Source organism: Bos indicus, chromosome 18 (genome assembly GCF_029378745.1).
Source record: "Bos indicus isolate NIAB-ARS_2022 breed Sahiwal x Tharparkar chromosome 18, NIAB-ARS_B.indTharparkar_mat_pri_1.0, whole genome shotgun sequence".
In the NCBI taxonomy this organism is placed as follows: Eukaryota; Metazoa; Chordata; class Mammalia; order Artiodactyla; family Bovidae; genus Bos; species Bos indicus.
Window position 1 is genome coordinate 3,580,779 of NC_091777.1, and position 288,358 is coordinate 3,869,136.

Here is a 288,358-nt window from a genome sequence, read left to right on the forward strand (position 1 = left end):
GGCAAGAACACTGGAGTGGGTTGCCATTTCCTTCTCCAATGCATGAAAGTGAAAAGTGAAAGTGAAGTCGCTCAGTTGTGTCCGACTCTTCGAGACCCCATGGACTGCAGCCCACCAGGCTCCTCCATCCATGGGATTTTCCAGGCAACAGTACTGGAGTGGGGTGCCATCACCTTCTCCCCTTAAGCTGCTAGATTCTTGTTCTTTGGGTTTTCTTTTCTCAACTTTGTGAGTTTGGCTTTACTTTCTACTTGTGTTCTGGGAGACGTTATTTCTTAACTCATTTAATTAAGCTCTTGAGTTCTGGGCTTTTCTCATTATTCCCCCCTGGCTTTCTCTTATTCCAGCTTTTGAGATTTCTTATTCCAGCCTTAAGTAACCTCCACAGCTTCCATAGTGGCAGAACATTCTGTCTTCTCTTTCTCTGCAGCAGTGAAGAAATACTCCTAGTATTGTTTTCCTCTGTTCCCTATTCCATTTAAGTGACTGCAGCTTTAAAAGTTTATGCTGCTGTTTGCTTTGTTCTCATCCTCTCTCGCTTTTGGACTCATGGCTGTTTGCTGAATCATAACCCCACTTGGCTTGTCAAAAGCCAGGTGTTTATTACATGTAACAGAAAACCTAACTCTAAAGAACTTCAGCAAGTAAGTGAATTTATATTTTGTATACGTAACAAGTCTTGAGTTAGGGGGCTTTAAGGTTCTAGTTTTCTGCCCTGCCATCCTTAGCTTGTCCTGTCAGCCATTCCCCTTGTGGTTGAAAGGTGGCTGCTACGGCTCCCAACAGCCCAAGAGGGAGGGTTTCCGCCAAGAATCTCTTTTATTGTGGGCAGCCTTTCTCAGAAGCCCCTCAGTCCAAAGGCTTTCAGCCCAGAGGGGTCTGAGATCTAAGGGCCCAGCTTCTTGGGACCCAAGGAGCCTCTAGGAAGAGGGCAGACGCCTTTTACTGGAGGCACTGCTGGGACGGGGCCATCAGATGCTCTAGTCCTGGGCACCAAGCAAGGTCCAAAACCCTGCAGATTCCATGTTCTCAACCCTGAGGCTGTGGAGGCCTCGACCATGATAACTTTTAAGCCCTCCGCTGGTTGAGCTCAGTCCACATCCATAGGTCACCTCAATCAAATAGGATGTCTGGTCACCCAGTTCATGAAAGACACATCAGACTTGAGATTCTGAACTGGTCAACCTGACTCCCTTGGTCAGACACTGTTCCCTACATTTTTCTCTAGAGACTTAACCTTATTGCTTGCTTCAGAAGTGAAAATTTACTTTTTTCTCTCTCTAGAGAAAGTCATCCTGTGTCCCTCCAGAGGCTATAGATAGATGTATAGATACAGAGATATAAATAGAGGATAAAGGGGAGCTATAGAGGCTGTGTAGGTGAGCAATAGATATGTATGTACGTAGAGCAATACCTATAAACATGGAGATACAGACATTCATATACATGAAGAGGATTATAGATACAAATTATAGTTTTCCCTTCTCAAGTCATCAGACTTGTTTTCATAAGTTGAAGAACTCTGTCTACATGTGGTTGAAGTACAGGAAAGATGCTGGGAGCTCTCAGCTCTGGCTGCATGAGAACCATCTGGGGGAACAATCTAAAAAACTAGGCATGGTGTCAACACTGTCAAATATTATATCAGATTTTGTGGGTAGATTTGTGCCACAAATACCTGTACATATGCATGCGAGTTTTAATTCCGTAAGTGGTTAATGAAGATACAGCTCATATTAGGAAACATTACTTGTGCTGAGTGTAATTTGGCCATAAATCTTGGTGCTGGAATATTCTGGCACTTGTGCTTCAGTATGAACACCTAGAGAACTCTTGCATGTAGCACACCCAGATACCAGAAGGATGTCCAGATCACAACTATTATTTGTGCAAAACTGGTATCTGTAAAACTAGATGTATGTGTATTGATCTTTCAACACCTTCATATGGAAAGTAAAGTAGATATGACAAAACAGGAAACAGATTGATGAAATAAAGAAGTAATTTTTTTTTTTAGGAAGTAATACTTTTTAAAGACATTTTTATTACCAAGGTAGACCCACAAATACCAAAATCTATTTTTAGAAGTTACCTTTTCAAAAGAAGGGAGAAGATGGGGAGTGACAATGGTTTACCAAGTTTTGATAAACATACAAAGTTTATCTGAGGAAAAATTTTATGGACATATATAATCATGTATGCAAATGTATTAAAAACCCTAAAAAATGGAAGTATTAACATCATTAGACTATGTTTAGTGATGATATGGTGTTGCTATTACAGTTTCTTACAATTTTTTGTATGTTTTAAATAATCAAAGTAAAAATACACTTCTAAGTAAAGACTACTAAGTACTGAAGGATTTGTCCTAATCCATTTAATCGTTCCCTTAATGATGGATACTGAGGTAGTGTCTGGTTCCTAATGTAAACCCTTGGAGCTTTGGGGAAAAGATCCGTTTTATGAACTCCATCAGGAAGTAGAGCATCCCTTCATTTTTTACATAACAAATTTCAAGTTTGCCTTCCCATGTTGTCAGGAAGGAGAGAAGTTCTGATGTCCCGCAGAGACCTGTTCTTGCCTGCGTTAGGCTACCCTTTGTGGATTTTCCAGGTGGTGGAGGATGTGGTCATCACAGAGATCATACTTGTCAGTAAAATGCTTTTTTTCCCACAAGAATTCAGCAGATGTGTCCTGTGGTGCTTCCAGCGGCAGAGTGGAGCTTGGAAGGAATCCTTAGTGGAGTACAGAAGATAACCACTGCCCACAAGATAACCTCCATTTGGGTTTCTAGTTGGTTTTTCCTTTCTTCACTTTAATCTTGCCCCTGGCAGGATGGCTTCCACAGTTATTGTTCTTTAAATTCTGATCTGCATCAAAAGAAAGGAGGCCTGGATCAGATTCAGAATGCCATCTTCCTCCAGAAGCTCAGGCCCTGGTGAGCTTTGCGGTGTGTTCAGAAGAGCCTGAAAATCTTACTCCCTGAGGCACAGCTGGAGTCCTGGAGGGTCCTCTTCCTGTGAATGAGGATTCAAAAAATCTGTACCTTCTACTGACAATCTGTGGATGGCAGGAGTTGACCTGAAGTCATCTTGAGGTTTCTGTATATTGCTGGTGAGACTGGATGAGGGTATGAGATGATTCTGTAACTCGTGTGTGCTGTGGCCATCAGTCTGTTTCGATGGTTCCCGTTAGAGGATTCCACTCTACAGTCAGCCTAGCAGCACTCATCCCACCACTACAGAACGAAAGATATGTCCCCCTGGCCCAGATCCTGTGGCGGTTGTTTTTTTGTGTGTGTGCTCAGGTTGAGGCTGAGGATAGTCTTCCAGCTGTAGCATTCCCATATAGTCTGTTATCGGTGGTCCTGGTGTTCTTGGTATTGGGACCAGAAGGGATCCTGAGTATCTGGGTCTCCTCCCATAGTCAGCGGTACAGGCACATCATTCCCAGATGTTAGCGTGGAGAGAGAGTTCTCCCTGCAAGCTTCACAGGCTGCATGATGACATTTTGTCCTTGGATCACACTAGGGACACGTGGGAAGAGAGAAGAACAGGTAGAAATGATTGGTTCCTGCTGAAAGAACTGGAGGAAGGAAGATGATGATATCGGCCTGGGAGAGGCCACAGGTCAATTTCAGGCTGCTGAACTGTCGGACCAGGTCTCACATTTGGGCCATCTAGCAAGGAATTCACAGGCTCACTTCTTGTCTGCCCAGGGTACAGAGATCTTGGGTCCTGAAACCACATCTCTGTGAGAAAAACAGACGTGGGACATTATAAGGCAAGAAATAAGGGCCTGTTATGTAGGCGCAAATCTCAAGAGAGATATGTATGAAATTAATTACCCTGGTTCATGTGTTCAGTATGTTTGTATGTATACATATGTATATGTATACATATATAGATATACATACATACAAACATAGATTTAGGTCATAGCACTTTCAGCAGTCAACCTTAGATGAACTGAAACTTGGCTGAAAAGGCATATGTCCAGGAGCCACCCTCCAGTTTCAGCAATGGACCAGGGAGCAAGGTCTCTTGACCAGGCTGATGTTTTTTTCTTCTTTATCAGTGTGTGCACAGGAATACATATCTTGTAAACGTGTATAAATCTGAGTAAGGGTTAATAAACATAAGTGTTTTTGAGAGTCATTTGGCCTAAAAACGTGCTTCCTTGTCATGAACATTGAACATGCATGAACCACTTTCCCCATAATTTAGGTAGGAGAAGGTACTCCTGAGGGTGATTTTGTTCCCCAGTTTGACTGTGCCTATAGACTTTTGGTGGGGGGGTGTTAAGAATGGGGAAAGGAGAAGTCTGCAGGACATCTAGTTGGTAGAGGCCAGGAACGCTGAAGAATGCTATGCCAGGACAGACTGCCCCTCCCAGGAAAGAAATATCTGGCCCAAAGTGACAGCAGTGCCAAACTTGAGAGAACCTAACAGTGTTCTCAAAATAGGCATTAACTTGTACGTTATCTGCAGTTCTGCTGCTGCTAGCTCTGAATAGATGCATCACTGACAATTTAATTAGAAAATTCTTCCTGTTTCAGGAGTGTGACGTGCACTGCCAGATGTTTACCATCCCATGCCTTTGTCCTTGATTACTGTGATCATCTAGGTTAGTTACAGTTTTCCAGCAACCACTCAGGGGGTAACATCATTTAACAGAAGGGATATTTGCTGCCATAGACATCAAACTTGAATTCTCAATTCCGAATGCCTGTTTGGCTAATGTTTTCCTGGTGGCAATACCAAGGTATTGGTTCCTCTAGAAAGCTTGAACTAGAATGTTTGAGTAAGATCTTGGGATGGCTGTCTGGTCTTGTGTGGCTTCTTTCGGTGAGTGTTCTAAAAGAGAACGCAGGGACAAAAGGGAGGGTTTTAGGACATTTTTGCATTCACGCTGGAAACTCGAACTTGAGAAGTTAGTGCTAACCTCTTACTCCCTCTGAATCCCCCTGAGATGACAGAAGAGGAGATTGTTGCCCTGCTCAGAGCAGCGGGATCAAAAAGTCCAAAGCCTTGCTTGCTCAGAACCTGTCTGTCCCAGCCACCTATTGGTGACCCTCAGTTACAAAGAACAAGCTGTAACTGGCTCCAAAAGTAAGGATTCTCTGTTGTGAATTTGGGTACAACATGCAGAATTCATTCCTCTCTCAACTGATTCCACTGGTGAACTGCATTTGGATTGGTGGGTTCTTACCTTGAGTATAAGGCCAAGGCTGGTTCTAGCCATGGGTTTGGTCTTCTCCTAAAGAGGAGCTGAACCCCAGTCGTCTATCTTGCTGTGTGGTTTTTGAACCAAATCTGAGTGGGAAAGGAAGACATGGAAGTCACGTAACGCAGTCTATGTTATTCCAAATATCATTGCAGTTAAAACTAGTTGATCAGTTGCTCTTGGGATAATATCCCTAAGAGAAAGTGCATTATCCTGGGAATGATGCCATTATTAGCATAAAATTCAGGACAGTACACAATCTGCTCTCAACTCAAATGAGCATTTCTTGTGTGGTCATCCTCAGGGTATCCAAAGTAAATTTCACTGGCTTAAGAAGCACCGTTAGTTCTCTCAAAGGAAATCAGTCTCTCCCTCATGTCGCATCAACTCTTCATTGGAAATGCCATTTGATAATACATAATATGTACGGAATATATCTTAGAAAAGGATTTCTTTATGTAAGACAGTAGAACTAGCCACAGTCACGAGCAGGGCTAACTCATCCACACTTCCTCTTACTTACTTCATCTTCATCATGGAATAGATAACAGCCCCATATATCTTGCTTTAAAATTATCACTAATATAGCCAGTTGTATTTTGTTTCCTCATTACTGGAGTCAGCATTGCAATGTATGTTCCAATAATTTCTGAGTGTTTTATTTTGATAATTTGATAATTCATGGTAAGAGTAGAGTGTAAATGATAACCAATATTTGATGAATCACTCATCTCCCAGGCATTGTTCTAAAAGATTATATCTGTTCTTCAAAAGAGACACTGATGTATAGAACAGTCTTATGGACTCTGTGGGAGAGGGAGAGGGTGGGAAGATTTGGGAGAATGACATTGAAACATGTAAAATATCATGTAAGAAACGAGTTGCCAGTCCAGGTTCGATGCACGATACTGGATGCTTGGGGCTAGTGCACTGGGACGACCCAGGGGGATGTTGTGGGGAGGGGGGATGGAGGAGGGTTCAGGATGGGGAACACATGTATACCTGTGGCGGATTCATTTTGATATTTGGCAAAACTAATACAATTATGTAAAGTTTAAAAATAAAATTAAAAAAAAATAAAAGATTATATCTGTTCTTTAAATTAATTAATCAAAATATTTTCCAGTAAGTCTTAAGCCCAAGTGGAAATTGGAAACTAATGAGTGAGTTACTGAACACAGTGGCTGAAACAAGCTCATCCTACGTTCTTTCTGGACTTGTCGTTCTCCACCTCAGTTCAGACGGGCCCAGTACCTCTCGAGCAGCCAGTCACTAGACGCTCTTGAAAGTGAAAGTCTCTCAGTCGTGTCCAATCTGCGATACCATGGACCATAGCCTACCAGGCTCCTCTCCATGGAATTCCCCAGGCAAGAATACTGGAGTGAGTAGCTATGTCCTTCTTCAGGGGATCCTCCCAATCCAGGAATCAGACGTGGGTCTCCTGCATTGATGGCAGATTCTTTACTGTCTGAGCCACCAAGGAAGCTTCAGATATTCCCCCAAAGTGCACTTTTTTACTGGGATTTGAGGAAACTCTTTCCTGTTCCTAAAACAAATACATTAAGAAAAGAGGAAATTTTCTTCTTCCTAGTGTCCCCTCAGACTGATGCTCTTATAGCCCTTACATATAGTGATTTATTGGAAACTGTTTTTGATAAAAAAATCTGAATTCATTCTTCTCCTCTAAAAGCATCTTTTTTCTCCCTGCCCCTCCAAAAGCATCTTTTTTATTGACCTTTATTGGTTTCAATACTGTTTCAGTTTGTGTTCTTGTATTATTAGCTCTTCACTGACTGAAGAAATCCAACTTTATTTTTTTTTTTTATCTTCACATATTTATTTTTTATTTTTTTTAATTTTTATTTTTATTTATTTATTTTTTAATTTTATTTTTAAACTTTACATAATTGTATTAGTTTTGCCAAATATCAAAATGAATCTGCCACAGGTATACATGTGTTCCCCATCCCGAACCCTCCTCCCTCCTCCCTCCCCATACCATCCCTCTGGGCCATCCTAGTGCACCAGCCCCAAGCATCCAGCATCGTGCATCGAACCTGGACTGGCAACTCGTTTCCTACATGATATTTTACATGTTTCATTGCCGTTCTCCCAAATCTTCCCACCCTCTCCCTCTCCCACAGAGTCCATAAGACTGTTCTATACATCAGTGTCTCTTTTGCTGTCTCGTATACAGGGTTATCGTTACCATCTTTCTAAATTCCATATATATGAGTTAGTATACTATATTTATGTTTTTCCTTCTGGCTTACTTCACTCTGTATAATAGGCTCCAGTTTCATCCACCTCATTAGAACTGATTCAAATGTATTCTTTTTAATGGCTGAGTAATACTCCATTGTGTATATGTACCACAGCTTTCTTATCCATTCATCTGCTGATGGACATCTAGGTTGCTTCCATGTCTTGGCTATTATAAACAGTGCTGCGATGAACATTGGGGTACACGTGTCTCTTTCCCTTCTGGTTTCCTCAGTGTGTATGCCCAGCAGTGGGGTTGCTGGATCATAAGGGAGTTCTATTTCCAGTTTTTTAAGGAATCTCCACACTGTTCTCCATAGTGGCTGTACTAGTTTGCATTCCCACCAACAGTGTAAGAGGGTTCCCTTTTCTCCACACCCTCTCCAGCATTTATTATTTGTAGACTTTTGGATCACAGCCATTCTGACTGGTGTGAAATGGTACCTCATAGTGGTTTTGATTTGCAAGAAATCCAACTTTATACTTACATCAGTAGTTTATTCAAAATGATACAATATGGGATTTTATTTCTTATACTCCTGTATGTAAGTTACATTTCTGATATTAGTGGGGAAAAAAAAACTAACCTGAGAATTGGGAATTTACATGTGTTTATCCCACAGTTCTCCTCACAATTACATATTACTCATTATTCTGCAGTGTATTTTCCAGTGATACCATATCATTAATGATACCATATCATTAACATAGTGATCCGATTTCCTATATTCTCTAAATCTCAGAAGTTGACTTAGGGACTAACCTGGTAGTCCAGTGGTTAAGAATCCACCTTCCAATGCAGGGGACATAGGTTCAATCTCTGGTCAGGGAACTCAGATCCCACATACCATGGGGCAGCTAAGCCTGTGCACTGCAGCTAGAGAAACCTGTGCGTAGCAAGGATGAGCCTGAGCGCACAGCTAAGACCCAAGGCAGCCAGGTTAATTAAAAAGCTGATTCAGTTATCTTCTATTGGGAGAGATATTCCAGTATATTCTTTCCTCCAATACCAAACACACCCAACCAACTGGTAAAAGAAGTAATAGAGGTTTCTTCCATGGTAAAAGAGGTAACTCTTGTTTTTATTTTGTTTTAAATATATAACAGGAAAAACCTCCTGGGAAACATACCTGACATAACAGTAATTGCCTGCCGGTGCTAAGCCTACCTTTTTTCTTTACCTTGAACCAGAATAATGAAATATCTGATACTTACCTGAATTTTAGATTTCTGGAATGCCAGTTTCCTCGGCCAGCTGTTTCCTGCTTGCTTGTTCAGGGTGAAGAGCATTCAAACCACGCTTGGATGCTTTTGACTCTGGTTGTAAATAATCTTGCCTTGCCAGGGTTCTTTTTGTAGACTGTCTGATGAAGAGAAAATGGGGAGAAGTATGAAGGATATGTTTATAGATTAAAAACTGTGTGAGCATGTAACTTATGTTTAGTTCAGATTGAAAGTCTGTCGATTCAACGATTATTTTATGTTTTTACTTTGAGGCTATACCTAAAGTCATTCTAAACTGGAGACGTGGGAATTCCTTGGTGTTCCAGTGTAAGGACTCTGTCCCCTCACTGCCGAGGGCTCAACTTTAATCCCTGGTTGGGGAACTAAGATCCTACAAACAGCCCGGCATAGCCAAAAAAAAAAAAAAAGACGTATAGGTCAAATGCATATGTGTATATGTATATAATACGTAAAAAAAAGACAGTCTGTTATCTGAGTTACCAAAGCAAGAAATTACTAGAAATCCACAAAATTATGTGCAAAGAAAATAGGAGTTAGGAAAATAAATGGAAATAAATGAAACAAGTAAAATATGAAAAAGATTAAAGGGATAAATAAAATATACAAAACTTATTTTGTGATAAAATTAAAATTTTAAATCATTAGGTATCGTTAATATATTAAATCATTAGGTATAATTGTTAATATATTAAATTGTTAGATATAAGCTAAATGTAGAATATTGTGTATGCCGTATAAATTTTTCTCCATTAAAAATGTTAACTTTAAGGTTTTTGAAAACCCACTTATGGGACTCATTGCTGCTGCTTAAATATGGGATTCCATTCTGTTAACTTCAAAGTACCCATCAATCCCCTGACACAACTTACCACTGCAAAACAGCACCTACTTCAGCAATCTGTTCCTGTAATCATAATGGTGACTTTACTTTTTATAAACTCTGGAAAATAAAGCATGTGGCATCACCAAAGAGAAGAGCAAAAGACCACTTGTAGTGCTGGTTTGATCCATCTAGGAAGGAGGCATCCGGATTCTGCAGAGAGGAGTGGACAACTGAGCAGTTCCCCAGGACACAGGATTTATAACCACCCATCTCTTAAACACTCTTCTACTTAATCCCTTCATTAAATATGAACACTTCAGAAGAAACTTGAAGTAATCGGATTAAGGGGAAATACAGATTCTACCAGATTCTAATTTTGCATCTATCATAACATGACTTAAAATCTGTGCTTTCTAGTTTATATAATACATATGTATGTATACATTGATATAATATATGCTTTGTACTGTATAGTTTTTAAAACTTTTGTTTCTTAATTATTTTGGCTTGATATTATTTTAATGTTATATGGATATTCCTACTCTGTATTCTATTTTTCTTAGCTGTTACAGAAACATATCTTTTCCATCATTGACATTGTTTATGTGTTATCATGGTTATTCTGTACTCCATAGTTATTAAAAAAAAAAACAAATCTTGGTGTTGCTGTGAAGGTATTCTGTAAATTGATTGATTGTAAATTCAACAATGTGTGTCTGATTCCATTTCCATGATACATCCAGGATGGACAAATCCATAGAGACAGAAAGTAGGTTAGCAGTTTCTAGGGAGTGAGAATGGGGACTGACTGCTAATTGATAGGGGATTTCTCTTTAGAGGTTATGGAAGTTTTAAAAAGTTAGCTCTTGTTTTGGTTGAGGGTGCACAACTCTTTGACTCTGCTGAAAACCACTGGATTGCACACCCTGAAAGGACACATTTCATGGCAAATAAGTTATACTTTAAGTAAAATTTATTAAAAAAGAATAGCTTATAAAAACATAATGGAGGGGTGTATGACGTATTCTGTCACCTGGATAAGTGCAAGTGCAGAGGAGACTTTCTAGAAACATCTCAAAATTGTTTAAAACGAAAGTGTAAGTTAAGGAGTTAATATGGTGAAATTTAATGCCATTCATATTAACACATGTCAACACTGATCACATGCTTAGATTAAAAGAGATCTAGTTGACTATAACTTGAATATTTACATAAAGTACCTTTCACTAGAAAAAAAAATTTAAATATGCATTAATTTTGTGAATAATTTCAGTTTTTCAGGTGAGGATATGAACACATGAAAATTTCAAAAGTATGAAATAATATGATTATGTTGAAAATAAAAGGACATTAAAATATTACTCAAAAACATCCATTCATTTCCAAATTATTCATTTTCTTTGTCCAGACAAATGGAAAATGACATCAATATAAGGAGCATCACTTTGTTTTTTGTTTTCGCATCACTTTGTTTATTGACCATCAGATACTGTATATCATTCTATGTATTAATGATAAACTTGGAAAGTATTGCCCTAAATGAACATGCAAATGTAATATTTTATCAATCATAATATAACATTGATATTAATAAAATATTTTAAGTTCAAAATTATTTCTAATAATTGATAAATTATTTCATTACTAATATTTATTTAATAACTTGATAGTATAAGCCCAGATGATACAATGTTAATGAAATTGAAGTTTGCTATATATTTGCCATTAGAATGCTAAATTATAATTCATGTTTAATATTTTTGTTACTTATTTACCCATTAAAATTATAATTATCTTAATAGTTTTATCATTTAAATCTACCCTTCTAGTCTTCTAATGCTTTAACATCATTTCTGATTTTCCAAGATCTTCATGCTGTTTTCCCTTGACTCCCAGACTTGATAAAAATCAACATGCCACTGAATTCTGCTGTTTTAAAATCTGAGGTGTCTGAGTGCTATAGGAAGAAATCTAAGTAGGTTTTACTGTATTAGTTATATTTTAAACATATTATTATCTTTTAAAATTGAAGTCTAGTTGATTTACAGTGTCACATTTTGGGTGTGCAGCACAGTGATTCAGTTTTATATATGTATATATATATGTTCCCTATACATATATAAATATATACATGTATTTTTATATAAATAAAAATGTTTTCCCTATAAGGGAAAATAAACCTTTTCCTTTATAGGTTATTGCAAAATACTCAGTTCTCTGAATTATACAGTAGGTCCTTGTTGGTTATCTATTTTATACATAGGAATGTATATATGTTAATCCCAAACTCCTAATTTATCCCTCTCCATATTTTATTTCTAATATTCTAATTAAAAAGTTCAAATAAAATGTGAAATTCCCAAGAAGAGAAGTGTTAGTAAATACAGTGAAACTGAGCACATATGAAATATATTGTTTCTTCTCATTCCGTCCTGGGGTCCTTTTCAGAATGGCTCATATGCGTATAATCATGACACACTAGCAACATTTTCCCAGGAATAAACTGGTTAAGCTGCCATGACTGGGATGCTAATGACCTGGGACACAATTTGAGATTCTTGGGTAAATATTACTCTTTCTAGGCTAAAACCTAGAAAACTTGACCTAAGTAGCCAAAACCTTCATAGTTGGTATTCACACTGTAAGATTTTCTTTACTACCAACTTTTATGTCAAATCACATATTCTTATCTCCAACTTTGCATCCATTATAGCACACACTTCACACTGAGAAATAAGTATAACACTTTCTTAATATTCCTAAGAATATAACACTATATATGAATATGAATAAATATAGATGTGCTGTGCTGTGCTTAGTCACTCAGTCATGTCCTACTCTTTGCGACCCCATGGACTGTAGCCCACCAGGCTCCTTTATCCATGGGCATTCTCCAGGGAAGAATACTGGAGTTGGGGTTGTCATATCCTCCTCCAGGGGATCTTCCAAACCTGGGGATCTTCCAGACCCAGGGATCAAACCCAGGTCTCCTGCATTGCAGGCAGATACTTTACCTTCTGAGCCACCAGGAAAGCCCAAATATAGATGTATGTATATTTATTTATATAACACTTATTATCCTGAGAGTAAGTATCCTTCTGTTAATTTTTTTAATGTTTTGTTTTATTTATTTATTGGGCATGCAACATGTGGGATCTTGGTTCCCCAACCAGGGACTGAACCCATGCGCCTTCCATTGGGAGCTCAGAGTCTTAACTGCTGGACCTCCAGGGGAGTACCTATCCTTCTGTAATTTTGTCTAAGAAAAGTACCACTTAACCTTTCTGAAACTTGATGTTTCCTAAATATTCTATCAATCAGAAGGGATATAAAACAGTCTATACAAATAATCTTCTAAACTCTCTTTTTTAATTTTACTTTTCTTAATTATTGACATCTCCCACTCCATTGAGGTGCTTCCCTGGTGGCTCAGATGGTAAAGTGTCTGCCTGTAATGCAGGAGACCTGGGTTCGATCCCTGGGTTGGGAAGATACCCTGGAGAAGGAAATGGCAATCCACTCCAGTACTCTTGCCTGGAAAATTCCATGGACAGAGGAGCCTGGTGGGCTATAGTCCATGGGGTCGCAAAGAGTCGGACACGACTGAGCGACTTCACTTTTTTACTCCACTGAGGAAGTACAAAATTGTCATTAAAGAGAAGGCTGCCTGGAGAATTTCCTGGCAGTCTAGTGGTTAGGACTCAGTGTTTTCACTGCTGTGACCTGGGTTCAATCCCTGGCGAGGAAACTAAGATCCTGAAAGCCACAAGATGTGGCTAGGGGAAAAAAAAAGAGGCGGCTTTCTGCTGAAACTCATATTCCAGATTTTGTCTTGAGGTTCCATGGTTAACGCAATTATTTATTCACTTGCTGCATGCCTTTCCCTGCCAGATCCAGTTCTCAGACATCCTTAAGTTGGATTCAACCATAATTCAAAATTCATAAGCTTATGCCTATTACATCAAGAGGAATAAAAACAAAGTTATAATTTCTCAGTGACTCAGATGGTAAAGAATCTGCCTGAAACACGGGAGACCTGGGTTTGATCCCTAGATTGGGAAGAACCCCTCGAGAAGGGAACGACTACCTACTCCAGAATTCTTGCCTGGGGAATCCCATGGACAGAGGAGACTGGCAGGTTACAGTCCATAGGGTCGCAAAGAGTGGACATGACTGGGCGACTAAGCACAGCACAGCGCAGCACATAAGGAAACATGATTGCAAATAAAAGATAAAGGGTGAAAAACAGATTGGTGGGCATAGTGCCCAGAATAACGTGCTGAGAGACAGGTATTTGCTAGGAGGTAATTTGCCTGGACCTGAGTTGGGCTTGTCCTGGACACCATGAGGTCACCCAGGCAAATTTGATATCAAGGGACACTTCAGATACATCAGTCAGTGCTCAGAGAGAAAGGGATCAGGACCCTGAACAAAATCCTCCTTCAGTCATCTTGCCATGGGCTGGCCTGGCTGGAAAGTGCTGGGTTTGACCTGTTAACTGAGTGGGTGCCCACCTGGGGCACATTTCAGTGTTAAGATTTAAGTTGTGTCTTAAGGAGTGTCCTGGGGAGTTTAGCTTGAGCTTTAGGGTTAAGTCTGAGTTCAGCGAACCTCTTACATACTTTGATGGCTTTTTTTCCTTCTACACCAAACTTAACAGAAACACGTTTCTTGAAAGGCTGCCTTGGGAGATGTTAATCTGGGTTATGGTACTGTTGGAGGGTGGGTAGAGAGCATTGCCCGCTAAGAAGGCTGTGTCTGGAGGAACGCACCCACTCTGAGCTGCTCATCCAGGCCCAGAGCTCGGTTCTGAGGGTGAAGGGCGGCAGAACTCCCAGGGCCGTCAGTACAAAGCCACACATGATGAATGCTGAAGAAAGTGATGCTGGGCCATGTAAAATGTTTCACAACCTACTTTTTCTTAAATAAAAAATTAATTTTGTTAAACATGTTAGTGTTGTAACTCATTACAGTGAAATAAGCTTTGCCTTCCAAATCTTTCTAGTTGTGAGTCCACTTGTGTAAATTCCCTCTTAGTGTTCGCATCATGGGCCCTTATTAAACAGAAACAACCAAAATTTTGCCCTTACTTAAACACTAGAAATGAAAACAGAAGAGGAAAAATAAAATTAAATCATTAAAAAAAAAAAAAGAAAATTTTGTGTTTCTGATCATTTTAGTGGTCTTATGGGTAGCCACAAAATACTGTCATTACACCATCTACAAACAGAATAACAAGGAAGGACATCTAAGAGTCACATGAAATAGTCCACAGTTACGGAGCCTCGTCTAAGATTACAGCCCTATCACGTGCCCACATGGAGCTGTTAGTGGTTTGTGGAAAAGTCTGCAGGTCACTAATAACTGCAGTAAGAACCCTCATGTCCAGTATTTCCTGACACTTTGTTCTTCATCTCCTTTCATTTCTGACTTTTGCAGACCCTGCTGCTCCTTGGGAGAGGGGCCTTCAGGCCTCAGTGGGAGTAAGGCAGGTGCGAGCACCCTCAGGGCCTGGCCCAGGACAGATCACAAACTCAAGCTCTCTTACCTCCCTGGTGCCCATCATCTCCACACTGAAATATGCTTTGTCTTTACATGGGACACGGCTTTGTGTAGAGCCACGGCTGGTCACTTACGCCAGAAACCTGATCTGGCTGTTTGGCTGGACTGAGCTGGTGCCAGGCCTGGGAGGTGCAAATCCAGGTGCACCCAACCGCTTAGCCAAGGGTGAGTGACCCCACACCGAGAACACAGCTGCGCCAATGTCACACCACGAGGGCGAGTGCCGAGGATGCTAGCCTGGCTCACATCCCCACCTTTTCCAAAGATGAACAAACGCAGGTCTTGGGTGTGGGAGGTGGAAGCACAGATTCCACCCTCTGCTGCACTGGTGGCCGAGTGAGGTCGCCTCGGTGCAGCCTGTGTGTGGGGCATTTAGGGTCCTGGGCTGGTGGGGTCCTCTCTGCCAGCCCCTGGCTTCTCCCCTCACTGGGCACCCTAACTTCAGACAATGCATAGAAGTTCTACTGGAGACCTTTCTCCAGCAAGGTAAATATAGATATAAATGAAGTCCAATTTTTTATGGTAAAAAAATCTTTGTGTTCTTTGTGTTATACTTAAGAGCCTTGCCAACCCCAAGATTGCTAAAATTTATGCTTATGTTTTCTCCTAGAATTTTTCAGATTAAGGTCCTAAAGTTGTTTATGACACAACATAATTTTTGTCTATGGTGTGAGATTAAGGATAGTTTTACACATGTATTTTATTGTTTCAATACCATTTGTTGAAAGATTATCCTTTTCCCATCAAATGTTCTGGGACCTTGGTGGAAAATCATTTTATATGTACAAGTCTATTCCTGCTGTCACTAATCTGTCCCACTGATCTATTTGTCTATCTGTACACCAGCTGCATGGTTTTGGCCATCATGGCTTTATAATATTAAGTCTTGAAATCAGATGGTTTAAGTCCTCTAACTTTGTTCTTCCTTTTCAAAGTGGTATTATTCATCAGGATTTCTTAAGCTTGGCTCTGTTGGCATTTTGTACAGGATCATTCTTTGCGGGAGGCATCCTAGAAGCTGTAGGATGTTTAGCAGCTTCTCTAGCCACTAGATGTCAGTAGCATCCTTCCCCACCTTGACAATCACCGTGTCTGCAGGATGGCAGCGTAAGATGTCACTTGCTTTTTTCACTCCCCCACCCCAGCAACAATAATTTGGCATCCATCCACAGATTGTCTCTGTGAGATCTGTGGGATACAGCACCATATACCAAAGGGTCCAGGAGGAGTCTCACCCCCTGAACATTGGGTAATAGACACACATACCTCGGTCCTGATCGTGGACCCTGCAGTGGCCTGTGAACCGGCTCCAGCCCTTCTCTGCCTCAGACCAGGGATCCTCTGAAAGACATTGATAAGAGAGCCTTCGTGGAAGTCTGAGTTTCCAGAGGAGAAGTTAGTTCCCCACACTGTTCAAAGAAAAAAAAGTTTGAACGCATTGGAGTGTGGATAAGAGGAATAGCTTGACTTTGCCCACATCACTCCTTCCCCGGAACAGCATGGCGTAGGGCCAAGAGAGAGCTTCTGGGCCTGTGATCTCCTGTGGAGGAAAATGTGCCAAAGTGTACTCTCCCGCCTCATCAAGGAGGCTGACTGTGAACTACATGACTCAAGGTGGGGAGAGGCTGGGAGAGCAGCAGAGAGGGCTCTCAGAGGTCGTTAAGGGGACACGGATTGTACCCACTGCATCACAGAGCCCTTCAAGAAGCGCGCTCATGAGCTGCTGCAAATGTCTCACCCGGGGATCCTCCAGCACTCTGCAAGCCTTGCCCGCACACCCTCTGCAGAGCACTCTCAGGTTTACAGAAAAATAGAGCACAGAGTTCTTATAAAGACATAGTTTTTGTTTTATGTTTTATGTTATTTATAGCATGTAGTTTCTACTATAATTAACATCTTGCATTAGTGCGGCATGTTTCTTACAGTTGATGAACAAATATTCATACATGATCCATAATGAGTCCACTAGCCTCCCTCCCCGTGGCCTGCAGTCTCTTTCAAGGCAACGATCTGGGGAGATTGTAGGGCTGACCTTGCTCGTTTCCTGTTTCACAGAACCACTGTCCTCTATTGCCTGTTGTTCAGTGCTTTGTAAAGAATTATGTGATTTGTCTTCTTTTTTTTTTTCTTGATGGAAGGGAAAGTTTGTTCCTTACTATTCTATCATGGCCAGAAGCTAAGGTCTTATTTATGTACTTACCTTTGAAACAGTGAAAAGTCTTATTTTGAGTTAGTGTTTTGAAGTTGACCACTAGATGGCAATGTTATACAGCGGAGACAGCATTTCTAGGTTAAGAGCTATATAAAATGATATATTTGGTATTAATTTGGATAACCCAGTCTGATTTGCTTTACTCTATTCCTGTATCTGTCATGATGGTATTTTTTAGCTTCAGTGTAAAATTTATAAGGATATTTTGCCTAAAATAATACGTGCTATATATAGATTTAGTGATTCTCCTCACTAGGACTCAACAGGAATGACACAGTGGGTAGGGTTATTTTCAACCTTTAGATGGATTTATGTGTGTTTATGAGGCATTGGTTAGCGTTCATTTGTGTCTGATATATAAGGCCCTCACAGATAAGAATGAGGAGATGCATCTCGTGCCTCCGAGGGCTCCTGTCTTTGGTGAGGGGACAGAGATGTGGACCCCAAATGACAGCATGAGGCAACATGCTTTGTGACTGTCAGGGGGGGTCTGGGAGGCATCACAGAGTAGATGACTATCTATCGGGATTCAAAAGATGTCTAGGAAATTTCCACTTGAGAAAGGGGCAAATAAGCGTCCATCCTCAAAATTCTGAATATGACATAAAGTAGAAGGAAAGAGGTACTCAAAATATCATGACAAGATTAGGGAGTACTTGCTGAGTGAGTCCATGAGAAGAGTGGCAGGAAATAAGAATTTTAAAAAAGGGAGTTGGGGCCACTTTGTGAAGCACCGAATTTGCTGCAATAAGAATTTGGACTACAGCTTTTAGCTAGTGGAGATTAAATGACTTTCAATTAAGTGATTGATATGATTAAAATGGTGTTTTAGACTAGAGTCTCTAAACTCTTTTGTACAGCCTTTGTAATAAAATATTGGTTTAGTAAACATCCAATATATTTATATCTAGTTACTTATGAATTTTACCTACATAGTACATCCTGTCCAAATATACTATGTAGATTACAAAATATACACAGAACTGTGACACTCGTGCTGATGATGAAGTAGAATTGACAACTTAGAATCTTTTGCAGATTATATGTCAGGTCTGAGTAGATCACTGTTTTATGTCATAATGAGGCTAATTTAAATGGAATTGAAGGCATGTTAGTCTTGGCATTCTCTTGTTCACTTCAGAAAATGTGAATATCTTGGTGAAATTCCACTATTTCTTTGAGCCTGGCACACTGCACATACAGCATGACCATTTTGTGTATGAACTGAGCAAGATTCCTCTCCCAAGCGAATATTAGACGTCTAAGTTCTTTCTTACTTTTAGTATAAAGTAAATGCTAATGGAGATATGCTATTTTATTTGTTCCCTGTCATTCTGTGCAGCTTGGGAGTCCTATGCTCTTTCATAGGCTTTCCAGGTTAGGTGGCTCAAACTGCAGTGTGAAAAGACGACAGCATATAGGCAGGAGCCCAACCTGCACCAAACGTGACTCGGGACTTTTGTGGTAGTCCAGGGGTTGAGAATCCGCCCACCAATGAACGGGATACTCCTTTGATCCCTGGTCTGGGATTCCACATGCCTCAGGGCAGCTAAATCTGCAGGCCGCAACTACTGAAGCCCTTGTGTCCTAGAGCCTGTGCTCTGCACTAGGAGAGGCCTCTGCGATGAGAAGCCTGCGCATCACAACTGGAGAGAAACTCCCATTCACCTCAACTAGAGAAAGCTGTGCTCAGACCTGAAGACCCAGTGCAGCCAAAAATAAGTAAATAAATCCTGGGAATAATAAAAAAAAAAAATTGGACTCAATTAAGACTGAGATAAATAGTTATCAGTTCAGTTCAGTTCAGTTCAGTTGCTCAGTCGTGTCCGACTCTTTGCGACCCCATGAATCGCAGCACACCAGGCCTCCCTGTCCATTACCAGCTCCCGGAGTTCACCCAGACCCACGTCCATCGAGTCAGTGATGCCATCCAGCCATCTCATCCTCTGTCGTCCCCTTCTCCTCCTGCCCCCAATCCCTCCCAGCATCAGAGTCTTTTCCAATGAGTCAACTCTTCGAATGAGGTGGCCAAAGGACTGGAGTTTCAGCTTCAGCATCATTCCTTCCAAAGAAATCCCAGCGCTGATCTCCTTCAGAATGGACTGGTTGGATGTCCTTGCAGTCCAAGGGACTCTCAAGAGTCTTCTCCAACACCACAGTTCAAAAGCATGAATTCTTCGGCCCTCAGCCTTCTTCACAGTCCAACTCTCACATCCATACGTGACCACAGGAAAAACCATAGCCTTGACTAGATGGACCTTTGTTGGCAAAGTAATGTCTCTGCTTTTGAATATGCTATCTAGGTTGGTCATAACTTTCCTTCCAAGGAGTAAGCATCTTTTAATTTCATGGCTGCAGTCACCGTCTGCAGTGATTTTGGAGCCCCCCAAAATAAAATCTGACACTGTTTCCACTGTTTCCCCATCTATTTCCCATGAAGTGATGGGACTGGATGCCATGATCTTCGTTTTCTGAATGTTGAGCTTTAAGCCAACTTTTTCACTCTCCACTTTCACTTTCATCAAGAGGCTTTTGAGTTCCTCTTCACTTTCTGCCATAAGGGTGGTGTCATCTGCATATCTGAGGATATTGATATTTCTCCTGGCAATCTTGATTCCAGTTGTGTTTCTTCCAGCCAGTGTTTCTCGTGATGTACTCTGCATATAAGTTAAATATGCAGGGTGATAATATACAGCCTTGACGTACTCCTTTTCCTATTTGGAACCAGTCTGTTGTTCCATGTCCAGTTCTAACTGTTGCTTCCTGACCTGCATACAGGTTTCTCAAGAGGCAGGTCAGGTGGTCTGGTATTCCCATCTCTTTCAGAATTTTCCACAGTTTATTGTGATCCACACAGTCAAAGGCTTTGGCATAGTCAATAAAGCAGAAATAGACATTTTTCCGGAACTCTCTTGCTTTTTCCATGATCCGGCGGATGTTGGCAATTTGATCTCTGGTTCCTCTGCCTTTTCTAAAACCAGCTTGAACATCAGGAAGTTCACGGTTCACATATTGCTGAAGCCTGGCTTGGAGAATTTTGAGCATTACTTTACTAGCATGTGAGATGAGTGCAATTGTGCAGTAGTTTGAGCATTCTTTGGCATTGCCTTTCTTTGGGATTGGAATGAAAACTGACCTTTTCCAGTCCTGTGGCCACTGCTGAGTTTTCCAAATTTGCTGGCATATTGAGTGCAGCACTTTCACAGCATCATCTTTCAGGATTTGAAATAGCTCAACTGGAATTCTATCACCTCCACTAGCTTTGTTCATAGTGATGCTTTCTAAGGCCCACTTGACTTCACATTCCAGGATGTCTGGCTCTAGGTCAGTGATCACATCATCTTGATTATCTGGGTCATGAAGATCTTTTTTGTATAGTTCTTCTGTGTATTCTAGCCATCTCTTCTTAATATCTTCTGCTTCTGTTAGGTCCATACCATTTCTGTCCTTTATCGAGCCCATCTTTGCATGAAATGTCCCCTTGGTATCTCTAATTTTCTTGAAGAGATCTCTAGTCTTTCCCATTCTGTTGTTTTCCTTTATTTCTTTGCACTGATCACTGAGGAAGGCTTTTTTTTAAAAATTTTTTATTTTATTTTTAAACTTTACAATATTGTATTAGTTTTGCCAAATATCAAAATGAATCCTCCACAGGTATACCTGTGTTCCCCATCCTGAATCCTCCTCCCTCCTCCCTCCCCATACCCTCCACTCTGGGTCATCCCAGTGCACCAGCCCCAGGCATCCAGTATCGTGCGAGCCTGGACTGGCTCTCCTTGCTATTCTTTGGAACTCTGCATTCAGATGCTTATATCTTTCCTTTTCTCCTTTGCTTTTCACTTCTCTTCTTTTCACAGCTATTTGTAAGGCCTCCCCAGACAGCCATTTTGCTTTTTTGCATTTCTTTTCCATGGGGATGGTCTTGATCCCTGTCTCCTGTACAATGTCACGAACCTCATTCCATAGTTCATCAGGCACTCTATCAGATCTAGGCCCTTAAATCTATTTCTTACTTCCACTGTATAATCATAAGGGATTTGATTTAGGTCATACCTGAATGGTCTAGTGGTTTTCCCTACTTTCTTCAATTTAAGTCTGAATTTGATAATAAGGAGTTCATGATCTGAGCCACAGTCAGCTCCTAGTCTTGTTTTTGTTGACTATATAGAGCCTCTCCATTTTTGGCTGCAAAGAATATAATGAGTCTGATTTCAGTGTTGACCATCTGGTGATGTCCATGTGTAGAATCTTCTCTTGTGTTGTTGGAAAAGGGTGTTTGCTATGACCAGTGCATTTTCTTGGCAAAACTCTATTAGTCTTTGCCCTGCTTCATTCTGTATTCCAAGGCCAAATTTGCCTGTTACTCCAGGTGTTTCTTGACTTCCTACTTTTGCATTCCAGTCCCCTATAATGAAAAGGACATCTTTTTTGGGTGTTAGTTCTAAAAGGTCTTGTAGGTCTTCATAGAACCATTCAACTTCAGCTTCTTCAGCATTACTGGTTGGGGCATAGACTTGTAGTCCAGTTCAAAAAATATGTATTTAATTTTGGCTCTTGTAAATTAACAAAACACAGACATTAAAAAGAGCAATCATGTTCTAAGAAGTTCTGATATTACAAGTGAAGATGGATTAGAATTATCTTGAAAAGAAAACTTTGTAGCTGATTCTCAAGTCAACACCTGAGAAAGGACGAGGCACCTTAACTCTGAGGACATAGAAGTTGGCAGTCTGCAATCAAGAAGAGGGCCTTCACCTGAACCCAATCATTAGGGCACCTTGATCTTAAACTTGCGGTTTCTAGAACTGTGAGGAAGAAATTTCTGTTAAATTGTAAGTAACTCAGTCTGTGGTATTATTGTTATAGCAGTTCAGATGGACTAGGACAAAGAACAAAGATGAACTGAAGTATTTGACCTATGTTATTGCAGAAGATGCCTGAGGAGACTTGAGTTGGCACCATCTCTGCATGTCTTTGCCCATCTGCTAGTCCTTCAGATGAATGTGGCTTATTCAGCCAAGAGTTTCCCAAGTGTAGTAGGGAGCATCACACCTGCTTCACCTTTGTAGATACTGTTCTTGTATGAATTTATAAATTACTGTATATAAGTAATTGCATCAACTATATGAAAAATATTACATAAATTCAGAAACTCATCTCAGTATCATATGAAGTATTAAAACAGATGTCTTTAAAGGAATGATTGTTGATAATTTATACCTTGATCATTTGCAGATACCTTTCCCTGCCCAAATTGCATTTTGACCTTGTTAATTTGTTGATTGGAAAATTGCATCCCACTTCTTACTTCTCAGTAGGATGGTATGTCAACGGTTCAGTGGGATTCTTTAGGATTCACAGTTCCTGAATTGTCTTCCAGATAAAATTGGAAGTGTGGTTTTTCTCAGTGTAAAATATCGGAATGGTAGCTAGTCTTTCAGTGGACACCTTCTGAAAGCTGAAACAAGACAGAGCCACGTGTGTACTGATGGTACTAAAGTCTCTCTGATGGGAGACTTTTTGAAGCAGATCCCAGTGTAAAACTGATATGAGTTGAGTATTCTTATTGGTGCGCTGATTCCTCACCTGGCCATCAGACATCTTCTGTTGGGACATTTCATGTTGCCACCGTGTTCTCTGTATTGGAGCTCCACTGGTCTTTGCAGGGGCAGGAGGGCCTGGCGAGCTGACTGCTCTCTCGTCACTTCAGCACACTTTGTGAATTGTTCTGTCCTGCCACTTCCTGTCCCACAGCAGTTATAAGTATTTGAAGTGACCTTATTCACTCAGGCTATGTGTATTTTCTCTCTCCTCTCACTAGAGTGTAAAACTGCATCAGGTCAGGGGCTGTGTTTTCCTTCTTAATCATCCTGTCAACAGTGCCAAGACAGGCCATGGCACAAATTGAGTGATCAATACAAAATCATTGATTATGTGAGTGAATGAATGAGGGTAATATTACCTGATGTCATGTCCATCGTTGTCATCATCAATATCAGAAAGAATTTATTTAAAGAGTATCTATGGTTAATAATACATTATTGTGCATGTACATTAAAATATTAAGAGGCTCCATCTCCTATTAAATGTTCTAACCCCTCGCAAACCAACAACAAATGAACAAGAAACTCACGAAAGAATACAAGGAGAATTTTGGATATGTTAAGAGCTTTGGTGTAACAGGTGTGAGTATATGTCCAAACTTATCAAGATGTATACATTACACGTGAGTGATTTTTTTGAATATCCATTATGTCTCAATAAAGATTAAGAAAAGATGCATTTGTTAAGCAGGACCACAGTATTGCACAACCCCAGTAGGCTCCATGTGTGTCAAAGGTCAGGTCTTGTGCAAAAGAGACTGAAACCAAGAAAGACCTGATTAAATACAAACTTGTTACACCAAAGTTGCTCATGGATAATGATATATGAAATCATCTCATAATGAATATCTCTGGATAGTTCAGTAAATAAACCCCTGTGGGGAAAGACCCCCATGGATCCACCTGTAACTGAATACAAATCTTGCTCTGTGATAAACAGCATTTAAGGCAAAGAGCCTTGAATCTTTGAATTCTCTAAGATTCATAGTCACAGCAAGGAACTTTTTTTTTTTCATAGAAACAAGAATATACATAAAGTAAATTTTTTTTTTATCAAGTTGGGATTAAGTGCTATCTAACACTAATTTGGAGAGAGAGTTATATTTAATTGACTGATTTGGATAGTATAAAATGGTAATAATTGTTGAACATGGAATTTAAATTTCATGACTTGAATTTCTTATGACTTCTTTCCACGTGAGGATTACCTTTGCAAATACAGCATAATAGAAAGCTTTTCAGGAAGCTTTTACTTGCATTTTCTCTCTAGTGTGTTGATGTTGAATTCAGGCGTTGGTGACTTAGGAGGGCACAATGAGAAGATGAATGTGCCTCCACCTCGGAAGTGTCTCCAGCTACTGACTTTGTTCTTTCCCTGAGGCTGAATGAGGTGAATGTAGAATATCTTGCAGTTGAATAATTCGGATTGCTTTTAGGCAAGAATGTTGTGATGTTATAAAAATTGTGATCTAAAAGGAAACTTAACCTTCAGTTCATTCTTTTGATGTATTTTGCCCGAAGCGTGGTGCTAGGACCTGTTATCTCAAATAGGCAATATAAAAATATCTTTCTAATTCACTCCTACAGTTGAAAGATCCTCACGGATTGAAATTACTGTGATCTATCAAGAATTACTTTGTTGTGGAGATAAAATAAAATCACATGCCAGGCAAGGAATAATGGTAACAATGGAGCAGCTTATTATGAAGCTTAAAATGAAAATGCCTTCTTGGCAACACTATTGGGCTTTGAAAAGGTTGAGAATATGTGTCAAACCCAGAGCAGCCACAGTGCTGGTGTCCTGTTCATTCTTGGTGTAGATTGTTTGCCCCATGTTTAAGGCCAGCCTTTTGGAATCAGCAGCAATATTTGACTTAATTGTGTCTTGCTTCATTGTTTTGTTGATATGTAATTAGCATACTATAAAACTCATCATTTTAAAGTGTACATTTCAGGTGTTTTGAGTACACTGATAAGATTGTGCAACTATCAGGACTAATTCCAGAATATTTCATTAATCTGGAGAAGATGGAACTACTAATGTACTTTCTGTCTCTATGGATTTGCTTATTTTGGACATTTCATATAAAATGATATGTAATGTGTGCTCTTTTGTGTCTGACTACTTTCAGTTAGCAAAATCTTTTCAAGATTCAGGGCCAAGTATCAGTACTTCACTCCCTTTAACTGAACCATATTTCACTGTATAGCTACTTATACCACATTTTATCTATCCTTTCATAAGTTGATGACCATTTGTTTCCATTTCTTGGTTGTTATAAATAATGCTGCTATGAACATTTGTTTTCATTTCTCTTGAGTATATACACCTAGGTGTGAAATTGCTATCATACAGTAACTTCTTGTAACTTTTTTGAGGAATAGCCAAACTGTTTCCCACAACAGCTGTGCAATTTTTCACTTCCACCAGCAATACATAAAGATCCAATTTCCCCACATCCTTGTCAGTATTTGTTATTGCCAATTTAAAAAGTTATAACCATTTCAGTGTGTGTGAGGTGGTATCTCATCATAGTTTTGATTTTTGATTTCTCTAATGAATGATGAGCATTCCTGTGCTTATTTGCCCTGTATCTATCTACCTGTCCATCCTACCTATGTATCTGTCTGTCTATGTTGTTGTTCAGTTACTAAGTGAAGTGAAGTGCAAGGTGCTCAGTCGTGTCTGACTCTTTGTGACCCCATGGACTATACAGTCCCATGGAATTCTCCAGGCCAGAATACTGGAGTGGGTACCTGTTCTCTTCTGCAGGGGATCTTCCCAACCCAGGGATCAAAGCCAGGTCTCCCACATTACAGGCGGATTCTTTACCAGCTGAGCCAGCAGCTAAGTTGTGTCCAACTCTTTGTGACCCCATGGACTGCAGCATGCCAGGCTCCTCTATCCACCACTATTTCTCAGAGTTTGATAAGATTCATGTCCATTGAGTCAGTGAAGCCATCCAGCCATCTCATCCTCTGTCACCCCTCCTTCTCCTCTTGCCCTCCATCTTTCCCTGCGTGAAGGTCTTTTCTAGTGAGTTGACTCTTCACATCAGGTGGCCCAAGTATTGGAGCTTCAACTTCAGCGTCAGTCCTTCCAATGAATATTCAGGGTTGATTTCCTTTAGGATTGACTGATTTGATCTCCTTACTGTTCAAGGGACTCTCAAGAGTCTTCTCCAAGACCACAGATCAAAAGCATTAATTCTTGGGTGCTCAGTCTTCTTTATGGTCCAACTCTCACGTCCATACATGACTACTAGAAAAACTATAGCTTTGACTGTGTGGACCTTTGTTAGTAGAGGCTTTTTAATACACTGTCTAGATTTGTCTTAGCTTTTCTTCCAAGGAGCAAGCGTCTTAATTTCATGGTTGCAGTCATCGTCTGCAGTGATTTTTAGGAGCCCAAGGAAATAAAATCTGTCACTGCTTCCACTTTTTCCCCTTCTATTTGCCATGAAGTGATGGGACTGGAAGCCATGATCTTAGTTTTTTTAATGTTGAGTTTCAAGTCAGCTTTTTTACTCACCTCTTTCAGCCTCATCAAGAGGCTCTTTAGTTCCTCTTCACTTTCTGCCATTGGAGTATCTATCTATAAAAATGTCTATTTGAACCTTTTCCCATTTTTAAAATTTGGGTCATTTGTTTTTTCATTATGAATGGTAAGAGTTCTTTCTGTGTTCTGGGTGCTATATCCTTATTAGATATATGATTTGCAGATATTTTCTCCCATTCTGTGGATTGTATTTCATGATGCTTTGCTCCATCTGTCTATAGGAATGCAGACTGTTGGTTTCCAAGGCTACTGTTAAGATGGGCAGTGTGGATGGTACTAGGGGTAAGTTAAAACACCATAGGACTTGCTGCTTTCATGACTAAATGCAGCCACTTTTCTTGAATAAATGCTCCTTAGGTTATTACAAGTCTGTGGTTAATACCTTTAGGTCTGAAAAAGTTGATTTTGACAAATTTTGCCAGCTTTCCTTCTGTTTCTTTTATGAAGTAGTACATTTTCGGAGGTTATCATGTTGACATTTTTACCGACCTTACCTCACTTACATGTCTTACATTACAGTGGGATGACTGCTTTGCCTTTGGTTTTTTCATACACACTTGTCTGGTCATGTGGATGCTGTGGAAAGATTGACTCAAACTTGTAAGGCCACCACCATGGAGCTTCTTATTGGATGTCATCTCCTACTTTTATAATTCAGAAATTTTGGGAGCCATTGAGAGCCTTAGAGATTGGCTAGCAGATTGATCCTTCTGTTTCATACATGAGAAAACACGTGAGCACCCCTTGTAATGTGAAATGAATTGCCTGGCTTGTTCTAAGTTGGTAGTTGAGTCTAGAGGAGAATTGAAGCCTTCAGACTGCAGGTAAGAGCTCTAACAGAAACACTCAGTAGAATCCTGAGTCTTATCACCCAGCCTACATGATTTCCCATTTGTGTGGGCATTTGGCTCAGTCCCTGGGAGACTTTGAACATGATGAGATGCCATAAGGCTCACCCGTGCACAGCCCCACAGGTATTCTCATGGACTTAATTTTTACCTTGTAATTCTTTGCGGATTATAAAAATATCTAGTCACCAGGAAGCAGCCAGCAGTTTGAGCTATGTGAAACTTATGTTATAACTACATTTCTAACTTTCCCTGTTCATTACAGCATCAAATAACCTCAAGAATGGCTTCTGTATAGTAGTCAAAGAGAAAATAATGGTTTCAAAATAAAAGTTTTGGGCTGAAATGTAGATATATGAATGCAAATTGAAAGCACTTGTTTTTAAGGTCCTTAAAATCTTAATGCTGCTTGGTGATTATATTGGTTTGCTAGGTCAGTCATACAAAGTACCACAGACTGGATGGCTTAAGTGGCAGAAATTTATTTTCTCCCAATTCTGGAGGCTGAAAATCTGAGATCAGAGTGTCTGCAGGATTGGTGTCTCCCAAGACTTATCTCCTTGGCTTGTATATGACTGTCTTCTCCCTGTGTCTTCACCTTGGTTTCCCTCTGTAACTTCCTGTTATTAAAAGGACACCCATCATATTGGATTAGGGACCACCACAATGACCTCCTTTTAATTTAATTACCTCTTTAAAGACCCTATTTCCAAATAGAGTCATGTTCTGAGATTCTGGGGATTAGGACTACGAATATGAAATCTATGAATCATTTTGATTGAATTTAATAAGATGATGCTTACGATTATTCCATGTACTGTCAATTGTCTAACCTGTTTTGTCTCTGCCCAGGTCAACCAGCTACAACATGCAGTGCCAGTTCAACAAAGATATAAAACTATAGCTGACCACGGAAAATATCACACGCCCTTGGACACCGCTATAAGGACTCTGAGGCTTGAGACTAGCAAGAGGGGGAGGCCCAATACCCCTCTCCGCCCCAGTTCAGTAGGAAGTAGCCAGAAAGACCTCGACGCCCCTATTCCCAAAGACTTGGGCCTCCCATCTCTTGAGGGGGGAATGTTAGGTAGGTAGAATAGGGAAAAGGAGTCCAAAATGGCGATGGCTAAAAGACAAGGAAGGTCCGAGGACCAGAGGGAAGACTTCAGGCAGAACAAACAGAACAAACAGCACTCCTGGCTAAGCCCAATTTGCATAGGGCAGGCCCAGGTGGAGGAAAAAAATATATAAAAGGAGGAGCCAAAGCACTTTCTGAGGGACTCTCCCGTGTGCATGCGCTCGTTTCTTTCTCTCTCTCTCTCACTCTCCTGCTATCTTTAAATAAAATAGAGCTGTAACACTGAAAAAAAAAAAAAAGATTCTATTGAATCTATTGATTCTAGCAAAAAAATAATATTTTCAAACTAAATAAAAGGGAAAGTTTAAACAAAGGAATAAAAAAAAGTGCAACAAATAGAAAGATGGTAGATTTCAATCCACCACATACGACTTCAGATGTGAATGGTTTACATATAACAGTTAAATTACAGGGATTATCAAAGTGGATTAAAAAACAGGACTCAGATCTATCTAGTGTCTGTAAGGAAGCCCTCAAAATATAAAGATGCAGGTAAATGAACAGTAAAAGGATGTAGAAAGTTACACCATCTTGCTGTGCTACGTGTCGTGTCTGACTCTTTGTGACCCCATGGAATGTAGCGCACCAGGCTCCTCTCATCAATGGGATTTTCCTGGCAAGAATACTGGAGTGGGTTGCCATTCCCTTCTCCAGGGATATACCATCTTAACATCCATCAAAACAAAACTGGAGTAACTATGTTAATTTTAAGCAAACCAGACTTCAGAACAAAGAAAATTATCAGGAATAAAAGGAGGTATTACATAATTAAAAGAGTCGATTCTCCAAGAGGTCATTGCTGCTGCAGCTGCTAAGTTGCTTCAGTTGTGTCCGACTCTGTGCAACCCCATAGACGGCAGCCCACCAGGCTCCCCCATCCCTGGGATTCTCCAGGCAAGAACACTGGAGTGGGTTGCCATTTCTTTCTCCAATGCATGAAAGTGAAAAGTGAAAGTGACCCTTAATATGCATATTCCTAACAACAGAGCATCAGAATACATGAAATAAAAAATGAATAGAACTGATCACTACTGATCTCATGGACAATAAAAGGATAATAAAGGAATATTAGGTATAAGTCTATTCCCACAAATTTGATAACAGGTAAAATGGACCAATTGGACATTAAAACTCAAACAAATAGAAATAATCTGAGTAGAGCTGTATCTATTAAGGATTTTGAATCACTGATAAATAAAATCCCCAAAATGAAAGCAGTGGTTCTAAATGATTTCACTGGTGAATTTTGCCAAACATTTAAAGAAGAAATGCCACAAATTCTCTGCACCCTCTTCCAGGAAATAGAAGCAGAGGGAACACTTTCTAACATATCCAATGGAGCTCACATTACACGCATTCTCCAGACCAGATAATGACATTATAAAGAAATACCAGAGACCAGTATCTCTTCTGAACATAAATGCAAAATTCCTCAACAAAATATTAGCAGAGCGAATCCAATAATAAATTTAAAAATTGCTCAATCATAACCTAGTAGGATTTGTCCTAAATATACATGGTTAAAATCCAAAAAAACCCCACAATACAAAAGCTGGTGAGCATGCAGAACAACAGAAACTCATTTGTTGCTGGTGAGAATGCAAAATGTTACAATCACTTTGGAAGACAATTTGGCAATTTCTTACAAAGTTAAACATTATCTTACCATGTAATCCAGCAATCAGACTCCTTGGCATTTACCCAAATGAGTTGAAAACTCTGCAAACACACACGAAAAAACCTACACAGAAATGTTTATGGCAGTTTTATTCATAATTGCCCAAACTGGAAGCAATCAAGATGTTCATCAGTAGGAAATGGATAAACTTTGGCGCATCCATACAATGGAATATTATTCAGTGACGAGAAGAAATGAACTATCAAAACCAAAAATGGAAGACTCTTAAGTGCATATTGCTAAGTGAGAGAAAGCAGTCTGAAAAGGATACATGTTTTATTATCCATTATATGTCATTCTGGAAAAGTACAGAGACACAGAAAACTATAGAGGCAGTAAAAAGATCAGTGGTTACAGGGGTCGGGTGGAGAGGAGGAAGGATAAAGCACAGGGATTTTTAAGGCAGTAAAACTATATGATACTATGACGGTGGATATATGAAATTTATAAAAATCGATAGAAATGTACAACTTTATTGTAAACTATGGGTTTTAGTTAGTAATCATGTGCTAATATTGTTTTGTTAACTTAAATACACCACACTAATGCAAACTGTGAATAATAGGGGAAGCTCTGTGGGAAAGGGAACATACAGGGACTTTGAATTATCTACTCGATTTTTCTACAAACCAAAAACCACTCTAAAAGTAAAGTCTATTCATTATAAAAACAAAAGTACATAAAAATATGTATCTGATTTCAATTTGCTTTTAACATACTCAGAAATCCTTTTTATTGAAACAAATTTCAGTTTTGAAATAATCATGTTGTCCAAAAGAGGGTGCCAAAGACTTACAAAGCAATTTTTTTTTTGGTTATGCAAAGCAGAGTTACATAATAAAATAGAATTAATAGAATAAAAAACAAAAGGCCCTAACATAAGTCAGCATGCATGACACTCACTTACATCTCGCCTGCAACTTCTGGCCTCCTGCCTCAGGACTCAGGTCTGCTGCCTTGGATCTTTGGTGCCGCTTCCTTGTGCAGACGAAGCTGAGTTCTCCCTGACGATGCACAGTGGTGACTCGCACTCTGAAGAGACCTGCAGGAAGCTGGGCTAGCACAGATACATTTGGACCCGATTTTAAGCATGTGTGTATCAACACCCTCAGATATGCAGATGATACCACCCTAATGGCAGACAGTGAAGAGAAACTAAAGAGACTCTTGATGAAGGTGAAAGAGGTGAGTGAAAAAGCTGGCTTGAAGCGCAACATTAAAAAAAAAAAAACAACTAAGATTTTGCCATCCAGTACCATCACTTCATGGCAAATAGAAGGGGAAAAAGTGGAAGCAGTGACAGATTTTATTTTCTTTGTCTCCAAAATCACTGCGGATGGTGACTGCAGCCATGAAATTAAAAGATGCTTGCTCCTTGGAAGGAAAGCAATGACAAACCTAGACAGCTTATTTAAAGCAGAGACATCCCTTTGCCAACAAAGGTCTGTATAGTCTAAGCTTTGGTTTTTCCAATAGTCAAGTATGGATGTGGGAGTTAGACCATAAAGAGGGCTGAAGGCTGAAAAATTGATACTTTCAAACTGTGGTGCTGGAAAAGACTCTTGAGAGTCCCTTGGACTGCAAGGAGATCAAACCAGTTAATCCTAAAGGAAATCAAGCCTGGATATTCATTGGAAGGACTGATGCTGAAACTGAAGCTCTAGTACTTTGGCCACCTGATGTGAAGAGTCAGCTCATTAGAAGAGACCCTGATGCTGGGAAAGATTGAAGGCAAAAGGAGAAAGGGATGACAGAGGATGAGATGGTTAGATAGAATCACTGACTCAATGGACATGAATCTGAGCAAACTCTGAGAGATAGTTAAGGACAGAGGAGCCTGGCATGCTGCAGTCCATGGAGTTGCAAAGAGTTGGACACAACTTACTTACTCAACAACAACAGAAATGATAAAATTTAAATGAGAACTTTGCAAATGTATAAGTTTTCTTTCAACATATAGTATTTTCAGTGATATAAATTTAAAAACACTTCTACTTACTACAATTGGGTCTTCCATTGACTGTGTAGCCTTTAAAACTTCATTCTTGAATTTCTCTGTAGGTAGGACCATAAGTCAAGGAGCTGTGACTAAGTATAAATGCACCAATTCAGTTCATTCTCCAAGATGTCTTGGTGAATAATCTTGTCAAGAAGGGAATCTTTTGTTAAGGTAATAATAGTTTCACAAGTAAGCTATGTTTCTTTATTTGTTATACTGCCTGTTTATAGTTCCAAAACACTTATTTTTTGCTGATTATAAAAGTGTAAAAAAAGTGCCGTAAAAACATACACTTATGTATTGTCATTATTGTTTGGATTTTCCTAATCGCATTTTAAAGATGTCACAAACTATGTTCCTCTGTGTACTGTCTTCTCAGAATATTGATAATTATGTCCAGAGGCTTGATCTGATTTAGATTTGATTTTACTGGCAAAAGGAAAGGAAAGTGAAGTCACTCTGTTGTGTTCGACTCTTTGTGACCCCTGGAGTGTAGCCTACCAGGCTCCTCCATCCAGGGAATTTTCCAAGCAAGAGTACTGGAGTGGGTTGCCATTTCCTTCTCCAGAGGATCTTCCCAACCCAGGGATGGAACCCAGGTCTCCCGCACTGCAGGCGGACGCTTTACCGTCATATGTGGCGTTACGCACTTCTGTCATAAGGTACAAGGTGTCTGGCTGTCTTTCTTTAGGACTGCTTGAAGCTATTCATGACCACTGCCTGTCTTCATTAGGAGTTTGCAAATGTTGCTATTCAATCATTTCCTCTTATAGTTCTTGGAATGATTCCATAGAGAGACAATTTTCCTAATAAAGTATCTGGTTACCCTGTGTATAGATGATTTTTAAAAAGCAGCTTGAATATTTATTTGGTTTATTTACCAGCTCTCGGGAAAATGAGTTGATTCTGTAGTGTTTTTTTTTTTTTTTAAATCTTATCAGTCTTCCTGTTCTTTGTTTTTTTAATTAATTTTATTTTTGGCTGAACTAGGTCTTCTTTGCTGTGCGCGTGCTCTCTCCAGTGGTGGCAGTCAGGGGCTACTTTCTAGCCATGGTGTGTGGGCCTCCCATCACAGTGGCTTCTCTTGTTGCAGAGCTTGGGCTCTAGGGTGTGTGGGCGCAGTAGTTGGGGCACAGTGGGCTTGGCGGTTGTGGTGCACGGCGGGTGTCCCTTGGCACGTGGAATCCTTCTGGACCAGGGATCGAACTCATGTCCCTTCCGTTGGCAGGTGTATTCTCAACCATGGACCACCAGAGAAGTCCCCTGAGCATTTTTAAAAGGTGATTAGTGAAGGTTTCATTTTTTGTTTTAGTAATACTTAAAACTCATGAATTTTAACATTTTTGTGTGTTTTTATTCTTATCAATACTTTGGTCAGTTGAAGCCTCTTCAAATTGACTCCTCTGTTTTTGTGATCTGACCTCAATATAGAAGTCCCTCCTTATCCATGGAATACTTTCTAAGGCCCCTATTGTTTACCTGAAACCATGAATAGTATGGAGCTGTATATCCATATACTATTTTTTTTCCTATACATACATACCTATGATAAAGTTTAACTGATAAATTAGGCACAGTAAGCGATTAATAACGATAATACTATAATATTAATAGAACAGTCAAAACAATATAATGTAATGAAAGTTATGTGAATATGGTTTCTCTCTCTCTCAAACTATCTTATTGTGCAAACTTAATGCCTTTTCCATCTTATCTAAGCACTAAATTACACACTGTGGCCATAACTTTTGCAGTGTGAGGTGCAATAGCAGAAGTCGCACAAATTTCTTTTTCCTTCTTCACACTTTCACAGATATAAGATTCATTCTCACCATAGGTCTTAGCAACCTCAGCACAGCATTTTTTCCTTTCCTCATTAACCTGAGACACCTTTTCACTTAAAGAAGCACTTGGCAGTGTCTCTTTGGCATATCCAAGTTTCTAGCACTACTACTGTTGTGCTTTGGGGCCAATAATAAGTAAAATAAGGGTTCCTTAAACATAGGCACAGCAGTACTGAAACAGTTGATCTGATAACCCAGATGGCTACTAAGTGACTAACATAGAGGGGAATATGCTGGACAAAGGAGGCGATTCATGATCCGGGTGGGACAGAGCGGGATGGCACGAGATCTCATCAGGCTACTCAGAACATCACACAATTTAAAACTTGTGAATTGTTTGTTTCTGTAATTTTCCATTTAATATTTTTGGATTGCAGTTGACCATGGGGGTAACTGAAATCACAGTGAAACCTTGGCAGCAGCAGGGGAGGGACCACTGCAACGTCAGAAATCTTTCTTGCTTGCAGGTATGACAAAGGATCTAGTTTTGGATAGTTCCTGCCCTAACCTGTAATTAGTAATTTTTCCCAAGGTGCTCTAATTTTTAAACTAAAAAGTTATATGTACTTACATTTAGAGAGCAAAATCTGGGTGCTAGTGGTCTTTAGTACTACTGGGTTGATCTTTGTCTCTAGATTTTTTCAGTGGACAACTCTTAAATTTGACAACAATCATAACCCAGTTTTTCATTGCTGTCTTTGTAGTAGTGGTATAATATGAGTTATATATTATCTTCATTGATGCCAATGCTTTATGTCAATTTAGGAAAAAATTAGTAAGAATTCACATAAATGTGACTAGTCAAAACTATTATAGCCTGAGGATAGATAAACCAAAGTGCAATCTGTAAAAGAAAAAGAGTTCAACGTGGATAGAGTTGTTTATACAGGTAGGAGGGTGGTAGCTGTTAGGGATAGGAAATAGGCTGTTGGCACCAGATTGAGAGGTGGAGGTACAAGATGCTGGCAAGTGGCTGAGCATCGAGCATCATACTTAAATTAAGGAATCAAAGACTTGTTAATAGATCCCAAAGAATATGATAGGAGTAAATAAGATGATTGGTAGCATTAGAATCAGACACACTTAGGTTTGAATCCTAGCTTTGCCACTTACTGGACAAGCTATTACAGCTTTACTTTATGGAAGTGATGGTGAACCGTGTGAAAACATCTGACTAAACAAGAGCTGACTGTGTTCCCAACTATGTATCATAAACTGGCATCTTTTTACCTTGTCTTCACATGTGCCCATGGTCACAACACTACCACTTCAGCAAAGGGCAGTAAAAGGGGGAAAAAGCAGAGTGGAAAGAGACCACAGTCATTTAATTAGGAATAAAGTATCTTACATTTGCAAATTGTGCAACATTGGACCACATGGACAAATTGCTAGAATTCTCTCAAATAAGGGACTCTAAAAGCTACGTCTTACTTGTTTCATGGTGAATCAATTTGAGCATGAGGAAAGAAGAAAGTGGAATTATGCCTGAGCAGGGTTTTGTAAGTTGAGGGCAGCAGAAATCCCGGAGCCTTTGAGGAAGCCTTTGAAAAGAGAGCACTCTTTCCTGAAGGCAAAAGAAAGTTTCTATCAGGCTGCCTGGCCCTATGTTGGCTTTCGATTTCACAAAAATAAGGGGAAAAATGCCATGAATTTTCTTAACCTTAGAGCTAAATTTGTCGAGAGAAAATCTTTGTGAATGTTGTTCTTTATGATGATGTACACAAAAAGGTTCACTTTAGACCTGACCTTGGTCGAATTTTGTTAAGGATGGCTTATCATTTTTCTCTTGGGATTCCCAGGTGGCTCAGTGGTCAAGAATCTGTCTGCCAATGCAGGAGATGCGCGTTTGATCCTTGGGTTGGGAAGATCCCCTGGAGAAGGAAATTTTAACCCACTCCCATATTCTTGCCTGGGAAATCCCATGGACAGAGGAGCCTGGTGGGCTACAGTCCGTGGGGTCGCAAAGAGTCAGACATGACTGAGCAGCTGAACGTGCACACATCTTTTCTCTTAACTCTTTACATAGTGACTAAGCTAAGATGTACCTATCTTTGTGCTTAATGCTTTGATCTTCACAGGCAAAATGCCTCAGGAGATAGTAAAAATTTAGGACTAAGAAGAAACCAGGAGACCTTTAATACAATGCCCTCATTTCACAGATGAGGGTACTAAGGCCGCCAAGAAATTGACAATCCTATTTAAGAGAAATAAAAAAGTGAAATAATTAAATATCAATATACAAGAGTATAGGAGTAAATACTCTGTTTTATGTGGATTATATGTGCTCTAGGAATCTGAAGAGAGGAGATCTCCATTGTTGTATAAGTAAATGGAGAGAGCTAAGAGGCTTGACATTTGCCAAGTGTATAAAGTTTGCAGGAGGCTTTATCAGCATGACCTTGAGTCTGATATTTGCCCAGGAGATTAAAGAATAGGAGGAAGGTGGTTCACAAAACTGGGGAGGTCCAAGAAAATGCTCAAAAGCAGAAATTATGGCTTGTCTGGAAGATGGTGATAGGAACACTGGGAAGCATGTTTGGAGAGAAATGAGAATGTCATGCATGCAGACCTTGATATTCAGAAAAGGCTAGCAACCACTGGATTGACAAGTTAAATTTGTAAGAAGAGCTCAGCAATTATCATACAGCAGCCACTGATAGCCACCCTTGAAAAGCTTCCAATTCTGCAACATGAGTTAGTTATTGACTGTCTTTTAACTATGCTTAAAATTGGGGGAATCCTTTAATTTGTATGGTTTAATATCTGTGAAATTACCTGCCATTGTGACAGGGTAACTTGAATATATTTTAATTAGCAGTAACAGTGTGTAGAGTCACTCTCAAGAATAATAGCCTAGCGTGTATTGAGTGTCTTCTATGTGCCAGGCACCATGCTAAACTTTCTCCTTTGATTTCCTGTTTCATTACCATTTTACAGATGTGAGAGGCGAAGCTTAGGGAGGGTAGGGGATTCAGCTGGAGGCACACAGTTAGTATGTGGTGCAACCTTCATCTGAATTGCCATCTTCCTATTCTCAAAGCCCAGTGCTCGTAAACCTATGTATTAGTACCCTAGTCCCCATTTCTTCTGAATTATTTGGGAAGATCATGGTTACTAGTCTGGAGATATTTTGAGACCTTATTTAGTTTAGTCTCTAATTAGTGCCATTTACAATTTTTCTGATATTCCTCTGAAAAGTATATTACAGTTTTACAGGTCAGCCATGTTTCTTTAAAATAGTCATCAGCCCAGGTCACAAGTGTTAGAAACTGCCATCACTACCGAGTGTTGTATTTGTGGCAAAACTTTATGATTTCCAGATTTAATAGGTTAGAATATGACAGGGCTGCCATTTGCCCATCTACCTGCCACTCATCTGTCTGTCCATCCATCTATCCAGCATTTGTTGAGCGCCTGATGTGAATTAGGCCCTGACTGGCACCTGCATTATCACTTCTTTCGGAGTGTGTTGTTTTCACTAGCTAATAAAACAAGAAAAATTCTGCAAATCTCAATAATTTCCTGCTTGCATCCCAGATCTGTGTGGATCTCCTGTTACGATGTGACTCTCTCCATCTCTTAAGATGCCTTCAGTGTCTTTTACTGGATCCTTTGCCCTTAGTTGGCTGTGCAGTGAAAGGTGAGAGCATAAAGGATTGAACACCCAGTACTCAATATCTGAGCCCAGAAATGGCAGACATCACTTTGGCTCACATTCCGTCACATGGTCCCAACCGGGGCCACCTCTTTCCACCAACTTTGCATCATGAACGAGGAGCATAGACCTAAGTTGGTCAGCCCATTATCTCTGTCCAGATGCTGTCAGTGCTAAAGAAGGTCTATGGAAATATTTGGTAAATTGTGAAGTGCTTTTCAGTTTTTGATATTATTTCACAAATAAGAATGCATTACAATAGAAAACAAAATTCAGTCTGTTGAGACTGACTTGACACGGTGAAAGAATATCTTTTGTATCTATAATACATCATCTTTTTTCAGTCTTGATAGATTATCAGGATTTCCTGGGCTATCTGTGTTCCTGGCCAAGTTCCACTGAAGGCCACCCTTGCAGAGATGGGGAGAGAGGAGAATGATCCTTGTCACATTCCTCTTTATTCTATTTTGAAAGGCATCGAAGCATCTGTGATGTGTAATTTATTTATTTATTTATATTTTTATACACATTGTATTGTTTAATTTTGACTTCATACTGGATCTGCTTCTGTGACTTTAACCCTAACCTTGCCACTTTTCTTATTATTGTTTTTTTATTTTTTAATTTTATTTTATTTTTAAACTTTACAATTTAAATGTCCAAGCTTGGAAGCTGCAGTTTGTTTCTTTGGGAATCAGGGTTGTTGTAATTCATTCTTTCTTGTAGTTTCACTTTCATTTTTCAGAGATGGTTCCTTCTAGTGTTAACATTCCCCAGTTATATTAAATATATGAAATGGGTATGTTTTTCACTGGAAGTTTTTTCTCCTTTAAGCAAAATAGGTAAATTGGGAGTATAGATTTTTTTGGTCATAACTTGGGCAGCATTCTGGTGCTGTACCTTCTTCTGGATCAGCTTCATGCCCTTACCTGCATTTTTAGTGAAAGGTGATTGGAGAAAGCAATGGTCCCCTCTTATCTCTTTAGGTCAGTGGCATGTCCATTTCAGGTACTGTGTCAATTAACAGGTCTAATCTTGTACTGCACACTAAGATGCCTTCACCTGTGGGCTCTGAAATGATAAAGTGAGAAGCATTGATGGAGTGGATTATAAGATTGAAAATAGAGGAGGAAAAAATTAATGAATTTGACTACATGGTCTTGAAGAGAACAGTTGACTTTATTATTAAAATGACCAAATACAAAATGTTGATTATCAAAGTATCATGAACTGATTTTGTCAGTTCTTGTCAGAACTTAACAGATCTTGTCCTTGTTCCCAGAGAACTTGTATCTCAAAGAGCATAAAAACAGACTAATTTAACTAGTAATAGAAATTTAAAATAATATGCTAATTTCTTAAAATAATTTAAAATAGAAAATTTAAATGATTATACTATAGTGAGCAGAAATGTTCACTGAATGTTTGCTAAATTGACATTATTTTATTTTATAATTTAAAAAATTATTATTAAAAAAATTTTTTTTGGCCATGCCAATGGGCATGTGGGAATCCTAGTTTCCAGACCAGCAACCAAACCCTGGCCCCCTGCAGTGGAAGCTCAGAGTCTTAACCACTGGACCTCCAGGGAAGCTTGTTTAATTTATATCTTCATTGGGGAATTACCTGGCAGTTCCTGGCCAATGCAAAATGCATGATTCTACTTGGGCTTCCCTTGTGTCTCAGCTGGTAAAGAATCTGCCTGCAATGCGGGAGACCTGGGTTTGATCCCTGGGTTGGAAAGATCCCCTAGAGAAGGGAAAGGCAGCCCTCTCCAGTATTCTGGCCTGGAGAATACTGTATTCTGGCGAAGAATCAGACATGACTGAGCGACTTTCAGTGGTTAGGACTCTACTCTCTCACTGCCCAGGTTGAGGGCCCAGGTTCAATCCCTAGTCAGGGGACTAAGATCCCACAAGCTGTGGGGCTTAGCCAAAAAAATAAATTATCAAAGTCTTAAAGTGTAACCGGAGCTTTCAGTCATTGCTCCATGCATTAATATATTTATGTACATTTTAAGAACAAGTCACAGACACTGTATGTTTTGAGAATTATTATCCTTTTAGATGTCAGTACCTGGTAACAGCATGTTGATTGGTTATTAATATTTATATTTATATTGGTTATTAATGTTTCTTTCTCAAATACTGAAAGAAATGACTGTATACATTTCTATATTGTATATAGGAGTTTGTTGTAGCACACTGATAATACATGTTTTCCTCAAGCTCTGAGGGCTATCTTATACTCTCTGTCGACGTGAGCTAGCCCATATTTTTCTCTAATTTTGTGTTCTAGAATCATGAGTGATGCAATGTTCTTGGCTTATGAGTACCCTATTACTCTCTACAGATGATGTGGCTTTCTTGCTGATGTTGACAAGAGCTATTTACTACAGAGTGACCTTCTTTCTGCAACTTATTTTGTGTTGTTGTGAACATTTTTGGCACTTAAAGGCTGGCAAAACTATAGATGATAGAAGCAAATTTGCCCCATGGGGACAAAGGATGCTATCATGCACATTTAGTAGAATGTAATGACCAGAGGTTAGGGACTAATGGAAATCCTTATGGAGTTCATAATAGACATCACTGCAACATGGAGGGATTAGGTCGCAATTTGGACAGGCACCGGGAGGGATCTGTGGAAAGGGGCGTGACACGATCCCAGGGAACTTAGATTGGCTTTGCTAGTGGTCCATCCCAGGAATGCATGTCGACGGGACACGAGCACCACGTGGGGCTAGCCCTGGAGCTGGGGCTGAATTTGAAAGACATGTTGAGCCTATGGGGGACGGCTTGTCATAGCCCAGTGCCCATCGTGGCTTCTCTTCTTCAGTCTTTATAAGGAAGGAAATGCATCCTTCCACGAGTCCTGTAATGAGTGTGTTATATGGGCTGCCCTGATCGGCTCAGTGGTAAAGAATCCACCTGCCAATGCAGCATATGACGGTTTGATTCTGGGGTTGGAAAGATCCCCTGGAGGAGGGAATGGCAACCCACTCCAGTATTCTTGCCTGGGAAATCCCATGGACAGAGGAGACTGCTGAGCCACAGTCCATGGGGTCGCAAAAGAGTCGGACACGACCGAGTGACTGCACATCAACAACAACAACAACGAGTGTGTTTACAGACTAGAGCTGAGTGACGATGGCACCCTCTCCCCGGTGAGAGCCGAGAGAGGTGGCTTACAGTATTTCCTCTCATCAAAGCAACGTGGGCTTCTCTCTCGCTTCCTGACACAGAAAATTGCATTTTGTCACCCATTTGTCAGTTCTTAGAGATTTTAAGATAATTAAAGAACATTATAGCAGGTGACAGCTGTTGCTGAGTGCCGTGTTGCTGGTTCTTCTGCTTGTTGGATGCCCATGAATCTCGGATGATGATAGCTTGCTGCTCCAGGTTTAATTAGCTGGTTGTTTTGAATGTCTGGGCTCTCAGGTGTGGGGTTTGCAGGCTTGCAGCTTGTTGAATCAGAGCTGTGCTCATCACTGACTGCGGGACTGGGTCTGACCAACTCATGAAGGGCCACGGAGGGGTGCCCTGACCTTTATCGCACAAAGGCATCAGAGGGATAAGGTGTTTTCTAGGAGAGGCTACTAAGAGCATCAAATGCTGATTGGTTTCCCAGTGTTCTTGCATCAAAGCATATTTTTGATTTTGAAGTTTATTTTCTGATTAAATCTCCTTATGGCCATCCCTTTTTTTTATAACGCACAGTGATCATAATCCCTTTGGGTTTATTTGTAAGTTAGTTTACTAAAAGTTCCCTGACATGCAGGAGAGAGCTAAATGGCCTCCACTCTGGCTTTCAGGAGTACAGAATATTTTCTTCCTTTTCCTGGAGGATTTGAAATGCTGTTGCACTGCATCAGAGAAACTACAAACCCTGCTGGCAGCTCCACGCTTCCTTTCTCTTTTACTCTCTTTAGGTGGGAATGACTTTCTATGTGTTTTAACAATTTGTTTATTAAAAAAGAATATTTTAAAAAATCCCACATGATTTTAAGTTTGCATCCCCAAACCCTATTTGTTTTTAAGCTCACCGTAAAACATGAAAGTAGTTTCAGCAATAATTTAAAACATCATCCTTAACTTATGCAAAAATTTCTTTCCCAACAAAACACTCTGAGTAATTACAATAAACACAGTAGAAGGGCATCAATTTGTGTTAGAACAACAGTGATGGGCTCTGCTTGTAGAATCTATGGTGAAAGACATATTCTTTCACCATTTTTCTTACACAACACCCTTTTCCTTACACAACCCTTTCCTTGAATCGTTTCTTCCTTTTGTACGCAGATCAAACTCTGCTCATTTTTTTTTAGTTCATGGCGCAGAGGCCACCTCTTCTGTGAAGACTTTTTTGAATCTACCGAGCAGAGCTCAGAACTCTTCTTTGGTTCTGCTTCCTGTGTCCTTTGCATGCATGTACACTCAGAATTGAAACCATCTATGCAACTCACCAGTACATTAACATGACCTTATTATCCCACCGTCTTTGATCTAACTTTAGTATTTCATGAGGCTCTTTCCCTGGATGATATGAGCTGTAAATAACTTTACTTTTCACTCCAAGGACTTCCAAGGAGTTCCATCAGCTCACTAATAGGAAGCATCTGTGGACAGTTTACACCAGACTCTTTGAATCTTCACCTCAGAAGTCGTGCATTGCTATGTCCTCAACTATTACTAGTCTGAAAGTATTACATCATGATTTCTGCCCAATCGTAATCAAGCTTCCACATTGTAAGACCTGCTTTAAACCAGACTTCAAAATTTCAGTAAGTATCCCGACTTTGTACTTCCCTAGAACATTATTACGGAGAAAGCAATGGCACCCCACTCCAGTACTCTTGCCTGGAAAATCCCATGGACGGAGGAGCCTGGTGGGCTGCAGTCCATGGGGTCGAGAAGAGTCGGACACGACTGAGCGACTTCACTTTCACTTTTCACTTTCATGCATTGGAGAAGGAAATGGCAACCCACTCCAGTGTTGTTGCCTGGAGAATCCCCGGGACTGGGGAGCCTGGTGGGCTGCTGTCTGTGGGGTCGCACAAAGTCAGACACGACTGACGTGACTTAGCAGCAGCAGCAGGACATTATTAAGGCTATGCTGACCTAGTGTCCTCACTTACGGTGGCAAGCAATTAACTGTGCTTTGTCTTATCAGTAGCTGCTTTGGTGATAATTTGGAGAACCAGCATTTGATAACATTGATATCATTTGATATCACTGTCCATGTCACTGTGTCTTCTACTTGACTGTGGCTCTCTTTACCTGGTTTACCACGAGCTCTTAAACTCTTTACTGCCCCTGCTGATTGTGGAGTCTTATGTTTAACCTAGAGCATGAGAAAGAAATATGCATCTTTTGAAAAAGAAAACTTAGTGAAAAAGTTAGAAAGAAAGTTAATGTCCAGACATACAAAAAACATCTCACTCAGACCTGGTGCTTTTTCAAGTGCTCCTTAGACCGAGTTTTAAAATGATCTCCGTGTTCTGCCTTCCGTCCACCTGCCTATCTGTTTCCCACGCATTTCCCACTCCCAACAGAATATTTCTTCTCATTGGTCCATGCTCTTAGGCACATGCAAATATTCATGTATTCTGTTCCCTGTGCCAGGAATGCCTTTGTCTCTGTCTAATGCTAAACCTTCCCCCAGATTTAAGGCTGAACTAGTTCTAAATTATCAGTTTACTTTTTTCTGTGTTCTTCACTATATCCCATTCTCTCTCTTAACTTTTATATTACTTGTTTGTAGCACCTCACTGGTTTTTCATTATTTGTCCATCAGTTCAGTTCAGTGCAGTTCAGTCGCTCAGTCATGTCCGACTCTTTGTGACCCCATGAACTGAAGCACGCCAGGCCTCCCTGTCCATCACCAACTCCCGGAGTTCACCCAGACCCACGTCCATCGAGTCAGTGATGCCATCCAGCCATCTCATCCTCTGTTGTCCCCTTCTCCTCTTGCCCCTAATACCTCCCAGCATCAGAGTCTTTTCCAATGAGTCAACTCTTCGCATGAGGTGGCCAAAGGACTGGAGTTTCAGCTTTAGCATCATTCCTTCCAAAGAAATCCCAGCGCTGATCTCCTTCAGAATGGACTGGTTGGATCTCCTTGCAGTCCAAGGGACTCTCAAGAGTCTTCTCCAACACCACAGTTCAAAAGCATCAATTCTTCAGCGCTCAGCCTTCTTCACAGTCCAACTCTCACATCCATACGTGACCACAGGAAAAACCATAGCCTTGACTAGACAAACCTTTGTTGGCAAAGTAATGTCTCTGCTTTTGAATATGCTATCTAGGTTGGTCATGACTTTCCTTCCAAGGAGTAAGCGTCTTTTAATTTCATGGCTGCAGTCACCATCTGCAGTGATTTTGGAGCCCCCCAAAATAAAGTCTGACACTGTTTCCACTGTTTCCCCATCTATTTCCCATGAAGTGATGGGACTAGATGCCATGATATTCATTTTCTGAATGTTGAGCTTTAAGCCAACTGTTTTACTCTCCACTTTCACTTTCATCAAGAGGCTTTTTAGTTCTTCTTCACTTTCTGCCATAAGGGTGGTGTCATCTGCATATCTGAGGTTATTGATATTTCTCCCGGCAATCTTGATTCCAGCTTGTGTTTCTTCCAGCCCAGTGCTTCTCATGATGTACTCTGCATATAAGTTAAATAAGCAGGGTGACACTATACAGCCTTGACGTACTCCTTTTCCTATTTGGAACCAGTCTGTTGTTTCATGTCCAGTTCTAACTGTTGCTTCCTGACCTGCATACAGGTTTCTCAGGAGGCAGGTCAGGTGGTCTGGTATTCCCATCTGTTTCAGAATTTTCCACAGTTTATTGTGATCCACACAGTCAAAGGCTTTGGTATAGTCAATAAAGCAGAAATAGATGTTTTTCTGGAACTCTCTTGCTTTTTCCATGATCCAGCAGATGTTGGCAATTTGATCTCTGGTTCCTCGGCCTTTTCTAAAACCAGCTTGAACGATGTTTATTCAGTTATTTTTGATAACTTAATTCAGGCATGAGATCCTGTTTTCATCCATTTGTTTTTTTATTCAACTAATGTTTATAGAAACCCACTATGGCAATGTACCCTGATGGGTACCAGGAACACAGCAATGAATAAGACAGCGTGACCTTATGTATTGTTTTTGGAAAAGGATCCCCAGTTTCCTTGTCATAGGACCAAGTAAAACAAATCTGTGCTTGGTTAATTCTTTCAGTTGGTTGGAATCCCTCTAGGCCTTCTTCATATTCATCAAAGAGAGGCTGGATCAATATTTTGTACCTAGTTTTATTGCATATTTTACCAACCTTTCTAAAAAGAAACTTACTGTAGAGAAACCTAACATCAGTTCTCAGCTACTACTATAATTGCTGTCACATCTTGATGATCTGGAATAGAAAACAGGAACAAAAAGATGACATTAAATCAACCTAAAATATGTAAGCTGTTAAAGGACTTTGAATGTTGGCTGCTGAGGGGTGTGGAGAGCGCCAGGAACGGGCAGGGGGTAATTAGTGGACAAACCCAAGGCTGTGTTGCCTTCAATAAAGTGGCAAAATCTCCAGAACATTGTCCTTGAGGGAAGGGTGAAGAGAACAGTATTCTAGTGAAACTGAGGATAATCATCAGTTAGATCTGTGAAACCTGTAAACTGCCTTCATTGATCAAGCTCACTTTAATCGTTGCTACAAAAAGTTTTCATGTCTTCCAAGCCTCACATCACCTAAAGAATAAGATGTTTGCCTGAGTTGTTTTTCAGGGACTTGGAGTCAGCTATGTTCAATTTGAGCTTGAGCTGTTTAAGACTAGTCGGGACCACAACCCTCCAACTGGGCAATCATGAGTGTCCAATTGATGACCTTCTGACATCAGAGGGCCCCAAACTCCACCCTCAGTGCCTGGGGACGCTGCCATTTTCTGAACATGTGTCCATGAAGAAACACATAGCTCAGAAGCACCTGCCCAGTATAATGATTACCTCATCTTTTTCTTATCTCCAGTCCCTTATCCCCAATTCCCCACACCTCAACCTTATCCCATGGGCTTTCCTGGTGACTCAGATGGTAAAGAATCTGCCTGCTGTGCAGGGGACATAGGTTTGATCTCTAGATCGGCAAGATCCCCTGGAGGAGGGCATGGCAATCCACTCCAGTATTCTGGCCGGGAGAATCCCATGGGCAGAGGAGCCTGGCGGGCCACAGTCCTATGAGGTTGCAAAGAGTCGGACACAGCTGAAGTGATGGAGGATGCACAGCTTTGTCCCATAAATATCCCTAGCCCCTTGCCTTGGGAAAGGCAGATTTGAGATTTGTTCTCCTGTCTCCTCACTTGGCTGCCTTGAGAGTAAACCTCTTCTCTGCTGCAAATCTCAGCGTCTCAGCACTCGGCTTGCTCTGTGTAGGGCAAACGAACCTGGTTTGGTGTGGTGGTGGTTTAGTCACTAAGTCGTGTACACCAGCTGCAGGGTGCTTGTGGGGAGTTCTAGGTGGGAAATACTTGTTGTAAATAGATGGTGCAGATTTCCCAATGGCGTGTCTTCTCTGAAACAGGGTCTGATGTTACATACGTAAATTCTAGGCCCTAGGAGAAGGAAGCAGGCAAGAATGTGATGGGGAGCCGACTGAGCACGTTGTTGGAAATCTGTCCACGTGGGAGCAAGGGTACGGACCACGTCCCTTAATCTAGACCCTCCAGGTACAGATTATCCATCAGGAAAAGAAGGCAGAGCAGTATTCCTTAGAAGAAATTGGAGGGAATGAAGGGAGTGCCCAGTAAGCATGCTCTGTGCACGGCTTTCCTGTACTGGGGAGGCGGGACTGTCTGCAGCCCTGAGACATGGTGCGTCCGTGTGCGTCTCCACACGGGCAGCCAGGCTCGGCACATGTGCCTTCATGTCTGAGCTGCGCTGCGTGTCAAGGGCTTTTCATCCCCAGGGGCAGTGCTGAAGGAAGCAGACAGACCTGGGGTCAGCTGGCACTGACGCTGGAGAAACAGTTTAGTCCCTTTCTACTCTTTTTCCTCCTTTGACACTACCGTAGCTTCCGTTGTTTTGTCTTTCTTCTTCTCACTTAGAAGATAGAGGGATTTAATTAGCCGTGAAGTGACTAAAGGCAAGAAACAAAGATCAAATATGAAGGAAAGCGAGGTGAATAAATACAAATGCACTGGCAGCCAGTTTCTGAACATTCAAGGCAGAAAAGCCACAGGGATTAGTTTGGAAATGAAATAGCGTCCTGATGAAAAGTACATGGTTTCACCAGAATTTGGGTTATTCTTTCATGTGTGTACTCCTCTCCCCACACCCACAACTTTAGAAATAGAGTATTTAATTTAAGAACAAATAATACATAGTGAAGATCAATATACAGTCATTGAAGCAGAAATTATTGGAGGAAAACAGTGCAAATTGGAGTATGCAGAAGAAAATCAGTATTATAATTCTACTATCATTGTACATGAACCTATTAAAACATAATTGGCAGCTTTCATCTACTAGAATATTGTTCCCTCTCATAAACAGGTATTGGCATAAATTCAGACACATTAACTATGTTCCAAGTAGTGTTAATTTATTTTTTTCTCATATCCCCAATTATCACAGCATATTCATTTTGATATAAAAACCCAGAGCACAGCTTAATTCTAACAAATAGTTTAATTTAAGAAAACTATTTATTGAATCCCACTAAATTGTGTTTTTTCCCATAGAGTACTGCCATATGAAGTTGAATTATCAAACTTAGCTTCCTATCATTTTTAGCCTGTTCCCTCTAGGACTTTTCTACTCTTTTATCTGAAAGAAACAATCCCATCTTAATTTTCTTATTGAATATATTTTACCTATAACTGATCAGAACACAGTCATCCTAGAATCAGATTTATTTAGAGGACAGATACTAATCCAGTTACTGAGAAATTAAACTGATGAATCAGGTGTTTTTGGCTGCACTGCATGGCTTGTGGGATCTTGTTTCCTGGCCAGGACCCTCTGCAGTGGAAGTGCAGAATCCTAACCACTGGACCACCAGGGAACTCCCTGATGAATCAGTTCTTAATCCTGATAAACTCTTTGCTTCAACGTGTCAGCCCTGTCTGTAATTTTTTTCTTGAGGTCATTTATGTTGTCAGTATCTGCACTATCTATTTTCTCTTAGTGGAGACAGACTCTGATGAGGTGAAATATAAGGCATTCCTGGAGAGACTATGCTCTGGGTACAAAGCAGAAGAATGGTCACCGCAAGCCCTTCCTCTGTTTTTGGCAGATGACCATGCAATCTGAAATACAGTAAGAACTATTTGTGACTTGATCTCTCCAACTCTTTTTTTTTTTTTTTTTTTTTAGTTTTCTGAATGTTGAGTCTTTTTTTTTTTTTTTTTTTTATTTTTAAACTTTACATAATTGTATTAGTTTTGACAAATATCAAAATGAATCCACCACAGGTATACATGTGTTCCCCATCCTGAACCCTCCTCCCTCCTCCCTCCCCATACCATCCCTCTGGGTCGTCCCAGTGCACCAGCCCCAAGCATCCAGTATCGTGGATCGAACCTGGACTGGCAACTCGTTCCTTACATGATATTTTACATGTTACAATGTCATTCTCCCAAATCTTCCCACCCTCTCCCTCTCCCACAGAGTCCATAAGACTGTTCTATACATCAGTGTCTCTTTTGCTGTCTCGTACACAGGGTTATTGTTACCATCTTTCTAAATTCCATATATATGCGTTAGAATACTGTATTTATGTTTTTCCTTCTGGCTTACTTCACTCTGTATAATAGGCTCCAGTTTCATCCACCTCATTAGAACTGATTCAAATGTATTCTTTTTAATGGCTGAGTAATACTCCATTGTGTATATGTACCACAGCTTTCTTATCCATTCATCTGCTGATGGACATCTAGGTTGCTTCCATGTCTTGGCTATTATAAACAGTGCTGCGATGAACATTGGGGTACACGTGTCTCTTTCCCTTCTGGTTTCCTCAGTGTGTATGCCCAGCAGTGGGGTTGCTGGATCATAAGGCAGTTCTATTTCCAGTTTTTTAAGGAATCTCCACACTGTTCTCCATAGTGGCTGTACTAGTTTGCATTCCCACCAACAGTGTAAGAGGGTTCCCTTTTCTCCACACCCTCTCCAGCATTTATTATTTGTAGACTTTTGGATTGCAGCCATTCTGACTGGTGTGAAATGGTACCTCATAGTGGTTTTGATTTGAATTTCTCTGATAATGAGTGATGTTGAGCATCTTTTCATGTGTTTGTTAGCCATCTGTATGTCTTCTTTGGAGAAATGTCTATTTAGTTCTTTGGCCCATTTTTTGATTGGGTCGTTTATTTTTCTGGAGTTGAGCTGTAGGAGTTGCTTGTATATTTTTGAGATTAGTTGTTTGTCAGTTGCTTCATTTGCTATTATTTTCTCCCATTCTGAAGGCTGTCTTTTCACCTTGCTATTAGTTTCCTTTGATGTGCAGAAGCTTTTAAGGTTAATTAGGTCCCATTTGTTTATTTTTGTTTTTATTTCCAATATTCTGGGAGGTGGGTCATAGAGGATCCTGCTGTGATGTATGTCGGAGAGTGTTTTGCCTATGTTCTCCTCTAGGAGTTTTATAGTTTCTGGTCTTACGTTTAGATCTTTAATCCATTTTGAGTTTATTTTTGTGTATGGTGTTAGAAAGTGGTCCAGTTTCATTCTTTTACAAGTGGTTGACCAGATTTCCCAGCACCACTTGTTAAAGAGATTGTCTTTAATCCATTGTATATTCTTGCCTCCTTTGTCGAAGATAAGGTGTCCATATGTGCGTGGATTTATCTCTGGGCTTTCTATTTTATTCCATTGTTGATCTCTCCAACTCTTAAAGGGGCCTAACATGTATCAGAATCCATCTCGCACTGAGGTCTTCAGAAACCTGAAGACAATATGCAAGAGTTAATTGGCAATTTCTATAAAAACTGTTCTCAAGTTTTGATGAAGATATTCTATTTCAAAATTTTATCCTTTTCTCAGATAATAAAACTGATCTTAAAGTGGGCTTCAATCTGAAGCTTATTTTTATAAGATAAATTCCTACATATCCTACATTTACTATAACTTTAAAAATAAAACTTTGCTCAAGTGAATAGTTTTTCTGTGGAAATCAAGGAAAAGAGGATTTTCAAAATGACTATGAATACAATAGACAAATATAATAAGATAATTACTACCCTTTTGGCTCATTGAACCATAGTGCTACTATGGTATAAAGTGAAAAAACTTATGGCAAAAGCAATAATCATTTGTGCTGTCAGTAACTGATCTAAAAAATTTTTACCAATGGAACAAACTGGTGTACAAAATAGCTGCTTTCATATCAGTCTTATTATTGTTGCCATTATTATAACTATAGAACATGCTGCTGCTGCTGCTAAGTTGCTTCAGTCATGTCTGACTCTGTGCGACCCCAGAGATGGCAGCCCACCAGGCTCCCCCGTCCCTGGGATTCTCCAGGCAAGAACACTGGAGTGGGTTGCCATTTCCTTCTCCAATGCATGAAAGTGAAAAGGGAAAGTGAAGTCGCTCAATCGTGTCTGACTCTTCGCGACCCCATGGACTGCAGCCCACCAGGCTCCTCGGTCCATGGGATTTTCCAGGCAAGAGTACTGGAGTGGGGTGCCATCACCTTCTCCGATAGAAAATGCGTTAAACAATAAATATGGCCTATGATAGGTGGAGATACTCTGGATGATGCAAAATGACTCTTCCAACACCGTTGGGTCATAATCACAGGCAGGTATAGTCTAGCTCAAAGCAAGGAGTGCCTCTAGCTTTTAGCTCTTAGCTCTCAGACAATAACAAGGGCCTCCTTTTGAATTGGTTAATGGTGCTGTGGTATTTGAAGGGTGAAAGAAGAGCATGGATGACTACTTGGTTAGTTTTAGAATGGATTCATTCACTTGGAATGGATTAAGTGACCTGAAGAAAAATTCCCTTCCGTTGATGATATTCTATCATTCTTGCCTTTTTGGAAAGTAATTCATAGACTTGATCTCTGTACCTCAGGACTTCATATGCTGTAGTAGACGCAGAGATATGGACACATAAGATTGTTCACCCAGACAACCTAATATATTTTCTTCAGCGCCTTTCTGGTTTTGCTGCTGCTTTGAACAATTCCAGCAAGTGAAAAGCAAGGTTTGTCCTACCTTGGTCTGTTGCCACAGTCCATGTGTACAGAGAATGTGGCTGCCGCTGTTACTGTCGGTGTCAGCCGGCGTGGGAGAGGCCTAGAAGCCCTGGCCCTGGGGCGAGAGGCGGGAAAGGGGAAGCCAGGGCGTTGGCCAAGGCACAGTAATAGTCATGAGTGCCCTGGTCGCTGTGTCCTGGTCCTGAGTAGACTGAGTGTTGATGGATTTGTTAAGGCCCCTTCTAAGCTTTCAGGACATTTGCTGCCCCCAAACGTTAGTGTCTCAGAGGCATTATGCAGTAATAGAAAACGGAGGACTGAGACTCTTCTTATTTCGTATCTGTGAAGAGCAGGTAAGTTTTATCTTTAACTGTTGTGCCTCTTACCTCTAAAACATCATTAAGTGCTATCTTGAAAAAGGCTTTTGTTTATTTCCTACCATTATTAGAATACAGTATGGAGTCATTTGTCAAGGTCATTCATTTAGAAGTGTTCTAGCCCTCCGTTATTTCTTAGACTGGCCGCATGGAAGGAGAGAGGGTTTTTTAAAGGAAGGTGGATATTGTTCAGGCTCCATGTTTGCACCACTTACTAAATGTGGAACCTCAATAGAGTCCGTCTTCCTGGCTCTCAGTTTCCTCACCAATAAAATAAGGACACTGTAATGTAAGTTATGGCGTTGTTACACTTGACATATAGGCAGTAGTGAATGAATGGTATAGAATGTGGGATTTGACCTGAGACAATTGAGAGATCGCACTGAAGAGCTTATATACAGTTGCTGCTTCTGTGTTGGATGCTGCAGCCTCACATCAGCAGGATCGGTGATTAGGAAGAAAGATGGGCAAGAGGTAGGGGAGAGGAAGCACAAACTGGAGACTGCAGGGATGGGCTGGAGCCCTTCCAGGTGAGCTGGGACCCACGCGGGTCTCTCACTGCTCCCAGGCCGCCCACTTCGACGAGGTGGCTGACCTGCGGGGGCAGCTGGCGCCCTTCATCACAGTGCTTAAAGAGGCACCTGGCGCAGGAGCTGGAGGAGCCGTGGGCTGCTGGTTGCTTTACCGCAAGTGAGCCAGCAGGCGAGCGGCAGTGTGTGCAAGCTGCGGTCCAGCCTGGTGCTCTGCTCTAGCCTTCCAAGTGTGAAATCAATGTGGTGGCTGTTTCCTTCCACCTTCAAATCTCACGTAAAATGTCTCTTGTGGCCCACACGAGTCTAGAACTATACAGGGAAGGGCATTCTGGCAGACGACAGTTCCAGGGTCAACACAAAACAAAGCCGTCTTAGTATCTATTGTTATTAATAATTCTTCCCAGAAGTTCTCCTCTTAATCACCCAGGCCATTCTAATAGCTCACATGAAGTTACCATTCCAATTTCTCATAGGACTCAGAGCACACACAGTACAATTCTCTGTTCTTCAATTTATCTCTATATCAGTGGCTTTCAACCAAGGTGATTTTGCCCTGAGGAGACACTGGCAGTGTCTGAGGACATTAACAATGTCTGGAGACATTTGAGGCTGTCATGACAGAGGGCAAGTGCTACTGGCTTTTAGTGGGTAGGGATCAGGGTTGCTAAACGTCCAGTAAAGCACAGAGAGGCCATCCCAACAAAGAATTATCCAGGTCAAAATGTCAACAGTGCTGAGACTGAGAAAGCCCGGTGTGCAGTTACCTTCTCATCTGTCCCTAGTATTTCTGAGGAAGAAATTACTTCTTTACTAAAGTCATTTCCTTCACTTTGCTATTTTTTGGTTGTTGTTCGCATCACTTTCAATTCTTCAAGCACCCCATTCAGTCTCTTCTCTCTCCATTTTTACCTCGCAGACTAAACAGATTCAACAGATGAAAACAATCACATTTGCTTTCCCCTTAGCTCTTGGAAATTACCATGCACTTACTACCTCTTTGTTTAATTAGCAAACTCTCTAATTGAATGATCCATGTTGGTTACTCATTTCCTCCATACCTCAAGCCATCTGGTGCATCTCAGCAAAACTTTTTAAAGTCAGTAATGAGCTTATTCTGGCCAAATTTGTGGATTATTTTAAAAAGCGAAATTAATTGACTTCCCAGTCCATTTCATTTCCTATATGTACTGTCTTTAAATTCCCTCTCTTATCCCCCACCGAAGTCATCACGTCAACATCATAGCAAAACGTCTCTTGTCGACATCGCCAGTAACTTCCGGACTGGTAAGCGCCATGGACGCTGTCACCCTCTTCTTTCTGACCTTCTCAGCAGGACCTGACACTTCTGATCATCCTTCCTCTTTGAAACACTTTCTTCTCTTGACTCAGGAGGACTCCACATTCTCCTGGTTTTTTCCCTGCCACTCCGTCTCACTCTCCTCTGCTGCTCCCTCCCCCTCTTCTTGACCTTCTAATTTTGCAGGCTCCCATGACTCAGCTTTTGAACCTCTTCTATTCTGTATGTACACACACTTCCTGATGACCTCCTCCAGTCTCATGGCTTTATATTTTATCTCGTATTGATGACCCCAAATTTATAGCTGTGGTCTGGACCGAGATGCTGATCTCTGGACTCCAAAATTCAATTACCTTCCCAGAATCTCTACTTGCTTTTCTAAGTGGAAATGGTAATCTATTATGCTAAAAACTGGGCTCCTGGTATTTTTCTGTATCTCAGGAAATGTCAACTTTGTCTTTTTGTTGTTTAGTTGCTCATTCATGTCCGACTCTTTTGTGACCCTGTAGACTGTAGCCCACCAAGCTCTTCTGCCATGGGATTTCCCAGGTAATGCTGGAGTGGATTGCCATTTCTTCCTGACCCAGGGATTGAACCTGTGTCTCCTGCTTGGCAGGCAGATCTTTGTCCCTGCACCACCTGGGGAACCCTACCCTTCCAGTTACCCAGACCCAATGCCTTGGAATAATCCTCAAGCCTTCTCTCTCACAAAGCGTTTACAGTCAGTCAGAAAACATCGTCAGCTCTGTCTTCAGCACACGTTTAGAATCCAACCACTTTTCATGCTGCTGCGCTGGACTGCCATATGTACTTTCCAACCATTGCACCTTTATCTCTCACCTAGATTGTCCAGTGCCCCAGCTGTTCTTCCCTCCACTCATGTTTAGTCTCTTTTGTACTGATGAAAGATTCTCCAGCCATACGTCTGGACTTCTCTCCAGAGAACGCTTTTATAACAGTGAACCTCCTAATTTTAGTATCTCTAGCAATCTGGACAGTCTGGGAATTTCCCAAATCATCAAGTCCTGGTTGCTTTTGGCTTAATATTTCTTTCCTCAATATGTCTCTTTCCTCTACCATTTTAGTACAGGCAACAAGGAGAAGCCAGGCTGTATGTTCAAGTTTTTGCTGGGAATTCTTCTCAGCTAAATATCTGCATTCATCCCTTGCAAGATTTTGCTGGCCACACAGCAGTAGGTCACAGCGCAGTGAGGTCTCTGCGCTGTTAGCGAGGGTTGCCTTTGCCCATTTTGCCAGTAGGATGTCTCTCATTCCCTTCTGAGCCCTTTGAGTACCTTTAGTGTCCACATTTCTAGCAATATTCTGTTTATGACAGTATGCGTATTCTCCTAGATGAGGCGAGCTCCCCCTTTTGTGCTTCTCCCTTATTTCGGAGCTCTCACCAGCATTTTCCTTAATGCTTATATTTCTTTTTTTTTTGGAAACACTTCTGTTTGTTTGTTTGCTGCACCAGGCCTTAGTTGCAGCATGTGGGATCTAGTGCCCTGATTAAGGATCAAACCTGGGCCTCTGCATTGAGAATGCGGAGTCTTAGCTGCTGGGGAAATCCCTAATGTTTATATTTCTATCAGTAGTTTTCTTTAAAGCAATCTAGGTTTTATTTATTATGTGCCTCAAAATTCTTCTGGCCTTTGTCCATTACTAACTCCAAAGCCATTTCCACATTTTTAGGTATTTGTTACAGCAGTAGCCCACTCCTTGGTACCAACATCAGTGTTGGTTTTCCTGTGGCTGCTCTAACAAGCTACCACAAACTTGGTGGCTTAAACAACAGAAATTTATCCGCTTGCAGTTCTGGAGACCAGAAGTCAGAAGTAAGTATCATTGGGTCAAACTCGAGATGTTGCCAATGCTGTCCTCACGCTAGAGCCCCTAGGGGAGAGTAATTTCTCGTCTCTTCCAGCTTCTAGTGGGCACTGGATGGTCCTTGGTTAGGGGCTGAATGGCGCTAGTCCTCAGGGCCAGGATCTTCATATCTCTCGCTGCTCTTCATCCTTACACTGCCTTCTCCTCTCTCTGTGTTGAATTCTCTCAGCCTTCCTTTTCTTTGGTAAGGCCAGTTAGTAAACACAGACGATCTATGATATCCACCAACCTCGCCTTTAAACCTTCCTGCCCACTGTTTTGGCAGAGTTGCATTCAGACTGTCTTTCTTCCCTGTGTCAGTGGCCTTGAATACAGGCTTCCTTACCTGCTTAACTAAGTCCGATGCAATTTTTGCTTTGACAATGGTTTCAGATACTAACCATCACACTGTAATCATTTCCCAATGTGAATATAAATGTGATATTACTTTCAGAGAATATTATTAAATAACTCTTTATTTTCATTCCCGATAAATTATGGCATGTTAATGCTAAGAAAAGCATGAGAGAATATAACTCTTGACCCCCTCTTGCTGGATATGTCCTTTTTACCATCTCGTTCTTATAAACTCCGGGATCAATAACCTTGTTACGCTTATTTTTCCTCATTTGCAGCTGTTAAATGGTACTTTAAAAAAAGATAAAAATGTGACTCCCATGCAGATATAAAATGAATAATGATTAAAGATTTTATTTAACTCGTGAATCAAGGAGGAAATCAAGTAGACACTTCAGTTCAGTTCAGTTGCTCAGTACTGTCCGACTCTTTGCGACTCCATGAACCACAGCATGCCAGGCTTCCCTGTCTGTCACCAAATCCCGGAGTCCACCCAAACTCATGTCTATTGAGTTGGTGATACCATCCAACAATCTCCTCCTCTGTCGTCTCCTTCTCCTCCTGCTCCCAATCCCTCCCAGCATCAGGGTCTTTTCAAATGAGTCAACTCTTCACATGAGGTGGCCAAAGTACGGGAGTTTCAGCTTCAACATCTGTCCTTCCAATGAACACTCAGGACTAATCTCCTTTAGGATGGACTGGTTGGATCTCCTTGCAGTCCAAGGGACTCTCAAGAGTCTTCTCCAACACCACAGTTCAAAAGCATCAATTCTTCAGCACTCAGCTTTCTTTATAGTCCAACTCTCACATCCATACATGACCACTGGAAAAACCATAGCCTTGACTAGATGGAGCTTTGTTGCAAAAGTAATGTCTCTGCTTTTGAATATGCTATCTAGGTTGGTCATAACTTTCCTTCCAGGGAGTAAGTGTCTTCTAATTTCATGGCTGAACTCACCATCTGCAGTGATTTTGGAGCCCCCCAAAAAAAGGCCAGCCAGTGTTTCCACTGTTTCCCATCTATTTGCCATGACGTGATGGGACGGGATGCCATGATCTTAGTTTTCTGAATGTTGAGCTTTAAGCCAACTTTTTCACTCTCCTCTTTCACTTTCATCAAGAGGCTCTTTAGTTCCTCTTCACTTTCTGCCATAAGTGTGGTGTCATCTGCATATCTGAGGTTATTGATATTTCTCCTGGCAATCTTGATTCCAGCTTGTGCTTCCTCCAGCCCAGCTTGTGCTTCCTCCAGCCCAGTGTTTCTAACAATGTATTCTGCATATAAGTTAAATAAGCAGGGTGACAATATACAGCCTTGACATACTCCTTTTCCTATTTGGAACCAGTCTGTTGTTCCATGTCCAGTTCTAACTGTTGCTTCCTGACCTGCATACAGGTTTCTCAAGAGGCAGGTCAGGTGGTTTGGTATTTTCAGAATACCAAATACCATCTCTTTCAGAATTTTCCACAGTTTATTGTGATCCACACAGTCAAAAGCTTTCGCATAGTGAATAAAGCAGAAATAGATGTTTTTCTGGAACTCTCTTGCTTTTTCGATGATCCAGCTGATGGATGTTGGCAATTTGAGATCTGGTTCCTCTGCCTTTTCTAAAACCAGCTTGAACACCTGGAAGGTCATGGTTCACGTATTGCTGAAGCCTGGCCTGGAGAATTTTGAGCATTACTTTACTAGCATGTGAGAGGAGTGTAATTGTGCGGTAGTTTGAGCATTCTTTGGCCTTGCCTTTCTTTGGGACTGGAATGAAAACTGACCTTTTCCAGGCCTGTGGCCACTGCTGAGTTTTCCAAATTTGCTGGCATATCGAGTGCAGCACTTTCACAGCATCATCTTTCAGGATTTGAAATAGCTCAACTGGAATTCCATCACTTCCACTAGCTTTGTTCGTAGTGATGCTTTCTAAGGCCCACTTGACTTCACATTCCAAGATGTCTGGCTCTAGGTGAGTGATCACACCATCGTAATTTTCCGGGTCATGAAGATCTTTTTTGTACAGTTCTTCTGTGTATTCTTGCCACCTCTTCTTAATATCTTCTGCTTCTGTTAGGTCCATACCATTCCTGTCCTTTATTGAGCCCATCTTTGCATGAAATGTTCCCTTGGTATCTCTAATTTTCTTGAAGAGATCTCTCATCTTTCCCATTCTATTGTATTCCCCTATTTCTTTGCATTGCTTACTGAGGAAGGCTTTCTTATCTCTCCTTGCTATTTTTTGGAACTCTGCATTCATATGGGTATATCTTTCCTTTTCTCCTTTGCTTTTCGCTTCTCTTCTTTTTATAGCTATTTGTAAGGCCTCCTCAGACAGCCATTTTGCTTTTTTGCATTTCTTTTCCATGGGGATGGTCTTGATCCCTGCCTCCTGCACAATGTCATGAACCTCCCTCCATAGTTCATCAGGCACTCTGTCTATCAGATCTAGTCCCTTAAATCTATTTCTCACTTCCACTGATTTAGGTCATACCTGAATGGTCTAGTGGTTTTCCCCACTTTCTTCTATTTAAATCTGAATTTGGCAGTAAGGAGTTCATCATCTGCCACAGTCAGCTCCCGGTCTTGTTTTTGCTGACTGTATAGAGCTTCTCCATCTTTGGCTGCAAAGAATATAATCAATCTTCTCTATCTGTGGCTGCAAAGAATATAATCAGTCTGATTTCGGTGTTGACCATCTAGTGATGTCTATGTGTAGAGTCTTCTCTTGTGTTGTTGGAAGACAGTGTTTGCTATGACCAGTGCGTTCTCTTGGCAAAACTCTATTAGCCTTTGCTCTGCTTCATTCTGTACTCCAAGGCCAAATTTGCGAGTTTCCCCAGGTGTTTCTTAACTTCCTACTTTTGCATTCCAGTCCCCTATAATGAAAAGGACATCTTTTTTGGGTGTTAGTTCTAAAAGGCCTTGTAGGTCTTCATGGAACCCTTCAACTTCAGCTTCTTCAGTGTTACTGGTCGTAGATTAGGGTCATAGATTAGGATCATAGATTAGGTAGCTACTGGTTAAGTAGATGCTTAACAGGTTCAAAAGCAAATCCTGGCTTCTCCACAGTGGAGGAGGGAGGTCAATTAACTCTTTGGACTGGGCAGATTTGCATAACTATGCTTCTGCTGCTGCTAAGTCGCTTCAGTCGTGTCCGACTCTGTGCGACCCCAGAGACGGTGGCCCACCAGGCTCCCCCGTCCCTGGGATTCTCCAGGCAAGAACACGGGAGTGCGTTGCCATTTCCTTCTCCAATGCATGAAAGGGAAAAGTGAAAGTGAAGTCGCTCAGTCGTGTCCAACTCTTCACGACCCCATGGTCTGCAGCCCACCAGGCTCCTCGATCCATGGGATTTTCCAGGCAAGAGTACTGGAGTGGGGTGCCATTGCCTAATCAGTTTTCCCTGGCATCAGTTATCCATAGTTTACAAAGATGTAGACTAATTACCATGGAATTATAAACAGATGATATGGAGACATGCTATAGACGATGCATAGTTGTTTCTTTGAAGCACCAAATTTCCCCCTCCAGGGTCTTGATTCATTTTTTTTTTCACTACAGAAACAGAGTTGCAGTATGAAAGTGCTGGAGAACTGTGAAAAAATTTCTCAGCATTAGGGTTTGAATAACTGTTTTATTCATAACAAGAAAGGGATACAAGGTCAGAATATTTTCAATAGAACCAGCCACTGAGCCCAAGAAAGGATTTAGTGGAAGGACTGTTACATTAAAAGGAGAACAAAGTTCAGAATCTCAAAATGGAAGGAGCTTCAGCTTTTGTGCTACTGACACATAAGGAAGGAGAAAATGTCAGTTTGATCAGACTGCACATGATTTTTTTTATATTTGAAATGGAATTGGCCTGATGGATAGCCCCAGAGCCCTTTGAACCTCTGAAGTATGATTCGGCTTACAGACAGCTAGGACCAAGATAATTGAGCCAGACAGTCCTTGGATGAGTCTGCAAAAGCCTGGGCAGGAGGCACTCTCCAAAGGGAAATTCAGTGGGCAAGAGATGAAAGGGTGTTAATCTGTTTGGTGGTTCATCATAACCCCTAAAGTCTTCAGCGCCAAGTCCTCAGCCCTGAGTGATCTTTGCTCTCGGGTATGCAACGTCATGTGGCATAAGGGAGTAATTGTTAAATGTCCTCACATCTTAGCAACAATAGGAACAATATGCAATTTAACCATGGATAATGTTCCTGGCTGTATACAATTATGGGTATTTAAAATTTTTAGATGCAAATTAAACCCAAAGTTCCTTGCAAATAGTGCCAATTTCCCTCCAAATAACATGTTGCAGAGATAGAATAATTTACCGTACCAGCAACAGTAGCTTGGCACATACATAGATGTTGTTCAGTGTGTGTGGTATTGACTGACTTGAAAAGCACCCAAGAAGAGTTCCATTTTTCTAGGATAAAAAAATCTGATGCTCAGTTACTGAAAAAGAAGTGCTGACTTCAAACAGAGTTGTGTGGCATTTTCCTACTTACATGCACACAAACTATACCTTCATTTTTCCATTGTGTTCTTGTATGTTAAATCTTTATATCCTCTCCTTACTGGGGCACCAAAATATAGAACTCAGGGACACAGCAACAGCATAAATGTAAATAAACATGCACATTTCATGAAAAAAACCCAACCTGGGGAATCCTTTCTGAACATTGTAGGTGTTGGGTTACCTAGAACCTTGTAGTCTCCAGAAGTGTTTGTTATGATATATATACTGGGTCATAATTGCCAAGTAATAGACCTATGGAGTGAGGACCATGGAAATAAAACACACTGACCTCTGATTACAGAGACGTTATGAACTGCTTCTTATAAAGCACAAGGGTATCCAGAATGGTGGTTTCAAAGTTGATCTCCTGTAACACTTTCTGCTGCTGCTGCTGCTAAGCTGCGTCAGTCGTGTCCAACTCGGTGCGACCCCATAGACGGCAGCCCACCAGGCTCCCCCGTCCCTGGGATTCTCCAGGCAAGAACACTGGAGTGGTTTGCCATTTCCTTCTCCAATGCCTGAAAGTGAAAAGCAAAAGGGAAGTCGCTCAGTCATGTCCGACTCTTCGTGACCCCATGGACTGCAGCCCACTAGTCTCCTCCGTCCATGGGATATTCCAGGCAAGAGTGCTGGAGTGGGGTGCCATTTCTACTCCTCCTCTTTCTTCATTTGGATGTAAGGGAAAGTGAAAGTGTTAGTTGCTCAGTTCAGTTCAGTTCATTCCCTCAGTCATGTCCGACTCTATTTGACCCCATGAACCACAACATGCCAGGCCTCCCTGTCCATGACCCACTCCCAGAGTTTACCGAAACCCATGTCCATTGAGTCAGTGATGCCATCCAACCATCTCATCCTCTGTTGTCCCCTTCTCCTCCTGCCCTCAATCTTTCCCAGCATCGGGGTCTTTTCAAATGAGTCAGCTCTTCGCATCAGATGGCAAAAGTATTGGAGTTTCAGCTTCAGCATCAGTCCTTCCAGTGAACATCCAGGACTGATCTCCTTTAGGATAGACTGGTTGAGTCCAAGGGACTCTTAAGAGTCCTCTCCAAAACCACAGTTCAAAAGCATCAACTCTTCAGCACTCAGCTTTCTTTATAGTCCAACTCTCACATCCATACATGACCACTGGAAAAACCATAGCCTTGACTAGATGGAGCTTTGTTGCAAAAGTAATGTCTCTGCTCTTGAATATGCTATCTAGGTTGGTCATAACTTGCCTTCCAAGGAGTAAGCGTCTTTTAATTTCATGGCTGAACTCACCATCGGTGGTGATTTTGGAGCCTCAAAAAATTAAGTCAGCCAGTGTTTCCACTGTTTCCCCATCTATTTGTCATGAAGTGATGGGACTGGATGCCATGACCTTAGTTTTCTGAATGTTGAGCTTTAAGCCAACTTTTTCACTCTCCTCTTTCACTTTCATCAAGAAGCTCTTTAGTTCTTCTTCGCTTTCTGCCATAAGGGTGGTGTCATCTGCATATCTGAGGTTATTGATATTTCTCCTGGAAATCTTGATTCCAGCTTGTGCTTCTTCTGGCCCAGCGTTTCTCATGATGGACTCTGCATATAAGTTAAATAACCAGGGTGACAATATACAGCCTTAATATACTCCTTTTCCTATTTGGAACCAGTCTGTTGTTCCATGTCCAGTTCTAATTGTTGCTTCCTGACCTGCATACAGGTTTCTTAAGAGGCAGGTCACGTGGTCTGGTATTCCCATCTCTTTCAGAATTTTCCACAGTTTATTGTGATCCACACAGTCAAAGGCTTTGGCACAGTCAATAAAGCAGAAATAGATGTTTTTCTGGAACTCTCTTGCTTTTTCGATAATCCAGAGGATGTTGGCAATTTGATTTCTGGTTCCTCTGCCTTTTCTAAAACCAGCTTGAACATCTGGAAGTTTACAGTTCACGTATTGCTGAAGCCTGGCTTGGAGAATTTTAAGCATTAACTCAGTTGTGTCCAATTTTTTGTGACCCCATGAATTGAAGCCCACCAGCCTCCTCTGTCCATGGGATTCTCCAGGCAAAAACACTGGGGTGGGTAGTTATTCCCTTCTCTAGGGGATCTTTCCAACCCAGGGATTGAAACTGGGTCTCCTGCATTACAGGAGGATTCTTTACTGTCTGAGCCACCAGGAAAGCCCATTTGGATGTAAGAAGACGATGGCACCCAACTCTAGTTCTCTTGCCTGGAAAATCCCATGGACGGTGGAGCCTGGTAGGCTGCAGTCCATGGGGTCTCGAAGAGTCGGACACGACTGAGCGACTTCACTTTCACTTCTCACTTTCATGCATTGGAGAAGGAAATGGCAACCCACTCCAGTGTTCTTGCCTGGAGAATCCCAGGGACGGGGGAGCCTGGTGGGCTTCTATCTATGGGGTCACACAGAGACGGACACGACTGAAGCGACTTAGCAGCAGCAGCAGCAGTTTGTGGAAAGCAAAATAGGAGACAGCACAATACAAAATACCAAAAAAAACCTAATGCAATGTGAAATATTAAAAGAGAATATTGTAAACATGCAAATGATTATTTATCTGAATTTAAACAACCATGAATAAACAAATCCTTCAGAGATAGAAACACATTAGTGTACATTTTGAAAACAAGATTGCAGGCTTGTGTATCAAATTATCCTCATGGTCTTTGGGTGGTAACTGTTTTCCTTAAAATAATTTACTGTAATCTACTTTATAAAACTTCATTAAGAACTTACTTTTATCTTTGTTAAGATGGACATTTAAAAATTTTCATAATGAAGAACAAAAGTTACAAAAAGCCTGTGAAATCTGTGCTGAAGCGTCATTTCCAGTTTTGCTTTCACAATACATTATGTATTATAATATCATAAATATGTATGGAGTATGTGAGTTTTAATACTTTTTATTCTATTGAATGATAAAAATATTGGGTTGGCAAAAAGGTTTGTTTGGGTTATTTTGTAGTGTGTTATGGAATGTACTCTTTGGCTAATGCAGTATTTTCATACCCTTTTTTCACTTAATATATTGATGTTTTGTAATATCATTTAAAAATCTTCCAACATAGTATTTTAGAATTATAGTTTAATTCCAAATAAATTATACATACATCCATGAAATTTATATTTACATAAATATAAAATATGTATGTATAATTGGAATATATTCATATACACATACATGTGTTGTTGTTGTTGTTCAGTCGCTGAGTCTTGTCTGACTCTTTGACACCCCGTGAACTGCAGCACACCAGGCCCCTCTATGTGTGTATATAATATATCACGTGTGTATATAATATATCACTTTCTGTCATTATTTAGTTTGACTTAAATATATTTATTCTAGTAAGAGTAAATATTACATAAACAGAGTGATGTGACTTTATATTATTCTTCTTCAATATACAGTTTTCTTTCACTTATTCAAGTATGTGATAGTTTTCAGATAATTATCTGAATTTTTATTTCATAAAGCATGCATTCTACCTTAACTGATTCTTAAGCAACCAAAAATCCTTGAACATTTTCTGAACAAGTAATTTATCTATCCTATTATCATCTCAAAAGAAACCAGCAATATTTCTCCCACATATTCTATTATTGTCAATTTTTATTAATCATACTCTAGACCATTCAGTTCAGTTCAGTCGCTCAGTCGTGTCCGACTCATTGCGACCCCATGAATTGCAGCACGCCAGGCCTCCCTGTCCATCACCAACTCCCGGAGTTCACTCAAACTCATGTCTATCAAGTCAGTGATGCCATCCAGCCATCTCATCCTCTGTTGTCCCCTTCTCCTCCTGCCCCCAATCCCTCCCAGGATCAGAGTCTTTTCCAATGAGTCAACTCTTTCCATGAGGTGGCCAAAGTATTGGAGTTTCAGTTTTAGCATCAGTCCTTCCAATGAACACCCAGGACTGATCTCCTTTAGGATGAACTGGTTGGATCTCCTTGCAGTCCAAGGGACTCTCAAGAGTCTTCTCTAACACCACAGTTCAAAAGCATCAATTCTTCTGTGCTCAGCTTTCTTCACAGTTCAACTCTCACATCCATACATGACCAATGGAAAAACCATAGCCTTGACTAGATGGACATTTTTTGGCAAAGTAATATGCCTGCTTTTGAATATGCTATCTAGGTTGGTCATAGCTTTCCTTCCAAGGAGTAAGTGTCTTTTAATTTCATGGCTGCAATCACCATCTGCAGTGATTTTGGAGCCCCCAAAAAATAAAGTCTGACACTGTTTCCACTGTTTCCCCATCACTCTAGACCATTAAGAACTGATTTATCTGTTATTTTAAAATTAAATTCATTGAATTCTTTTTCTCGACTTTTTATAAGGTTGATACAGAGCTCAGCTGTGTAACTTTCTAGTTTTGCTAAAAAGTATAAGAGGATGACAGCAAGGAGAGGTCGTTTATTTATTGCAGGATCTTTAGGAGAGCATTTGACAATAAGGTTGTATATTGTCACTCTGCTTATTTAACTTATATGCAGAGTCCATCATGAGAAATGCTGGGCTGGAAGAAGCACAAGCTGGAATCAAGATTGGTAGGATAAATATCAATAGCCTCAGATATGCAGATGACACTACCCTTATGGCAGAAAATGAAGAACTAAAGAGCCTATTGATGAAAGTGAAAGAGGAGAGTGAAAAAGTTGACTTGAAACTAAACATTCAGAAAACTAAGATCATGGCATCCAGTCCCATCACTTCATGATAAATAGATGGGGAAACAATGGAAACAGTGAGAGACTTTATTTTTTGTGACTCCAAAATCATTGCAGATGATAGACTGCAGCCATGAAATTAAAAGACACTTGCTCCTTGGACGAAAAGTTATGACCAACCTAGACAGCATATTAAAAAGCAGAGAGATTACTTTGCCAACAAAGGTCCATCTAGTCAACGTTATGGTTTTTCCAGTAGTCATATATGGATGTGAGAGTTGGATTATAAAGAAAGCTGAGTGCTGAAGAATTGATGCTTTTGAACTGTGGTGTTGGAGAAGACTCTTGAGAGTCCCTTGGACTGCAAGGAGATCTAACCAGTCCATCCTAAAGGAGATCAGTCCTGGGTGTTCACTGGAAGGACTGATGCTAAAACTGAAACTCCAGTACTTTGGCCACCTCATGGAAAGAGTTGACTCATTGGAAAAGACCCTGATGCTGGGAGGGATTGGGGGCGGGAGGAGAAGGGGACAACAGAGGATGAGATAGTTGGATGGCATCACTGACTCAATGGACATGAGTTTGGGTAAACTCCGGGAATTGGTGATGGACAGGGAGGCCTGGTGTGCTGTGGTTCATGGGGTTGCAAAGAGTTGGACACGACTGAGCAACTGAACTGAACTGAACTAGGAGAGCATATTTGGAAGGTAGAAAACACAGCAATCTGAACTCTGGTTTCTAAGCCAAACTTCATTCTGTCAGATGGAAAGCCCTTGTGCACAGCAATAAATGTATCTGATGAACCAGCTGCTAAGATGAAATGAGGCTTATATAGACCAACTACTTGAGGTAGCTCTTTACTAGTCCTTCCAGTGAAGAAATGATCATGTGGACCTGTAGCTGTTGAGAAGTCTCCAGAGTCTAGACCACTTCAGAAACTCCCTTCCCAAATTCAGTGAGTCATCTTAAACATTGGAGAAGGCAATGGCACCCACTCCATACTCTTGCCTGGAAAATCCCATGGATGGAAGAGCCTTGTAGGCTGCAGCCCGTGGGGTCATGAAGAGTTGGACACGACTGAGGGACTTCACTTTCATGCATTGGAGAAGGAAATGGCAACCCGCTCCAGTGTTCTTGCCTGGAGAATCCCAGGGATGGGGAGCCTGGTGGGCTGCCATTTATGGGGTCGCACAGAGTCGTATATGACTGAAGCAACTTAGCCGCAGCAGCGGCATCTTAAACATAGGCTTTCCTTCTATCTAGTTTAGACAAGACTGAAGTCAAAGTTATAAGAATCTCTATTTTTTGATATACTTATCTTTTTCTGATATACTTCCCAAAAAGGATATCAATAGGTTATCCTAGTAGGAAGTCTCCATTTCACTGAAAAACTGCCAGGAATAGCATTTAAATTCATTGGGAACTTTCTTTCCCCTATACAGAACACTGAGTTTAATTAGCCATTAGTCTTGCTTTGGAAATAAAGGTATACCTTTTCCTTTCAAGGCTTCTGTGCAAACTGTTTTCCTATATGTTCACATATTATGACAGTCCAGATTTGAGATTCCAATGGGGTGTTTCTTTCCTAGATTCCTGGAGTCATACCGCCTTTTATGTTTCAACTCTGAAAGTTTCTGCTTCCTTCCTGAAGGCAGCACGCTTGTCTGGCAGACCTTATGTTGGCAACTGACAGACACCTTTAAAGACTTCTTTGGCATATTTAACAGGAAAATCATACCAGCCCTTTGGTAGAGAGAAGGGGAGAGTCGTTCGAGTGGGAGAATGACAGCCATTTTGATCAAGGAGTTTGGTGTTTGATCTCTGTGTGTATCTGCTTGGAGCTGAAGATGAGAAAGTGTATGATGAGAATGTTGGGAAAGCAAAGGTCCCAAGGTTGTAGACAGACTTCTTCAATTATTAGTAAACTAAGTTTTACTGAGAATTAGAATAATGCAATCATAAAAAAGTAAATCCCCTGACAGGAAGCATGTCTCTTTCCAAGACCTTTGTGTTCAGCTGAGCCATAATGAACTCAGAAGTGTCCAACATAAAGGAGTGAGGTTCTTGTCCTCTTACAGACAGTTACACATGTGTACATGCTAAGTCGCTTCAGTCATGTCCGACTCTTAGCGACCCTATGGATCGTAGCCCTCCAGGCTCCTCTGTCCCTGGGATTCTCCAGGCAAGAATACTGGACTGTGTTGCCATGCCGTCCTCCAGGGGATCTTCCTGACCCAGGGATGGAACCTGCATCTCAAATCTCCTGCAGTGGCAGGTGAGTTCTTTACCACTAGTGCTACCTGGGAAGCCCAGAGTTAGTTATACTGATAGTGTATTTAAAATTTTAATCTAACTGTGGGTTAGAGGATTTGGGAAGCCTGGATAGCCTTCCATACTAGGGAAAAGGTTTTGCAGTACCCCCAAGGAGTAGATACGTCCCCAGACTTAATTGAGGAACTTGGAAATGTAGAAGATGAATATCTGGGCAAACATGAGATCAAACACAGGACAGAAAAACTGCCTTTATCTGCCAAGGAAATAAGGTGAAAGTGAAAGTTGCTCAATTGTGTCTGACTCTTTGCAACCCCATGGACTGTATAGCCTGCCAGACTCCTCTGTCCATGGAATTCTTCAGGCCAGAATACTGGAGTGGGTAGCTATTTCCTTCTCCAGGGGATCTTCCCAACCCAGGAATTGAACCCAGGTCTCCCACATTGTGGGCGGATTCTTTACCAACTGAGCCACCAGGGAATCTTCTTAAGTCCTTGACAGAAAGATGTTCTTGTGGGTAAACCTGTTCACACAGATAAAACCTGTTCACACAAAAAAAGTTATGACATGCACTATTATATGGCTTTCCCTGCCTGGTGAAATATTTGAATTTATCATGTTGGATTTTCTCCTATCTAATATTAACAATTTTAATAAAATTTCCAAGAAGGAGCTCTGAGTCCAGTTATCATTGTCTGATAATTCTCTGTCCAGTAACAAGTAAATTATCACTATGTTTGATGTTATAGAAATTTGAGTTTTAAAAAGCAATCTGAAAGTTCCTTTAATTGAAGAAGTATATGCAAATCCATTTCTTCCAGTCTCTCTCACTGTGGAAAACAAAATCTAGAAGCATACTGTACAAGATTCAGAATTTTCATATTTTTCATTAGCAAACCATTTGCAAGTTTCCAAGAAGGAAGGGATACATTTTCAGTGTGTCTTCCACAGAGAGTTTCATAAAGAAAATAAGTAGTTGATTTAATTTTTATTGTATCCAATTTAAAATTTTTAATGGTATTTCAAATTTAATGTTAAAAATTTAAAAGTGTTGCCTTAAAAAATGAAGTATAATGTATAATATTATGTTACAGGTGTACAGTAGCCTGATTCACAATTTTCAAAGGTTATATTCCATTTATAGTTATTATAAAATATTAGTTGTATTCCCCGTGTTATACCATATATCCCTGTAACTTATTTTATACTGCATGGTTTCTACCTTGTAATCCCTTGCCCTGCGTGTTGCCTATCCCTTCCTTCTCCCCACTGGTAACTACTAGTTTGTTCTCTGTAAGTTTGCTTCTTTTCTGTCATGTTCATCAGTTAATTCCACATGTGGTACCATAAAGTGTTTGTCTGCCTTCTTTTTCTTAGCATAAGGCTCTCACAATCTATTCATGTTGCTGCAAATGGCGAAGCTTCATTATTTTTTATGGCTGAGTAGTATTCCACTGTGTAATGGAATACCACTTCTTTATTCATTCATCTGGTGATAGACATAAAAGTGTAGTTTTAATATGGTTCTTCAAATGGTGGTGATATTGGGTGGAGAATAGACTTAGCATAGGGACATGTTTATTAACCAATTACTATTTTAATAATCATAAGATGAATAGCATTGAGTTCTCCACTGGAGTAAAAAAGTTAACTTATTAATAAACAGATGAAGTGCAATGGAAACCTGCTTGGCAACCAATATGATTTGAGTTGGAAGATTATTTTCTTATGTTAGAAATCAATAAACTAATTCTGTCCAATAGAACTTTCTACAATGATGAAAATATTCTGTAATACAGTGGTATTGTTGTTCAGTGGCTAAGTCATGTCTGACTCTTTGCAATCCCATGGAGTGCAGCATTCCAGGCTCCTCTGTTCTCCACTATCTCCCGGAGTTTGCTCAAATTCATGTGCATTGAGTCAGTGATGCTATCTAAGCACCTCATCCTCTGCTGCCCCCTTCTCCTTTTGCTTTCAGTCTTTCCCAGCATCAGGGTCTTTTCCTGAGTGAGTCAGCTCTTCACATCAGGTGGCCAAACTATTGAAGCTTCAGCTTTAGCATCAATCCTCCCAATGAATACTCAGGGTTGATTTCCTTTCGGATTGACTGATTTGATCTCCTTGCAGTCCAAGGGACTCTCAGGAGTCTTCTCCAACACCACAGTTCAAAAGCATCAATTCTTTGTCACTCAGCCTTCTTCATGGTCCAACTCTCACATCCATATGTGACCACTGGAAAAACTATAGCTTTGACTATATGGACCTTTGTTGGCAACGTGATGTTTCAGCTTTTTAATACACTGTTTAGGTTTGTCATAGCCTTTCTTCCAAGGGTCAAGCATATTTTAATTTCATGGCTGCAGTCACCATCCACAGTGATTTTGGTGGTCAAGAGAATAAAATCTGTCACTGTTTCCACTTTCCTTCCTTCTACTTGCCATGAAGTGATGGGACTGGATGCCATGATCTTAGTTTTTTAATGTTGAGTTTTAAGCCAGCTTTTCTCTCTCCTCTTTTATTCTCATCAAGAAGCTCTTCAGTTCCTCTTCACTTTCTGCCATTAGAGAGGTGTCGTCTGCATATCTGAGGTTGTTGATATTTCCCCTAGCAATCTTGATTCCAGCTTGTAGTTCATCCAGCCTGGCATTTTGCATGATATACTCTGTATAGAAGTTAAATAAGCAGGATGACAATATACAGCCTTGTCTTAGTCCTTTCCTTATTTTGAACCAGTCAGTCGTCTAGTTCTGTTGCTTCTTGACCCACATACAGATTTCTCAGGAGACTGGTAAGGTGGTTTGATATTCCTATATCCTTAAGAATTTTACACAGTTTGTTGTGTTTCACACAGTCAAAGGCTTTCATGTGGTCAATGAAGCAGAAGTAGATGTTTTTCTGGAATTCCTTTGCTTTCTCTGTGATCCAACTTCTCTATGGTCCTTCTTCAGGGGATCTTCCCAACCCAGGGATGAACCCGTGTCTCCTGTGGCTCCTGCACTGGCAGGTGGATTTTTTACCACTGTGATACCTGTGAAGCATAATACAGTAGCTGTTCAATATTTAAAATGAGAATAGCACGACTGAAGAATAGAATTTTATTTTTCACTTTTAATCAAGTTTAAATGTAACCAGCCAATATGGCTGCCATATTAGAGAACACAGCTATGGATGGTAGAAATTAAGACACTAAAAGAAGGTTGGATCACTAGATGTTTAGAAGATTATTTACAAATTGCCCATTATAAATGCCAGAGTGCATTAATGAGAACATAAATAAGGCTGAGAAATGATGACCTTCTTTTTTATTTTTAAAACATCTTCTTAGCATAGAATCTCTATGGTATTTCATGATTATCAAATGTTAGGCCATCAACCAAGAAACATATGCTCTACAAACCTATTTTAAAATTAATTAATCTTTTATTTGTAGACAATCATAGAAATGGTATTAATGTCTCACCCAATATCCCCTTTCCAATTCTGGCTTATTCTTTTTGGACCACGTCAATGTCAGAATCTTTCTCTTGTTGTTCTTTGAACCCTTAGAGTCTTGCAGAGGGTCTATAACACGGCAGGGGGTTGATATATACTGAATAGTTGAAAGCCTGTTATTTGTGTGCATGTTGCCTAGTTAATGGTTCTTGAAGGCAAACACCTCAACATCTGCATCAACAGTGTAGACACAGATACAGATCAGACAGCAGTAAATGCTTGTGAACTGACCGCTAGACTTCACACCTGTTTATTTCTCTAATTCTTCTCTATAAAAGCTAAATGGAAATTGATGTATAATATGAATATGAATACATATATGTGCTGTTGTTCAATCACCAAGTCGTGTCTGACACTTTGCAACTCCATGAACTGCAGCATGCCAGGCTTCCTTGTCCTTCAGTATCTCCCAGAGTTTGCTCAGACTCATTGTCCATTGAGTCAGTAATGCCATCCAACTATCTCATCCTCTGTCATCCCCTTCTCCTCTTGCCATCAGTCTTTCCCAGCATCAGGGTCTTTTCCAGTGAGTCAGCTCTTTGCTTCAGGTGGCCAAAGTATTGTAGCTGCTTCAGCTTCAGCATCAGTCCTTCCAAATGAATATTCAGGGTTGATCTCATTTAGGATTGATTGGCTTGATCTTCTTGCAGTCCAAGGGACTCTCAAGAATCTTCTCCAGCACCACAGTTCAAAAGCATTAATTCTTCGGCACTCAGTCTTCTTTATGGTCCAACTCTCACATCTGTACATGACAACTGGAATAAACCATAGCTTTGACTATATGGACCTTTGTTGGCTAAATGTCTCTGATTTTTAATATTCTTCTAAGTTATATATATGTGTGTGTGTGTGTGTGTGTATATGAAAAAAAGAAAGTGTTAGTCCTCAGTCATGTCCAACTCTTTGTGACCCCATGGACTGTAGCCCGCCAGGCTTCTCTGTCCATGGAATTCTCCAGGCAAGAATACTAGAGTGGGTAGCCATTCCCTTCTCCAAGGGATCTTCCTGACCCAGGGATCAAACCTGGGTCTCCAGCATTGCAGGCAGATTCTTTACTGTCTAAGCCACCAGGAAAGGCCATATATATATATATATGCTTTCACTTTTGTGTGAGCCATAAAAGTTCAGTGTGAATCTCTCCCCTCTGTTCACTTCCCGGCTTAGTCTTCTGCATGTTAAATGCTAAATTTATTGCTAAGAGCTATGAGTCTTATGTGTTTGGCAAAAAGTGGATTTTCTGTAATGAATACATAAAGTCTAAGGAAATGCATGCATTTAAAAATGTTACATGGTTTGTAAGTTGCCTCCAGTTAAGAGCAAAAGCAGCATTGCCCTTCATTAAACTGACCATTTATAGTGAAGTAGCATCTGCTTGATCATCTTTTTCTTAGTCCTTGGCATTCCCCTCATTAGAAAGGGCTTTCTTTTCTTTTCTTATTATATTTTTGTGGTGATAGCATGAACTGGCAGTACTCTCAGAAAGAGGTTGCTGGCTTTAGCCTTGTGAAAATGAACAGCGAGGCAGCCAAGTGCACTCAGATGTGCCAAGGGAGTGTTGTATCAGGGCTCTAGTTATGTGGGGGGATCCTGACTTTGTGTGTCACTCAGATTCTCTCATGCCTTTTTGTGGCTCTTGGGGGTGTATTTTCTTCTAGAATCTCTGAAATGACAGCCTTGTTGTGAAAGGAAGGGAGGACAGTGACAAGATGCTGCCCAGCTTCCTTGGGGGTTGCATTTGTTTGAACCAAGCTGAACTTTGGTTTGTTTTTTCATAATAAGTAATTCACTGAAGAATTTGAGAGACTTGGTTCTTCTGTGTGTGCTGAATGCAATCCAGTGTGGTTTGTATTAAAGAGAATGTCAGTGATTGGTCATTTCCTAAGAATCAAAGCTGCTTTATCCCTGTGTTTTATGTGTTTTGGTGGCCATAGAAAGTGTTAGTATTTCTAGGGTCACTCACTCTGAGAGAAGCCACTCAAGCAGACTGAGTGCAGGAGGTGAGAAACTAGACTTCCTGCAAACAGGCAGTAGCACTTGCCATCCACATTGTGAATCACCTTGGAATCGGTTCTCCAGGCCCATTTAAGCCTTCATATTATCGTAGTCTTGTCCAACAAGTCATCTGCAACTTCATGAGGGACTCGGAGTCAGAAATACCCATTTAGGTTGTTCTGAATACCTTACCTACTAAAATTATAGATTTTCCACTTCTTGTCATGTTAAAGTAACTGGTAGTGGATTTGTCCTCTTGCTATAAATAATTTAAAAACTGGAGAAACATATGAAATAACAGTTTTCATAAACTGGGCAATAGGTAGTGAAGGATTGTGATCCAGGGAAAAGGAAAATAAATGATGTGAAAGTTACCCTTGTTCTGGCTACAATCACCCTGGAAATCCTTTGTGGACAATGGCATAGGACAGGCTAACCCAGGCAGAGTACAGCTTTCTCCGATGAAATAGGTGGAATTTGTAGGGCAAAGTACTAAGGAAGAGGAAATCCTAGGGAAAACAGTTCCAGAAATCAGAATAGAAATCCTCTTGAGTCTGTTGCTGAATACTATGTAGGATGAATATGTACAGGTAGGATGAAACTCCATGAGGCAACACAAAGAACAACTTCCAGAACTCACACAGTGCTGGGAGACAAGTTCCATCCAGCCGGAGGAGAGAAATCTCATTGCTGTTGCTGCTGCTGCTGCTAAGTCACTTCAGTCGTGTGTGACTCTGTGCAACCCCATAGATGGCAGCTTACCAGGCTCCCCCGTCCCTGGGATTCTCCAGGCAAGAATACTGGAGTGGGGTGCCATTGCCTTCTCTGGAAATCTCACTGAAACCTGGGTAATTATTCAGTAGAGATGGCAGAAAGGTTAAGCCTTAGTACTAAGGCTAACTTAGTCCTGCAATAAAGACTAATTCAGCCCTAATAAAGCTTAACAAGAAACTGATCTGAAAGTTAATCAATTGCTTGCACCCCCAAAATCTCAGCACTCAATCTGTCATTCAATGTATCACTTAAAATCTTATAAAAAATTATAAGATATGCAAAGTAACATATATATTAAAATAAATATATAATAATATTATTCATAACAAAATATACAGTTATATATATTTTATATAGGTATTATATTAACATAAATATATGTACACAAATGTATATATATTTTTTATTTGTAAAATTATGGTTAACTAAGAGAAAATCAGGCAATAGATATGTATGTAGAAGTCAGCAAAGGTAATGAAATTAGCTCAAGTGCTTTAAAACAGTTATTTTAAATCATTATGTTTTAATGAATCTTCATTTTACATGTAATTAGGAAAGGAACAGAAGACATAAAATAAACCATGAACTGATGAACATAAAAGGAAAATGTATAAAATGAAAATTTTACTAGACAGAACTAAAAGCAGCCACTGGAAAGGGAAAGGTCAATGAACGTTAAGATGTAGGAAAAGAAATTGAATGAAACGAAGCACAGAGAAAAATAAACACATAAGAAAAAAACCGTGATTGGTTCATCTGTGGGACGATATCAAATGGTCTAAATTACACTTAATTGCTGTCCTGGGACATAAAGAATGAGAAACAATTTCTAAGCAGATAATGACTGAAAAATTTCCAAAATTAATGAACTCTATAAGCGCACAGATCTTAAAGTTTCAGTGAACCCAGCAAAGCTAGATAAATACAGAAAAAGAAAACAGATGGAGCCACATCATACTAAAATTTCAGGAAACCAGTGCTTAAAACAATGTCTTAAAAGCAATTAGAAATAAAAGATACATTACATATTGTTCAGTGAAGATAAGAATAATTTCAGATGTCTGCTCAACAACTATGAGAGTCAGAGAACAATGGAATTACATCTCCATGGTGCTGGAAGTTACGAGAAAACAACCCTGTTTACTTGGAATGTTAAGTTGGCTGAAAATCAGAAATGAAGGCAAAAGACGTTCTTTAGCCAAATATGTATAGGAGTTGTCACCAGTAGACATGTACTACAAGAAATGCTAAACAAAGTTCTTCAAATGTAATAGAAATGATAGCAAACAGAGAACTGGATCCGAACAAATTTCCCAAAATATGAGTGAATTAATGCACACAATGATGGTGATTCCTTGCTTACAGTGATGGAAGTAGAAACTAAAACAATTAATTCTACTTTTATCAGTGAAGCATTTTACTCACAAACATTTGCTTGAATAAAGCATAACATAGATACCCACAAAAGCAAAACAGCAACAATAAAAAGAGTAGGCGTGCACTTACTGATTTCAAAGAGCACGAGGAGCGTGACAGGCGACTGGAGAGCCCACCTAGAGAAAAGACACTCCTGCCAGTGCAGTCTGCTCATCTCCTCAGAGTATTTTCTGAAAAATGACAAAGCCTGGGAAAGTGTCAGAAATAAACTGGGTATCTGAGTTTTTACTCCTTCCAAATGAGACATTTTCAGGAGAATTCAGATGCTACTGTGCTTTCTGTACAGGGTAAGTGATACGAGGCACCTGTGTGTGGTTTAACTTTTCTTTTTCCTTACTCCTTTGGTTCAGTATTCCTTTAAATTCTTTATTTAATCGCTCAGTCATGTTCAACTCTTTGGGACCCCATGGACTCCCAGGCTCCCTCCAGGCCCCTCTGTCCATGGGATTTTCCAGGCAAGAATACTGGAGTGGGTTGCCATTTCCTTCTTCAGAAAAAAAATTTTAAACTGAGATATAATTGACATATAACATTGTGTAAGTTTAAGGAGTACAATGTTTTGATTTAATACATTTATATATTGCAATAAGATTACCATTAAGGCATTAGCTAACATCCTTATCTGATCACATAATTATCATGTTTTTCTTTTTTTTGGTGGTGAGAACAACTGAGATCTAGTCTCTCAGAAACTTTAAAGTTTATAATATAGTATTGTTGACTATAATCTCTATGCTGGGCATTAGATCTCCAGGGTTTACTAATCTACTAGTTGAAAATTTGTACCCCCAAACAACATCTCCCAAATTTCCCCAGCCCCCCACCCCCAACCCCTGGAAACCACCATTTTACTCTGTTTTTAACAAGGTCAGCTTTTAAAACTTCCACACCTAACTGACACCACCTGGTGTTTATCTTTTCCGTCTGGCTTGTCTCACCTGCACAATGCCCTCCTGGCCCGTCCCTGCTGTGGAAATGGCAGGAAATCTCGCCCGTGTAAACTGTCCACCCAACTCTTTCTGTGGCTGGTCTTCACACCGTGTCCTGCTATTGCTTGTCGTATTTCCCCCGCCCTGGCTGGACAGGATGGTCCATGTTGTCTAAGTGCCCTTCAGAGTTCATTCATTCATTCATTAACAAGATTCATGATCTTCACAGAGTTGCTTGGCAACATGGCACTCGCTCAGCTCTCCACTGATCTGGGGCAAGGAGGTGACAGAGCAGGACAGAACCAGCCCACACCCAAGGTCCTTTCCCTCCTGATCAACACCACTTATTAAGAGCAACTAATTTTTAAGGAAAGATGGATAGGAAATGGGGCTTCCACGGTAGTTCAGCGGTCAAGAATCCACCTGCAATGCAAGAGTTGCAGGAGACGTGGGTTCAATCCCTGGGTCGGGAAGATCCCCTGGAGGAGGGCATAGCAACCCACTCCAATACTTTTGCCTGGAAGATCCCATGGACAGAAGAGCCTGTTAGGTTACAGTCCATAGGGTCACAAACAGTTAGACATGACTGAAGTGAATTAGCATGCACATATGCACGGATAAGAATTGAGAATCCTGGCTTAACTATCTCTCTAGGAAGAGAAAATCCATTTTGATAAGAAGCCTGTATTTCTAACTACTAAATTGAAATACTTGGTGATAGTTACAGATGTGATATTTTCCTGGTGATTTCTACAGACCCACAACAGGTATTTAATAGGCTTCAATCATTCCGGCCACTTTCCCGCAAGCTACGTGGGGAATATGAAAACAGGAGAGTCTGCTGGGCACAGTTCCTGCTCTGGGGGCGAGAGTCGGGGTGAGACCGTTACTGGAAACGGACAGGAAGAAGTGCAAAAGGGCTGCGGCTGGACATGATGGTTTGTTGAACAGGCTGATCCAAGGTGCATGACCCGAGGTGCTCATCCAAGTGCTAAAGCTTTGCATTTCCCTCGACTGTGTGAACACGAAGGAAAATCTCATGATGTGGTAGAATGATGCTATGATGTGTCATTTGTGATGTAATAAAACCCCTCTGGGCTGACACTCTCTTGACTTCAAGCACTCCTTCTCTGTCTGCAGGCACTTCTCAGCTCCCAGCTAGAGCTGTGGTTGATGAGAGAGCTGCAGCACCAGGCCCGGTGTGGTAGCGCCTCGTCCAGCCTCTAACTGAGCGAGTGCAGAGCCAACCTTGTATGCCTCCTCCCCTAGAGCAGCAGCTCCTGCTTCCGTCCCAGGGGCTGCAGGAGGCTCCTTTGGTCTGTTTCCTCTCACCCCACCTCCTGCCTTTTGTGAGGAACCCTTCCCATTTCTACTCTACCCCAAGGCAAAGTTCATGTCCTTATGCTTGGACTATTACATCCATGCACACCACTGGTGTGTGTGTGTGTGTGTGTGTGTGTGTGTGTGTGTGAAGGGTCCCCATTTAGGCTCTTTTGAGTAGATTCTTAAGTGCTTTTCCTATCTAGCTGATGATACCTAGCAAAGTGCTAGTCACAGCCGATACGCCATACCATTAATGAAATAAACTGCCATGAAAATAAGAAGACCTGCCCAAAGCTCCTCAGAGTATTTAAGGAAAGAATTATATGAGAGAGATAATCTCTGTTAATACAGATTCTAGAAAAGATGCTTTTTGCCTAGTTTGGCCTCCTTGGGTACCGATTTCTCACTTTATAATAGATAACATCCACTGTCTGCTGTATTTTAAGAACCATGAATCGGGACTTCCCTGGATGTCCAGCAGTTAAGACTACGCTTCCACTGCAGGGGGTGTGAGTTTGATCTCTGATTGGGGAAATGAGATCCTGCATGCCTCACAGTGCAGCCAAATAATAATAATAATAATAATAATAGTAATAATAATAATAATAAAAGCATGGATGAAGTTTTTAATGCAATATTTTGTGATGATGCTGAAACGATTTCTTTAGAGTATGTAAACCTTCTTGCAACACTAATCATAGTAATAATGATCACATGTAGAGAATTTATTCTGAATCTACATATACTTGAAATGAACTTCCTTTATTTATACTCTTTGTTCATCTATAATAGGCATCATAAAATGCTGATCCTTTACTTGTTAGCTTGGGGAACATTTCAGTGTGGCTTGGCCCCGCTGCTGTCTTTATCCTCTAAAGATTCTTGCGTTAAGAGGCAGAAAGCGTGGCTTACTGGGGATTCAGGTGGTAGGGAAATATATCCTACACTGTGACACAGTCTCTCGCTGTGACTGTACTAGCTGAAGGCTGTTGCTTTTTTGTATCATAACTATGCAGAATAAATGTATGTATCATAACCACAACTATGCACAATAAATTTATTGGTGGAGAAATTTTACTTATCATTTATGGAAAAATAATCCCTTAGAAGAAATGGAGTACCCATCATGGTCAGCAAAAGGGTCCGAAATGCAGCACTTGGATGCAATCTCAAAAACGACAGAATGATATCTATTTGTTTCCAAGGCAAACCATTCAATATCATGGTAATCCAAGCCTATGCCCCAACCAGTAAAGCTGAAGAAGCTGAAGTTGAATGGTTCTATGAAGACCTACAAGACCTTTTAGAACTAACACCCAAAAAAGATGTCCTTTTCATTATAGGGGACTGGAATGCAAAAGTAGGAAGTCAAGAAACACCTGGAGTGACAGGCAAATTTGGCCTTGGAATACGGAATGAAGAAGGGCAAAGGCTAATAGAGTTTTGCCAAGAGAACGCACTGGTCATAGCAAACACCCTCTTCCAACAACACAAGAGAAGACTCTACACATGGACATCATCAGATGGTCAACACTGAAATCAGATTGATTATATTCTTTGCAGCCAAAGATGGAGAAGCTCTATACAGTCAGCAAAAACAAGACCAGGAGCTGCCTGTGGCTCAGACCATGAACTCCTTATTGCCAAATTCAGACTTAAATTGAAGAAAGTGGGGAAAACCACTAGACAATTCAGGTATGACCTAAATCAAATCCCTTATGATTATACAGTGGAAGTGAGAAATAGATTTAAGAGACTAGATCTGATAGAGGGCCTGATGAACTATGGATGGAGGTTCATGACATTGTATAGGAAACAGGGATCAAGACCATCCCCATGGAAAAGAAATGCAAAAAAGCAAAATGGCTGTCTGGGGAGGCCTTACAAATAGCTGTGAAAAGAAGAGAAGTGAAAAGCAAAGGAGAAAAGGAAAGATATAAACATCTGAATGCAGAGTTCCAAAGAATAACAAGGAGAGATAAGAAAACCTTCCTCAGTGATCAATGTAAAGAAATAGAGGAAAAAACAACAGAATGGGAAGGACTAGAGATCTGTTCAAGAAAATCAGAGATACCAAGGGAGCATTTCATGCAAAGATGGGCTCAATAAAGGACAGAAATGGTATGGACCTAACAGAAGCAGAAGATATTAAGAAGAGGTGGCAAGAATACACAGAAGAACTGTACAAAAAAGATCTTCATGACCCAGATAATCAAGATGGTGTGATCACTCACCTAGATCCAGACATCCTGGAATGTAAAGTCAAGTGGGCCTTAGAAAGCATCACTACGAACAAAGCTAGTAGAAGTGATGGAATTCCAGTTGAGCTATTTCAAATCCTGAAAGGTGATGCTGTGAAAGTGCTGCCAGCACTCAATATGCCAGCAAATTTGGAAAACTCAGCAGTGGCCACAGGACTGGAAAAGGTCAGTTTTCATTCCAATCCCAAAGAAAGGCAATGCCAAAGAATGCTCAAACTACCACACGATTGCGCTCATCTCACACGCTAGTAAAGTAATGCTCAAAATTCTCCAAGCCAGGCTTTAGCATTACATGAACCGTGAACTTCCAGATGTTCAAGCTGGTTTTAGAAAAGGCAGAGGAACCAGAGATCAAATTGCCAACATCCGCTGGATCATGGAAAAAGCAAGAGAGTTCCAGAAAAACATCTATTTCTGCTTTATTGACTATGCCAAAGCCTTTGACTGTGTGGATCACAATAAACTGTGGAAAATTCTGAAAGAGATGGGAATACCAGACCACCTGACCTGCCTCTTGAGAAACCTATATGCAGGTCAGGAAGCAACAGTTAGAACTGGACATGGAACAACAAGCTGGTTCCAAATAGGAAAAGGAGTACATCAAGGCTGTATATTGTCACCCTGTTTATTTAACTTATATGCAGAATACATCATGAGAAACCCTGGGCCAGAAAAAGCACAAGCTGGAATCAAGATTGCTGGGAGAAATATCAATAACCTCAGATATGCAGATGACACCCCCCTTATGACAGAAAGTGAAGAGAAACTAAAGAGCTTCTTGATGAAAGTGAAAGTGGAGAATGAAAAAGTTGGCTTAAAGCTCAACATTCAGAAAACTAAGGTCATGGCATCTGGTTCCATCACTTCATGGAAATAGATGGGGAAACAATGGAAACAGTGTCAGAGTTTATTTTTTTGGGCTCCAAAATCACTGCAGATGGTTATTGCAGCCATGAAATTAAAAGATGCTTACTCCTTGGAAGGAAAGTTATGACCAACTTAGATAGCATATTAAAAAGCAGAGACATTACTTTTGCAACAAAGGTCCGTCTAGTCAAGGCTATGGTTTTTCCAGTGGTCATGTATGGATGTGAGAGTTGGACTGTGAAGAAGGCTGAGTGCCGAAGAATTGATGCTTTGGAACTGTGGTATTGAAGAAGACTCTTGAGAGTCCCTTGGACTGCAAGGAAATCCAACCAGTCCATCCTAAAGGAGATCAGTCCTGGGTGTTCATTGGAAGGACTGATGCTGAAGCTGAAACTCCAATACTTTGACCACCTCATGTGAAGAGTTGACTCACTGGAAAAGACACTGATGCTGGGAGCGATTGGGGGCAGGAGGAGAAGGGGACAACAGAGGAAGAGATGGCTGGATGGCACCACCAACTTGATGGAAGTGAGTTTGAGTGAACTCCGGGAGTTGGTGATGTACAGGGAGGCCTGGCGTGCTGTGATTCATGAGGTCGCAAAGAGTTGGACACGACTGAGCGACTGAACTGAACTGAAATGATTTAAAGCTAGGGCTTCCCAGGTGGCGCTAGTGGTAAAGAATCAGCCTGCCAATGCAGGAGACACAAGAAACGTGTGTTCAGTCCCTGGTTGGGAAGATCCCTGGAGAAGGAAATGGTATTCTTGCCTAGAAAATTCCATGAGCAGAGGAGCCTGGCAGGCTACAGTCCATGGGGCTGCAAAGAGTCAGAAAAGACTAATTCGCTGAGCATGCACACATGTTGCAGAAATCAGTTCTGGAGAAACCAAGCACCAAACTTGGAGAGTTGGAGAACTCTGGTTTATTATGCCGGCAGGCCCAGAGGAGTTAACACTGCACGCTCTGAGCCCCGAACAAAGTGATTACAGGGTTTTTATAGACAGACTGTAGTGGGTAACACCAGCTGTTAGTAGACTGGTTTAGACTAAGGGGTTTTGTATGCACAGGAACAGTGGCCAATTGGGGAGGGGGTGCCTGACCTGGACAGGCATGACTAAGCAGGTTTGCAGGGGCTGGGTGACTGCAAAGAGCAGGAGAAGGGTGAGTGAGACAAACTCCAGTTCCTAGTATTGCAAGTCTCCACTATCCAAGACTACGTGACCTACGTGATCCAGACTTTACAAGGGGCAAGCTGAGTTACAGAGGCAGAAGGAGGTAAAATTTTAACTTTTCCTCTTCACACACACACCTCACAGCCTTAGGATTAGTTGAATCACTGGGATTAGTTGATTCACTGTAATATAATACTGTTCACAATATTCTGTAATAGCTATCAATGAAGAGTACTTCGAGAGGTGTGTTTAGAGTTGTGACTTCCAGCCTGAGATGCAGGAGTGAAGGATCAAAGTTTAGAAGAATCAGAATTGCTACTTTCTATTTTTGTTTTTAGGAAGATTTGCATAACTGTTTCTCTGAATCTTCTCCAGTAAAAGTTTTCTGTGACAGCCTGTCTGTTCATTTCATTTTCTTCATAGAGCAAGGTGGAGGTGTCCGAGTCTCAATTCCTTAAAATTGAGGATAACTTAGTGGTTTTGATTTGCATTTCTCTGACAATGAGTGATGTTGAGCATCTTTTCATGTGTTTGTTAGCCATCTGTATGTCTTCTTTGGAGAAATGTCTATTTAGTTCTTTGGCCCATTTTTTGATTGGGTCATTTATTTTTCTGGAATTGAGCTGTAGGAGTTGCTTGTATATTTTTGAGATTAGTTGTTTGTCCGTTGCTTCATTTGCTATTATTTTCTCCCATTCTGAAGGCTGCCTTTTCACCTTGCTAATAGTTTCCTTTGATGTGCAGAAGCTTTCAAGTTTAATTAGGTCCCATTTGTTTATTTTTGCTTTTATTTCCAATATTCTGGGAGGTGGGTCATAGAGGATCCTGCTGTGATGTATGTCAGAGAGTGTTTTGCCTATGTTCTCTTCTAGGAGTTTTATAGTTTCTGGTCTTAGGTTTAGATCTTTAATCCATTTTGAGTTTATTTTTGTGTATGGTGTTACCATTTCACACCAGTCAGAATGGCTGCGATCCAAAAGTCTACAAGCAATAAATGCTGGAGAGGATGTGGAGAAAAGGGAACCCTCTTACACTGTTGGTGGGAATGCAAACTAGTACAGCCACTATGGAGAACAGTGTGGAGATTCCTTAAAAAACTGGAAATAGAACTGCCTTATGATCCAGCAATCCCACTGCTGGGCATACACACTGAGGAAACCAGAAGGGAAAGAGACACGTGTACCCCAGTGTTCATCGCAGCACTGTTTATAATAGCCAGGACATGGAAACAACCTAGATGTCCATCAGCAGATGAATGGATAAGCAAGCTGTGGTACATATACACAATGGAGTATTACTCAGCCATTAAAAAGAATACATTTGAATCAGTTCTAATGAGGTGGATGAAACTGGAGCCTATTATACAGAGTGAAGTAAGCCAGAAGGACAAACACCAATACAGTATACTAACGCATATATATGGAATTTAGAAAGATGGTAATGATAACCCTGTATGTGAGACAGCAAAAGAGACACTGATGTATAGAACAGGCTTATGGACTCTGTGGGAGAGGGAGAGGGTGGGAAGATTTGGGAGAATGGCATTGAAACATGTGAAATGTCATGTATGAAACGAGATGCCAGTCCAGGTTCAATGCACAATGCTGGATGCTTGGGGCTGGTGCACTGGGACGACCCAGAGGGATGGTATGGGGAGGGAGGAGGGAGGAGGGTTCAGGATGGGGAACACATGTATAATAATTTTTTTTAAATTAAAATTGAATAAAAAAAAAAAAAAAAAAAAAAACTGGAAATAGAACTGCCTTATGATCCAGCAATCCCACTGCTGGGCATACACACTGAGGAAACCAGAAAGGAAAGAGACACGTGTACCCCAATGTTCATTGCAGCACTGTTTATAATAGCCAGGACATGGAAGCAACCTAGATGTCCATCAGCAGATGAATGAATAAGAAAGCTGTGGTACATATACACAATGGAGTATTACTCAGCCATTAAAAAGAATACATTTGAATCAGTTCTAATGAGGTGGATGAAACTGGAGCCTATTATACAGAGTGAAGTAAGCCAGAAAGAAAAACACCAATACAGTATACTAACGCATATATATGGAATTTAGAAAGATGGTAACAATAACCCTGTGTACGAGACAGCAAAAGAGACACTGATGTAAAGAACAGTTTTATGGACTCTGTGGGAGAGGGAGAGGGTGGGAAGATTTGGGAGAATAGCATTGAAACATGTATAATATCATGTATGAAACAAGTTTCCAGTCCAGGTTCGATGCACGATGCTGGATGCTTGGGGCTGGTGCACTGGGACGACCCAGAGGGATGGTATGGGGAGGGAGAAGGGAGGAGGGTTCAGGATGGGGAACACATGTATACCTGTGGTGGATCCATTTCGATATTTGGCAAAACTAATACAATATTGTAAAGTTTAAAAATAAAATTAAATTAAAAAAATAAAAAAAAAACAAGCAAAAAAATTGAGGATAACATAGAACAGAGTTGTAATATTTTCTTAGAGGCAGAGAGAATATTTTTGAAAAGCGAGGGAATACTATTCTGAGTCCAAGTGGACTGGGAGACATTTGAGGATAACATAGAACAGAGTGGTAATATTTTCTTAGAGGCAGAGAGAATATTTTTGAAAAGCGAGGGAATACTATTCTGAGTCCAAGTGGACTGGGAGACATTTTGTCCTACCCAACTTTTCTGTGAAGTTCTCATCACTTAACCGTTAACCATGTATCAGTCTATGGTAGGATTGTAAGTCTTGATCTACTTATACTCCTGCAAGGTACACAAGGGCTTCCCTGGTGGCTCAGCAGTAAAGAATCTGCCTTCCAGTGCAGGAGATGCCAGTTCAGTCCTTGGGTCGAGAAGATCCCTTGGAGAAGTAAATGACAACCCACTCTAGTACTCTTGCCTGGGAAATCCCATGGACACAGGAGCCTGGCGGGCTGCAGCCCATGGAGTCACAGAGTTGAACACGACTTCGTGACTAAACAATAACAAAGTGTGCAAAGCATTGCACAAGTACAGGCAATCATTTTTAAAAGGAAATAGAGTTAATAGAATTCTTGACTCCCATTAATGTATTTTAATGCTCTATCTTTAGTCAATAGGTTTATCCTTACGGTTGATTCAAATCCTTCTTGCTGGACTAGAAAACAGTTGTCACTGGTTGTAGATTAGAAATGCGCCAACCAGAATATGTGTCTGTGACTCTCTCTCTATATATATATAATGATGTGTTCATTTTAGGCTGACAAACCCTCTTTTCAACCCTCTGTTGCCACTTTCAGAAACCCGTGTTAATCTTTCTTATAAATAATACAATGTGCGTAACACTGTGTCTTTCTTTAAGTTATCCACATAACACACCATGTTGGGATGTGAATTGGAAGACAGTCTGAGTCATGAAGCCATTCTGAGCTTGGGTTTCTCAAAACTCTCCCAGGTTTTTTCATTCTTTGTGTTTAAAGCCATTTCCCCATCTCTTATGTTGTATTTGTACGGCTTTTTTTTTCTTCCTAAAGGGATTACATCCACATCTGTTTCTATTAAACACTACTCTGCTTATCTTTCCTTTTCTCCAAATTGTCAAGGGCGCTTCTTTCTTCTTAATTCTGTGTCCTAGCCTCATCTCTATGGAGATTTATCTAATACCTGCACCAAAGAAATACCTTATTAAAATGTAAATAGATTCTCAACATTCCAAACATATTCAAATCATCCAAATTTGGTTATTTATTTGTTGGGTTCTTGTTTCTGTTTCTTAAAAAAGCATTTACAAATAAGTGACAACTTTAATTAAATGGAGTTATTACAGGGGAGGGGTGGGCAGAACATTGGAAGTTTATGAATAATTGTTCATATAGAACAGTTATCTCTACAACAAGATCAAAAATTTACTTTATGTTCCTCTCCTTACCTTTTAAGGAAGAGGCTTTTTCATATTTGTTTGAGAATAAGAATGTTTTGAGTTTTCACACCTGAGCATTTTGTCCTTTCTCATTTTTTTAAAGGACTCTGAATCTTGTTTCGACACAGCAAGAATAGAAGTGTGTTTCCTCTCCCAACTCCATTCTTGTGATGTGTGTCTTTTATTAATAGGGATACAATTCTGGAAGTGAGAAATTGAGACTTGGCTCAAACTGCTTCAGAAATATGGCTGGTGAAACTCCAGTATTTCGTTCATATGACAGCTTTCAAGATAGCACAAAATGAAACAAGTGATATGACTCACTGTGAACGTTAATTAATGGATGGCTACAAAAATAATTTGGGGATAAAGAGGCTATACAATGGAAAAGTATTGATATAGTGGTGACTGCATGTAATAGAAGTTGTATAGGAACTAATTTTATAGCCATCTCACTCTTTCCATTGGTTTCACTCTCCTTATTTAACAGTTATCCAGGACTTGACTTCCTCTGCTCTTGGACCCTATGAAGAAGCTGGATCATGACTCTGGAAGGGGGTGGTTGGAACTCAGGGTGAAAATGAAGAGGCTGGCAAGCTGCCACTTGAGAGAAGATGCACAGAGTCTTGAAGATTTGAAACAGACTATACCAGGAGGTAAAAATTGGACTAATTTACATGTACATGTGTGCTATATGCACACACTCACACAGAAATACACACACACACACAGTGAGTCAAGCAGAGTATTCCCTGAAGAAAACAAAAAAATAGAACATCTGAGGAGTCAACAAAGACACAGTTTGTTCACTCATTCACTCATTCCTTCATTCTTTCAATATTTATGTAACTCCTACCTAATACTCTGCACTGAAGAAGATATTATGGGAACAAAATGCCCAAATATCTTTAAGGAACTAGAATTAATTGGAGGTACTATTTCCATATGTATAAGATCGTGTGCATGCGTGCTAAGTTGCTTCAGTCACGTTTGATGCTTTGCGACCCCATGGACCCCGCCAGGCTCCTCTGTCCAAGGGATTCTCCAGGCCAGAATACTGGGGTGGGTGGCCAGGCCCTCCTCCAGGGGATCTTCCCGACGCACGGATTGAACCTGTGTCTCTTATATCTCCTGCATTGCCAGATAGATTCTTTACCACCAGTGTCCCCTGGGAAGCCCATGTGTAAGAGTAAATCCTAATAAATAGAAGCCAGGGGTTTAATGTCTTTAAAATGCTGCAGAACATTACAGGGTCCGTGGGGAAAAAAGCCCACTCATTTCTGAAGGAGTTTTTCTTTGGGGATTGGCTGGTCTATAAAATTAAAAAAGGCAAACACACGAAGAGAGAGAGACCATTGGGGGGATGGTTCTGCCTAGGACCCTGTCTAGTAATGTCCCCAGAACTAATTCTCCTCGGATCAATCATTAGAGATATAGGCAAAGGCAGTGAAGTAATGGAGTTACTTGTATGTTAACTTCCTTCTGGCTACCAAAGAAAGGCAGCAAACCAATTTGTGTGTTTTTTAAAAATATATTTACTTATTTTTATTTATTTGGCTGCACCAGATCTTAGCTGTGGCATGCAGGATCTTTTCGTTGCAGCGTGTGGGATCTAGTTCCATGACCAGGGATCAAACCCCAGGCCCTCTGCCTTGGGAGCATGGAGTCTTAGCCACTGGATCACTAGGGAACTTCCCCCACTTTGTGTTTGATAGATAAAACATGCGAGTAGTAAAAAGGAAATAAAGCCTTACATGGATCTCACTAACTCACAGAAAACAAACTTCTCAATTCCTGTTTGCCAGCTATATCTGTTTGTTTCTCCAAACTTGCTCCAGCTCGGTATGGGTTGTTTACAAGAGGAGCTGCCATGACCCTCATATGACAAAGGGATACACAAGGATGCGGAAGCCAGCAGTGCATGAGTGCCCACAACAGGAAAATATTAAAGCTTTACAGGTGAAGATGTCCAGACCGCATATTAGAGTAAAATGTTTCCCCTGGTTCAACTGAGGGAGAGTTTGATGGGTTGTTTTCTCAGACTAGCAAGAGGAAGGATGTTTTCTTTATGTGGATGGGGTGGTTGTAAAATGAATATAATGGTTCCCCCAAATGAGCATCATTTTGAGTGTCATGTATTCCATTCACACCAGGGGCACTGGTTTATAATTACCCTAATGGAGCCCTGAATTGGGACAAATGGATATTCGCATCCCATTTTCTTCTTCGGCACTGAGTATGTTGTAGGATATAGAGTCGTAAAACACAGCTCGGAGGACACTCAAGACAGTGGAGTAAAGTTTATTATGCCAGCGGATCCAAGGGGAATCAGTTTCCAACAAGGACCCTGATGTTTCTGAGACGCCCAGTTTTATACCCCCCACTACGTGACTGGTTGCATGTTAGCAACCTCTTTGTTGTGTATGACTGAGTTTTATAACAAGTAGGTGTTAGGAGAACAAACAATTAAGGTTAAAGGTGAGGAACAATGATTATACAAAAGGGGGGATGTCTCCATGGTTAATCTTACAGGGGCAGCCTGACCTCAACTACAATCTCCATTTGTCATCTGTAGGGAGGGAAGTCTCCAGGAAACCTGGTTTTCACTAGCAATGGTTTCCTCATTCTTGGGCAGGGTTCAGGCCCAGTGCGAATCCTGTCTTTTGGACGGATGACAGGCTTCAAGATGGAGTCTCTCCTGCTTTCCTCACACTGGCCGCACAGCATATTGGGCACATACCCCACCAAGTACAGGATGCAAGTGAGGTTTGCTTATTTCACCTTGCTTGCGACGGCTGTGCATTTCTAGGTGACCGACTCCCACGCAGCAGTGTTCACAGCAAAGAGTGTATAGAGGGGGATTCAGATGCAGGATGGCCAGCACAGCTGGATGGACTTTGGCTTGGTCAGCTTGGCTGGACAGCGTCTCCCCAGGTAATGCCCTAGTTGATGAAAAACACACCTGTGTCTGCATTTACCTATATCCAAGTACATTAAACCTACATACGTACTGAGCTGGCAGCAAGGAAAAGCACCTATGATGAACAGCAAGAGATGGAGCAACTAAAATGTCTCCTTTATTTCTGAATTCTATTTCCTCTTTTATTGTGAGGGAGTCTATTAGCAAAAAAGATAAGGCTGAAGATTGAGATCTTCCAAGCAACGTTAAGTACCCGTCTATCAGAGCATATCATCTACGAGATGCTGTTAGCGGTTTGACTAAATTCTAGGAGCGTACACTTTACTTATCTTTCTGGGTTGCTTACATTCAGCCACGATGGTCTGTTTGGATTGTTGACACATGATTTGTAAGAGGATTTAGTTTTCCTTAAACTGCAGCATGAATACTGAAATGGAAATCTAACTTTAAAACTAGTGCAGGACAATTTGCAAAAACATCTTAAAACATGAGTATGGGGAATCTGGAAACATTCGGAAGACTACGTTTCCTGGTGTCAGGAAAAAACACTGCAGGGGAAGTGGGGTCGTTAGTAGGTGATTTGCTGAGCCAAATCAGGCTTCGTGCCATGTTTAAAGTAATCCAGACAGTGTTATTTGCCAAGGGTATAGATGCTATCTTTGTATGGAACTCTGAAACCAGTGCTGGAATGTAAAATAGATATGTTCTTTAGTCCTGGAAGGAAAAGTAGGTGTTTTTAGATGTCCCTGATTACAGCCTCTATACTGAGTTTAAAAAGCTATCAAGGACAGAGGTGCTATGGCCTGCTGTTGCAGGGTCACTCAGGGCAAGTTGGTTCTTAAGGTTTTTAGAAACCAGTTAGGCACACACAAGTATGTGCATGCACATGAATATATGCATATACATATTTGGAAGGAATGATGCTAAAGCTGAAACTCCAGTACTTTGGTCACCTCATGTGAAGAGTTGACTCACTGGAAAAGACTCTGATGCTGGGAGGGATTGGGGGCAGGAGGAGAAGGGGACGACAGAAGATGAGATGGCTGGATGGCATCACCAACTCGATGGACGTGAGTTTGAGTGAACTCCTGGAGTTGGTGATGGACAGGGAGGCCTGGCGTGCTGCGATTCATGGGGTCACACAGAGTCGGACACGACTGAGCGACTGAACTGCACTGATCCGTGTATACACGTATGGGCTTCCCCAGTGACTCAGAGGTAAAGAATCTGCTTGCAATGCAGGAGACACAGGAGACTTGGGTTTGATCCCTGGGTCAGAAAGATCCCCTGGGGCAGGGAATGGCAACCCACTCCAGTATTCTTGCCTGGAGAATCCCATGGACAGAGGAGCGTGGCGGGCTATACTCCATAGGGTTGCAAAGAGCTGGACACGATTGAAGTGACTTAGCATGCACGCACGAATGTATACACATACATGGATATGTGTGTGTGCGTCTGTGTGTGTAGTGTTCTGGGTGAAGTGGGAAAGCCCTGGACTCACGGCTTCCAGGGCAGTGTCTGTTCTTTTGCCCACAGACCCTGCACTCCTGGGCAAGCTCTCTTGTCTTGGGATGTTATCTGGTTGTGAGGGACCTGCACTCAGTCTCTGCTATCTTCTCAGCTAACATCTTTTGAATCTACTGAGAAAAAGGGCTGATCCTCAGTATCAACTCAGTATCTGTGTTTAGACTTTCAAGGATAATGGGGGTCTGCAATGCACCTGAAACTCTCCTGTGGGTCCTGGGGACACCACAGTGAAAGAAATAGGTAAAAGGAGGTGACATTTGAGTAATAATTTGAAAGAGGGATGCATATTCCAGGTAAAGAGAAAATCAGTTGCAAAGGCCCTGAGGTGGGGGTGTGCTTGGCATATTCGAGGAAAAGTAAGGAGCCACTGTGGCTGGAATAAAGGATGCAGTAAAGAGTAAATGGTGAAGTCAGACTTTTGTAGGTCACTGAGAGGGCTGTTCTGAGTCATGTGGGAACCATTTCAGAGTGTTGAGCCTGGAAAGTCGCATGCTGTGACCTGTGTTTTAAATGCATCCATAGGCTGTGATGAGAATAGATTCTAGGTGGAGAGTAAGGGAGAAAGTAGGGAGAAGAGTTAGAAAACTACGGGAGTAATTCTGGAAAGAGATAGGGGCACTAACACTGAGGTGTTAATGGAAGAGGTGGTGAGAGGAGGTCAGCCTCTTGATGTGCTTGGAAAAACAGATCTAATTAGGTTGCTAATGGATTGGATGCGGGCTGTGAGGGAGGCAAGACAAGCAGGCACCGAGATTTATAGCACTGAAAGTAGAGGGATGGGATTTCCACTTGTTCAGATAAGAAGCCTGTTGAAAGAGCAGTTTTGGGGGATGAGGCATGTCTTTATTTGTGGGGAGTGTATCCAGTTCTGACAACACAAGAGAAGACTCTATACATGGACATCACCAGATGGTCAACACCGAAATCAGATTGATTATATTCTTTGCAGCCAAAGATGGAGAAGCTCTATACAGTCAGCAAAAACAAGACCAGGAGCTGCCTGTGGCTCAGACCATGACTCCTTATTGCCAAATTCAGACTTAAATTGAAGAAAGTAGGGAAAACCACTAGACCATTCAGGTATGACCTAAATCAAACCCCTTATGATTATACAGTGGAAGTGAGAAATAGATTTAAGGGCCTAGATCTGATAGATAGAGTGCCTGATGAACTATGGAATGAGGTTCGTGACATTGTACAGGAGACAGGGATCAAGACCATCCCCATGGAAAAGAAATGCAAAAAAGCAAAATGGCTGTCTGGGGAGGCCTTACAAATAGCTGTGAAAAGAAGAGAAGCAAAAAGCAAAGGAGAAAAGGAAAGATATAAACATCTGAATGCAGAGTTCCAAAGAATAGCAAGAAGAGATAAGAAAGCCTTCCTCAGTGATCAATGCAAAGAAATAGAGGAAAACAACAGAATGGGAAAGACTAGAGATCTCTTCAAGAAAATTAGAGATACCAAAGGAACATTTTATGCAAAGATGAGCTTGATAAAGGACAGAAATGGTATGGACCTAACAGAAGCAGAAGATATTAAGAAGAGGTGGCAAGAATACACAGAAGAACTGTACAAAAAAGATCTTCATGACCCAGATAATCACGATGGTGTGATCACTCACCTAGAGCCAGACATCTTGGAATGTGAAGTCAAGTGGGCCTTAGAAAGCATCACTACAAACAAAGCTAGTGGAGGTGATGGAATTCCAGTTGAGCTACTTCAAATCCTGAAAGATGATGCTGTGAAAGTGCTGCATTCGATATGCCAGCAAATTTGGAAAACTCAGCAGTGGCCACAGGACTGGAAAAGTCAGTTTTCATTCCAATCCCAAAGAAAGGCAATGCCAAAGAATGCTCAAACTACCGCACAATTGCACTCATCTCACATGCTAGTAAAGTAATGCTCAAAATTCTCCAAGCCAGGCTTCAGCAATATGTGAACCGTGAACTTCCTGATGTTTAAACTGGTTTTAGAAAAGGCAGAGGAACCAGAGATCAAATTGCCAACATCTGCTGGATCATGGAAAAAGCAAGAGAGTTCCGGAAAAACATCTATTTCTGCTTTATTGACTATGCCAAAGCCTTTGACTGTGTGGATCACAATAAACTGTGGAAAATTCTGAAAGAGATGGGAATACCAGACCACCTGATCTGCCTCTTGAGAAACCTGTATGCAGGTCAGGAAGTAACAGTTAGAACTGGACATGGAACAACAGACTGGTTCCAAATAGGAAAAGGAGTACGTCAAGGCTGTATATTGTCACCCTGTTTATTTAACTTATACGCAGAGTACATCATGAGAAATGCTGGCCTGGAAGAAACACAAGCTGGAATCAAGATTGCTGGGAGAACTATCAATAGCCTCAGATATGCAGATGATACCACCCTTATGGCAGAAAGTGAAGAGGAACTAAAAAGCCTCTTGATGAAAGTGAAAGTGGAGAGTGAAAAAGTTGGCTTAAAGCTCAACATTCAGAAAACGAAGATCATGGCATCCGGTCCCATCACTTCATGGGAAATAGATGGGGAAACAGTGGAAACAGTGTCAGACTCTATTTTGGGGGGCTCCAAAATCACTGCAGATGGTGACTGCAGCCATGAAATTAAAAGACGCTTACTCCTTGGAAGGAAAGTTATGACCAACCTAGATAGCATATTCAAAAGCAGAGACATTACTTTGCCTACAAAGGTTTGTCTAGTCAAGGCTATGGTTTTTCCTGTGGTCACGTATGGATGTGAGAGTTGGACTGTGAAGAAGGCTGAGTGCCGAAGAATTGATGCTTTTGAACTGTGGTGTTGGAGAAGACTCTTGAGAGTCCCTTGGACTGCAAGGAGATCCAACCAGTCCATTCTGAAGGGGATCAGCCCTGGGATTTCTTTGGAAGGAATGATGCTAAAGCTGAAACTCCAGTCCTTTGGCCACCTCATGCGAAGAGTTGACTCATTGGAAAAGACTCTGATGCTGGGAGGTATTAGGGGCAAGAGGAGAAGGGGACAACAGAGGATGAGATGGCTGGATGGCATCACTGACTCGATGGACGTGAGTCTGAGTGAACTCCGGGAGTTGGTGATGGACAGGGAGGCCTGGCGTGCTGCGATTCATGGGGTCGCAAGGAGTCGGACACGACTGAGCGACTGATCTGATCTGATCCAGTTCTGACACTGAAAGTTTGAGAGGTCTCTTTGCAACCCAAGCAGAAATGTCAATAGACAGCTAGAATTTGGGGCAGAAGCTGGGAATTGTCCGTGCACATGTGGAAGGTCTCCAAGCAGTGAGTGTACACTCGGATGTGGAAAATGCCCTTGAGCAAAGTCTGATGGCCCTGCAGAGTCCAGAGGTCGGGGAGATGGAGAAGAACCATAAAGGGAACTGAGTGATTGATCAGTGAGGAGGGAGGAAAAGCAAGAAAGCAGGGTGAAGCCAAGTGAAGGAGGTGTTTTGAGGGAATGATCCGTGATGACAGATGCTGTATTTCGTCAGTGTGGGAAAACTACATAAGGCCAAAATGAGGGAACAAAGGCTTTATACTTTCACCTTTCAGAGCTAGGGATGAGGGGCTGCTGCCTCTCCTGACGTACAAACCGGAGAATTTTTGGACTCTCTCTATTTCCTTTTATTCCTGCTTACAAATGGAAATTCTTTTCTGAGCTAATCTCCTACAGCACTTTGTCAAATGCATCCAGTAATAACCAACTCGTGCTTTTAGTATTCTGTTTTCCAATTACTTTCTGTAGAGCTACAATAACATGAGGTACACGAACTGTCTCAAAAATTGTCAGACATGATTGTTTACCAAATAATTTGCTACTTTATAACATGGCTTACCATCTTACCAGCTTGTCATATAATTTTCCTTACTGCTTTTCCCCTAAGCCAAGGCCATACTAAGAATAAGATTTTAAAGATTTTAGCGGTGACCCCCTTAAGAATCAGCTGAAAAGCTAGGCGGTCCCCAAATTCCAGTGGCCTAAAAGAGCAAGCATTTATTTTTCATTCCCACAAAGTGCTACTTCAAGTTTGGGAGGCTCTGGGGTGACTGGCCTCCACGTCACAGCTCAGCCTGGCACCCTCACAAGCCCTGTGGGCATCAAAGTCTGTGTTGGAAAGATGAGCTTCAGAAGTTAAGTTCTCCCACCAGGAACTTACACACACAAGCTCCGACACCAAACCCGGACGGCTGATTCTAATTTATGAGGCTTGGAGAATAAAATATCAGAGGATATCTGCCTCAGAAATGAACCATTTTCACTTTATTTTGATAATCACAAATAAGCATACAGTCATATGAACTGACTTTTTATCTTCTTGCCTAATATCGAAGTAATTTTCCTGAAAAAAAAAATTTTTTTTTGCCTCACTTCTGGGTCTGTCTGAGACTCTAAAGGCAGAATAACTAGCATGCGATGAACAGGTAAGGTTTTCAGTAAAACTTCAATAGTCCACTTAGAGAGGAAAAGGTGCTAGGTTCTTATGGTTTGAACTCTGTCCTGCGGTAACTCATGCCAGTTGTTAGCAGAAGCTGAAAGTAAAGCCACGTTGGCCCGTCACCCAAGCCCTGGGCTGCTCCTGCGTCTGTGCCTTTCAGCATTCTTACCTTTCTGCTGCTTTGTTTTGCACAGATTTGCAGTGAAGCAGAATCTATTTTTAGCTGCCGACTACCTCAGTCTCTTTTATCTTCTCAGTGTTCTGATGTCCCTTTGTTATTCCAACAGAGACTAACAGTGGTTTCTGTAAAGACTTAGTTACCTTTGGTGGTAACATAAAGCAGTCATATCCCTCTCAAGTAGGTGTTTCCGCATAGCTGATCTAGTTACCTACAAACAAGTTATTCTACTATTAGTGAAATGTTTAAATCCAGGTGTTAGCCAAGGGAACTCTCTCTTCGCCAGGAAAAGAGGAGCTGGCAGGAGGGACCAGCCGCATTAAAAATCTCTGTAAGCCATTTGATTTTATTCCTACTTGTATGTTTGTAGTACAGAGGAGCAAAAAAATCACAAATGAAAGTGGCTTGGTTTTGGAAACACGTTTCTCCTATATTAATATGTTATTTATAGGTAGTGGTATGGAGTTCACAAGTTGTTTCAGATTTGCTCTCATCTGCATCTCACACAGCAAGTACGAAATGTGTACATGATTCCTACTTTACAAACAAATAAACAGACCAAAAAAAAAAAAACACCAAAAAACCAGACTTGGTAACATTCACCCAACTAGCTATTGACAAAGCTGGAATTAAAGCCTGTGTTATCTGCTTTTCTTTTGTGATATTTCCACAAGCAATTTTCTAGGTAATACAAAGTGAAGAGCATTATTTATTTATTTTTATCATGACCTGGAATTCATTTTATCTCATTAAATAAACAGCTGTACTGGGAGCAGCACTTGAGGCTGTTTAAGTGTGCCGTTGGTTCCCTGCGTGTCGGTAGCTACTTGACGTGCCTTTGTGTCTCTGCCCACGGGCATCCCACACGGATTCATCTGTGCCCTCTTCAAATATGCTCCCAACGTTAAAGAGGAGGGATTCTTTGTATTAGTAATTATTTATGAATTGGTGCATTTTTCATCATTCTCAATTGGTGGGAAGTGCTTTAGCACCTTAGAGAATGTTCTCGAGGTTTCTGGGTTTTAACTCATCTGACTTACTACTAAGTTCAAACATTTCTTAGCTGTCTCTTTTGTTGATCATACTTAGAGTTTTAAAATTAATAATTTGATAGGACTGACCAAAAGCCATTACTTATTCACACTAGAAGGATTGAATTATTAATTTTGGGGGGAGGGACATTTATTGCCATCAGATAGAGGTAGGAGTCAGTCCTCTAAGAAGGACAACCTTGTATCTGGGTTCATTTATTTTGAAACCTTTCCATCAGGTAATTCTGTACTCTTGGGCAATTTACTCTACCTCTCTGTACATATATTTCTTTATTAGATGTATGGAGGGAATTACCACACAATACTTAATAATGCATAAGCAATGTGTTTAATTTTATTTTCACTTCTATGGAAAAGGTATCATATAATCTCAATATAATCCTATGGTTAATATTTTTTCTAAGTCAAGGTCAAAAAGAATCTTATAGGTGATCCCATGAGTGGCCATTCCATGTGATGTAACAGTGTTGATGCCAAACACTTCTGGTGTCAATCTCCTTGTACCTGTGCTAGAGAATCTGTTGAAATAATACCATTTTCTGAAAAAACCATCAATTAGGATTCAAGGTTAAATATACCATTCATTGGAGAAAATTGGAGCCTCAAGATTTAAGTAAAATTGAGGTTTAATTTTTAAAACTTCCTTAAAGGATGTGTGCAAAATTTATTAGTACAGAATTAAAAAGATCTTGATATGACTTCCATCCCCAGGAATGATGTAACAGGACACAGCAGGCAAGTGTGTATCGGGATTAAAAAAAGCCTTAAAAAATAATTTTTTTTTTTTTTTGTGGAAAATATCAGAGAGTTGTGGGGGCACAGGGATTAGAGGAACAAAAATTCCAGGAAGGAGAAGTGAGGTAGCGATCTCCAGCTTTTTTTTTCTTTTAAATTTGAGGGAGGGGCATGTCCTGATTCTGGGTGTGACCTGGGAACTTACACAGACACAGTTCTATTTTGGGGGAGAGAGTAACCAGCAGCCTTTCCTGGTCATGCAGGGACTGCAGTAGCAATAACTATGGCAGAGATTTTTCCCATGGAAATTTGCACTGATCTGGACATATAATGGCAGCTAGGGGCTTTGGTCAAAATGTTGTGGGAGGCAGAACAAAATGCCCTGTTGTATTGAGGTGCATAGGGAATGCAGAAAACACAAAGCTGATCTTGCCAGCAGGATTTTGGGGGGCAACTTTTGACACTCTTAGAGGTGGGAGGTGGAGGGCTGGACTGGAAACTCCAAAGGCAGAGACAGGTCTCTCAAAGAGCATTCTTGGGCTGAGGAAACAGAGACCCCTCAGGCTAGCAAGGGATACTTACCAGTTTCACTGAGCATGCTGATTCCTAGAGAAGGACTGCTATCACTGCAGTTCTACTTAAAGAACACCGTAACATATTTGATTGCATGTGTATAGTGAGACTCATTTTATAGAGCACTTCCACACACTTTATTTCCTTTGTTTGAGCCCTTCTAACCTTGTGTGATATGTAGTTCGGGGTAATTATGCTGACTCTGTACATGAGGAACCTGGGGGTTCAGACCATTTGAGAGGGAAGCTCAGGCTAGAATCCAGGTGCTCTGACTGCTCATCCAGCATTCAGGCATCATATACATCTAGGCAACTATTTTAACTGGTTACTCAGGAACTCTTAGCTGTACTTTAAATTTCATTGTGCACATGGACCATTTTTGAGCAACTAGTATTTACAGAAGTTGGCCCCTCACTGGCAGTTACAACAAACACACTGATCAGAGCCACTGGGATCAATATTATTCTCCCTTGGAACTTGGATTAAATAAATTTAATTGGTATTGAAGATGAGAGGGTAGAAAGCATGGGGGCATGAATTTTGGTTTCAGGATACTAATTACAGCCAGGGTTTCACAGTGAATTATTTATATTTCTGTCACCCGAGGACTTCCAGAGGGCAACTGGGTTAATTCACATACTGTAATTCTCCATTTCTAATAAACTGTGGAGAGTTCTTAATTGGTAATTAGAAAATGATTATACCTTGTCGGTAAAAACTGCATTTCTTTGACTATATTGATGTGATTATGCAATTACATTTCAAATTAGCTTGAATAATGTTCAACACAAGAATTCTAATTCTGGTCTGATCTGCCAGGTAACTTGGCCATGGGCAGATTTAGGGGTGTCCTTAAGTGCAAGCACACCATGCCTGGTTTTGAAGTGGTTTCTCAACTTGTTTTAGTGTTCTTTGCAACAACATGGGGTGGCAACAGGGTTTCATTTCACCGTTCAGTGTTAATTTTGTACATAATTCCTTTTTAATTATGACTTGAGTCAAGTCTTCAATTTTTATGGAAACCGAATGGCTCTTGTACTTCAACATTATTTTCTTTTACTTAATCAGAACATACTGTAGTTAATCAAGAAATACCTCTAATGTACATTTAAAATGATCAGACCAAGAAGGAGAATTTAATAATAATCATAGTAATAATAAATTGGCTATTCCAAATTGTAGCAATTATATTTGTATATATATGTCTCTGGAGAGTTGATAAAGAACGGGGATCTGATAGAGTTCAAGTGATACTTTTGAGACTCAAAGGATGAGAATCCAAATGGGGACACTGGGATAGTAAGTTTAACCTGATATTTATTGCCCAGGTTAAACTGGGATATGAGAAAACCCTAATCATGGTCATGTCTATGTATGCGTGATGTTTGGTATTGTGCTACATACATGTAATTGTACCTAAATGAAAAAACAGCGTAAATGCATTGCTGTATATGCATTCACTTCAGTGGCGACTCTGTGCCAGGCCCTCTAAGAAATGGATATACTGAGAGTAATAAGACTCAGTCCCAGGGCTTGCAGAAACATTATCTTTTGAACATTCTGAGGGAAAGGTATGGATGACGGAAGTGGAAGTGTGTGTATGTGTGTTTGGAGGGGGTGGTAGTGGTTAGTGTATTTCTCCAGCCAACTCTACTACATTCCTGCCTCAGGCTGATGCTGAACACCTCACACTGGTGTTTGAATTAATTTATTTCTAACACTGTAGGGGCCTATCAAGAATATGGGGCTTCCCAGGTGGTAAAGAACCCGCATGCCAATGCAGGAGACTTAAGAGACACAGGTTTGATTCCTGGGTTGGGAAGATCCCCTGGAGGAGGGCATGGCAACCCACTCCAGTATTCTTGCCTGAAGAATCCCATGGACAGAGGAGCCTGGTGGGCTATAGTCCACAGGGTCACAAAGAGTCAGACACGAATGAAGTGACTGAACACAAACACGCACACCTCAAGAATATGCTTCTAGCTTTCAAAAGGATGGACTGAGCATGTGTGATTCACTTAAAGCTTCACTGTCCACTGTGGTAGCCACATGTGGCTCTTTAAATTAGTGAAAATTAAATTAGATTAAGATTTAGTTTTTCAGACTAGTCACGTCTCAAATGCTCAGTAGCAGAATGTGGCTCAGTTCAGTTCAGTCCCTCAGTCGTGTTTGACTCTTTGCGACCCCATGAATTGCAGCACGCCAGGCCTCCCTGTCCATCACCAACTCCCGGAGCTTACTCAAACTCACGTCCATCGAGTTGGTGATGCCATCCAACCATCTCATCCTCTATTGTCCCCTTCTCCTCCTGCCTTCAATATTTCCCAGCATCGGGTATTTTCCAGTGAGTCAGCTCTTCTCATCAGGTGGCCAAAGTATTGGAGTTTCAGCTTCAGCATCAGTCCTTCCAATGAATATTCAGGACTGATTTCCTTTAGGATGGACTGGTTGGATCTCCTTGCAGCCTAAGGGACTCTCAAGAGTCTTCTCCAACACCACAGTTCAAAAGCATCAATTCTTCAGTGCTCAGCCTTCTTTATGGTCCAACTCTCACATCCATATATGACCACTGGAAAAACAATAGCTTTGACTAGATGGACCTTTGTTGGCAAAGTAATGTCTCTGCTTTTTAATATGCTGTCTAGCTTGGTCATAGGCTGCTGCTGCTGCTGCTGCTAAGTCACTTCAGTCGTGTCCGACTTTGTGCGACCCCATAGACAACAGCCCACAAGGCTCCCCCATCCCTGGGATTCTCCAGGCAAGAACACTGGAGTGGGTTGCCATTTCCTTCACCAATGCATGAAAGTGAAAAGTGAAAGTGAAGTTGCTCAGTTGTGTCCGACTCTTCGCGACCCCATGGACTGCAGCCCACCAGAATACTGGAGTGGGGTGCCATTGCCTTCTCTGAAAGCACCTCTACCATTGTTTATTGCAGATTTTCTTCTTTCATTTTCTTAAAAATTAGTAACATTGGAACTCAAGAAGATGACTGAAGGTTATAAAAAGTATACCTGAGAGTAACTTTCAAATGACGTATGTAGGCAGACCCAGAAAATTTATAAGAACATTTGAGCAACATAATAATTAATGGATTATAAACCACACAAGATAACATCTGCAAAGACACAGCAAATTATGGTTTATGTGGGCTTTTGAAATTAGTGTTAGAGAAATATAATCACGTACAATTACCCTTTCAGACTCTGATGTCAACTTCTATATTCAATGTACTAAGAAGGCAAAATAAAACCTGGCTGTATTTGAAGAGATAGTTGGTTTGATCCTGCGGTGAGAAGAGATTATGGTCCCAGAATAGGCTGTGGTCTAGAGGATTTACCTAGGATTTCAGGGCATTAGTGCAGAAAGCTAGGGTTAAACAGTAGAATGAGTGACTTAGGTAAGGTTGAGCTACTTCCTATTTCTCAAGGGCATTCTGTGGAGAATCAAGAGTGGAATTGGACTGAGGGTTGTTTGTAAGATGGCATGAGAAGGGAACAGGATTTGATATGCCGGCCATTTCCTTCCAACCTCCATGTGTGATCAATATACTTTTGATTTAAAAACCATTGCCATCTCTTCTCAAAGCCAACTTATCTGCAATATCGATTTCCCAGGTATTCTCAGCTTGGTTTCCTGAGACTATGTCTTCTGTGAGTAGCTTTGAAGTTTCTCCTTCTGCTGAGGAAAGTGAGGACTTCCGTGCCCTTAAATGCAATGAGACTTCTTTAGTCTACACTCCCTCCGTGTTCAGGGGACAGCCCGGCACTATTTCCTCATCTTTGAACCAGTCTCTCCCGTTGGCATCCATGGCATCACACCAGCTTGACAATTTCTTATTTCATTCTAGCTCTGCAGCCATCATCTTGACTGGAGGCTCCAATATTGGGCTACTGCCTACTCCCCGCTCCCTCTAGTCACTCTTAGTATAAATTTTTTCTTAACATTTTCCACTGAGAGTATCTGGTGACTTACTATTGCATTTAGAACAAGATCTACATCCCATAACCTCATCATCTGGCTTCTCTCCAACTCTCCAGACTCAACCTTCTGGTTGTCATTCATTCTTCTATCCTTTTACTTATTAATTCTTTCATGCGTGTAGCCATTATAAGAGGGCATAATGCTCTGGGATCTGAGTGAAAAATGCAGGCTTAAATTATTGCCTTCTTGGAGTTTATATTCTCTCAATATTCAAGGGTGATCTGGTGTTGAGAGACAAGGAATAAAATAGATGAAAAGGGGGAATTATAATGCGTTAAATGATGATAAAGGTAAAGGAGAAAAAAGCAGGGAAGGGTGTGTGGATGAAAGGTTGAAAACCGAAAGACAGTGGTGAAGGGAGTTTCCCTGAAGAGCTGGCATTCAAGTGCAGACCTCAGAGGGAGAAAACTATGCAGGGATCTGGGTGAAGAAACCCGAGGTGTAGAGAAAAGGAAGCACCATAGCCCAAGTGCACATGGAATATTCCAGGAACCACAAGGAGGTCAGATATGAGTATCGCAGGTACAGGAGTGAGAAACGAGGCAGAGGGGACTTTGTAGGCCATTTTAAGAGCCTTTGATTTCATTTGCAGTGAGATGAGAAGCAGTTAGAAGGCTCTGAGCAGGGGGTGATGTTTCTTTCCTATATTGATTTTTTGTGTGACACCTGTGTGTGGGACACTGTGTCAGGCACTGTGCCAGGTTCCAGGCTTTGTGGCTGACTTTTCATTTTACTATTTCCAAATCATTTATTAAATTGACTTCTTCATGTAATTAATGATTAAAGACTTTTGAAATTAAGCCATCTTTGATTTCATATTAATTATTTAATATATATTTAAAAATTGTTTACAGTTAAGAGTAGTGTCTTTTGACTATTTTTACAGTATACTGCAAATAGAGGTTGTTTTTGTTGTTCATTTGCTAAGTTGTGCCCAACTCTTTGCAACCCCTTTGCAAAACCTCTTTGCAATGGAGTGTAGCACGCCAAGCTTCCCTGTCTTTCACTATCTCCTGGAGTTTGCTCAAACTCAGGTCCACTGAGTCAATGATGCTATCTAACTACCTCATCCTCTGTTGACCCCTTCTCCTCCTGCTTTCTATATTTCCCAGCATCAGGGTCTTTTCCAATGAGTTGGCTTTTCTCGTGGTGGCCAAAGTACTGGTAAATGGGGAAATTTACCCAAGCTCAAAAAATACATCAGCTGTCTCTCTCCCCATTCATTACCACCAAAAACATATCAATCATTGAGGAAAGTGCAACTCATTACATTGACAGAGAGGGACTCTTGTAGGAACTTTTTACGTGAAATGCCTAGAAAAAATGAAAATAAGACCAACTCCATTCAAAATTAGTGGAAGAAGAAAACAGAAATTGAGAATCAACACATCTCAGTTGACAAAAATTGCCAGCAAAAATCTCCTCTGAAGCAGAATAAAACTGTGCCATAGCACCCCAAAATAGCATGGAGAATTTTAAAAGAAAACACTTAAAGTGGGATATTCAAATATTAAGAACAAAAATGGACAAAAACAAGAAGTGTCCATTAGAGTTGGCTCAGATAATGTCAGAAATGGCTAATAAATTAAAATGGTCCCAAGGGAGAATAGATTTGAATGAAAAATTTGAAAGAAAGCATTAAAGAAAGTCAGAAAAAGCAATAATTAAAATTAAATGAAAGAAATAATTGGGTCAGAGAAAAGAGTAACTGAAATGAAAGAAATTTCTTATATATTTTCTACGAACAAATCATCCATTTATTACTTATGTCTGTGTGCCAAAGCCTTTGACTGTGTGGATCACAATAAACTGTGGAAAATTCTGAAAGAGATGGGAATACCAGACCACCTGACCTGCCTCTTGAGAAACCTGTATGCAGGTCAGGAAGCAACAGTTAGAACTGGATATGGAACAACAGACTGGTTCCAAATAGGAAAAGGAGTACGTCAAGGCTGTATATTGTCACCCTGCTTATTTAACTTCTATGCAGAGTACATCATGAGAAACACTGGGCTGGAAGAAGCACAAGTTGGAATCAAGATTGCCGGGAGAAATATCAGTAACTTCAGATATGCAGATGACACCACCGTTATGGCAGAAAGCGAAGAGGAACTAAAAAGCCTCTTGATGAAAGTGAAAGAGGAGAGTGAAAAAGTTGGCTTAAAGCTCAACATTCAGAAAATGAAGATCATGGCATCTAGTCCCATCACTTCATGGGAAATAGATGGGGAAACAGTGGAAACAGTGTCAGACTTTATTTTTTTGGGCTTCAAAATCACTGCAGATGGTGACTGCAGCCATGAAATTAAAAGACATTTACTCCTTGGAAGGAAAGTTATGACCAACCTAGATAGCATATTCAAAAGCAGAGACATTACTTTGCCAACAAAGGTCCCTCTAGTCAAGGCTATGGTTTTTCCTGTGGTCATGTATGGATGTGAGAGTTGGACTGTGAAGAAGGCTGAGTGCCGAAGAATTGATGCTTTTGAACTGTGGTGTTGGAGAAGACTCTTGAGAGTCCCTTGGACTGCAAGGAGATCCAACCAGTCCATTCTGAAGGAGATCAGCCCTGGGATTTCTTTGGAAGGAATGATGCTAAGGCTGAAACTCCAGTCCTTTGGCCACCTCATGCGAAGAGTTGACTTGTTGGAAAAGACTCTGATGCTGGGAGGGATTGGGGGCAGGAGGAGAAGGGGACGACAGAGGATAAGATGGCTGGATGGCATCACTGACTCGATGGATGTGAGTCTGAGTGAACTCCGGGAGTTGGTGATGGACAGGGAGGCCTGGCGTGCTGCGATTCATGGGGTTGCAGAGTTGGACACAACTGAGCGACTGAACTTGGTCAATATGTTATATACAATATATTTTTTGAATCATTTGAATGAAGGTTGTATGCAAAGATATTTACTTGCTAACCACAGTAGAGTTATCAAATTCAGGGAACTTAACATCAAACAATACTGCTGCCTATTCTATAGGTCATATTCCAAGTATATCAATTGTTCCATAATATCCTTCTTAAAGCTATTTTTATAATAAAGGATCCAGTTCAGGATCTCATATTACATATAATTGTCATGTCTCCGTAGTCTCTTTTGATCAAGAAGAGTTCCTCAGCCTTCTTTGGCCTTTCATGAAAATTACCGGCCAGATATTTTCTAGAATATTCCTCAGTTTGGGTGTCTTTGATGTTTCCTCGTGAATGGATTGAGGTTTGGGATTGAATACCACATAAGTGTATGTGTCCTCATGCAATTACATCTGCATCTTTTTGTTGATGTTTTGCCTCTTTGTGATCCTCATTTTGATTACTTGGTTAGGTTGTTACCTATTTTTTCCACTATAAATTTATTTTATTTTGTAATTACCTAAAAAGTGTTGGAAGATACTCAAATGCTTTGTAAATGTCCTCATTTTTTCCCCCAAATCTTTCCCCCAATTTACCTTAAGCATCCAATCATGATTCTTGCCTGATGCTGAGGTGTTCCAGGCTCATCTGGTGGCTACCCCACAACTTTCACAAGAGAGAGGAGTGGCATTTAGAAACCGAGGCCTGGAATCCAGTCCTTCTGGGGTGTCACTGGCTTTGGGTCCTTCACTAGAAACAGGTGAAGGCATATTTTTCTGTTGCTTCTATTGCAGTCCATTCAATAGTGTCCTTTGACTTTGCTCGTTCAGTACCTGTTTCTTTTTTTTTTTTTTTCAGTACCTGTTTCTTACTTCTTCTGTAGCAAGAAACTGGACTCACAATAATATCTATGTATTTTCTCCTTTGTTCAGTCCTGCAATACACACAAAGTAGTTTTCATTTATCAACAGTGCCAAAGAGTTTTCCCGTGTGTTTGTGCCAATTGATACTCCTGCGATTCATGCCATCTCCAGTTGTTCACATCCTCACCAGAGCTTTAGGAATGCTAGTATTTTTTGTATTGTTTATTTCTAGCTCTTCCAGTTTGTGTACAGTGGTGTATCATTGTGGTTTTAATTTTCATTTGTATATTCTTGATGAAACCTAGACAGCATATTGAAAAGCAGAGATGTTACTTTGTCAACAAAGGTCTGTCTAGTCAAGGCTATGGTTTTTCCAGTAGTCATGTATGGATGTGAGAGTTGGACTATAAAGAAAGCTGAGCACAGAAGAATTGATACTTTTGAACTGTGGTGTTGGAGAAGACTCCTGAGAGTCCCTTGGACTGCAAGGAGATCCAACCAGTCCATTCTGAAGAAGATCAGACCTGGGATTTCTTTGGAAGGAATGATGCTAAAGCTGAAACTCCAGTACTTTGGCCACCTCATGCGAAGAGTTGACTCACTGGAAAAGACTCTGATGCTGGGAGGGATTGGGGGCAGGAGGAGAAGGGGATGACAGAGGATGAGGTGGCTGGATGGCACCACCGACTCGATGGATGTGAGTTTGAGTGAACTCTGGGAGTTGATGATGGACAGGGAGGCCTGGCATGTTGCAGTTCATGGGGTCCCAAAGAGTCAGACACGACTGAGCGACTGAACTGAACTGATGAGGTTTTAACCTATTCATTTGTTTATTTGCCTTTGGATATCTTATTTGGGGGGAGAGGGAGGTAAAGTGTATGTTAACTTTTTCTATTGCATTGTCTGTCTTTTTGTATAGCCTATATACACACACTGACATATAAACATTCTAGATAAGAGTAATTTGTGGCATATGTTTTTGAAAATAATTCCAAGCTCATCAGTATTTTTCCCCTATGTTTTTATCATGAAAGCTTTATCATTTTGCCTTTAGTCTTTAGATCTTTAAGACTTCTAGAACGCTTTTGTGTGTTGTATGAAGAGGGGTTGAGAATAATTTTTCCATGTTGAAATCCGAGTGATACATTTCCTTGTGTTGAAAGGACCTTTCTTTCTAGCACTTTATTGAAGTGTTCCCACATGTTTACCAATTATATAGCTATGCTTTTGAACTCTATTCCATTTAATTGGAATATTTTTCTATCTTTGTGTTATGCCACATTGTCTTAATTACTATAGTTTTATAAGTCTTTTAAAAAATTCTATTTTTAATTGGAAGATAGTTATTTTACAATACTGTGATGGTTTCTGCCATACACCCACATGAATCGGCCATAGGTATACACCTGTCCCCTCCCTCTTGATCATCCCTTCCTATAAGAAGTCTTTTTTTAATAGAAATTCTTTTTTAAAATTTATTTTTAATTGAAAGATAATTGCTTTACACTATTGCATTGCTTCCTGTCATTCATCAGCATGAATCAGCCATAGATGTACATATGTCCCCTTCTTCTTGAACCTTCCTCTCTATAACAAGTCTTAATACCTAGTAATGTGAATCCTTCAACTTTGTTTACTTTAAAAATTGTCTTCAGTATCTGTGGATTTTAAATTCACATACATATTTTAATATCAGTTTTCAATTTACACAATATAAAAATACAGCTGGGATTTTTTTTGGATTGTATTGAATGAACGTATCAGTTTAGAAATGATTATTATCTCTCTAATATATAAAATTCATAAACATTGTCCTATTTGTTTGGCTCTTTTACATTTTCTCTCAATAATGTCTTCAGTTTTCTGTGAAGTATTGTATACATTTTGTTAGGGTAATCTGTAAGTATTCTTTATGCTTTTATAACTATCATTTAAAAAACTCATTTTCTACTTCTTCCTGGTAGATAATAATGAGACTTTTTCATTCTGACTTTAATGAGCAATTTTTCTAGATTCACTTATTCATTTTAATAGTTTTTCTGTGGAATATGTTTGGATATGCCAGATAAACAACTGTACGGTCTGTGTCCAATCACAGGAATATTTACTTTTCCATTTTTATGCTTTGGTTGTTGTTTTACTTACCTCTGTGCGCAGCCAAGGACCTAGACTACAGTGGAGGAGACGAGGTGAGAGAGGGTTTTATCATATTCCTGATCATAGGAGGTGAGGTTTCAATATTTTGCTGTTAAACATGATGTTTGTTGTAGGTATTTTTGTAGATGAATCTCAATATCAAACTAATGTCAGATTCTTCTATTCATTCTATAATGAATTTTTTCAAGTGCTTTTTCTGACATCTTTCAAGAAGATCTTTCTTTTTTCTTTTCTTCTTGTAGTGTAGTGAATTGTTTGACTTTTCCCCTCCCTCCCTTTTTTCTTTTCCTTCTCCCTCCCTCTTCTTCCATCCTTCCTTCTTTTCCTCCCCACTCCTTTCTTTCTTTCTTTGGCCGTGGGAGCAATGTTGCATTCCTGGAATAAATTTCAACAGCTTGAAATGTATTACATTTTTAATATATTCATGGTTTATTGAAATCAATTTTGCAACTATGTTCATGATGGATACTAGACTTTTCTTGCAATGTTCTGTTCAGATTTTAATATGAAAGTTAGGTTGGCATCATTACATAAACTGGGGGCATATGCCCTCCTTATTTTGGATTAAAAAACCCTTCTGGCCTGTGTATCACACGAATTATCAAATGCCTAAAGGAAAAGGGCCCCAGAATGTTAAGGCCACTTCTCTGGGCTTCGTTTCTCTCCAGTAACACGTTCCTTGAGTTCTGGCTGCCTTGGTAGCTCTCTGATATCTGCAACTTGATGTTTTCTGTATTTTATTCATCTTTTAAAGATTTTCTTGGTGAGAGGTTCATTTTTGCTGCAGGCTGGCCCATCATGGTTCGAAGTGGAAGCCTCCCTCATTTTTAACCCCCATCTCCAGTTCTTGCCATTTTTCACAAGGGGCAGATAGATCAAGAATCTTTCAGCCTGGGTGTTACAAGTATTCATTAGAGACTTTTAGACTGCTGTCGGTGCTCACCTTCTCATGGTTGAATGCCTTAGGAATGAAGAAGAATATTTACCGAGACAAATGCTTCTGTCAGCTTGACAATGCTCTTTTCAAATGGAGTGCATCTCAAAGCCAGCTCTGTATGGTTCATTACCCAGTTGTTGCCCTACCCTCATCTTCAAAGATTTGCTTTAGATGATGCTAGTCTGCAGAAGTTTCTGTTTTCTGGTATATATAAGTTTTAGTTGTGTTAGAAGTTTTAGAAAAGTTAAGAAACATGTTCTTGGTTTCACTAATGAAGAATGCTTATTTAAATTTTGATTAGAATCTCTTATAAACATGCCCTGGAAGGATTTCTTTGGGTAAAACCTGGACAGATGTTAAATCAGGCAGAAAGGCACACATGCACACAACCTAATTCTAAAAGGTGAAATCAAAATTTTAGCAAATAATATTTTTACAGAGTGATGTCAGCAAGATGGTGTGAGTCCCGCATTTGTATTTCTGCTCAGCAATCATAATTTGCAGCCATCTTGGGCAAGAGTGTCTTAGTGGAGGATTTGGAATTGAGGTAGGAGACTGTTAAATACCACTGAAGCACAAAGACCAATGAGGGCTGTTTTGAGAAGGCAAACCCATGGCGCAGGCTGCTTAACTGCCAGCCATCATCCCAGCTAGACCCAGAAACAGCTCCTTTTTCTGCAAATATGATTACATCCTTCTTTGGCCTTGGCCCTGCCAGAAACACCATTTGTTACCTGATCTGCAGGAGTTGTGCCTGCCTGTGCCTCATGTATAGACTAATGGAACAGAATCAAGAGCCCAGAAATCAACCCACTTGTTGTTAAGTCACTAAGTTGTGTCCAACCCTTTTGCCAAACATACATAGTCAAGTCATAATTAACAGGGGAGCCAAGAATACTCTATGGAGGAAGAATAGTCTCTTCAATAAATTGTGTTGAGAAAACTGAATATTCACATGCAAAAAAATGAAATTGGACCCCCCATTTTACACCACTCACAAAATTAACTCAAAATAGATTAAGAACTAAAATGTAAGACATGAAAGCATAAAACCCCTAGGTGAAAGCATGGGAAAAAGCCCTTTGACACTGGTGTTGGCAACAATGTTTTGGATATGACATCAAAAATACAAGTAACAAAAATCAGCAGTGGGTCTACATCAAACTTCTGTACAGCAAAAGAAACAGTCAATAAAATGAAAAAGCAACCTATGGAATGGGAGAAAAATATTTGCAAATATCTATCCAGTAGGAGGTTAATATCCAAGAAATATAAGGTACTCATACAACTCACCAGGCTTCCCTGGTGGCTCAGAGGTTAAAGCATCTGCCTGCAATGTGGGAGACCTGGGTTCGATCCCTGGGTCGGGAAGATCCCCTGGAGAAGGAAATGGCAACCCACTCCAGTATTCTTGCCTGGAGAATCCCATGGATGGAGGAGCCTGGTGGGCTGCAGTCCATGGGGTCGCAGAGTCAGACACGACTGAGCAACTTCACATCACTTCATACAACTCAATAGTAAAAACCAAGTAACCTGATTAGAAAACAGGCAGAAGACCTGAATAGACATTTTTCCTAAGAAGACATACAAATGACAAATAGATATATGAAAAAGTGCTTATTACTATTCATCATGTAAATGCAAATCAAAACCATAGTGAGATATTACCTCAAAGATGTTAAACTAAGTTGCTTCAATCATGTCTGACTCTGTGACCCCATAGACAGCAGCCCACCAGGCTCTGCTATCCCTGGGATTCTCCAGGCAAGAACACTGGAATGGGTTGCCATTTCCTTCTCCAATGCATGAAAGTGAAAAGTGAAAGTGAAGTCCCTCAGTCGTGACTGACTCTTCGCGACCCCACGGACTGCAGCCTACCAGGCTCCTCCACCCATGGGATTTTCCAGGTAAGAGTACTGGAGTGGGGTGCCATTGCCTTCTCTGTCAAAGATGTTAAGATGGTTATAAAGACAAGAGATAACAAACACTGGTTGGAGTTTGGAGAATAGGAAATCCTCATACATGGTTGGTAGGAATGTAAATTGGTACAGTCATTATGGAAAACAGTACAGAAGTTCTTAAAAAAGTTAAAAATAAAACTACCATATGATCTAGCAATCCCACTTCTGGATATATGCCCAAAGGAAATGAAATCTGTATCTTAAAGAGGTATCTGTATCCTCATGTTCCTTCCAACATTATTCACAATAGCCAAGATATGGAAACTACCTACATTTCTGTCAGTGGATAAATGGATAAATAAAATGTATCTACAATGGAATGTTATTCAGCAATAAAATAAAGAATTCCTGACATTTGTGGTGACATGGATGAACCTGGAGGACATTATAAGTGGGATACACCAAACGCAGAAAGACAGACTGCCTGTTCTCACTTGTGTGCAATCTGAGAATGTGAACTCAGAGGACTCAGAGAGTAGAATGGTGGCTGACAGGGTCTGGGGGTGGGAGGGAATAGGAAGTTGTTGGTCAAAGGGTACAAATTTTTCAGTTTTAAGATGAATAAATTCTGGAATCTAACGTACAGCATGTTGACTACATTGGCAATATTGTATTGTATGCTTTAAGTTGCTAAGATGGTAGATCTTAAATGTTCATACCATGCACACACAAAGATAACTATGTGTGTAAATTAATGTGTGTTAACTTGATTATCATAATCATTTCACTATACATGTATATTAAGTCAGAATGTTTTACATCTTCAAAAAACCACATACTATTTAAATATATATATTTTTGTCAATCATATCTCAATAAACGAATAAGTTAATCGAATCTCAAGATTAAAAAATATATGTATTCGCAGGTAAAAATATTTTATTAGCTTTTAATGATAAAATTGCTTGGTAAAATAATATACATCTTTAGCAAATTTACTGTAAACAATAAAAATTACTCTCAATTGTATTATTGCTTTCAACATTAAACTTTTATCTTTTATGTTTGTGGCTCCTAAGATTCAGTGGCAGGAGTGGTAGTGGTCACCTGAATTCATTATACATGGAGTTTTTCTCACCTAAGATGGGATCAGATTATAGCTCGTGAATGAATTCATTCTTAGAAATAATTTTTTTGAGAAAGACATATGGTCTTTGTTCATGTGACTTTGTTGAAATAGGAGAAAACCTTAGTTCTTATTTCCTTGCTTTACAGATGAGGAATTGGAATAATTTATATTTAAGTGGTTTGTAAAAGGTAAGAGTGAATGAAAGAATCAGAATTTTGATATCTCTCAATCAGCTGTCTCTGTAGTATGATTCCTCTCCAAAAGACTAAACTTAGAAATACCCAGAACAGACATGGGTTGGAAGCCTGATTCTGGTAATTACTACCCAAATTTGTGATTTGCAAAAAGTAGCAAAAGGAAAATAATGAGGAAGGTGTATTATACTCAGCTACACTCCATTCAAGTATAAAGCCTAAAGCCAAACTGAGAGACTTTCAAGAAGTTTGGAATATTTTCCCTGTGAGCCTACCAATATATACCATGGCATATATTTACTGTAAATATATTTTGTATATTTATATGCATTTATATTATAAACATAAATATAAAATATATATTTACAGTAAGTCTACTGGACAATCTACTCAAGGATGTAGATCCTTTTATAAGAAATACAGGAGGAATGAATAATACCTTAAAATGCCTTCACAGAGATAAAATCAGCAAAATCTATGAGGTGCAAATGCTACAGGAAAAGCGACTTGTTATAGTCAACAAGTATGTTACCAACAGAAGAGGAGGAAAAAGAGAGGGAGGGGAAATGTAGATTAAAAAAGATATGTCAGTTAATAGCAATGTGTGGGTCTAATTTGGCTCCTTGTTGAAAAAGCACATGTAAAATTTGTGAGCCGATTGGAGAAATATGAATATTTGGATATTTGATGGTAAGTAATTATTATTAAAATGTCTTGACAATGGTAGTATGGTTCTTTTGAAATAGTGATGCTATGTTTTAAAAACTATATACTGAAATATTTACAGTATATATAGTCTGAAATATATTATTTACTGTATTGATATAGAAAATATATTATAAAGATATAAACGCATATAGATATATATTTACAGTAAATATATACCAAAATATTTACAATCAAATAATGTGATGTCTGGGGATTTGCTTCTGAATATTTTAAAGGAGGGGGAGATGGGTGGAGTAGAAACGAAACAAGATTAGTCAAGTGTTAATAGTTGTGGAAGCTGGTGATTATCTGGGAATCTCATTCATACCATTCTTTCTATTTTTATATTAAATTGGACATTTTTATACCAAAATTGTACCATAAACAGGGAGGACTTGTAGAGGTAGGAACATTTAACAGCGGAAAGCAGCGCCAGGTCTTCCCCGGTGGTATGGTGGATTGGAATCTCCTGCCAGCGTAGGGGACACAGATTGCATCCCTGGTCCAGGCTCACACCATGGAGCAACTAAGCCCGGGCACCGTAACTGCTGAGCCGTGCACCGCAGCTCCTGAAGCCTGTGTGCCTGGAATGTCTGCCCCACATCAAGAGAAGCCACTGCAGTGAGAAGCCAGCGCACCGCCATGAAGAGGAGCTCTGCTGTTGCAACTGGAGAAAGCCCATGTGTGGCAGCGAAGACCCAGCACAGCCAAACATAAATAAAGCAGTGACAGATGGTCATCCGATGGGGGGATTATGAAACTATAAAATGACAAAAATGTTACCAGCCTAATAACTAGACTTACACCTCTTAGCAGAAGCGCTAATACACACCAGTGGTTCCTGAGGACATTATTGTTATTACCTGAGGGTCTAATAATTAATCTTATAAGCAAAGACACTGAATCATGTAGCAAGTGGTAAATTATGTTTTGCATGGTCTGTTTCAGAAAGCAGTGCCTCAGTTAATACATTTTGCAAAGTTTTCATTAACATGTCACATTTGAGATGTCTCAGCATACAACATGATTTGACCCAGAGTCCCCACGCCACTTGGCATATGTCTGTGATGACATAGTGACCGTGGAGGTGCACAGCGAAGCTCTCCATCAGGAGGACCTGCGGCTGAGAGTGTGGTTGATGGACAGCACCAGCTGCCACCAGTCTGGTTACTCCACTGCCCTCATGCTGAGGCCAGGCTTCTCCTGGGCTGCTTTCAGTAAAGACCCGACATGATGGAGGCTACTAGTATTGGCATATGTTTGCTTAACACAAGATTCCTTTACCTCGCAACTTTTAATCAGCCATCAGTCTGGTGGAAATTTCTCAAAACTGCTGTGGACTAAGGCTTTTCCTACCTAACCTGCCTTCTCTCATTCTTTTCACAGGTGTTGTTCTGCACCGTGGAGTAAGGCTCTTCCTACCTAATCTGCCTTCCCTCTTTCTTTTCACAGGTGTTGTTCTGCACCGTGGACTAAGGCTCTTCCTACCTGCTTCTGCTCCATCCCTCTCTACCCATCACAGGCCTACCCATGACTTGGCTTCTGCTTCCAGGAAGAATAAACAAGATGGAGATGTACACTGGCAGGGTGGATTAAGGATAGCCCTACACGTGGCTACCTTGCATTGGGTCTCTCATTTTTCTACTTCAGGAACGCAGTAGGGAGCTAAATCAGCAGTGAATTATCAAGTCCTCAAAGAAGGTCTGATTCTTGATGAATCTGGCCCAGGAACACTGAAATCTGGCTTTGGACTTAAGCATGTGATTAACTCTCATCATGGCCTTCTCATATTTGGAATTTATCACTTTCTCATAGGAAGGTATTTTTTTTTCCTTGGGACACTAAAGTCCATCTTGAATGATATAATTCTTTAATACCTGTAAGTTTTATATCTTTAATTACTCAGTAGAGAAAAAAATAGTTCATAAACGGATAAATAAGTATCTATTTCTGGAATGAGGATGCTACTCGTCTCCAGTGTATTTTAGCAATATGGTTTTAACTGTTGTTCATCCCCATGCAGTTCATTTCACCCCTTTCAAGGCAGGCCTATCCCTCAATGGTGGTGATGAGATTTCATGGTCTTTTCAATTTTGGATTCTTAGTACACTTGGTCAGCTTTTATTAATTGTTTTGCTCAGCGCCGTATCTTTTCTTCCCTCTGTATTGCTTATCTTGAGCAGGGTTTGCACACAGGTGAGAGACAAGCTCTGTGCAGTTTGCTGCGTGTTCTACCGCTCCTTAATATATTCCAGCAGGACATCACTCTCTCTCTTTTTCTTTTCACTACGCAGTGCGGCTTGCAGGATCTTAGTTCCCTAACCAGGGATTGAGCCTGGGCCCACAGCAGTGGAAGTATGGAATCCTAACCGCTGGACTGTTAGTGAATTTCTCCAGCAGCACACCTCTTACCTTACCAGTCTGGGTCATGAAAGCATTTTAGTTTTCTTTCCTTAATGTTGGTCAGTGGTGCCAATGTAAAAATGAGGTGGGAATTGACTGTTCATTCATTCATTTATTCACAAGTTTCCTGAATGCTAACATATGCCAGGCTTGGAGCTCAGGACTGACGCCACAGTCTGGAGCAGACACATATTGAACAGTTTTAATCGCACACAAAGAAACTAATCCATACATGGGTTATGTAGGGAATAGTTCTTAAAATTTTTGTTTGCTCTGACATAGATACAGACTTCCATTTTAAAACACACGTTGGCTTTTGGTAGTTTTCATTGAGGCTTAAATCGGGAATGTGGGAAATGTAATTTCATCCATAAATGTATCCCTTAGTCTCTCATCTCTGATGGTTGAGTTTAAATGAGCTTCAGTTATTGCATGATAATGAGCCTTTTCTGGCTTTTCCTTACTCTCAAGCTATACTTTCTTATATATTTATTTGGCTGCGCTGTCTTAGTTTCGGCATGCGGGATCTAGTTCTGTGACCAGGGATTGAACTTGGGTCTCCTGGGTGGGGAGCACCGATTCTTAGCCACTGGACCACCAGGGAAGTCTCAACTTTTACTTTCTAATGACATATTTATCTGTTACTTTCCTGAAGGCCTTTTCACCAAGAGTGAGTATTCTTCATAGGCAGAATTGCCAGATATAGAGAAAAAATATAGTGTAAGTATATCTTATGAAACATTTGAGAGCTGCTTATATTAAAAATCTACTTGTTTTTCTAAGATTCAGCTTAATGGACCATCCTGTATGTAGCTGGTGCTTCTGTTTTTTTTTTTTTTTTTTTAAGAAGCTTAAAATACCTATTTATTCAAGCATTTTCATTCTTTATTGCTTTTTAAAAAAAGTTTTTAGTTGAAGGATAATTGCTTTGGTACTCCTATTCTCACAGAAAGAAAAAATGAAATTGAAATTGTGTTTTTCATAAGTGGTCAGAAAACAAGGAGACAGATATTCTAGCTGAGAATTTGGTGTTTCTAAAGGTTTCCTTTGTCCATGTTCTTGCTTACACTTTTGTGAGCTACTGTTCATGATAATATGTATTGACCAGACTCTGTTAACCTGTGGAAAAGTTTTGTTGATGTGAGAATTTAAATATATTCAATTCATAAGAATTCTTTTCTTTATTTGAATACTCCATTCATAGACCAAATCCAAAATTTTGTATAGTATTTGGTATATGTTATATGAGGATTAAATACATCATTGTCAGAAGTTACATTCAAACTCAAAGATTCAGATTTCTTGTCTGATTATCTGCAGAGGCCTTCTGTCCAAGTCCACAGATCAGTGTTCACTAGGAAAAAGTTCAGTGACATAGAAGAAAGGACACTGGGAATTGGGATATTTATGTCCTGATCTTGGCACTGCCCTGGGAAAGTGGCATCAATCTTGTGTTCTTTGTTTCTTAATCTGTTAAATGAGGCAATTGGACTACATCTGCATTTCTCAAGGTGCTCTAATAACTGTCTCTGTAACAGTGCTTCTGGGGTCAGTTCAGTTCAGTCGCTAAGTCATGTCCGACTCTTAGCGACGCCATGGACAGCAACACACCAGGCCTCCCTGTCCATCACCAACTCCTGGAGTTTACTCACATTTGTGTCCATTGAGTCAGTGATGCCATCCAACCATCTCATCCTCTGTCATCCCATTCTCCTCCCGCCTTCAGTCTTTCCCAACATCAGAGTCTTTTCCAACGAATCAGTTCTTCACATCAGGTGGCCAAAGTATTGGAGTTTCAGCTTCAGCATCAGTCCTTCCAATGAATATTCAGGACTGATCTCCTTTAGGATGGACTGGTTGGATCTCCTTGCAGTCCAAGGGACTCTCAAGAGTCTTCTCCAACACCACAGTTCAAAAGCATCAATACTTCGGTGCTCAGCTTTCTTTATGGTCCAACTCTCACATCCATACATGACCACTGGAAAAACTATAGCTTTGACTAGACAGACCTTTGTTGGCAAAGTAATGTCTTTGCTTTTTAATATGCTGTCTAGATTGGTCTTAACTTTTCTTCCAAGGAGCAAGCGTCTTTTAATTTCATGGCTGCAGTCACCATCTGCAGTGATCTTGGAGCCCAAAAAAATAAAGTCTGTCACTGTTTCCACCATTTCCCCATGTATTTCCCATGAACTCATGGGACCGAATGCCATGATCTTAGTTTTCTGAATGTTGAGTTTTAAGCCAGCTTTTTCACTCTCCTCTTTCACTTTCATCAAGAGGCTCTTTAGTTCTTTGCTTTCTGCCATAAGTGTGGTGTCATCTGCATATCTGAGGTTATTGATATTTCTCCTGGCAATCTTGATTCCAGATCGTGCTTCATCCAGCCTGGCATTTCACATGATGTACTCTGCATGTAAGTTAAATAAGCAGGGTGACAATATATGGCCTTCACGTACTCCTTTCCCTATTTGGAAAGTCAGGAAAGTTGTAAAAAAACTTTATACTCCATGGAGTATTCAAGCTAAAATAGTAAAGTTTATGTATATAATACCTGGGGTTTCCCTGGTGGCTCAGACAGTAAAGAACTTACCTGTGATGCAGGAGACCTGGGTTTGATCCCTGAGTTGGGAAGATCCCCTGGAGTAGGAAATGGCAACCCACTCCAGTATTCTTGCCTGGAGAATTCCATGGACTGAGGAGCCTGGCGTGCTACAGTCCATGGGGTTGCAAAGAGTCAGACATGATTGAGTAACTAACATATAATACCTATGTATGAATAGATCACATTATATATTATATGATATGTATAAAATTTAATATGATAAATATTAAAGTTTATATACTACTTATTATATGTTCTATTAATATTATAAAAATGTATGAAACATTTTTTTCTTTTAATATTATAAAAATGTATGAAACATTTTAGCAACAGTGAGGCTCTGAGGAGTATGCAGGGTTCAAAAAACAACAAACCACAGACCATGTAAAGTTTGCATTCTGCAAACTTTTTTACTACAAACCCTCTTCTGAGAAAGCTGTTCACATCGCATGGGCTACCTGGAGAACACTGGATTTGATGAGTGTAATAAATATCCTCTCCAGCTCTAACAGGCTATGGATATCCACAGAATGATCTGGCTTTGATGAAATGTATCTAGGGCTCATATTTCAGGAGGCTGAGCTGTTTGACTCAAACTGTGCAAACAGTGAGGAGACCTGCAATGTTCAGAGTGCACAGGGAATATAGGGAGGCTCGTGAGCCTCCTTTTGTTTTACTTATAAATGACATTGACAGCTGTCCAGCATCTTCTCTGACCGTGAGGAGATCTGCATCGATTCAGGTGTAAGCTGTCCTTTCCAATTTTATTTTGATTCTTTGATTTGATGAGGGTGTTGTCATGGGAAGTTCCGTGTTGAAACAGAGAGAGGACACAATTTAAGTTTTCCCAAGGAGTAGTGGCTCCCTGTTCTCAGTTTTCAACTCCTGTTCCGTTCTCCTTTGAGCTCTCTCTTTGTACCTTGTTGGGGCCTCAAATTTAAAATGTCACTTTTATTCCTACAATTTTGATTTTCTAGTTTAGGGTATTTTCTCAACTCATATTTCTGTCATGGAAGAGTTAAAAAAAACTGAGATCTTTATTTTGTGGTCAAAATCTTTCTCTCCCTTAGGTCTTCTGGCTCTTGGCAGAAAATCATCAATTTTTTAAGTCATTCATGTGGCTTCTGAGAAATGGGGGCTGCTGTGATTGATCTCTTGGCTTCAAAATAGAGTCTGCTTAGAACCTGGTAGAGACATGAGGAAGCCTGAGCTTCCAGATGGTCTTAACTGAATTCTCATGTGTTGAAGTCTCCTGAAACTCTTATGTGTTGAAGTCTTTAACTCTTATGTGTTGAAGTCTTTAACCCCCTAATACCTCAGAATGTCACTGTATTTGGAGATTTTTTTTTTAATTTGTTGTTGTTTGGTTGTGGGGTCATGTCTGACTCTGCAGCCCCATGGACTGCAGCACACCAAGCTTCCCTGTCCTTCACTATCTCCCAGAGTTTGCTCAAACTCATGTCCAGTGAGTCAGTAATGCTATCTAACCATCTTATCCTCTGCCACCCTCTTCTCCTTTTGCCCTCAGTCTTTCCCAGCATCAGGGTCTTTTCCAGTGAATCGACTCTGCTTCAGATGGCCAAATTCTTGGCACTTCAGCTTTAGCATCCATTCTTCCAATGAATATTCAGGGTTGATTTCCTTTAGGATTGACTGATTTGATCTCCTTGCTGTCCAAGGGACTCTCAAGAATCTTCTCCAGCACCATAGTTCTAAAGCATTGATTCTTTGGTGCTCAGCCTTCTTTATGGTCTACCTCTCACATGTGTACATGAATAATGGAAAAACCATAACTTGGACTATATGGACCTTTGTAGGCAAAGTGAAGTCTTTGCTTTTTAATAGACCATTTAAAAAGTTTTTATTGAATTTGTTACAATATTGCTTCTATTCTATTTTTTTTTTCTTGGCTACAAGCATGGTGGGATCTCAGCTCCCTGATCAGGGATCAAACCCACACCCCCTGTATTGGAAGGTGAAGTCCTAACTGCAGAACTGCCAGGGAAGTCCTGAGATGGGGGTTTTAAAAGAGGTAATTAAGTTAAAATGAGGTCATTCCCGACAGAAGAAGCAGAAAGTAGGACGCAGACACATATAGAGGGAAGCCCATGTGACGACACAGGGAGAAAGTGGCGTCTACAAGCCAAGGAGAGGGGCCTCAGAAGAATGAACCCTGCTGACACCTTGATTTTGGACTTCTAGCCTCCAGAGTTGTGAGAAAAACTTCTCTGTTGAAGCCACAGAACCTGTGGTATTTGTGAATGCAGCACACAGAAACTTCCCACACACCCCCCACTTCCCACACACAGGGGAGACTGTTGCCTATAACATGTAATACTTTTGGTCAAAGAAATGTTCAGCTGGCTTCTCAGTTTCTCTGCTGAGATAATGATTTTGGTGGTATCTTTAGCATGCTTCCTGGAAGAATGATCAGTGAATAAATAAGTAACTTGATAAAGAAAGAGCATCCAAATAAATGGGTGTTTCTTTTCACAGACGCCGTCCAGTTGCCCATGGGAACAGTTCTTCTTGTCCCTTTTCAGACAAAGGAATATCATAGAGACAAAGTTGCAAACTACTTCTCTATGTGAAGGAGCTTTGGTTCAGCTGCAGAGCTAAACTCTCACCTCTGTATGAAATTGGAATTGGCTGTGAGTGATTATAAAGGAAAATCTATTGTCGCTGAAGGATCTTATTTGCAACAAAAGACAAGAACAAGTATTTCTTAGTGTCACTGTGTTCTAGTATGTGGTCTTTATGCTTGGGCTCCTGATTGCTTTCCTGTACCTTGTTGAATTTATTGCTTTTCTGGACCTTGTAAAGAAAATTGCTTTAAAAAACTATAAACTCTGGGCAGCACAATGACAAACTCCTGTATATGTTTTTACCTTTTCTCCTGAACCCATTGAATTTGTGCATTAGAAAATTATCATTATATGTTAAAAATTATATAGCCCAGTGGCTGAGATGGTAAAGAATCTGCCTGCAATGCAGGAGACCTGGGTTTGATCACTGGATTGAAATGATCCCCTGGAGAAGGGAATGGCTACCTACCCCAGTATTCCTGCCTGGAGAATTCCATGGTCAGAGCAAACTGGTGGGCTACAGCCCTTGGGGTCGGAAACAGAGAGGACTGAGCCACCAACACTTTCACTTTCTTTCATATTAAAAATTGCCATCCTCCTCCCTTTTGCCTAAACATGTTTAGTTTCTTATTTGAATTTCCTTTATATCTTGGTTTCACAATTTAATTTAATTTGAATTCATATTCAACCTTTAAGCAAATACAGAAATGATTCTTTCCCCTTGCTCTAATGTTACAAAGAACTTGTCTTCACATGTAGGAATTGCCCGTGTTAATTGTAGTTTTATCTAGACCTCAGTCTTTGTCTCCATTGTTATTTTTATTCACATATCTACCCATCCAGGAACAAAGAAAATGCAATACAATACAACACCAGAACTTCAAAACAGGGACTTCCCTGGTGGTCCAGCGGCTAAGGCTCTATGATCCCAATCGGGGCCTGGGATTGACCCCTTCTCAGGGAACTAGATCCTGCATGCCGAGACTAGGACCCAGCGCAGCCAAATCAATTAAAAAAAAAAACAAACTTCAAACAATGCATGTTTACAGGTAAAGTATCCTACAAGAATTCTAGGGTTGGGTAAAAATTCTGCTTCCAAACCTCCTAGCAAACCCGGTAAGAGAGCAAACACATTTGTTTTCAAATTGTAAGTGAAGAAAAAAAAACAAGAACTTATTAACTGTATGACCTTGGGCAGGTTTAGTAATCACCCTGTGCCTCTGTTTCTTCATTAGCTTAATAAGAATTATAGAAGTAACTTCCTTATATAGGCATGTTATGGGGAATAAATCAAATGTGCAAGTATTAGTAAAGCATTAAAAACAGTGGCCGGCACAAGGTAAGCACTATTTCAGTGTTTTTAAAATAAAAAATAAAATAAATGCTGAGGAAAATTCTCAGGGAATGTAAAGTTTCACCCATATCTAATTTTAAAGGATAGTTCTCATTGGGAGCTTCACCTTATCAATAGGAGAGCAAGGGAGGCAAGGTAAAAATGTTCTCTTATGACTTCTCTGTTGCAAACACATTTATGGGATTCATGGAATGTTTTCTTGAGTCATCCCTCAGTAAGCACCGAGGACAGAATGTTGAACTCAGGAAAAGCAATTTTGCAGCAGGCCAGGATAATATGTTCTGAACCTGCAATGTCCTGATGATTGGGCTTTAGCTCTAGATTATAAAGAAATGGATGGGCTCATTTCCTTCAAATAACCCTTCATAAATATCTCTTATCTTATCTGGGCATTTTATAAGCAGTGCAGTGGAAGCATGGAGTTATAGTGTCTGCTAGGGCTTCACATGAAAGTACTCCATCCTGCTGATATAAAGCCAGGGAGTCAGCATAGCGTTTGCTGGTTAATAGCAGACATACCTGCTTTATGTTACTGGCGATGCCAGTGGCTGGCTTGTGACTCTGGGCAAGTTATTTCACTTCTTAGGGTCCTTGGTTTTACCATGTCAGCCATTGCAACCTCACAATAGTGCTTCGAGAATGAAGTGTATGGAGAACATGTAGCATTAACACGATGAGTGATTACTTAGTCAGGAGTGATGACAAATGGGAATTTTGACTTTTCCTAGTTTGGCGACTGTACGGAGCCTCAGGCATTTCATCTGCAAATTGGGAAAGTAATAGCATTTTCCTTATATGGCTGTTGCAAAGATGAAATGCAGGAGCAAAACACAGTGATTGACATTTATTTATTGCTTAATAAAGGTTACCTGTATACTTTATTCAATCTTCTACTAAATACTGCATGTTCTACTCTTAACTGAAGTGTGTGTGTGTTAGTCGCTCAAACGTGTCTGACTCTTTGCAACCCCATAGGCTATAGCCTGCCAGGCTCCTCTGTCCATGGGGTTCTCCAGACAAGAATACATGGGTTGCCATGCCCTCCTCCAGGCTAATTGAAGTAACACTGGGTAAAAATGGCATATGTTATATATACATGTATCACATCTTTATCTGTTCATTCTTTGATGAACACTTAGGTTTTATGCTTACCATAAAACTCCTAGAATAAAACATAGGCAGTATTCTCTTTGACATGGGTCTTAGCAGTATTTTTATGCACATGTCTCCTTAGTTAAGGGAAATAAAAGCAAAAATAAACAAGTGAGAACTAATCAAATGAAAAAGTTTCTGTGCAGCAAAGAAACCATTAACAAGATGAAAAAGACAACCTACTGACTGGGAGAATATATTTGCAAATCATGTCTCTGATAAGGGGTTAATATTCAAAATATATAAGTAACTCATACAACATGAATTCAAACAACCCATTAAAAAATGGGCAGAGGAGTTGAATAAACACTCTTCCAAAGAAAACATAGAGATGGCCAACAAGCATATGAAAAGATGTTCAACATCACTAATTATAAGGGAAACACAAATCAAAACTACAATGAGATATCATGTCACAGCCCTTAGAATGGCTGTCATTGAAAAGGAAAGAAATAATAAGTGTTGGAGAGATGTGGAGAAAAGGAAACACTCCTACACTGTTGGTGGGAATGTAAATTGGTGCAGCCACTATGGAAAACAGTATGCAGAATCCTCAAAAAATTAAGGATCAAACTATCAAATGATCCAGCTATTCTAGTTCTGGATATTTAATCAAAGATATGAAACACATTTGTTAAGATATGTGCACACTTATGTTCATCACAGCATTATTTACAAAAGGCAAGATAGGGAAATCCCCAATGTTCCTAACTAAGGGACAAATCAATCCTTTTGATCTTCCCAAGTTTGAGCTTGAAATGATTTGATTTTTAGCTTAGTTATGATTTACTTATGGCTTCAGGTTTTACAGTGTCCTGGGGTCTGAACACCATTGAAATGATCAATTTTTTTTCTGTCTTTTAGCTCTGTCCTCATAATTATCTCTGCTACTTACTCAGAAAAATTCCTAGGGGGTAGAAGATTGGAGATATGTTGGCCTGAACCATTCTTTTTATATTTGAGCTATTATAGATTTTTCTTTCTTTTGCCTGCCCTCACGGTTAAAACGTGGCTGGTGTCTCCTAATCATTTCCTCTTCCATCTATGGCAACTTTGCTTGGAATTTGCAAAGTCAGATTGGATTTGCTGCTAAGGATGTAAGTGTATTCAGCTCTTTGCTTGTCTCTCTCTGGAACATATTAATAGCTCATTAATGCTTTTTTTTTTTTTTTTTGCCACTGCTCTTTGATAGCTTTATAGAAAAGTACTTTTTTCCCCCCTTATTGTTACCATGGGGATGACGATGTTTTGCACTGTTCTACATCCTAATCAGAAAAAGAACTCCCTCAACAACCTTAAAGCATTTATTATTTTCTGATTATAAACTCTGGGATCAGTTCTGTGATTTATAAAGTTTATATTATGGGATTCCTTTACATATTAAGGAGACAGCAGAAGGGTATTGGATGTGTAATTGGAATTTCTGAACTACCAAATCCACTATTTATTTGTTTTTTGATTCTCTGCATGTTTTTCACAAGGGAGAAGATGATTGGCAGTGAAATATCAAGAGACAGGCAAAGGACACAGATTCCTTTAGTGTAGATGAAGAATAAAGGATTTAACAGCATGGTGATGGCTTTACCAATTTGGAGATTCAGGAGTTTTCTTTCTTCTGGAGGGGCAGTTTCCGTGACCTTAGATAGTGACACTGCCTGTATGTGGTGAGGCGCTCCACAGGCAGGCAGGTGTTTTCAGGAATCTGGGTCCAAGAAGACCAGTCTTCCCCGCTGGACTTTATGTCCCTGTGACTGTACAGAGAAGCACCTGTCATTCTACTGCTACTGCTGCTAAGTCACTTCAGTCGTGTCCGATTCTGTGTGACCCCATAAATGGCAGCCCACCAGGCTCCTTTGTCCCTGGGATTCTCCAGGCAAAAACACTGGAGTGGGTTGCCATTTCCTTCTCCAATGCATGAAAGTGAAAAGTGAAAGTGAAGTCGCTCAGTCGTATCCGACTCTTAGCGACCCCATGGACTGCAGCCTACCAGGCTCCTCTGTCCATGGGGTTTTCCAGGCAAAAGTACTGGAGTGGGGTGCTCTAAGCCTATGTTATGTGTTTACCTGCTGCTCTGGGGAATCCGGTAAAAACTCAGTTTAACCCTATTGGTTGTCCTGGTGATGTTATGTCCATCTTTTATCCCTTTGTATGCATTTCAGTCCCAGCACCCTTCTGGGAACATACAGAATCAGAGATCACTTTTTATCACTCCTGGGATCTGATTGGTTCCCAGGTGGCTCAGAGGTAAAGAATCTGCCTGCCAATGCTGGAGACACAGGAGATACAAGTTTGCTTTCTGGGTTGGGAAGAGCCCCTGGAGAAGGAAATGGCAACTCACTCTAGTATTCTTGCCTGGGAAATCCCATGGATAGAGGAGCCTGGTGGGCTACAGTCCATGGGGTTGCAAAGAGTTGGACACAACTGAGCACGCATGCACTTATGCACGGGATCTGATTTTCCCACAAAGAAAAGGGCAGAAGGCCTTTCCTAAGTGCTGTCTTGACACATGAGAAAGACATTGGCACTCTTTCTGCATCTAATTGTACATATTAAATATGTGGGTTTTATATATTAATTATACCTCATAAAGTTGTAAGAAATAAACTCAATCAACATCACACTTCTCACAAATAAAGTGGACTTAATAACAATACTTAACTTGCTGCTAGTGATGGTAAAGACAATAGATGAACTTGCTTTGAAAAATGCAGAGTCCTAGACACATTGAGATGGAAGCAATTCCATAGGGCTTTTGGGTTTGGATGTGACACAGTGATTATGTGACCCATTTGCAAGCCCTCTTGTGTAAACAGAGGTTTTAGATGATTGTAGTACTAGATTTAGCTGTTTCAGGGTCTGACATGTGGGAGGAAGGTCCTCTCCATTCACAAGAAGATACTGAGTATAAGGGGTAGAGGAGCAAATGCAAAGAAAGAAAGAGGAGAAATTTGATCTTGTCCAGATTTGGCCAAAATTTTTGATGTGCTAAGGTGTTTTACTTTATGCTGGAAGTATTTGAGAACTAGGGAAGGATTTAAGAGTTTTATATTTTCTCTTTTTCTTCCTGAGACTACTCTGCTCATTTGTCTTGTACCTGTGCCATATCTGTTTTTTCTGCATCTTTTAGTAAAATGTTTTAGAGCTAAATTAACTAGGTTTAAATTATGTTTAATGTTGACAAATGTCTGATGTTGCTATTTCTTGAGATTTGTATATTTATGCATGTACAGTCCGTCTCCAAAGCCACTATTTTATGAAGTTGCACTGAAATGCATTGATTTTGAAGGAGAAACATACAAATGGCCAACAGGTATATGAAATGATGCTCAACATCACCAGTCATCTGGGAAAAAATGCAAATCAAAACCACAATGAGATATCGCTTCACACCTGTCAGGATGGTTATTATTCAAAACAAAAGCAAACATAAAACCCGAACAAACCAAAAACCAAAAGACACGTGTTGGGAGAGTGAGAGGAAGAGGGAGCCTCTGTGCACTACTGCTGCGAGTGTAAACTGATGCGGCCACTGTGAAAACGGTATGCAGTTTCTCAAAACAAAGTAGAACTACCCTGTGACCCAGCGAAACCACTTTGGGTATATACTGAAAGAAAACTAAATCAATATCTCAGATAGAGATCTTTACTCTTACGTTCACTGTAGCATTATTCACGAAAGCCAAGACATGGAAGCCACCTAAATGTCCATCTACAGATGTATGGATAAAGAAAATGTGGCAAACACCTAAAATGAAATGTTATTCAAGCTTAGAAAAGAAGGAAATACTGCCATTTGCAACAATGTGGATGAACCTGGAGGACATTATACTAAGTGAACTAAGTAAGACAGCAGGAAAAATGCTGCATACCACTTACAAGAGGAATGTAAATCACAGAAGCAGTGACTCAGAACCGCAGTTGCTAGGGACTGGAGTTAGGGAAGACGGGGAGGTATCAGTCAGAAGGTGCAAAGATTCAGTAATACAAGATAAATAAGTCTTAGATATCTATTGCAGAGCATAGTGGCTATAGTTAACAATACTGTATTATATACTTAAACATTTTCTAAAGGATAGATCTTATGTTGAGTGTTCTTATCACAAAAACATGATAAGTAAGGAGAGTATGAGGAAACTTTTGGAGGTGATGGGTAGGTTTAAGGTATAGATTGTGGTAATGATTTCATGGCTGCATACTTATTTTCAAACTCATCAAGTCATGTATATTAAATACATACAGCTTTTTGTATGTCAATCATACCTCAATAAAATACTTTAAAAATGGGTTTATCTTGCCATCTACTTTGCAGCATTACCAGATCTACTACCCGTGGTAGTATTTCGAGTGCTCTGGCTTCTGATAAGTGAAACTCTGATATGTATGCTGATTCAGTAATAACATGTTGACTCACATATTGAATACATGGTTACATAGACAGGCCATTGTTAGACGTGGTCAGTTTTTTGGTTAGTCCCTCGCCTCCAGGACATTCCAATCTATTAGAGACTAAGAAGAGCTAGAACCCATTTGTCACTGGTGAAGCTGGGGAGTTTTGCTGCAAATAAATCCCGGGATATCTTCATTTGGTTTGCAAACAGGTGCCAAAACAGAAATCCTACAAGACAAAATTTAACAGGTGAGGAAGACTTTCTTCAAGGCTGTTGCAACAGAGAAGAAAGGCCAGACCTTAAGTCTGAACTTAACTCTGCTGAAACAAAGGGTGGGAGAGTTTTGAATAGCCAAGGAATGGGGTCACCTGTATTTACTAACGGATCTTTCTCAGAGGAAAATTAAACTTTCTCCTATCTTCAGTGACTGAAGGCAGTTTTATAACTTGGAGCAACGTGCTCCCAGAAGTTGGGCCCCTACCCTACCACAGAAACTGGGAGACTGAAGAGCTCTTTTCCTTGATGTTAACGTTTCAAAGTGGTGGCTCGCAGTTCCTGGAGGAAGACATTCCTGGAAGGTACAAGGAGCAAGAGGCCTTTAAAAGGATTTACATATCAAACGGGCAGAGAAAGAATTTACAAGTTTTCTAAAGAAAGGGAAGTCAGGGTCTAAAGTCTGGAAAAAGCCTGTCCGAAGTTTCTTCAAACTGGGTCTCTTGGTCATCTGCACGATGGAACATTTTATGTAAACCACACTGCTAAGTCGCTTCAGTCGTGTCCGACTCTGTGCGACCCCACAGACGGCAGCCCACCAGGCTCCACCGTCCCTGGGATTCTCCAGGCAAGAACACTGGAGTGGGTTGCCATTTCCTTCTCCAATGCACGAAAGTGAAAAAATAAAGTGAAGTCGCTCAGTCGTATCCGACTCCTAGCGACCCCATGGACTGCAGCCTACCAGGCTCCTCCATCCATGGGATTTTCCAGGCAAGAGTACTGGAGTGGGGTGCCATTGCCTTCTGCGGTAAACAGCACTGTGGACACATTTTATGTTAATTCAACAAAACAGCCCTTGATTGAAGTTTACGGTCTGCAAAGCCTTTTTTCGTATGTTGTTTCTTTTTATTTTCACAACCACCCCATGAGTACTGTATAATTGTTATGTCTAACCTCTTGGAAACTTGGTTCCCAGTAATATTAAACGAATTAACAGCATCGTGTAGCTGGCAAACGGTAGAAGAGGTTTTTTCAGGCATCGGACTCCTGTGTGCTTTTTTTTTTTTAATAATGATAACTTCTTTTTAAAAACTTAAAATTTATTTATTTATTTATTTTAAAATTCTTTGGCTGTGCTGGGTCTTCACTGCTGCACAGGCTTTTCTCCAGCTGTGGCAAGTCGGGGCTGCTCTCTAGTTGCGGTGTGCGGGCCTCTGACGTGGTGGATTCTCTTGTCGTGGAGCACGGGCCCTAGGGCACGTGGGCTTCAGCTGTGGCTCCTGGTCTCTAGAGTACAGGCTCAGTAGTTGTGGCACATGGGCTTAGTTGCTCCGTGGCATATAGAATCTTCCTGGACCAGGGCTCAAACCTTGCATTGGCAGGGAGGGATTTTTCGCCACTGAGCCACCAGGGAAGCCCCCATACTTCTTATTTAAGGGGAATCTGTGATAAAATTCTTGCGGAAAACAAAGGAAAACAATTGGTCTTTTTTTTTTTTTTAATTCAGGATTCCCCTTTTTCTTTAAATTGTATTAACGTAACAGAAGTAAAATAGAGAACCTTGTATGATAATAAGTAGAGAGTCATGTCAATCCCCTATTAAAATGAGTTTAAATTCCATATATATGCGTTATTATACTGTATTGGTGTTTTTTACTGGATGCTTGGGGCTAGTGCACTGGGACGACCCAGAGGGATGGTATGGGGAGGGAGGAGGGAGGAGGGTTCAGGATGCGGAACACATGTATACCTGTGGTGGATTCATTTAGATATTTGGCAAAACTAATACAATTATGTAAAGTTTAAAAATTAAATAAAATTAAAAAAAAATAAAATGAGTTTATAAGAGCGTTATTTAGGAACAGTAACTAATAAAAGCCAATTTTTACTTGCCATAAATATCTATAGCTCAGTGATTTCTTCTTATGCTCACTAAACATACTTCCTGGAGTTTTTGAAGTTTCTTGCCTTAGAATATTTTATGGGATATGCTCTAGGATTTTAGCACAAACAAAGGAAGATGGAGACTTTTAGTTCAGGTGTGAGTTTTAATTTCATGAGCTATTTAACAGCTTCCAAATAGAATTTTCTCAGTGCCAGAATCCAATGCAGAGGTTTTCTTTGTCATGTTTTCAGCTTAATCTGAACATGATTTGGATGATGGAGAGAAGGCCTTGTCTAAACAGTACTGTCTAGACCCTCTTGATGCATTTGCATCAGTTCTGTACGTGTCTCCTTGTTCAGCACCAGCACCAGGGCACTCTGTACACCGTGTGCTCGTGGCCTGCACAGCCCTCCTCTAGTTTCTGTGTGGGGCATGCTGTCAGTTGAGATTTTCTTCTAGTCCTTTATGCCCCTTCCTCCTCATTCTTCTCTTTTGAAATTTATTGCAGTTTTGATTTCCTGCCATGGTAATGGGTTATCTTTTATGACTGTGCAGATAAGTGCTTTCATGTGGAGAAACTCTTCAACATTCCTGTCTCTCTCTAGATAATAGCTTAGAAGCGCTATTCATGGAGGTTCTTAACTGTGTTAATAGAGCAGGACACCCTGTCATCTATTTTACAGGGTCTCTCGGTGTTTTCAGTCCTTACAGTCCAGGTTTGGAACGTCATTGAGGCAAACAGCTCTGCAAGCTTTACAGCTGGGTACAGAAGAGGATGATACCTACCATGACACAGGGTGGTTGGGAGGATGGGGCAGGCTCATTATGTACCGTATTCTGCTTTCATTTTGACTATAAACATTTGGAGCTGAAAGGTATCATCTAGTGGCTCCACTGCAGTGGTTCTCAACTGGGAGCGATTTCTCTCTCCCTCTAGGACACTTGGCAATGCTTTGAGTCACAACTGAAGGAGGGCATACCCCTGGCACATAATATGTAGAAGTCAGGGATGCTGGAAAACCTCCCTCCATGTCCGAGAACCCCTCTGGCCGCCAACAGAAAATTACCCAGTCCAAAGTGTCAAGTCCCAAGGTTTAGAAAACTTGCATGTCAGCTCTATTTTTTAAAAAAATTTGTTTATGGCTGCACTGGGTCTTCGCTGATGCTCGGGCTTTTCTCTAGTTGCAGCAAGCAGGCTCCAGGGTGCGTGGGCTTCAGAAGTTGCAAGTGAGGGTTCAGTAGTTGGGGTTTGCGGGCTTGGGAGTGCCGGCTTAGTTGTTACGGTGCCCAGGCTTTGCTGCTCTGTGGTATGTGGGATCTTCCTGGGTCAGAGATGGAACCCGTGTTTACTGTATTGGCAGGCGGCTTCTTTACCACTGAGCCACCAGGGAAGCCCAGTCTATTTTTAATGGCTCTTAGTGGAAATGGCAATCCACTCCAGTACCCTTGCCTGGAAAATCCCATGGACAGAGGAGCCTGGTAATGTAAGCTATAGTCCATGGGGTTGCAAAGAGTCAGACACGACTGAGAGACTTCACTTTCAGTGGCTGAGGCTGTACCAAGACCAGTCAGTATTCCAAAGTTGGGGAATCTCAGTCAGAACCTAGGTTCGGGCTGACTGGAAGCCAGAGGCTCAGGCAGCAGATTTTAAAACATGCAAATACAAACAGTCCTGTGGGATTGAAAGCAAAGGCCCCACCGGCCACCAGAGTCAAGTGATGTAGAGGTGTCCCTTGGAGGCAGTCTCAAACACCAGAGGACCAGATGTAAAACCAGAGCATCAAACGAGTCTGAAATATTAAATGAAAAATTTTCAGATATATGCAATTTGTAAATTTTAAATTGGGCACCTTTCTGAGTCTCATGATGAAATTTTGTGCCCTCCTGCTCTAAATTGTAGAGCACCCATTACTCAGTACCCATCTTGGTTATCAAATTGACTGTCACCGTGTTACTGAACCACACTTGAGTCCGCTGGCCCATGCGCAGTAAGCCAATCCACTGGGACTGGATTATGGTGAAGGAAAAGGCTGTTGGGGGCCAGAGTAAGGAACTCCGCCCGTGACAAAGGTCATGAGGAAGGAGGCTCGACATACGCAAAGGCGGGATCGAGCCTCAGGAGTCCCCCTGGAACTCCTCGAGCATCTACCCCCATAACCAGAGCCTGCCTACTTTACTACTTTGTGCTCTCACCTACATCTCTGACTTTACGGGGGGCTGTCCCCCACCACCTCTTTCAGAGAAGGAGTTAACCTAGAGCTCCAGTTAATAATAATTTCTGGGCGTGATAAGAGTGTTTTAACCTACAAACTCCTCTGAAGGTTCTCTAGCCTGCCTGACAGGCTTGTCCGGCCACATGTGATTGCTCACAGCCTCCCAACCGTGAGAGGCACGAGATGCTTTAAACCTTCTAAAAACAGGTTCCTTAGAAAAGTTAGAAAACTATTAGTATAAATATAATAGGCTGATTAGAAATTGTATTGGTGAAGGGTTTTTCATCTGTTGAGCCAATGTTCATTGCTAAGTCTCCACATCCCCTGCCCTTACACACATTAATGAATATATAGAAAAAATAAGTATTAACCTTTGATATTAATCATGTTAGACCTTAGGCTAAGTAAATTCTTTCCTTAACTAAAACCCACTACACCCTCACCCTGTAGGAATGTAACTTTATTTGGGTGGCGTCTGTTTTAAGAATAATCATCCCTGGAGAAATAAGTGTCCTGGTTGACTGACCGCTGTCACAAGGAGAGGGTCGTAAATTGTCAGCAGGCCCCCCTGGCCAGAAGATGATGTAACACCCCTAAGACCTCTGTATACATTTGTGTGAAGCACCTGACTTTAATAAAAGTCAGGACTGCTGTCCCCACGTGACTTTTGTATAACATCTCAGTGTATAAAAACAGACTCTGGAAAATAAAGAATTGGGATCAGTTTCTCGAAATACTGGTCTCCCCATGTCGCTCTCTCTCTCACTCTGGCTGAGTCTCCATCTGGAGCGCGGAACCCACCATGCTTACTAATTATGCCTGGGCTTCTAAGATCCGACCGGGGAGGCCTCAGTGTCTCCTCTGCTTCGGGAGAACGGAAGGACGCCTGTGGCCTATGTAAGTGGTGCAAACTTCTTGTCTTGAAGTTTTATTGGTCTCCCGCGTAAACCAAGCTACTCAGCCTCTTTTCTCCACTGAATTTTCCTACTGAGCTATCCTCATCCTATTACTCTTTTTATCTTTGATAAAATATTTAAATAAATAGGTCGCCGACGCCGTCCCCGCTTCAAATACCCTGGATCAGCCGGGGCAGGACCCCGGCAGGTGGCGCCCGATACAGGGATGATTTGAAGGTAGGTCCCCAACAAAAGGCAGTGTTTATTGTAAGGCACCAGCCAATGAGTCCAGGACAGCTAATGTTCAAAAACACCTGAACACCCTGATGGGTTTCAGGGAGACATTTTTAAAAGCTAGTTGTAGGAGACCCAAGGTGTGGGAGTGTCTCAGGGCATAGTTCTCTGACAGGTTGATGGTGAGGTGAGAGGGCAATATTACAGGGGTTAACATGATCAATCCTGAGGCTCCAGTATGTCTGGGGGGTCTGTGTGCTTATGGTCATCAAGTAGCTAACTTCTTCCATTCGGTGATGGTTTTAGCATCTGTAAAGCAAAGCAGGAAAATGTGCATCAGATACTGTTGTCTAAGTACTTCAGAGAGGAGGCAAAGCCGAGGACTTATGGGGAGGATTCTCTCACCTGAAGGCCTCATAGGTCCTGCTTAGTTACAATAGCATCACAATGCTTGTGTACTAGAAACACTTATTTTACTTAATAATGGCCCCAAAGTGCAAGAGTAGTGATGCTGCAATTCAGATATATAAAGTTTTTCCTTTAAGTGAAAAGATGAAAGTTCTTTACTTAATAAAGGAAAAAAAAAAACATATGCTGAGGTTGCTAAGATCTAGAAATAACAAATGTTTCCTCTATGAAATTGTGAAGAAGGAAAAAAGAAATTTGTGTCAGTTCAGCTGTTGGACTTCAGACTTCAGAAGATACAGCCATTGTGTGGTAAGTGTTTAGTTAAAAGATGGACAAGGCAATAAATTTGTACAATAACATATTTAGAGACCACATTTATAACTTTTATTGCAATATAGTGTATAGTTCAGTTCAGTCGCTCAGTCGTATCCAACTCTTTGCGACCCCATGAACCAGCATGCCAGCCCTCCCTGTCCATCACCAACTGCTGGAATCTACCCAAACCCATGTCCATTGAGTCAATGATGCCATCCAACCATCTCATCCTCTGTCATCCCCTTCTCCTCCTGCCTTCAATCTTTCCCAGAATCAGGGTCTTTTCAAATGAGTCAGCTCTTTGCATCAGGTGGCCAAAGTTTTGGAGTGTCAGCTTCAGCATCAGTCCTTCCATTGAACACCCAGGACCGATCTCCTAAATGATGGACTGGTTGGATCTCCTTGCAGTCCAAGGGACTCTCAAGAGTCTTCTCTAACACCACAGTTCAAAAGCATCAATTCTTCGGCGCTCAGCCTTCTTCACAGTCCAACTCTCACATCCATACATGACTATTGGAAAAACCATAGCCTTGACTAGACAGACCTTTGTTGACAAAGTAATGTCACTGCTTTTTATTTTTATTTATTTATTTTTTAATGTTTTTTTTAAATTTAATTTAATTTTATTTTTAAACTTTACAATATTGTATTAGTTTTGGCAAATATAATCTGCCACAGGTATACCCGCGTTCCCCATCCTGAACCCTCCACCCTCCTCCCTCCCCTCCCCTCCCCTCTGGGTCGTCCCAGTGCACCAGCCCCAAGCATCCAGTACCGTGCATCGAACCTGGACTGGCGACTTGTTTCATACATGATATTATACATGTTTCAGCGCTATTTTCCCAAATCTCCCCACCCTCTCCCTCTCCCACAGAGTCCATAAGACTGATCTATATATCGGTGTCTCTTTTGCTGTCTCGTACACAGGGTTATTGTTTCCATCTTTCTAAATTCCATATATATGCGTTAGTATACTGTATTGGTGTTTTTCTTTCTGGCTTACTTCACTCTGTATAATAGGTTCCAGTTTCATCCATCTCATTAGAACTGATTCAAATGTATTCTTTTTAATGGCTGAGTAATACTCCATTGTGTATATGTACCACAGCTTTCTTATCCATTCATCTGCTGATGGGCATCTAGGTTGCTTCCATGTCCTGGCTATTATAAACAGTGCTGCGATGAACATTGGGGTACACGTGTCTCTTTCCCTTCTGGTTTCCTCAGTGTGTATGCCCAGCAGTGGGATTGCTGGATCATAAGGCAATTCTAGTTCCAGTTTTTTAAGGAATCTCCACACTGTTCTCCATAGTGGCTGTACTAGTTTGCATTCCCACCAACAGTGCAAGAGAGTTCCCTTCTCTCCACACCCTCTCTAGCATTTATTGCTTGTAGACTTATGGATCGCAGCCATTCTGACTGGCGTGAAATGGTACCTCATAGTGGTCTTGATTTGCATTTCTCTGATAATGAGTGATGTTGAGCATCTTTTCATGTGTTTGTTAGCCATCTGTATGTCTTCTTTGGAGAAATGTCTATTTAGTTCTTTGGCCCATTTTTTGATTGGGTCATTTATTTTTCTGGAGTTGAGCTGTAGGAGTTGCTTGTATATTTTTGAGATTAGTTGTTTGTCCATTGCTTCATTTGCTATTATTTTCTCCCATTCTGAAGGCTGCCTTTTCACCTTGCTAATAGTTTCCTTTGTTGTGCAGAAGCTTTTAAGTTTAATTAGGTCCTATTTGTTTATTTTTGCTTTTATTTCCAATATTCTGGGAGGTGGGTCATAGAGGATCCTGCTGTGATGTATGTCGGAGAGTGTTTTGCCTATGTTCTCTTCTAGGAGTTTTATAGTTTCTGGTCTTACAGAAATGCAGTAAGATTAGATCTCAATTACAGGAGAAAAACTATTAAAAATTCCAACATATGGAGGATGAACAACACCCTGCTGAATAACCAACAAATCACAGAAGAAATCAAAAAAGAAATCAAAATTTACATAGAAACGAATGAAAATGAAAACACAACAACTCAAAACCTGTGGGACACTTTAAAAGCAGTCCTAAGGGGAAAGTTCATAGCAATACAGGCATACCTAAAGAAACAAGAAAAAACTCAAATAAATAACCTAACCCTACACCTAAAGCAACTAGAAAAGGAAGAAATGAAGAACCCCAGGGTTAGTAGAAGGAAAGAAATCTTAAAAATTAGGGCAGAAATAAATGCAAAAGAAACAAAAGAGACCATAGCAAAAATCAACAAAACCAAAAGCTGGTTCTTTGAAAGGATAAATAAAATGGACAAACCATTAGCCAGACTCATCAAGAAACAAAGGGAGAAAAATCAAATCAATAAAATTAGAAATGAAAATGGAGAGATCACAACAGACAATACTGAAATACAAAGGATCATAAGAGACTACTATCAACAATTATATGCCAATAAAATGGACAACGTGGAAGAAATGGACAAATTCTTAGAAAAGTACAACTTTCCAAAACTGGACCAGGAAGAAATAGAAAATCTTAACAGACCCATCACAAGCACGGAAATTGAAACTGTAATCAAAAATCTTCCAGCAAACAAAAGCCCAGGTCCAGACGGCTTCACAGCTGAATTCTACCAAAAATTTAGAGAAGAGCTAACACCTATCCTGCTCAAACTCTTCCAGAAAATTGCAGAGGAAGGTAAACTTCCAAACTCATTCTATGAGGCCACCATCACCCTAATACCAAAACCTGACAAAGATCCCACAAAAAAAGAAAACTACAGGCCAATATCACTGATGAACATAGATGCAAAAATCCTTAACAAAATTCTAGCAGTCAGAATCCAACAACACATTAAAAAGATCATACACCATGACCAAGTGGGCTTTATCCCAGGGATGCAAGGATTCTTCAATATCCACAAATCAATCAATGTAATACACCACATTAACAAATTGAAAAACAAAAACCATATGATTATCTCAATAGATGCAGAGAAAGCCTTTGACAAAATTCAACATCCATTTATGATAAGAACTCTCCAGAAAGCAGGAATAGAAGGAACATACCTCAACATAATAAAAGCTATATATGACAAACCCACAGCAAACATTATCCTCAATGATGAAAAATTGAAAGCATTTCCTCTAAAGTCAGGAACAAGACAAGGGTGCCCACTTTCACCATTACTATTCAACATAGTTTTGGAAGTTTTGGCCACAGCAATCAGAGCAGAAAAAGAAATAAAAGGAATCCAAATTGGAAAAGAAGAAGTAAAACTCTCACTGTTTGCAGATGACATGATCCTTTACACAGAAAACCCTAAAGACTCCACCAGAAAATTACTAGAACTAATCAATGATTATAGTAAAGTTGCAGGATATAAAATCAACACTCAGAAATCCCTTGCATTCCTATACACTAATAATGAGAAAACTGAAAGAGAAATTAAGGAAACAATTCCATTCACCATTGCAACGGAGAAAATAAAATACTTAGGAATATATCTACCTAAAGAAACCAAAGACCTATATATAGAAAACTATAAAACACTGGTGAAAGAAATCAAAGAGGACACTAATAGATGGAGAAATATACCATGCTCATGGATTGGAAGAATCAATATAGTGAAAATGAGTATACTACCCAAAGCAATTTATAGATTCAATGCAATCCCTATCAAGCTACCAACGGTACTCTTCACAGAGCTAGAACAAATAATTTCACAATTTGTATGGAAATACAAAAAACCTCAAATAGCCAAAGCTATCTTGAGAAAGAAGAATGGAACTGGAGGAATCAACCTGCCTGACTTCAGGCTCTATTACAAAGCCACAGTTATCAAGACAGTATGGTACTGGCACAAAGACAGAACTATTGATCAATGGAACAAAATAGAAAGCCCAGAGATAAATCCACGCACATATGGACACCTTATCTTTGACAAAGGAGGCAAGAATATACAATGGATTAAAGACAACCTCTTTAACAAGTGGTGCTGGGTAAACTGGTCAACCACTTGTAAAAGAATGAAACTAGACCACTTTCTAACACCATACACAAAAATAAACTCAAAATGGATTAAAGATCTCAATGTAAGATCACTGCTTTTTAATATGCTGTCTAGGTAGGAGAAGGCACTGGTGACCCACTCCAGTACTCTTCTCTGGAAAATCCATGGATGGAAGAGCCTAGTAGGCTGCATTCCATGGGGTCGCTAAGAGTCGGACATGACTGAGCGACTTCACTTTCACTTTTATGCATTGGAGAAGGAAATGGCAACCCACTCCAGTGTTCTTGCCTGGTGAATCCCAGGTATGGGGGGGGAGCCTGGTGGACTGCCATCTCTGGGGTCGCACAGAGTCGGACACGACTGACGTGGCTTAGCAGCAGCAGCAGCAGGTTGGTCATAACTTTCCTTCCAAGGAGTAAGTGTCTTTTAATTTCATGGCTGCAATCACCATCTGCAGTGATTTTGGAGCCCCCAAAAATAAAGTCAGCCACTGTTTCCCCATCTATTTGCCATGAAGTGATGGGACTGGATGCCATGATCTTAGTTTTCTAAATGTTGAGCTTTAAGCCAACTTTTTCACTCTTCTCTTTCACTTTCATCAAGAGGCTCTTTAGTTCTTCTTCACTTTCTGCCATAAGGGTGGTGTCATCTGCATATCTAAGATTATTGATATTTCTCCCGGCAATCTTGATTCCAGCTTGTGCTTCATCCAGCCCAGCATTTCTCATGATGTACTCTGCATATAAGTTAAATAAGCAGGGTGACAATATACATTCTTGATGTACTCCTTTTCCTATTTGGAACCAGTCTGTTGTTCCATGTCCGGTTCTAACTGTTGCTTCCTGACCTGCATACAGGTTTCTCAAGAGGCAGGTCAGGTGGTCTGGTATTCTCATCTCTTTCAGAATTTTCCACAGTTTATTGTGATCCACACAGTCAAAGGCTTTGGCATAGTCAATAGAGCAGAAATAGATGTTTTTCTGGAACTCTCTTGCTTTTTCAATGATCCAGCAGTTGTAGGCCATTTGATCTCTGGTTCCTCTGCCTTTTCTTAAACCAGCTTCAACATGTGGAAGTTCAGGGTTCACGTATTGCTGAAGCCTGGCTTGCAGAATTTTGAGCTTTACTAGCGTGTGAGGAATGCAATTGTGCGGTAGTTTGAGCATTCTTTGGCATTGCCTTTCTTTGGGATTGGAATGAAAACTGACCTTTTCCAGTCCTGTGGCCACTGCTGAGTTTTCCAATAGTGTTTTAACTGTTCTATTTTATTATTAGTTATTGTTGTTAATCTCTTTCTGTGACTAATTCATAAGTTAAACATTATCACAGGTATGTTTGTATATGAAAAACTTTATACACAAGGCCTAGTACTATCTTTAGTTTCAGGCATGGGAGGGAGGTTGGGGGGTGTCATAGAACACATCCTCCACAAATAAGGAGGACCTACTTCTTTAAGTATTTGGTATTTTTTTCATGATGTACAAAGAATTCACTTCAAAACTCATTTGCAAATTTTTTTGTTGTTGGTATATGAAAATATAATTTTTGTTTATTGATCTATCCAGGGACCTACCTAGCTAAAATAATTTACTAATTCCATTAGTTTGTATTAGGTTCTACATATGTTGTATGTAGGTTCTACATGTTAATCTTCGTATTTTCATAAGCTGCAAATAATAAAAGCTTTACTTTACTTAAAAAAAAAATATTGGGGCACAAGACAGAAAGTTGGGTCACCTGACACTAAACCCGGCACCAGATGTGAAACCATGTCACATGACTTATTATCGGGTACCTGATGTGAATCTGGGACCTGACATAAAACTGGGACACTTGATGTAAACTCAGGGGCAACAGACGTAAAACCCCAAAGCTGACTTAAAACCGGGTTCCCCATGGAAAACTGGGGTACCAGACGTTGAACTGGGTGCCTAAGGTAGAGCCTGGGTCCCTAACGGAAACCTCGGTGCCTGTAGAACCTGGGTGCCTGACGTAAAAACCAGGCACCGGACATAAACCTGGGTGCCTGACGTAAAAACCTGTGGCTTAATGTAGAACTCTGGCGCCTGATGTAAAAATACAGTGCCTAATGTAGAACCTGGACTCTAACATAAACCTGGGCGCCTGATGTAAAAACCAGGCACATTAAAACACTGGGCTCCTGAAGTAAACCTGGGCACCCGACATGGCCTCTGGTGTAGAAGCCCAGCACCTGATGTGGGCGGCTGATGCAGAACCCTGCCGTGTGACGTAGAAACTGGGTGCCTGACGTAAACCGGGGAGCCTGACTAGAACCAGGCGTCTGACGTAGAAACCGGGCGCCTGACGTAAGTCTGGGCGCCTGATGTAAAACTGGGTGCCTGACATAGAAACTGGGTGTCTGACATACCTGGGCGTCTGAGGTAAAACTAGGCGCCTGATGTAAACCTGGGCTCCTGACGTAGAATCGAGTGCCTGATGTAAACCTGGGCGTCTGACGTAAAAGCCGGGTATCTGACGTGAACCTGGAACCTGACAGAAGACTGGGGTACTTGATGTAAACCTGGGGGCACCGGACATAGAAGCTGACATTGTACCTGAAACTGGGCACCTGACATAATAACGGGGCACGAAATATACAGCTGGGTGACCTGGCGTAAAACCCAGCACCTATATCAAACCATGCACCTGATGTAAAACTGAGCACCAAACTGAAACCCAGGAACTTAAGTCGTACCAGGGCCTGATGTGTGCGAAGTCCCTCCTGGGAGATCCCAGCCTTGGAAGAAGGGCAGAGACGCCGCCTGCGGGTCTCCCTCTGAGCGAGCCCCAGCCGGCTCCGGCTCCCGGGTGTGTGACATCAGACACCGGCCGCTGAGCCGACGCTTCAGGACCAGCAAAGCCTCTGCCGCGCAGGCTGGGCGTCCCTGGAGGCGGCTTCCGCGCTGGGCGCTAGCAGGTGAGTCAGCACCGGCCTTCCAGAGCTGTTTCCCAGATGGCCGCAGTGTGGGTCTGGTGAGGTGAGCCCCCTTGGTTTTCAAAGCTAGATGTTTTGGAGGCTCATGTCAGATGTGGGTCATGAAGGTTGGGGGTGCCTCATGTGGGGTTCAAAGCCTTCACTCCTCAGGGAGAAGCAGAAGGTGTGAGTTCCCTCCTGACTGTGGGTTGCCGCTCGGGGGGTGAGGTTTGTGGGGATCCGTGTGCACCCTGTCCTACCCGCTCCTTCTCTCCTCCTCCCGAGACGTAGGTGCCGCTCAACCAACCAGTCTTAAGGTTTTATTCCCAAGAGGGAGTTGTTCCATACGTAACTGTAGGTTTGGTGTGTAGGTCACTGTGCTGGACTGGAATCTCCTTAATAAGATTTTCTCAAATGTTTAGTGTTCCACTGCTGTTGTTTATTTTGACAGAAAACTAAAGCCAAAAGTGGACCTCAAGCTTGTGGTACAACTCAGGGGCATTGACATCAAGATACTGTCATCTTGATTTACAAGCCAGAGTGCCGTCCTGCTGTGGTTTTGAATCACTTAAAGCAGGAAAATTTCCTCCATTGGTTTGTGCTTAAATACAGAAATCAAGAGAAATGGGCATATTCTCTTCTGAATCCCTAATGTTTCAAGAGAACCTTGTATTTCTTTGTGAGATTTTCCCCGTAGTATTAAATCAGATGCCTGGTGCGAGTGAACTATGCCCAATTCTCTAGTTTATTTCTCTGAAGCATGTCATATCCTCTTAGTGGTGATAGAAAAAAATAACTTCAGGAAAATTTAGATTTTGTAGCAACCATAGAGTATGTAAATATTTATTTTCATAGAGTCTAGGTAAATTGCTCTAAGAAATTTCAGAAATTGTTTATATTTATTTCACAATTCCATTTGTCTTATTCACTTCAATTAGACATTATCTGAGCTAATAAACCTCAACTTAGACTTTCAGTGACCTACTTCACGTGAAGCATCACTACCTTAGGAAGCATCACTACAAACAAAGCTAGAGGAGGTGAAGAATTCCAATTGAGTTATTTCAAATCCTAAAGGATGATGCTGTGAAAGTGCTGCACTCAATATGCCAACAAATTTGGAAAACTCAGCAGTGGCCACAGGAATGGGAAAGGTCAGTTTTCATTCCAGTCCCAAAGAAAGGCAATGCCAAAGAATGTTCAAAGTACTGTACACTTGCATTCATCTTAGTTTAGTTCAGTTCAGTTGCTCAGTCGTGTCCAACTCTTTGTGACCCCATGGACTGCAGCACGCCAGGCCTCCCTGTCCATCACCAACTCCTGGAGTTTACCCAAACTCATGTCCATTGAGTTGGTGATGCCGTCCAACCATCTCACCCTCTGTCATCCCCTTCTCCTCCTGCCTTCAATCTTTTCCAGCATCAGGGTCTTTTCAAATGAGTCAGCTCTTCGCATCAGGCGGCCAAAGTATTGGAGTTTCAGCTTCAACATCAGTCCTTCCAATGAACACTCAGTACTGATCTCATTTAGGATGGACTCGTTGGATCTCCTTGCAGTCCAAGGGACTCTCGAGAGTCTTCTCCAACACCACAGTTCAAAAGCATCAATTCTTCAGTGCTCAGCTTTCTTTATAGTCCAGCTCTCACATCCATACATGACTACTGGAAAAACCACAGCCATGACTAGATGGACCTTTGTTGTCAAAGTAATGTCTCTGCTTTTTAATATGCTGTCTAGGTTGGTCATAACTTTCCTTCCAAAGAGTAAGCGTCTTTTAATTTCATGGCTGCAGTCACCATCTGCAGTGATTTTGGAGCCCCCAAAAATAAAGTCAGCCACTGTTTCCACTATTGCCCCATCTATTTGCCATGAAGTGATGGGACCAGATGCCACGATCTTAGCACTCATCTCATACACTAGCAAAGTAATGCTCAAAGTTCTCCAAGCCAGGCTTCAACAGTATATGAACTGTGAACTTCCAGATGTTCAGGCTGGATTTAGAAAAGGCAGAGGAACCAGAGATCAAATTGCCAACATCCTTTGGATCATCAAAAAAGCAAGAGAGTTCCAGAAAAAACATCTACTTCTGCTTTATTGACTATGCTAAAGCCTTTGACTGTGTAGATCACAACAAACTGTGAAAATTCTTTAAGAGTTGGGAATACCAGACCACCTGACCTGCCTCCTGAGAAATCTATGTGCAGGTCAAGAAGCACCAGTTAGAACTGGACATGGAACAACAGACTGGTTCCAAATTGGGAAAGGAGTGTGTCAAAGCTGTATATTGTCACCCTGCTTATTGCAGGCTGATGTGAAGAACTGACTCATTTGAAAAGACCCTGATGGTGGGAAAGATTGAAGGCAGGAGGAGAAGGGGACATCAGAGGCTAAGTTGGTTTGGATGGCATCACTGACTTGATGGACATGAGTTTGAGTAAACTCTAAGAGTTGGTGATGGACAGGAAAGTCTGGCATGCTGCAGTCCATTGGGGTTGCAAAGAATCGGACACGACTGAGCAACCTAACTGAACTGAACTTCAGGTGAATTCCTGGAATCTCACCAATGTCTATCTTGATTAGAATTCCTAGGAAACCTAGTTTTGTGTTTTCTTCTTGTGTGGTGTATGTAATCAGAAGGGGTTAGTAATCAGCAATTGACTGTCTCTTTTGGAATCAGCCAGTAAAATATAACTTAATACTTTCCAAAAACAGAGCAGAAATATCATGGGCTCCAGTCACCATTTTGGTCAAAATCTTTGTTTTAATCTGCACATATTTTATATCACATTTCCTTGTGTTTTGTGAATTTTAAGGCATTTTCAAGCTTCGTATTTCTAGTACCCTTTTTAGGTATGCAAGGAAATATATTCCTAATCCAATATGATTTCTTCTGCATCATACAAATTTATATCAAAATAGCCCCAACAAGATTGTAAGCTTCTTTAAGGCTGGAAGCATGTTGAACACTTATTTGTATCACATTAGTGCCCTTAATAAGAAAAAGTAAGTGTGTTTTTGTTGACTTCTCCATTGTAAAAAAATTAATACAAGGGAATTCAAAATACCTAGACAACATGCCAGATTTGGCAAACTCTTTTAGGAGTAAGCAAATTCTAAATTTAAGGACCCCAACCAATCAATTCTCAATGTGTGATTAAAAATGTGAAATCCAGAGAGTTGTTATGAAATACAAGTCTTTCCATCCGTGGTTAAAATTCATTTTTATTTCATTTCCTGAAAATTGGTCTGTTCCTTATAATGGTGAGGGTAAAATTGCATAGAAATCATCTTGTTAGTTACAAATATAAAGAAATGCAAGGATTGGCTGTCATCTAGACTTTGCAAGAATTGCTTTATTATTTTTTTTTAATTAAAAAAAAGCACAAATATATGGCGAGACAGTCCATCTGGAAATGTCAGGCAAAGGAACACTGCTGTTAGTTTTTTAATTACCTAGCATTTTTTCATTATCTAGAATTTTTGAGTAGATAAATTTTTTAGCCATTTAAAATATATCACCTTGTTTGGGAGTCAGCACAACGTTGAAGGTCATTGGAATAAGATGACATGGATCTGAATCCTAATTGTGATATTGTTTGTTCTGGTCATTGTAGTGTGTGATTATTATACCTGTTTCACGTGATATTTATAAAAATTAATTGAGATGATGTGATTGTACTTTGTCAATTGAAAGACATTACTGAATGTTATTATTTGTTGGAAGTTTGGAGACTGGTTGGCAATGTTTTGCGTAACAAATTATCTCAAAACGTAATGGTGTGGGGAAAAAAATCACCTTTTTGTTTGCTCATATTTTTGTGTCTCAGGAATTTGGAAATGGCTTGACAGGCAGCTCTTGTTTGGGGGTGTGTTGTGCTGTTTTGATCAGATGTTGGTTGTGGCAATGGTCAGCGAATGGTGTGGCTGGCAGCAGATGGCTCATTCATGTGATTAGGAATTGAAGCTGATGAAGTGAAAGTTGCTCAGTCGTGTCCAAGTCTTCGCTACCCCACGGACCATATGGTTCATGGAATTCTCCAGGCCAGAATACTGGAGTGGGTAGCCATTTCCTTCTCCAGGGGATCTTCCCAACCAAGGTATCGAACCCAAGTCTTCTGCATTGCAGGCGGATTCTTTACCAGCTGAGCCACGAGGGAAGCCCAAAAATACTGGAGCGGGTAGCCTATATCCAACAGATCTTCCTGACTGCAAACTGGGGTCTCCTGCATTGCAGGCGGATTCTCTACCAACTGAGCTATGAGGGAAGTGGTTGGTTAGCGAGAACCACAGCTGGGGCAGTAGGGAATTGCTTCATTGCTCACCTTCTTCAGCATGGTGGTCTCAGGGCAGCTATTTATTATATGGAGTCTGAGTTTTCCTAGAGCGAATGTTCCGAGAGAACCAGATGGAGTTGCGTTGTCTTTTCTTGCCCTAGTTTTGGAAGTGTTGTGGCATCACTTTCCCCCATCTCACTGGTTACAAGCAGGTCACTAATATTTAAGGAGGGGGCATGGACACCCATCTGTCTATGGGAGGAAGGGTAGTGATATCATCAACATGTTTTAAAACATGTCTTGTCATTAGAAAATCCAGGGTAGAGAGAGAAATTAAAGGGGCATGTTTTGGAAAGCAAGCTAGACCATGTATTTACAGATCCTTTTAAGATTATTTTCCTTTTCCTAATTATATTGTGTACCAGCATCATTATTTTGGTGGTTTGGTAGTTTCCCAATTTTTACAGAGAACCATCAGGCTCTTTATGTAATTTCTTTATGTTTTGTTATGTGAGGAGATGACGCGTCCCTCAGTCTTCTTTACCACATAACAGGATGCACAGTTTCTTCCTCTTCATATCAGGTCATCCATTTATTTTAACTGGTGGCTTTGCTATCTTCAGGAATGCTCTAATCAATAGGCACATATTCCTAACCTTTCGGCAGTTTAATAACCTTATGGCTCAATGCTATTATTAGCATGTATCCCTTTCAGAGGCCAATTATCCCAGCAGATGATTAGGTTTTCTCTGAAGTATCCCAGGTGGGGATTTTCCCAGCCTGCTTTGTGGCAGTCCCCCAGGTACCTCACAATCACATCTTCTCTGTCTGGCGCTTCTGTAAGGTACTGCCAGGTGCAGCTTACTCTTCCAGAGAAAGATTAGCTTATTTGCATCCATATGTGCTTCGTCATGTGGAAGGATTGGCAGGGAAAATTGCTGGTGGTACAGTTTCTTGCCCCAGGGTGAGGCCAAGCCTCCCACTGTGAAGTCCAGTGGGCATATTTTAAGTAACTGCCTGCCAAAGAGAGGGCTCTGCTGTTGCACTGTTCTCAGCAAAAAAGTACATCTTTTCTGGAAGAGCCTCAGAATTTACAGAATTTGGCTAAGAAAATTGAAGAAAGTGGTGGTTTTGGGGAGAAATATGTCACCATGTGTGTTTCATAGAAGACCCAGGTGAGTGCAGCCAGTATGTCTTCCAGTGACATATGTCTTGGGAATAACCTTTTTGTGATTGTTGTTGTTATTGTTGTTGCATTAGATCCATATCCTTTAGTCAGCCCCTTTGTTAGATCTTTTCTTGAGAGCCCATCCCATGGGGACCCACGTGGTACTAGGTTTTCACAGCATCTTGAAAGCCACACATCTACCGCTATGAGCTGGCTGGGAAGATTTCCACAGTATCTGGCCATATGGGAGAGATTTCAGAATGTAGATGCTGTTACAAAACAATGTATGGTGTTGGTTACCTTATATTAATTCCCAAAATGTTCATCATGACCATTCTGTAATATCACATACTATGGTGAAAAGTCAGGGCCTGTGACAGAAAGGGCTCAGGCATGAGGCGGTATCCGGTTTGATTTCAGATTCATCTATTTCTGCATGTGGGACCTAAGACTGCCATATATTTGGTGTCCTGCACTATTAATTGGAGATGGTATCAGTGATCCGAGGGGCCATTGCCGACTTTTAATGAAGGGCAGTACTTAGTGGTCACATGAACGCAAGTCAACCAACCACATGATCACATGATCCCAGATTATGTCAGAGGATGAAGTGTGGTTGGAAGTGACCATTGTTATCTGACTAGATAGAAATGTTAATTTTCTTTAAACCCTGGTTACTTGGACTATATAAAATTAACTATTTTACTTTTTAAATGTAAAAGTGGTCAGTCTGAGGGTAATTTGTATTCCTTATTGGATTAGCTAGGAGTTGGTCAGCAGAAAGGAAATTATTCTAGGTATTTCAAACTGGAAGGCAATTAATACGAGGGATTAGGAAATTTTAAAATGAATGGAAGGGTTGGTGGAGAAAATATCTTTAGTAAGTTCAGTAAGTTTAGTAAGATACATCCTCCAAAGCATCCATTTGCCTTCATCCCTTAAGTTGGTGATATGTAGGAGAATACTCTGGAAGATTTGACAAACCGTCACAACTGCCATTTGCTGAAACCCTCACTCTGCCCACCACTGCTTCATGAAAATTATTAGTTGTTTCTTTTTCACTTCTCAGAGTTTTATGGAATATCGCTGGCTTTGGTTCAAAGAACAAAGAGGTTGGTAAACCTTCTTTGAAAAAAATTTTTGTGAGAATTACTATGTTTGAAAATAACTTCAACATTTTGTATAATGGATGTTTCTGTAAAAAAAAAAATAGCCCTTTGTACCATGAGGTTCAGCCTTTAGAATAATTCAACAAGGAAATAGTAAATTGATTAAAAACAGTATATAGGTGGATACAAAATCAATTTTAATTACATACTCTCCAGATGACTGCTTTGCAGTTGACAGTGGCTACTGCCCAGAGCTTTGCTCTAGGTGGAGAGATGGGGTTCGCTGAGGGAGCTCAGTGAGCTCACAAGGCCACGTTGCTGGTTTCTTCTGAGGCGTGGATTCTCCAGATCTGTAGTTGCTGGGCTTCACTTTTATAGAAAAGTAGTCAGATAATCAGCTTTGAGCTAATAACACAATCTAGCAGGCATGGGAACTACTTCTCAATCCATGTTGATAGTTTTATAAATTGACAATGTGGTGCATTTAATCTGTAATAAAGTGAGAACCTTCATTAAAGAATTCTACCACTTTAGGTCATTTTTCCACAGGAAGTGCTCTGTATATAGGGAACCAGGGAGCAACATAAGGAATGGGTAGATATTTTCTTTTCAACTTTGGAGAAAAAGATTTTCTTTTGTTACTTGTGCTAAGCTTTGGGGGTTAGAAAGATGAACACTTTAAAGGTAGGAGCCCTTTGTGGAAAATTCTGTACCTGTGTTTAGACAAAGCTCCTTCCTTTCTAAGCAGCCCAGGGTACTTAATAAGGCATTACAGCTGTGTTCTCCCCTGTGCCTGCTCCCTTAAATATAATGACCAGATATATACTCCATTGTGTTCTACCCGATCCTCTGAGGACATTGTCCCTGTCTCCATTTCCTGATTTTTTTTCTGTAACTGCATATCCATAATTTATTGAAATAGCCTTGGGTTGCCCTTGAAGTGCCAAAAAAAGAAAGGAAACAGGCTTTTGTCATTGGGAAACTGCCGTCCTGTATAATTTGGCTAAAGTAGTGATTATGAATGAAATTTTGAACCAGTGGAAAGATGTGGAATTCTTGGATACTGTATTTGCCTTAAGGCATCTGAAGCAGCCTTTAAAGCTCTATTAATCAGTGCTTCCTCCGTTCCATCCCTGACTGCTGATTCTGAGTGGCCAGTGGAAGTTAAACCCTCCTGTGAACATGACTTGGTGTTACTTCTGTACAGATAAAGACCCCGACTCATGTATAGAGACAAAGAAATGGAGATCTGATGGCTCTCACAAAGCTGAAGTTAAAGGTTTTTAAATTATTAGTGGTAGATACTGTTTTGTGTGTATCTGTTTCCAGTCCTCTGTGTAATAGAGGTAGTTGGAGCTCTTGAGAAGGTAGATGGTTTTTTCTCATAAATATCTATGAGTGTTCTGAGAATGTTTAAGGTAAGCTAGGCTAAGCTATGATGATTGGTAGGGTAGGTGTATTAAATACATTTCAACTTAATATTTGCAATTTATAATGGTTTTATCAGGATGTATCCCTATTGTAAATTGAGAAAGATCCGTACAGTTGACTCTTGAACAAGATGGGTTTTACTGCAAGCATCCATTTGTACCCAGATTTTTAGATTAATTAATTTATTTCATTTTTGGTTGTGCTGGGTCTTTGTTGCTACGCGTGGACTTTCCCTAGTTGTGGCGAGTGGGGCTGCTTTCTAGCTGTGGTGCGTGGGCTTCTCTTTTGAAGAGCACAGGCGGTAGGTCCACAGGCTTCAGCACTTGCCGGGCATGGACTCAGTAGTTGTGGCGCACAGACTTAGTTGCTCTGTGGCATAGGGGATCTTCCTGATCAGGGATCAAACCCTAATTGGATTCTGAATTGCAAGGTACATTCTTAACCACTGGACCAACAGGGAAGCCCCACAGGTTTTTAACAGTAAATACTACAGTACTACATGATCTGCCACTGGCGAATCTGTGGATGCAGAACTGTGTGTGTGGCGGACCAGCTGTAACGTTACACACAGATTTTCGACTTCAAGGTAGGTCAGTGCCCCTAACCACAGCATAGTTCAAGGGTCAGCTGTATATTGTCTCTAAATGCTCACATTATTAAAGAAAATAAGTTTAAAACAATACTATAGCATATATATAGCTTTCACTTGAGAGTTTATTGGGCAGTTACTGTATTTTTTTAATGTAGCATATATTTTCAGTGACAGGTTTATTTTCTTGGGCTCCAAAATCACTACAGATGGTGACTGCAGCCATGAAATTAAAAGACACTTGCTCCTTGGAAGAAAAGCTATGATACCTAGACAGTACATTAAAAAGCAGAGACATCACTTTGCCAACAAATGTCTGTCTGGTCAAAGCTATGGTTTTTCCAGTAGTCATGTATGGATGTGAGAGTTGGACTATAAAGAAAGCTGAGCACCAAAGAGATAATGCTTTTGAAGTGTGCTGTTGGAGAAGACTCTTGAGAGTCCCTTGGACTGCAAGGAGATCCAACCAGTCCATCCTAAAGGAAATCAATTCTGAATATCCACTGGACAGACTGATGCTGAAGCTGAAACTCCAATACTTTGGCCACCTGATGTGAAGCACTGACTCACTTGAAAAGACCCTGATGCTGGGAAAGATTTAAGGCAGGAGGAGAAGGGGATGACAGAGGATGAGAGGGTTGAATGGCATCACCAATTTGATGGACATGAGTTTGAGCAAGCTCTGGGAGTTGGTGAAGATGGGGTGTTTGTGGTACACATAAGCTGTTGAGCTCTTGTGAGAAAGAGTAATGTTGAGGAAGAAATAGTGGAAAAAGGAGCAAGCAGCCTTTACTCTACCCCTAATCTTTGCAAAGCATTGCATTTTCACCTTTATTCAACTTCTCTGCACTTGTGTACATTTCCTGCTAAATTATGATATCTTTAATTTATCTTGTTTCTGTTATATGATGGGGAGGGTTGAAGAGGATACTGTGCATCAAGGGCACCTGTGCCTCAGTTGGAGGTGCCCCTGTGGTTAGTTTGTATCCGCTCTGTGCTTAGGGGGCATGTGCAGGAGTCTGAAAGGTCTCTGTGGTTATTTTGTAGCCTATCTGAACTCTCCTGGGCTGCATTGGGGCCTGTCTGGGGTGGGGTTTAGAGATCGGCTTGCATCCATTTTGGCTAGGCCACCCTTCCTCACGCATGCCTAACTTCCTGCCTAACATTTCCCTCAAAGCAGCTAGCAGTTCTTGAACAATTTCAATAGCTCTGGAGTGGGAGGTGACTTAATGATTTGCTATACTTGAGAAAAGACCCTGATGCTGGGAAAGATTGAAGGCAGGAAGAGAAGGGGATGACAGAGGACGAGATGGTTGTATGGCATCACTGAATCAATGGACATGTGTTTGAGCAAATTCTGGAAGATGGTGAAGGACAGGGAAGCCTGGAGTGCTGTAGTCCATGGGGTCACAAAGAGTCGGATACAACTGAGCAACTGAAAAATGATACTAAGCTAAATGATGAGCATGCTTTGTAAACCACCAGGGTTAGTGAAAATATTAGGTTATCATGGTAATTACCTAGGTAAGTATGTTATCATGATACTCTCAGTGGGTTGAATGGTGGTGTACAAAAAGTTGTGCGTGAACTAACTCTTAGAAACTGTGAACGTGGTCCTATTTGAAGAGTCTTTGCAGATGTAATTAAGTTAAGGATCCTGAGACCAGGAGGTCATTCCGGAGTATCCAAGTGGGTGCTAAATGCAATGATAAGTGTTTGTAGGAAATACCCATGAGGGAGATTTGACAGAGAAACAGGGAAGAGAGGAGGAGGCCGTGTGACCACAGACAGGGGTTAGAACCACGCAGCCACCAGCTATGGAAGAACATGGTTGGTAGGCACCAGAAGCTAGGAGAGAGATGTGAACTGGATTATCAACCCAGAGTTTGTCTGGATTTCAGACTTTTGGGCTCTGAACTGTAAGGGAAGCTATTTCTGTTGTTACACAGTTTGTAGTAATCTGTTGCCACTGCTCTAGGAAATGAACACCCCTAGCTCTGGACAGCACCCCCAGAGACCACCCTCCCTGAGTCTGGAGAACCTGGGCTCTTAGGCAGAGCCATGCACCTCCTGATGTCCTTCCTCCAGTGCTTCACGGTGGTGGCTGCAGGCTCCTCCCCAGTACAGGTTCTCAGGACAGAGGGAACGTGTCTTCACTTAAAACAGGAAGCCAATAGCGGCTGCATTTTCCAGAGAAGGTTCAGGATGAGTGAGGAGAGGTACTCCTCTCACAACCTGCTGCATTTTGAACAGTCACAGTCTTCTAGAACCCTCCTTTCATTGCCTGTTGGAATTTAATCCCTGTAGAGAGACCAGGTGCTCTTGGTCATCTGAACACATTTAAGACAGTGCAGCAGACTAGAAAATCACAGGGAAGGAGGTATTTGTGTGTAGACAGATGCTTCATGCAAGAAGTAAGTTTTGAGCTGGACTGTGAAAAAAAAATAGAGTGTTTGAATGAGTGGGAAGTAGAAAGGATTTTAGGTGGCAGCATAGAAGAAAGAATAAACAGAAGGGATGGAAACCAGTGTTGCTTGAGGGAAGAGCAACAGAACCATGTTGAATGCTGACTGGGGTGTCCAGTTGCCATCAGAATTTGGGTTTATTACTCGAGAGGTCCACTGTGGTCTGGTGAGCAAGGTGGCGAGGCTGCAAGCCTTTCAGGAGGTGACACTGGTTGGGTAGAAGGCACTTAGGCCCCCCTCAAGTCTCCTCCCTTGGCAAATCTTTCTGACTTCTCCAGGCAATGATAAGTTCTCTTCTCTCCACTCGGTGCCTAAGTGGACCCCTGCTGGGGAGCGTCCCCACGTGTGGTCTGGATTCCTCCTGACTCCAGAAGGACCCCAAGGAAGCTGTACTCCCAGGATCCAGCACTGGACCTGGCTTCCAGGCAGTGTTTCAAATTTCTTCTAGCCCCAGTGATTTTCAGGCATGGCTCCTGTAGAGGATTCAAGACCTGAATTCTGTCTCTTACAGCTGTCGTCTGATCATAGCCAGGAGCTGCACAAAAGGGTTTTTAAAAAATGATTTTCATGCTTGGGCAACATGGCCATGGTACCTAATTCAACAAACACTCCTTCACGTTTTCAGTCTCTGTACGTGGCTCTCCCAAGGAGATGGCATGTCTTCACTGGGTTAGTGTCAAGTGAGAGGAAAGGTGTGACCGAAGGTCAGGGAGTTGCCAGTGTTTATTGAGGATGGGATAGTGTGCTGGACACAGCATTTGAGAGCATGTTGGAAATTCATCAACCAGTACACCTTTTGTTTTTATTTTTGTATTTTCTTTCTTCTTTTATATTTATTTTTTGGTCAATGTCCCAATGCACTTTTTATTTGTTGACATTTATATACATTTATTATACTTCAGTGGAGCATCTCACTTAATGAAAATGAATATGGACCTGATGCTATATCTTTCCTAGTGTTACTGATCTCAAAATAATTGGACAAAATAGTTTACATTTCCTTATACTTGCATTACATTACTTTTGTATATTACTTTTGTAATAGGATGAGAACAGTATTTGAAAGAAGTTGAAGGGCAAAGGGCAATATAATTTGATTTAATTACCTTTTAATAGAAATAATTGGTTAAGAATATTTCCAGATCAGGAGAGAGCTCTTTTCATGATAAGATTCCTACAAAGTGTTAATGACTACAAAAAAATTACAAAGTGTTTAAGATAACATGGTTTTACAAGTTTTGAAGAGATGAAAAACATTCTTTCACAAAAGAGAAAAACAAATAATTCAGAATAATCTTAAGATAGTAGGGTTTCATACCTAGTTTGTAATGGCAATTTGAGTTAGGTTGAGTATAATACTTATCAATGGAATAAATATTTGCTCTGCAAAAGAAAGCACATCAAATGGAAGTGAATGAGATATCAACTTTGTTTTAAATTAATCCTAAGATATTTGGGGGAAAGATAATTAGCAGTTTGACTTGAAGATGTGGGAGCAATATGACAAAGCCAAAGTAAGTAAGCAATAAAATAAATGACAATAGAACATTTCCTGAAATAATTACCTGCATGTATTGCTTTCTCGAGAGGCAAAGCAAATAAAACCAAATCCCAGATGCCTTCATTCAGTATATATTCAAGTCTTAAAACCTTAAAATCTGGGTTAAAGGTTATAAACATGTATAAAGTATGGCTTAAGAAATGTTATTAAAAACCAAGCAATTGCTGAAAGAATTATATGGAAATTAAAAAAAAACCCTTGAAAATTCCCTTTAGACCTTTCATAAATATATATATATATATATATATATATATAAATATATATGAAATGTGTCTGAAATAACAGAGAAGATGTTTAAAGGGCCATAACTATTTATTAGAATGTAAATGTAACAAGCATTATAGATAGCTCAAATTACCTGTGTCTAGGATTACCTGAGCATGCCAAATCCCCCGTGTCTGCTTGTGATAAGACATTCACATGAAAACAGTCAAGGCTTTGCTTAGCATCTCTATAAAATAAAATTGTCAGGTTTTCTTGAGCCTTTTATATGTTTAGCCTGAATATTCCCAGTAACTAAGATATACATGTATGAATTTATTAAAGTGTGTAAGTGCAGGACTGTTCTGGCTTTCATATTCAAAGTCTTCACTTGTAAGATATTTTAGGAGAACACTACTTTTACCAAATTTTGTTTCTGTTATTTATTTATTTAAAGAAGAAAGAGGAAGATGAGGTGGAGGAGAAGTAAGTGGAGATAGAGGAAGGAGAGGAGGAAAAGAGGGAGGGAAAGAAGAGAAGGCAAGAGAACCAGTCAGATCTGGCTGGAAAATGCAGATTACCAGTCTCCACACCCAGCCTCCTAAATTAATAAAAATCTCTTTGGTGGTTTTAATCATCAGCAGAGTTGGGGTAACTGGGTTAGAGGACACTGAGATTGTCTATAGGTTGATCCTCCTGGGAATTGCTCTGCAAGGGTCTTATCAGGTGTTAATGAGATTGTGTACTGGTATCCTCAGAGTGCTGTCCGTGGGAATCTCAGACCCCATGGTCAGGACGTTTGGAGGAACATGAGAATCTCAGACCCCACAGTCAGGACATTTGAAGGAATATTTTGCAATAGGGCTTCCTGGGATCCTAAATGTATAACAAGCTCATGGAGGACAAGAAATGTGTCTTTTCTAACTCTGTCTCTGGTGTTCACCAGGGACATAGTGTGAAATACGTAATGGTCTACGTACTGATTTTGATGTATTATACAGCCTTTGTACTTGCCACTCAAGGCTGAATTCTAATAGAGAATTTGATGCGTTACTTTACCACTGCAAATAAGAAGCCTATGATGAAGGAAATCGATTCAAAATAAATCCATCTACACTGTAAGAGCATTGGTTGAAGGGAGTGACTTTCTATTCTGCCATCACTGGAGCATACAAACTGAACCCCATTTGGGGTAGGGTAATGGTTTCATACGGAGGAGAGAAGTGGAAATGTCAGATGTAGGAAAACAGGAAAACACATTTACCTTAACAGCTTTCCTAATCCTGATCCTGGGTACGTAGCAAGCAATAGCTAATATCTCAAATCCAAGAGAAATGCCACCATATCTTTCAGCAGAATCAAATACGAGATATCTATATGGTCAGATATGTGGTTTAAAAGGAAAACCTTTTCTGTTCAACTTTAATTAAAAAAACACTTATCTGAGAGAGGGCTCTCCCAGAAACAATCAGAAAGTAAATTTCTCAAGGAAATGTGGTACTCTTAGAATGTCTTATTTATTCAAGAAAGAATTGAATTTTATAGTCTACGTCTACTAGAAATTACATATGATTCAAGTGTTTTAATATACTTCAATTAAAGGATTCTTATTGCTGTGACCAGCTTTTATTTGGGACTTTATTAAATACTCTGTAATGTAAACAGGGAATAATTTCAGTTTAAGAGTATTTTGGTTGCCATAAAGATATAGCAAAAGGATTCATAGAAATTTTTGTATTTCAAGAAAGTAATTTTGGGACCCCATACCTTTGTGCAAAAAATGATAGGTACCAGCCTGTACAGTGTTCTTTGTACCTTGTAACATATGGCAATACATCTGATTTGGAGTCCAGGAGTGTTACATTTGAGATAAGGTAGCCAAGTGTATAAACACATTGTTTCCGTAAATTTCACACTGCCTTGTTATTCTGGCACCTGCTGTTCAAAGAAAGAGGAAAGCTGAAGGAAATAAAACATCACAAAATACAGCAGCCCTTGAATGGCGACTGCTGGGATGTACAAAGAGGAGACAGAAAATGGAGAGACAAGATGTGTTTTTTAAAGGTGGGGTAAGAGCTTATTTTCAATAGAATGTTATCATATTTAATTGAGAAATAATGCATAAGGTGAAGTGAAATTTGAGAGGAAAAACAAAAGGGTTTTAATTGATTTTAGCTCACAGACTCTTAGAGCTGGACCGGATTTTATAGAATCCCAATCTTGTCATTTTACAACTAAGGAAAATACAGCTCAGGGAGGTTGGTGTCTGAAATTTGCACAATTCACGTGATTTCTGGAGGATTCTTCCTAGAACTATCATCTCTTTTATAAACTAAATATTCATTTTATGAATAAAATGCCCACTTCGTTTATTTATTTATGTATTTTTTTCATTCCTGGAAGAAAGATAACAGCATACATCCAAAAACTGTTTGAGGGAGTTTGGAAGAGTGACATGCTGGAAATCATCACTCTTTCTTGAGCAGCAAGTGCTTTGTCTAAGTGGACACCGGGCCTCCAAGCCTTAGCCCTGTGGGGAGAGGGCTGTGTCCTGTGGCTGTAGCCTTTGTGGCAGGGACAAGGGAAACTGCTGGGCTCTTTAAAGACTTCACTCTCTTACTCCTCTGTCAACTCACAGATGTAGAACCTAAGGGCTTCCCTGGGATGTTGGAGATTCCTGCAGTGTAAGCTGGTAGTAGAACCCCTTCTGAAGATGTTCTTGAAAGTTAGAGATTGCAGATTTGACTAGGTGCCAGCATCTACCTGTGGAACTTGGATTGAGTCCCTAGAGTCCTGAGGCTTCTGTCCCTAGGGGGCTGGGTTACTGGGAACACCTGAGTTTGAATTTTGACTCTGCAAAAGGGTCATCCTTGTGACCATAAACAGACACTGAAATCTCTGGATCTCTGTTTATTGTGAGAGAAAAGACATTTGGCTTATAAAATTCCCAGTAAGAGCCTTCTCTGCCAAACGCCAAGGCGTCAAACAGTAAATTTGAATAAGTTTCCCTCTGAATTCCTAAAGATGTTCCTTTGACTGACTGTAGAATGTGATAGCACCAAGTTTTTCTGGGTTATCTAATTTGTAGACTTGGAGTTAAGAGAATTCAAAATTCTCCTGGATCACTCACATAATGAGATGAAGAGTAATTTCCTTGAAAACAAAGAACATTAGCTATCAATCACTATGTAGATACATTTTTAACACTGGCTCCACTGATTTTCCCCTCCTTCTTTGTAAATACCAATTCTGGCTTGAATGCTGTTTTTAAGACATATAATGGGCTGTAATAATTCACAGTGCTCAGATGAAGAGAGAGGTGGTGGTTCTTGGGCAGAGCTGTGGTTCAGCTGGCATGGAGGTCATGGGTCTGTGGAGGAATGGGGTTTACTGAATTTTTAAGACTTTATTGAGATATACTCAATATACAGAGAGTTGCATATGCTTAAATGTATACATTTTGATGAGTTTGGACATATGCATACACCTGTGGTAGCCATCACCATAAACAAGGTAATAAACATCTCCATTAGCTCTGAAAGCACTCCTGTATTCCCTTGCTTTATTATTCTTTGGAAAGAACACTTGGTGAGAGATTACCCTGTTGACAAGTTTTGAAGTGCACAGCACTATATTGTTAACTATACACTCTAGAGTTTTATATGAGATGAACATTCTAGAGAGCTGCTGTATAACTTCGAGTTGTATGATTTTTAAAGGTGTGATTTTTCAGTGTAGGCTCTTTTGGTTAGGTGAATTGATCCAAGCATAACATCCTAGGAGGAAAACAACATTGAATGTTGTGACCTCAAATTAAAAAAAACCTACTTAAAAAAGAAATGGCAACCTTAGATAAAGACAAAAACCAACCATAACTAAAAGGAATGTAGTATGGAGTATAAATCATAGCAAAAAAGTAATATCATTTATAGTTTCATTTACTTCATTAAAGTTTAAAACGTGATATTAATGTTTTCTGATATTTGGTCCCTTTCTACAAATGGATTAAAAAAATGTACTTTCACGATGTTCTTCATTCATTCAGCTTCATTCACTGAATACCTATAATATGGCAGAAACTATTTGACCATATGATGAGTAAAAGGAGAACTCTAAATGTTTAAATAAAGCACTCTAGTGGGGCAGAGAAAGAGAGTAAACAAGTGTGTAATACGCTTCCAGGCACTGGCAAGTATTATGAAGGCGGAGGGAGAGATGGGGCTTGGTCTGTTTGAGACAGGCGGGCCAGCAAAGGCCTCCGCGAGGAGAAGGTGCGGGGCAGAGACCTCAGTCAAGTGAAGGAGGGAGCCACATGGGATTCTAGGGGAAGAGCAGTCCATGTGCAAGGAATAGCAATGACCACAAAAGGAAGCACTTTTTCTCAGATATGAAGGAACATATCAGGTGCCCAGAATAGAAGGAAAGCCAGCTGATCCAAAAAAATGGAGAAGGTGAAAGAGGAAGGATAAAAGGAAAACTGTAGGCCATGGGTTTTGGTTAATTTTTTGTGTCAACTTTGCTAGTCTGTGGTGCTGAACTGTTTGGTTAAACACTAGTCTAGATGTTGCTGTGAAGGTATTCTTTAGATGGGGTTAACATTTAAACCAGTAGACTGAGCAAAGCAGATTGCTCTCCATAATGTGGTGGGCTTCATTCCGTCAGTTGAAGGCCTTAAGAAGAAAGCTTGAGGTTCCCTGAAGAGGAAGGGGCTCTTCTTCCAGACTGAAACAGAAATTCTGCCTGAGCTTCTAGCCTTCAGACTCAAGACTACAAAAGCAATTCTTGCTGGAAATTCAAGCCTGCTAGTCTATACACACACACATGCACACACCCCCCCACACACCCACACCCACACCCCACACCCACACCCACACCCCACACCTACCCACACACCCACACCTACACACACACACACACACACACACACACCCCTATTGGTTCTGTTTCTCTGGAGAACCCTGATATAGAAGCCATCTGACTTACTTGAGCAGGTTCAGCGGTATGATGTGATTTACATTTCAGAAATCACTGCTACTTCAGGGAGCAAGAACTGAGTCTTGGCAGCGAGAGGAAAGCAGAGAGACCAGGAAGGCTGTTCTGGTCCTGTAGGTGTGACCTGACAGTGGCCTGGCAGTGATTGGAGGTCACTGGTTTTGAAAAATATTTTGCAGGATTTTCAGACAGCTCAGATGAAGCGTGTGAGAGAAACAGATAAATCAAGGCTTATGTGTTGGGCCTGAGCAGCTTTGTGAAGGGTGTGCTATTTATAAAGACAGTTCAGGAAACCTGGGTGAGGAACAGGTGGCCAGAGATGGAAGAGGAGGGAAGGGAAGATGTATTAAGGATCCAGAGTTTTATTTTGAGCACATTAATTTCATATTGCCTGTTTGCTGTCCAAAAGGAAGCAGACTATTAGGTGCAGCCACATGCTGCTGTACAGTGGTAGTAAAGAGCGCAGTCTTTGGAGCCAGAATGTAAACCTCACTGCCTTTTAATTAAAAAAAATGGGATGATAAGCATACCTTATTGATGTGACATGAGGATTAAATTAATCAACAAATGTGAACTCTTAGAATATGACTGATGATCATAGAAAAAGTTCCGTAGATGTTGGCTGTTATTATAGTCAGGGTTTTATCTTTCTGGTCCATCAGATAAATTCCTAGATTGAGGCAAGGGCTTGGGGAATGTTGCCCAAGCATCCTGCTTTCTGTAGTTTTTGGTTACTGGCTCAAAGAGGTCAAAACACAAACAGGAATTGGGTAAAGCCAGGTGGTTGTCTTCCCTTTGCCTGGACAACAAGCACTTTTGGAATGATGGTGTTGGAAAACTGTGTTTAATTAAAGCACACTTTTCTTGTTGGTTGCAACAGCAGCTTGTCTGATGTAGTCCCACTCCCCCCGCCCCCAAATACCTCCTTCTCTGCTTTGTTTTCTCCATTTTGTACATCACCTTCTTGTATACTGTACATGACACACTTCTTTGTTATTTTCTGTCTCCTCTCGGTAGAATGTAAGCTCTAGCTCAGGGATTTTCTTTTCTTTCTTTCTTTTTTTTTTTTTTTTACTATTTTTGTTTACTGTTAGCACCTGCAAGAGTGCTTAGCTCAGTCAACACAGGAGGAATGAGTGGAATGGCATTTCCTAGTGTTTATTGTTCCCTTTGTTTCTTGCTCTGTTTCTTCAAATATTTCCCCATGAGAGAGCACATCAAAAATAAAGTTGCACATTAATGATTCTTTGGACCTTTCTGATTTGTGCAGTACATTAATTTTCATCGATACAAACATCATCTATGAAATGGAATTTCAGAGGAAGCCTCTGACAGCAGTTTCAGTTTTGACTTTGGAAATAAATTCTGGAATTGATGTATGAGCTCCCAAAAGTGATGATCCTTTTTTGCTGTTGACTGTCCACTTGGTTTCCCTGCCAGCCCAAGTGAGGGCAGATTCCGAACACAGATTTTTGCTCAGCAACGCTCGTCGATGAGAGGCATTGAGAGCTGTGCTGAGTGGAGGTTGATACATGACCAAGTCAATCTATGACTTATGAGTCTTATTGTAAGTCCAGGACACCGTATTGATTCTGTAGAACGGACTGGAAACTGACTTTCATCTCACAGTACCCTCTAACTTGCTCCTCGCCTGTTTATTCCCTAGGGAACATTTGCATCAGTCTTCCAAAGTCATTAACTTTTATTTCCCTTTAATTTTATTTCCTTTTACAGTCCATCATGATTTTACCATATGTATGAAGAGTGGACAAATGGATGTCTTTATTTAGCACAAAAACATCAGTCCTGTTTCAATGTCAGCTTTTTAGAGGCAGTTAATTTTATCTTCTCTCACTGCATGGGTTTAGTACATAGATACTATTTCCTTGGACAAACAGGCGTTGTGTCAAAATAAATTTCATTTGACCTTATACTATTTGTGCCAGCACTTATTAACTATAACCATTAGCATATTGTATTGCAAGTAGTCTTTAGAAAATATTTTAAAATTATCCTGATCAGATTAATCTTAATATTACAGCTGTTGTCTTACTTCTTACTGTGGTCGTGCCAACCAGCACATCATACCCCATAGTTGGAGTTCAAAAAATGATGGTTGAAGTGAGTTAAATATTAATTCCTGAGGCTACCTGGGATGGGGCATTGCCAGTCTGCTGCTTTCAGGTTTCCCTTTTATCTACAGAAGGAATGATAGGCTGAAATAGGACTCCTCATCAGCTATTCTCTTTGTTCTTGGAAGTGGGTGTAGACTGGACCTCAAGGAAAAAAAACCTATTTCTGAATTAGGTTATGATCCTTTTGAGCCTCTGAATTCCAAGCATGTTTTATATCATTGGAGGATGGTTATTCCAGTGAATGACTAAAATTATAGAAGGTCTGTTCTAGCTGGAAGGAAGCCTATAATTCTCCTGGAGAATGTTCATTATACAGATGAGTAGTGGGGACTGAGAATTTAGGGACTTACTTCAGGCCTCAGAGCTGTCAGCTCACCCAGGAAAGAAATTGATAGCTCCTGTGCTCTACCATGATATCAGAGCCGGATTCGGAGGCAGTTACTTGATTTCCTGCACTTACTCTAATGCAGAGCGTTCTGAACAAAGCCTGCCTTCTTTTTCATAGATAGCTAGATGCCCCCCCTGAAGCCAGCCAGGCAGAGATGTTAGTCTGTGAGTTTGGTTTCAGCAGAACACATGCTGAATCACTTTTCTCATTGCTGTTGGTACTCGGAGTTGTCCTGTCATTTACCCAGGTCTTTGCTGTTGCTGTGTTTAGTTCACCTGAGGGGAAAAGAATTGAACTGAGCAACAGAAGATATGTGGACAATAAAAAAAAATCAAACATTTTCCTCCCCTAAGGCTAAACAGAAAGAGAAGGATTCAGATAAAGCCCTCTAAGAATATTCATTCATAATAAATGTCATATTGCTTGCCTTGGCTCTATGATGTCATTACTGTTATTTATATAACATTCTGGACTGTGCAACCCACACTGCTGATGCTGCGCCAAACGGTGGGGTGCCTCACAGCTACTGTTGTATGTCAATATAGCCATTTCATTTATACACAAATAAATGAGCTTATTATGTAGTATGTTAAATGATAAGTGCAAAGAAGAAAAATGAAGGAAAGGAGGAGAGGTAATCTTGATGATAGGTAAGCAGCCTTAGACAGCCATTGGGATACCTTATTTTAAATACACCTGCCAGGTTTGCAAGTTGTGTTCTAAACAGCGTGGTATGGAGCAGATGCTGGCAAAGCCATCAACACTAAGAAAATGGGATTTCAACCATGGAGACAAGACATTTGCCCCTTTTACATGCACTTGTTCTTATGCAGATTGTGCTAAAGTAAAGTAAATGAATACATAATCAGACCCTATTTTCTTTAAGTGAATTATCACATTTTTATTTGTATGTAGAAAGGGTTCAGACATAAGAAAGAATATCTATCAGCTTTATTTTTCAATACAAAAGGCAAATCTTTGTATATGATTTTAATAGTGATTCAAATGGTAGATCAATTAACAAATTATTTAATTTAAATCTATTTAACTTTAAAGAGGAATCTTTCCTTCCCCTTGTTTTTTTCCATTAGTCATTCATGTATTTTTTTGGTCTTCAATTGAAGTCATTTTGAAGCACCTTTCCTGAAAGTAATCAACACCAAGAGTTATTTCTATGTTCTCTCACCTTTTTCATTTTATGATGGCATTAATGGTTCACAGAAGGGCTGTGTTCTGTTCATGCGCCAGGTAATGGGCATGAATACTGGAGAATATAAGTATAGAATTGGACCCTTTGCAGTGCCTCTGCAGCTGGAGTGATGCCAAGGCTGGTCTTTACTGAGGAACAGAGTCTAAACCCCAACATTCAGGTGTCCACCAAGTCTAAGAGGCTAAAAATCCAGTTCAAGTGAAAATGATAACCCTTGTGCATTTGGCAGTGATATTCTCTGCATGGTAATGGGGAAGGAGAGCAGAGACCCTGAAAATACTGCAGCAATGAGATTGCCCAGTATGTGGGCCTGGAGGTCCTCTTGTGATGGTGTGGAAGGCAGTATAATGGCCCCCTAAAGACATCCGTGCCTTAATCCCTGAGACCAGTGAACATGTTACCTCCTATGGCAAAAGGAAGTTTGAAGATATAATTAAGGGTATGCACCTTCAGATGGGGACTTTATCCTAGATTTTTCAGGTGGACTCAGTCTAATCTGTCTTGGTCACAGAAAGAAGCAATGGAAGAAGAGGGAAAGATTCAGAGTATGAAGAGGACTTGCCATTGCTGCCTTTAAAGATGGAGGAAGTGGGCAATGAGCCAAGGACTGTGGACATCCTGTGTGGCTGGGAATGGCCCTCAGCTGATTGCCAGGAAGGAAACAGATCTTGGTTCTGCAAATACAGGAACTAAAACACTGGTAATCTTTATGACCATGGGCAAGGATCTTCCACTAGAGCCTCCAGAAAGGAACACAGTCCTCCTAATACCCTAATTGTAGCTGAATGAGACCCGTATCTGATGTCCAACCTGAACAACCATAGACCACTGTGTTTGTGTTATTTGTTAGAGTGGTGATAGGAAACTGACACAAATGTTATGGAGCGACTGAAAGAGGTCAAGAGCAGAGTCTTTGTTGGGTCCATGAGTTTCAGCACTTGGAACAAGCTGCCATGTGGAACAAGACAAAGCTGTATTTGCTCTTTCATTTTGAAAACATCTATTATTGACAACTCAGGCAACCATTCAGGTCAGTTAAAATAATGAATAAAGGGTACATCCATACAAGAGGGTGTACCTCTTACATCCTTGTTATGTTATCACAGTGCTGTGTGCTTAGTCGCTCAGTCATGTCCGACTCTTTGCGACCCCATGGACTGTAACCTGCGGGGTTCTTCTGTCCATGCGATCTCCAGGCAGGAATACTGAAGTGGGTTGCCATTCCCTCCTCCAGGGGATCTTCCCAACCCAGGGATCGAACCCAGGTCTCCCACAGTGCAGGGGGAGTGTGGGAGGTCTGAGCCACCAGGGAAGTCTAAGAATACTGGAAGTGGGTAGCCTATTGCTTCTCCAGGGGATCTTCCCAACCCAGGAATTGAATCGGGGTCTTGTGGATTGCAGGCAGATTCTTTACCAGCTGAGCTACCAGAGAAGCCTAAAACATATCTAGAGATCTTTTGGAGAAAGATGTTTTCATACAGTTTGGGGGCAAATGAAGCCATCCAACTGAACTGTGCCATGAACACCACCGACAGGTGCAGATTTCCAGGCTAGAATCTTTCCCAAGCAAACAGTTCCCACTCGTCTCCGTCCGGTCCAGGCCCCCAGCCACACTCTGCGTCACACGGTCACTGCTGGGTACATCTTCTGCTCGTGGTTAGTGAGAGGGAAGGCAGCCTGGATCTGCCTGTAGCCCGTCTGCAGCCTGTCCAGGAGTGGGGGCACAGGGATCATGGCACCGAGTCTGGTTGCATGGTGTACCCCTCTATGGGGGATACAGGTACTGCTACTGATGAGGCACAGTCTGGGTGGCCTGCTGGCAGTCAAGCCTGGAGAAATTCATGGGCGTGTTCACCTACGTGTTGTTCATGGTGCCCTTCGGCCTGCAGCAGTTGGTCTGGGACCTGGTCAGGGGTACCCAGGCCCCTGAACTGGTGCTGGAGCTGCAGCTGGACTGGTGGGCAGAGGAGCCCCAGGAGGCACTGGCACTCGGGTTCGTGGGGACCGTCTCCGCCTCTGGGGCCCGGCTCTGCTGCGGCTCCTGCTTCGGCTGGGTTATCACAGAAGATGACCGTCAATTTTCACACAGGCCTGGGAGACAGCAGACGTAGCCTTTTTGTTGAGGTATTAAAAGTAATTTTCATTTTATTTTAGTGAACTATTTTATTTTTCTTCTTGTTTCTGGGTAAGAGTCAATTGAAATTGCTCAAGCTTCTTGTAACAGCCAATCATTTGTCATGGAAAAATGATGTAGCCAGCAATTAGGTCAAGTTTGGTGCCAACTTCTTTGCTTTTTCTTTGCAATTAATTGAACCTTCTACAATATCAGTATTTGAGTATATAGCTGACCTATGTTTAAATTGTATTGCAATTCCACTTGTTTAAAATATGATTTCCTTTTTTTCAGAATTGGAATTGCTCTGAGAGGCAGGGTCTGAGTTTATAAAAGTTATGCATACACAGATGGGCCCTGTGAGGTCCATCCTGCAGTGACACAGATGCCTTAATAGGGTTAAGCTGTTGTGTTTGTGTCTCTGTCTTGTTTTGGGATGTGTACAAGTGAGTCAGATCTTTTCCTCCGTAGGCCCAGGGAGAGCATTTTGGGCCTGTATGGGCTGAATTGTTCCCCTGCTCCCATTCATATATGGATGCCCTCACCACCAATGAGACTGTGTTCGGAGACATGGTCCATAAGGAGGTAATTAAGGTTAAATGAGTTCATAGAAGTGGGGTCTTATATGATAGGACTAATGTCCTATAAAGAAGAAGAGACTCTAGAGTTCTCTTTCTCCCTGTGCTCATAGAGGAGAGACCAGATGAAAACATAGCAAGAATGAGGCTTTCTACAAGTCAGGAAGAGAGATCTCACTGGAAACTGAATTTACCAGCGCTTTGATCATGGGCTTCTAGCCTCCAGAACTGTGAAAAAATAAATTTCCTTTGTTTAAGCCATCCAGTCTCTGGTATTTTATTATAGAAGCCTTGGCAGATTAATACAAGACCACTTCATGAGTCTGCATTTCATCCTCGGAAGGCCTTGAGGCAAATTAAACTCAGGATGAGGCGTTGTCCATTTTACACTTGAAAGCAAATATTGCTGGCTGTTGTATAAAAAAATGACATGAAAAAAGAGGGAAAGAATGGAATCAGGAAGTAGCTGAGAGGCTACTGTACTGGTCCATGAGAGAGAGACAATGACAGTTTTTAAGATTTGACCATTTAAAGCAAAAATGATAGCTCTAAATTGTGCTGCTGCTGCTGCTAAATCGCTTCAGTCGTGTCCGACTCTGTGCGACCCCATAGACGGCAGCCCTCCAGGCTCCCCCGTCCCTGGGATTCTCCAGGCAAGAACGCTGGAGTGGGTTTCCATTTCCTTCTCCAATGCATGAAAGTGAAAAGGGAAAGTGAAGTCGCTCAGTCGTGTCTGACTCTTAGTGACCCCATGGACTGCAGCCTACCAGGCTCCTCTGTCCATGGGGTTTTCCAGGCAAGAGTACCGGAGTGGGTTGCCATTGCCTTCTCCCCTAAATTGTACAGTTTATAGCATATTCTACTTGTGCAGTTTATGTAACATATGAAGATAGAATATGTGTCACAACAATAGCCAGAGAGGGGGATTGAAGGTAGTAGGCGTGTATTGTTGAAAACTGATGCCTTTCATATAAAATGGTACATTATTAACACTAAGTTGATTGTGATCATTTTGTCATAATGTTACCTCTAAGATAACATGAAAAAGATGCAAAGATATATAGCCAAAAAGCCAATAGAGGAACTTAAATGAAATATTAAGGGTTTTTTCATTAACTAAAAATGAGGCAGAGAAGAAGGTATAGAGAAAAGAAAAACAGAGGAGACAATTAGAAATCAAGCAGAAAAATGGTAAACCAAAAATCAAGCTATACCTAAAATTATATGCAATATAAGTGGAATGAATATGCCAGTTAAATGACAGAGATTGTCAGGCAGGAGGAAAAAGAGAAGTAAGATCCAATTAAATCCTATCTACAGAAACATACTTTGATTATAAAAGCCAATAAAGAGTGACAGCAAAAAGATGGGAGAAGCTGTGCCATGCAGACAATAAACATGAGGAAGATGCGATGACTATACTAATATTAGACAAGATAGACCTCAAAACAGGAATATAGTTCAAGAGGGACATTATATCACGAAAAAAATGCCAACTCATCACAAAGCCATAACAATTATTAATATATATGTGCCTAATAATGGAACTTCAAAGTACATGAAGCAAAAGCAGACAAAGGAAAAATAGATAATCGCACAATCATAGTTGGAGATATTCACGTCATCTCAATAATTAATACAACAATTAGGCCAAAAAATCAGTAGAATGGATGACATGAACAGCACTACAACCTCCTTGATCTAATTGATGTTTAATAAAACACAATGTTCCATAACTAGAATACACATTCTTTTCAAGTGGCATGGAACTTCAAAGGCATATAATATACTGAGCTGTAAAACAAATCTAGGGAATGTAAATTGGTATCACTATTTGGAAGTGTCTATTAAGGCTAATGGAGAAGGCAATGGCACCCCACTCCAGTACTCTTGCCTGGAAAACCCCATGGATGGAGGAGCCTGGTGGGCTGCAGTCCATCGGGTCGCTAAGAGTCGGACACGACTGAGTGACTTCACTTTCCCTTTTCACTTTCATGCATTGGAGAAGGAAATGGCAACCCACTCCAGTGTTGTTGCCTGGAAAATCCCAGGGACGGGGGAGCCTGGTGGGCTGCCGTCTATGGGGTCACACAGAGTCGGACGTGACTGAAGTGACTTAGCAGCATTAAGGCTAAACTTATATCTACCCCATGGACCTGTATACCCCTTCATGGTTTTATACCACAGCGAACTGAATTCACCACAAGACAAGTACATGATTATCCACAGCAATGTTATTCAAAATATCCCAGTTTGGGACTTCCAATGGTTAAGATTTCTGCTAATGCAAGAGACATGGCTTTGATCCGTAGTTCAGGAAGATCTCACATGCCACGGGGCAATTAAGCCCGTGTTCCACAATTACTGAGCCTGTGCTCTAGAGCCCACGAGCCGTAACCACTGAACCTGCACATTCAGAGCCAGCGCTCCACAGCAAGAGAAGCCACCACGGTGAGAAGCATGCACACTGCAGTGAAGAGTAGCCCCCCACGCTGGGCGACTAGAGAAAGCCTGTGTGCATCAACAAAGATCCAGTGCAGCCAAAAATAAATAAGTATATAACATTTAAAAAAATCCCTATTTTAAAAAGCAGCTAAATGCTCATCCACAGGAGAATGGTGACACTGTGGTATAGTCATAAAAAAATATAACCCAGAAAGAAAAATAAATTTTTGCTTCATGGGACAATATTGATGTATCTGAAAAACTCAAGAATCCAGTTGTAAATCTAGTCATAATGTATGATTTCATTTGTATGAAATTCAAGAACAGGCAAAACTAATTAACAGTTATAGAAGGCAGAGAAGAATTGGAGTTGCTGTTACTTCTTGGTGTGGGAAACATTGCCTGGGAAGGGCATATGGATCATTCTACAGGCTGACAACGTGCGTCTTATACAGGTGGGAGTTAAGTCCACGTTAAAACAACTGACTGGCCTGGTTCAAGAAGCGCAGCTTTCACCCAGCAAAACCAACTGTATAAACAGTGTGAGTCATAAAGACCTTGGTTTTCCAGTCAACATTCCTGGGAGCTCCCAGATGATCCCCCAAAATAGAATTGGTAGGTCATCTCCACCCTTCTCCCAATGCACCATTTCTAAGTTGGATGACTTAAACTTTGTGCTCCTTTGGAAAGAAGCTTTCAAACAAGTGGTTGTTGTACCAACTATATAAAGAGATTTTCTTGAGCAGATTACTGATTGAATCAGTCCCACAATGAAGACCTTTTGTTTGACTTAAAAATACTATTTGTTTAGAATGCTTTAGAAACACTTACCACAAACTGATATACTGATTGTATTAACTGGATTCTTGAGTTTTTCATTACATCTGTGATTAACCTTTGAAGTTTGGCTAGTTGAAGTCACTGTGAACTTGTGAAAAAATGTTTGTCTTTGGAAGCATTTCCTACTTTTCATACCATTTCCTTCCATTAGCTGCCTCTTTCTGACTTTCCTCCCTGTTATTGCAGTAGGAAGCATCTCTTCATACCAGCCCAGACATGCTTGGGCAGGCCTGCCTAAGAACTTTTGATAGGAAGAAATTATACATTGTGAGTTTTCCTGGGTGCCGTAGCTTTAGGGGCATCAAGTAAGTCTCATATACATGGACCTGTATTAGAACGGCATGTGCTACTATAAGAAATGCTGGAGTCAGACCTCAGTTTAAACAGTGGTTTTGGGACTTCCCTGGTGATACAGTGGCTTCCCAGGTGGCTCAGTGGTAAAGAATACGTCTGCCAATGCAGGAGGTGCAGGTTCAGTCCCTTGGTTGGGAAGATCCCCTGGAGGAGGAAATGGCAACCCACTCTAGTATTCTTGCCTGGACAATCCCATGGACAGAGAAGCCTGGTGGACTACAGTCCATGGGGTGGCAAAGAGTTGGTGACACCTGAGCAGCTAGTCCATGGGGTCGCAAAGAGTCAGACGTGACTGAGCGACTGAACTGAACTGAGCAGCTGAGTGTGCACAGTGGATAAGAGTCTGCTTGCCAGTGCATAGGAGGTGGGTTTGATCCCTTGTCCGGGAAAATTTTACATGCTGAGAAGCAGCTCAGCCCATGTGCCACAACTGCTGAGTCTGTGTGCTGCAGTTACTGAAGCCCACGCGCCTAGAGCCTGTGCTCCACAGCAGGAGAAGCCATCGAAACGAGAAGCGCACGCACCACAACAAAGAGTAGCCTTGCTCTCCGCAACTAGAGAAAGCCTGTGAGCAGCAATGAAAGACCCAGCACAACTAAAAGTAAATAATAAAAAACTAAGTAAACAGTGGCTTTGGAACTCAGCAGCAGTGCAATGTTAGACAAGTTCCTAAAATTCTCTGAGCTTCAGTTTCCTCATCTGTAAAATGCACTTAATAAAGGTGTCTCATAGGATTATTCTGAGATTAAACATCTGGGCTTCCCTGGTGGGGAAGCTGGTAAAGAATCTGCCTGCAGTGAGGGAGACCTGGGTTTGATCCCTGGGCTGGGAAGATCCACTGGAGAAGGGAATGGTTCGCTGGAGAAGGGAATGGTTCGCTGGACAAGGGAATGGTTGCCCACTCTATTATTCTGGTCTGGAGAATTCCATGGAGTATACAGTTGCAAAGAGTTGGACACAACGGAGCGAGTTTCACTTTCATTTTGGGATTCCCTGGTAGCTCAGCTGGTGAAGAATCTGCCTGCAGTGCAGGACACCTCAGTTCAATTCCTGGGTCAGGAAGATCCCCTGGAGAAGGGATACGCTACTCACTCCAGTATTCTTGGGCTTTCCTAGGGGCTTAGCTGGTAAAAAGTCAGCCTGTCATGTGGGAGACTTGGGTTCAATCCCTGGGTTGGGAATATCGCCTGGAGAAGAGAACAGCTACCCATTCCAGTATTCTGGCCTGGAAAACTCCATGAACTGTATAGTTCATATATGGGGTCACAAAGAGTTAGACACAACTGAGAAACTTTTACAGAGGATTATTCTGAGATTAAACATCTACAGTGGTGTCTGGCATATTGTAAGGGCTCAATAAACAATGATATTATTGTTTTATGATGATGATGATGATGCTTCTGCTGACATTAAATTTAGTGGAATACTGACCTCTTCCCTCCATAAATATAGGCAAAAACAGCATACAGTTATGCACAGTTAAATGAGTTGTTTTACTCCTTACTTTCTGGATAATTTGGCTTATCAATTCTTCATAAAGCACTTTGGATTCTGGAGCTAAAACTCTAAAGAAGTCTAATCACTAAATAAAATTTAAATACCATTAGTACTTTACGTAATTATTACAGAGTGCCAGAGGGATATTTGAAAAATAAATAAATTGAGTTGATTATTTTGTTCTCTTTAAAATCTCTACCAAGATGTTAACAGACAGAAAACTAGTAGAAATACTGTATGAAATTTGTTTTAATTTTTTCAAATCCCATGTTGCTTAGCAAAGGAGGATGTGACTATAAGAGAGTTTCAGTGTAGTTCAGTAGCTTTTAGAATAAGAGCTTTATGAATTACTGAATTACACTCAACCTTGGTGCTCTTGACATTCTGTGTGATCACTGTAGAGCAGTTCATGTGTGCCATGTGAACCCTATAGTTTAATCTGACACATCATTCTTAATGTCTGGGGAATTTGGGAACTGTTGTACAAATAATTGGCATGGAAATGCAAAGCGTTTTTCTCTTAAATAACAATATTGCACTTACACAGTATATATTGAGAAGGAGCTGTGAAGAGAGTACAGGAAACTACTGTCAAACAATGAAATGATTAATATATAGTTATTAACTTTTCATTATTATTAATGTCATCAGTGAGAGAAGATGAGATGACAAAGAGAAAATGCTGTGGAATACTTAGGTCTCTTTGAAAGAAGCAAGAATTTGATTCAAGTGAAAAAAGGACTATGGTTTTTTATTATTATTTAATTATTAATTAATTAATAATTATTAATTAATTAATAATTATTTAATTATTTAATTATTTAATTGTGCAATTAATATCTTCTCACCTCCTGTGAGAAGGTACTTGATGAAAAGTACCGTATTTTTTTCATCAAGTATTTATTGACCACTTATGTGCCAGACATTGTGCAGGACATTCGGAATTCAGCAATGGCTTAAGACATGTTTTCTGCTTTCTGCAGTCTGATAGTGGGGAGCACCAACCTATACATGGAAAAAATATAATTTGTAATAAGTAGGGAGAGTAAGTATAAACAAAAAGTATCAGTGTTGATTTCTAAGCATAATTGAATTGTAGATAGGCATTCTTAAAGCAGTCACTGTATAGCTCTGGAATTGGAAGATTTCCCAGGATTTAAGGAGTGTAGGGCAGGAATGCTATAGACCTCATTTACTAACAGAGCTATGGTGTCTGGAAAAGGCGTTGTGCTGTGGCAAGCAGAGTGCACTGCCAAGCTCAGAGGGATCTGGAAGGTGCTGGCCTGTCGTGCACGTCTGACTCCCGTTTCCTCACAGCCCCTGTGCAGGGTCCACCCAGTGCATGCAGACGGTGCCTCGAGGTTGTGTTTCTGGTGCTGAGACTTGCTGAGTTGTCCCTGAAATAGGGCAGGTGCAGGAGACTCAGTTATCTGCAGTGATGGCCACCGGATGGGGCAGATCTTCTCAGAAAGAGCTGCTGATATTTGCTCCCTGTGGCCTCTGGTCCTTGGCATGGGCCTCCTCATTGTTTAAATCTGCACGAAGCTCTGGAGCACCTGGCTTGGGGGCTGAAGGACAGTATTTTCCCCTGCCTAGAGGGGCCATCTGTGTCCTAATGGCTCCAGGGAGTCTATCTGTCTTTGGATAACTTCCCAAAAGACTTAGGCCTGAATGCTGTACAGACCATGAAATCAGAATAGCAGGGGCTGTGGCCTAGATACCAGTATGTCTTAAAATCTTTTCAAGTGCTTCTAAGATTTGGCTATATTAGATTGCAGATGACTAATATGACTCAGGATGAGCACACTCACTAGTTCAAAGAGGTGATTGATTTTGAGGGGAAACCAGTGGAGACCTAACGTGAGGCATTAACACAGAAAAAAAGAATTAAACTTTCAAGAAAATTAGATGTATCAGAACAGCAACAAAAAAACTACTTTCTGAAAGAAAAAATTCTGGATCTCACAGTCCAGTTAAAGACAAAAGGGAACCCTTGTACACTGTTGGTGGGAATGTAAATTGGTGTAGCCACTGTGGAAAACAGTATGGAGGTTTCTCAAAAAACTTACCATATTACCCAGCAATTCCACTTTTGCCTATATATGTCCCAAAAGTACAGAAACATTAATTTGAAAATACACATGCACCCCAATATTCATAGCAACATTATTTACAATTGCCAAGATATGGAAGCAACCTAAGTGCTCATCAACAAATGAGCAGGTAAAGAAGATGTGGTATATATACACAATGGAATACTACTCAGCCATAAAAAAAAAAAAGAAAATTTTGCTATTTGCAGCAACATGGATGAACTTGGAGGGTATTATGTTAAGTGAAATAAGTCAGACAAAGACAAATACTGTATGATATAACTTATATGTGGAATTTAAACAAATGTAATAAACTAGTAAATACAATAAATGAGAAGTAGACTTATAGCAAACCCATGGGGAGAAGGAAGCAGAGAGGGGGCAATATTGGGGTGGAGAATTAAGAGGTACAGACTATTATGTATAAAATAAGCTACAAGATATATTGTGCAACATGAAGAATATAGCCAATATTTTATTGAATATAACCTTTAAAAATTGTGAATCACTATATTGTACATCTGGTAATATATATATTATATATCAATAATACTTCAATAAGAATGTGCAGTTTTGGTATACTTGAAAGTATTTTTTTCCATTTTCCCCTACATTTTCCCACTCACTATGGCTATCTAGGCCTCCAGTGCTGGAACCAGTACTTTGGTTTAAATAGGCATGCAACACAAACCACCTTTCCATTGGCTTGCCCACATAGAGCTTTATATGCACACTGAAAGCAAGCTTTGATAAAGTACTTTGGCTTGTGTTCAAAACAAGGAAAGAAAATGTAGCATCAATGCTTTCTAATTAAAGTGTGATTTACTTCCACTACTCTCTACAGTTTGACTAATGTTAATAGATATTAATATCTTAGTATTGTATTAAGATTATAATACTTTGTTTACAAAAATATTATAAAACTCAAACTTTTAAAAATTGTAATATGATTAATTCACAATATTATTTTAATTTCAGATGTACTACTTCTCAGGTTAGGACCCACAAAACACAGAAATAACTTTTAAGATTGTGAGTTTTAATACTTCTGTTCTACAAGACCTATTTCCAATGGATCTTACTTTGTGTTTTTTTTTCTATTTCTCCAGAGCAAGGAATTAGGTAAAATGAGTAAGTGACTGAGTGTATGATTTTAGTTCATGTGTTGTTGTCTTATTCTAAGTTAAATGTTTGAATTTTGTATCCTGTTTGTGTATTTATTCTTACATACTTACAAAGGGACAAGCTTTGTTCTGTTGAAAATCCTTGAATTTGTAACTTAAACCTTGAATTATGACAGATAAAATTATCTGAATTGCTGTAATGCACTTATCACAAAGCTCCATTTTTCTGTGTAGCAGAATGGAGATGATACAAAATGATATTTATTATTTTAGAGATGATGTACCAAGCCAAAAAATATTTAAACTCGTGCATATATTTTCAGGTGCTTAAATAAAAAAAAAACAATAAATACTAAGCTAAAGTGTTTAAAAGTCCTAGAAACAATTTATGATGAATATATTTAATGTCATAAACTTTACTCCTACTTTACATAACTAAAGTCCATGTAGCTTGATCTTAAATTTTGTGGAAAGGTTTGTAACCATTTAAGCTGTTCTTTTCTCATCTTGATCCTTCCCAAGGAAAGGAAATTAGGTTGTTCAGTGTCTTTATAAAATTGTCATACATTTATGTATTTTTCCTTCAAAGCAATAGCAATGATAGTTTATAGAATGCTTTCATGTACACATAATCCTGAGAATTATTCTGATTTAATGACTTGATAAGAACATATATCTACCCAGTAACAGAGCTGAAAACTCTGAAGAACTGCTTTGGGATTTAGGATAAATAGTGTATATAATTTCATATTTTCATGAATAAAATAGATGAGCTGTCACAAGGGTTATTATGCACATATGGGAATGTTTGTTATTTCTATCAGTCCCTTATTGCTTTGCTGTCTTTCATACCCAACTCCAACTTCTTCTTCAGCTCAATTTCAGTTCTTCCTAGAAATATTGTTCATTTTTTGATCCAGTTGTCCCTTCATCATGTTTGCCTGGAAAAACCCCATCGGTGCATGCTTTAATCTAATTGTTCATGTTATTTAAACCTAGGTTGCCTAACACTTCTGGCCACAGAAGTTAGTATCTATCAATTCATAATCTCTATCCTTTCCAAGGATGAAGAACTGTATCGTGGAAATTCCCTGGATTACATTTCTCTCCTCCTTGACTGTTGTTTTCCACTCATAGATCTTTGTTTTTCAGAGTTTGATACTGGCATGACATAAATCTAGAAACGTATTTTAATTTATATGTATGATGTATCCTACCTGAATCTGAAGCTTTAATACTTTGGCCGCCTGATGTGAAGAGCCGACTCATTAGAAAAGACCCTGATTCTGGGAAAGATTGAAGGCAGGAGGAGAAGGGGATGACAGAGGCCTAGATGGTTGGATGGCATCACCAATTCAATGGACAGGAGTTTGAGCAAGCTTCGGAAGATGATGAAGTACAGGGAAGCCTGGTGTGCTGCAGTCCATAGGGTCTCAAAGAGTCAGACATGACTGAAAAACAACAATGATTTATCTTTAACATAATTTTGAAGCTAATGATTTGAAAAGTACAAGCTTTCTGAAAGGGGTACAAAATATAGATAAACCATTATGTAAAACTTCTATCACTAAATAATATAGAACACACTTCAACTTATCTCTAAATTGACAAATGAGATAGTTCCACAGACTATGTTCCCTGAACATTATTGCCTAGATAAATATTCTAACATACCAGATGTTTCATTACTTGAACATATTTTTATAAATGGAAATTCATTGATTGCCATCAGATGGAAATTGGAAAGAAAATCAACTATTTAAAATCATCTCAATTTATTTTATTTGATAATGTAAGTATATATACTCCTCAGTTTAAATATAAATACATATGTATATATGTATGATTTTGCTAACTCACTCTGCAATACAATTTACTAAAATTTTTATAATATTTTTATAAATGTGTTTTTAATTTTCTTGAAAAAAATCTACCACTTGTGTGCATGCAAAATGTTATAAAGGTAGTGTAATTAATTCTAAAAAAGTAAGAAAAATATGCATTTAGAAAATCATAATGACATCACCAAAAAACTACTAGTAGAGCTCACTGATGAATTTGATAAAGTTCAGGATACAGAATCAATATGCAGAAATCTGTTGCATTCCTATACAGTAAAAATGAACTGTTATGAGAAAGAGAAATTAAGGAAATTGCCGGGGTCCAGCCCCGGCTGATCCAGGGTATTCGAAGGAGAGACGGCGTAGGTGACCTATTTATTTAAATATTTATCAAAGATATAAAGAGTAATAGAATGAGGATAGCCCAGTGAGGAAATTCAGTGGAGAAAAGAGGCTGAATAATTCAGCCAGAAGATGAGAGAAAGAACGACATGGGGAGACCAAGTTTCCGTGAACAAGGCCTGCACTTTATTTTCCAAAGTAGTTTTTATACCTTAAGTTATGCATAGAGGATAATGGGGGAAGGGGTAGAGTCATGCAGTAAGCCAGGCTTTCTCCCTGCAAACTTATCATATGCAAAAGTTTAGGTGATTTGCATCATCTTCTGGCCAGGAGGCCAGTTAACATTTTAAGAAACTTATTTTTCTCTAAAGGTAATTATTCTAAAGTCAGGCGCCAGCCTCAAAAAGCACTGGACATCTCGTTTCATACATGATATTTTACATGTTTCAATGCCATTCTCCCAAATCTTCCCACCCTCTCCCTCTCCCACAGAGTCCATAAGACTGTTCCATACATCAGCGTCACTTTTGCTGTCTCGTACACAGGGTTATTGTTATCATCTTTCTAAATTCCATATATATGCGTTAGTATACTGTACTGGTGTTTTTCCTTCTGGCTTACTTCACTCTGTATAATAGGCTCCAGTTTCATCCACTTCATTAGAACTGATTCAAATGTATTCTTTTTAATGGCTGAGTAATACTCCATTGTGTATATGTACCACAGCTTTCTTATCCATTCGTCTGCTGATGGACATCTAGGTTGTTTCCATGTCCTGGCTATTATAAACAGTGCTGCGATGAACATTGGGGTACACGTGTCTCTTTCCCTTCTGGTTTCCTCAGTGTGTATGCCCAGCAGTGGGATTGCTGGATCGTAAGGCAGTTCTATTTCCAGTTTTTTAAGGAATCTCCACACTGTTCTCCATAGTGGCTGTACTAGTTTGCATTCTCACCAACAGTGTAAGAGGGTTCCCTTTCCTCCACACCCTCCAGTCCAGGTTCAATGCACGATACTGGATGCTTGGGGCTAGTGCACTGGGACGACCCAGAGGGATGGTATGGGGAGGGAGGAGGGAGGAGGGTTCAGGATGGGGAGCATATGTATACCTGTGATGGGTTCATTTTGATATTTGGCAAAACTAATACAATTATGTAAAGTTTAAAAATTAAAAAAAAAAAAAAGCACTGGACAAAGCTGCATTCCTATAGGGCAAAGGTGAGGTGGGCTCAATCAAGAAAAGAATTAACTCAAGGGTCCAAGGTTACAAACATTGAGGCTACTACTTATATTTCTATACACCCATTATATCAATCAGTATACTGCCAAGGACATAGTAGGTAAGGGGTATGGAGACTTAGCAGCAAACATTGGCCCAATAAGTGAAAAACCCTTCACCAATACAATTTCTAATCAATCTTTTAACTACTCAAAGGAATCTGTGTTTAGACAGTTTAGAACATCTCCTGCCTCTCACAGTTGGGAGGCTCTGAACAATCACATGTGGCTGGAAAAACCTATTCAGGCAGGCTAGAGGATTTCCAAAGGAGTTTGTAGGTTGAAACACTGTCACACCCAGGAATTGTTAACTGGAGCTGTAAGCTAACTCTTTTTTCAGAGAGAGAGAGTGGGGGACAGCCCCCCATAAAGTCAGAGGTGTAGGTGAAAGCACAAAGCAGAAAGTAGGCAAACTCTGGTTTTGGGGGTAGATGCTCGAGAATTTCCAGGGGGACTCCTGAGGCTCGATCCCACCTTTGCGTATGCCGAGCCTCCTTCCTCATGACCTTTGCCATGGGCGGAGTTCCTCACGCTGGCTCCCGGCAGTGATAGAATTCCAGTTGAGCTATTCCAGATCCTGAAAGATGATGCTGTGGAAAGTGCTGCACTCAATATGCAATATGCACTCAATATGCAATATGCCGGCTCCTGGCAGGAAATAATTCCATTTACCATTGCATCAAAAAGAATAAGATACCTAGAAATAAACCTGCTTATGGTGGTAAAAGACCTGTACTCAGAAAACTATAATACATTGATAAAAGAAATTGAAGATGACACAAACAGATATAAAGATATTCCGTGTTCATGGATGGAAGAATTAATATTGTTAAAATGACTCTATTATCCAAGGTAATTTACAGATTCAGTGCAGTCCCTATCAAAATGGCATTTTTCACAGAAATAGAAAAAGTAATTTAAAAAATTTTAATAGTATGGAGACATAAATGACCAAGAATAGCTAAAACAGACTTGAGAAAAAAGAACAGAGCTGGGGGAGTCATGCTCCATGGCTTCAGACTATACTTCAAGGCTGCATTAATCAAAACAGAATGGTCAATGGAGCAGGATGGAGAGTTGGAATAAACTGTACGCTTATGGTCAGTGGTGAAAAGACACTCTTCAGTTAGTGGTTCTGAGAAAATTGGAGACCTACATGTAAAAGGATGGAGCTAGAATATTTTCTAGCACCATACACGAAACAAACTCAAAGTAGATTAAAGACTTAAATGTAAGACAAGAAGCCATAAAAATCCTAGAACAAAACAGGCAGAACGCTCTGCAGCCTAAATTGCAACAACATTTTTTTGGATCTGTCTCATAAGGCAAAGGGTACAAAAGCAAAAATAAACAAATAAGACTTTAATTAAATTTTAAAGCTTTTTCACAGGAAAGGAAACCATCAAGAGGAAAAAGCAACCTATTAAATGGGAGACAATATTGGCAAATGATATGACCAGAAAGGGGTTAATGTCCAAAATATATAACGAGCTCATACAACTCAACATCAAGTTCAGTTCAGTTGCTCAGTCATGTCCGACTCTTTGCGACCCCATGAACCGCAGCACACCAGGCCTCCTTGTCCATCACCAACTTCCGGAGTCCACCCAAACCCATGTCCATTGTGTCCGTGATGCCATCCAACCATCTCATCCTCTGTCGTCCCCTTCTCCTCCTGCCCTCGATCTTTCCCAGCATCATGGTCTTTTCAAATGAGTCAGCTCTTCGCATCAGGAGGCCAAAGTATTGGAGTTTCAGCTTCAACATCAGTCCTTCCAATGAACACCCAGGACTGATCTCCTTTAGTATGGACTGGTTGGATCTAAAAACTCAATTAAAAGTGAGCAGAAGACCAGAAGAGACATTTTTCCAAAGAAGAATACATATTGCCAACAGGCATATGAAAAGATGCTCAACATTGCTAATCATCAGAGAAATGCAAGTCAAAATTACAATATCACCTCATACCTGCTGGGATGGCTGTCATCAAAAAGGCCACAAAAAGCAAATGTTGACGAGCATGTGGAGGAAAGGATGTGTGGAAAGGATGTGGAGGATATGGAGGAAACCCTGGTACACTGTGGTGGGGATGTAAATTGGTATAGCCCCTGTAGAAAACAATATGGAGATTTCTCAAAAAACTAAAATCAGAACTACCATATGATCCAGAAATGTCACTCCTGGATATATATCCAAAGAAAACAAAGCTATTAATCCAAGAGATACATGCACCCCAATTTTCATAGCATATTTTTTTGCAAGAGCCAGGGATGTGGAAATAATCTAAGTCTCCATCAGCAGATAAATGAATAGAGATTGGGTGGGTATGTGTGTAGAAAATGGACTACTACTCAGCCACAAAAATAATGAAATTTTGCCATTTCCAACAACATGGATGGACTTGGATGGTATTATGCTAAGTGAAATGGGTCAATCAGAAAACACAAATACTGTATGATATCACTTGTAAGTAGAAACTAAAATATAAAGCAAACTAGTGAATGTAACGGTGCAGAAACAGACTCCCAGATAGAACAAACTAGTGGTTTTACCAGTGGGGAGAAGGAAGGAGAGAGGGGCAAGATAGGGGCAGGAAATTAAGAGGCACAAGCTACTATGTATAAAATAAATAAGCTACAAGGATATATTGTATAGCACAGGGAATATAATCAATATTTTATAATATTGATTTTATACAATATAAATATACAATATTTATATTGTATATTTATACAATATAAATATACAATACTTATATTGTATATTTATACAGTATATTTATATTGTATATTTATACAGTATATTTATACTATATATATATTGTATATTTATACAATATAATATTTATATTGTATAATATAATACACTCCTATATTTATAGGATTGTAACCTATAAAAATTGTTAATCACTGTTGCATACTTGAAACATATATCAACTATACCTTAATAAAAAATAAAAGGGAAAATACATATGAATTTCCTTTTAAAATATTATAAATATCCTTGTGTCAGCTGTGAGTTGTCAAATGGCAGGTGACTGAAACTCTTGAGTAGCTTTAAGGCATCACTGGTGCTCTGTGATGGAGGGGTAGGATAGGGGTTGGGAGGAAGTGGACATATGTATACTTATGACTGATTCACGTTTTATGGCAGAAACCAACACAGTATTGTAAAGCACTTATCCTCCAGTTAAAAAAAAGCATCACTGATAATACCTTTACCTCTGCTCTTGATTTTTTCATAGTGATTTGAATTATATTCATTCATTTCAGTCTGAGAAACTCCATTTAGTATTTCTTGTAGGACAAGAATTGCCAGTTCTACTGGCAATGAACTCTCTATTTTGTTTATTAGGGAGTGTCTTAAGGCATGACATCAACACTCAGTAATCATTTTATTATAATGCTACCTAGCATTCACTGCTTGCTTGCGTGGCATCAGGTTAACCAGAAGTGAAAACTTACGATGTTCTCAAGTCTTTCCAGAGCACGTGTGAATCCTGTGTATGTGTATGGCCTTCTAGATTTCTGGGAATGTGTTGGAACTTTTCAACCTGTGACCCCCTTTGGACATTTCATTCCCCAACTTTTCCTTTTAAGCTTAATGATTAACCTATTGTTTGTCTGAACGTTACCCACTACCTCAGGCATCCATGCTATTAAATAGTTGGCTCTAATTGTCTTTGACAAATATCTCTACTCCCAAGTCCCCTTTATGAAGAGTCTGTTTGCACTGAGTGAGCTCTGAGTCAGTGCTGCAGACTATCTTGTGTCCCCTATTGCCACACCCAAATTTGTGTGTTGAAACCTAATCCCAAAAGTGATGGTATTTGGAAGTGGAACCTTTGGGATATAATTAGGCCAAGGGGGCAAAGACTTCATGAATGGGTTTTGCCAAGAGAATGCACTGGTCATAGCAAACACCCTTTTCCAACAGTACAAGAGACAGTTCTACACATGGACATCACCAGATGGTCAATACCGAAATCAGATTGATAATACTCTTTGCAGCCAAAGATGGAGAAGCTCTCTACAATCAGCAAAAACAAGACTGGGAGCTAACTGTGGCTCAGATTATGAACTACTTATTAGAAAATTGAGACTTCAATTGAAGAAAGTAGGGAAAACCACTAGGTCATTCAGGTATAACCTAAATCAGATCCCTTAAGATTATACAATGGAAGTGACAAACAGATTCCAGGGATTAGATCTGATAGATAAGAGTGCCTGATGAACTATGGACAGAGGTTCATGACATTGTACAGGAGGGAGTAATAAAAACCATCCCAAGAAGAAGAAATGCAAAAAGGCAAAATGGTTTTCTGAAGAGGCCTTACAAATAGCTGAGAAAAAAGAGAAGCAAAAGGCAAGGGAGAAAAGGAAAGATATACCCATCTGAATGCAGACTTCCAAAGAATAGCAAGGAGAGATAAGAAAGCCTTCCTCAGTGATCAATGTAAAGAAATGGAAAACAATAGAATGGGAAAGACTAGATATCTCTTCAAGAAAATTAAAGATACCAAGGGAACATGTCATGCAAAGAAGGGCACAATAAAGGACAGAAATGGTATGGACCTAACAGAAGCAGAAGATATTAAGAAGAGGTGGCTAGAATACACGGAAGAACCATACAAAAAAGATCTTCATGACCCAGATAACCACGATGGTGTGATCACTCACCTAGAGCCGGACATCCTAGAGTGTGAGGTCAAGTGGGCCTTAGGAAGCATCACTATGAACAAAGCTAGTGGAGGTGATGGAATTCCAGCTTAGTTATTTCAAATCCTAAAAGACTATGCTGTGAAAGCACTGCACTCAACATGTCAGCAAATTTGGAAAACTCAACAGTGGCCACAGGAATGGAAAAGGTCAGTTTTCATTCCAATCCCTAAGAAAGGCAATGCCAAAGAATGTTCAAACTACCGCACAATTGCACATGCTAGCAAAGTAATGCTCAGAATTCTCCAAGTCAGGCTTCAACAGTATATGAATCGAGAGCTTCTAGATGTTCAAGCTGGATTTAGAAAAGGCAGAGGAACCAGATATCAAATAGCCAACATCCGCTGGGTTATCGAAAAAGCAAGAGAGTTCCAGAAAAACATCCACTTCTACTTTATTGACTATGCCAAAGCCTTTGACTGTGTGGATCACAACAAACTGTGGAAATTCTTCAAGAGATGGGAATACCAGACCACCTGACCTGCCTCTTGAGAAATCTGTATGCAGGTCAAGAAGCAACAGTTAGAACCAGACATGGAGCAACAGACTGGTTCCAAATTGGGAAAGGAGTACGTCAAGGCTGTATATTGTCACCCTGCTTATTTAACTTATATGCAGAGTAGATCATGAGAAACGCTGGGCTGGAAGAAGCACAAGCTGGAATCAAGATTTCTGGGAGAAATATCAATAACCTCAAATATGCAGATGACACCACCCTTATGGCAGAAAGCGAAGAGGAATTAAAGAGACTCTGGATGAAAGTGAAAGAGGAGAGTAAAAAGCTGGCTTAAAACTCAGCATTCAGAAAACCAAGATCATTGCATCCGATCCCATCACTTCATGGCAGATAGATGGGGAAACAATGGAAATAGTGGCAGACTTTATTTTCTGGGGCTCCCAAATCATTGCAGATGGTGACTGCAGCCTTGAAATTAAAAGACTCTTGCTCCTTTGAAGAAAAGCTATGACCAACCTAGACAGCATATTAAAAAGCAGAGACATTACTTTGCTGACAAAGATCCATCTAGTCAAAGCTACGGTTTTTCCAGTAGTCATGTACAGATGTGAGAGTTGGACTATAAAGAAGGCTGAGCGCGAAAGAATTGATGCTTTTGAAATGTAGTGTTGGAGAAGACTCTTGAGAGTCCCTTGGACTGCAAGAAGATCCAACCAGTCCATCCTAAAGTGGAGAAAGATCAGTCCTGAATATTCATTGGACGGACTGATGCTGAAGCTGAAACTCCAATACTTTGGGCACCTGATGTGAAGAACTGACTCGTTGGAAAAGACCCTCATGCTGGGAAAGATTGAAGGCAGGAGGAGAAGGGAATGATAGAGAATGAGGTGGTTGGATGGCATCACTTACTGAATGGACATGAGTTTAAGCAAGCTCTGGGAGTTGGTGATGGACAGGGAAGCCTGGTGCGTTGCAGTTCATGGGGTCGCAAAAAGTCAGACACAACTGAGGAACTGAACTGAACTGACTCCAGGGAATATTCCGACCCAGGGGTTGAACCCGCATCCCTTGTGTCTCCTGCATTGGCAGGCAGATTTTTTTTTTTTTTTTTTTTTACCACTAGCCCCACTTGGGAAGCCTCAACCAAAAATAGAGGAGGCTTAAAATCAAGTGTGGCCAGAATGTAGACTTTTTAAAATGGCATTACAAAGTTGGTGCCATAGTGAATAAAGAACTGTGACACTGATGATTTCAATATCAGGCATTCCTGAGTGGGAGTTGCAGTTTTACAGATGATTCATTTGCCTGATTTCCTAATCTGTAAAGTGATACTGCTGGAGAAGGCAATGGCACCCCACTCCAGTACTCTTGCCTGGAAAATCCCATGGACGGAGGAGCCTGGCGGGCTGTAGTCCATGGGGTCGCTAAGAGTCGGACACGACTGAGTGACTTCACTTTCACTTTTCACTTTCGTGCATTGGAGAAGGAAATGGCAACCCACTCCAGTGTTGTTGCCTGGAGAATCCCAGGGACGGGAGAGCCTGGTGGGCTGCCGTCTATGGGGTCGCACAGAGTCGGACACGACTGAAGCGACTTAGCAGCAGCAGCAGCAGCAGCAAAGTGATACTGCAGACTCCCAGGACTGCTCTCTTAGCTACAGCAGTGGTCCCCAACCTTTTTGGCACCAGGGACTGACTTCATAGAAGACAATTTTTCCATGGACAAGTCTGTGGTAGGTAGATGCTTTCAGGATGATAAAGCACGTTACATCTATTATGCCACTGCTGGTTTGACAGGAGGTGAATTCTGGCAGTCATGTGAGTGAGGAGGAGTGGCTATAAATATAGATGAAGCTTTTCTGGCTAGCCCAGTGATTACCTCCTGCTGTGCAACCCAGTTTCTAAAGGCTGTGGACTGGTGCTGGTCTGTGGCCTGTGGGGTTGGAGACTCCTGAGCCATAGCATAAATCTGTGTGTGTCACATGATGGGTATTCAGCCAAAAGCAACTATTATCAACAGAAAGAATACTCATTAATAATAGCTATTGTTATTATTTCTATGTCAGCACTTTTCCAAACTATTAATGGATTAAAAAACTCAGAGATGCTTATAAGTTTTGTCCTCCAACATGTGTGTAGATTATGTTGACTTCTAGAAGTTCATATTGGGGATGGTGACAGTGAAAGTGTTACTTGCTCAGTCGTGCCCAACTCTTTGAGACCCCATGGACTGTAGCCTGCCCAGCTTCTCTGTCCATGGAATTCTCCAGGCAAGAATACTGGAATGGGTAGCCATTCCCTTCTCCAGGGGATCTTCCCGACCGAGGGATTGAACCCCAGTCTCCCACATTGCAGGCAGATTCTTTACCATCTAAGCCACCAGGGGAAGCCCATTGTGGGGTGGTAATTCAGTGGGAAAAAACCAACTTCATGAAGATAACTGTTCTTGAATTTAAACACATGAGTGTGGGTGAATAGGAAGGGTTGGTGTGATTTGTGAGTAATAATGTGAGTGAGTTCATGCATCCCGGTGTGCAGGAGATGAATGGTTGGGCCCAGGTATTTAAATTGGTTAGGCTAAGCCACAAAGAGGAAAAGGCAGGTATGAAATAGGTGGTGAGGACAAGGAGAGATGAATAGCAATGGTGAGAGAAGAGAGTTGATCATAATATGTAGAAGGAGATAGGAAAGAGCAGATAAACTAAGGAAGTAAAGAGAACTTAATGGCTCATTAACAAAATAAGAAGCAAAGGAGGTAGATACTGAGATTCCTGGTGGAAAGACGATAGGCTTGCTTGTATTTCTGGCCTCAGCATTGAATGTACTCTTTATTTCTCCTCTCAATTTAAATTGAACTTTTCCTCTCCCTTTAGAGATGGCAGAGTAACCGTAGCAAAACTGTTGTAAACATATGGTGTGTGTTAATGTGATCATTTGCCTCCTCATTATGGGTTTAGTGTGACCATTAACATCTAACTGCCTAATTTCTCGATAACCATTGAAAAATTAGAGCTGCATCATTGCCACCCTACTACTCACCATAATAATTTTGTCATTTCTAAAAGCATTTAATCTTTGCAAAATGATGCAAATCATTTGCCTCTTGTATTACTTTGACTTCTGCCTACACTTATGTGATTTATTTGTGAATTATATGTCTGTATAAAATAAAAATCACACAGTTAATAATTGTTTACCTAAAAGTAAAGTTATATATCTAATTTTTACCCTTTGTATTTCTAGGTTCATATCAAAGCTTTTAAAGAATTACCATCTACCTGTATATGGTGAAATACCCAAATATTTTCATGCTTTGTTTAAATTACTTCCATAAATCACCTTGAATAAATTCTTACTGTGTGCTCAGGCATAATTCATTATTCATATTCATAGAGGAAAATTTTTATGAAGCTAAAGACTTGTGTGCTACTGGTTATAAAACGATATGTGACCTTTGAGTGATTTCCACATTGAATAAAAACACATTAGGAAATGTACACACAGTCATGGTAACATGTAAGATCATCTGTTCTCTCTCTCTTTCTCATGTGCTCATACATCCACCTTAGTCCACAAACTCATATGCATTCACACTCAACTGCACAGTATACACACTCCCAAATGCCTATGGAGGTATGGTTAGTTATTTAAAATACATTGTGAAATGTTTCTAGTCACAATAGAAAAAATTTTTTATTATTTGAAACTCTTCTTTTTATACTTTTTATTTTCAGTAATATTCAGGGGTAAAACGTCTATGATTTAATTCCCTTTCAAATTGGATGTGACTAAACAGAATTATTTATGTATTTAATTTTTATTTAGTTTTTGTTTTCTTTTTTTAAAAAAATTATTTTTAATTGAAGGATGATTGCTTTACAGTATTGTTGGTTTCTACCAAACATCAACATGAATCAGCCATAGGTTTTGTTGTTTTCTTAATTGAAGTAGAGTGAGGATACATCATATTGGTTCATATGAAATACTGCTGCTGCTGCCAAGTCACTGCAGTCGTGTCCGACTCTGTGCGACCCCATAGACGGCAGCCCACCAGGCTCCTCTGTCCCTGGGATTCTCCAGGCAAGAATACTGGAATGGGTTACCATTTCCTTCTCCAGTGCATGAAAGTGAAAAGTGAAAGTGAAGTTGCTCAGTTGTGTCCAATTCTTAGTGACCTCATGGACTGCAGCCTACCAGTCTCCTCCACCCATGGGATTCTCCAGGCAAGAGTACTGGAGTGGGGTGCCATTGCCTTCTCCTCCTATGAAATGATCATGATATGTCTAGTAACCATCTGTTATCATACAAATATATTGCAACATTGTTGCTTGGTTTCCTATGCTGTACTTTACATCCCCATGACTTATTCATTGTGTGACTACAAATTTGTACCTCTTAATTGCCTTCACCTTTTCCACCCAGCACCTCTCTTCTCTCCCCTCTGGCCACTGCCCATTTGTTCTCTGTATCTTTGAGTCTGTTTTTGCTTTGTTTTGTTTGTGCATTTGTTGTCTTTCAGATTTCACATATAAGTGAAATCATAAAGCCTTTGTCTTTCTCTGTATGATATTTCACTTAGCCTAAAACAATCTAGATCTATCCATGTTGTAGCAAATGGCAAGATTTTAGTCTTTTTTTTAATGATTGGGTAACATTCTGTTCAAGTTGGTTTTAGAAAAGGCAGAGGAACCAGATCTCAAATTGCCAACATCCGCTGGATCATGGAAAAAGCAAGAGAGTTCCAGAAAAACATCTATTTCTGCTTTATTGACTATGCCAAAGCCTTTGACTGTGTGGATCACAATAAACTGTGGAAAATTCTGAAAGAGATGGGAATACCAGACCACCTGACCTGCCTCTTGAGAAACCTATATGCAGGTCAGGAAGCAACAGTTAGAACTGGACGTGGAACAACAGACTGGTTCCAAATAGGAAAAAGATTATGTCAAGGCTGTATATTGTTACCCTGTTTATTTAACTTATATGCAGAGTACATCATGACAAACGCTGGACTGGAAGAAACACAAGCTGGAATCAAGATTGCTGGGAGAAATATCAATAACCTCAGATATGCAGATGATACCACCCTTATGGCAGAAAGTGAAGAGGAACTAAAAAGCCTCTTGATGAAAGTGAAAGTCGAGAGGTAAAAGTTGGCTTAAAGCTCAACATTCAGAAAACGAAGATCATGGCATCTGGTCCCATCACTTCATGGGAAATAGATGGGGAAACAGTGTCAGACTTTATTTTTCTGGGCTCCAAAATCACTGCAGATGGTGACTGCAGCCATGAAATTAAAAGACGCTTATTCCTTGGAAGGAAAGTTATGACCAACCTAGATAGCATATTCAAAAGCAGAGACATTACTTTGCCAACAAAGGTTCGTCTAGTCAAGGCTATGGTTTTTCCAGTGGTCATGTATGGATGTGAGAGTTGGACTGTGAAAAAGGCTGAGCACCGAAGAATTGATGCTTTTGAACTGTGGTGTTGGAGAAGACTCTTGAGAGTCCCTTGGACTGCAAGGAGATCCAACCAGTCCATTCTGAAGGAGATCAGCCCTGGGATTTCTTTGGAAGGAATGATGCTAAAGCTGAAACTCCAGTACTTTGGCCACCTCATGCGAAGAGTTGACTCATTGGAAAAGACCCTGATGCTGGGAGGGATTGCGGGCAGGAGGAGAAGGGGACGACAGAGGATGAGATGGCTGGATGGCATCACTGACTCAATGGACGTGAGTCTGAGTGAACTCCGGGAGTTGGTGATGGACAGGGAGGCCTGGCGTGCTGCAATTCATAGGGTTGCAAAGAGTTGGACACGACTGAGCAACTGATCTGATCTGATCTGAACATTCTGTCATGCCACGTCTTCTTTTTCCATTTATCCACGGACACTTAGGTTTCTCCCATGTATTGACTATTGTAAATAATGGTCCAATGAACTCAGAGGTGCATATATCTCTTTGAATTAATGTTTTCATTTTCTTTGGATAAATACCTAGGAGTGGAATTGCTGAATCATATTGTAGTTCTATTTTTAATTTTTTGAGGAAATTCTATATCATTTTTCAAATGGCTGTACCAGTTTACATTGCCACTGACAGTGTACAAGCATTCTTTTTTCTCTACAATCTTGTGAATGCTTGTTATTTGCTGGCTTTTTGATAATAGCCATTCTTAGAAATGTGAGCTGATACCTCATTGTGATTTTGATTTGCATTTCCCTGATAGTCAATGATATTGAGCATCTTTTCATTTGTCTGTTGGCCATCTGTATGTCTTCTTTTGAAAAATGTCTATTCATGTCCTCTGTACATTTTTTTTTTTTAAAGAAAGGTGACTTCTTTTTTAAAAAAAATTAAAAACACTTATTTACAGCTGTGTAGGGTCTTCGTTGCTGCCCACGGCTTGCTATGGGTTACTCCTTGGTGCAGTGTGCTGGTTCTCATTGCAGTGGCTTCTCTTGCTGTGGAGCATAGGCTCTAGGCAAGCTGGCCGCAGCAGTTACGGCACATGGGCTCAGTAGTTGGGGCTTGCGGGCTTTAGAGCACTGGCTCAGTAATTGTGGCATGAGGGCTTTGTTGCTCTGCAGCATGTGAGATCTTCCTGGATCAGGGATCAAACATGGGTCCCCCTGCGTTGGCAGGTGGATTCTTAACCACTGGACCACCAGGAAAGTCTCTTCTGTACATTTTTAAATATCATTGGTTTTAATTTTTTCTATTGAGTTGTATGAATTCTTTGTATCCTTGGATATTGACCCCTTATTGGATATTACATTTGGAAATATCTTTTCCCATTCAGTAAGTTGCCTTTTTGTTTTATTGATGGTTTCCCTTACTGTGCAAAAACTTTTAAGGTTGATGTAGTTCCATTTATTTATTTTTGCTTTTGTTTCCTTTGCCTGAAGAGACAGATCCAAAAATATATTGCCAAGATTGATGTCAGAGAGTTTACTGTGTATGTTTTCTTCAACGGCTTTTGTAGTTTCAGGTCTTACATTTAAGTCTCTATCCATTCAGAGTTTATTCTGTTCCATTGATCTATGTATCTGTTTTCATGTCAGTACCATACTGTTTTGATTACTATAGTTTTGTACTACAGTTTCAAATCAAAAGCATGGTACCTCAGCTTTGTTCTTCTTTCTCAAGATTGTTTTGCTCTTTGAGGTCTTCTGTGGTTCCATATAAATTTTAGGATTATTTGTTATAGCTGTGTGAAAAATACTATTGGTATTTTGATAGAAATTGCATTAAATCTGTAGATGCTTTGGGTTGTATGAACATTTATTAATTCTTCCAGTCCACGACCATGGTATATTTTTCCATTTGTTTGTTTCATCTTCTGTTTCTTTCATTAATGTCTTAAGAAAGACAAGGAAAAAAATAAGTCAAAATCTTCAGGCAAAGAAAAAGGCAGAGACTCATTTAAATCTGAAAAGATAGATAAAATCTCCTCTGGTGGCAAAAAGGAGTCCAGACATGATAAAGAAAAGATAGAAAAGAAAGAGAAACGGGACAGTTCAGGAGGAAAGGAAGAGAAGAAACATCATGAGCCCTCGGACAAGCACAGATAATGAAGACTTTCAATCAAGGGTGTGGACAGACCCTAAGCTGAAGGTCTCCCAGAGGAGGATGCCAAAGCTCCATGCGTCACTCTCAGAATGATATCTCCCATAATTGAGAGCTTCTGGCGCTGTCCATTTAATGGGAATCTGCTTTAAATCAGAAGATGAATACACACCACCATCCTCTTGACGAGACATTCCAAAGTCACTGGTTTTCAGAACATTTTCACCTCCAGGCGGTTTCTTGCAGCAAGGTCCCTGTGTATACAATTTTTACCTGAGATCTGCTATCCAGAAGCAGCATCTAATAAAAATGTCACTGTTTTAGGTCATCCTTTCTCAGAAAGGAGAGGAAATTATGTCCTGGAACAAGTCCCTTAATTTTGTAGATAGGCTGTATTTGTGTGCTAACTTTTATGAATTTTACAATATTGGTATGATTATATTGCTTGAGGATTTTGGCTTCTTGTAAAAATTTTAATTTCAGTTCCTGGGAAAGATCATCTTCACATGTTCTAACAGTGATACCAATTTTATGTTTTAATGTACCCCTAAATGTGTCATCAAAATTTCCCTTGCCCAGTAATTATGACAGCTTTATGATTGGGATGGAGAAGGCAGTGGCAACCTATTCCAGTACTCTTGCCTGGAAAATCCCATGGACGGAAGAGCCTGGGGGGCTGCAGTCCATAGGGTCGCTAAGAGTCGGACATGACTGAGCGACTTCACTTTTTTCTGTTTCTTTAATCAATGTCTTAATAGTTTTTAGAGTACAGGTTTCTCATTTCCTTGATAAAACTTATTACTTAATAAAATTAATAAGGAATTTAATTCTTTTTGATGCAATTGTTAATGGGATTGTTTTCTTACTGTATCTTTCTGATAATTTGTTATTAGTGTATAGAAACACAGTGAATTTCTGTATGTTAGTTTTGTATCCTGTAACTTTACTGAGTTCATTTATTAACTCTAGTGGCTTTTTGGTGACATTTTTAAGGTTTTCTCTGTATAGTATCATGTCATCTGCAAATCGTGACTGTTTTAACTTTTCCTTTCCAGTTTGGATGCCTTTTATTTATTGTTCTTGTGTGATTTTTGTGGCTAGTCTTCCAATACTATGTTGAATAAAATTGATAAGAATGGATAATCCTTATCTTGTTCCTGAACTTAGAGGAAAAGCTTTCAGCTTTGAATACTATGTTAACTGTGGCTTTGTCATCTATGACCTTTATTGTGTTGAGCTATGCATCACTGACTTGATGGACTTGAGTCTCAGTGAACTCCGGGAGTTGGTGATGGACAGGGAGGCCTGGCGTGCTGCGATTCATGGGGTTGCAAAGAGTCAGACACGACTGAGTGACTGATCTGATTTGATCTGATATCCCCTCTATGGCCACTTCATTGAGAGTTTTATCATAAAACCGACGAAGTTTTATCAGCTTTATCATAAGCTGATGTTGGTTTTTATAAAATGTTGTTTCTGCATCTTTTGAGATGATCACATGACTTGTGTTCTTCAGTTTGCTATTGTGGTGTATCACATCAATTGATTTGCAGATATTCTCACTTGATCATGATGTATGGTCATTTTGTTGAATTTAGTTGGCTAGTGTTTAGATGAGTACTTTTGCATCTTCTTTATTAGGGATATTGGCCTATAATTTTCTTTTTTTGCAGTGTCTTTGGTTTTGGTATCAGGGCAGTGTTGGCTTTATAGAACACATTTGGTAGTGATCCTTCCTCTTGAATTTTTGGAATAGTTTGAGGAAGATATGTATGAAGTCTTTAAATGTTTGGTAGAATTCACCTGTGAAGTTGTCTGGTCCTGGACTTTTTTTTGTTGGAAATTTTTTGATTGCTGCTTCAATTTCACTACTAATAATTGGTCTGTTCAGATTTTCTATTTCTTCCTGATTTAGTCTTTGAAAATTATATGTTTCTAAGAATTTATAAAATTAAATTCTATCCATTTACTTTTGAAATATTCTAAATGTTCCTATTCATACCAACCCTAAATTTTCTCTCTACGTGTTTGATTAATCTTAAAAGCATTTGGGGGCAGAAATGCACATATAAAAAGTTTTAATTTTAATCTTTCATTTCAAGACATGGTAATTCATAAATTAGAAAAAAGAGTTAATAGTCATCAGTGAAATATGGCTCCCATTAGGATTATAGCTAAATGCACAGTGATTCCACATGATGGTTTTCTTTCTGGTCCTTATGTAATATATTTTCATTTCATGAACATTCATTCCACATCTAATTTAGACAAGTACATGGCGCGTTCCAGCTGCATCTGGCCCAGGACAGCTGAGCAGCTGCACAGGCACAAGGTTTTGTGGCAGCTGTGCTCACGTAACTCGTATAGCCCTCCCATCTTTATGTTGAGGAGAGCAGTCCATAAATGTGAAGGGATGTGTAGGAGTGACAGGAGCCCTCTCTTGGCCTCTCTGTTGAGAAATAAAGGTCGGAACAGATTCCTCCACTGTAATGAGGGGTGGTTCTGTGGTATTCCACCATGCTTTGCACCCAGGCACTTGAAACTTGGGCTGAAGCAAAGAGCTCATGGAAACAACTTATTCTGCTATCTGACATTTGGGAATTTCAAAACTTTAACTTCATGGAGCCCTAAACCTAATGTATCAGTCTACCTTTCTCTGAATATCCCTTTACAGATGATAAAATTGAAGCCTAAAGAAGGCTCACAAAAATAGTTTGTGTCAAAGCCAAGACAATTAAAAAATCTAGTTCCTAATCCAGAGTGTCTTCCATTACCCCTTGAGGGCTTCTGATTGCCCATTACTCGGGTAATTCGCCTGCTGTTGCCTCTTTTCTACTAAGTTGCAAGTTCCTGAAGAGGATGCATCTAGTCAAGCACATTTTGTAGACCTGCGTTTTTCTTTTCTCCAAGCTCTTGTCTCTTGTTTATTATCTTGTGCCCAAATGTGAGTTATTTGTCAATACCCAGGCCTGAAGTAATCTTATCAGATTCCTTTTACTTTTAATTACTAGTGATTTACCTCTGTTAGAAACATCCTTTGAAATTGTGTCCAGAAGCTCTTCTGTTATCCTACTTTAAATTGTAAAAAAGTGGACATTAAGGAAAGGGCCCCTTGAGTTTCAAAAGTATGCAAATGATAATATTGATCCAAAATCAATATGAGATGAGAACCTGGTTCACACTGTATATTTTTAGAAGAGAGTATATGCTCAGTGTTTTTATAATTGGTATGAGCTTTATAAGTAACTTTATGGGATTATGTTACTTGAGACATTCAAGCAAAAGGATTATCTGAGCAGTGACACGACTGAAGCGACTTAGCAGCAGCAGCAGCAGCAGCATCCATGGTAAGGATGTTGTCAACCTGTTAGCTGACTGGAATTCAACCAGTTCACTGATAGAGCAATTAAATACCCTTGATTTGATCTGTTGTTCTCCTTGCAGACTCTTTGTTTATAGGCATGGAGTGTGTCTGGTGGTTTAGAAGATTTTTATGAAGATATGTATAGTACGAAGTAGTCAAATTCATACTTTTTATTCAGAATAGGAGTTTTTGGTTTTAATTTAATTGTGCAGGTAGCTGTTTTATACTTTATTTTTCCTTCTCTTTTTTCCTGTATGTTATAGGATATGAGAGGGAGGTAAAAAAAATTCCTGAGATCAAAGAGTTTCTAGGTGGCTTCTTCCTTTCCTATGAATTTACTGCTAATCCTCTTAGTCATAATCTCTTCAATTGAATATAGAGCACCATTCTCCTAGTTGAGAATGCCAAATATCATTTCAAAGTGATTAAAAACCTGGTGATAAAAAAGTTCCAATAACGTTCTCATTTTATGACTATTTCCTTGGATGATTTCCTAAAGATGTAGAAGCAATAATAATGTGTGAACATTTAATATTAAGTATTTAGAGACTTTAATAATTTGAGATTAATATTTATAAAACTTTATGGGCAACAGCTAATATTTAATGAAAATATCTCATTACATTTGTATTATTAGATTGGTATAGTAGTAAAATATCAATTATGCATTTTTCCATCCATCCTTGACAAGTTTTTGTATAGAAACATGATTGATGGGATGGATATTTATGGACTCTGGAATTGTTCCAGTATGCAATTTAATAGAGGTTTTGGGGCTTATTAGCAATGAGAGCTTCAGAAAGTTAATTGTACTCAGAAACTTTTTCCTTACCTAGGAAGTGACCACGGTAACTCCTGTCCTGTCCAATTTTTTTGAGTATTAATGATACATTGTATAAGAGCATAGCATAATGATTTGACTGCAGTGATAATAATAGTGAAAATAGTAACAACAAGATAATTACTATAAGGAACAAGCTAAATACAATATGAAGTAGGTAATATTGTCCTCTTAAAAATGTTCCTATTTCCAGGATTTCTGAGTATTTTATTTATCATCTTTCAGTAAAAACCAGGGTATGTAAGTAGACTTCCTTTATATTCTAGGCATTAAGATGAGGCAGGAGATGATCAATTCAAACAAAAGTCCCAATGAATGTTTCTCAAAACCTGTGTAAAAATTGCACAGTTAATAAGGTGGCTTAATTTCATTGCTTAGAGGCCCTGATGCATATTTCATTCCTTTTCAGCTTTTTCTTTCTCAGAGTCAGAATGAAAATATAATAATTGCATAGTCCATGATTTGTCAGCTGCTTTGCAATTCTCTTGAATATTTTCTGCTGTATCTTTTTGCCAGGGATGGATAACAAATAGATAACATTAGTTGAGAATAGATAATATGTTTTTGTTTTGACATAATTGCTGCCCTTTAATTAGAGTATGAGGGTTATCGGCAGTGTACACTACCTGGCTATTTGCAAAAATGTAAGATGGCAAAAAGTCGCATCCTCAGTCCTTTTCATGAAGATGCAATGAGTTTCACCACATTGCTTTTGTAACTCCTTCCTGCTTTGAGTCTGAAGCCCTTGCTGGTGGGGAGCAGTGGATGCTTATCAGACATCACTGCCTCCGTGCCAGGTTTTTTACCCTCACAGCAGGTGTCACTCAAGGGGCCTCATACCCACCTGCTTCCCACCCTAGCCCCAGTAGAGCAACAGGAACTATCAGGCAGAGGACTGTTCCAGAGAGAGATTAAACCTATATTCCACAGTACAGTCTGAGGCTGATAGTCATCATGGATTCCTGTAAAGAAGCATCTCAGGCACCCAGGGTACCTTGTCACCCCTCCTCATGACTGTCTGACACACGTCATGTGTGTCACTGAGAGCAAGGCAGATGTTTACATTAGATGACTGGGGGAGAAGGATTGCATTAGTTTGGTTTCCTGCTTTTCCACTCTTGACAGATTATAGTCTTTCCTCACTGTGGAGAGTTTACACTATTCCATAGCATCCCTGATTTGACCTTGATTCTGCATGGCCAAGTGACCTGCAAGGGCCCTGGACTGACACTTGTCCCTGCCTCAAGCAGTGCCACAGACAACAGCTTGCAGGGTTGCAAGGAAATATGAATTCCTGATATGACTCTCTCAATGGCCCTGGTAATAAGCATTCTCCCCTGCCTCCCAGGATCTTCCCCTTGTGTGCCCCCTAGATAAGACCTCCTGAGAAGCTTACCAAAACGTTGCTCTTCTTGGTTTGAATTGGCCAATGTGGCCTTAGCCCAGGAACCCCCAAAGCACTCCACCTCTGGACCCTAATAAAGGCATGTGCCTTAGGTCCTGCACCACTCTCTGCCTGCATCCTGCCTTGGGACCTGCATCCTGTCTTTCTTCTAGGACCTATGAGTTGTAAACTCTGTTTCAATCCCCTAATAGTCTTTTGTTAGGATTCTCTCTGTTCAGCTCAGCATCTGATATCCCAAGGCTGTACTTAACACACATTAATTTAATAGTCATAAAACTGATGAATCCTAAATATCTGCAGTAATTACCCAAGTGATCCCCTAACCAAGGCCAGAGCAGTCCAGCCAAAAAGGTGTTTAGGTCTCCTTTCTTGCACCAGGAGACCATGCAGCCCAGACTGTCGTCCTGGCAGCAGAACCCTTACAGGTTTGGTGCTGCATCCTCTGGCAGCAGCTTCTGGTAATTTTTCAAGTCTCCTTACTCCCTCCCACTTCAGCTGCACCCTCCCTTATGAGCTGGTTCACGTGTGTACACTCACCCCAAGTCCACCCCTCCTACACAAACACATACGAAGAGGCGTTTGTCTGCGTATTAAATTACCCCCTCTACCTCTTATGTTTTCCTGTCTCTTGAGTCTTAACAGTATCTCCAGTCCATGGATTGATGCTGTTAGCATTTCCCAGGACTCCACTCTGAACCATTCTTCTGGTTAGGAATCAAGTTTGATTTTGATGCCTGCAACACCTCTGCTCCATACAATTAACTAGGTAAACTCTCCTCTCGTTCACTCTGATCCAGTCATCTTCAAGGTTTATGTTTCTGGATTGGATTTAGTTCTGTTGCAAACCTCAGATTTTGTGGGATCATTAAAAATATTTCTCATCTTTTCCCCTGTGGGTTCCCCCCTCATATTTATAAAGGGGAGTGACATCTAAGAAGAGGCTTTTAAGATCCTCTTGCAAGATGGAACAAATCTAGTAAAATATTCCTCTTCAAAGCTCCCAGAAATGAATAAAAATGTACAATATATGGACATGGATAGCCTCAATAAAACCAACAAATTCAGATAACTTTTCTTGAATCACTGATCACAACCATCATTTCTTCAACTGAGTATCAGATGAGGTTTTCACTTGTGTTTTGACTTCATGCTATGTGGAAAAATATGTATATTTAACCCCAGAATCATGCTTAGGGAGCTGAGATTTCACACTATTGGAGGCAGATGGGTTGACTGAAGAAACAGCAGCTTCTGTTCCTGGGGTCCCACTTGCTCTGTGGCATCTGTTCAGTGAGAGGAAGTGAGAGTGCATTGCCAACACTTGCTCCTGTTCTCCTCTTCAGACAGCTCACTTGAATTTGAGTAAGTCAGAAGTACAAGTGACAGCAATCAACTGTTCTTTTGCATGGCTCAAGTCTTACCCTTAGCATTTCACAGCCTGTGCATGGCATTGGGAGTTGATGGTGAAAGTACTGACCACCATTTATCGTTTACTAAGTGTGTCTTGAATGTCAGCTTACAGAATATAACATTTTAAACAGCTGGAAGTTTTTTAAGAAGGTAATAAAAATGGTTTTCTATTATATTTACAATGAAATGAGTGAAGATTGGAAGGTTAACAAATCTTTCCATGTCATACAGCATTTTGAACCACACTGCTTGTCATTCTTTGCATGAAGAGTATATTTTTTTCACTTGTTTCAATCATCTGTTTTCTAGTTTCCAGCTTTCTCAAGAGCTCAGACTTTGGTAATACTGTGAACTGCAAGATATTGTTGCATTACCTGTTTTCTTCATGTAGCTACTTAGTTTCTGAGCTGTTTTTTAAAAGTAAGTGGACTGTACTTGCAGCTCTGGGACCTTCACATAGAGAGTATCTTGAAGATTTACCCGTTTGCTAGGGTAATACTATTTCCTCTTACAAAAATAAAGGTTTATTTTTTTGTTGGGGCTAATGTGAATTGTTCTCGGTATAATTATTAAAGGTTTCTTTCAATAACGATCTTAATTTTAAGCTGCCTGGATGGTGCTTGCTTCGGCAGCACATACACTAAGCTGCCTGGATGGGCAGAGTAACACTTGGTGTTACCTGTTTCTCAATCAGATGTTTAATACAGAATTTATCTTATTTCCATTTACTGTGATAAATCACTTATTCTGCCTTTTAGTTTTATAAACAGTATAATTTCTGTTTTAATATTTCCTTTGATATCTTATGCTGTATGACTTTGTCTTATTTGTTCATTCATTTATAATAATTTTGAAGATTTAGGGAATATATTTTAATTATCTCAATGTTAATTGTCATAATGTTAAATTATGATCACACATACTTATACACTTATCTCTATATCTTTATTTATTGATGTTTGTTTTAACTTTAAATCAAAAGAAGTTATATGGCAGAACTTACATGATGGTCTCCAATGTATCATTTTGTAGGCAGACAAGTTACTCTAGGCAAACTGAAGACTTAACAGCCTACTCTCTACCAGAATAACTGGCACCAACAGAATTGATTTTCGTAATGACCTCTTAAAACACACTTTTGGAATTTCATGTATATTTTTATTTCTATCAGGCTCAGGCTTAAAAGTAGACAGTTTTTAGTTGAATTGATTTTCAAATAATAGATGCTTTTCTAAATATGGTTAGTAAACAACCTTTAAGCCAAGAGCACAGTTTTAGAATAAACCATTGACTGTTATATACTTTGAGTAATTAATTTACACTATGATTCTTTAAGCACTAAAAGTGCATATTCACCTTTTAAAAATAACCGTCAGGGGGACTATTTCACCTATTGTGGCAATAGTGTATTAAATACCGTAAATGAGAATGTTCAAGAAAGACATAGGAAAATAGTATCACAGTCACCTTTGCAGAGACACAGGATGTATACGTCAGTGAATTTCATGAGAGTTGGCAACTGAATATAGGATGTGGAAACTGGCTTTAAATTCAAAATACATGTTACATATGTGTGTATGTATGTGCATATATGTGTTGTATGTAGGTTTATGTACATATATATTTACAGCAAGAGCATATGTGGACTGTAATAATGTGGGAATTATTATGTAATCACATGATAATAGTAAGCAGTTGCTCAGAAGATTTTAATATTTGCATAATAAAGGGACATAATCTGCTAAGAAAGTGAGTCTCAACCTAAGTCAGAGAGAATATCCTGAATTTTAAAGGACAGTGTTACTATCAGATCTTGAAAGGAAGCGTCTCACCCTCTTTTCAATTATGTCGGTCACTTTCCCAGGAATAGTGATTAAGTGTATAGCTTACTTCTCTCCATAGCATAGGAAGTCCATGGATGTGTGTATGTGTGTGTGGTCTTTGTGTTTTAATTAAGAACACAAATCTGCCAAGAAAATGTAAATAATAATTTCTTGACATTTTCTCCTGATGTTTAACTCCTTGCCATGCTGCTGCTTATTACCAGCACTGGTGCTTTATGCCAGGCAGTGCTGAAAAGCTGACATTTTGTATCAGAGTTCTCTTGCAGTTTCTCCTTCATCTTTCCATAAATCTACAGTTCTGCTTAGATCTTTTCCCTCAGCAGCATGATGGTTTGCCCTCTGAACCTAGCATCTAATCTGCAAAAGACATAAGATTCTTTTTTGTGGACAAAAGTTCAGCTTTTAAAGAACTCATAGGAGAGGTAAAAAAATATATATATACAAAAATATCTATTATGGTAAGTTAAATGTAGTAAGTGTAGCAATATCCAGGAAGCCCAAAGAAGAAATAAAAAATTTGCTGATGCAGTAAAATAAGTCTTCATGGGATATTTGTGATTAATCTTAAAGACTGAGTAAGATTTTATCCAAAGAGATGCACAGTGGATATACAAGAAAGTGGAAATGCTAATTGGTGGAGGCTGAAATGCCTGGTGGTTATTGCAAAGAGTCTAATTTGAATAATGCCAAGGGAATGTGAAGAGTTATGGGAGAATAGGCCAGAAAATTAAGGCAGATCCATATTGTTTTCTTGGAATTAGTCTTTCCCAACTGGAGTTCCACAAGAGAATTAAGTCTTACATAAAGTAAATTGAGTGATTATTTTCTCAATCCTCCCAAAGTTACTACATAGCTATCACCAGTCAAAATGCATGGAGTGAGTGAAGTCGCTCAGTCGTGTCCGACTCTTTGCGACCCCATGAGTTGTAGTCTATCAGGCTCCTCTGTCCACGGGATTTTCCAGGCAATAGTACTGGAGTGGGTTGCCATTTCCTTCTCCAGGGGATCTTCCCGACCCAGGGATCTAACCCAGATCTCCCTCATTGTAGACAGACGCTTTACCTTCTAAGCCACCAGGAAAGTCCTTATCACCAGTCAAAATGCATAGAAGAGAAGTTAATTCATTACATACAATAGGTGCCCAGAGCATTTAGGTTTAATTCTCTCTGGGAACCTCCATTGAGAAAGGCTGGCGTAGACTCTAGATAGTAAGGAACCATGGAAAAGTAAGTGAATTAAACTGTTGTGATACAGCTGTGTTTTGAGAAAACTTAGCTGACAATAGTGTTCAGAAAAGTTTGAGGAGTGTGAAACTAAAGATTAGTGAAGCTTTTGTAACATGAAAAATAATGAAGGAATGAAAATAGTAATAAAAAGTGATGATGTGAAAGATTTGTTTCATTCATTGAAAGCAAATACAGGGACTTTTCTGGTGGTCCAGTGGTTAGGGGTCCACCTTCCAGTGCAGGGGGTGCAGGTTCAAGCCCTGGTTGAGGAACTAAGATCCCACATGCCGTGGGACAACTAAACCCATGAGCTGCAACCGCTGAGCCTATGTACTCTGAAGCCTGTGTGCCACAGCTAAACAGCCGTGTACTGCAACTGCTATGGCCATGTGGACTGCACCTAAGAGCCCCGTGCACTGCAACAGATGATTCCGAATGCCGCAACTGAGGCCCGACAAAGCCAAAAAAAAAAACCCAAAACCCAAATTTATATATTAGGTACCTACTGAATGTCAGGTATTGTGGCTACTGTGATGCATAAAAATAGACCTAACCATTACCACCTAATGGGAGTCAGATATTAAGTAAATGAGTACAAATCCACATAAATTTTTTAAAATTTATTTATTTATTTTTACTTTACAATATGTATTGGTTTAACAGAGAGAAACGCTAAAAGAAGGGAGGTTTCTCAGTACATATAACAGATACATAAACTACTGTAGCAATGTTTATGTACTTGGGAAGAGTAGATGACAGTATGATAGAATGATGCTTTTTTGTATGTGACTATTTTGGAATTTATTTTTATCATTAGTGAGAGATGAATGGATACTTTGGGAATAAAATCATAATCTTGTAGCCTGTGTCTAATGATCATTAACTGCTGCTAACTGCTAAGTCACTTCAGTCGTGTCCGACTCTGCGCGACCCCACAGATGGCAGCCCAACAGGCTCCCCCGTTCCTGGGATTCTCCAGGCAAGAACACGGGAGTGGGTTGCCATTTCCTTCTCCAATGCACGAAAGTGAAAAGTGAAAGTGAAGTCGCTCAGTCGTGTCCGACTCTTAGCGACCCCATGGACTGCAGCCTACCAGGCTGCTCCGTCCATGGGATTTTCCAGGCAAGAGTACTGGAGTGGGATGCCATTGCCTTCTCCAAATGATCATTAAAGCTACTGCTTTATTCTTTCATTCCAGTCCTTACTAAAGAATACTTTTGTGAAAATGGTAATGATTTTTGCATAAAGGTGTAAACACAAATACAAACAGTATTTTCCTTCTTTGTAGGTTGTGCCTATGTAATCCCTGCATTTATCTACTCTGTCTACATTCTATTGTTACTGTAAAAAGCAGGCTTTACCCAGGCATGCCTCAGTGAATTTCTCCAAGTTGACAAAGAAGGAAAACTAGTCTGGGGCCTCAAAAAGAAATGAATAGAAGCTAAAATGAAAAGAAACATGTTTTTTAAAATGTTTAAATGGTTATCATGAATCTGCTATTAAAGATATTGTCAGGAACGTTACTCATTCTCCAATACATTTAGATCCTATGTGAACATTTCCATTAAAATATGGTACCAGGTCTTATTAAGGAGTTTCTGTGGTTTCCTGGTTTTAAAATTGAGACTTCTGGGAGGGAGGTGCAAGAGGGAGGAGACATATGTATACCTGTGACTGATTCATGTTGATGTATGGCAGAAACCAGCACAACATTGTAAAGCAATTATCCTCTAATTAAAAATAAAGAAATTAAAAAAATTGAGACTTCTCTGCTGAATTGAGAGAAGTTAAGGCATGATTTTGATGATAAAAAATAGTTAGTTATACTTGCTTCCTTGGATTGGTGGTTTAGTTGCTAAGTTGTGTCCCACTCTTGAGACTCCATGGACTATAGCCCGCCAGGTTCCTCTGTCCCTGGGATTCTCCAGCCAAGAATACTGGAGTGGGTTGCATGCCCTCCTCTGGGGGATCTTCCCAACCTGGGAATCGAACCCTGGTCTCCTGCACTGCAGGCAGATTCTTCACCAGCTAAGCTACAAGGGAAGAGATCCTACTTTTATTTTATTGGTCATATTGTATCCTTGTCTCATTCAGTTTGCGATTTCAAATAAAGAACTAAGTTAATGAGTCATTATGATTAATCAGACATTTCCCATTCTTAGTATCTAGTTACTCGAGTCTCTATATGACACTTCAGCCTGACACTGTGTGGATTAAGCAAAGATGTTGGCCTTGCCTCCTTTTCACTAAGCAGGCCATAGTGTGAATAGGCTTTACGGCAGTGATATTTAATGTGAAGAACAATGAGCATTCCAATCTTATTCTTGCTGTTTATATTTTCTATTAAAACTCAAGTAACTTCTGGGAAGAATCAGCAAAGCAGACTTGGAGTTTTTGAAAATGTGAAAGTCAGGTGAAAAATGTGTAGGTAAATCTATATGTCAAGATAGGAAATAAACTGTAATTTTAGCTTTTATGGTTGTAAGTGTTATGAAATAAATGTCCATAAAAGTCTAGACTAACACAGAGGGATTTGGAAAAACAAACAGCTAGCTGCTTTTAGTAAATCCCGGTGAAAGTGACAAAACTGCTGAAGAAAGTGTAAACAAAAATCTGTAAAAGATAAAGATTTATATGGGACTATGGGATTTAATTAGATCCAGACACACAAAAGCTGTGTTATCCACTATGGTAGCTAATAGCCAACTTCTGTATTTAATTGTTGTTCAGATTTTCTCTGTGACTGTCATATTTTGATTTAGAATCGTTGTTTTATATCTGTCTTACCCACGCTCTACACCCTTGGCCCTAACTGTCTCCTGACTCACTGCCAGCAGAGTGCACAGGCAGACAGTCAGAATCTCAGGAAGGGAAATAACCTAAGGCTTACATCATCTGGTGCCATACCTTCCATTAAAGAAAACTGTTGAGTTCTATAATCATTCATTCCATTCTTAAGCAAATACAAAGTTTTCTTTTACTAAAGTAAAATTAGTTTGTTAACAGTGTTCCTAATTCTGCCCTCCAGAGCCATCATGGGACATGTCTTATCTTTCTTCCTTTTTAAATTAATTTTTATTTATAGTATAGTTGATTTACAATGTTGGGTTAGTTTCTGCTGTACAGCAAAGTGAGTCAGTTATACATATACATATATCCACTCTTTATTTTTTTAATTTTTAATTTAATTTTATTTTTAAACTTTACATAATTGTATTAGTTTTGTCCACTCTTTTTAGATTCCATTCTTATATAGGTTATCACAGAGTATTGGATAGAGTTCCCAGTGCTATACAGTAGGTTCTTACTAGTCATCTGTTTTATATATAGTATTGTGTGTATGTCAGTCCTAGTTTCCTGATTTTTCCCTCCCCTTCTTTCCCCCTGGGTAACTGTAAGTTTGTTTTACAGCTATAATTCTATTTCTATTTTGTAAATAGTTTAATAAAAAAAAGATCCTGCATATAAGCAATATATGATATTTGTCTTGCTCTGTCTGACTTACTTCAGTCATTAAGACAATTTCTAGATCCATCCATGTCACTGCAAATGGCATTATTTTGTTCTTTTTTATGCCCTGGCAATATTCCATTTTAATGGCCTGTACATATTCCATATGTACCACATCTTCTTTATCCATTTCTCTGTCGAGGGACATTTAGGTTACGTCTGTGTTTTGGCTGTTGTAAATATTGCTGCAGTCAACAATGGGGTGCATGTATCCTTTTGAATTATGGTTTTCTCTGGATATAAGCCCAGAGTGGAATTGCTAGATCATATGGTAGCTCTATTTGTAATTTTTAAGGAATCTTCATACTGTTGGACATATCTAGTCTTTCTTCTGCTCAACAGTTCTTAAATATTTAATATAAATACAAGTAAAATGTCATCAGCTTTAACCTAGATGGGGAGACATAGTCTGGGATAAACTATTAGACACCATCCTGTACATAAATAGTTATTGTTTTAATAATAATAGTAGTAACTACCCTATATTGAGTCAATAATCACAAGATCGTGAACTATTTTACTTACATTATTTCTAGTACATACAAGGGTAATGTATATCTGCCACAAACAAAATTATTACTGATGTTTTCCAAGTTTGGCAATTGACAGGAGCTGACTCAGATTCAGGCCTGACTATAGATCCTTTGTTCTACATTCTTTTATATAAATTGCAAGCACATAGCCTATTATCAGTTATATATTATTCTGGGTAAATTAAATTGCACTATTCTTCAGATCTGTTTGTCCTTTTAAAACAGTTGATTTTGGGGTGGTGGAAGTAAGCAGTATGATCCTCCCTTGGAGAATGTAGTTTTAGGGAACAGTTTTAAATCCGATTTAAGAAGCAGATTACTAGAAGAGGTAGGCTCCTCTACACCTCATCTAGCATGGAACAGAATGGCCGTGTCAGCACTAAGGAAGAGGGCACCACAGCATCTTCACACTCACCAAAACTTCAGTTGAGTCCAAGGAGCATTTAATTATGAAGTTTCTTATGACCATATATTTCTGTGATCCCAGAACTGTAAACTAATGAACTAATGATATTTAGTACTTTTCAAATATGTATATGTATAATGCATTATATATACATATATGGCACACCTGATATATACAATCTACACAAGATGCATGTGTATATATGTATGTATATCTTTAACAAAGAAAAAAGTACAAATTTGTAGTTATAAATAAAAAATACAGAAATGTTTAAAAATAAATTTAATATCACCTTTTCAGTTCCTGCTCCCCCCAACACAGCCTTTTAACAATTTGGAAGACTATTTCTCTAAATCTTCTTTGGTGTTTACACATATTTTTTTCTTATTCTATCTTTCATGCTCTTATTTTTCAAGGAAAAAGTTTAAAGTCTGAAACTCCTGGAATTGGTTTCTACAGTGTATGATAGCTTGTTCAAATAATAGATGCCTTTTAAATTTATGGAAATTGTTTGATTATTTTGCAAGAAAATGTAATAATCCACACTTTCAAAATAGTGATGGGCATGCCCTTTTCTCCCCAAATTCTCTCCATCACAGAGTATCATAAATTTTTAAAATTTTGGCTAATCTGATGAGTAAAAAAATATGTCTTTCATAATGTGTAGTTTGGATGCCTAGTGATACTGAGAATCTTTTCGTGTCTAATGACCATTTGTGTGTCCTTTACTGTGGCTTGCCTGCCAATGTACATTGCTAAATTTTCTATGGCTTTTTCCCCATTGTTTTTATTTAAAATATTATTATTTTATTTGTCATGTTCTTTTTAAATGCTTTTCCTAGCCTATTTTTTATCCTTTACTTTTGTTTAAAGAGGTTTTGGCAAATGGTTATTTTGTGTCATAAAATAGGGTTATCATAAGATCCCCTCAGGTACCTGTGATGCTTAATCTTATGTGTCAGCTTGACAGGGCTAAAGGATGTCCAGATAACTGGTACAGCGTTACTTCTGGGTGTGCCTGGAAGATACTAACATTTGAGTTGGTGGATGGACTAAAGATTGCCCTCACCAATGCAGGTGGGCCTGAATAGAACAAAAAGATGGAAGGGTAGGATTTCTGTGATGGTTAAGGCTCCATGCTTCCAAGACAGGGGGCCCTGGTTCGATCCCTGATCAGGGAACTAGGATCCCACATGCCGCTGGGCACCTGAGAGGATGCATACAAGTACTGAGTCTGCACGTCGCAACCCCAGAGTCCTTACACCGCAGCAGGAAGGACCCCACATGCTGCAACTAAGACCCAGCGTAGCCAAAACTAAGTCAATAATAAAATTCAGTAGAATCAGCTATCGACATCTGGAGTGAGGTCATCTTAAAGGTAGAAGTTTAACTAATGGTCTGTTTTAGGATTGTGTGTCTGTGGAGATTGTCTCTTAGATCAAATTTCGTAGTTTTCCTCAGGATTTTAATTGGTGTTTCACAATTGCTTTTAAATCTTAAATTCCTTATGAGAGTGTGTATTTTTCATAAACTCACCTTTACATATCTTCAGTTTCTTTTTCTTTCTTAAGTCATATGATGGAAGATTATCTATGCATTTCCTAAACCTAGTCATGGTTGTGTGTCCCATTAACTGTATACCTGGACATGCCATATTCTCTTCTACTGTGGCAAGTTAGCTGGTGACGGAAGGCACAGGAGTTCCCATGCGGGCTCAGACTGGGTGAGCTGTAGCCTCCGACCCTTCTGCTGCGGTTGGGGGAGGATGCCGCTCTGCTTTCTTTTTCTGAGAGGCCACTGCCATGTCCCAGATGCAGGCTTTGATCATAAGTGCTACTTCCTTCCACCAGGGACCACTAGGGTTTACCAGCAGCTGTTCTAAGGAACACAGGAAGTAGACAGATTTCTGCTGCCCATCCTCCAGAGGTCCCAAGGCTTCAGCCACTTGGGACCACTCATGAAGTTTGCCAAGATTGAGGAGAGACAAACCTTTGTCTTTCACTTCCAGTCCCTTGAAGAGGGACCGGTTTCCTTCGTTAGAGATCCCAGCAGGACATGTGGCCTCTGATGCACCCTCCAAGGTCTACCAGAAGCATGCTTGCCTGGGTCTATTATCTTCTCTGGAGAAAGTGTTGGGAAGGAAAGTACAGTGACTGGCATTCCATTATCCCAGAATCCCACAGGAATGACCTCAGCACTTAGATGCATCTTGGTGAGATAAAGAAATCTTTTGTGGTGTTTTTTTCCCTTTATTTGTCTCCTTTTAACATGCCTTGGAATCAAATGCAACCAAATTTTAAGTGTTTGCCTCTTACAAGTATAGTAAATGTGAACTGAGAGAAAAGTGAACATTCTTATATAAGGAACTTTAGGATTTGAAGGCTAACGCACTTGAATTTGCTTCTTAATAAGCTAAATCATGTTTTGCCCCCTGCTACATGTCTAATCGACGTTCACTCTTGACATCTCCTGTTTGACCACTTCCAATTTGCTTTGATTCATTGACCAAACATTCCAGGTTCCTATGCAATATTGCTCTTTATAGCATCAGACCTTGCTTCCTTCACCAGTCCCATCCACAACTGGGTGTTGTTTTTGCTTTGGTTCTGTCTATTCATTCTTTCTGGAGTTATTTCTCCATTGATCTCCAGTAGCATATTGATCTCCAGTAGCATATTGGGCACCTACCAACCTGGGGAGTTCATCTTTCAGTATGAACTGAAAGATCATCGAAAAAGCAAGAGATTTCCAGAAAAACATTTATTTCTGCTTTATTGACTATGCCAAAGCCCTTGACTGTGTGGATCACAATCAACTGTGGAAAATTCTGAAAGAGATGGGAATACCAGACCACCTGACCTGCTTGTAGAGAAATCTGTATGCAGGTCAGGAAGCAACAGTTAGAACTGGACATGGAACAACAGACTGGTTCCAAATAGGAAAAGGAGTACATCAAGGCTGTATATTATAACCCTGCTTGTTTAACTTATGTGCAGAGTACATCATGAGAAATGCTGGGTTGGATGAAGCACAAGCTGGAATCAAGATTGCTGGGAGAAATATCAATAACTTCAGATATGCAGATGATACCACCCTTATGGCAGAAAGCAAAGAAGAAGTAAAGAGCCTCTTGATGAAAGTGAAAGAGGAGAGTGAAAAAGTTGCCTTAAAGCTCAACATTCAGAAAACTAAGATTATGGCATCTGGTCCCATCACTTCATAGGAAATAGATGGGGAAACAGTGGAAACAGTGGCAGACTTTATTTTGGGGGGGCTCCAAAATCATTGCAGATGGTGATTGCAGCCATGAAATTAAAAGATGTTTACTCTTTAGAAGGCAAGTTATGACCAAGCTAGACAGCATATTGAAAAGCAGAGACATTACTTTGTCAACAAAAGTCCGTCTAGTCAAGGCTATGGTTTTCCCAGTAGTCATGTATGGATGTGAGAGTTGGACTATAAAGAAAACTGAGCACTGAAGAATTGATGCTTTTGAACTGTGGTGTTGGAGAAGACTCATGAGAGTCCCTTGGACTGCAAGGAGATCCAACCAGTCCATCCTAAAGGAGATCAGTCCTAGGTGTTCATTGGAAGGACTGGTGTTGAAGCTGAAACTCCAATACTTTGGCCACCTGATGCAAAGAACTGACTCATTTGAAAAGACCCTGATGCTGGGAGGGGTTGAGGGCAGGAGAAGGGGACGACAGAGGATGAGATGGTTGGATGGCATCACTGACTCATTGGACATGAGTTTGTATAAACTCCGGGTGTTAGTGATGGACAGGGAGGCCTGGCGTGGTGCAGTCCATGGGGTCACAAAGAGTGGGACATGACTGAGCAACTGAACTGAACTGAACATATCTAATCATAATCATATGAGTATTTTGCTACTCTTCTAGATGCAGATTGCCCTGTATGAATCCTCCCTCCATCTGAGGCTCCGCACATGTTCTGTTACCCCCTTGCTGAAATGCTTTCACTTTTCCTGAGCATTGCTGCTACAGTCTTGACTGCCATTTCCTTAGCACCATCTGTAGACCGATATTTTGTGAGAATCTGTATGGATTCCAAGTGAGAACTGAGTTCAACAGTCCAATGTATTTAGTTTTTAAGATAAAAAGAAAGTAATCCATCAATTCCTATTGTAAGTTCACCCTCTTCCCCCGACCCCCACTTCCCATTCTACCCTCACATGAAGATATTCTTACAGCTTTGAAACAGAATCATATTTCCAATAGGTACAATTAAATTTCAGTCAAAAATTCCACTTACCAGAATGTTCACAATACTAATAGTGTTGTTAGAAATGAAACACTTGATTAAAAGGCAGCACACTTGTCTATATCTTTAATGTGAATTCCTAATGAGTCTTAGCAGGAGGCTGATTCACATGAAAATGCACAATTAGCTCATCCAAGTTTAATATACCATTATCTGCACCCAGGCCCTCTCCTCATTACCATTTGAATGCACTGTTTTCTTTGGAATTTTGTGCAGGAAACAAATCCCTATATATGGCACACAGCTCTAGACTCTGATTTGTCTGCATTTGCCCTTTAGACAAAAGGCCAAAACAACGTGCTCTGTGATGCATTAATTTTCAATCTCTGGCTATTTTTGAAATTGTAATGCAGCACATTTCCTTTTCCAGGGGACTTCAGTCAGAATACAATGTAGAAGTGAATATAGCCAAGGGATTTATTTGTTATTCTGAGTGGTGGCACACCATCTTTCTCACGTGGACTCCAGATAAAAGGGGCTGCATTAAAGAGCTGTTGAAATCCAATGAAATAAAACATTACTTGAAAGCTGATTTCACTGCTGTATTGAGTCTATAATACTGTCTGAACTTTAGAGTCTGAGACAACCAGTGGCCTGAAATAAAAACTGAGAAAACAGGAGTTGTATTTAATACCTATCAAGGTGATCATTCAGAGAAGGCAATGGCAACCCTCTCCAATACTCTTGCCTGGAAAATCCCATGGACACAGGAGCCTGGTAGGCTGCAGTCCATGGGGTCGCTGAGTCAGACACAACTGAGCAAGTTCACTTTCACTTTTCACTTTCATGCATTGGAGAAGGAAATGGCAACCCACTCCAGTGTTCTTGCCTGGAGAATCCCAGGGACGGGGGAGCCTGGTGGGCTGCCGTCTATGGGGTCCCACAGAGTCGGACATGACTGAAATGATTTAGCAGCAGCAGCAGCAAGGTGATCATTTGGGCTTTCATTAATTTTCGTGCTTCTGGCATGCCACACTCCCACAGTTTTGTGTTTCCCTGTGTTCAGAATTCTATTTAATATGGAGCAAATGCATTCAGTAATGGCATCACTGACTCGATGGACATGAGTCTGAGTGAACTCTGGGAGTTGGTGATGGACAGGGAGGCCTGGCATCCTGCGATTCATGGGGTCGCAAAGAGTCGGACACGACTGAGCGACTGATCTGATCTGATCTGATCTGAACAGATCAACAATGCTGTAAACATTTAAAAATAATTCCTTCCTTCTTTTTTCCTAATTTTCAAGCATCATATCCTTTTAGATCTTTGAAGAGTATTAAATAATGAGAAAAAGATAAAATGTCTTTTGTATGAAATAACTGATTTGTTATTCAAGAGTAAAAACCATCATATTGGACATTTTACTAAGGATGAGTTTATTTTAAGATAATCCAAGTGGTTATAATTTTGCAGATTTACTTAGTAAAACAAAGAGATGTGGCACACGTGAGGTGCGCAAATAGGCAAAACTGCTTGTAAGATAATGTTCAGAATAATTTGTTAAAGGTTTCCTTCCTTAGAGAGGCTTATTGGAAGGCACATGAGGAATTAGAAAGTAGATGATATTAGAGGTTATTTGAACCTCTAAGACTGGTTTACAGTCTTTATAACTTACCTATCTTTGTCTAACGTACATTCTTCTTAATTTCTCTGAGTCTCAGAATTCCTCTTTCCTATTCCCAGCAGCATCTGTAAAAATGGCATAATAATTCTTTGTGCACCATTGTTGTGAAAATAGAGATGAAATTATGTAGCATCTAGTAATAAAGTTTGCAAGGTATAATACACTATATATAATACACTGCCGCTGCCAAGTCACTTCAGTCGTGTCCGACTCTGTGTGACCCCATAGACGGCAGCCCACCAGACTCCCCCGTCCCTGGGATTCTCCAGGCAAGAACACCGGAGTGAGTCGCCATTTCCTTCTCCAATGCATGAAAGCGAAAAGTGACAGTGAAGTTGTTCAGTCGTGTCCGACCCTCAGCGACCCCATGGACTGCAGCCTACCAGGCTCCTCCATCCATGGGATTTTCCAGGCAAGAGTACTGGAGTGGGGTGCCATTGCTTTCTCCAATACAATACACTAGCAATCAATAATTTGAACTGGGAATTAAGAAAAATTTACATTTTCAGTAATGTCAAAATGAATAAATACTCAAGAATAAGTTTAAAAAGTTAAGTACAGCACTTATACACCAAAAACTGTGAAACGTTAGTGAAAGAAATTCATTAAGACCCAAATAAATGAAAAGATATTTCATGTTCATGGTTCAGAAGATTTAACGTTTTTAAGATAGTAATGCTATCCAAAATGATCTAAGGATTCAACAGTGTCTACCAAAATCCCAGCTGGTGTTTTGCAGAAACTGACAAGCAGATCTTATAAGTCATATAGAAATGCACGGGACCCTGATAGCCAGAACAGTCTTGACTCACACTGTAATTTCAAAAGTTACCACACAGCTACAGTAAATGACATTGTGCCACTGACGTAAAGATTGACATCTAGAACAATGGAATAGAATTGAGAATGAAGAAAGAAGCCCATACATAAATGGTCAGTTGATTTTTGATAAAGATGCCAAGAAAATGTGGTGGAGGAAATAATAATCTTGTCGATAACTGGATATCCATATGCAAAAGAAGGAATTTGGACGCCCTGCTTCACATCGTACACAAAAATTAACTCAAAATGGGCCCTAGATATTATATAGAATAAATTTAGCTAGGATGGTAAAATACTTGTACACTTAAAACTGAAACAGTGATAATTAAAATGGACACACAAATTTAAAGGCATTCCATGTTTATGTATTATAAAACTTAATACTGTAAAAATGTCCACACTATTCAACACAAGCTATACAATCAGTGTGAGGTCTGTCAGAGTCCTAGTGGCATTTTTATAGAAATAGAAAAAATAACCCTCAAATTCATAGGGATCCAGAAAAAATCCAGAATAGCCTAAGCAGTCTTGAGAAAGAAGAACAAAACTGATGGCATCATAGTTGCTTATTGCAAAACTACAGTGCTTAATTGGTACTAAAAGACACATAGAACAATAGAATAGAATAGAAAGTCCCAAAATAAACCCGCACATATATGTTCAACTTATCTCCTACAAGGCTGCCAAGGAAATACAGTGGGGAAAGGATAGTGTCTTCAGTGAATGGTGTTGGGAAACTGGAGATTTGCATGTAGGAGAATGAAATTGGACCCTTATAACACATAAAAAATTCCCCAAAATGCATTAAAGATTTAAATGTAAGGCCTGAAACTGTGAAACTGGTAGAAGAAAATGAGAAAAGCTTTATGACATTGGTCTTGGCAATGGTTTCAAAAGCATAAACAACAAAATTAAGAATAGACAAGTGGGACTACATTAAACTAAGAAACTTCTGCCCAGCAAAGGAAAAAATAAACGGAGTGGAAAGGCAACTTACAGAATGGGGGGGAATATTTGCAAGCCATTTATCTGATAAAGAGCTAATCTCCAAAATAGGTAAGAACTTTTAGAACTTATTAGCAAAACAAAAACAAATGCCCTGTTTAAAAAATAGGCTAAGGATTTGAATAGATATTTCTCCAAAGAAGATATGCAGATGGCCAACAGGTGTATGAAAAATGTTCAGCATCTCTAGTCATCAGAGAAATGCAAATCAAAACCATCATGATGTATTACCTCATACTTGTTAGGATGGCTATTAAAGAAAAACTCACAAAAAATCAAAACCATAAAACACACAAAAAAGATATTAAGTATTGATGAAAATGTGGATAAATTGGAATCTTGTACACTGTTGGTAGAAATGCAAAATTGTGTAGCTGCTATGGAAAACAATGGCATTTCCTTAAAAAATTAAAAACAGAACTGGTGTTGATCTAGCATTTCTGCTTCTGAGTATTTATACAAAATATTTGAAATCAGGATCACAATGAAATATTTGAATTCTCATAATCATTGCAGCATTAATCACAATAGTGAGTGGAAGCAACCTAAATGTTCATTGACAGATGAATGTGTAAGCAAATGTACATGTATGTGGTATATACATACAACAGAATATTATTCAGTATTAAAAAGAAGGAAATCCTGCCGTATACAATAACATGGATGGATTGAGGACAGCACACTGAATGAAATAACCCAGTCATAGAGGAACAAATACTGCACGGTTCTGTTTATATGATATCTGTTAATATAGTCAAGCTCATAGAAACACAGGGTAGAATGATGGTTGCCAGGGGCTGAAGGAGGGGGAAATGGGGAGTTCTGTTCAACAGGTATACCACTTCAGTACTGAAAGATGAGTAACTTCTAGAGGTGTGCTGTACAACATTGTGCCTAGAGTTAATACTATGTTACACACTTAAAATTTTGTTAAGAGAGTAGATAGCACGTAAAGTATTCATACCACAAGAAGAAAAGGTGTTCTTAACTACATACCAGGGACCGGTCGTTCATGAGCAAGAGTTATTAATAATTAAACTATGGATGTGAGAATATTTCTAAAAATGTGACAACATTGTAAAAGAAGTTATAAATTAATTGAAATTTCATATTAAAATAATAAATTCAAATTGCATAGATATGTTTATATGACACATTATGATACTTCCAAATCAATGGAGAAATGCAGTATGAAAAAAATGATAGACGTGGGTCTCAGTCATACTTACAGTTGTGTGTTTTTCTGCCTCAATGAGACATCGTGACTGGAGAGCTTGGAAGATGCCTTTGCTTTGGGTGTTAAGTGATGAGGGTCTCTAATGATCACTGTGGAAATAATTAATTGAAAGACTACTTAATTTAATTATCAAAAAGTAAACTAATGCCTCTTTTACCCTTATCGCAAATCTTCTTTCCACCCAAATTTTCATTCTTCATCCTCAATCACTGATCATCTGTGAGTCATGTAAGTCAGTAAGAAACATTTTTGAACATTAGTAAAAAGTATCTAGTATATGTTATGTTCTAAGAATGTAAGATTACAAAAATATCTTTTATTTTTGGAAATATAACAAAAAAGCTTCCAGAATCTTGGCTGTCAGGAAACAGTTAGGGATTTATTTACCAAACTTCTAAAAGAGGATGTTTGCACTTGTGGTGAAAAACCCTTTTGAAGAAGTGACTGTGTCTATTATGTGTGGCTTTAGGAGAGACTTCTCAGTGCTGCTGCTGCTAAGTCACTTCAGTCATGTCCGACTCTGTGCGACCCCATAGATGGCAGCCCACGAGGCTCCCCCGTCCCTGGGATTCTCCAGGCAGGAACACTGGAGTGGGTTGCCATTTCCTTCTCCAGTGCATGAAAGTGAAAAGTGAAAGTGAGGTTGCTCAGTTGTGTCCGACTCTTAGCGACCCCATGGACTGCAGCCTACCAGGCTCCTCCATCCATGGGTTTTCCAGGCAAGAGTACTGGAGTGGGGTGCCATTGCCTTCTCAGTAGGTTTAATTAATTTCCTTGATCAGAATATGAGGTGATTTTGCTTTTATAGTCAAGAACTATTTAAAACTAAGTCCTTTTATTTTTTAAGGGTTAATAATAATGCCTCTATTTCTCTACTTCTATTGCAAAGAAATAGAGGAAAACAATAGACTGGGAAAGACTAGAGATCTCTTCAAAAAAATTAGAGATACCAAGGGAACATATCATGCGAAGAAGGGCACAATAAAGGACAACAACAGTATGGACCTAACAGAGGCAGAAGATATTAAGAAGACGTGGTAAGATACAGAAAAACTATACAAAAAAGATCTTCATGACCCAGGTAACCACAATGGTGTGATCACTTAACTAGAGCCAGACATCCTGGAATGCGAAGTAAACTGGGCATAGGAAGCATCACTATGAGCAAAGCTAGTGAAGGTGATGGAATTCCCTTGAGCTATATCAAACCCTAAAAGATGATGCTGTGAACATGCCTCACTCAATATGCCAGCAAATCTGGAAAACTCAGCAGTGGCTACAGGACTGGAAAAGGTCAGTTTTCATTCCAGTCCCAAATAAAGGCAATACCAAAGAATGCTCAGACTATCACACAGTTGACTGTCACACACTCATCTCACTAGCAAAGTAATGCTCAAAATCCTCCAAGCCGGGCTTCAACAGTACGTGAACTGTGAACTTCCAGATGTTGAAGCTGGATTTAGAAAAGGTAGAAGAACTAGAGATCAAATTGCCAACATCGCTGGATCATAGAAAAAGCAAGAGAGTTCCTGAAAAACATCTATTGACTTTTGCTTTATTGACTATGCCAAAGCATTTGACTGTGTGTATCACAACAAACTGTGGAAAATTCTTCAGAGTTGGGAATACCAGACCACCTGACCTGCCTGCTGAGAAGTCTGTATGCAGGTCAAGAAGCAACACTTAGAACTGGACATGGAACAACAGACTGGTTCCAAATAGGGAAAGGAGTACATCAGGGCTGTATATTGTCACCCTGCTTATTTAACTTATATGCAGAGTACATCATGTGAAATGCCAGGCTGGATGAAGCACAAGCTGGAATCAAGATTGCCGGGAGAAATATCAATAACCTCAGATATGCAAATGATACCACCCTTATGGCAGAAAGCGAAGAAGAACTAAAGAGCCTCTTGATGAAAGTGAAAGAGGAGAGTGAAAAAGCTGGCTTAAAACTCAGCATTCAAAAAACCAAGATCATGTCATCTGGTCCCATCACTTCATGGCAAATAGATGGGGAAACAACGGAAACAGTGTCAGACTTTATTTTTTGGGGCTCCAAAATCAGTGCAGATGGTGACTGCAGCTATTAAATTAAAAGCCGCTTGCTCCTTGGAAGAAAAGCTATGACCAACCTAGACAGCATATTAAAAAGCAGAGACATTACTTTGCCATACAAGGTCCATCTAGTCAAAGCTATGGTTTTTCCAGTAGTCATGTATGGATATGAGAGTTGGACCATAAAGAAAGCTGAGTGCCGAAGAATTGATGCTTTTGAACTGTGGTGTTGAAGACTCTTGAGAATCCCTTGGACTGCAAGGAATCCAGCCAGTCCATCCTAAAGGAAATCAGTTCTGAATATTCTTTGGAAGGACTGATGCTGAAGCTGAAACTCCAATACTTTGGCCACCTGATACGAAGAGCTGACTCATTGGAAAAGACCCTGATGCTGGGAAAGATTGACAGTGGGAGGAGAAGGGGACGACAGAGTTTGAGATGGCTGGATGGCATCACTGACGCAATGGACATGAGTTTGTGTAAACTCCGGGAGTTGGTGATGGACAGGGAGGCCTGGCGTGCTGTAGTTCATGGGGTTGCAGAGGGTTGGACACGACTGAGTGACTGAGCTGAAGTGATTAATACCTCATATTTTAAAACTTTCCATCTTAATTCTATGTTTTATCATCAACAGACATAATATTCAAGAACTAATGTAGAATAATAATAGGATAATGTATTGTCCACATTGGTTAAAAAAGTAACAATCTCTAGTTACAATCTTTTCATTTCTGGTAATCTAAGCCTTTAGCAAAAATCTCCCTATGCCAGAATTAAAATCTGATTAGATTTTAATTTTAACAGAGGAGAGGCATATGTGAGTGAGGTGGAAGGAGAGGCCCCCTCTGATAAAAGCCTTGTGTAGGTCACTCTCAGTCCAGAACTGAGCTGTCAGTGGAAGCAGCTGGAAGCCAGAAGAGAATCTAGTGGAGAAGACACAGCTGCTGTGGCTGAACACTTAGAAGAAGCAACCAGATGTCTTGTCTGCCTAATTTATCTTGAAAAACCCATGTACCTGAAATGTGGGTATCTTGCCTCCAAAGCGTCAATTCACTGCAGAAGGAGCTCAGTTGGAGAGGGTTTATTGTGCCCCTTCTGCTCTTTGGTCTTTCAGAAGAACAACATCAGATCCAATTGCCAGATGGGGGAACTGGTTTCTAAGTTGCAGAAACAAGAGCTCCAGCTGAGAGCTATTCTGCAGATGAATCCAAGGATGCTGAACTTCTAAATGAATGTGACCTTGAATGCTGACACAACCTATGAACTCCTCATCATTTCAGATGACTGAGGAATGTACAGTGTGGGAACTTCAGACAGAGAGTGTAAGCCTGTGTTGAGATGTTCAGCTACTCGTTTTGTGTCTTGAGCTCCCCTGGCTTCATTTCTGGCTGCCGTTACTGGGAGACAACGTGGGACAAAGCAAAGAATGGGACCTGGGAGTCTGCTGAGAATATGTTCACCAATGAGGAGAGATCCAACTGTCTACAGAGCTTGGATTCTGGACCTTAAGTCTGAGACAAAAAAGCTACTTTTTGGCCAGCACTGAGCATGGACTTCCTTTGGGTAAATCTCCAGTTACACTGAGTGAGAATTTTCCAGGATGTGGATTTTGGAAAATTTTCTTTTATGATATTAGTGATGAAACATATCTTTACATTTACTGAACTTTCAGCTTCTGAGCTACTGTGCCCATTCTTTTCACCCTTAAATCTGAGTAATGATGATAAAGACTCCCTGAGTCTTGTGGATCAACCCCAACTTTCTTTTGTCGCCTCATCATAATCAGACATGGACCAATAAACCCAAAACAACAAAATGATTTTCTGGTAAATATCTTTGTGCTCATAGCTCTGATCTTTTCTACTTACTACATACATTAGACAACATATTAGTAGAAAAATAGGGACTCTTATGAGTCATAAACATAGTTAGAATATAAATTGTTATTTTAAATGTTAAATCTCATAGTAAAAAATGCTACTGATAACAAAATAGATACACTGAGTGCTAGAATAAGTCTGCTAAAGCATACGTAGACCATCTAAAAGAAAATTATAAAACATTTATAAGAATAATTACAGAAAGCTGAAATAGATGATAGGATTGGAAGATTCAGTATTGTTAAGTGATAATTTTCTAAACAAAATTATAGATCTAATAAACTTATCCTTAAAATTGGTGATAGACTTTGACAAGTTTATTTTAAAATATAGCCAAAATTGCAAAGGAGCATAAATATCCAAGAGTATTGATGAAGAACAGAATTGGAAGACTTATTCTATTTAAATGATGATAGTCATGATAAAGCTACTTACTGCAAATCATACAGTGTGATATTGGTACTAGCATAGATGATTAGGTCATTAGGATAAAATAGTCAGAAACTGAACTTACACTTATGTGGGCTATGGATAACGTTTACTCTTTGCAGTCACAAAGGAAAGTCTTTTCATAAAATGATGCTTGGTCAATTGTGTGCCCAAATGGAAAAAAGTATATCACATCATTATCCAAAATCAGTTTCAGATGGATCATGGATCCTAAATAAAAATTTAAACAAGACTATCTGGAGAATAGATTACACAAAAAAATCTTTTTGAACTATAGTTATATGCAATAAGATGTGTATGTTTCATAAACAAAATGGTGAGCAAGTTTACCCTATTATTACCTTGTTATTAATTTGCCTTGTTATTATTCCTCTTGGCACATGGCTTAGAAAGTCTTTGTCTCAGATGCTATGAACATTACCTGCCCAGAGTGGGTGTGTTCTGTGTATCATTTCTGCATCATCATGTAATTTGGGGGATTTATTTGCTAATTACTAACTCAAAGAACATAATTTCTGTATTTATTATGCAAGTAATTCAAGAAATGACATCAAAATACATTTGTAGGGAAATTATTAGTCCTTTTGATGCAAATATTTATATTTTATGACTTGGTATTTACATTCTTTTCTTAGATGCCCCATTCTAAAATAAAAGATGAGGAGATGACCCAAGATCCAAGAAACAATTGTCTTCACAAGTATGTTTCATTTTGGTTTTATGGGTATATACTTGAAACTCAGAAAGCTGTATACATGAAATATATACAGCTTTTTGTGTGTCAATTAATACCTTAATAAAGTGGCTTAAAATTATGTTTAATGGAATGAGAATGAAGATTTCTTTAGCTTGTCAGATCATCCTGGCCTCTGAGCAAGGATAATTGGCAGAAGGGATAGGTTATATTCTTGAGAGGCAATATATTTGTCACCTAGAAAAACCACATGATACTGGATATATGTCCGTATTATGCTTTCCTTAGTACTGATATAATCTGGTGGTAAACTCTTTGATTTATTTTTAGAGTTTTCTCCTGTGGAAGTATTTCTGTTTTGATGGAAAACGAAGTCCTGATCTCTGCTTGTGGGTAGCTTGTTTGGAAGAGGGACATTCTGATATCTTTTCAGTACAGTTAAAAAAAAATCTGCAAGTTTTTTATGCAAGTGCTAAGGAGACCTAAAACCATAATATCTGCTCCTGTGGGAAATAAAACTGTTTTTTTGTCTATTAGAAAAATAACATGTAGTTTAAGAGATGTTGCTTTTGTGCTCTAAAGAATATTATTTATGGTAGATGCTTGGTTAAAAGGATACCCAAAACATGTTCTTACAAAAGGTCGAGTAGATGCTAAATAAATATATTTTGAATGAATAGAGGTTAAATCTCTTCCTTAAGGGAAAACTTTAGTTAGTATCTGAACCAGCAGTAGATGCCAAATCTAGTTTTCTATTATGATATGGAAAATGTAACATATAGTTTATTATAAGCTAATAAATAGTTATGTATAATCTGTTTGACTTTTGAAATGAGGCAAATATTTAAAGACAAAGATATTTTCTTGATATATTTGTTTTCAGGAACATTTGTTCTTTGATGAAATCATTTAAAAGTGGTCCTTGGATCCTTGGTGTTTTTCTGACATGCTTTGTAGGTCAGATCCAAGACTGCTCTGATTATAGGGCTCTCACAGCACACAGGATTCACGGATGCAGTGCTAGGTTGGAAGTCAGTTTTGACTTGAGGCTGGCTCCAGTTGTGAGATTTTTTTCAGCATTCTTTGCTAAAACTAGCAATGATCTGGGATCACTGGGTGGGCAGAGCGGCTGATGGTCACTATGCGGCTTTGTCTCCTTTGAATATAAGGAAGGCCCAGGAAAGTGTGCAGGAGCTTGCTCATAACCTGGTGTGGGGACTTGATTGCATACACCAAGACGGCTTTCCAAGAAAGAGGAAACGTGGGTTCTATCTGAAAATCTGTGACAACTACCATAGTCCCATATTTCAGTAACAGTCTTTCTGTTCATCTGCGTTTTAATTTTGGTGGTGTTACATCGTACAGTATAATTTAAACAAATTAGATACAGTGACATGGCTTTCCCAGTGACTCAGCAGTAAGAATCCACCTGCAATGCAGGAGACCCTGGTTCGACCCCTGGGTTGGGAAGGTCCCCTGGAGAAGAGAATGGCAACTCACTCCAGTATTTTACCTGGAGAATCCTATGGACAGAGGAGCCTCCTTGGCTATAGTCCATAGTATTGCACAGAGTTGGACATGACTGAAGCGACTAAGCACAGCACACAGATACAGTGATAAATATAGTTACTTCTGATGTTTCTATAACTGTTACTACTACATACAAATTTAGGAAAAGATTATTCTGTCTGGGTCAATGTTGTTTAAAGTGTAAATAGGTGCTGTGTATGAAAGACGACGGTAATTATCAGCACTATGTAAAACTGCCCTTTGTTTATATACACTTTTCTTTCCTAAAATATTTTTTGTGAGTGGAATATAATGAATAGAGCTGATGATTCTATAGGAAGCCCATAAAAGAATAGAGAGTTAATGGGACAAGGAAGGCAGACACATGTTATTGGGAAATTGAATAATAAAAATAGACATTTGGATAATTGCAACAGATGGGCTTGACACAAAACAGAACAGTGCCAGTACACAGACTGCTACATTCTCACAAACAGTAGATAGAAATGTATTTATTTGTCCAAAATATTCCATTTATATGTAGACAGACACAAGTACACCAAAGCTCATTTTTTTATACTATACTTACAATGACCTAATTTGTATATGTGTTTAAAAATAAGCACTGTTATAAAAATAGAATTATATATATATATATATATATATATATATATATATATAGTGATGTAGTCGGAGAAGGCAATGGCAAACCACTCCAGTACTCTTGCTTGGAATATCCCATGGATGGAGGAGCCTCGTAGGCTGCAGTCCATGGGGTTGGGAAGAGTCGGACACGACTGAGCGAGTTCACTTTCACTTTTCACTTTCATGCATTGGAGAAGGAAATGGCAACCCACTCCAGTGTTCTTACCTGGAGAATCCCAGGGATGGGGGAGCCTGGTGGGCTGCCGTCTATGGGGTCTCACAGAGTCGGACACGACTGAAGTGACTTGGCAGCGGCAGTGTATTATATATAGTGTATTATACCTTGCAAACTTGCAGCAGTGATGTAGTAGTAGTGAAAGGCACTCAGTTGTGTCCGACTCTTTTTGACCCCATGGACTCTCCATGGAGTTCTCCAGGCCAGAATACTAGAGTGGGTAGCCGTTCCCTTCTCCAGGGGATCCTCCCAACCCAGGGATCGAACCCAGGTCTCCCCCACTGCAGGCGGATTCTTTACCAGCTGAGCCACAAGGGAAGCCCATTATATATGTAGCAAGTAATTATTACAGAAGAGTGGATAAATTTATACAGGACTGTATCCCTTTCAAAGGTCACAAATGTATGTATATGTATTATTCTTATTACATTAATGGCATTGGACTTCTATGTTCATGTCCAAGATGCCCGTGGACTTGGCAGAACCAGTCACTGGTTTCAGTCTTGTTATCATGGCAAAGCCTGCTTGTCTCTGGCCCCCTCTTTCACCTTTTTATCTTCCTGACCATGTTTCTGGCTTTGAGTGGGGCCTTGTATTGACCTCCATTTTCTATTTACTTCCTCCTAACTCCTTCTCTGAGCCACTGTCTGGCTCAACTCTGTTGCAGGGAAACTTGTGAATCTGTCCTATTGTTCATTCCCTAGTCTTTGGAGGATCACTGTGAATGGTCCATTCAGCAACTAAGGCAAGAGAAGGCTTTTTCTAACCCTTGTTGCTTGTTAGGTTGAGTTCGGCAGTTAGGTCACTGATGATCCTAATGAGAGTGGTGTCTGTTGAGAAGTGGGCATTCAAGCTTGATTAGGATGGGTTGCAGGTTAGGAATTGGGGAAAGTTCCAGAGATAAATCTATTAAGATGTCTTGTTGTAAAGGGGAACAAAAAATGAGGCAAAGCTATAGGAGTATGAGCGTGTGTGTGTATGTGCATATATATACACACATATATAATTTTATATCATGCTGTTTTAATTTAGTTTCACTTCTTTGTAGACAATAGAAAGTTACCTGAGTTTGTTTGCTGAAATAAATAATCCAGTTTAAAGAAAGAAAGGGAGGGAACAGGAGATGGAATCTAAGTACTAACTGCTGCTGCTGCTGCTAAGTTGCTTCAGTCGTGTCCAACTCTGTGGTACCCCATAGACGGCAGCCCACCAGACTCCCCCGTCCCTGGGATTCTCCAGGCAAGAACACTGGAGTGGGTTGCCATTTCCTTCTCCAATGCATGAAAGTGAGAAGTGAAAGTGAAGTCGCTCAGTCGTGTCCGACTCTTCTCGACCCCATGGACTGCAGCCCACCAGGCTCCTCCATCCATGGGATCTTCCAGGCAAGAATATTGGAGTGGGGTGCCATTGCCTTCTCCGAAGTTCTAACTAGGGGAAGGTATTCAGTATTCTGTGGGGATATGGGGACACTTACTGCCTTATGATGGGAAGGAAGAAGGAAACAGATTCAAGGATAGGTATATAGATTTGTTGGTGGAAAATTAGATGTATTCATGTGTGTTTACTTTCATTTTTTAATGCAATATGAGGCAAGAAAAATCACTTGTGAGGAGGAAAAGTGAAAGGACTTTGACAGATAAGAAAATGATGAAATATTCTCAGGAGTGGGAAAGTAAGCTTACCAGAAAATAACAGGATTAGTGAGCAGTATTAGCTGCCAGTTTAAGACTTGCAATCATGACTATAAGGGGAGCACAATCAACTGAGTTGTTGGTTGAGGTGCTGTGTAGATTGATATGAAGGTTCAGAGAATAACCTGTGGTAATTCTCAGGGAGAGTGAAGGGCATCAAGTCAAGGGCATTTTCAAGGAGCGTTTAAATGACAGGCCATGGAAGGAGGCTGGATACGGAACAGTGTTAGTCGGGTAGGGCTAATGGCAGTGGGCGTGCTGGTGAAGGGACTGGAGCTCTCAGGTGGTTGTGGAATGTGCAGGTGGTGGGAGTATACTTGAGCAGGTGAACTGGTATGATCAGAAAGTGGGCGCTTAGAATCTAGTTTTCAGAAGGGGTGTCAGATCTGATGAGGAGGAGATGCAAGGAGGTAGTGTGGGAGACAGCAGTTTGGCGAGAAGGAGATCAGAGTTCCACGAGTGGAAAATGTTGGCCAATCAGTGTGGACATTAGAGTCACTGACAATATTGACAATATTGGCAAGAAGTTGGGGGAATGAAGACCCTGCCTAGGTTAGGACTCTCCTTCTTTAATTAACGAAGAATGTCTAGGCGATTATCAAGGAAGTGCAGTGAGGAGAGTGAGTGGTGGGACTAGAGAGGCTGCTGTAGCTACAGAGATGAATGCTCAGAGCCAGAGGAAAGGGCAGTGTGGAGTGGAACAGCAGGGGCACCGGGAGGACACCCGAATGCAGATCGGGTTGGATCGAGCTGTGCGGAGGGCGAGACAAAAACCGGTTTCTGGTAGAGATAGATGCCGAGGTGTCCCAGGAGGAGCTGGGTTTCAGTAAAGCAGATAAGAAACATTCTACAAGTGTTTCAGGGTTGAGGAAAGATTCCTGTCCACAGAGAGGAAGGTGGAGAGGAGTGCATTGTGAAAAGTTTTGCAGGAAAAGGTCAATTGAGAATTAGATTAGGGAGAGGCCAGTACATTGCAACTTCTTTCAAGAGTGCTTGGCCACCAAGTTGTAGCCCTGGTACCATGCCCGTGTAATGAGGTGTGTGGTACACAAAGGACAGTGCTGTTTATACACTGGACCCTGTCTCCTTTATAGAAAGGTCGGTGGTAAACATGTATTGTTAATAAATCTATTAGAAAACACGTTTTCCTGAACTCCCTGGAAAATGAACTCAAAACAACTGCCATCCTACACTAGATCAACAACTTTTGTAACAGCCACTGTCCATTAAAGTGTTCTAAATACTCAGCACACAAAATATCCTCAGTGTTGCTTGTTGCTTCAGTTTCCCTAATTTGAAATGGATTCAAGCCTGAAATACTTGTTTTCAGCTATGAGTCAGATGGCATCATAAGGATTTATTGAGACATTTGTTACATAAATACTTCAGAAAATAATAGGAAGGGCAGAATAGTATAAAGATGGTTTAGATCACTATGCTAGCAATAGAAAATGCATTATTTTTTTTTAATGGTTAGATTAACATCAACGTTTCCGTCAACATTTTATAATTACATTTCTTTTGGTGAAACAAAGCAATACAACTAAAATGAACAAAGTAGCCAAGGCTCAGTTTTGATTTTTTTAAAATTAAAGACAGACTTTTAAAAAGCTTCTTCTTTTGTCAGTCCTACAGTTGCATGTCGCCCTGTGTTTGCCCTATGTATCTAATCGCTGAAATAGGAATACTAACAAGGAAAATTCCCAGCTTTGCACATAAAATGGGTAGAGGCATTTGATGGAGCTGATATCTTTATATTACTTTAAGTGTATTTACTCCATTAAGAAAGGTCACTTTCCTCATAGATTAAAAAAAATAAAGATCGCATTTGTTTAGAATTACTGGACAGGCATTTTTTAAACCTGCAAAATATTTAAAATCTATTTTCACCCATCTTCTCTCATGCCACAAATAAGATGTCACATGAAAGAAAAAAAATTGCATTAAAAAGTATTGTCTTGCATATGGTCAGAATTCAGAAAGTAGTCACAGTATAAGATTTAGAGAGTCACGATTTGAACCAGGTCCTTGTATCTAAAGTCAATGCCACAGCAATAAATCACAAGATTTTATAGCTCTGTATTTTGATGTTATAAACTTGCCAGAAAAATTCTTCCTTTTCTTTGGTGAGTCTCTATTTTTATGCCTCTCAGTTCCAAGCATGTCTTGAAAGTAATTTCTTCCATAGAAGCTTCCCTTCTCTTCCTACTGATCTTGGCAGTTTCGAATGCACGTGTCTGGGCTGTGTGAACAACACTTAGGTTATCCTGCTAGGGTTGTACTTAACATATGAACTAACACACATATAGCCACACACACACACATGCACACACACACACAGAACTCCATTTTGCATTAGAATGAAAACTATAAAACAAACTTAAAACATGTACTTGATATAGGAATAATCATTATTAAAAATAAAAGACTATATAAGGTTTGATAAGGTCTAACATTTTTCATTATTTTATAGGTAAAGCCGTATTACAATGACTAATTTGATTCTGTTGACGATGGAAGCTCAAGAAGGCTTTTTGGGATAAAAATATTTGAGAAAAACCACTACAATTTCACATCTGTCATCACAGATTTAGAAAAAAAAGCATATTTGGAATCAAAATTTCACATCTGTGAGGAACAGAAAACAAGATCTTTAGGATTTCACAAACATGAACCGAGTGTTACAAGTTCCTGGTTCTAGGACCATATGTGTAATTGAGATTTGTGCATTGCTTCTATATAATCTTTTCTTCACAAATAGCTGCTTCAAAGTATTTATTTTGGTTCTCTGTCTTCCCACATGGTCATTTTTCAGATGAAGTAACAGACTTTTAATTACTTCATATGATACCTTGTAAATCCAATGATAGATGGAGAATGACCCACTGTTGTACTTGAAGGGTTTACACCTCAACAAAATTACAAGTCACTGCCAGCCATGGTCCTGTGTCTCATCCATAAGTACAGGTCTATCATGAATACTAAATTTATAAATTTCAAGGTACAACTGTTTGCTTTTACCTATCTCTTAAGATGGTGAATAGAGCTAGTTTTTGTAAGTCTGCAGCTACTAAGTCCAAGAAAAGTCCTTGGAACCTGCTATATTTTTTTTGAGAGAGAATTGAGAACTAAACTTCCATATACAGTGTGTTCCCCCACAGAGTTGAATCAGAGCTTTTTAATGAAAAGAATTTATGATTGTAACACCATCCTATTGTGGTGGGGACTTGGAGTTAATGCTACTGCAAATATGGGGAGAAAGAGCAGTTTATTGTTGCCTACGCTTCAGAAATAAATTGAGAGTGATCTCAAAGGAAGACCCTTCCATGAATGATCTGCTATCTTTTGTATTCCTGTCTGTTGCTATTTCAGGATGTTGTTTTGTTATTGCTAAGAGTCAGTTCAAATCTGATCAACAGAGGTTTCTCCAGAGAATGTGGGTGCGCTTTTTATCTTTGGACCTATTCACTTTATCTTTAAGCTATCTCTGAGTAATTAGTTTGATTTGATGCCTCAACAAAAGTTATCCTCAAAACTCTTAATAGAGTAACAAACTGATAACAGAAAAAGGAAAGATAATGAAAAATTGCTCTTAATTTTCTCATTTTAAACAATAAGGAATATTATCTGTGTATAGTATACATACAGGAATATGGAAATAAACAAAAAGGTTAAAAACCTCCAATAACATGGCTTATGAGGTTTTAAAAGCATTTTTCTTTGTGTTTATTCTTGTCATATCAACAGTTGTGCAAACTGTACCTCAGATATGTATCTGATAAGAAGTAGGGATATTAATTCATGGATTACTATAATGAATCTGATGGTTTTTACATTAATAGAATTGTTTTTGGTGTCAGGTAAAACAATATTTCTTTTTGTTGCCCTTTAAAATAATGTATTATTCAGGTAAGGGTCAATGGTGTTGGGCATGGAAAAGTGAACAGTTTACAGAAGAATCACCTCCTCCCTCTGCAACTCTGCTGCTGCTGCTAAGTCGCTTCAGTTGTGTCGGACTCTGTGCGACCCCATAGACGGCAGCCCACCAGGCTCCTCCATCCCTGGGACTCTCCAGGCAAGAACACTAGAGTGGGTTGCCATTTCCTTCCCTTTTCCAAGGCATGCACGCATGCTAAGTCGCTTCAGTCGTGTCCAACTCTCTGCAACTTTGACATTTGCCAAACTCATTTCTGGGGAAGGTGACTAATCTTTAAAGATGGAAACCAGAACTTCCCTGGTGATCCAGTGGTTAAGAATCCACCTTCCAATGCAGGAAATGTGGGTTCGATCCCTGCTCAAGGAACTAAGATCCACATGCAGCTTGAGAGCTTGCGAGCTGCAACTACTGAGCTTCAGTGCTCTAGAGTCCATACTCTGCAACAAGAGAAGCCCACGCACACCATCAAAGAGCCCATATGCCGCAAAGGAAGACCCAGCACAGCCAACCCCCCGGCCCCCAAATAAAGAACAGCAAAAAATAAGAAAAAATTAAAAAAGATAGAGACCACCTCATTCAGTGTTTTCCAGTGCTCTTGGAATTCTGGGCGATGTGTGGCTCCACAGGGTCACTCTGCTGAGCTGAGGGCAGAGGGAAATGACTGGATTTTCGTCATACGTTATCACCCACAACAGCATCAACCCCTCAACCCCCTCTACCTCTGCTTCAGGCTGTATAATTTACTATAATGGCTCACAGAACTCACAGAAACATTTACTTACATTTCCTGCTTTATTAGAAATGATATAAAAAAGGATAGAGGTGAAGAGCCAGAGAAGAATGTAGATGGAGTGAGTTCCAGAAGGATCCTGAGTGAAGGAGGTCCTGTCCATTGGAGGTGGGGTGCTCCAGCCCCCTGGCACATGGATGTGCTCACCAGAAAGTTCTCCTAACCTCCTGGCTGAGGGCGTTTTATAGAGGCTTCATCATGTAAGCATGACTGCTTATTAGCTCAGCTTCCAGCCCTTCTTCCCTCCTGGGAGGATGGGGAATGAAGCTGAAAGTTCCAGGCTTCTAATCATGCTTGGTCTTTCTGGTGACTGGCTCCCATTCAAGAGCCCTTCAAGAGTTGCCTTACTAGAACAAAAGAGGGTCCTACCACCCAGAAAATTCCAAGGGATTTAGGAACTCTGTATAAAATGCTCCTATACCTCCATCACTCAGAAACTCATAAAGGTTTTAGGAGGTCTGTGTCAGGAATCCGAGTCAAGGACCACATCTAAGAACAAAAGATACAAGTAGTACACCTATCACTCAGGAAATTACAAGGGTTTTTAGGACCTCTGTACCTGGCACCAGGGACAGAGACCAAATATGTATTTCTTGTTATGTCATAGTCCACCCTCTAGTCTCAGGCCATGTACCTCTTCTAGCAAAACGCTCTTATTTTTCTGAGCATTTACATTTGGTGTAGTGTTTATAGAACAGATATAGCAATAGTACCAACATGAGTATGCCTAATGTTTGGAGAAGCCTGTTGGAAATAGGGATAGATTTATTGTTTTTTTAATTTTATTTTTAAACTTTACATAATTGTATTAGTTTTGCCAAATATCAAAATGAATCCATCACAGGTATACATGTGCTCCCCATCCTGAACCCTCCTCCCTCCTCCCTCCCCATACCATCCCTCTGGGTCGGCCCAGTGCACCAGCCCCAAGCATCCAGTATCGTGCATTGAACCTGGACTGGCATCTCATTTCATACATGATATTTTACATGTTTCAATGCCATTCTCCCAAATCTTCCCACCCTCTCCCTCTCCCACAGAGTCCATAAGACTGTTCCATACATCAGCGTCACGTTTGCTGTCTCATACACAGGGTTATTGTTATCATCTTTCTAAATTCCATATATATGCGTTAGTATACTGTATTGGTGTTTTTTCCTTCTGGCTTACTTCACTCTGTATAATAGGCTCCAGTTTCATCCACCTCATTAGAACTGATTCAAATGTATTCTTTTTAATGGCTGAGTAATACTCCATTGTGTATATGTACCACTGCTTTCTTATCCATTCATCTGCTGATGGACATCTAGGTTGCTTCCATGTCCTGGCTATTATAAACAGTGCTGCGATGAACATTGGGGTACACGTGTCTCTTTCCCTTCTGGTTTCCTCAGTGTGTATGCCCAGCAGTGGGACTGCTGGATCATAAGGCAGTTCTATTTCCAGTTTTTTAAGGAATCTCCACACTGTTCTCCATAGTGGCTGTACTAGTTTGCATTCCCACCAACAGTGTAAGAGGGTTCCCTTTCCTCCACACCCTCTCCAGCATTTACTATTTGTAGACTTTTGGATCGCAGCCATTCTGACTGGTGTGAAATTGTACCTCATAGTGGTTTTGATTTGCATTTCTCTGATAATGAGTGATGTTGACCATCTTTTCATGTGTTTGTTAGCCATCTGTATGTCTTCTTTGGAGAAATGTCTATTTAGTTCTTTGGCCCATTTTTTGATTGGGTCATTTATTTTTCTGGAGTTGAGCTGTAGGAGTTGCTTGTATATTTTTGAGATTAATTGTTTGTCGGTTGCTTCATTTGCTATTATTTTCTCCCATTCTGAAGGCTGTCTTTTCACCTTGCTAATAGTTTCCTTTGATGTGCAGAAGCTTTTAAGGTTAATTAGGTCCCATTTGTTTATTTTTGCTTTTATTTCCGATATTCTGGGAGGTGGGTCATAGAGGATCCTGCTGTGATGTATGTCAGAGAGTGTTTTGCCTATGTTCTCCTCTAGGAGTTTTATAGTTTCTGATCTTATGTTTAGATCTTTAATCCATTTTGAGTTTATTTTTGTGTATGGTGTTAGAAAGTGTTCTAGTTTCATTCTTTTACAAGTGGTTGACCAGTTTTCCCAGCACCACTTGTTAAAGAGATTGTCTTTAATCCATTGTATATTCTTGCCTCCTTTGTCAAAGATAAGGTGTCCATATGTGCGTGGATTTATCTCGGGGCTTTCTATTTTATTCCATTGATCTATATTTCTGTCTTTGTGCCAGTACCATACTGTCTTGATAACTGTGGCTTTGTAGTAGAGCCTGAAGTCAGGTAGGTTGATTCTTCCAGTTCCATTCTTCTTTCTCAAGATCGCTTTGGCTATTCGAGGTTTTTTGTATTTCCATACAAATTGTGAAATTATTTGTTCTAGCTCTGTGAAGAATACTGTTGGTAGCTTGATAGGGATTGCATTGAATCTATAGATTGCTTTGGGTAGTATACTCATTTTCACTATATTGATTCTTCCAATCCATGAACATGGTATATTTCGCCATCTATTAGTGTCCTCTTTGATTTCTTTCACCAGTGTTTTATAGTTTTCTATATATAGGTCTTTAGTTTCTTTAGGTAGATATATTCCTAAGTATTTTATTCTTTCCGTTGCAATGGTGAATGGAATTGTTTCCTTAATTTCTCTTTCTGTTTTCTCATTATTAGTGTATAGGAATGCAAGGGATTTCTGTGTGTTGATTTTATATCCTGCAACTTTACTATAGTCATTGATTAGTTCTAGTAATTTTCTGGTGGAGTCTTTAGGGTTTTTTATGTAGAGGATCATGTCATCTGCAAATAGTGAGAGTTTTACTTCTTCTTTTCCAATTTGGATTCCTTTTATTTCTTTTTCTGCTCTGATTGCTGTGGCCAAAACTTCCAAAACTATGTTGAATAGTAATGGTGAAAGTGGGCACCCTTGTCTTGTTCCTGACTTTAGAGGAAATGCTTTCAATTTTTCACCATTGAGGATAATGTTTGCTGTGGGTTTGTCATATATAGCTTTTATTATGTTGAGGTATGTTCCTTCTATTCCTGCTTTCTGGAGAGTTCTTATCATAAATGGATGTTGAATTTTGTCAAAGGCTTTCTCTGCATCTATTGAGATAATCATATGGTTTTTGTTTTTCAATTTGTTAATTTGGTGTATAATATTGATTGATTTGTGGATATTGAAGAATCCTTGCATCCCTGGGATAAAGCCCACTTGGTCATGGTGTATGATCTTTTTAATGTGTTGTTGGATTCTGACTGCTAGAATTTTGTTAAGGATTTTTGCATCTATGTTCATCAGTGATATTGGCCTGTAGTTTTCTTTTTTTGTGGGATCTTTGTCAGGTTTTGGTATTAGGGTGGTGATGGCCTCATAGAATGAGTTTGGAAGTTTACCTTCCTCTGCAATTTTCTGGAAGAGTTTGAGCAGGATAGGTGTCTGCTCTTCTCTAAATTTTTGGTAGAATTCAGCTGTGAAGCCGTCTGGACCTGGGCTTTTGTTTGCTGGAAGATTTCTGATTACAGTTTCAATTTCCATGCTTGTGATGGGTCTGTTAAGATTTTCTATTTCTTCCTGGTCGAGTTTTGGAAAGTTGTACTTTTCTAAGAATTTGTCCATTTCTTCCACGTTGTCCATTTTATTGGCATATAATTGTTGATAGTAGTCTCTTATGATCCTTTGTATTTCTGTGTTGTCTGTTGTGATCTCTCCATTTTCGTTTCTAATTTTGTTGATTTGATTTTTCTCCCTTTGTTTCTTGATGAGTCTGGCTAATGGTTTGTCAATTTTATTTATCCTTTCAAAGAACCAGCTTTTGGTTTTGTTGATTTTTGCTATGGTCTCTTTTGTTTCTTTTGCATTTATTTCTGCTCTAATTTTTAAGATTTCTTTCCTTCTACTAACCCTGGGGTTCTTCATTTCTTCCTTTTCTAGTTGCTTTAGGTGTAGAGTTAGGTTATTTATTTGACTTTTTTCTTGTTTCTTGAGGTGTGCCTGTATTGCTATGAACTTTCCCCTTAGGACTGCTTTTACCGTGTCCCACAGGTTTTGGGTTGTTGTGTTTTCATTTTCATTCGTTTCTATGCAAATTTTCTTTTTTGATTTCTTCTGTGATTTGTTGGTTATTCAGCAGGGTGTTGTTCATCCTCCATATGTTGGAATTTTTAATCGTTTTTCTCCTGTAATTGAGATCTAATCTTACTGCATTGTGGTCAGAAAAGATGCTTGGAATGATTTCTATTTTTTTGAATTTACCAAGGCTAGATTTATGGCCCAGGATGTGATCTATCCTGGAGAAGGTTCCATGTGCACTTGAGAAAAAGGTGAAATTCATTGTTTTGGGATGAAATGTCCTATAGATATCAATTAGGTCTAACTGGTCTATTGTATCATTTAAAGTTTGTGTTTCCTTGTTAATTTTCTGTTTAGTTGATCTATCCATAGGTGTGAGTGGGGTATTAAAGTCTCCCACTATTATTGTGTTATTGTTAATTTCTCCTTTCATACTTGTTAGCATTTGTCTTACATACTGCGGCGCTCCCATGTTGGGTGCATATATATTTATAATTGTTATATCGTCTTCTTGGATTGATCCTTTGATCATTATGTAGTGACCTTCTTTGTCTCTCTTCACAGCCTTTGTTTTAAAGTCTATTTTATCTGATATGAGTATTGCTACTCCTGCTTTCTTTTGGTCTCTATTTGCATGGAAAATCTTTTTCTAGCCCTTCACCTTCAGTCTGTATGTGTCCCCTGTTTTGAGGTGGGTCTCTTGTAGGCAACATATGTAGGGGTCTTGTTTTTGTATCCATTCAGCCAGTCTTTGTCTTTTGGTTGGGGCATTCAACCCATTTACGTTTAAGGTAATTACTGATAAGTATGATCCCGTTGCCATTTACTTTATTGTTTTGGGTTCGAACTTATACACCGGTTTTGTGTTTCCTGTCTAGAGAATATCCTTTAGTATTTGTTGGAAATCTGGTTTGGTGGTGCAGAATTCTCTCAGCTTTTGCTTGTCTGAAAAGCTTTTGATTTCTCCTTCATACTTGAATGAAATCCTTGCTGGGTACAATAATCTGGGCTGTAGGTTATTTTCTTTCATCATTTTAAGTATGTCTTGCCATTCCCTCCTGGCTTGAAGAGTTTCTATTGAAAGATCAGCTGTTATCCTTATGGGAATTCCCTTGTGTGTTATTTGTTGTTTTTCCCTTGCTGCTTTTAAATTTGTTCTTTGTGTTTGATCTTTGTTAATTTGATTAATATGTGTCTTAGGGTGTTTCACCTTGGGTTTATCCTGTTTGGGACTCTCTGGGTTTCTTGGACTTGGGTGATTATTTCCTTCCCCATTTTAGGGAAGTTTTCAACTATTATCTCCTCAAGTATTTTCTCATGGTCTTTCTTTTTGTGTTCTTCTTCTGGGACCCCTATGATTCGAATGTTGTAGCGTTTAATATTGTCCTGGAGGTCTCTGAGATTGTCTTCATTTCTTTTAATTCGTTTTTCTTTTATCCTCTCTGATTCATTTATTTCTACCATTCTATCTTCTAATCCACTAATCCTATCTTCTGCCTCTGTTATTCTACTATTTGTTGCCTCCAGAGTGTTTTTAATTTCATTTATTGCATTATTCATTTTATATTGACTCTCTTTTATTTCTTCTAGGTCCTTGTTAAACCTTTCTTGCATCTTCTCAATCTTAGTCTCCAAGCTATTTATCTGTGATTCCATTTTGATTTCAAGATTTTGGATCAATTTCACTATCATTATTTGGAATTCTTTATCAGGTAGATTTCCCTATCTCTTCCTCTTTGGTTTGGTTTGGTGGGCTTTTATCCTGTTCCTTTATCTGCTGGGTATTCCTCTGTCTCTTCATCTTGTTTAAATTGCTGAGTTTGGGGTGTCCTTTCTATATTCTGGCAGTTTGTGGAGTTCTCTTTATTGTGGCTTTTCCTCGCTGTGTGTGGGTTTGTACAGGTGGCTTGTCAAGGTTTCCTGGTTAGGGAAGCTTGTGTCGGTGTTCTGGTGGGTGTCCAGTAATGAGTTATGAGATGTCTATGGTTTTGGGGTGACTTTGGGCAGCTTGTATCTTGAAGCTCAGGGCTGTGCTCCTTTGTTGCTGGAGAATTTGCTTGGTATGTCTTGCCCTGGAACTTGTTAGCCCTTGTGTGGTGCTTGGTTTCAGTGTTGGTTTGGAGGCGTTTGATGAGCTCCTGTCAATTAATGTTCCTTGGAGTCAGGAGTTCCCTGGAGTCAGGGTTTGGACTTAAGCCTCCTGCTTCCAGTTATCGGTCTTATTTTTACAGTAGTTTCAAAACTTCTCCTTCTATACAGCACCATTGATAAAATATCTACGTTAAAGATGAAAAGTTTCTCTACTGTGAGGGTCACTCAGAGAGGTTCACAGTGTTACATGGAGAAGAGAAGAGGGAGGAGGGAGTTAGAGGTGACCCAATTGAGATGAGGTGGAATCAATAGTGGAGAGAGTGGGTAGTCAGTAGTCACTTCCTTATGTGCACTACACAGCTGGACCACTCAGAGATGTTCATGGAGTTATACAGAGACGAGAAGAAGAAGGAAGGAGACACAGGTGGCCAGAGGGATAAAAGGGGGGAATGAAAAGGAGGGAGACAGATCCAGCCGGTAATCAGTTCCCTAAGTGTTCTCCACCATCTGGAACACACATAAACTCACAGAGTTGGGTAGAGTAGAGAGGGGTTAGGGAGGAAACACAGGCGACCTGGTGGAGAAAAAGGAGAGTCTAAAGGGAGAGAGAGCAGTCAAGCCAGTAATCTCGCTCTGTAGTGGAAAATGGGTCCTGAACATTGGGTTCTTAAAGGTACAAAATTGGTAACAAATACATAAAAGCAAACATTAAAAATCTAGAGTAGAGTTTGGAATTTCAAAAATACGATGTTAAAGAAAAGAAGAAGGAAAAGAAAGAGAGAAAAAACGAACAAAGAAAAACAAACAAGGTCACGAAAATTATAAAGAAAATACAGGTACAAAATTGATAACTAATACCAAAAAGCAAAAATTAAAAATCTAGAGTAGAGTTTGGAATTTCAAAAATACAATGTTAAACAAAAGGAAGAAGAAACATAAAGAGAGAAAACAAACAAACAAAAACAATGTCGCAAAAATTATAAAGAAAATACAGGTACAAATTTGGTATCAAATACCAAAAAGCATAAATTAAAAATCTAGAGCAGAGTTTGGAATTTCAGATATACAATGTTATATAAAAGAAGAAGAGAATGAAACAGAGAAAAAAAAAAAAAAGTCACAGAAATTATAAAAAAAAACTGTAGGTACAAAATTGATAACATATACCAAAAAGCTAAAATTAAAAAACTAGAGTAGAGTTTGGAATTTCAAAAATACAATGTTAAAGAAAAGAAGAAGAAGAAAAAAAAAACAAGGTCAAAAAATTATAAAATATATATATATGAAGTTTGCTGAAGAAGAAAAAAATAGGGTCTTTTTTTTTTTGCAAAGTAATAGGTTATAAAAGTGAAAATTAAAGGAACAATAGACGACTTAAAAATTTTTTTTAATTAAAAAAAGAAAAAGAAGAAAGAAAGAATGATCGTAAAAATAGTAAAAATATATCTAGGACTTTCTCTGGTTTTGTTGTACGGTGGGTTCAGTTCATTTTTGGCTAGTTCCTTGGTCCGACTTATATTTCTCAAGATCTATAGGCCCCTTCCTATGTAGTCCGTAGTAACCACGGGGTTTTAATCTATTGCCTGTAGCTTCCAAGGCATTTCCCTCTGTTATAACTTCTTCTGTTTGCTGGTCTCTTCAGTGTCTGGCTTCCGCCCTGACACAAAGGGGACGGTGGGGGAAACTTTTTTTTTTTTTTTAGGCTCACGTGTTCAGTCGCGCTGTGGGGAGGGAGGGAGGGATGCTGCAAACAAATAACACTGGCGTGCGCTCGCAGTGCCTCAGCCACACTGGGTCTGCCCCCGCTCACGGCGCGTGTAGCCTCCCTGCCCACACTGCTCGGGCTCTAGGTTGTTCCGCCGAGAACAATCCGAGGCCGGCCCTGGGCTGCATGTACCTCCCAGGTCCAAGCCGCTCAGGTTCAGGCACTCGGGTAGTCCTCAGAGGCGCAGACTCTGTTGGGCCTGCATTTTGTGCTCTTCCCAGGTCCGAGCAGCTCAGGTGACGAGGTGTTTGGCGAACGCCAATGCTGCGACTTATCGCCTCCCCGCCACTCAGTTATCTGGGTGTAAAACCGGCGCACCTTCAGGCAGATGTTGACCATCCAGACCCCCAAGACGTTTTAGTTAGCAAAGAAGCCTGCTTACAGTTTTATAGATAATGTCTCTCTGGGGCTGCGATTGTCCCCTTCCGGCTCTGGCTGCCTGTTACTGGAGGGGTAAGGTCTGCAGCCGGCTATCTCTGTTCATTCCTTTGTTCAGTGCGCGGGCCTGGCGGTGTCTTAGGTTGGGGTTGGCTTTTCGCGTGGTAGATATCCCACAGTCTGGTTTGCTAGCCCAAATTATTTCGCTCAGATAGCGCTCAGGGTATTCAGGCCAGATTCTTACTCTGAGCGATGCAGCCCGCGCCGCGCCTCCCTGCCCAGCCCCCACTTGCTAATGGCATGTGCAGGCGTTTGCGCTGCTTCTCCGCTGGGGGAGTTACCGTAGGGCTCGCAATCTGCGAGTTTTAATTGTTTATTTTTTCTCCCTGTTATGTTGCCCTCTGTGCTTCCAAAGCTCGGCACAGATTCGGCAGTGAGAAGGTTTCCTGGTGTTTGGAAACTTCTCTCTTTTTAAGACCCCCTTCCCAGGACGGAACTCCGTCCCTCCCTCTTTTGTCTCTTTTTTTTGTCTTTTATATTTTTTCCTACCTCCTTTCGAAGAGTTGGGTTGCTTTTCTGGGTGCCTGATGTCCTCTGCCGGCATTCAGAAGTTGTTTTGTGGAATTTACTCAACGTTTAAATGCTCTTTTGATGAATTTGTGGGGGAGAAAGTGTTCTCCCTGTCCTATTCCTCCGCCATCTTGGCTCCTCCCATCAGGATAGATTTAAAGAAACAACTAATTTGTCTTACAGAAGCATTACAGACATTTTCACCTTCTTGTCTGAAACTTGATTATTCTCTCCCCATGCCTTGATCAACTGCTATTTGTACCTTATGATAAGCTTGTGCAGAACTGTTTGGTGCTGAAATCAGCTAATGATTAGCTTGATCCAGTTCTTCCTCAGGTCAGCCATTTTCCATGGGTATTAGTTACATCCTGAGGTTGCATTAAATCATCCTCTCAGTACATTTGACCACTGAGGTCAGTGTTATCCTTAAGATGTATTTACATGAGGTAGCTGAGTCTTAACCAACATTACCAGTATTACACTGTGATGGTATGATCCTGACACCATTCAGTTTTGTTCCAGAACAAATGTAAGAATGATAGAGATATTTGCGTTATGCATATGCAATATATTATTAAAAACAGATAGCAGACTTCCCTGGTGCTACAGTGGCTAAGAATCCAGCTGCCAATGCAGGGGACATGGGTTCAATCCCTGGTCTGGGAAGTTTCTACATGCCATGGAGCAGTGATGTCTGTGCACCACAAGTACGGATCCCTCTAGAGCCGGCGAGCCGCAACTACTGGAGCCCGTATGCCTAGGGCCTGTGCTCCTCGAAGAGAGAAGGCACCACAATGAGAAGCCCCCACACAGCAACGAAGAGTAGTTCCTGCTCACTGCAGCCGGGGAAAGCCCATGTGCAGCAACCAGCCCAGTGCAACCAAAAATAACTAAACAAATAAAGAGAAGAATAATTTAAAAAGAACAGATGCCATTACAATTGGCCATAACTCATATATGTCTGGCTTCCCAGTTAACTGAGGACAAAATAAATCACCCCACCTCATCTCACAGGCTTGTGCTAAGACTGCTTTCCATTTTGTATTGTTACATAGCAGAGCTCACCTCCCTCCCATGGGGAGGACACAGGGTATTTAAAATAGTTTCTATTCCTACTAACTATATCCCAGGATATGTTTGATTTTGACCTGTTCTGGGGGGCAGGAGCAATCATAGCATATTGATGTAAATTATAGTAATTTCCAAGAGAATTTCCATAGACTTGGAAGTCTATGAGTCCCATAGGTGTGCCCCTTGAGCCCCAGCAGCTAGGATTGAGGACCATTACCCCATGGCCACTCCAGCCTACATTTGTATTATAATAGTCAAGTGACCTCATTAGGTTAACATACAGGCCTCTTTCATGCTGAGTTCCAGCATTCCCCAGCATTATTTGTTGGGTAATAGCATTGATTCTCAGAGAAGGCAATGGCAACCCACTCCAGTACTCTTGCCTGGAAAATCCCATGGATGGAGGAGCCTGGTAGGCTGCAGTCTATGGGGTTGCTGAGGGTTGGACATGACTCAGCGACTTCACTTTCACTTCTCACTTTGATGCATTGGAGAAGGAAATGGCAACCCACTCCAGTGTTCTTGCCTGGAGAATCCCAGGGACGGGGGAGCCTGGTGGGCTGCCGTCTATGGGGTCGCACAGAGTCGGACACGACTGAAGTGACTTAGCAGCAGAAGCAGCATTGATTCTAATATCCCTTAAACTCACATCACTCTCCAGCTACTTCCCATTTCTCTACTCTTCCTCACAGCAATAGTCCTAAAAATCGTGCTTAAAATATATACTTACAGTCTTCATTTCCTAATCTTGCACTTTTTTCTTAACTTAGTATACCCAGGAAAACAGCCGTTATCAGTCAGTGTTAGTCACGCAGTCGTGTCCGACTCTCTGTGGCCCTGTGGACCGCAGCCCGCCAGTCCCCGCCGTCGGTCACCTGGGCCATGGTGCCATCCTCTGAATATCCTCCAGTCTTGCTCTCCTGCATCCTAGTTTCTAACCAGCAGCCAGAGAAAGTTTTCTAAAGATAGTCTTATATTACTCTCCTGCTTAAAACCATTTAAGGGCTTTCCATTGCAAACTTCAGATGATCTAGCTCTTATCTATACTTTTTCTTCTCTTCACTCTTCCCACTATTCTGTTTTCTGGGCACATTGTCCTTCCGTCTGTTTCTCAGACACTCAAGAGAAATATTTAATTGTGTTCCTCCCATACTGAAGGAAGAATACCACAAGAGGTCGTCTCTGTTTGGACCCTGAGTTGTGATCTCCTGTTTTTCCAGAATAATGAAAGCTCCATAATAGACTATAGCCATAATTTCTTTGAACCTGACCAATATATAGCACTGTTCCTCCTCCTTTGGGGGAAAATGGAGTTTGGGAGGAATGTGGCCAGTTTTGGGTTATCTACTAGTTATCTATGTTGTAAATTAAGATACATATCATGGTACATATAGAGTCAGAAGTCAGTGGAAGGCAGATGTCTTTTAGTGTTGGCCATGAGAACCAGAGGCCTGCTTTTATAAGAATCCTTACCATCAAGGAAAAATGAAACTTATATACATCAATGTTGAAAGGGTTTTTTTTTTGACCATGACATGTTAGGAGACATACCTATGGTCCAATCATACATACATACATAATACATATATAGGCATATGCAATTGAAACAAAAATTTCACACAACTCACATAGTATGTGATATTTTCTATAATATTATATTTCCATTGAAAGTTGAATTCTGGTTGAAACCCACTAAATTGATTTCATAACCCGCTAATTAGTCACAAAGCACAGTTTGGAAAACACCAACACCGTTGTATCCGCAGGTTACCATGAGAGCAACAAAGAAAAGCGTCTAAATCAGATGCGAGGTTCCAAAAAGGTTTCCCAGAGGATTTCACATTCGCTGGGAAACAGGATGTCCTTGATACTGAAAACAGAGTTGTATGTATTTTCTGTGATGAACTGAAAAACAGTTTCCCCAAAAGAACTTGTATTGGGACAGAGTGTGGATAGGCGGTGGAATGAATAACAGAACGGGAGAGTTCAGGAGTAGCTACAAAGCACACATGCCATGCTTAATTCCTATTAATTTAAAATTAACTCACAATTTGACATATAAGATCAAATCTCCATTTTCTGACCACAGAAATCATACCACATCTGTCAGCCCCTACAGTTTCCAAACTATATTACTTTTCACTTGTGGGAATGATTATAAGATTTACATTTTATTAGTCTATATCCTTGCATGTCAAACATTACTAAAGTATTAAATCTGGAATACAAAGGCTAAGAACAATAAGAATTATGCCACTAATGATAATAGTAGTAATAGCTAATATTACTTTCTACCCTCCATATCCATTTTGGAATTATCTCTTAGTGAGATTGAGTTACAATGAAAGTGGACCCTAACTTTCATGGGATTAGTTGTTCCACTCAGACATTGGATTGTCTTGCATTTAATAATTTTTCTATAAAAGATACTTGAAATAATCTAGTGGGAAAAAGCGGAAATACTGACTGAAATACTTGAACAGTAAAGCTTATCCTAGGTGAAATAACGAACTAATTTTAACAGCCCCTTTGTGGCGGGTTTAAGTTTTCTGTCTCACACGGCATATTGAGATGTTTTATTTTTATGTCTTTGTTATGGTCTAGGATGATGGACTGGTTTTCAATAATTGCTATGCCCCTCCTTCTTCAGATTCATGTCCCCCTCCCCTCTCTTTTAGGGTCACAGTGTTTCTTATAAAATTTCTCCTTAGAGAACATAGCATGAAAACAACCTCTGGAGACAGATTTGTTTTCCTGCCTGCTCGAATGAAAGTTCCTTGGTGGAGAGCTGTTGCTGTGTTCAGAGTGGCTTCGGGCTAGGATCCTTGGAGGCAGAGGCTGAGCCTTCAGGGCTGTGTGTGTGCTAGGTCAATTCAGTCATGTCCGACTCTAGATTGTAGCCCGCCAGGCTCCTCTGGCCATGGGATTCTCCAGACAAGAACTCTGGAGTGGGTTGTCATTTCCTTCTCCACGGAATCTTCCTGACCCAGGGATTGACCCTGCATCTCTTATGTTTCCTGCATTGGCAGGCGGGTTCTGTACCACCAGCGCCGCCTTGGAAGCCCAGGGCTGAGGCTCACCCATATCTGCCTCTCCCAGGTGGAGGGCTGCCATTTTGCAAGAAAAAAACAGTTTTCAGTGAGGAAACCCTGCAGGAAGCCAAGCGGAGCTAATGAAACAGAGCTCATTGGAAAAATAAGAAGGCTTTTGGAAGCTTGACTGAGAAGGGGATTTGAAGACTAGCCTGAGGGGGTTTTGCCTTATTTTCTGTGCGTATTCTCTCCTCATCTCCCTGTCTAGATATAGAAGTTCCGCACTGCCAGTGGTGTTCTTGTGTGAGTCTGCTTTTTCGGGAAAGCCACACATAGCGGAGGGCATGGCCACGTGTGGTGTCCAGGAGCAGTGCTCCGTGACCTGACTCACACAGCAAGTGGGGTCACTCCGTAGCCTCTCCTCCCTTGACCTTGTGAATTTAGAAAGTGGCGCTCAAAGTACCGTTTATATTTTTCCTTTTAATTTTTTTTAATTAAAAAAATGTCTTCAACTTAATGCAAAAGCACATTTTACTCTACAATTTACAATTGTGTTTTGGTGATTGGTTGTTTACATGATATTCTAAAACTGAAGTACACGAGAATACTTTAATTCTCTACTGTGACACAATTTGATATTTTGTAGGATAATTATGATTCAAATATTCTACTCATTGAAATATATAAAATAATGTAGTTTAGTCTGAAACTATTGCTTCTATTTTTTTGAGACTTCCGTTGTTTACAAATGTACACCATAAAGGGAAAAGTTTATATGCATAGAATGTACCCAGAGGGCTTTTATAACAGCATTTTTATAATTTTGAATTTATAAAAAATATATTATTCTCATGCAGTGACCTCTTTAGCAAGAGGATTATCATTACTGCCTCATTTTTGAAATTATGTTTAATATAGGCATATTTGCATATATTGGCTGTACTGCAGTAGACTATAACATCTTTCAGATAGTTGGAACCAGAGCGTAAAGTTTTCCTTTAGCTATCTTTCTGGACTTTATGAAAGATCAAAAAGGAATGCACCTGTTGGTCATTAGGGGCTAAATGGTGAAACTAATGACCAGGCTGTTTCTCTGTGTGTGCAGCTCATGTCTGTTTTTACTAAGAATGAGAATCATAGCCTCTTGAAGAAAAAAATAGACATTCTGCACTTATCTGTATTCATATATTGTATTTTTTGTTTTGTACAAAGTCAGACATTGTTGTGATTTAAAAAAATTGCTGAAGGACATAAAAACATGCCAAATAATGTAAAGATATGCCATTTTGCCTGAATTGAAGACTCAGTATTTTGAAGATACATTAATATCTCTGTAAATTAAAATATAATTTCAGTATGGTCCCAACAAAAATCTAATAGGTTTTAAAATAGAATTTGACAGGTTGTTTCTTTATGAGAAGGTCCTCTGGTAAATTTGATTCTATTAAGATAAATAATATATGAAGAAGCAGTCAACAAATTTAAATATAAGTGACAACGGAGGGTAGGGGAGATATTCTTTACCATGTTAACAGGTAAAATAGTCACATCTAGAAGTTCCAAAAAGAAACATTTCAAAAATTTAAGAAGAATATCCATAACACAATAAAATGGACAAAAGATAGAAAAAGACAGTTTGCAAAAGACGAAACACCAAGGTTCAGTAAATACATAGGTATAGTAAATATATGTATTTCAATCATATATTTTATAATGAAAACTAATTGAAAAATTTTCCCTGAATAGGATGACAAATTTTTGTATAGAATGACAATGTAAAAAATACTGCTAATATCAAGTAGGGTAAAGGTGTATATCAGATATTTTGAGTCCAAGTGTAGTTATTAATTGGTGTAGACACTAAGGAGGGAAGTTTGCTAGTATTATTTTAAATATGCGTGCTTTATGATACTGCCATTCTTTCTGTTCTTGACCTATATGTCCAGCAGTAGGGCATAAAAAAGTAACTAAAGAGCAACTATATTTCTATGACTAGGAAGAGTTACAAAACATGACATTTGTTGCAGACTGATTTGTAAGATGTATTATGATAGGAAAAAAAGCAAGGTGGAAATATGCAAAGTATTGTATTAAAATGGAAAAGTAAATTTTGTTTCAGTATAGGATGGTGTGTGCATTCCGAAATGGTCCAGGATGTCTTGTAGGACACACATCACAGAGAAAAGAGTAGTTTCTGAGGCAGAGGAGACTGAGGTGTGGTGGGCTGGAGAAAAAGAACTAATTTGGTTCACCAATTTTAATTTAAATGTTGTCACAGAAATTTGTTAAGATATTAGCTGTGTAATGAAGTGCTTATTAAAAGAATTCTTCTAAAGTGTCTAGAGTCTGAAATAAAAAAGATACACCTTTGAATAGGACTTATAAACTAGGGTACATCTTTTTGGATAAATGTGAAAGCATTCTTTAGCTTCATGGAAGTAGTTTGCTGAAGTAGAATGCCATTTGAAGTTTGGAAGGCTGAATTGAAGGTTTCTAAAGATAAATTTCTGATTTCTGATTACAGAGTAACCTACCTTAGGATAATTATTGGCTGTCTATCAAATCAAGAAGCAAGCCCCTCCTTCATGTTGCTAGTGTTAAGGATTGATTTACACAATCTCCTTCACACCTTTATCCAGTCCCCATTGTGAGGCTTGTGATCCAGTAGTTGGCATTAGACAAAGCCTGCTGTTAGGGACAGACTATAGAAAAAAAACTCATTTGTGGAGTAAAGAGATATGTAATGGAACTACATCTATCACGTGCTCATGGAATGGTTGTTTCCCATCACAAACTTTGAAGTTTTCCTGCTGCTGAAAGAAGAAGAGGACGATAAAAGAGGAGGAGGTGGAGAAGTAGGGAAGGGGGGATTATATGTTTATATTTTGGAAAAGTATGTGATTATTTGTTTTTATGGATGGAAGGTGGGTACTTACTGGCCTTGTGAGTTTATATACCAAGGAAAAGAATAAGACTCAGCTTTAATGTATATAGAATTTATAAATATGGTAATGATGACCCTGTATACAAGACAGCAAAAGAGACACAGATGTATAGAACAGACTTTTGGACTCTGGGAGAAGGCAAGGGTGGGATGATTTGAGAGAATAGCATTGAAACATGTATATTACCATATGTGAAATAGATCGCCAGTCCTATGAGACAGGGTGCTCAGGGCCAGTGCACTGGGATGACCCTGAGGGATGGGATGGGGAGGGAGGTGGGAGGGGGTTCAGGTGGGGGACACATGTGCACCCATGGCAGATTCATGTCAATGTATGGCAAAACCCACTACAATAAATAAACAAATTAATAAAAAAAGACTCAGCTTTAAAAAGTTTCCCTAAAATCATTCATTCATTCACTCTTTATATGTATCTTGGGTGCCTACACATACTGTCCTATGATGTTGAAATAATTCAGAACACACAGAACTCTCGTATTTGTGCTGGTTAACTTCTGGGTCATGGGCAGATATGAAAGCAAATATAGAATACAATAAAAGTAATTATGCGATTTAAAAGCTATGGGCAAGTTAATTAAGGGCTCAGATAGAGAAAAGTGCCAGTCCCAGTGGACAGTGGACGGGAGAAGCACTCCAGGCAAGGGGAATAGCGTCTGCCAGTGGCTGGAGGTGGAAGAGAGCCTGGGGTCTGGAGGCAGCTGAAAGCAGAGTCGAGTTGTAAGTGCAGCGTGAGTGGGGGTGGGGTGGGATGGAGTGGGCCCAAGAGAGGAACCTGGAGAATGACTTGAACTCACATAATGCAAACAACGTGAATGATGGCAGAAACATGAATTTTGTTCTGGGTGCAAGAAAAGCCACTGAAGAATATCTAACAGTGATCCAGTTTGGATTCTAAGAATAGCATATTCCCTGATTATTGTTAATGAAAATGTTAAAAAAACTATCTTCATTATGCATATTGCTTCAAAAATGTCTGTTATTCCATGCACTGCATGTTGAACACATTCTTTCACAGAGCTATACGTACAACTAGCATTCTTAGAAACATCTTTTAAAATTTAAAGTGAAAACAATTTTTATTGTGGTAAATACACTTCATACAAGATCTACCCTGTCTGTACTTTTAAGAGTGTAATACAGTATTATTAACTACAGGCAAAATGTGGTAGAACAGACATCTAGAATGTATTCATTTTGTGTAGCTGACGCTCTATCCCTGTTGAATAGTGACTTCCGTCTCCCTTCAGCCTTTGGCAAACACCCACTTTCTCTCCGTTTTTATGAGTTTATTTTAGATACTTCATCTGAGTGGAATCACAGTATTTGTCCTGTGACTGGCTTATCCCACTTAACATAATGTCTTCCAGGTTCATTTATGTTGTCACATATAGCAGCGTTCCCTTCTTTTTTAAGGCTAAGAAATATCCCATTGCATGTGCGTAGCACATTTCCTCTATCCGCTGATTCACTGATGGACATCTAGGTTGTTTCCCAGTCTTGGCTGTTGTGAATAATGCTGCCGTGGACATGGGAGTGCAGGTATTTCTTTGAGATCCTGATTTCACTTCTTTCAGAAGTAGGATTGCCTGATCATATTGTAGTTCTTTTTAATTTTTTGAAGACCCTCTGTGCTGTTTTTACACATAGTGGCTCCACAATTTTGCATTCTTACCAACGGTGCACAAGAGTCCAATTTTGATAACAGCCACCCTACCGAGCATGAGGTGATAGTTCTTGTGGTTTTGATTTGCATTTCCCTCATGAACAGTAATGGTGAACATCTTTTCATGTACTTGTTGGCCATTTTACTGTATTCTTGGACAAATGTTTACTGAGATCCTTTGTCCAGTTAAGTTTTTTTTTTTTTTTTTTCTGTTTTTCTCTTTTTTGTAGGACTTTCTTGTATAGTTTGGAAGTTAACCCCGTATCAGATAGATTGCTTACAGATATTTTTCCTACTTCTTAGGATTTTTTTTTTTTCCAGTCTGTTGATTTCTATCGTGTACTGAAACTTTTTAGTTTGATGTACTCTCACTTCTGTGTTTTGCTTTTAAGATGCTGGTTATCAGAACTTCCCTGATGGTCCAGTGGTAAGGCTCTGTGCCCCAATGCAGGGGTGTGGGTTCAATCCCTGGTCAGGGAACTAGGATCCTACATGCTGCATTGTGTAGCCAAAAAGAAAGAAAAAAAAAGATAGAATGCTGGTTATCTGTGTAAAAAATGGGCTGTGTTATTTCAGTGAAAGAACGTGTTTACCACACTTTGGTGCATGGAATACACTGTGTAAAAACATATGTATGAAAGATGTTTCCAAGGATCTAGTTGTATATGGTGAATTAAGATAGTGTTTTTTTAAAAAACCAAGAAAATGTCTTTTTTCGGTAAAGACTATTGTAAACTAGAGTTTTTGTTTGCTTGGATTTTTGATTGGTCAGTCCAAGAGAGTAATTGTTAAATAAAACAGTAGTAAGTAAAACATATTTTATTAATTTTATGCATTTGCGGGCAACTAAACCCTTAGGATCAAGGTAAAATCTTTCAATAATGTTTTTGTCCCTGTTTTTGGTGTTAAATTTTGTTCAATCTGGAACACGTGTCCTTAACTAGATTATCAAATGACACATGAATTTTCCCCTCAGTATTAATTTCCAAAGTGGTGATTTCAATATTCAGTGAATACATAACAAGAGAAGACGCTCCATTAGAGAAAACAATTCTGTTCTCTGATGATAGATAAAACAGTTTAGCTTGACATCGTTTGATGGTGTCTGCCTTAAACTGTTGGTCTCCCAAGGCAGAGGTATTTTTTAGAGCCAGTCCTTGCACTGTGTCATTGTAATGACACCGTAAAACAGTTTCTTTTTATACTTTCCAATAAAACAGTGTGACATCTTAAATCTGAGTTGCTTTACTTTTTAAAGGGTGAGGAATACATGATTCCTTTCCTTTGGCCTCCTCCAGCAAGGCAATCATCAGGTACAAAGGAGGAAGCTCAGGGGAGACACATTGTCCCTCTACAAATGCGGTCAAGGTAGCCATGTAGATGGCGGGGGAATTGTTCACGGTCTGAGAAGATAAGAGACAAGGTGACAATAACCTAGAGTTATTCAAAGGTAGACGTTTAGGTTTTTTAATCGGTAAAGGTAACATAATGGAGGACACTCTCATACAAACAATGCACTCTAGAGGTGATTATCAGAACCATTGCAGAACAGGAAAATGTGGAACTAGCTGTTGGAATTGTAATGAGACTTTTCATTTTGAAAATTGACGCTGGGTCTTGTTAAACGGATTGGGTTGGCAGTGGCAGGAGAGGGGAAGCATGAAGGACCCTATGCAAGGGGATGGTTTCTGAAAGTTGTCTGTGTCTAACTAGAATAGATCTCTAAAATGATAGCTACCATTTCCCTTTAAAACTTCAATTTAAATAACAAACAAATGCAGAGAAACAAGAAGTCCTTTTCCAGATATTTCTCCCTTTCCTAAAAAGTACAACCTAAAAAACACAAACAACTCGGAAGAGAGTCAGAGAGTCTGTATGTAAGATTGTTTACACATGTTCTGGTAATAATTATAATTTTAATTAACACTGTTGTGTTGTGGAGTGTCAACTCCAGTTTTTGCACAGAGTCAAAATGACTAAAATCTAAACCAGTAGTCATGTATGGATGTAAGAGTTGGACCGTAAAGAAGGCTGAGTGCTGAAGAATTGATGCTTTCAAATTGTAGTGCTAGAAAAGACTCTTGAGAGTGCCTTGGACTGCAAGGAGTTCACACCAATGCATACTAAAGAAAATCAACCCTGGATATTCATTGGAAGGACTGTTGCTGAATCTGAAGCTCCAATACTTTTGCCACCTGATGATAAGAGCCAACTCTTCCCATCATTAGGGAAGACCCAGATGCTGGGAAAGACTGAAGGCAAAAGCAGGAGGGGGCAGCAGAGGATGAGACGGTTGGATGGCCTCACCGACTCAATGGACGTAAATTTGAGCAAACTCTGAGAGAGAGTAGGGGACAGAGCAGCCTGGTGTGCTGCAGTCTGGGGTCACAAAGAGTCAGACACGACTTAGTGGCTGAACAACTCATCAGAAGGCTCTAAGTCAGTGGAAGCATTTGGAGGTATTAGTTTGTCATAGAAAATTTATTGTTACTAATGTGTGGTCCTGTCTTGATTAGACAGGTTTCAGATAGATGGTGATGGTAAAGTTTATAGTGACTGTCTTAGTCTGTTTGTGCTGCTATAACAAAATACCACAGTCTGGGTGGCTTATAAAAACCACAAACATATCTCACAGTTCTGGAATCTAGAAGTCTGAGATTGGGGTCCCAGCATGAATGGGTGAAGGCCCTCTTCTGGGGTGGACTTCTCAGTGTATCCTCACATGGCAGAAGGGGCTAGGGAGCTTTACAGGGTTTCTTTAAGGTCATTAATTCCATTCAAAAGGGTTCCACTCTCATGACTTCACCTGCCAAAGGCCTGATCTAATACTATCATATTGGGTATTAGGAATCCAACATGTGAATTTTGGGTGGCTGGGAGCCCCAAACATTCAGAGGATCAGTTCAGTTCAGTCACTCAGTCATGTCCGACTCTCTGGAACCCCATGAATCACAGTATGCCAGGCCTCCCTGTCCATCACCAGCTCCCGGAGTTCACCCAAACTCATGTGCATTGAGTCGGTGATGCCATCCAGCCATCTCATCCTCTGTCGTGCCCTTCTTCTCCTGCCCCCAATCCCTGCCAGCATCAGGGTCTTTTCCAATAGCAATGGCTATATCCTGATGCCATGACCAGCTTTCCCCCTGTGACTCGCTCACGTCCATAATGAGAATCAACCCATTGATCTCTGCAGATGATCCACTCACAGATGTCATCTCTGAATTCATATTTGAGCTAAAATTCCCAGGACTTTCCACTAGCAGTGACATTTTGCAAATATTGGTTTAATGTCTTGATGTACCTCTTTCTTCAGAGTCCTTTATACTTCTGTAAAATCTGCTCTCACTCTCTTTAACATGCATTTACGTAATGTAAACTGAAGATGGATATCCTAAATGCATACTAATGTGAAACACTTTGGCTTCTGTAATTCCTGAAATATGAAGCTGATGAACACACGAGCACAAACCCTGTCTGCCTGGGTGCCCTCTTTGAAATTCCTAGACACTGGGCTAAGGAGCACCTCATTCTCAGTGGAAATCTTGACACCTGGATAGATGTTTAATTATATTTTATTACTATATAGATTTTTGCAATTTGTTTTTATTCATATTGCACAGTAGAACTGTTCAAAAACTTTATGCCAACCAGGAAAAGAAAATGCTCCCTTAAACAGAAGGACCAAGGTGGTAATGGGGAAAACAGGTTAGTGTAGAGATATGTGATTTCGGATTCTTTATCTAAAAATAGTGTGATAGGTAGAAAAAGTTCCAAGTTTTACTTCCAAAGGACCAAAACCAATGAAATCCTAAGAAAAGAATATGGAGCCAGCAACTGGCCAGCTGACCATTTACGTAAATAGAACGTAACCCCCCCTTCCATTTATCCCATCTCTGAGGAGTATTGTTTGCTTTTGCTTAGGACCAGAAATGTGTACATTCTGATGCTCAGAAAGGCAGCAGAGAAGCACTGCGATAGATTTTCAGTCCAGAAGGAACTCAACATTTCATGGAACCTTTTGGGTTTAGTTTTTCCCAAGCATAGACCTGTGACTATTGTGGGGTAAAAGAAAGTAAGAACCAGGCTGCCTTGGTTGGAGGAGAAAATCTTAAGGTCTGATTGCACTATGCACAAACTTTCAAACAAGACCCTGATTTCTGGAGGAGCCTACCCCTGACACATCTGGAGCTCCTCTCTGCAGAACCTCTCAGGTGTCTGCAGAGTCAGCTGCTTCTCTTTCTGTGATGCCCTGCGGCCCAGAGACTTCAGCTTTCCCATTCTGCTGTGTCACTATTCCCACCTGCCTTTTGATGAGAAAGAAAGCATTAATTTCTTAAAGCAATTCCTCTTGTTTCTCTCTCTGTCTTGCTCTGATTCTCTCTTTCTAATGCACTTGCTTATGCTTTCTTTCTCTTCTCTCAGTCTTTTTCTTTTAAGCAGAAGTCTAATTAGTCTTTCAAGAATCCTGATTAATGAATGAAGAAAGAGAGAAAGAATTGCATTTTGAAGTAATTCTGTGAGTTAGAGGGAGTATATTTTTTAGAGAGGGAAGATGTATATAGAAAACATTTGAAAGAAATATCATGAATCCTCCAGAGGTATAGCTTCATGGGAGCTAAAGGCATATTCTGTTACACTGAATGTATTTTACTTACTGTTGTACCTTCAGATCTTTGCTATTGTTGTTTAAATATGTGCATTTCTTTCCTTCAAAAGTCAGATCCCTTTCAAGCAGTTATTTTGCTGAAATATGCACTGTCTTTCTCTACTATTGCAAGTTTAATGATATGCATTTTTCAAGACAGCCATCAGAGTCAAGATGCAGAAGTACCACAGTTGTTTGCTCTTTTCCTCATGATATTAACTAGCCCATCCTTTGGGAGCAAACCTGGGCCTCACAAGCAGTGTGCTTCATCAAGCTGCAAAAAAACTGGCCACATTTTTTAAAAAAGCATGTGGCTAGCCTATTAAGAATACTTCAGTCAAATTTTATGAAGCTTTAAATAAATGGATTTTATGGCTATTCTTGCAGATCTTATTCTTTTTTGAGTTAACTTGCAACTAAATGTAATGCTTTCTCTCTTGTGTCACCCCAAATTTTTTTAGCATACAAACGACTCCCTGGGGCTAAGCATCTCAGATGGAGTCATAAGATAACTGTAACTTAATGGGACCCCAGTGGCCTTTAAAAGTTAATGCAGCTAGAGCAATTAATGAAGCTTCTAAAGTAAGGGATGCGAGCCTGAGGATAATTTATGCATTGGGATGATCTAGTTCATTATTGGCATTATTTAACATTCCCTGGGCTCTCAGTAGTTCGTGGCTGTACATCCAAAAATAGGACAGGAAAATATTTTTGACTCCTATAGATAGAAAAATATTCTTCAAATTAGAATGAAAAGGATTTTGAAAGGGAACACGACAATGAGTTGGGAGAATGAAAGTTCTTCTCTATAAAAATTCGGCTAATAAGTACATGGATGAAAGAGTGATAGAATTCTATAGCTGCATTTTACAACTCTAGGCAACAATTGCAATGGATTTTAAAGTTCGGGGAAAGCTTGATTGAAAATTTTATAATGAGCACAGACTAACATCATCTGAATTCACAGATCAATCTTTTTTTTTTTGCTTTTTCATAATATAATTTATTGTAATTCTTTACCAAGCAATGCAATTAAAACCTGTTTTCAATGAACAGAAAACAATAAGAAAATATATATCTCTTTATTATCACTTATTTTTTTTCTTCATCTTTTCTTTTAATTGTGTTTAAAAACACACACACATAACTTGAAGTTAAATAGCTTGCCCATTTTAAGTGACCTTTAATAGTGTTAGGTATATTGACATTATTGTACAATGGATCTCCAGAACTTTTTCATCTCACAAAACTGGAACTGTATACCCACTGAACAACAGCTCCCTATTTCCCCTTTCCTCAGCCCTTTGAAACCACTACTTTCTGTTTCTGTGAATTTGACTGCCTTAGAAATCTCAAGCAATGGGATCATACAGAATTTGTCTCTTTGTGACAGGCTTATTTCAGTTATCATAATGTCCTCAAGATTCATCCATGTCATCCATGAGACAAGATTTTCTTCCTCTTTAAAGCTGAATAATATTCCATTGTAGATATGTGCTATATATTTTTTTCCCTCATTTGATTTTATTTTTAAACTTTACATAATTGTATTAGTTTTGCCAAATATCAAAATGAATCCATCACAGGTATACATGTGCTCCCCATCCTGAACCCTCCTCCCTCCTCCCTCCCCATACCATCCCTCTGGGTCGTCCCAGTGCACTAGCCCCAAGCATCCAGTATCATGCATCGAACCTGGACTGGCAACTCGTTTCTTACATGATATTTTACATGTTTCAATGCCATTCTCCCAAATCTTCCCACCCTCTCCCTCTCCCACAGAGTCCATAAGACTGTCCCATACATCAGTGTCTCTTTTGCTGTCTCGTACACCGGGTTATTGTTACCATCTTTCTAAATTCCATATATATGCGTTAGTATACTGTATTTATGTTTTTCCTTCTGGCTTACTTCACTCTGTATACTAGGCTCCAGTTTCATCCACCTCATTAGAACTGATTCAAATGTATTCTTTTTAATGGCTGAGTAATAGTCCATTGTGTATATGTACCACTGCTTTCTTATCCATTCATCTGCTGATGGACATCTAGGTTGCTTCCATGTCCTGGCTATTATAAACAGTGCTGCGATGAACATTGGGGTACACGTGTCTCTTTCCCTTCTGGTTTCCTCAGTGTGTATGCCCAGCAGTGGGACTGCTGGATCATAAGGCAGTTCTATTTCCAGTTTTTTAAGGAATCTCCACACTGTTCTCCATAGTGGCTGTACTAGTTTGCATTCCCACCAACAGTGTAAGAGGGTTCCCTTTCCTCCACACCCTCTCCAGCATTTATTATTTGTAGACTTTTGGATCGCAGCCATTCTGACTGGTGTGAAATGGTACCTCATAGTGGTTTTGATTTGCATTTCTCTGATAATGAGTGATGTTGAGCATCTTTTCATGTGTTTGTTAGCCATCTGTATGTCTTCTTTGGAGAAATGTCTATTTAGTTCTTTGGCCCATTTTTTGATTGGGTCATTTATTTTTCTGGAGTTGAGCTGTAGGAGTTGCTTGTATATTTTTGAGATTAGTTGTTTGTCAGTTGCTTCATTTGCTATTATTTTCTCCCATTCTGAAGGCTGTCTTTTCACCTTGCTAATTGTTTCCTTTGATGTGCAGAAGCTTTTAAGGTTAATTAGGTCCCATTTGTTTATTTTTGCTTTTATTTCCAATATTCTGGGAGGTGGGTCATAGAGGATCCTGCTGTGATGTATGTCAGAGAGTGTTTTGCCTATGTTCTCCTCTAGGAGTTTTATAGTTTCTGGTCTTATGTTTAGATCTTTAATCCATTTTGAGTTTATTTTTGTGTATGGTGTTAGAAAGTGTTCTAGTTTCATTCTTTTACAAGTGGTTGACCAGATTTCCCAGCACCACTTGTTAAAGAGATTGTCTTTAATCCATTGTATATTCTTGCCTCCTTTGTCAAAGATAAGGTGTCCATATGTGCGTGGATTTATCTCTGGGCTTTCTATTTTATTCCATTGATCAATATTTCTGTCTTTGTGCCAGTACCATACTGTCTTGATAACTGTGGCTTTGTAGTAGAGCCTGAAGTCAGGTAGGTTGATTCCTCCAGTTCCATTCTTCTTTCTCAAGATCGCTTTGGCTATTCGAGGTTTTTTGTATTTCCATACAAATTGTGAAATTATTTGTTCTAGCTCTGTGAAGAATACTATTGGTAGCTTGATAGGGATTGCGTTGAATCTATAAATTGCTTTGGGTAGTATACTCATTTTCACTATATTGATTCTTCCAATCCATGAACATGGTATATTTCTCCATCTGTTAGTGTCCTCTTTGATTTCTTTCACCAGTGTTTTATAGTTTTCTATATATAGGTCTTTAGTTTCTTTAGGTAGATATATTCCTAAGTATTTTATTCTTTCCGTTGCAATGGTGAATGGAATTGTTTCCTTAATTTCTCTTTCTGTTTTCTCATTATTAGTGTATAGGAATGCAAGGGATTTCTGTGTGTTGATTTTATATCCTGCAACTTTACTATAGTCATTGATTAGTTCTAGTAATTTTCTGGTGGAATCTTTAGGGTTTTCTATGTAGAGGATCATGTCATCTGCAAATAGTGAGAGTTTTACTTCTTCTTTTCCAATTTGGATTCCTTTTATTTCTTTTTCTGCTCTGATTGCTGTGGCCAAAACTTCCAAAACTATGTTGAATAGTAATGGTGAAAGTGGGCACCCTTGTCTTGTTCCTGACTTTAGAGGAAATGCTTTCAATTTTTCACCATTGAGGATAATGTTTGCTGTGGGTTTGTCATATATAGCTTTTATTATGTTGAGGTATGTTCCTTCTATTCCTGCTTTCTGGAAAGTTTTTATCATAAATGGATGTTGAATTTTGTCAAAGGCTTTCTCTGCATCTATTGAGATAATCATATGGTTTTTCTTTTTCAATTTGTTAATGTGGTGTATTACATTGATTGATTTGCGGATATTGAAGAATCCTTGCATCCCTGGGATAAAGCCCACTTGATCATGGTGTATGATCTTTTTAATGTGTTGTTGGATTCTGATTGCTAGAATTTTGTTAAGGATTTTTGCATCTATGTTCATCAGTGATATTGGCCTGTAGTTTTCTTTTTTTGTGGGATCTTTGTCAGGTTTTGGTATTAGGGTGATGGTGGCCTCATAGAATGAGTTTGGAAGTTGACCTTCCTCTGCAATTTTCTGGAAGAGTTTGAGCAGGATAGGTGTTAGCTCTTCTCTAAATTTTTGGTAGAATTCAGCTGTGAAGCCGTCTGGACCAGGGCTTTTGTTTGCTGAAAGATTTTTGATTACAGTTTCAATTTCCATGCTTGTGATGGGTCTGTTAAGATTTTCTATTTCTTCCTGGTCGAGTTTTGGAAAGTTGTACTTTTCTAAGAATTTGTCCATTTCTTCCACGTTGTCCATTTTATTGGCATATAATTGTTGATAGTAGTCTCTTATGATCCTTTGTATTTCTGTGTTGTCTGTTGTGATCTCTCCATTTTCGTTTCTAATTTTGTTGATTTGATTTTTCTCCCTTTGTTTCTTGATGAATCTGGCTAATGGTTTGTCAATTTTATTTATCCTTTCAAAGAACCAGCTTTTGGTTTTGTTGATTTTTGCTATGGTCTCTTTTGTTTCTTTTGCATTTATTTCTTCTCTAATTTTTAAGATTTCTTTCCTTCTACTAACCCTGGGGTTCTTCATTTCTTCCTTTTCTAGTTGCTTTAGGTGTAGAGTTAGGTTATTTATTTGACTTTTTTCTTGTTTCTTGAGGTGTGCCTGTACTGCTATGAACTTTCCCCTTAGGACTGCTTTTACCGTGTCCCACAGGTTTTGGGTTGTTGTGTTTTCATTTTCATTCGTTTCTATGCAAATTTTGATTTCTTTTTTGATTTCTTCTGTGATTTGTTGGTTATTCAGCAGCGTGTTGTTCAGCCTCCATATGTTGGAATTTTTAATCGTTTTTCTCCTGTAATTGAGATCTAATCTTACTGCATTATGGTCAGAAAAGATGCTTGGAATGATTTCTATTTTTTTGAATTTACCAAGGCTAGCTTTATGGCCCAGGATGTGATCTATCCTGGAGAAGGTTCAATGTGCGCTTGAGAAAAAGGTGAAATTCATTGTTTTGGGATGAAATGTCCTATAGATATCAATTAGGTCTAACTGGTCTATTGTATCATTTAAAGTTTGTGTTTCCTTGTTAATTTTCTGTTTAGTTGCACAGATCAATCTTAATATCGTTAAATATCTGGGGCAACCAGATTATCATGGGGTCTCAATGATGTGAAGAAATAGGACGTACAGAGCACCACATATGAAGTATGTTTTTCAGAATACGTGAGCCTGGATATCTTAGGTCCTCCAATGATTCCTATAAATTTAGGAAATATTGGGGAGAGAGGAACGTGAATATACACATCATGAGGAAGTTGTCAGTCACATGCAGAGTGTGGGACATTTGATAGTACATATCCATGGAGTAAATAAAAGTTAAAAATATGACAGTACAACACGTGGACATTGAAGGATCTTGATTCAAATAAATCAAGTACACAGGAATGGTTCATGGTTTTAAGAAGTTATTGACTTATAAAGGAAGATGATTGTTTAAAAACAGTCTTAGAGAAGCTTGCTAAGTATTTACAATGAAATGCCATGATATATGAAATATGCTTTAATATATTCTGGCTAAAATATGTGGGTCAGTAGCCGAATTAAGGCTGGCCGTAAGTTAATTTGTTTTAGAGCTGAACAATCACTATATTGAGGAGTTCCCCGGTGGCTCAGACAGTAAAGCGTCTGTCTACCATACGGGAGATCCAAGTTCGATCCCTGGATCAGGGAGATCCCCTGGAGAAGGAAATGGCAATCTACTCCAGTACTATTCCCTGGAAAATCCCATGGACAGAGGAGCCTGGTAGGCTACGGTCCATGGGGTCACAAAGAGTCGGACACGACTGAGCGACTTCATTTTCACTAATCACTATATGAGGGCTGATTAGAGTGTTCTCTGTACTTTTTGCTGTGTTTGAAAGTTTGCATAGTGAAAAGGAGAACATGACACAAAGATAATAAGTGAAAGAATTGTATTTTCTGTGACTGAAGACATGGTGACATAATCACATCAAATCTGGATGGTGTTTGGAGCTAATATAAAATTTTTAGACATCGTTTAAATACAATTGCAAAACAAGAGGAGTGCTTTGATCTTGTGTTCAGTTCAGTTCAGTCACTCAGTCGTGTCCGACTCTTTGCGACCCCATGAATTGCAGCACGCCAGGCCTCCCTGTCCATCACCAACTCCCAGAGTTCACTCAGACTCACATCCATCGAGTCAGTGATGCCATCCAGCCATCTCTTCCTCTGTTGTCCCCTTCTCCTCCTGCCCCCAATCCCTCCCAGCATCAGTGTCTTTTCCAGTGAGTCAACTCTTCGCATGAGGTGGCCAAAGTACTGGAGTTTCAGCTTTAGCATCATTCCTTCCAAAGAAATCCCAGGGCTGATCTCCTTCAGAATGGACTGGTTGGATCTCCGAAGTTAGCATTTTTGTAAATTTATCTCACTGTGAATTTTACCTACCTATGAGATGTATATAACACAGTTTCCAAAACACATTACTGATAGTTGCTCTATTATTTAAGCGAGCTAAGAATTTAATTGGTTCTGACATTTTGGGTGGGTTCCAACATCTTCCTGGGGATGACTGTCTGGTTAGCTGTGATTTCAGTGCTCTTGCAGGAAGAGCACTGTCCTTCTGTTCTGCCATTTTGAACCAGTCTTTGGTTTTGGTGTTTTAAAGTTTTATTTTATATTGAAGTATAATTGATTTACAAATATTGTGTTAGTTTCAGGCTTACAGCAAAGTGATTCAGCTGAATAACTGTACATATACCTATATCCATTCTTCAGATTCCTTTCCCATGTAAGTTATTACAGTATATTGAGTAGAATTCCTTGGGCTACTCAGGAGATCTCTGTTTATGATCTATTTTATATATAGTAGTGTGTAATCCTCAACTCCTAGTTTGTCCCTCCCCTCCCACATTTCCCCACTGGTAATCATAAGTTTGTTTTTGAAGTCTGTGAGTCTGTTTCTCTTTTATAAGTTCATTTGTATCATTTTTAAAGATTTCACATATAAGTGATATCATATGATATTTATCTTTCTCTTTCTGATTTACTTTACTTAGTATGATAATCTCGAGATCATCCATCTGATAGTTTTAATATTGTCAAAATACCAAGTTTTCTAAATTTTTTTTGGCAATGCTGAGGGGAAAACATGATCTCCCCTTCTTTTGCAAGTGGTACTTTCCAACTTCTTTATTTAAATAACTTGTAATGACAGGTAAAATGATCGTAATATTTATTATATCTATTTATTTTGAGAATATTTACTAATTCCTCACTCAGAGGCTGTGGATACACACAGTGATTTAGTTTATTTTAAGCAAATGTTACAAAGTGCATTTAAAACAGTTATACCATATGTGACTGTTTTCAGCGAAGTACCTGAAAAAGCACCAGTGTGAAATTGGGGAAACTGAGCTAATAAATAATATTTAAGGATCTGCATCATTCAAAAGGTGCTGAAAAGCAAAACAGTGTGAGTTTAAATAAAGCAGTCCTCTATGTGCCTGGGCAGAGGGCCCTACCCTATAATACAAACATTCAGGCACACGTGTCCTCCTCAGAGTCTCCCCAAAGCAAGTGAATTCACATGACGCCTTGTCTTTCTTCCTTTGTATCATTTCTCCATCTTTTCAGACCCTCAGAAGACAAACCTTCTGTGAGTGAAACAACTGATCAGCCACTGCTAAGACCTCATCTACAGAACAGAATCTGTGATGCTTCATGCTGATATCTCATCTCTATACATATATATATATTAGTATATTTTGTTTTGGTAAAAATGCTTAACATGAGATCAACCTCTTAATAACATTTTAAGTGTACATTATCATTGCCTCTAGGTACAGTCTTGAATAGCAGATCTCTAGAATGTATTTAATTTGTCCTGTATTCAATGCATTAAATACAAATGTACTTAATTTGTCCTGTATTTAATGCATCAAAAATGCATTAAATGTATTTAATTTGTACTGCCACGGTTGTGTTCCCCGAGTGATCTAGGAGTGGTCTTGTTGATTGCTCCGCTTGCTCTCTGTGGGGGACACTTCTTTGTACGCACACGTCCTATCAGGTACACCTTTATAGGAATTCATCTCTCTCTGTTCTGCCCCAAATGGCAGTCCAACTCAAGAGACTGTCTGAGTGTGCAATGTACCACTTGATTTTCTTCCCAGCTGATTGCTGCTCTTAATAAGATTTTCTTTACCTCCAATCCTTGTTGTAAGTTAGACGCACTAAACATCAGATAAAAAGGGGGAAGACAAGTATTAGTGTCTCGTGGATACCCCTGGTTTCTTTGGGTGGTTTCAATTGCAGTGTTTTCCTATTTTAATGAGACTCAGTGTTCATGGGACTAGGGAGCTGCATAAAATGCAATGATGTGAACAAGTCTGAAAGCCCAAACAGCACAATACAATTCGCCTTTGGGACTCTCTGGAACTTTGAAGGAGCATTATGGAACACTGTTGTGTTGAAGCACTGCAGGTCCCTGAGCGGGTGTGAGGTGGAGACACATGGAAAGTTTCTGTGTATTGAATCAGTACCAGCCATCGTTTTACGGAAAACATCCAATTAAGTGTTTGTTAGCCTTTCGTGTGGAAGAAATCTCATTCACATTAGACTAATTCAATGTTTCAGAGTAGGAAAAAAAGTCACTCAGGTACTGGAGATTAGATAATTCCCAGATGGGTCTATTCATTTGTTTGAAGCAGTGGCTCTTTTAAAGTGTGTTCTGGGGACCAGTAGCATCAGCATCACCCAGAAATTTGTTAAAAATGCAAATTACCAAATCCCACTCCAGACCTACTGATTCAAAAACTCCTCCATGGCTCCCAGAAATCTGTTTTCCCTATGAAGGGATTCTGGGGAATACATGAATTTAAGAACCACTGTTTCAATGTGTATTTTTCAAAAGAAAGATTTTGAGATTTTCAGTCCATTAAAAGTTTTCTTAATATAGTAAAATCCTTTGAAATAATTCTTCAAGTCAGATAGTCTTTTTTTTTCTTTCAAGATAATTAATTCAAAACAATGGCAATCATATTCGCTTGATAATTCTGCTTGTTGATGGTTAGTCAGAAAATACTCGTATTTATTATCATTACAGCTGTCCCATTTTATTGTTCTGCTGACATGATTGAAGGCAGGAGGAGAAGGGGATGACAGAGGATGAGATGGTTGGATGGCATCACTCACTCGATGGACATGAGTTTGAGCAAGCTCTGGGAGTTGGTGATGGACAGGGAAGCCTGGTGTGCTGCAGTCCATGGGGTCACAGAGTCAGACACGACTGAGCGACTGAACCGAACTGAACTGTGCACTGTAAGTGGCCTGATGCGTAGCTTTAATGCCTGTGTATTTCTAAGGAAAACAAGAGAGGAATGCCTGTAGCTCCTTTGGGATCCATGGATTAATAATGAAGCAAAATTAATCATGGATAGAGTGTGAAGCTCATTTCAGCTTCAGATTCTAGGTCTGAACAGCATCATTTTCTCCCATTCTAAGGAGGCAGTGCGTGTAGCAGTCATTGCCTTGGCGAGTATGCCAAAGGAGCCTAATGTTAGTTATTGTCCTAGTGCTCTTTAACACTAATCCAGAGAAGTCTGCTGCAAGCTTCCCTGTTTATGCCATTATAAAGCTTGACTAATTGACAGAAACAAAAAATTAAGCAACTCCAGTTCGACAGCCCAGTTTCTCATATGACTATGCATGTACATTCTAAAGGGAGTATTAGAAATTGGCAGTATATTAAAAATGAATTTACTATGACTAAGGTCAGTTAAACTTTTTTTTTTTTTTTGCTTTTAAAAGTTGCTTTTTTTTTTCCCCTAATTTTATTTTATTTTTAAACTTTACATAATTGTATTAGTTTTGCCAAATATCAAAATGAATCCGCCACAGGTATACATGTGTTCGCCATCCTGAACCCTCCTCCCTCCTCCCTCCCCATACTCCCTCTGGGTCGTCCCAGTGCACTAGCCCCAAGCATCCAGTATCGTGCATCGAACCTGGACTGGCAACTCGTTTCTTACATGATATTTTACATGTAATTCTTATGACCTATCTATCCCTAAGAAGATGCCTTTTTATTATAAAGTGCTATTGCTTGTTTAAAAGTTTTCTTTGTCTGATACTAATATAGTTCCATCAGCTTTATTTTAGTTAGTAATCTTTTGGTATATCTTTCTTCCTCCCTTTGTTTTAGACAGTTTTTGTCATTTAAAACATACACCTTGTAAACAGCATATAGCAGGATTTTGTTATTTCTATCTAATCTGAAAGTCTGCCGTTTATAGAATATTTTTTCCATTAACATTTAATTAGTTATTACTGTAATTACTTATTACTAAATTTACCACCTTGCTTTTCTCTATTTACCCCTTTTCTTTCTTTGTTTCTTTTTCTTTCCTCAACTGAGTATCTTTGGATTGATCAAGTGTTTTTGTTATTCTCATTCTTTCCTCATTTTTAGTAATAAGTTGATAGTAATATTTATCCTTGACTTACTAAAATTTATTTTGAATGAATACTTTTATACTTCCAAAATGCCGTTGTTATTTAATAAAGGTTTAACTCCATTTAACCGCTCCTTGGGGACTTTTCTTCTTGTTCCTCTTTCATGTTACAACCATTCCCTGTTTTTGTCTTTGAGGGTATTTATTGTATTTATTTAAAATTCTTGGTCCAAATGTTTTAATAATTTGGGTGATATGCATTCTTCAGCTTTTGTGTTTCTTACTGTATTTACATTACTCTCCCCACCCCCCAAGTTTTATGACCAGTGAGTTGCTCATGTGCCCCTCAATTAGCACGTTGTCTGATAGGAAGGGCTTGGGCTGTAGTTCACAGTGTGTTTGGACATAAGGGGTGGATGCTCTCTCTAATGGACAGCTGCAGGTACCACAGAACCACTGTCCCCAACTCTGAAGGGCTCTGTCCCCCAGGTGAACCCTCAAGTTAGGGAGTAGGAATCTCCTTCCGTTTGGAGTTTAGGGTTTTAGACTAGAGAGTGGAGGAATCAGTGGAAGATGGCAGCACAGTAGCCCATATATGTTTTTGTTGGTGTTCTGCTCTCATACTGTTCTGGGAACACTGGGATTCCTGATCCAGTGTCAGGCAAAGGTGGTTCCAAAGCACCATGTGTGGGAGAGGAGGCGAAGATGGAGACTAAAAGAGAACTTAAAAGACTAAAAGAGAAATTTAAAAGAGTTTTCCTACAAGCTTTAGTCTCATGGTCTTCTGGCCAGGCTGTGTCTATCAAAGCCCCCACACCCACCCATGGCACACATGCCCTCATAAAGAGATATAGTATAAGCTGCAGCAATCTCAGATCTCCTGAGGAACTCCTCATAGTTAGTATATGTTTATTCAAATTCATGCTGTCTTTTCATTTTATAATTTCTCCACAGAGACAAATGCAGAATCCATGCTAGGTCTCCACAGAGCAAGCCTGTTATTTCATTTATGATCCTCTCTCTGCCTTTTCTCCCAGCTCTCTTGTTGAAACTCATAAAACGGGGTTCTATATTTTGATACAGAAGAAGATTTGTGAATCAAAAACTAAGGCTGTGAATAAGTATGTGATACAATCATTTGCTCTGGGAAGACTATGTATTATGACAGGGAAAGTCTGTCTTCATTTCCATGTCTTGACCAGGTTCCAAATCCAGAAATCAGAGATTGAAATGAAAGTGAGCCCCGTGGCTCTCCCCTACCACAGACTTTTTTTTTTAATTATTAATCTAAGTAAAAGACGGCAAAGTAAGTGTAAAGCCAATCTGGGTATAGAAAGAAAGAAATAAAAGAAAGTGAAGTCGCTCATTTGTGTCCAACTCTTTGCGACCCCATGGACTGCAGCTTACCAGGCTCCTCTGTCCATGGGATTTTCCAGGCAAGAGTACTGGAGTGGGTTGCTATTTACTTCTCCAAATCTGGGTATAAATGATTTTAATTCATTTTCGTGGTGACTGTTCATGGAAACTTTTTTTTTTTGGTATTTCCCATAAAGGAAAAAAATTTTTAATAAAAAGGAACAGAAAATTAGAATTTTCTATACCAACTAATATGATAGTAACAAATGAAGCAACAAGAGGATGAAGCTGATAATTAAAAAAATTACTAAAATGTCTCCAGGGGATCAGACTATTGCTAACAGCCTGATTGTTTTTTTGCATAGTTTTCATGTAGATGTCCAAGATTATTTGATGAAGTGGAAGTTTAGTCATTGCTGAAATTGTTTTCAGGACTCTCAAGGAAAATTCTTTAAAACATACTTGGGATAATGAAGAATTGGATGAAATAAAACTGTAATAGATGCTTTCTCTTCGAGGTCTATTATAGTCACTCTTGCAGCCCAGCCTAAATCTCACTATCTTGCTTTGGATTTACTTGAAGAGAAAATGTTTCATTTTTGTGAAGAGCTGTTGGACACAGGGAAACTTCCCCTTCAATAAGATTATTTCTGGGCATGGGAACAATTGAAGCATTGTTTCTTCAAAATCGCTGAAATACACTTGAGAAGCCCTCCTGGTAGAATACGCTTTAATTTAGGTCTTATCACTGCTCGTCAGAGCTTTTGTGTCCACCTCTCTTTTGTCTCCAAATTATGAGTAGAGTTGGCACCGCACAGACAATTCAGAGAGGTGTTCTGAACTGTCATTGTTTTGGAAGTTTTTATTCGTCTATAGACCATGGAAGGAAGATGCAGTAAAAGATGTTAGGTCAGACACTTAAAAGGTTCTTACACTTAATTCCATTGTATGTTTTCTCTATCTGATGGTGTCAATAATTTTATGTGGGGACATTTTCTTTGATGAGGTTCACAGAGTACAGGATGTTTTATTTTGATTGGTGTAGAAGTGGCTGGGGTGGCCGTGTGGAAGAAAGCTTTCATAGCTTTCTAAATTTCATATGTTCTTTGCTCTATATTTTTCAGTTTCATCCAGGCACAAGTTTTTTATCCATGTGTCCTGGTCCCTATTCTTATTCAAGGAAGGAGCACTGTAAGCCTTTGATTTTTCCTACAGAAATAAGGGAATGTGGCACATTTATTATCAACACTTCATAAGATGCCTTCACTCAAATTCATTTGACAGTAAATTATTTTTAATTACACAGTATGATTATAGGGTTATGGTTTTAATCTTTTTTCTTCATCAAATAAAGCAAAAGTATGTTTTCACATACTGTAGATCAATTTTCCATGAATTTGTTGCTTTAAAATTTTCATTTTTCCTTTGTCAACTGTTTTGTTTCCCTCTTACATGGCCTGGTTTATTCCTCTGGGAATAAATGTTTCATTTATACGTTTATAAGCATTCTCCTTTTAGTTACCCTTGAAACTCTTTAATTATTTTTGTTCTATTTTTTTCTCTTATAAAATTAAAAATAGAACTGCCATGTGATCCAATAATTCTACCCCTGGGTAAAAAGAGTTGAAATCAAGATTTTAAAGAGATGCTTGCATCCCCATGTTCATTGCAGCAATATTCACAATAGCCACGATATGGAAATGACTCATATGCCTTGGCAGATGAATGTAGGAAGAAAATGTGGCATATACACACAGTGGAATATTATTCGGCCTTAAGAAAGAAATTTTGTCATATATGACAACATGAATGAACCTAGAAGACATTATGTGAAGTGAATTGAGCCAGTCACAGAAGGACAGTCCTTCATGATTCCGCTTAAATGCAGTATCTAAAATAGTCAAATACGTAGAAGCAGAGAATGGAATGTGGTTGCTGGGGCGGGGGAGGGGGTGTTTTTTGGTCAAGGAGTATTAAGTTCTAGTTATGGAAGATGAACATTCCAGAGATTTGCGGTGTAACATGTGCCGTAGTTAACAATATGGCTTTGTGTGTTTTAATATAGGTTAAGAGAATAGATTTCTTGTTGTTTTCTTAACCCCAAAACAAAATGAAACAAGTCCACAAAAGAACATAAGGGCATTTTTGGACGTGATGGATATGTTTAGTACCTTGATTGTAGTGATGGTATCATGGGTGGATGCAATATGCCCAGACTCATCATGATGTATATATTCAATATGTGTAGTTTTTATCAGTTATACCTTGATAAATGTTAATCAGCATTTTATTTATAACTATAGAGATGTGTCAATCTTTTTTACCCTCCTTCTTAAAATCTTTTCTACCTCCAGATACATGTCCAGAGTTGTTTTGATTAGTTGACTGCAAAAGTATTTTGCAGTAAAGCAGGGATTATTGCTGTGTTGCTAAGACGTCTCTGACTCTTTTGTGACCACATGCAGTATAGCCCACCAGGCTCCTCTGTGTGATTTCCCAGGCAAGAATACTGGAGTGGGTTGCCATTTCCTTCTCCCAGGGATCTTCCCAACCCAGGGATTGAATCCACATCTCCTGCATTGGCAGGTGGGTTCTTTACTGCTGGGCCACCATGGAAGCCCAAAGCAGGGATCACGTGTGTCTGTTTGCTGTTTGCTGCCCTCTATATCCAGTTCTCATCTGGAGGAACAGCCAAATGGCATGTTCCACAGAGGTTCTCCTGACTTTGCTCTGTTTCTATTTCCTTTAGTTTTTCTATAGGAAATCCAATAATCTCATCCTTAGAAAAGTAATTTCTATTTTATTTTTCAGATTCTTGACTTGGAATTCTTACAACAATTGTAAAAACATGTGTTTTCTAGATATTTCATTGTAACATATATTACTAGTGAAAAGTTGGAGAGAATTTATGAATTAACCAATAGAAGAATATGATACTATGACTTAGGCTATATTATTTTTATAATGCTGTATTTTAAAGTGAAAAAGAAGATTAAAAAATATTAATTCAGTCATGTAAAGTATATGTGTGTGCTTTGGGGAAATGTGATTGGAAGGATATCAAACAAAATGTTAGCAATGATTATTGTTGTGGATGGTGGGGTTGTGTATTTTTTGTGTAACTTCTACTTTCATTTTTAAATTTGTATTTGGTTTATTATTTTGTAAAAAGCAAAGTACATGTATTTCTTTTTCTTGCAGTTACAACTCATTTCCACTTGGGGAGTAAACCAGTTCCCATTCACAAATTTAGCAATTACCTTATAGCATGTTGCTTTCCTTTCATAGATTCTCATATATAATCTTAACATTCACTCCAATATTCACTGCTATGTTCTTTATCTAGCCTGTTTTCAAAGAAATATTTTTTCTTCTGGAAAGCATTCTTTTCTCTTAATATTTTAATGTAGACAAATACTGGTTTTTAAGTTTTCTACTGATATACTATGATTGCCTTATTAAATTCTAAAGTGAGAATTCCTAGGCCTATGTCTGGGGATAATTCCTAGGCCTATGTCTGGATGGCATCACTCACTCAATGGAAATGAGTTTGAGTAAGCTCTGGGAGTTGGTGATGGACAGGGAAGCCTGGCGTGCTGCAGTCCATGGGGTTGCAAAGAGTCAGACATGACTGAGCGACTGAACTGACTGATGTCTGGTGAGAATTATTTTTTAAGTTTGTAGATCTGGAATGGATGCCTTGTCAGTGAAATTACATGCCTTATCAGTAGGAGGGATATGTACATTGGTCAGATTTTTTGTAAATTAAATTTTGCGAGAAATAAAACTCCTTTGGCTCTACTTCTGCAGACCATGGGATGGATTTTTAAAAAAATTGAAAGTCACAGAAAATCTGTTATAAATTCAGAATGTAATATGTTGGCATAGAAATGATATGATTCATCAATGAAGATTTTTATACCTTAATGGGATCTTTAAAATAATCTAGGAAAACCAGTTTGTTTGACAGACACAAGAACTCTATTGCAGAGATGTACACTATCCAGGATCTCATGACAATTACTAGCATTTAACAGATGATTATTAAATAGCTACTATGTGTTCAGCACTATGCTAGATATTAGGAATTTTTATTGTTTCTATTTAGTTTTTAATTATTTCCAATTTCCTTATAGTTTTAGAAATACTTAGGAAGTATTTCTTCCACTATAAGTGATCTCTTTACTCTCTGAAAACCTGTTACTGAATGTTAACACAGTAACTGCTCATATTCTGTTTGTTTGGCATTGTCGTTCTTTGTTATATATTGTTTTCTAGGAGTTTTTTGTATATATAAAAGTCTCATTCCAAACATATAACATTTTATTTCCAAGTCCATGAAAATTGGAGGAGTAAACTCCTACTGAAGAAAACAAACAAATTGGAAAAATATAGGATAAAGAATTCTCATGCATGCACACATACACGTGAACATTTGTGCTATCCCATCTCACTTCCTGGGGTAACCTCTCCCACTTTTAACTCGGTGTACACTCTTTTTGACATTTTCCTATGCATTTAAACTTGCACGCAAAGAAACACACAACTATATATTTATTTTTACACAACTGTTATAATACACAAATTTTACCACACAATTTACTCTTAAGTTAAATCTTACAGATTTTTTGATGTCAGACACATGAGCTCATTTTTATTAAAGACTGCATAATATTTCACAGAATGATGGATAAGAATAATCACATATTTATCTACTTCCCAATTAATAGACATTTGGAATACCTCTGTGGGCCACTATGCTGAGCATATGAACCTGTTTAAACCCATCTTTGTATGATACGTGGACTTTAGTATGAGGAAACAGAAATGGAATCACAAGGCCAAATTGGGCAAATTTTTAGTAATACTGATTTTTAAATTCCTGCTACAGTGCCCTTAAAATGGTAGAGCAGATTATGACAGAATCTTCTTCCTCCTCTTTCATCCACACTGTATGCTATCAACCTGATTGGGCTACAACTTCCGTAAGGAGATTATAGGGGCAAATACTCTCCTGTAACTGAGCTTTGCTGGTTGGAATGCGTGTGTAAAAAGGCTCGATTAAGTTCTCGCTGTAAAGTGGAACCACAGTTGCAAAATTCAGTCATAAGAAGTGCTATAGTGCTGCTGAATATAAGTGGCACATCTGTAGAATGGCCTGTAAGGGAGGGAGGGGATGGTAGGCATAGACTAGAAAAATAGCATTGCCAGAAACTATAGACAGGACAACTTTATTTTTACTCTAGTTCTAAATTTTTGAATGCCAAGGTACAGGGAGAAGGACCCAAAGAAATAGACTGCCTACACATTAGAATGTATTGTTAGCTGAGATCTTTTTTTCGTAAAATATTAGTATTTCATATATCTGATGAAATTCTTTCAATATTCAAAAGTCAACATGTAAGTTAATTGTTATCAAATAAGACTTTCCGCTGGATCATCGAAAAAGCAAGAGAGTTCCAGAAAAACACCGATTTCTGCTTTATTGACTATGCCAAAGCCTGTGACTGTGTGGATCACAATAAACTGTGGAAAATTCTGAAAGAGATGGGAATACCAGACCACCTGACCTGCCTCTTGAGAAACCTATATGCAGATCAGGAAGCAACAGTTAGAACTGGACATGAAACAACAGACTGGTTCCAAATAGGAAAAGGAGTACATCAAGGCTGTATATTGTCACCCTGCTTATTTAACTTCTATGCGGAGTACATCATGAGAAACGCTAGGCTGGAAGAAGCACAAGCTGGAATCAAGATTGCCCGGAGAAATATCAATATCCTCAGATATGCAGATGACACCACCCTTATGGCAGAAAGTGAAGAGGAACTAAAAAGCCTCTTGATGAAAGTGAAAGAGCAGAGTGAAAAAGTTGGTTTAAAGCTCAACATTCAGAAAACTAAGATCATGGCATCTGGTCCCATCACTTCATGGGAAATAGATGGGGAAACAGTGGAAACAGTGTCAGACTTTATTTTTTGGGGTTCCAAAACCACTGCAGATGGTGATTTCAGCCATGAAATTAAAAGACGCTTACTCCTTGGAAGGAAAGTTATGACCAACCTAGATAGCATATTGAAAGGCAGAGACATTAATTTGCCAACAAAGGTTCGTCTAGTCAAGGCTATGGTTTTTCCTGTGGACATGTATGCATGTGAGAGTTGGACTGTGAAGAAAGCTGAGCACCAAAGAATTGATGCTTTTGAACTATGGTGTTGGAGAAGACTCTTGAGAGTCCCTTGGACTGCAAGGAGATCCAACCAGTCCATTCTAAAGGAGATCAGTCCTGGGTGTTCTTTTGAAGGAATGATGCTAAAGCTGAAACTCCAGTCCTTTGGCCACCTCATGCGAAGAGTTGACTCATTGGAAAAGACTCGGATGCTGGGAGGGATTGGGCACAGGAGGAGAAGGGGACGACAGAGGATGAGATGGCTGGATGGCCTCTTGATGGACGTGAGTTTTTTTTTTTTTTAATTTTAATTTTATTTTATTTTTAAACTTTACATAATTGTATTAGTTTTGCCAAATATCAAAATGAATCCACCACAGGTATACATGTGTTCCCCATCCTGAACCCTCCTCCCTCCTCCCTCCCCATACCATCCCTCTGGGTTGTCCCAGTGCACTAGCCCCAAGCATCCAGTATCATGCATCGAACCTGGACTGGCAGGAGAATGGTATTGAAACATGTAAAATATCATGTATGAAATGAGATGCCAGTCCAGGTTCGATGGACGTGAGTTTGAGTGAACTCTGGGAGTTGGTGATGGACAGGGAGGCCTGGCGTGCTGCTATTCATGGGGTCGTAAAGAGTAGGACACGACTGAGCGACTGAACTGAACTAAAGTGAAGACTTTTGTAGGTGCTCAGTTCAGAATTGCAGCCATGGGCTTCCCTGGTGGCCCAGTGGTTAAGAAGCCACCTTGTAATGCAAGGGACATTGCTTCAGTCCCTGGTCCAGGAAGATCCCACGTGCTGCAGGGTGGCTGAGCCCGTGGCCACCTCTGCTGAGCCAGCGCTCGAGAGCCCAGGAGCCACAACCACTGAGGCCCGTGTGCCTAGAGCCTGCACTCCACGAGAAGGGAAGCCACTGCAGCGAGAAGCCCACTCACCACAGCTGGAGAGAGTGCACATGCAGCCACGAAGACCCACCACAGCGGAATAGATACATAAATAAATAAACCGTAAAAAGCTGCAGCCGCACGTTATTCACAGCAGGTTTTTCAGTGTCAGTTTTGAACACAAGTAAAAGCAAAGTAATTTCTCCTCCTTAATTTGTATTTAGGAAGAAGATACGCACACACACACACACACACACACACACACTACTCAATTCCAAATGTCTATCTGCTATGTATAGCAGTTTCAGCTTTATAGGTGGGAACCAAATGTTTACTGTCCCTTCTCCCTCTGTCCTCAGAGTCCTGCCCAGTGAGAGCTCATATGCAGATCAACCAGAATCCTCCCACAAACCTGTCATTTTACCCGTATTGTTTTCATAAATTTGCTACCTCCCTTGGTGAAAACGTATGATTTTCTTCTTCAGTTCACCTGAAAATTGCTTCTTCAGGCCTTCATTTGGAACAGTATAGATTTGGGTATTGTCAGCGGTTCAGGGATATATTTGAATGAAGTCACACTCCCTCGATCTAGGGCAATGTCATCAATCATTTGTGTCTCAGGGGTTTGTTTTGTGGCCCCATAGATCTTTGGCTCCAAAATGAGATAAATCCCTCACTTATGAACAGGGTCTGCAGCTGCACTTGATGGAGTCTTTCTGTCCGTTTCTAGATGATTGGACCAAGGGTGTTCCCAGATGAAGTTGGTATGTGTGGACGTGTTCACTGAATGTATAGCTTTTTCCTAAAAGCTTAAGTATTCTAGCAAAAGAGAATTTTATCTAAGAATATCTATCTAGGAATTTTATTTAAATTTTATCTAAGAAACTAAGGGTCAAGTTTAAGAAGAATATATGAAAAATTTGTATTCCTCCTCAAGTTAAGTGTTTGAAAAAACACAGAAGAGAAAGTTCCAAGTGTGGACAACAGTTCTAGATTGAGTAGATTTGTGCTAAGCACAAAAATTTCAATTATGAAGGAAAATCGCATTATCCAGTAAAATAACTTTTTAAATTATGATGGTAACATAGTTCACTCTGTGAAAAAACATTCAGAAAAGTAGAAAATTCCAACAATATTGGCAAAGAATGTGTCCATTAGTTTCTTTCCTTCTCATGTCATTTACATCTATATGTTTATATAAACATACCTTTATATGTTTATATAAAATCCATTCTTACATTACGTAATAGTAATACTAATAAGTAATATTAAGCACTCAGCTAACGTGTACCTTCCAATTACTTTCTCATTCAATTCTACTGAAAAAAACTGTAATACATGTATTATTACATTCATTTTATAGATGTGAAGGCTAAAACTTAAAGTGGTAAATTTTCCAGGACACAAATTTACTAAGTTTGGTCCTTTGCCTATGCACAATTTTGCATCATTGTCTCTTTCAATCTGCACTTTGCAACTAACATAATTATGTTACATTCATTGTCCATGTTGCTGTGTTCCCTTTATAACAATAATTTCTAATGACTGTATTATGTCCATTAAATGCAAGTGCCTAAAATTGAACTATTCTAGGGTTGAAAATTGTATTACATTAAAAATTTCAGCAGAGTACTTTGTTAAATATTGTGGCACACATCATCTTTTCCATATTTTGGATTATTTTCTTAGGATATATGTTCATGACTAAAATTTATGCTCCCCTAAAAGATAAATATTAACATTTTCAGTACGCTGGATGTGTATTACCAAGCTATTTTCCAAAAAGATTCAGTTCACTTCAGTTCATTCGCTCAGTCGTGTCTGACTCTTTGCGACCCCAGGCATGCCAGGCCTCCCTGTCTATCACCAACTCCCAGAGTTTACCCAAACTCATGTCCATTGAGTTGGTGATGCCATCCAGCCTTCTCAGCCTCTGTCGTTCCCTTCTCCTTCCTCCTTCAATCTTTCCCAGCATCAGGGTCTTTTCAAATGAGTCAGTTCTTCATATCACGTGGCTAAAGTATTGGAGTTTCAGCTTCAGCATCAGTCCTTCTAATGAATATTCAGGACTGATTTCCTTTAGGATGGACTGGTTGGATCTCCTTGCAGTCCAAGGGACTCTCAAGAGTCTTCTCCAACACCACAGTTCAAAAGCATCAATTCTTTGGCACTCAGTTTTCTTTATAGTCCAACTCTTACATCCATACATGACCACTGGAAAAACCATAGTCTTGACTAGATGGACCTTTGTTGGCAAAGTAATGTCTCTGCTTTTTAATATGCTGTCTAGGTTGGTCATAGCTTTTCTTCCAAGGAGCAAGCAAGGAACAATATAACCAAAAAGGTTATATTGTTCTAAAAATTTACCAGTAGTTCTTCAGAGCAGTAGGTTTTCCACACCTTTACCAACATCAGTATAGTATTTTAGCTGTTTATAGGATACTTGAAATACAAGTTTACTGAAATAATAATTCAAATGTTGTAATGATGAATAAAATAATGAGTTAAAACTCCTTACTCACCTCTTCTCAAAATACACCCCTTGAAGTAGTGAATGTTTATAGCTCACTGTATTTGCTTCTGAGATACTTTCTGTGGTACATATTTGTATATGTATATATGTATGTTGGAGAAGGCAATGGCACCCCACTCCAGTATTCTTGCCTGGAAAATCCCATGGACGGAGGAGCCTGGTGGGCTGTAGTCCATGTGGTCGCTAAGAGTAGGAGACGACTGAGCGACTTCACTTTCACTTTTCACTTTCGTGCACTGGAGAAGGAAATGGCAACCCACTCCAGTGTTCTTGCCTGGAGAATCCCAGGGATGGGGGAGCCTGGTGGGCTGCTGTCTATGGGGTCGCACAGAGTCGGACACGACTGAAGCGACTTAGCAGCAGCAGCAGCAGCAACATATGTATGTATCCATCAGTCATAGTGTGACATGCATTATTCCTATTTAGTAATCTAACTAGTTATCTAAATAATGGACACCACACTACTTCTCTTTTGTTATTTAGTCGCTAAGTTGTGTCCGAGTCTTTTGTAATCCCATGGACCGTAGCCCACCAGGCTCTTCTGTCCATGGGATTTCCCAGGCAAGAATACTGGAATGGGTTGCCATTTCCTTCTCCATGGTATCTTCCCAGAGATCGAACCCATGTCTATCTATCTATCTATTATAGTGTGACATGCATTATTCCTATTTAGTTATCTAAATAATGGATACCACTCTATTTCATAGATACATTGTAATCTCAGAGGGTCTGTGATATGCTTTTGCATTTCCCTGAGTGGTCAATTGCTTTTGATTGTTACTGGTGCATGCTAGCCTGTTTTGGGAAGCAAGGGGAGTCTGTTTTCCTTGGCCAGCCATAGTTTTATACAGATCCTTAGTCCTTGATTCTCAGGGGTGGGGTTTTCTCAGTGATCCTGCCATTGCACCTGTATTAGGACCCGTCTAATGGATCGAGTCCAGGATGGTTTCCTGCTCATCCCTTAAGGGAATTTTCTTTTTCCGTTTTTTCATTTTCCGTAGTGGTAGTAGATCTCTTACTCTGCCCTCGGGGATTCACGTTTGTGGCCCTTTCCCCGATGGGTTAAACCTGGTGTTGCCTAGAGGAGAAGGCACAGGGTGGCATTTTGTATTTTTCCCCACAGGCTGCCTTCCCGCCCTCTCGGTCCGCAACACTGAGAGAGGCTTTCTCCCGTCTCCCCTCTCCTCCCGCTCTTTGTCTTGTGCATTTGGTGAGTCCTGTGTACCTGAATGAGTTCATGGTGAAGAGTCTCTAAGTGGGTGCAAAGTCCTGTGTGTCAGTAGCTCTTAGGGCTTCTGTTCTCTTACAGTTGCTCACACTGGGTCTGTATGAAGATCTCATCTTCATCCTGCTGCAGCTATTACAACAAGGCTCACGCCCTGTCTCTCCTTTGATATTAGAGTCGGTTGTTCTATTACCACAGCTTTTTGATGTGTCCAAGAAACATTATAATTTTGTACATTATCCTGCATTTTCTTGTCGTTAGGGTGGGAGTGATGTTCTTACCAGCTTTCTACATCTTAGAAACTGGAAATCTGTCTACTTTCATGAAAAGTATTTTACAGATACGCCTATGAAGTATCTTTTACTTTTGCTTGTTTTTTTTCTGACTTCTTTCAGTGTCTTATCTGCAATTTTTATATTTAGATTGTTTTCCTATGATGTTTTTGGAACTGTGCTTTTTCTTTCCTCAATATGTTGTCTTCTCTCCAGGACTGGCTCCGTTTACTTCACTGTACTGCTTTTAAAAATTTTTATTTTTTAGTAATTTCTCCAGAGTTAATAAGTGTAATCTATAGCATAGTCAGCTTGGTAGGAGTTTTTTTGACCATATCAGATAATTTGCTCTTATCTCTGTCTTCAATTTGGGATCATGGTTATCTACGTACATGGGGAGTCTGACATGATTTAACCTTAGCTTTCTGCTTAGTCCTGCCAACCTCTGTGCCCACAGATTTTAGTCCATCAGTTTCCCCTAAATTAGTCCCATCTGGTGTTTAGCAACACTAGAGAGGACTTTCTTTCAAGATTCACAGACTTCTGTAACTCTAGCTGTGCCCTCTCAGAGTCTCAGCAGGTATGACCCTAGTTCAGTTCAGTCAGTTCAGTTGCTCAGCCATGTCCCAGTCTTTTCAACCCCATGGACTGCAGCACACCAGGCCTCCTTGTCCATCACCAACTCCCGGAGTCCACCCAAACCCATGTCCATTGAGTCGGTGATGCCATCCAACCATCTTATCCTGTGTCATCCCCTTCTCCTCCTGCCTTCAATCTTTCCCAGCATCAGGGTCTTTTCAGATGAGTCAGTTCTTCACATCAGGTGGCCAAAGTATTGGAGTTTCAGCTTCAACATCAGTCCTTCCAATGAACACCCAGGACTGATCTCCTTTAGGATAGGCTGTGTTGGATCTCCTTGTAATCCAAGGAACTCTCAAGAGTCTTCTCCAACACCATAGTTCAAAAGCATCAATTCTTCAGCGCTCAGCTTTCTTTATAGTCCAACTCTCACATCCATATATGACTACTGGAAAAACCATAGCCTTGACTAGACAGATGTTTATTGGCAAAGTAATGTCTCTGCTTTTTAATATGCTGTCTAGATTGGTCATAGCTTTTCTTCCAAGGAGCAAGCATCTTTTCATTTCATGGCTGCAGTCACCATCTGTAGTAATTTGGGAGCCCCCCAAAATAAAGTCTCTCACTGATTCCATTGTTTCCCGATCTATTTGCCATGAAGTGATGGGACTGGATGCCATGATCTTTGTTTTCTGAGTGTTGAATTTTAAGCCAACTTTTTCACTCTCCTCTTTTACTTTCAGCAAGAGGCTCTTTAGTTCCTCTTCGCTTTCTGCTACAAGGCTGGTGTCATCTGAGTATCTGAGGCTATTGATATTTCTCCCAACAGTCTTGATTCCAGCTTGTGCTTCATCCAGCCCAGCATTTCTCATGATGTACTCTCATATAAGTTAAATAAGCAGGGTGACAATACGCAGGGTGACGTATTCCTTTCCCGACTTGGAACCAGTCTGTTGGTCCATGTCCAGTTCTAACTGTTGCTTCTTGACCCTTGTCGTATTGGTTAATTTTAAAAACTCCTCAAGTGATTCTAAAGCCTGATCAGTTTAAATTGGGAGATTGGGATTGACATACACACACTACTATGTTTAAAATAGTGAACCAACAAGGACCTGTGATACAGCACAGAGAACTCTGCTCAATATTCTGTAACAACCTAAATGGAAAAAGAGCTTGAAAAAGAAGATACACGTACATGTAGAACTGGATCACTTTGTTGTACACCTGAAAGACATTATTAATCAACTATACTCCAATATAAAATAAAAATTAAAAAACCCACTTAAGTTCTTATTCTACAGTTTTCATGACCTACAGTGAGGTCATGAACTCAGTAGCAAAACCTTCATGACAAATTGAGTTTTAAAGAGTGTAGAGAATTTAGAGTTGTGGAAAAAAGACAAAAAGTAATTCTTAACAATGAAAGTAGCACAATCAAAGAAACAGGCAGAAAAGTAAGGTGAATGTAATTACTGCTGCATTACTGCAATACAGCATGCTTGTTAGAAATTAGTTTGGGGCTAAATTTAGGTTGGTCTTGGAAGTCAAACTAAGGATACCAGGGTTCATTCTCTAGATAACAGGAACTCAATTAAGGTTTTGAAATGAAGAATAACGTGATTAATGCTGCCCACAAAAAACTAATCTACTAGCTTGTATATCCCTGACTGACATCCAGAGACTAGAAGTAGAAATAATATTTGCAATATTCTAGGAAAGAGTGATTGTGGGCTTGAATAAGAGGCTGATCACTGGAATGTAAAGGTTGTGACAGATGTGAAAACTAATAAGGCAAAAGGATCAGTGCAAGAGAGGGCAGCGTCAAGGGTAGTACTGAGGTTTTAAATGTAAATGATTAGAAAAACTAAGCTGTCATTTATAGCAACTGGGAACAGAGAAGCAAAAGCAGCTTTGGGGAAAAGATAAAACATTTAATTGGGGTCAGAATTCTTTTAGGGGTTGCTGGTACTTCCAACTGGTTTTAAGGCAAACTAGTCTAATTTCATTAATGCAAAAAATACAGTCCATCAGGCATGCAAACTTTCTGTTTTTAATAGTAAAATTCTATAATTGAGATTTTCTCATTTAATCCAGGGTACCCTGTGGATATATTGAATTAATACTCAATTTATTCATTTTGCATTTAATATGTAATATTTCACTTCATAATAATAATTTGATCTTTCAGAGAGTTTTCAAAAGTTTACTTAAATCATTTAAAGAATAAGTCAGGAAACTTGATTTACTTTCTAGTACAAAATCCTAACACTGATTATCCTCTGGTTTCTTTTGTGATTAATTTGATATTATGCTTTAATTTTATTCAGTGATATAACTTCCATTATTTTTAGCCTGTATTTTAAAATAATTTTTATCAAATTACAGTGTCCATACAGAAAAGTGCATAAATACCAGGTATAGACTGAAGAATTTTCACAACGTCCCCTCCGTTTTACTGCCTACCTCTTCCAGAGGAAACAGGCTCTTTCACTTTTACATTGTTTTTGCCTGAATGGAATCATACAGTAATTCTGTTTTAGAAATAGTTATTTCTTTTTATGAATTCCTCTAATCTTTATTGATATTTACATTGTTTCTGGTTGGCAGCTATTCAAAGGATGCTATTATATTGTAGTGATGTAAACCTTTCAGTCAATATATGTATGGGTGTTTGGGTTCATGTTTAGACTTGTGATTTTTGAGGGTGGGAATGGTAGGGTTTGTGCAAGTCCATCCTTTTGTAGAGAGTACCAAACAGTTTTCCAAAGTGGAAATGATGCGAGTTCCAGGTTCTCCTCATCCTTTTCTGTCCTTGGTGATCCTCTGGTCTTTTAAATTTCAGTCATTATTGATGTATATGCAATTGTAAATTACTGTGAAGTTAGTTTACATTTTGTGGTGGTTAAGGGAACTGGATACTTTCTCATGTTTATTGACCACACATTATCCTCATTTAAGAAGGAATTGCAGAAGATTCTTGGCTGTTTACTTTTTTTTTTTTGTATGCAAGGAGTTTTATTACAGAATTTTAAAAAATTGAGGTGTAGTTGATATATTATTATATAATTATCATTTATAATTATATATAAATATTATATATTACATAATTTTCAAGGGTACAGTACAGTGATTCACAACTTTTAAAGGCTGTACTCCATTTATAGTTACTGTAAAATACTGGCTGTAGTCCCTGTGTTGTACAATATATCCATGTAGTTTATTTTATACAGAATAGTTTATACCTCCTAATTCCTTACTGCCATCTCGCCCCTCCTTCCTTCTCTCTCCCTGCTGGTAACTACTAGTTTATTCTGTAATCTGTGAGTATGTTTCCTTTTTGTTTTATTCACCAGTTTGTTTCTTTTTTAGATTCCGCACATAAGTGATACCATACAGTCTTTGCCTTTCTCTGTCTGCCATTTCACTAAGCACAGTACCCTCCAAGTCCATCCCTGTTGTTCAAATGGCACAATTTCATTCTTTTTTATGGCTGAGCAGTATCCCATTGTAGCTATACATACCACACCTTCATTTGAAGGGCACGTAAGTTGCTTCCATATCTTGACAATTGTAAATAATGCTGCTGTGAATATTGGGTTGCATGTATCTTTCTGAAATAGTGTTTTTGTTTTATATCCAGGAGTGGAATTGCTGAGACATATGGTAATTCCATTTTTAGTTTTTGGAGAAACCTCCACACTTCTCTCCTCATTGGCCGTACCACTGAATATAATTTTTTGACATCAAATATTTTTTTAAGATAGCTTAAGGAAGACTTCTGTTAGTATATAACAAGTTTTCTCATGGAAATGTCAAAAACCGTTGAATCTTATCATATACTTTCTTTGAAACTGTCAAAGTGACCATACATTTCTACCCTTTATTCTGTTAATGTGATGAATTGTGTGATTTGTTTTTATGTGTTAAAACCAGTTGCTCATTCCAGTAATTAATCCAACTCGTATATATTTCTGGATTATTTTTGCTAATATTTTATATAAAATTTTGTATGTATGTTTTTGACAGATGTTTGGTATGGCAGTTATGCTGGTCTCATAGAATAGTTGAGAAATTTCTATTTTTCTACTCTCTAGTTTTAAAAATAAGATCAATATTAATTATTTCTTAAATACATGGAGAAATTCAATTATAGAATCATGTCAGTCTGAAGTTTTCTCTGAAGATTTTCATTTGATAATGAAATACTGCAATAATTAGTAGATACACATTTCTTAGATTTTCTGTTTCTTATGCCAGATTTACTAAGTTGTGTTTCACTAGAAATCTGTTCATTGTTTAATCTAAATTTATATAAAGTTGTTTATATATTTTTACATTGTTTTGTAGTTTTCATTCCTGATGTTGTTTGCTTGGGTTTTTCTCTTTGTATATCTCTGAAGTCTTCACATGGAGTTGATAGTTTTATTAAATTACTGTTTATTTTATGAAACTGTTAGTTTTCAAATGTTACAGTTAAAATTTTTTCTTTGTGTGCTTTTTTGTTTATTGTATTAATTTCTTATCTAATTTTACAGTTATCTTACTTTTGTTGGATAACTTACTGAGTTGGATGCTTCAGTTCAGTTCAGTTCAGTTGCTCAGTCGTGTCCGACTCTTCGCGGCCCCATGAATCGCAGCACGCCAGGCCTCCTTGTCCATCACCAACTCCTGGAGTTCACTCAGACTCACATCCATCGAGTCGGTGATGCCATCCAGCCATCTCTTCCTCTGTTGTCCCCTTCTCCTCCTGCCCCCAATCCCTCCCAGCATCAGAGTCTTTTCCAATAAGTCAACTCTTCGCATGAGGTGGCCAAAATACTGGAATTTCAGCTTCAGCATCATTCCCTCCAAAGAAATCCCAGGGCTGATGTCCTTCAGAATGGACTGGTTGGATCTCCTTGCAGTCCAAGGGACTCTCAAGAGTCTTCTCCAACACCACAGTTCAAAAGCATCAATTCTTCGGCGCTCAGCCTTCTTCACAGTCCAACTCTCACATCCATACATGACTACTGGAAAAACCATAGCCTTGACTAGACGAACCTTTGTTGGCAAAGTAATGTCTCTGCTTTTGAATATGCTATCTAGGTTGGTCATAACTTTCCTTCCAAGGAGTAAGCGTCTTTTAATTTCATGGCTGAACTCACCATCGGTAGTGATTTTGGAGCCCAAAAAAATAAAGTCTGACACTGTTTCCACTGTTTCCCCATCTATTTCCCATGAAGTGATGGGGCCGGATGCCATGATCTTCGTTTTCTGAATGTTGAGCTTTAAGCCAACTTTTTCACTCTCCACTTTCACTTTCATCAAGAGGCTTTTGAGTTCCTCTTCACTTTCTGCCATAAGGGTGGTATCATTTGCATATCTGAGGTTATTGATATTTCTCCCAGCAGTCTTGATTCCAGCTTGTGTTTCTTCCAGTCCAGCATTTCTCATGATGTACTCTGCATAGAAGTTAAATAAACAGGGTGACAACATACAGCCTTGACGTACTCCTTTTCCTATTTGGAACCAGTCTGTTGTTCCATGTCCAGTTCTAACTGTTGCTTCCTGACCTGCATACAGATATCTCAAGAGGCAGGTCAGGTGGTCTGGTATTCCCATCTCTTTCAGGATTTTCCACAGTTTATTGTGATCCACAACTATGGCAAAGGCTTTGGCAAAGTCAATAAAGCAGAAATAGATGTTTTTCTGGAACTCTCTTGCTTTTTCCATGATCCAGCGGATGTTGGCAATTTGATCTCTGGTTCCTCTGCCTTTTCTAAAACCAGCTTGAACATCAGGAAGTTCATGGTTCACATATTGCTGAAGCCTGGCTTGGAGAATTTTGAACATTACTTTACTAGCATGTGAGATGAGTGCAATCATGCGGTAGTTTGAGCATTCTTTGGCATTGCCTTTCTTTGGGATTGGAATGAAAACTGACCTTTTCCAGGCCTGTGGCCACTGCTGAGTTTTCCAACTTTGCTGGCATAATGAGTGCAGCACTTTCACAGCATCATCTTTCAGGATTTGAAATAGCTCAACTGTAATTCCATCACCTCACCTCCACTAGCTTTGTTCGTAGTGATGCTTTCTAAGGCCCACTTGACTTCACATTCCAGGATGTCTGGCTCTAGGTCAGTGATCACACAATTGTGATTATCTAGGTTGTGAATATCTTTTTTGTACACTTCTTCTGTGTATTCTTGCCACCTCTTCTTGATATCTTCTGCTTCTGTTAGGTCCATACCATTTCTGTCCTTTATCGAGCCCATCTTTGCATGAAATGTCCCCTTGGAATCTGTAATTTTCTTGAAGAGATCTCTAGTCCTTCCCATTCTGTTATTTTCCTCTATTTCTTTGCATTGATCACTGAGGAAGGCTTTCTTATCTCTTCTTGCTATTCTTTGGAACTCTGCATTCAGATGCTTATAACTTGCCTTTTCTCCTTTGCTTTTCGCTTCTCTTCTTTTCACAGCTATTTGTAAGGCCTCCCCAGACAGCCATTTTGCTTTTTTTGTATTTCTTTTCCATGGGGATGGTCTTGATCCCTGTCTCCTGTACAATGTCACAAACCTCATTCCATAGTTCATCAGGCACTCTGTCTATCAGATCTAGGCCCTTAAATCTATTTCTCACTTCCACTGTATAATCATAAGGGATTTGATTTAGGTCATACCTGAATGGTCTAGTGGTTTGCCCTACTTTCTTCAGTTTAAGTCTGAATTTGGTAATAAGAAGCTCTTGATCTGAGTCACAATCAGCTCCCGGTCTTGTTTTTGTTGACTGTACAGAGCTTCTCCATCTTTGGCTGCAGAGAACATAATCAATCTGATTTCGGTGTTGACCATCTGGTGATGTCCATGTATAGAGTCTTCTCTTGTGTTGTTGGAAGAGGATGTTTGCTATGACCAGTGCATTTTCTTGGCAAAACTCTATTAGTCTTTGCCCTGCTTCATTCCGTATTCCAAGGCCAAATTTGCCTGTTATTCCAGGTGTTTCTTTTTTTTTTTTTTCCAGGTGTTTCTTGACTTCCTACTTTTGCATTCCAGTCCACCAGTGTTTATTCTTTTTATAAGTATGCCTTGAAAGTGAAAGTGAAGTCGCTCAGTCATGTCCAACTCTTTGTGACTCCCTGCGACTGTAGCCTACTAGGCTCCTCCATCCGTGGGATTTTCCAGGCAAGAGTACTGGAGTGGGGTGCCATTGCCTTTTCCAGGGGATCTTCCCAATCCAGGGGTTGAACCTGGGTCTCCCACACTGCAGACAGACCCCTTCACCATCTGAGCCACCAGGGAAGCCCCTATCAGTACAATTATATTCATTATCTTTCTATTTGACTGATTAAAAAATTACATTGTCTAACATTAACTTTGGCTCAGATATTGGGAGATTTTCTCGTTATACTTCTGTTACTTGTTTCTAATTCCCTTTGATCACATATGCACATGGAATTATCTCAGTCCTTGTAAATTTGTTGAGACTTACTATGAAACGGTATATTATCAATGTTGAAAAATTCTCCACATTACCTTGGGAGAAATGTGTGTTCTCCAGTTTGTGAGGATGGTGTTGTATACACTGATGTGATCAAAATTTTATTTATTTTTTATATATTTTTAATATAAATTTATTTTAATTGGAGGCTAATTACAATATTGTATTGGTTTTGCCATTTTGCTCTTCAAAACTTTTCTGTCTTTACTACTAATACTGACTTCTCTTACTAGTTACTGAGAACAATATGTTAAAATTTATTACTTTGCTTTTGTATTTCATATACTAGTCTATAAGATACATAAATTTTTCTGATGGATAGATTATTTAATCACAATAAAATGTCTTATTTTTTTCTTGAGTAATCTTCTTGCTTTGGAGTTGACATTTTTTTCTATTGATAAAGCTATACACACCCTTCTGGGCAATGTTTGTATTATATATAATATATTCTTTTACTGAAAACCTCTTTATCATTGTATTTAAGTCATATATTATTATTGTGCTTCATTTTATTTAGCCAGTCTCACAAGCTTTCTTTTAAGAAGTATGTAGTACACTTAAATTCAATTGAATTACAAATATTTTATGAATGTGTAGTAATTTTAGCACTTAAAATTTTTGGTATGCTGATGAAAAACTCAGTTTTGCTCATCTGGAGCTCTTTTCATTTTACTTCAGTTTTGAAGGATGTTTTCTCTTAGGTGTAGTTATCTAAATCAAAATACTTTTCTTTCAGCACTTTGATAGTGTCATTCCATTGATTTCTAATCTTTACAGTTTCTATTCAAGTGTTAACTATTAGCCTTATTGTTGTTCCTTTGAGGGTGATGTGTCTTTTTCTCTAGCTGATTTTATGATGTACGCCTTGGTACATATTGACTTTTCCAATTCCTTGAAAATGTGGAAACCTCTGCTAGTTTCCTCAGATTCTATAGGTAATGTTCCTCAGAGCCTGTAAGTGATGTTTTCACCTTTACCTCGTTCAGAATTTTTACATCATTAGTGGACTAAATCTGCATATACGTGCCTGATGGATTTTTCTGGAAGGCTGCTCTAGATGTTCATGTGCTAAAAATGCTCAGGAATTAAAAATCCCTGAAAGTAAGTCTAATGACTGGCATTTGTTGGTATATAAATCTTAACAGTTCCCCCACATTTGTGTAGGATAATCCTGGAGCATGTGTTTTACATGATTTATTTTTTATTTATTTTTTGAATTTTTTTTATTTATTATTTTTTAATTTAATTTAATTTTTAAACTTTACAATATTGTATTGGTTTTGCCATATATCAACATGATCCACCACAGGTATACACGTGTTCCCCATCCTGAACCCTCCTCCCTCCTCCCTCCCCATACCCTCCCTCTGGGTCGTCCCAGTGCACTAGCCCCAAGCATCCAGTATCGTGCATCAAACCTGGACTGGTGACTCATTTCATATATGATATTATACATGTTTCAATGCCATTCTCCCAAATCATCCCACCCTCTCCCTCTCCCACAGAGTCCAAAAGACTGTTCTATACATCAGTGTCTCTTTTGCTATCTCGTACACAGGGTTATCGTTACCATCTTTCTAATTCCATATATATGCGTTAGTATACTGTACTGGTGTTTTTCTTTCTGGCTTACCTCACTCTGTATAATAGGCTCCAGTTTCATCCACCTCATTAGAACTGATTCAAATGTATTCTTTTTAATGGCTGAGTAATACGCCATTGTGTATATGTACCACAGCTTTCTTATCCATACACTATTTTTTTAAAACTTTGAGCTTCCCCTAAGGGATTAGCTAGCATAATAATGTATCTTTTATCAGTTGCCATCCCTTCCCAGCATCACTTCCTCCGTTTTAGTGTTCCTTTCACTTTCAAATAAACCTTTTGTGACAGAGTCCTCCTCTCAGGGTTTGAGTCTACCCTAATCTCAGGAGACTAAAAAAAAGATTGTTAAGACCCTCCTGTGTGTGGGAGGGTAATACAGAGGTCAGGTGATATGTGAAGTCCTGGCTCAACTGTCTCACTGTGAATCCAATGGTTCATAAGTGCGCTCTAGTGAATTCCCCAGTCCCTCATTACATAATAAAGGCACATATAATTTGGCATAATTCTCACATTGGTGCCTGATTTCTGGAGAAAGAAGCAAAATGTTTGGGAAAAACAAGTAGAATCCCTTAAAATTACTCCCTGGTCAAGAGACTAAATGAGAATCCATAATGCATCCTGAGAGAAATGGCAGACTTAGTGTCACCTTGTAGACTTGGAGGCTGCAGGGTTGGTAGTCCCTATTATATTTCCATTCAATAAGCTAGTCTGAGTCCTAAAAATATCAGGATATTATGAAAAATTATGAGGAACTGCCATAAATGTAACCCAAGTGATAGCACCAGTCATATTGCCTTTTTGCAGTTGTCCACATGGTGATAAAGACAAATCTCAATATTATGAAAATGTTGGTGACTCCAAAGACCCCTGAGTATCAGGCACCTGCAGCGTCTGACTGAGCGCGGGAGTAGCAGCAGTGGTCCCTTTAAGTGTTACTCCTAATGACCAGGCTTGAGGAATTTGGGCTTCAGTTTCCAGAAGAGGAAAGCTTCTACCAGGCTGTGGAGCGAGAGATCCACACAAGCCAGATTACAGCTAACCCTAGTCATTCTGGGCTCTCTCATAGGAGTGCAGAAGCATTCAGGAAGTTACTACACTGTCAGTGGAAACTGATCATTATTACCACGAGGATATAAAGTTCAGTTCAGTTCAGTTCCGTCACTCAATTGTGTCCGACTCCTTGCGACTCCATGAACTGCAGCACGCCAGGCCTCCCTGTCCATCAGTAACTCCTGGAGCCCACCCAAACCTATGTCCATTGAGTCGGTGATGCCATCCAGCCATCTCATCCTCTGTCGTCCTCTTCTCCTCCTGCCCTCGATATAGAGTTGCTGCTGCATAATGAAGGCAGGAAGATTCACTGTCTTTCCACATGTGTACAGGCATGCTCAGTCGTGTCCAGCTCTTTGAGAGCCCACCAACCTCCCCTGTCCGTTATCCAGGCCAGAATACTAGAGTCAGTTGCCGTTTCCTTCTCCAGGGCATCTTCCTGACCCAGGATTGAACCCTTGTCTCCTGCATCTCCTGCACTGCAGGCGGATTATTATTATTATTTTTTTTTACTGCTGAGCCACATCTTGCCCTATCTAATAATTTATGATAAATAGGTTCTAGCAGAAAGCATAACAAGAGCATGGTAACCAGAGGCTGCAGCCTTTAAGGGTGAGGATCTTCTTTACCCCACGTCATCAGAAGTACTGGCCAATTACAGAGGGGGATTAAATGGCGGAAGGGAGATACACAGTGTGTACGAGTCTCAGACTTTGGATGCACGGCGATGAGACGTGTCTCATGGCTCACTAAAACTCCTGCACGTCCATTTTTAAAACATTTCACCTTGAAGAAGAGTGACAAGACTTGACAAAATAGAGCAAACTAAACTTGAGGTGTGAGTTGTTCCGAGCATTACAGAGGGCAGACTGCCTGTAGCAGATATTGTCGATACCGTCTCAAATCCCCAGAGCTTATCGTGTCTGTGTGCTTTCGGTAATTGACAACTGTCAGTATCTGTATCTTCATGCTTCATGACTTGTTCTGGAAGGCTACTCTTCTATACCCAAGGAAGGTTAGAAATGCTCTGGAATTAAATCACATCTCAGCATTATCTCTCACCTAGTGCCTGATAAGAAAGAATGTACAAAAACCTCTGCCCCATCATGCCTTAGATGGGAAATATCTGAGCATAGTATGTGCTTTACAACATTTCCCAGAGTGACTCTAGTAATAAGTTATTGCCATCCTTTGTATCTTGCTGATTAGGGTCCTCTTTATTGCTTGTGTCCCTTCCCTCCTAGAGCAGTTTCCACTTCCCTCCTGATGTCCCTGGCATCTCCCAAAATGAACTACTTGTACTAAGATCTTTATGTCAGGCTCTGCTTTCGGAAAAACTCAAAACTAAGATTTGTAACCACTACATTTTGATAGTTTTTTTTTTTTTTGCCTCTTAGCCAACTGCTTGAGGATTAGAAAATCCCTTAGGTGTAAAAGTACTTTTAAATACCAAACTCACTTCTCCGCTCTTCTTTTCTCTCTAGGTTCTTGACCCTTCAAGTCCTTCCTGGTTTGATAGTCCTCTGATGCCTTGAAACAGCCTCTAAAAAGTGTTATCTAGTTATTACAGTTGTTCTCAGTAGGAGAGTTGGTCCAACGTAACTGATAGCAGAAATCAATTTCTTTCATAAATCCATATGTGAATCAGAGAAACTTTAATGAGAACTTAAAAAGGCAGTTACTGCCTTCTTCCATGACATTTTGAAAACTCCGGGAACATTTGAAAAATGTAACATCCAGTTTTCTAGAGGTGAAAAATGATCAATTCAAGCTGAAGCCGTTCTTACATTGTAACTCATTCAATCACCTTTGATTCTTTGTTTTCTGCCAATCTCTACATCTTTTATGAGTAGTTCCTTTGCTCTTATTTTATGAGAGAGGATTAGACTTTTAAATTTGCTATTGTTTTCATGACATCTTCAGGGAGTAATTATCTGGCTTTTAAGGATCATACACTCATTCCTTTGGGGGTAAGGGAGAAAGTATAAAACATTCATATTTTTCTTCATTTTCATTCCAGTAAATATATTCTGAGGGGCACAGCGTAGTGCTTTAAATGGAAAGAGAGGTTAAGGGAATGAAAAAGTGCTTGTTTGAAGAGTTCACCATTAAGACTCATTCTGTAGATTAATAGAGAGATCACCAGTCTCCAGGGTTAGCCAGTCAACCATTTCATTAAAATTAAATTTACATGAAAATGTGGAGAAAATGAGTAACATTTCAGTCTTTGTTGGTAGCAGGTCAAAAAGCCACATCCCTGTTGAATCTGGAACTCTGCTTTATGGTGACTTTTTCTATGACCTATTTTCCAGCTCTCATTTTATTGACTAGCTAAAGGCTTCTCCATGAACCAGTTGGTTTATTTGCAGTTTTCTGTTTCATGTATTCAGGAAACTATGCCTATGAGCTGAGTTGTAAATATCATGCTCTAAGTGACGTGTCATTTAGAGAATGCCATGAAGTGTGATTGTTTCCTGAACAGTGACACATTTTACCTAATTAATTGTCTCTATGCTAAGGAGTTGGACATAGTATCATCTTGTTTGCTGATGTAAGGTGTGTCCCTTAACAATTACTTGCATGTTGGAGAGAAAAAAAAAAAAAAGGACTTCCCTGGTAACTCAGACGGTAAAGCGTCTGCCTACAATGCGGCAGACCCGGGTTCTATCCCTGGGTCAGGAAGATCCCCTGGAGAAGGAAACGGCAACCCACTCCAGTATTCATGCCTGGAAAATCCCATGGACGGAGGAGCCTGGTGGGCTACAATCCATGGGGTCGCAAAGAGTCGGACACGACTGAGCGACTTCTGTGTGTGTGTGGAGAAAAAAGAGGGAAACAACTTATGCCTTATTTATCATAAGGACTAGTCACAACTGAATGTTTATCCCATAATGTTAAAAAAAGAAAGAAAAAATGCCTAAGTTTTCTTATCGTGTCAATTAGATATAGGAAAAGAGTTTTCTTTATTCTCTCTGCGAAAGAATGTGAGTTGCTGATATAATACTCATTTCCTTCCCCTGTGAGATGCCACTCTGAAGTTATGGGGTATGAAAATATTACCAATTACTCTTGTAGCTTAGGTATCAAAAATGCTTTTAGATTAATTTCTAGTGTGCAAAAGCAGAGTGAAAGAAGCTTGCTCACTGTCTTAAATTCTGTGTGCTCCTTCTTTTTTGTGAGCATCCTACTTAATCCTGGCATTCTCAGTCTTGTTCCAGACTTCTCATTTCCTTGAGATAAGGAGAGATTTACAGCAATCTTGGTTATGGCTCTTGTCCACCACTGAATTACAGGTGTTTAATTGGCACATATAAGTTGAAGCAATTTCAACTCTGAAGCAGAGTCCATATCAAATGGTTCAAGATATGGCAATGATATCGTCTAAATTTTTTTTTTTTTTTTTTGGTGGTGATACTACAGTAGCAACTAGCAGAGGTACCCAAGGAATTGTTCCAATGTGAGCAGGATAGATTTTAAAAAATTTCTCTGTATAGAGAACTTAAAAGTTAGATTATTTTGCTTATTCCACCTCTTTGTGACCCCATGGACTGTAGCTTGCCAGGCTCCTCTGTCCATGGAATTCTCCAGGCAAGAATACTGGGGTGGGTAGCCATTGCCTTCTCCAGGGGATCTTCCCAACCCAGGAATTGAACCCAGGTCTCCTGCATTGCAGCCAGAGTCTTTACTGTCTCAGCCATCAGGGAAACTCCATATTCGTCATATGTTCTCCCTAAATGTCATGTAGTATTTTAATGTATTTATTATCATTCATTCATCCAAAATATATAGATAACTTACATACTAAGAATATTGCAAAATGATTGGTTTAAAAATATTAAAAAAATAAATATTTGCTTCCAAAAGAGCTGGCTGAACAACATTAGTGTTTGTTTTTTCTAAAAATAAGTGCCAGATTTAGGGCTAGATATTTCAGATATGCTAATGTTTATGACTGTTTGTATGAATGCTATGCTATATAATTTATTTAAACTAGTGTTCAAGATTTCCGTCAAAAGCATACTAACGTGCACCATCCTATATTCAAGGTGAACTTTTGTTGTTTTTATACAGTGTGAACCTGGAAGCACCAGTCAGTATAGCATATGCTACTCTTATCCCAAATATATTTTTTTCTTTTCTGATATTTACTGAATGCTAATAATGTACTCGAAGCACCTTATTGCCTTTATATTTCATGATCCTTTTGTGGGAAGCGTTAGTCGCTCAGTCGTGTCCAATTCTTTGCAACTCCATGGACTGTAGCCCACCATGCTCCTCTGGTTCATGGGATTCTCCAGGCAAAAATACTGGAGTGGGTTGCCATTCCCTTCTCCAGGGAATCTTCCTGACCCAGGGATCGAACCTGGGTCTCCTTCACTGTAGGCAGGTTACCATCTGAGCCACTGGGGAAGCCCTGATCCTTATAGGTGCTGCTGTTAATACTTCAGTTTTACAAATAAGGAAATAGCCTGCGAGTCTCAGGTCACTCAGTCAGAGCCTTCACTCAGGGTCTACACCTTGGATGCTTTGTTGCCTTATGATCAAGAATATTTGGAGTTTGTGTGAGAATTTTCTTTCCAGTTAACACATGCTACTAAAGTAATGCTTAAAATTCTCCAAGCCAGGCTTCAGCAATATGTGAACCGTGAACTTCCTGATGACAAGCTGGTTTTAGAAAAGGCAGAGGAACCAGAGATCAAATTGCCAACATCCGCTGGATCATGGAAAAAGCAAGAGAGTTCCAAAAAAACATCTATTTCTGCTTTATTGACTATGCCAAAGCCTTTGCCATAGTTGTGGATCACCATCAACTGTGGAAAATTCTGAAAGAGATGGGAATACCAGACACCTGACCTGCCTCTTGAGAAATCTGTACGCAGGTCAGGAAGCAACAGTTAAAACTGGACATGGAACAACAGACTGGTTCCAAATAGGAAAAGGAGTACGTCAAGGCTGTATATTGTCACCCTGTTTATTTAACTTCTATGCAGAGTACATCATGAGAAACGCTGGACTGGAAGAAACACAAGCTGGAATCAAGATTGCTGGGAGAAATATCAATAACCTCAGATATGCAGATGACACCACCCTTATGGCAGAAAGTGAAGAGGAACTCAAAAGCCTCTTGATGAAGGTGAAAGTGGAGAGTGAAAAAGTTGGCTTAAAGCTCAACATTCAGAAAATGAAGATCATGGCATCCGGTCCCATCACTTCATGGGAAATAGATGGGGAAACAGTGGAAACAGTGTCAGACTTTATTTTTCTGGGCTCCAAAATCACTACAGATGGTGACTGCAGCCATGAAATTAAAAGATGCTTACTCCTTGGAAGGAAAGTTATGACCAACCTAGATAGCATATTCAAAAGCAGAGACATTACTTTGCCAACAAAGTTTCGTCTAGTCAAGGCTATGATTTTTCCTGTGGTCATGTATGGATGTGAGAGGTGGACTGTGAAGAAGGCTGAGCGCTGAAGAATTGATGCTTTTGAACTGTGGTGTTGGAGAAGACTCTTGAGAGTCCCTTGGACTGCAAGGAGATCCAACCAGTCCATTCTGAAGGAGATCAGCCCTGGGATTTCTTTGGAAGGAATGATGCTGAAGCTGAAACTCCAGTACTTTGGCCACCTCATGCAAAGAGTTGACTCATTGGAAAAGACTCTGATTGTGGGAGGGATTGGGGGCAAGAGGAGAAGGGGACGACAGAGGATGAGATGGCTGGATGGCATCACTGACTCAATGGATGTGAGTCTGAGTGAACTCCGGGAGTTGGTGATGGACAGGGAGGCCTGGCGTGCTGCAATTCATGGGGTCACAAAGAGTCGGACACAACTGAGCAACTGATTTGATCTAATGATGAGTTATAGTCAAGTCATTTTCCTCACAGGCTTAACTGCATTTTGAGTAGGGGAGCATCCCATACCTCAATATTGCCTCTGGATGTGGTTCCTGGCTGATTTTTGTATGTTTAGGCAAGAATGAAAGAAGGAAATAAGTTTGTAAAAGTAAGTGCTCTAGGGCATTTGTGGAATCAGAGAAGTGTATTAATACTCTAATCTACAGTTAGCCACCTATTCTTCCTGAGTACTATGTGCTGGCCCAGAAAAATAGAGTCAGCCACTGTTTCTACTGTTTTCCCGTCTATTTGCCAGGAAGTGATGGAACCAGATGCCATGATCTTAGTTTTCTGAATGTTGAGCTTTAAGCCAACTTTTTCACTCTCCTCTTTCACGTTCATCAAGAGGCTCTTTAGCTCTTCTTCACTTTCTGCCATAAGGGTGGTGTCATCTGCATATGTGAGGTTATTGATATTTCTCCCAGCAATCTTGATTCCAGCTTATGCTTCATCCAGTCCAGCATTTCTTATGATGCACTCTGCATAGAAGTTAAATAAGCAGGGTGCCAATATACAGCCTTGACGTACTCCTTTTCCTATTTGGAACCAGTCTGTTGTTCCATGTCCAGTTCTAACTGTTGCTTCCTGACCTGCATATAGGTTTCTCAAGAGGCAGGTCAGGTGGTCTGGTATTCCCATCTCTTTCAGAATTTTCCACAGTTTGTGGTGATCCACACAGTCAAAAGCTTTAGAATAGTCTGTAAAGCAGAAATAGATGTTTTTTTGGAACTCTCTTGCTTTTTTCAATGATCCAGCGGTTGTAGGCCATTTGATCTCTGTTTCCTCTGCCTTTTCTAAAACCAGCTTGAACATCTGGAAGTTCACGGTTCACGTACTGCTGAGGCCTGGCTTGCAGAATTTTGAACATTACTTTACTAGCGTGTGAGATGAGTGTAATTGTGCAGTAGTTTGAGCATTCTTTGGCATTGCCTTTCTTTGGGATTGGAATGAAAACTGACCTTTTCCAGGCCTGTGGCCACTGCTAAGTTTTCCAAATTTGCTGGCATATTGAGTGCAGCACTTTCACATCATCTTTCAGGATTTGAAATAGCTCAACTGGAATTCCATCACCTCACCTCCACTATCTTTGTTCGTAGTGATGCTTTCTAAGGCCCACTTGACTTCACATTCCAGGATGTCTGGCTCTAGGTGAGTGATCACACCATCATGATTATCTGGGTCATGAAGATCTCTTTTGTACAGTTCTTCTGTGTATTCTTGCCACCTCTTCTTAATATCTTCTGCTTCTGTTAGGTCCATACCATTTCTGTCCTTTATTGAGCCCGTCTTTGCATGAAAAATCACTGCAGATGGTGACTGCAGCCATGAAATAAAAAGACGCTTACTCCTTGGAAGGAAAGTTATGACCAACCTAGAGAGCATATTAAAAAGCAGACATTACTTTGTCAACAAAGCTCTGTCTAGTCAAGGCTATGGTTTTTCCAGTGGTCATGTATGGATGTGAGAGTTGGACAATAAAGAAAGCTGAGCACCGAAGGATTGATGCTTTTGAATTGTGGTGTTGGAGAAGACTCTTGAGAGTCCCTTGGACTGAAAGGAGATCCAACCAGTCCATCCTAAAGGAGATCAGTCCTGGGTGTTCATTGGAAGGACTGATGCTGAAGCTGAAACTGCAATACTTTGGCCACCTGATGTGAAGAGCTGAGTCTTTGGAAAAGACCCTGATGCTGGGAATGATTGAGGGCAGGCGAGAAGGGGATGACAGAGGATGAGATGGTC

General features: G+C 39.8%; 1 protein-coding gene, 2 long non-coding RNA genes and 1 other non-coding gene across 4 annotated transcripts; 3 read left to right on the forward strand and 1 right to left on the reverse strand.

The window, feature by feature from the left end:
• Window positions 1-3,217: 3,217 nt before the first annotated feature.
• On the reverse strand, window positions 3,218-3,898 carry DUXB (double homeobox B). The gene is given in 4 exon segments (XM_070771919.1): window positions 3,218-3,292; window positions 3,294-3,349; window positions 3,352-3,529; window positions 3,531-3,898. Coding segments are annotated over 4 exon segments (528 nt in total). The 5' UTR covers window positions 3,750-3,898.
• A 9,076-nt stretch (window positions 3,899-12,974) lies between these two features.
• On the forward strand, window positions 12,975-13,046 carry TRNAY-GUA (transfer RNA tyrosine (anticodon GUA)). The gene has a single exon. It is a non-coding gene; the product is annotated as a tRNA-Tyr (tRNA).
• Window positions 13,047-34,283: 21,237 nt separating this feature from the next.
• LOC139177028 (uncharacterized) lies at window positions 34,284-117,239 on the forward strand. Its single transcript, XR_011561404.1, has 4 exons — window positions 34,284-34,466; window positions 85,315-85,480; window positions 108,747-108,930; window positions 112,408-117,239. It is a non-coding gene; the product is annotated as an uncharacterized lncRNA (long non-coding RNA).
• A 6-nt stretch (window positions 117,240-117,245) lies between these two features.
• On the forward strand, window positions 117,246-130,484 carry LOC139177029 (uncharacterized). The gene is made up of 2 exons (XR_011561405.1): window positions 117,246-122,148; window positions 122,533-130,484. It is a non-coding gene; the product is annotated as an uncharacterized lncRNA (long non-coding RNA).
• Window positions 130,485-288,358: the final 157,874 nt, after the last annotated feature.